The sequence below is a fragment of the Hesperophylax consimilis genome, chromosome 3 (genome assembly GCF_061612785.1).
Source record: "Hesperophylax consimilis isolate HC1 chromosome 3, BYU_Hcon_1.0, whole genome shotgun sequence".
NCBI classification, from domain to species: Eukaryota; Metazoa; Arthropoda; class Insecta; order Trichoptera; family Limnephilidae; genus Hesperophylax; species Hesperophylax consimilis.
This window is the reverse complement of record NC_142838.1, coordinates 7,109,947-7,353,739: the sequence shown is the minus strand read 5'-3', so window position 1 is coordinate 7,353,739 and position 243,793 is coordinate 7,109,947. Positions and strand designations below refer to the sequence as shown.

Here is a 243,793-nt window from a genome sequence, read left to right as displayed (position 1 = left end):
AACCGATGACGTCATTATAGTCTTTGAGTTTCATAGACAAGGTACCCGAAACAATAAAAAAGGCGCGGACATAGACAATATAATCTTCCCTAGGTAGGCACCTAGGGGGAAGATCATATTGTGCCATTCATCAGCTATTTGAGTTAGGTAATCAATTTCTGAGATTCCTCTACCTGAGGGAGTATGGCTACTACCCGTGGCTCTATCCTACTGACTTTCTCTTGGGCATGCTCGGTATGAACCATCTACGGGTCAGAAGAGATGTGCATATTGTATCACACTTCTTCAAACTGATTCGTGGATGGTTAGTAAATCCGACTATCATGGAGAGTATTAGTCTCTATGTTCCTGATGGTTATCTCCGTCACCGACAGCATAGACTGTTTTATCTCCCGGCCTGCAGGACTAACTTGCCAATGGTCATGCCGGTGGGGAGAGCAGTCTTGCTGTTGAACAGAATTAATTCGGATATCGACATATTTAGCATCGGTGAAGCTGCCTTTAAAAGGCAAGCTCTATTGATGCTGGTATAGTTTATACACCACTTATTATGTAATACCATTTTACAAATGTACTTAAAAACGAAATAAAATGTAATTTTGTAATGTTTTTAAAGGAATAAACTAATTGAATTGAATTGAATTGAATAATTGGAAATATTATTTAAAAAATAAATGCCAGAAATGTTAACAGATTCTCTCAAGACGACCGCTAAGCAACTCGATCTTGGCACACACTTCTTTCCTCATTCAAATTCATACATCGTCTTATATATATTCATACTCTTCTATTATTCTGACTCTTGACATGGCCCGACTCGAATATTTGATTAACTTGATCGTGCCATGTCTTCCTCGGGTGTCCCCGACTTCTGCTACCATTCACATTTGTGTCATATATTATGCTTACACTCCTTTTTTCGTTCATTTACTGTACATGCCCAAACCATCTTCGTCCATCATCAGCGTCCCTTTCTTAATCTTACTCATTACGCTTACATCAACCTTGCGCTCTTTGCGGATCTCCACACAATCATGCATGGTTTTACCATTTTTTAAATTAAAAAAAAATGGTATGATCAAATTTAATAATATAATTAAACTGTTCGTAAGCAACAAAAACGATATATTAAGTTTTTACTAAATGAGCCATTAAGGCGAAGATTAATGCTAAATCACCATTTTGATTAATCTTTATAACGAATTGGTGTATATTATGAATACAAAAAATATGCTTTATATAAATTGAAGGTTTTTCTATCGTTTCGCTTGAGTAGAATACAAATAAAACAATAAATTACTCAATATAAAATATAAATTTAAACTACTAAAAAAAACATTTTTGAATAGAAATGTATGAACGCGTAAAGGAAAAAACTTTTAATAAATGCTGTTTTATAGCCAAGATTATCTGTGACAGTTTCACTTGATTAACGTTTTTGCTTTCTTACAAAATTATTTATAAAATAAATAAAAACTAGTTTTGTACTTGAAATCGAACGTTTCTAGACTCCGTTTGTCAAGCGATTTTAATGCCTATTACCTACGATATAAGGTATACCAAGAATATACACATCTTTGGCTTGTAGCTTCCTCTTAATAGGTAACCATGTAAAATTTTAAGTGACATTTTTTAATAGTTTTTCAGACTCCACCTTCCCCAAGCCAATCAACCATCTAGTTATTATTGAACCGATGAAGGATGTTTTGCATGTTTTAATAATATTTAATTCTTGGGGGATTTTATTATATAATTTCGATCCCAGATATTTGCCGTATTGCTCCCTGGGACCGCGAGATCCTTTCGGGTGAGACTTCTTGTGATATATTTATGATCAATTTTATAAAGATATTCTAGATTTTTGTGTACTTGAATAATAATCCCTTTAATGTAATTTTGACGAAAATCAAGTACATTAAATTTTATGTAGAGCTGATCGCTAGAGTACCTATAGGGTTTTCGCAAAATGACTCTAATAACGGATTTCTGGGCCTTCACAAGCGGATCTAAAGTTGTTCTACCTGACTCCCCAAACAATGCAACCATACATTAAGTTGTGGTTGCACAATCCCAAATATATTTTTCTTAGGTCTTGTTTAATTATATTTCGTAATGAAAAGAATATGTGTATCAATTTTCTTACCCTTATTGAAAGGTTTTCTATTTGATATTTCCACTTATGATTACTGTCTATAATAATACCTAGATAATTGATGTTTTTCACACATTCCTAATTTTCACAGTTGCAGTTAGAATCAATATTATTGGAATTAAAATAAAGCTTGTGTATTTTTATTGTCTATGGTGTGTAAGGTTGTCCTTTTATAGTTGAGCTGAATCTTATGTTTTGAATTTAAACTTATGAGTTGAATCATAGTTTTTGTTATATTCAGTGTTAGTAGAATTTTGTCAAGCCACTGTCATTCAATCTACAGTCATTCAATCTACTTTCATCCTTTCTCTGCCAGTTCCATGCCTCACTTCCATACATTAGGGTAGGTACTAGCACTCTATTGTGGACTGCTAACTTCGCTTCTTTAGACAATTTTTTGTTAGCGCCAACTGCGTTTAGTCCTCCATTAATGGAGTTATCTGCATTTACCATTCTTTCAATATCTCTGTCAACCAATTACACTAAATACACAAACTCATCCACCTGCTCAAAGTATTCCTAATTCACAACTATATTGAACACTGTTTTCGAACTCTCTCTTTCAAACACCATTACTTTAGACTTGCTTACATTAATCATGAACTCATTCTTCATCTTCATACATACTTCGTTCATCCTAGACGCGAGAGACTGTAGATCTTCCATAGTGTTAGCTATCAGCACCGCATCATTAGCATGCAACAGGCAACATACTTTCAGATTACTCAAACTAGCATCCAATCCCACCTCTTTCAATTCTTTGATACAATTATCCATGTACAGACTGAATAACCACGGTGACATTACGCAGCCATGTTTAATATACAGCCGACCTGTACTTACTCCTGTTCGTTGTCACCCTTGGCAATGTACCCCGAATGGTTGTAAATTCTACAATGTTAATAGTTCACACTTATCTGTATACATATAATTATTAATGTTGTACGGTGGGCAAGTACATACTCCCAGCCGATATATTTGCGGTCAGGAGTAAGGCAAGGAGGGTGTATGTCCCCCATTCTATTTAATGTATACATGGACTTGTTGTCAAGTCGCCTGGACCTCAGAGCGGCTGTCGTGTTTATAGTATGTGCATGAATCATATAAGCTACGCGGACGACATGATCCTACTAGCTCCGTCGATCAAGGGATTAAGATGACTGCTAAACACTTGTGAAGAATTTGGAAAACAGCATAATATGATGTACAAAGAAGAAGAAGACGGAATTGATTGCGTTCCACCACGGAAAAAGTCAAGATACAAGTAAGATGCTCCCCGTATACCTTAACGAGGCAAAAATAAATACATGTTCGAACGTGAAATACTTGGGGCACATTATTAATCAAGACCTATCGGACGATGGCGATATCGATCGACAAAGGAGAAGCCTAAGCATAGTGTCTAATATGATTGCCCGCAGATTTTGCAAATGCAGCAATACCGTTAAAAAATACTGTTCAACGTATTCTGTACTGGCCTGTATACGTGTGAGACATGGTGTCACTACCGAACTTGCTCGATGGAACGACTCTGAATTTTATTTTATTTTTTAATTTTTTTATTAATAATTTTCTTTTGTTACATGCATAAAAATATAATTACAAAAATCAAGTATTACAAAAACAAGTATAACATTATTAAAATTATTATAGTATTACAAAAAGCATTTCATTCACAGGTAAAGAAGGTACTATAAAAAATAAAAAATAATGACGCCTGTAAAATCATATTTGGATACCGAAGATACAGCAGCGCATCAACAATGTTCACGGAACTAGTACTGAATGGATTTACCGACCTGATGAGACACCGGGTCACTGGAGCCAGGATGCGGCTAATGGCCTCCACCAACACGATGGTGACCGCAGCCTACCAGCACCAAGCGCCACTCCCACTCCCGAGTGAGCGCTGGGCCCAAGCGCACTCAAGACCATACCCTGCATAGTTGTCCTTATTTGTTAATTTATTATATCTATTATACAAAAAAAAAGTATATCTATATGTGACGTGTGGGATTGCACTAACCTCCCCATATTCTGGAATAAAATTATTATTATCTATAGATTTTCCAATAACACCAACGAAACTTTTCGGGCCAGTCGTGGTTCCATCGAAGTACCCAAAAAGATGTCGCAAAATGAACTCGTTTACGTATAGCTGACATAAAATTCAGTGTAGAGGCCGTTTGAGATGTGTTTAAATTTCAAATAACACCACTGTTGTACCTCGTGTTGAATGCAGTTGCGTCGCATCCAATTGCAACTAGCTCTTCAAAATCAATATATTTTGAAGACCGTAAGAAAATAATTCCATTGCTTATTGCGTCAGATTTTCCGGCAATTAATAAAATATATCCCACGTAAGTAGTTCTGTAAAACTATTTTTCAATTATTATTTTTCTCAGGATATCTTCCAAGCTTAATTGCTATCCTAAGGTACATTAAAATTTATAACAAATTGTTTGGAATCGATTATTGACCGCTTGCGCAAGGGCAGTCCTTTTCTTTATTAGAGCTCAGCGGATGTTACTCCTGTCCATAACGCGAGATGCATCACTCTGTGAAATTGGGTCAACATTTTGTAGTAGATATAGCAGAAACGACGGCAGTTCCTGATTTGTTCTGGCCACATCAGGGATTTTCTTTCATATTAACTCCACAAAGAAGGCCCTGAAGAAAATAATTTCCCTCGGGTCCTACGACATTTTTGGGAATGCTGTGTGGAAGGTCTTTTTGATGAGGAAGTCAACATCTCTTCAATACCCATGTTGTCGAAGGAAGGAAACATAGAAATCGGTAAATCGTTCCACAGCCGAGCTGTTGAACTCAAGAACGAGTAGGAGAAACGTTATCATATTTAAAAAAAATTGTACTACTCTTGGTATTGTTTCAACCAAGTGCGTATAAAGTTCATTTTTCTAACGTTTTTGAGTCTGAAGTTTAAACCATACCAAGGAACAGCTTCAGTTTATTTGTTTTCGGACTCAATCTCATTATTTGTTTTTTCTATATTTTTATCAAAAAGTGGTTGCGGAAATACTAAAATATATTTTTATTTGAAATAAATACATAACAGAGCATCAATCCCGCATATGAAAAATTTGAAATGAGAAAAAAAATAGCCGTAATGTTAAAATATCGATTTTTTTTCTTGAATGGGAAATATGTCAATGGTCTGTGTAGACGCCAGCCTAGGAGGCGATAAGTTTTATTACCTATGTAAATTGACGAGATCAGTTTTTAACTTCTGTTCAGTCTTGACATATTATGAATTTCAGTGAATTTTTGTGATAAATCTATCGGAGGAGAATAATAATAATAATAATTGGATGACTTGTATAGCGCCGTTTTTGTGCAAAATCACCTCAAGGGCGCTGTACAAACTTATAATACATCTCTTCAGTGATCTATGTTATTAATGAACTATTTATGGAGATAATATACAGTACAATACTTACCTGGTATTAACACTTAATTAACATTATATAATTGTTTATTAGCGAAATTTAGATATAGGATTTAGGACATAATTAGAAAATTGAATATAACTGGACTTACCTCTTAGGAATGGTATATTTAATTTAATGGTACGACAGCTTAAAAAGGTAAGTTTTTAGTTTAGACCAGAATTCTGTTGGACTTGATATGGATCTTAGTTCCGTAGGAAGTTTATTCCAAGCCTTCGGCTCAGATACTCCGAAAGCGCGATCACCAAACTTAGTATTTGGCTTGCGCTTAGGTTCTATCAGTTTGCCTACAGCTGATGATGTAGCTGATCTAAGAGTTGACTGCCTCAGACAAGAGTCAGTATAAAAAAATATATAATAAACATAATTTGAGGATTGAGCAAAATTTTCAGAACGAATTTGGCTCCATTCCTAGAATTTTACACTTTATGCGTAATATTATACCCTGCACTTCCAACCCATAACTTTTCACCTCACTTTCACGTACGTTTATACTTCCTTTCCTTTATTTTTTTTGCTTATATTATATGTACTAAGGCTCCGACGTTGCACGGACGTACATTTTAGCAAATGATACGTAGGCAGTAAATTTCCTTTATTTTGAACGTCAAGTGTGCAAAATTTCATCAAGTATAAGCTGCTTTTAAATCTCATGCAGACGGTGACCTTCTTTCTGTTTTGAAGGTCAAGTGTGTAAATTTTTATTCTCAATCAAAACCGTTGATTTGTTTAAATAACTAACCCACCAAACCCCACTGGGACGCGTATTTCCTTGTCCGTGTTCAATAGGAGGAAATACGGCAGTACTGCCTTGAAACACGCACGGGTTTGTTACGTTAATTATCTTTATAAGCTCTAGTACTGCCTCCAATTAAACACGGAAAAGGAAATACGCCACTGGGATTCAGAGAGGCAGGATTCTCTCTATATTGTAAATTGCCGATATACTTCAAGTATATACGACCCTTGTAATTTATAAAACCCCTTCGGCATATACACAATGATGAATACACAAATAAGTTTTTTCATAGTTGACTAGGGAACTAATAGCTTTCACAAGTCACAAGGCATCTTCCGATATCCATTTCTTGCTCTATTTCGATGGCCTAGGTTCAAGGCATACCCGTTATTTCCATGCATTGTCTCTTTAAAAAATAAAAAAACCAAATCAGCGAATCAACCATGAAAAACACCAAGGAAACTTTTCCTTTAAAGATATTTGAATCAGCAATAAAAGAAAACCAAAAAATAATGCATGTGAGTTGGTTTTAACAGCGTAATATTATTTCATCCAGATACGATTTTTTATGTGTTATCGGTAAATACCGCTATTCAACCAACGAGAGTGAATGAAAAACCCGCAACTTTTATTTCCTTTATGCTAAACGTAATACTGTGTGATCATACTTTTTATGCAGTCGTAAAGGGGTGACTTTATGGCGGGAAAAATAAATAAAAAACAAATCGTTTTTCGATTCTATTCGATTTTTGAATCTCCGATTGTTACCGTCGGTTTCGAAGTGAGGATTTTGGTGGTTTTCCCTCCGCGCATGCGCCCCGAGTGCCCCACGGCCCCGCCCCCTCCGTTCTGGCTGTAGGCCAACCAGTTTCCACACAGCGACCGAGCCCGGAGGTCGTACAAAATAAACATTCGTCAAATTCAAAAACAAATAACCTCCTGAGATCTACACGCATTGATTGACAGATCAAAACTGATTCATGGATATGTACCTCTCGGCCTTTGGGCGATCTGGAGCAATCCACCGCAACATGTAGTTTGCAGTTTTTTACTGGACCAAAACATGTGACGAGTTTTAAGACACTGTAGTGATGTTTAAAATTTAAGTGGAAGAGTGATAAAAGTATATTAAGTTAAACTCTAAGATGAACATTCAAGGAGTGATTGGTAGTTTTTTAAATATCTTTAGAAAATAAAAAATTATCGCAATAATTTTAATATTCAAAAAGCGTACGAAACCATTTTCTCTTGACAGTAGCTTTTATTAAATAATACAATAAAATGTTCGAACTTCCTAGTTTCTACGTATTAAGGAAGATAAATTTAATGCCCAAAGATAATTTTTAATCTTAAGTTTAAAATATCGTGAAAATATGAGGGAGAAAAGACGATTAGCGAAAAAGATGTGCGGAGGAACATTTTTTCAAGCCGTGGTCCTATTCCAGATGATATCAATTCTAGGTGAGTAATTACCATTGATTCTTAAACATAAATATAATATCATAATTAGATATCTATTATGATATATCGCAGATATGTACAAAAGTTCTACGAGTTTATTATGAATATTTAATTGTTCCAATATAATTATTTTTCAAAACTTTTACGAAAGTATGTAATATCTGAAAAATTTTCCGAATGCATTTTATTTGGTCTCCACCATAACAACCACATATGTATTGTTCTTTTATTGTTAATAAAACATTATTCCTTAAATGATTTTAGCAAACTTTATAACTGATATTGACTATTAAAATTTGATTGAGACTAATTTTACAGCATTTTGCATCAGGTAAGATTATTGAATTCAGAACCCATTTTGCAAGAGAAATGAAAAATGAAAAAAAAGCTTTCACCAAACAGTATATCAGGTTTATGGCGGCATTCGTTGTCGGAGGTCGCAGGTTCATATCCTGGCGTGAGCAAGTAAATTTTATAGATTAAATTGTGTTATTTCACAATTTACTCATTAAAAATAATATAAAGTATATTTGCGGCACGTTCCAGTATGGAAAATACTCTCAGTATCGCCTTGTTGTGACCATCTTTCAGAATTGAAACGTTGCTTGACCAGATCTGAATAACCAGGTACTTCCCGACTTTCCTTTTCACCATCCCCTTCCCCGCCATTTTCAGCTTGACAAAATACATACGGGGATGCCATAGTCTCACTGGCTCCAGACGGTTGGAGCTGGAACTCGTGTGATGTTACAAATTTAAAAAGAAAAGAATAAAAGGAAGCTGTATTGTTGACTTATGAAAATGAAAGAGTGAATCTGGGTCTTGAGGAGACCGAGAGAGCCGGCAAGTGATTTTAAAACCGAGCTTTTGTATAGTTCAAACTAATGTTGTGAAAACGACTCGTTGTCAAACGGAAAATCTTGTGTACGAATGTTATCATCCAATTAACTTTCGTGTACGAATGTTATTATCCAATTAACTTTCGTGTACAAATGTTATCATCCAATTAACTTTCGTGTACGAATGTTATTATCCAATTAACTTTCGTGTACGAATGTTATCATCCAATTAACTTTCGTGTACAAATGTTATCATCCAATTAACTTTCGTGTACGAATGTTATCATCCAATTAACTTTCGTGTACAAATGTTATCATCCAATTAACTTTCGTGTACGAATTTTATCATTCGATTAACTTTCGTGTACGAATTTTATCAATTAACTGGTACCGAAGGGATCAATGATGTTACTTCTACAGATCACATTCCATTGAAATGCTAGCAGAGCAACATGTAATTGGGCATTCCCACCGAAAACCATAATGACAGGATAACCTATCTATCAGACGGTTCCATGATAACTCAACACAGTGACTATTCAACACACTTTTAAAAAGTGATATAAAGTCATTAAAAACGATGAAGTTTTTTAAAATTTAAACCTAACTAAACTAACCTACTTTACCCAGTTAAAAAAGTTTTTGTTTCATCAATTTCCATGACTTTATATAAATTTTTAAATATGTGATGAATTATCATTTTGGTGATTTATCCGGTCACCCTATCAGACGTATTGCATTTTTTTTGTACATGTACAAACTGCCTGTAATTCCGTTTTTAACCGGATAACCAATAATAATATTTTCAAAAATAGCATTACTCATATAATAATAATAACCTATCTGGACGCTACTTATAAATATCATTGGTAGTATGTGGATCCAGAATGCCTCACGTATAAATATATTCATATTTTAAAATAGTATGGATTTTTCGTACTAATTTCAGTTGTCTGTGATGTGCTTTATGAAAACTTTAAAACAACTTTACGCGTGAAATTATTCACATTCAATGAACTCAAATTTTCTTTGAATTTCAGTGTCATCATTTCCAAAATTACTATTTTTTTTACCAGATTTCGTGATTATTTGAATTATAAATATGTAAATATTTTATAAATTCTTTCATATTCACGAATCTTACATTAATACAATTATAAAATCCCAAGTTTTTATAATTATAACTTCACAACTGCATGGAAGTATAGTAGGTAATAAGCAAAAAGAAAAACTAATCTACTAAAACTGTGTGAATGATTTAGTCAACTCCTCACATTACTTTTGAAAATATTTTTTCATCAAAATAGCTCACGTGAAAGCACGGAGCGCGAAATTATTAATATTTCTGTCATAGCTGCTAAACACGCCGGGTGATGAAATATGAAAATATACCGGGGTTTCTCATCACTCTTTTGTCTGTCAGGGCTGTGTACAGGTAACATTGCATTCTCATATTTATTTCTGCCCCATTCTAACAAAAAACAAGAGCTAAGTCATCGCTCGACACGCAAGAGTGATAAAAAATCCAAACGTTAGCTTCCTACTTACAAGGCCAACAATGGTGCCAAAGCGACATGATGTGATATACAACAATAACATTGCTTGTAACTACTGTCAAATTTTGCTCTTCCTTTGTTTTTCAATAATATAATAATAAAAAAAAACAATTTTCATATAAAATAACAATGACTACACGTTCAAACTCCAAGTCCACCAGTAACTTTAGTCCGGAACTACTACAAATTCTGGATAAAAAGTTCGACGACTTTAAAGTTGAATTCCTAGAAAAATCGTTTGCAGACTTTAAAAAAACTATAGTTGAAGTGATAAAAAAGGAGTACAAGGAGGAAATTGAAGAACTTAAGAAGAAAGTAACACAGTTGGAAAGACAAATTGAAAACAGTGATCAATATAATCGCTCAAACAATGTTATAATAAGTGGTATTCCGGAAAACAAAAATGAAAATGTTTATGACATTCTATCTAAAATCGGTGCTACAGCTGGATGCAAAATCACCCGAAATGAAGTAGACTTCGCCAGCAGAATTTCCCCCAGAATAAGTCGTACCGTAACAAATGGAAAACCGAGGAACATTGTTGTAAAATTCACGCGCAGATATCTTAAAGATGAACTATTAGCTGCAATAAGGAAGAGAAAAGGGATGTTTGTTTCAGAATTGCAGCTTCCTGGAGTCAGTAGAATTTACATTAATGACCACTTAACCTCTAAAAACCAACATCTTCTAAAACAATGTCGAGATATAAAAATGGAAAAAAAAATTCGCTACTGCTGGGTAAAAAACTCCAAAATATTCGTTCGTGTAAGTGATTCAACCCCTATAATGTTAATTTTTGATCAAGATGATGTCAACAGACTCTCCAAATTGAAGACACTTCAACCTGCCTTACAAACGCAGGCCCCTTTAGAAAATTAACCTTACATGTCAAATATAATCTCTGGCAAGGATGGAAATATCTGAATATTGTACACAATTTGTCATTCGTTGCAAAACACGAATTATCACCATGTGTTAAGTACAAAATACTACCAAATACTTGTGAAATAATGTTAAGTCATAGTAATATTGTTATTTTTAGGGCTTGTTTACAATTCATTAATCATGTGAATATGTCCATAGATATACCTATCAATCTGTCAAAACTAAAGTCTCTTGGAATCATAGACAATATAATTTACCAGAAACAAACACATAATTCGGATGTTCAAAATTACCCCCAGTCACAAAATATTTATTTTATATTTATAAAATATTTTCCAGCCAATTTCACAAACATAATATATAAAATGCTTAACTTATATTTTAAAAATGTGCGAGGTCTTCCCACAAAAACTCATAACTTCTTAAATCAGGTCCTTTTGAACAATTTTGATATTTATCTTATATGCGAAACTTGGCTAAAGGAATTTATCCATGAAAATAATTTTTTTGAAAATATGTACGAGTATTTAGAAAAGATTGTGATTACTCTTATTTTTCTCACTCTTAGCATACTGACAGATCTTTTATTTTATAGCAAGTACTTAACCGGTTTTTTATCTTTGTATCAGTCTATTGCAATCGCTACAAATGTGTATTATTATTGTAACCATGAAAATGTAATGTTTTGGATTTCTAAACTTAAGATCCCTTTAGAATTTTTAATTTTTTTAATACTATTATACATTTTTCAATACCAACATTTCAATTATATCTCTACATATTCAATTAATCTCTTCTATGTTTTCGAAATTCAACATATTCCATTATTATTGTTTACACATATGTTTGACCTATATACTCCATTCAAATGCATGTTCTCGGTGAATTGAATATATATTATCAAAATGTTAGAGGTCTGCGAACTAAGACTCATGTATTTCTTTCCAGCGTTCTTAATGCCAATTATGACGTAATATGCTTGACTGAGACTTGGCTTCTGCCAAGTATATTTGACTCGGAATTATTTGATAACCGTTATGTAGTGTATCGTTGTGATCGCGACTATGTACGGTTGGGACAGGCGCTCGGCGGTGGATCACTGATTGCAGTGCGCCGCGAACTGCCGACGTGCCCCTCAACCTCTCTCCCTCCTGTCCAACGCGCAGAAATAGCGACAGCAACTCTTGCACTAGGCCCTAGTGGGCATGTTTCTAAACTACGTATATACTGTTCATACTTCGTGCAGGGCGCGGAGCAGATTAAATCTTTAAGTGACTTTTTTGAATTTATATCTGCGTTGTATACAAATTTCCCCAATGATGAATTCCTTCTATTAGGAGACTTCAACATATCACATGCCCCATGGCTTCTGCCTTTGACCGCAGACGGTGCTCTATTACTTAACGGATCCTCAATCGATGCACTTACTTCAACTCTCTCTGATTTCTTAGACTTTACTGGCTTCCGTCAATTCAACAACCAACTTAATATAAACGAACGTATTCTCGACCTGGTAATCTCGAGTAACGTGTGCACGGTAAGTGGTTGCAACACTCCACTAGTGACAGAAGATGCACATCACCGCTCCTTAGAGTTGGCGCTGCGCATATCCCGCGAGCCTTCCCTCCAAACCCCGCGATCGCGCACGGTCCGCTCCTATCACCGCGCTGACTATGTACTGATTAATAGCGCCTTGGCAGCCGTTGACTGGACAACGACCTTAAACAGCAGTAATGTAGACTCACTCACAGCGCGTTTCTATTCTGAATTAAATAAGGTAATTGACGCACACGTACCATCCAGAACAGTTAACATAGACTCTAGATATCCTCCGTGGTACAGCTCTGCCTTAAAAAAGTAATTAAAGAAAAACTTAAATTTCATAAAAAATACAAAATTTATAACCGTTACTCAGACTATCATACTTTCTCTCTTCTTCGAGAACGACAAAAGTGCATGCAGAAAGTATGCTATGACAATTTCATTAATATGGCCGAATCTAATATTAATACCGATCCCAAACATTTCTGGACATTTGTTAAATCTAAGCAAAAAAGCTCTGAACTACCTAACAATATGTATCTTAACTCTCAGCATGTATCGGGTGGGGAAGCTATAAGTAACTTATTCAATATACATTTCCAATCCTCCTTCGAATCCCACACCCCGTGCACCTCGTCTACCACTCGAGTATATAATCCAAACACCTCAGTACTCAATCTAAGTAATGTTAATATGAACGCTGAATTAGTTTGTAAATATCTTAAATCATTAGACCCTACCAAAGGCAGTGGGCCTGATGGTATACACCCAGTGTTTTTAAAGAATTGCGCTGGTGTTTTATGTTATCCGCTAAGTCAAATATTTAAAACCTCACTGTCTTCTGGCATTTTTCCGCAGCAATGGAAAAGCTCATATGTTGTACCTATATTAAAAAAAGGAGACAAGCACAATATTGAAAATTACAGACCGATCTCTAAACTAAATGTAATGGGTAAGCTTTTTGAAAAAATTGTTTATGATAATATTTTTCCTTGTATACGGCCACACATTATTCCGAATCAACACGGCTTCATGACCAAAAAATCAACAGAAACTAACCTTTGTGAGTTTGTTGACACAGTCCTTGTTGCTATGGATAACGGATATCAAATAGATGTAGTCTACACAGACTATTCCAAAGCCTTTGATAAAATCCCACACAGCATTTTAATTGAGAAAGTCGAAGCAATGGGTATACACGGTGACCTCCTTCGTTGGTTAGCCTCTTACCTCTACAATCGTACACAAGCTGTAACTGTTCAAGGGTTTTGCTCTAGTTTCGTGCCCGTAACCTCAGGAGTACCCCAGGGATCTCACCTTGGCCCCCTTTTATTTAATATCTTTATGAATGACGTTAGCATAATTATCCGTAATTCTCAGCTATACTTATATGCTGATGACAAAAAGATAGTCAAAATCATAAAGTCTGAGATGGATTGCATAGAACTCCAGCATGACCTTGACTCTCTGGTGAATGAATATTGTTTAAAAAATCACCTTCTTTTGAATGCAGACAAATGCAGCGTCATATCTTACTCTCGAAAGAAACACACAATATTATATCCCTACAATATTAAAAACAAACCCTTAAACAGGGTAAATGTGATTAGAGATCTTGGAGTCCTAATGGACAGTAAGCTTCTTTTTCAATCTCATATCGAGCATATTACGTCGAAGGCTTTGAAAATGCTGGGATTTATACTTAGAGTATGTTCAGTTTTCAAAAATCCACAAACATTTAAGATTCTCTACATATCTTACGTCCGAAGCCACCTAGAGTATGCATCAACAGTGTGGAACCCTCATAATTCTACATATAAATCAAACATAGAAAGAGTTCAGAAAAAGTTTTTGAAATATGTCTCTTATCGCATGCGAAATGATGAAAACAATGTGTCCATGAACTTTAAAACTCTTGATCAACGCCGAGATATCAGAGACCTAGTAATGCTATATAAGATAATCCACTATTTTATTGATAGCCCATACCTTTTACAAAATATTCATTTCAGATGTCCATTAAGAGTAACTCGATCTCCGGACACATTTTATATTCCTAAGAGCAATACTAATTATGTTGAAAATGTATTTATAAGAAGAAGCTGTAGCACCTTTAATAGATTATGCACAAATATCGATGTGTTTAACACGAGCCTCGCAGGATTCATAGCATTCCTAAGAGAGTAGCGTTCGATCGTTGCGGGAAACTTAGTAGTGTTAGTGTGTGTATTGTTTTTGTATGGGTTGAATCTGTAGTCTTTTTATTTTTTTGGAGATTTTCCTTTTCTACTAGTTAGTATTTATATTGTATTGTATTATTTATATTCATATGTTTTTCTACCAATGAATCTTCTGTGGAAACTTTACTGGTTTATGCAACTTGGTAAAAATGATTTGTATTAAAATATATTTGTATAACTGTTTGTTTCCCAAATAAAATAAAATAAAATAAAATAAAATGTGATATTATGGGTTTGTGACATTGACGCACTAAATATAAGATTGACCTTTTCAGTAAATAATATATTTTTTCATCGTAAAAATACATTTTACGGCCAGACTTTGAATCATCGCGATGTACGGGTGTAAAGTGCGCTAACTTCGGGAGGTGATTCTACATGATGGAAGAAGTAAAAAAGATAAATAAAGGAATAACAGAAAAATAAATAAAATCAATATTCCCTTTCTACGAGTAACTTAAGTACCAGTTTTTTTAAATGTAAATACATGCAGTTTTCATAGTTAAAATAATATTCTTATTAATAGTTAGATTTTTTAAAGCCTGCCAAAACTCTCGAATTCTTGCAGGGTAAGCGTGACGTCATACGTACGTCGGTTTTTTTCAATAGAAGACAATTCCCACACTGGACGGTATGAAATAAACAAATCACAAAATATATTTTTTTAACAGGAATAAATAAATAAAAACCTTTGAATTGAGTTGGATTGGAGTTGTATATTAGTTGAGTTGGTACCCAGTATACGAGTCCCGCATTAAAAATGCACGCGGCTGACCGAGGAATGAGGGAGTTCTCTTAAGTTCTGACATAACAGGGCGTTTAAGTCTCCGATGGTTTTAATCGTTTTAATATATAATAAGACTTGTATATTCAGAATCAAAATTTGCCGAATATTAAGAATATTTTTTAAGAAATTATATTTTTAACTCAAGTTGGTTTTTCACCGAATCGTGGTCACCATAGCCACTCGCTCCCGGCTTCGAACTATTGATTGATCTTTACATAAAACCTGAATCAACTAGTGCAATCTATATCACAGGTATGGCTGTATGTTGTATCTCTACCAGGGTGGCCACAACGGGTGGAATGGGGATGATTCTGAAGTTCGGTGGGGGGAGAATTTTCATTAATGTACACTTAATTGAATAAGTGTGTAAATTCTCACACAAACGATTTTTATGTCACCACGAAAATCTGCCAGGCCTTTTAATGAAAAAAGTTTATTTAACATAGGGTTAAAGTACCCGTCATCGAAAAACCCGAAGGTATATATTATTTTCCCAAATTTCAAGTAAGGGTAGGTTTCCCTTAGGTGGTGCTGGCTTTAGCTAAGCCTATATAAAATACCCTTAGAATTTTAGGGGTTAATTGGAATCCGACGTGTTGCTTCTCTAGTTGACACGCTTTTCATCAAATACTGCGAAGGCAGTCATCAATCTTAAGGACTATCCTATAAAATGTTAACAGGTTAAACAATCAAAAAAATAGCAATATAAAAAGTCCGCATATAGGTGTTTTTAAATCCACTTTGTCATTTTTTTTATGAAAAAGCAAACCATTATAGTAAAATCTAACTATTAAGTATAACACACACCCTTAATGTGATATGTAATAAACCCCCACTAATTTAATTGACCAATTAGCTCGGAGGGTAATAACATGTTTTAAAAAACCACATTCGTGTTTTAGCAAACTCATAACATATTAATTACTAGCATAAAGCAGAAAATTTGTTTATAAGGTCAACTAAAAATTCAAGAATGGTAATTTCTGGTCTCATCAAATTCGCACTGCTTTTTCGTCTTGATTTTATAAGTGTAAATTTCGCACGCAAAGCCGAGTAGTAAACTTAAAAAACATCTAAATAATATTTGTAGATATTATGTAGGTACTAACACAGACCCGCGAAAAATCAAGGGATAGTTGGAATTCTAAAAACTTTGTTCTTATTTTGAAAATGTCAAGTATAATAACTTAAAAATATTATTTTATGAGTAACAGGGTACTATATCGCTTGCCCGAATTCTTCAAACAATCAGTTCCAGTTTTGAAAATGACACTTCAATTCAAAGTAAATTTAAGTTTGTTGAACCAGATTTCACACAGGTATAACTAATGCACGTCACAGACAACCGATATTAGTTGCGTTTGATTTTAAAATGGGAAAGAAAAGAAGAAATCCTTTTTAATTGTAATTGTCTATATTCCGTTTTCAATGTAACTCCGGATTTATCTCAAAAACTGTTTAATTAAAAACTTCGTGGTCGACAAAACACTTTGCACTTAATTTGTAATTTTTTAAGATTTTGTTATTTTTTCTTACACACCCGCTAAACTACCAAAGCATATTGCTGGCATGTCAATTTCACAATAATAATTAAATAAATAAAGCTTACTTAAATATAGAAACCACGATATAACATAAGTAGCGTAGTATTTAGAAGCCACAATATAACATAAGTAGTGTAGTATTTAGAAGTCACAATATAACATAAGTAGCGTAGTATTTAGAAGCCACAATATAACATAAGTAGCGTAGTATTTAGAAGCCATAATATAACATAAGTAGCGTAGTATTTAGAAGCCACAATATAACATAAGTAGTGTAGTATTTAGAAGTCACAATATAACATAAGTAGCGTAGTATTTAGAAGTCACAATATAACATAAGTAGCGTAGTATTTAGAAGCCATAATACAACATAAGTTGCGTAGTATTTAAAAGCCACAATATAACATAAGTAGCGTAGTATTTAGAAGCCACAATATAACATAAGTAGCGTAGTATTTAGAAGCCACAATATAACATAATTAGCGTAGTATTTAGCTCAAATATATTATTTTTATATGTTTGTCAATATAAATGATTATTATTTAATGGAAACGGCTGCGCGGTTTTTTACATACAAAACTAAATTTTTGATTTGAGGCAAAATTTTTTACATGATTTTATTAGTATCACTTTTCAAAAATGTTCTGATTTGTCCCTGTTCATGGAACCTCGTGTATCATATCGCGACCAGTTCCAGCTCTCTACCTCGTGGTGTCAGAGTTAGTGAAACGAGGTTCTCCATTTTTAATCCGAGATATTATTTAAAATATAGAAATAGTAATTAAAAAAAAAAAAAACAGCAACCGTAATATCGTCCATAAAACTGCCTTGAATTTTGTAGAGACAAAAATTATTTGTATACCGAATGGAAGAGTCTTTACCCAAATAATACCCGAAATGCTTCCATGCTTAACTTAATATTTTCTCGTTTCCACTTTATACCCATTTTCTATCGATTTATAACAAGTTTCTTGCTAACTCTTAAGGATTTTAAGTTTCAAAAAAAATTTTTTTTTTCAAGACAATATCTAAAAATTTGTTATTTATTTGTAAGAAACAAACAGCTTTTACATAATATACAATGATAGATATAAATATAAAAGTTAACTGAAGTCAAGCCACAGACTTATGCCGAAACTTTATTTATATGAAATTCCCCCAATAGAAAAAATCGCAAAGTTCGGAAAATTATTAAAAACACGCTTTTTTCTGTTATTTAATATGTTATAGGCATGAAAAAATACAGCGTATCTTTAAATGCAACTAAAGCATTTAATGAGAGATTTTTGCTCTATTTCAAACGAGTCGTGTTTTATTAAATATTTTCACCATTTCTGCTTAATTATTATCGTATTTTAATATTAGCGCACTCCCTCTAACATTCGTATTTACATATCTCCCTTTCAAACTATCTTTGAACACTTACTACGGGGCCTTTGGCCCATTTTTCATGCTCCTCAAAACTGGAGATTTTACAAATATACATTTAGTATATAATTGTTATCAATAATATTCAGTTTTTTGCACCTCCCTAATGACCATGTTGAAATACGCAGTTTTATAGTTAAGTCAACGAAATTAATGATTTACAAAACTATCCATCAGAATATGAAATGTGTCTTTCACAGTGTAACACTCCTTATAATGATATTTATTTTATGGCAATGATTTGACGTATCGTTGGAATGGAAGAAATTGACGATATTCGAAGATTTACATAAAACTCAATTTCAACAGAGAGAAAGTAATTACATTTTTTGATATTTTTGATCTACAAATTACATATTTGAACAGTATTTCGATTTAAATATTTTTTCTACTACTTTTTTCACGCTTAAAAATAATTGGCATTACAGCGTTATGTTTTTACCTAAGCACATGAAAAATAAATACCTAACTTATGAAGAAAATATGTTTCCCACTTGATCCCCGACAGTTGATCCCCCGGACAGACGATCCCTGGACAGTTGAACCCCAGACAGTTGATTCTTAGGACAGTTGACCCTTCTGCCAGTTCTAACAGCTGAACTCCAGCCAGTTGATCTCTCGGACAATTGATCGCCTAAGTTTCTTCATGTATTTATATTTGTACATACCAGCAGTCGTGAATGTTAATTTTTTTAGGATCAACGGTCGAGGGATTTACTGTCGGGGGATCAACTCTCGGGGGGCTAAGAGTCGGATAACCGAAAATACTTACGTATTACTATCTTAGATATTCACGTGTAAAAAAAAATATGATTTTTGGTTCCGATTATTTTTCGGTAGCTTGTTGAAGCCAGTTTAAAATAAATAATTGGAACAGTTATGAAATTCTTAATCATGATTTCGCGCCAGGTATTTGAAACACCATCAACAGTTTCAAAAATAAAACCAATAATTTCACCTTATTTGAGTAGGTACTTAAGTGAAGGGTTGTTTTACGAACATTATACCTTTACCTTTGTGTGAACTGAAAAAATACGCGGAACCAACTGTTGGTGTAAGAATTTTTTTCTCATCAGTTTCAATAAATCTGAAAATAATATAAACAACTTACCATACCACAAATATCAACTTTTTCTAGAATTCTCTTTTGATTTGTATTCATAAAAAAGATATCTTTCAAACAGGTGGTCAGAATAGAAATGATGTTAACTAACTAATTAATTAACTAACCATCACGCCGTTTCCCCGCAGGGGTAGGCAGAGAGGATGGACCGCCAAACAATTCGATCATGGCACACACTTCTTGCCTCATTCATATTAATCCATCATCTCATAGATACTCTTCTATGATTCTGACTCTTGACTAGGCTAGACTCAAGTGCATGATTGCCTTCCTCGGGCGTCCCTACTTCTTCTACCATTCTATATTCTCTTTACACTTCGTACCCGACAAACTTTAACCAGCTTTTCCTTAGCACATTGGGAGTAAAAAATGTTACGGGCACTTTGCTGTCCGGTAACATTTTTTTTCAATAAAAAACAAAAAATTATAAATAATCCACACTCCGTCACTGTCATTGGCATTGTTTATCGTGTTCAACAGCTGTTATTAGCAAGTTTGTCAAAAAGCGTCTTCGCTCTTTCATACACACTAAATAATAATAGTTAAAAATGAGACGAATGGTGCCGTGCCATTTCGTTGTGATTGTAAAAGCGCGCCAATGTAGGTACGTACGTATTTATTCAACGAAACTCGAATAAAATATTGCCAGATGGGTTTTCAAACTGTGACAAAGGATAAAACAGTGTTGACATGTGGTGAAAATATGAATGGTAAATTTTTAATTAAAAAAAATGTTACCGGACAGCAAAGTGCCCATAACATTTTTTACTCCAAATGTGGTAAAGAATAGCTTGTTAAAGTTTGTCGGGTACGTGCCGATACACCCTGTATAATAATAACTTTCTTACATTCAAAGAAATGCCCAAATCACTGTCAGTTTTATGTCTTTAAGTTAACAAAGACACAAAGCTAGCTACTTACTAAGATAATATTTAATTTTAATGGAGACACCGTAAATGCAGATCAATTTGATTCTCGTTTCAACAAATTCTCCACTACAATACTTCGGTTTCCCTTTTTTTAAATTCCCTGAATGTCGCTAGATACAAAGCTGTGTGTTTTTTGTTGTAAAAGTAAAATGACAAAAAATCCATTTATATCCGATTTCAAAAATGAAACTTGTTAAAACTTTACTTCAAATTTAAACGAATGCGGTTTTTGTCGCTCAGCATTTATTCATAAATTTAGACACTTTAGTACATTGCATTAAAAATGAAGATTCAGATTTATTAAATTAACATAGTTAAAGAACTCTTTAAGTTTATCCATACAATATATTAAATAAGTGTTAACAAGGATAAGTTGGTGTCTATTTACTTTGAGAAGAAGCTTAGTTACGACTCGAAATGTTGTTTATGTAGAATTAAGACACCGCAGTGCCATAACGGTCGATTTTTTTATTGGTGAAAAATTTATTTATCAATATTTGTGTAAAAATGTATTTATCAATATTTGTATAAAAGTATTTATCAATATTTGTGTAAAAATGTATTTATCAATATTTGTATAAAAAGTATTTATCAATATTTGTGTAAAAATGTATTTATCAATATTTGTATAAAGAGTATTTATCAATATTTGTATAAAAAGTATTTATCAATATTTGTGAAAAAATGTATTTCTCAATATTTGTATAAACATGTACTTATCAATATTTGTATAAAAAGTATTTATCAATATTTGTGTAAAAATGTATTTATCAATATTTGTGTAAAAATGTATTTATCAATATTTGTGTAAAAATGTATTTCTCAATATTTGTATAAAAAGTATTTATCAATATTTGTATAAAAATGTATTTATCAATATTTGTATAAAAATGTAGATGCAAGCATCTAATCTCTTTTGTCTTCAAAACACTGTGATCGGTAAGCGGTGTGTAATTTACTTTGTTTGTTCAGAATTATTGAAATGCTACGTACTAATGTCTATATTAAAAGCGGTCTACATAGAAGAATCTGTGGCAGGAAAACGTCTGCCCGGACCCACGAGTATATATATATATAAAAACATATTGCTGTGGATTAACGTTATATTATGCACCAACTTGATTTCTATTGTGAGGGTGGTTTATCCAAAGAGGAAGAATAGAGAATGCACACCTTCCCCCAATCATCACTCACCACCGTTAAATGTATCGTTTCCTGTGCTTTATCCATAATGTACCTACCCACACAATCCAAATATACCACGTTGAAAGCTGTGAAAACTTTTCCGATAAATATTATAAACTGGAGCGGCTTTTATTCCGAATATGAAATAACATTTTTAAGGGAATACAAAATGCGAAAATTTCACATTAAATATTGCTGAGATATCGATTTCAAATTTGTCATCAATATGAGTTTTTTTTCGCTGAGTAACGTGAAACTTTGCGATAATGTAGACAGTTTTTTGGTGAGTCTGCGAGCGAAGAAGAACTGCCAAAAGGCAGTTTTAAATTTACACAATACGTTCTCACTTACCAGCCTAATGTATCAGCACTCGGTCGTGGTGGCAGCTTATGGGTGACTTCGTATCAACTCTAACCGTAATGGGGTTTAAAAACTGTTTGTTTAGGCAGTACGCCTTAATATGCAAAGCAATATTTTAGTTTCGCGTTAAATTACGAGTCGTGTGTGAAAAGATTTTTGAAACTTTGTTGTAAAACAGAGTGTAATTTCGACGTTTGAATAATTTATATTATGTGTTCTGACAGCAATGGAGGGCTTTGATTAATACCCGCTACCGAATTTATTACTTCGGGGTCAGTCGGGCTCCAAACGGTGGACATTTCAACCGTTTCAGGTTCAGGTATCAGTAACCCATTTTCTCCTTTTAAGTGGGTGAAAAACTCGGCGAAGAGATGAATGTTATTTCTGGGTCTGACATCTTCGGAAAATATTTCATGACCTACGTTTTGTGACTTACTTCAAAGCCGTATGGAAGTTATGTAAATATTTGTTTATTCTGATGGTTATTGAAAAAATATACTTGTAAGAAATTGAAGAAAATAAACAGAATGTAAACCGAGTGTTCTTTCACAAATTGGAGTTCTGTTTTGATAAATAAAACCTTGATATTTAGACGTTCTGGCAAACGTTTTGAAGATTTCATTGCTTTCAGGCACATTATGTAATCCAGTTAAATTTCCGGTTCGTTTGTAGTCTCCGTATTTTATTTAAAACATTACAAAAAGGGCCCGAAGTTTTTGTGTTTTAAGCCACCAGAGGGACGTTCCCCGCCTTGTTAAGACCCTCAGACAGGCTTTTTCAGATCGAAGAGTTGAAGGTTAGCAGACAAGTGGAAATATGTTAATTCTAACACAGCTCTGTTAGGAAATGTGTTGCGAATTTCCTACTGTGTTAGCGTCATGCAAAAACAAATGGCTACAACATCCAACAATCTTTAACATGGGAACAGTTTGATCATACAAATGTAGCTTTTCTGCCGTCGAGCTTTGTTCTCGGAAGGAAAACAGTAAATATGTGCTTAATTTTGAATGTGGAAGGTACTTGTGATTTATGAAAGATGGTGAAATTTTAAACATGCTCTGTAATCAAAAGGTAAAGTATTTTCATCCTGGCACTGTTTTGAACTATCTCAGATAGTGACATTGATTTATTGAAGTTCGCAGAATTTGATATAACGATCATACTTACCCAAAAATGTTCAGCAAATATAAAATTAAATTTGTAAGTTTTTGAAATAATAAGATAAAGCTTACATCTGCGTCTTTTCATGATTTGATGGAAGAATATTATCTAAGAACATCTCAAAAAAGTGATATTTGATCCTGACTCCAGTCGGCTTTCAGCAATTTCAATTTGAATATTTACACAAAATGCGGTTAAACGCGTTTCCGCACATTAAGTTCCATAACTTGTTTTCTTAACGTTTAATCAACTTCGTTACTCAAGCGTTATTTTGATTGTATCATTTCAACCCGCAAATGACATAAACCCGTGTGTGGGCAGCTTCCCGAAGTGTGCAATAATATTTAATGTGTTGGAAGCCACTGAACGAATCTGGCGTATCAAGAATTTAAACGGGCCAAGTCCTATGGGAATTTTTTGTATTCCATTCTTGATGAGAACAAAGCATTGATTTTTAGAAATAAAAATACAAAGTTCTCTTGGAAAAACAAAAGAGTATGTAACCAGAGATGTGAAAGGACAAACGTGTTCATTTTCTTGACACAACATAAAGTTTTATTTACTGACCATAAAACTAGAAGTCAAAAGGTCAAGACTCGTAGCACGTCGAAAGTAATAGAGAACTGTGTAGGTACCCTAGTCTAGTTGTATATCAAGTCTTTGATGGGGATTATGTACTGTTCGAGTAAATCATCTAAAATAACGTTCAAGATGAAAAAAAAAATTATCATTAATTGCACATTTTCATAATTAAAAAGGTTTATTTGCAATGGAATAAATGGAAAAATCCAATAGACAGAAAAAATAATTCGGTAAACAATCGCGTTTGGGAGGAAACCAATTATTTCACAATTCCCCGAAGCCAATAAATGGGCTGTAAACCAGTTAAAAAACGCTTGAAAGGGCTATACTCTAATGCAATTAGCAGGAGCCGTTATATGGCCCAAACCATTTCATTTTTCGATCGCGATTAAAAATACATAAATGCATTAGAAGAAAAACTTATTCTTAGATTTGATAATCTCAACTGCTGTAACAACTAAGATCCCTCGAACGGTAGATAAGCCTTAGCTACGTATATGAAAAGTTGACAGTCTGTATTATGTAGGATTTACAGGTCAACGCAATTGTTTTAAACGTATAACCACATTTCCATCATGAGGTATGGAGCTTTAAAATGTAATATTTGTCAGTAATAATCAAACTAGACGTCATGTTTCTAGTTCTATATGTTTCGACTGTTAAATTTGAAAAAAAAGGCAGACAAAAACCTAGGAGTTTTAACATTTTAAAATTTCTTCAATGGTTGAATGTCATAATGAAATTAATAAAATTCAATGAATTGAATATTCATTCTAGACTTTTAGAAAAGCTAAAAAAAGTCCCATAAAGGAGAAAATTTACTATTGCCTGGAGAAGCAGTCGATTTAAAATTTAAAATTTAATTTAAATTAGTGTGAATTATTTTTTAAAATATAAACATATAGGTATATATATATATTAATTAACTTTTAATATGTATAATTGACAAAAGAGACATCTCTGGTCAGTTTGGATAGATTTTGCTCTGCAGGTAAGTGATAACGAATTACAGTCACCTTTTGCATTGATCAGTTGGATTCATCCGGATTGTGTCATTTTGTCAAAAGAGGTCTATTTAAAACAAAAATGATTGAAATACTTTTTTTGTCACAATAATGTGACATACGTGTGGAATTGCACATGTGCTAATTCATCATCATTAATAATTCTACTCTCTTGAGGGCTGGTTGACATCTTATAATCTCCTAGTGCGAATGCAAATATATTATAGTGCTGATCTGCCGTTTTGTCGCCGAATTTGAAGATCAAGGAGAAGAACTCAATTGCAAGTGGGATTCTCTGGTGAGTCTTTCTGTTTATATGTATTTGGTGGCTGTTTATAAGTTGTCTTCTCCTGCAGAGTGAATTCATTGATCAGTCCATTTTTTTTCTCATAGGGAATTAAAATATTCCCTGATGGTCTGTGCTATTTACAAGCCAGATTATCACCATTGCCAATTTATTAAAAATCTCTTAAAATTATCGGATTGTAGGCCGTTTCCTGATAAAATTTTAGTAAATTCCTAATATATTGGAACACGTGTTCATGCACCTACCTGTCTTGATAATATGTAATGACAAAATGCGAAAATATTAGGATTTTTAATAACACGTTTTCCGAAATCGTGATAATACATTCGTATTTTAATCAAAGTTTATCAGAAAACCTACCAATTCGTCCGTTAAGGACCTGCAATCCCGATTTTAACTGGATTACAAATAATTTGAAGAGAATCTTAATAAAGTATCAATACTAATTTTTCGCTGTGTATAAATAAAATGGATAGATTTATAAAATATACCATCTTACTTGTAAAAACACTCGGGTAGAACTTGGCGATCACACCAAAAGATGGCAGCCTAAAAATATTAAGGTTAGTGTTAGAAATTAAAAAAAAATCGAACAAGATTGATAAAAATGACGTACGTAATAAGGTTTGCAATAGCTCAATTGGTAGAGACGCCATCCGCGTCAAGACTAGATCTGTTAGGGATGTGGACAGTTATTTACCTTTATAATATTTTTGTGTCTTTATTGCATTCACATTTTCATGAGAGTTGTTGATATTATCTTAATGATAAACTAATGTTTAAAAGATAAGGTTTTTTATGCATAGCACAAAGGATAACAACTCATTGTAAGCAATAATTAATCGCCTAAAATATTCATACAAATTGAAAATATCTCCCGAGTAAAAATAAATGCCGCCGTCGGGAATTGAATCCGCACATTTTGATGTCCGGTCAGGTGCTCTGGACCGCTGAGTTACGTCGGCTTATTTACAACACGCCAAATAATTCAATATGTACGAGTACTTCTACAGATATTTTGTTTTATTTTGAAGTCCCCTGGGTTCCTTTCCTCCTTGTCGCTTGAAGTCGTTAGTGGTTCCCCAGATCATGGAGCCAAAGAGATTCGCGACTCTGCGAAAGCTCATTTCCTTATCATATTCGGGTAAATTATATTGCGAGGGAATTACATTCCCATAAGTGCTATCAAGAATGTTGTTTCGGGGAATTCTGGCAGATATGCTCGCATAGCGCCACTGTACATATTTGCATAATCTTGTATCGGGATGGCTGATGCGTGAACAATTCATATTTTGGATATCTTATTATGGGCAGCCAGAAAGCGGCGCACAGTGCTTCGTTTCATACAAGCTCGACGGTAAAATCTCTAACACACCAATTAAGTTCCTTTGACCCATCGGAAGGATGTATTTAACCCTAATATGAATGTATATAATTATACACATTGTTTTTAAAAAAAGGGGTAAGAGATAAGCCTCCATAGCTCAGTGGTCAGAGCTTTCGACCGGAAATCGAATGGACACGGGTTCGAGTCCCGTTGGCGTCATGTATTTTTTATCAGGAGATTTTTTCAATGTGGATGAGTGTTTCAGGCGAACAATTATTGCTTATAAAAATAATTAAAACATTTAAAATATCTGTAAGAAGAAGAAGAACTGTATCACATCAAGATGTCGGTGCTATAAAAATAAATTATTGTGTACTTCCTAGTGCCATTCCAGCTAACCCTGCAAAAATAAATAGCCATATGCACTGTCTTATTTACATAAAACTTAGTATAAGAATATAAAGGCTTTTACTTTAATATTGTGACATTTATAATTACTTAAATAACAGACTAATTACTTACCAAATGAAAGTTTAACTTTATAAGAATATAACAAATAAAACAACGTGTTTTATTACAGAATGCATTCTTTTTATACATTTCCTAATACGATATTGGAATTATGTACAACTCATAGGAAATGTATACATTTCCCAGGATATGTATTTATTAAATAATTTTTAAAACAATATTTTATACATTTGTTGAACAGCTTTGGGATTGAATACATTTCCTAGGAGTTGTATACAATTCCTAGATATTATACATTTCCGGCAACATATATACTTTCTAGCTTGTAAGGGGCGAATCACAGTGCGGCGCTCTTATTCTTGCTCGCATTCGTAGGTAATTCGCTATTGCATCACTTAGGTACTATATTATGAAGCTAGAATCGACATTTTTACTGTATTACTTAGGACATTTATGATACTTTTCGTTATCCATTTTCCGCAATGAATTTAATCTATTACTCTAATATTCTATTACAAGACAATCCCTTTTTCATTTACTGCCTAAAGCCGTCGTGGTAGTAAAATGATACCATTATTATTCATATAAATAAATGTCAAGTTTCTGTATTACAATGCTTGGAAGATAAATTTAAAAAAATGACGCATTGTGTTGAATCCAAATGAGAAGCTTCTTATAAATAAGAGTAATAATGATATTAAAAAGGGTATTTTCAATGTTTCTTTTTATTCTAGAAAAAAATAAAGAAAAAATTACGACAATGAAGATATTTTATTTTTATGTTGACGAATAAATTTTCTATAACAATTTAAAATGTGCCTTTTTCGATTTGCCGCCAAAATTACATATTCGTTTTTATTCGGTGACAGCCGTCTTACCAGACAGTGGCGGTTTATATGTCATAATGATGTTGTAGCTAGTTGAACCGCTTCGGAATGTGCAGTTTCTCAAATGAATAATAATGAAGAAATTACATATTTTTAGTACAATGAACAGAAACAGAAAAATAAGCCTAAATCCTTCCACATATGAAAATATTGTATTATTGAAAATAAGTATTTTCACAAACTATGAAAGTTTATGAAAATACCCCCATTTACTGTATACATTTTTGGAAATCGCTTAAATTATCTTTACGTGGCAAATTATTAAAAGGAAACTGATACTATTGAGTAGGTACTTTGAAACTCGAATTATAATAATATTTTGTCACCTTTTGGTTCTGACAATGTCTGGTTAACCTAGTCAATTCCAATTATTTAATTAAATACTGTTATGCCAGAGTTACGTAACACATTCATTGAATATTCGATTACCTTAAGAATATTACATTTGATCCTAAAACATTAAACGAGGGTTGGAAACGGGTTTCGTGGCGACCAATTAATATGATTACAAGTTCCACAATAGTTCAATTAATTGGTGATAATATTCGAGAAATATTTCTCAAATATCTCAGTAAGTTCTCGGTAAGGATTGGTTGTACTACGCAGGGTTTAAGGGAATGACTTTCAAAGACTTTGAAGGGAGCGACAAGGAACAGGGAACACGGAACATCGAACGAGGCAACATAGGTACAGAGGGTACTTTGCCTTTATAGCCCGTTTAGTTGTGAGAGACGGTACCATTTATATTTCAGGAGCTATTATGGAGGAATAATGGAACAGTTAAGTTTATTTTTTAATAGATAAACGAAAGTTACCTGTTATGAATTTTAATGGATGTTTTAACGTTTTGAAGGCCGTTTTAAGGATATTTTGCGACGTTATGAGAATAAAAATATTGAAGGGATGATAATGAAAACCAGGCAACTTCTAAAAGCGTGGTTTAGGAATAAGTTATATTTAGAGTTCACTCAGTTGAAAAAGTTAACTGCGTAAGAAATGAACATTAAGCAGAAGAAATATCAGTTAAAAAAAGTATTCGATCACTTTACAAGTAGAAAAAACATAATATATGTAGAAAAAGTTTGGTTTGATTATCAATGGGATCGTAGCGAAGTAATTCAAATCAGGGCATAAAATGTTAGAAAAACCTTTTTATGACCTTACAAGTGGCTACGTGCCATTTATTTTTCAATACTCACGATTGGAGTAGAAGCGTGAATTCTGGAAAAATCTACAGATTTTTTTGACTTTGATCTCTGAAAATATCGACCCAGAATGAATGAATACTAATATAAAAGTTAATGACGACAATGTCAAAGGGAAATTGATTTTTTTAAGAATAAGCTTTAGTACTTAGAACACTTAAAATGAGAAATAAGATATAGAAAACACTTCAACCCTTGATGATAGTAAAAAATCCCAGCAAAAGAAATGATGGTAGAAGCTAATAATTTCGGAAGTTAGCCAGTAATACAATATCTATATTACAACCTGCCTTATCAAAGTTCCATCACCGATCGGAGGGGAACATAAAGCATTAATTTAGGTTTTCACGGGTATTGGGTAGGTATGCTAACCATAGCTCCGGGCTCAGTCCAGATTGTTAAAACTTTTTCCATAGCTCTAGGCGTAAATACGAAGCTGGAGAAAGAACAGGTAGCGTATAAATTTGCTGCTTGTATTTAATTTAAGTACATGCATCTGAAAAGTTATGACAACCCTATCGCACCGTTAACGGATGATGAAGATATTGACAGGCAGAGGCGTGTACTGAGTATAAAATGTAACATGCTCAGTAGAAGATTTCGGCTCTGTAGTCCACGAGTGAAAAGGACGCTCTTCTTAGCCTTTTGCACCACCCTGTACACATGCGAGCTCTGGGCTAATTTCAAGAAAAGAACAATGGAAAGGCTTCGGGTTCAATATAATAACGCCTACCGATTGATGTTCGGACTCCCAAGGCACTGCAGTGCCTCCTCGATGTTAACAGAAGGGCGAGTTCCAGGATTTACAGCTCTGTTAAGAACCAGGATTGCAGGACTGAGGGAAAGGATAAACCATTCCAGAAACACTATTATCATAGAATCCCGTCTGACTTCAGGATCGAGCATTGAAGATCATTGGATAAAGATACTTGCTCCCACAATCTTAGATCCGATGGATTTCCGTGCTTCTCTGCTTTAACTTACTTTCATTTTCTATTTAATTTTTTTTTTTTTTTTTTAATCTCTTTTTATTTATTTTACTTTATGTAAATATTATTTGTACTTATATCCTCTATGGGATGTGTGGGATTGCACTAACCTCCCCACATCCTGGAATAAAGAATTTATTATTATTATTATTATTATGTTATAGGCGTGTACCGAATTGCCCGTTTACAAACTTAAGAATCGGATTAAATTTGAGAATATGCAAGTATAGGTAAGAAGGTGCCTGGTACTGGTACTGGTTTCTCCTTATCTATTATAATAATAATTAGTGTTTTATTATCTTTTTTTTAACAAATAGATATAATGATGTCCTTACTGGGATCTCTCGGGCCAAGGATTTCATTTAGATATGATTAAAAATTTAGTAGTATGAATAATATAAAGTAATTATAAATATATTACAAGGTGTTTTTTTGTTCAGTTGAGTGGTTTCGGTTTTAGTCTGTATTTGGTGTCAGTATATTATCTATTTCTGATCTCCCTGTGTTTTGTATCCAGCTTTATATTTGAGATTAAAATGTTAAAATATTGTTGTGAGTTTTGAATGAGAGTGGGGTGATCTATTTTAATAAATTTACAAAAAAATCTATTTTTAATTTTAGAATATTTTTTTGATGTTGTATTGCCAAAAAAATCTTATAATATTGATAAAACTCCAGTGAAATAGTACTTCAAATCAACAACTCTGGTCGCTAGAGGCACCAGTGTAGCATAATAAAGTCTACACTCCTTTCAATGGTGGAATTTTTTTTTAGTACATGGTGACTGTGTTTTGCGCTTTCTAAATTTATTTTGATTAATATTGATAAAATATATGTATAAATATTCTAAACTTCTGTGGTGCGGTTTACGGGTGTGATAATTACGAACAACAAAAACACTCTTAAGTCGTTTTCCAGGGTGCCAGGAAACGTTGATAGGTTAGTTGGTGAAATACATATATTATGAGTTCGTTAAATCCTAGCAAATAAAATGTTATTGCTAACGTAAAAAGTGGATTATACCATGAAAAACGTAATTATAAAAAATAAGGAAAATTCAGTAAAGCTGTGTAGAATTCCGGAAGCATGTTGAAGTCATAAGTTATGTTAATGTTGTGGATTTATTATTGAATACATTAAATATATTGATAAATGAAATTACTCACAATTATATTAGTATTTTCTTTCCTTTCTGAACAATAAAATACAAAGTTAAAAGACGCATTAATATTTTTTACGTATTAGCAAAAGCGCAGTAAGGTCGTATGTGAGTTATATTTATATATTATTATTTATAGTTATATTTAGTTATATTTATATATTTTTTTTCGATTTCTATTTTACAACCTAAAATAAATAATATATTTCTCATAAAATCTATTATAATGTATGAGAGAAAATATGCACAACTCTTGCCGCCAGGAGTCGCCAGTGTAGCAAGTTACCATAATAATGTACGGGAAATGTCTGAAGTTGGAGGTATTATTAATATTAAAGGGTATTCGGTATTATGTATCTACCTAAAATGATAATATTTTATACTTAATTTGCGCTTCGTATATAATAAAATAATACATTCTAAGACGTTTTCCTTGTTCAACTATCAGTTAGTTCGCTATCAGAAGCAGAGGCGGATTTGCCCTTAGGCCTATGTAGGCCCGGGCCTAGGGCGGCCAGATATTAGGGGCGGCCAATCGTGACAAAAAAGACACAGATGATAACAAGAAATTTCTTCCTAAGTACCTAAATATTCTACGTACGAAATAGCGATATGCAAGAGCGTTTTCACACACAGCACACAGCGCGCCCCCACGCCCCGCAGCCGCCCTCGCCACACCTATGATGGGTACTGAGAAAGGGGCGGCTACATGGTCTGGGGCCTAGGGCGGCCAAGACTGCAAATCCGCCTCTGATCAGAAGACTCTATCCATCATCATCATTTTACTAATAGAACCGATAAGTGTAAGTAGCTTAGTAAGCTCGCATTTCACCAATGTGTATTATTATCCCTTTATCCAAAATATGGCCTTGAAAGCAGTGCTTGCATTCAGCAATATTATCACCCGGAATGCTCATTTTGGTCGCAAAAAATAAACAGATTAAATAACCCAATCATTTTGTTTTATTTACTGACAATTAATATTTATGTACGCCCCGGTGGGCATTTATATGAAATTAATATAATACATTTGTGTTACGTTACCTTTTTATAGTAAAAAATGAAATAACAAGTGGTTTTGATTTATAAAATAAGTTACAAAGTACGCAGTAAGTTAAACGCACATGAAAATAGACAGAAATAAATCTACTTTAAAAAAGTATGATTAGCAAATTAAGTATGCAACCTATGTGAATTATTTAAAAAAAAATAAAAAGAAATATAGAAAAAATATATATTCACTATCGAATGGTTAAGTCGTAAATTTTGGCAAAGTATTTATGAAGAGTTCTTTCACCAATAATACGGAATATCTAAATAAGTCAAAATTAATAAATCTGTTATGTAGAATTTTGTATTGTATTTTTAATCGCTACATTTTTTATCGAGAATTTCAGGGCTTTCAATACCAACATTAATAATTTTATTTAATAGAACGAGGTCAGTTACAACCTGCTTATCAGATAGCGTAATAAAATTTAGTTGATTCAACAGAATTATGTAATAATTATTACTGATTGATATTACGAATTTAAATATTTAGCTCAAAATTAATAAACATATATATACTTTGTATAATACCTGACTTTTTACTAAGAAGTGTGCAACGTACGTGTGTAAAATTATCAATAGCTTTTATAATATCGTCAAAATATCATTCATGCGTTAGTTCGTTAATTTATTCGGATTAAATTATGGAATATTTGGGAACCTTCTGTTAGTATAAGCTGCACGGGTTTACGTCCAAAGGTTGCAACTAATCCACAAAGTGATCATGGGGCATCCTAGGGGTATTATTTCCCAAATATTGCCACATTCTGAGTGTGAAATGGAGATTGGAATGGGTCAAATTAAACTAACAATATGGGTAGGTACCCTCAACCTTTCATCTTTTGTTTTAAGAATTCTATATTTTTTTCGCATTTCCAAACATTTGATTTTTCCTTAAAGGACATTGTGTAAACTAAAGAGCTTTTTGTAAAAATGACTCAAAAATATTATTTTTTCAACATTTTCGTAATGCATATATTTTACAGTATATTTACCTCTAAAAGAAGTGCCAAAGAATCAAAAATAATAAATGAATCTCAGCCCAAATCACAATGGTATCGCTGTATATTCCGCCAACATGAAAAAAAATGGCATATGACAAAATAATAAGTAAAAATATTGTTATTTGTAGGACTAGTTCTTAAAAAGCATTAACAAACGAATGAAACGAACCGGAACCACGTCCCGGTTTGCTCTGGTTCAAATCAAACACTGCTCCTATGAACTTACTTGAAGCTTGATAAGATTCAACAACACTGCTTATAATGTTCCCACCAAAACAGTTCCGAGTACCTTTAGTAATAATCGTTAATGTTCAATAGTTCTTAGTACTTCTGAACCACCAACAAACTTATCAAGCTCCTATTATAACGGGGAATATAATAATTAATTCGTTGAATAACCTCGTTTGAAGGTGAGAACGGTATCTTTCTGTTTACTTTTTATGGACTATACATTCCAACTCGAGCAGCGGCTTTATTCTGTATTATGTCCCTATCTCAAATAATCTCGCTAACAAAGGATTGGTCGCAAGGGATAAGTCTACTCGAGTGCCGAGTCTTGCGATTTTGCCTACACTAAGATAGAAAAAGCACAAATTGAGTTATTAAACCAAAAGCGCCGTTATTTCGTCTAAGAGACAAACGCCATTCTGCCCCTTTCTTACCAATCCCATTATATTTTTTCTTACTCGTGCTAACTTATATTATACACGTTGTTTTAGTCTCAATGTTAAGTTGCTGCCTATGTTTCCCCTGTGAATGTTAAGGGCGCGCAGTAGAAAGGCATTATTATGTTAGTACTGGATGGTAAGCAAGTTATTAGAAGAGAAAAAGTAATTTACATATATGTTTTTCGATTTTGACAATTTGCTTATTACAGAATTATGTCGACACATTTTACTACACGATTGCGCCTTTTATAAGTTCCTTCTGGAATGGCAGGCATTTTCTGGAAAGCATGCAGGATTAAACAGTCAGCTAAATATAGAACCGCAGACCAAGGCTGTTTACTGTCAACATCTCAAAAGTGAACTGGGTGCGCTGGGAATTGTCGAGCTTTGGAGGGTATTATTTAGGCGTTCAGCAGAGATGTCCTTTGGCATCACTTTGTTTGGGATTAAATCGGCTGTAAACATAAGTATGTTTCCATTTCAAGTTCTAATTTTGAAAAATCATCTTTTATACCCATTGTTGGGTAAATGCCTCCTTCCTGTCTTTCTATTTTTTGTTTTTGTGCCAAGGTCTGCTCTTTTAAATCTTTGTTGCGGTCTTCCTGGTGGATTTTTCTCTCTTAGTCTTCAGTAAAACATACTTTGCATAAACTATTTTCACTCCTCGTGGAGTAGCCTGTACAGTCCTTTTTTTGTGTAAATAATGTTCGTGATATGTATATTGCCATTGTTATTAGTCATACACACTAATTTAGTGCTGATGATGATGATGGAAACGAATTGTTATTTTCAAAAAAAATGTTGTGGTATGTGCATTTGACTTCTAATCTATTTTTAATGTTGATTGCCAGATGCGCCATAAAATGGCCCTGAAACAGTGTCAAGGAGCATTGATAAATAAATCACCTTGTTTACCTAAAACCACATTTCATCACCTCGTAAATAATACAGTTACGCTAAATCAAGAAAGTTCCATCTAATAATGGAATTAAACATTTAATGGGCGCCATTTCCGAAGCGTCAAGATATTTCAGGAGAATTCATGAAAACACTAACAACTTTATCTACGGAAGAGTTTCAGTTTAACAATACTGAAATTTCAGAGCCATCAATTCAAATGTCTCCCGACTGCTGCGCTGTATAAATTTAAAACTTATTACGCGATGATTACGCTGATACGCGATATTGGTCTTTCTGGAGTGGGAAAATACGTCGTTGTATGTACAGCTGTCTCATAAGGGTTGATTTACGTCAGGAGACGGCTGGAGTTTGGAATAAAAACGCCTTCAGAACTCGGCGAAGTTAAATAACGGAACCAGCTCTGATGTAAGTAGAAGCCTTTAGAAAATGAATGCAAAAGAGGCCAGAATGAGATCAAATATAATTTACGTTCCAAGTCTTGGAAAATCAGAATTCCGAATAAAATTAGTCACGAAAATGTTTGTGTTTCCACGGCACTGACATTGAGCTGCGCATTATTATGCCTACGATTATATGTTTTCTCCAAGAGATAAAGAGTCGACATAGTTTAATAATCCCGCTGTGCCCAACATTTGAAATGAAAATATACACGTTTTTCATTAAATACAAACTTTTTTTGTCGATATAAATTAATACTTTCAATAATATCCGGACCAATTTCACCTTATGACAAGCATTTCCAGACTGTTCTGAAGATACCAGACAATCATATTTAAAATTACGCAAAATGGATATTTAAAAGTTCCACGCGTTGCGTTGCGGATTGAAATAGTTGCATTGAATTTAGAATTTTCAATAGGAAAAAGATGTTTAAATTTATGACGCCAGCGAATACGGTTCGTGAACTTTTGCTATTTCAGACATCAAACAATTTCAGCTACGTGCTCACTAATGGATTTAAAACAACCCTAGCTTCTGGTATCTCGCGACGCCGCGTCGCTTTAAAAAGCGTATCAAAATTAAATTTATATATAAGTCTGGAGTATTATCTTTTGTTGTGACACTCTGTCCTTCTAGTTTCTAGAAAGTTAGTTTTTTTCGCTTAGATCTAGCTCTCCTCCATCTCTAAGCCTCGCGCGTGTCCCATTTCTCCAGCCCCACAGCGCCGTGCAAACTAATATAATCTCAAGTGACACTCCCGTCTAGTTTTGGATGCATATTTATTTAATATTATACTTGTCTAGCTGGGATGGGTAAAACAGTACAAGGCTTCGTGTAAAGTTATTTAAAGGTCCATCCCAACGTCTGCAGGTTTCACAGTCACGATTTATGACTCTTGGTTTTATTCTGGTAAAAGAATTGAGGTGAATACCCGCGCTTGAAGGAAGTTATTGTGTTTTCGGGACATTCTTTCATCTATGTTAGAAGGAGAGAATAGGAGAAGAAAGATTTTAAACGTTTTTCTTGTTAGTCTCTCTGTATTCGATTTGACCGCTAAGAAAATTCTAAGTGATTACGTATAGATTCTAAGGCCATTGGTTTGATTCCTGTGAAATCAGTACTTAGTACATACCTCATGTTATAATGAGTGTTTAGCGTCATACATGGACATTTATCATATTATTTAATAAATACCATTCGTAATAATATTAATATGAAAATATATGTAACTGCTTATGTTCCTTAAAGCCAATGAATCCACCTATATTTATAAATATGCCACATAACGACAAGCGATTTCTTAAAACATTTTTGCAATATGGCAAAATATGCCAAAAAATCACTCCAGTATCTAGGAATACTCTATTATATTTTATACAAAGAACTTTATGCTCAACTCAAGCACGAGTTGAAAACGAGCATTTTGGAAAATTTGAGAAAAAAAGTATTTTTTAATTATATTTATTTTTTATGTAAATACCTACCGAACAAAAGTACAAATTGTTCCCATCCGCCAGTTGGGGTCCCCAATCGGGGTATGTTGTGAGACTGAAGGTACTGGGAGAGGAAGGAGATGGGTAAAGGAAGGTGAATAAAAAAAAAATATATATATATATGATTTGAACCCGCGACCTCCGGATTCGGAGTCAAGGATTTTAACAATCGTGAAGGTCATCTATTTTAACTAAAAAACTGTATTTTTAAATAAAACTAAACACACATTACTCCAAGTTGAAATCAATACATTTGGGCAATCATCTCTTACTCTAATTTGGAAGCATTAAAAATTCATCGACACGTCTTAACTTATTATTAACAACACTTGGTTTCAACTTAATTACTATAAGAAATAACTATGTGGTGGGAGATGGTAAAAGATGCATTGCAGTTCAATTTTTCTCGATCAAAGCTAGGTTTGAAGGTTAGAAAATACGCAAAAAAGTCACCGACTGACTGAAAACAAGTATCAAAATTTTCTATCCAAAAAACAAGACTATTCCATTTTTATTTTCCTTTTATTTTCCAAAAATCATCTGACCTACGTGAAAAAAGTAAAACAGCTGCCTGAAGCGACATTGATAAACAGAAAAAGAATGTGATTTATTCCCCAATGAAGTTTATTATTATTATTTATTTATTTTGGCTTTCACCCATTAGGGGTGATCTTGGCCATACACAATTTATATAGATAAACATAACACAAACATACCATGAACATAACATAAACATATCATAACCTAACATACACATAACGTATCATAAACATAAACCTACCATAAACATAACATAACATAAACATAACATAGGTATAACATTAACATAACTTAACAAAAACAATACAGAGCTGGTAATAATAGGTAATTACAAAATTATAAAAATAGGAACCTGTGCACAATAGTAGTGGGCGTTTTTTGCTATTTAAAAACAGATTTTTCCAAAATTAAAAGCATTATTTTTTTAAAAACAGTACTATGAAATAAATATAAACAAATACAATAAAAGAATCAAGAAAAATATACAAATGCACAAAGAATAGTGTTTTAACTCCGTCAAAATATGCAGAGTTGGGATTAGTGAAAATAGATGAAAATAAAGATGAAAATAGGAACCTGAACAAATGTATACAAATGAAAGTGAAAGAAATTTGGTTTGTATTTATTATTATGGTCAGATATGAAGGCCATTTTTATAAATAAAATTTGCCAACAAATGGTACATTTCAGGAGTGTTTAGACTAAGAAGGCAGGGTATACTGGTAGGCAATTTAATATCAAGTTTTACCAATTCATGAATGAGGTTCGGAAATTGGTCAATGATAGGACACTCAAAAAAATATGGTCCAGAGTATCCTGTGACCCACAATCACAGTACGGCGAACTGACTATGTGGAACCTGGCAAGATGGCTAAGACAACAAGTGTGACCCAGCCGCATTCGGGTTATGGAAGAAATAAATCTTTTAGGCATTGCAGTGTATTTGTGAAAACAGGGCTTAACAGGATAAAAGGTTGAATTAATGACTACTGGTGACCTTTATCAGAGAGGATTTTTTCCATTCAGAAGACCATTGGAGTTGGTACTTAGTTTTTAGAATAGGGAAATGGTCTCTAACCGGAATAGGGATATCACTTAACGGACCATGGGCAGTGGCTTCCTTAGCAATATAATCAGCCATATTATTTCCAGTAATACCGACGTGTCCCGGTATCCAGGCTAGGACCACTGATGCATGAACCAGTGACATGGAATGCAGTAGGTCCCCGATCTAGCAGATTAGAGAGTCGCTACTGGAATTCAGTGGGGATGCGTTTATTTTTTGTAGTGAGCTAAGCGAGTCTGAAAGGATGAGTGCGTTTTTAATATTTAATGATTGAAGAGCTTCTATGATGGCTATGCATTCAGCAGAGAAAATGGAGCATTCTTTGGGAAGTTTATGTGGGAAACACAATTTTCTGTGAGGAACATAGACACTGGCCCCGCAATAGGAGTCCTGAGTTTGTAAACATCTGTGAAATTTCATTCAATAGCACCATTCCTCTTGTCATGCTATGTTGTGCTAGAATATCTGTTCTGCCGTATGGTATTTTGAATAAGTCGTGTCGACGACTACGGCTGAAGTTTTCGGGCACGTATAAACCATAGCATTCCAAGAGGAACGGGCTATCAATATAGTTATGGATTATGTTAAAACTAAGTATTGCAAGATTTGCATGACGTCTAGTTTCCAAGCTAAATCTATTTGTTGCCTCAAGTAAGTCCACATGGTGCATGAACCTTGGATAAGTTCCACGCATCCGCATATAGACATACCTGAGGAATGTTTTCTGGATTTGTTCCAGCATATTAATATACTTAGTTTGGTGCGGAGTCCACACACCACTAGCATACTCCAGCTTACTTCGTATGACGCCATCAAACATGGCTATCATTGCATCTGGGTCGTGAAATTGTTTACATGTTCTGGTGATAAATTCCAGGAGTTTGTAGCATGCTGTAGTAAGTCGTGATATGTGGTCCGAGAATGTTAGTTTGGGATCAAAGACGATACCGAGATCTTTATAGCTATTGACTCGGCATAATTTTTTCTCTTTAATGGTGTAATCAAAAACTACGGGCTTCTGAGAGCGGGTATATGTCATTGTTACGCATTTTTTTTATATTAAATTCTAGTTTGTTTTTATCTGACCATTCTGCTATAGCATCAAGGGCAGATTGCATTTTTAAGCAGTCTTCGTAAAATATTATTTCCATCAAAAGTTTGAGATCATCCGCAAATAAAAGACATCTGCTATATTTTACACAGACCTGGATGTCGTCTATAAGTTTAGGAACAACAGAGGACCAAGGTTTGACCCTTGGGGAATACCTGACAAGGCGGGGAATTGTTTAGATTCCTGTCCATTTATTGATACATATTGTCTTCTGGATTTTAGATATGACGCGAAGAAGATAAGTGTCAGTTGATCGAAGCCAAGTTTAAGCATTTTAAGTAATAAAATATCATGATCAACTCGATCAAAAGCCTTGGCAAAATCCGTATACACTACATCGGTTTGGTGTCTCGAGTCCAGACCGACGGCCACCAATCGCGAAAATGTTAACAAATTTGATACCGTGGATTTTCTTGGCATGAAACCGTGTTGGTTTTCTCCTAGAAACGGCATAATTTGGTGATGTAATTTCTTATAAATAATCATTTCAAATATTTTGGGTATAGTTGACAGAATGGCAACAGGTCTGTAATTCTTAATATCAGCCTTGTCTCCAGCTTTGAAAATTGGGCTCACACGCGTGAGTTTCCAGGAATGGGGGAAACAACCAGTAGAAATGCTTAGATTATATATATAACTCAGTGGATGACTTATGATTTTTGAGATATAAGCAATTGTATTAGGGGGTATTCCGTCTGGGCCTGCCGCCTTATCGAGCTTTAAAGTCCGAGTACAGGCATCTACTTCCTCTGCACAGGTTAGCCCAAGACTGATTTTTCCGATATTCCAGGGCTCCTCTGTTCGAGTAAAGTCTAGATTTAGTAGAGGGGCTGTCTGACTGTACACTGATTTGAAATAGTCAGCAAATTTTTGGCTAACTATTTCGGGATCGGAAATAGTCGCCGTTCCGTCGCTTAAGTTTATTTGGGTATGAGGATTTGCTTTTTGAGATTTAATAAAATCCCAAAAATATTTAACATCATCTTTGATCCCAAACTGAACTTTTTCTAAATATTGGCGTTTTGCAATTGCAATATCTTTTTTAAGCTCGGATCGCATCGCAGAAAATAACAAGTAATCTGAGTGATCCCCGCGCAGTTTGTACCTTCTTCGATGCGATTCTTTGCTTAATATATATGCGATTCTTTGCTATAATACCATCCAGGAAGATATCATGAGAGAGAGAAAGTAGGAAAGGGAATCGTTATTAGTGTGGCAGATGAATATTTTCAAGATTTCGTCATTGCCCGGAGCTGAGTCTTTTAGGTCTTCCGTAGCTCTTTTTAACTCGTCTATGGAAAATGGAGCATCTAACCAAGAAGAAGAATTTGGGGAGTAAGATAAAACCCTGCACTTCGTTAAGATTAGGTACATAAGGGGGAGCAATTTTGTTAATTTTGTCAGTAATCCAAATTCCAGAATTGTGAGATGACTTCGGCAGGGAAAAAGAAGACCTAAACCTGCGAATCATGGACCAAACCTCCCCCGCCGGAGTAGCAGGGGATATATTAGTGCAGAAATTACTCCAGCTGTTTTTTGTTTAAACGGAATAAACGTTTAGCAACAGCTTGGGCATTCTTGGCTTTCAAGAAATCTTTCACTGTCATCTGTTGGCAGTATGTCTTATTGGCCGCTTTCTTCTCCTTCAGCCTTCGTGCCTACAGGGGATGATTTGGGAATAGACTTGTCTGCAGATTTAAGAATGGAATCAGACTAAGATTTGTAGGAGGAGGTGCAGTTATCTATTAGAAGGGGGAATGTAGAGGGATACAAATGTGATATTAGAGACAGTAGCTGCCTCTAATTGAAAGGATAAATCTGGGGGTTTAATGGAAATAGTGGTGAAGGACAGGGAGTTTTTGATTAGAAGGGGTGCACCACCCTTCCTATCAACAGAAATTCAAAAAGCAATAGAAATTGTGTGTAATTGTAGAAGGCGGATGAGGTCAGCCTTATTGGAGAAGGCGCTTCTACTATTCCACTGAAGAATCCCTGCTGTCAGGGCAGCTACTGGAAATAAGAGAATTTAAGGAGGAGAGTAAAGAGGCAGCGTTGGACGGTAGGGAATTATTGTTAGTAATTATAGAGGTAAGTAACATGGTGAGAGTTTGAATAATATTTGAGAAATGATGTTGCTTAAAGCATTGCCATTTGAATCAGGGATAAAGAAATTGCAGTTCAAAGTATTGCTGTTAGGAAAGACGGTATTTTGTGGAAATGGGGAGCTGATGTTACCATTTGGGAACAAGAGCTGGGAGTTGAATGGCCAAGATGATCATATCCGGGGGTTTTAAAACTACGAGAAGCAGATTTTGTCATTGAAGTCTTCCTGTATGACTAGTTTGGAGGAATAATGTTTTGAGTTAACTGAGGTTGAGAGGCAACTTCAGCAAAAGATTTTTTAGAAGGAGCTATTATTTTAGAAGCGTGGAAGTATGATACGCTATTGGGAGCCATATAACATTTAATGTTTTTTTGGCGTGAAAGTTCGGGCAGTATGGATTTATGGCTGCGTGAGAGCCCGAGCAGTTGATGCAAGTAGGGAGATTGGAAGGTGAGGGGCACTGGTCTGCTAAATTTCTGCATATTTAAAGCAGCGAGGAGAAGAACGACATGATTGCTTGGAATGGCCGAACCGACAACAGTTAAAGCACTGAATTGTCGGATATGAATAAATTTCCTCTGGGAGAGAGTTGTGAAAAAGGTACACATGAGAGGGAAGAAATTGGCCTTCAAATGTACGAACTACAGTTTAGGAGGGTTTCCAAACTATAGAATTGGAAGTCCTATCTTTATAATTCAGCCGCATAGTCTTTAAAACTTTCCCCGAAGATGCTGAGATAATAATTTATGTTATGAGTTCTTCCCCGGATAGGTCTGTGGAGATAACTCTCACTAGACCCATGCGCAGGAAATTAAATGGAAGTATGTAAGCCTTGTATTTTTTGGCAGAGGGGTATTCAATGGAATTTATAAATTTATTGGCATTGACTGCAGTTTTTAACTCTACACAAATGCGGAATCTTCCCTCCGATATGATACCACCTGGGGAAATGCCAAGTGGTTTTTTTTTGGTAGTGGCGTTTTACACTAGTAACAATGAAGAAACATATTCTTAATAATAAAGATACCAAAAATCAAACAAAAAAATCAGGAGTTTAAAAACTCAATTGGGATGATTGTAATTTCTTTTACAAAGATAGAACCAATAGAAACTTTGAAGTCAGAACTAAACAACATCTCAGCGCTCTAAATGGAAATAGTGAATCTGAGTTTGCAAATCATCTTTTGAATAAATATCACACTTTCGATAAAAATTCAGGTCTTTAAATACTTCACTCAGGATATAAAGCATCGCAAATAAATAATTATGAAATTTTAGAAATTAGTAAACTTGTCAATATAAAATCAGATATAATTGATAAGCGAAAAAATATAAAAATAATAATGAAAAATGCCATTACAAAGTGATAAGCTTCCAGAAGAAATCTTATTATTAAACGCTTGTTAATGGTCAAGTAGTCAAGTATTATGAGCCGCATATTTAAATATTCGCGCCAGGCATTTGGTTCGTTTTTATACCGCCAGAGGTGCGCTCTGTCGGCCATCTATAGTCGTGCGTATCGGCCATATTGAAAGAACGCGTGATTTTTTTATAAACGTCAAACATAATCACGTAACTGTGGATAATTTTCACTGTAATGTAATTAATCCAATGGATTGTGAACTTTCTAAAACATATTTTCTTCGATATTATCCAAAAATTATATGAGCAGAAACGATGCTTTCAAAGAAATCTCGTATTATTATGAGGCGATCCTATTTTAGTATGAAATCGTGTCTTAATTTTCAAGTTATCTGAATTTACCCGAAACAGACAATTTTAATTTGACCAATCAGAGGGCCTACATCGTCCAGACGCTAGGACAATAATACTATCAGATAACACTTACTGGACTTGGTCAGCAATAAAGGCACACAAAGAGGATAAAAAATATAGTTTTAACCTACAAAAGGCAATAAAATTAGATTTTTTCGTATTCAAACGGAAAAAAAACAAGAGAGTTCTACAACTGTCAAATTTCGAATGCCGATGAAGTTTAAAAAAAGTTTTTATCAGTAACATAAATAAAATGAAAACCATTTTCCGAACGGTATTTTCACAAAAATGATAAAAAATCAATACAGTAAACTGAGTTGTCCACAAATAACTACTAGTAGTTCTGTGAAGAGTAGTAAACCTCACGTCCAAAAAGTATGTTTCTTATTTTCTCTCATTTTATAAAAAAAACGAAAATATCCCCGAAAATCTTAAGATTTGTGAGTATGTAGAATATGTCATTGTAAGAAATGTCCCCACCTAAATTATAAATCTTTTTTCAAGCTTTCTTCAGACCGGTAAATATAATAATATTGATTATTCAGATTTGACAGCTCGTACAATGAATCACGATCACGCGAAATCTGGTGGGATAAAGTTTGTAGTATCCAAAACGGCTACCATCTTGAACCGAAACCGGAACATGACAAAATACTGACAGACGGATGAAGACAACAAAACAAAGTAAAAAGTAGCAAGCATAACATTTTAATTTGATTAAACGCCCCCCACACCAGGAACAATAAAGTTTGAAGACTTCCCGTTTTCGGTTATTAAACAGATTCCGGGCTGGCTAGGTGGCTAGGGAGAGCTCAGGTGTTCATGTCGCAATAAACAAGTTGCACAATCTCATCTCCCCTGCGGCCATCTGCCCAGCATCACTCCGACCAGTCAAACAGCCAACCAACTTCTGGAGATGCTGCACCTGCATAATGTTTGTTGTTAAGATTATCTATCACTGTTTGAGTTGATGACTCTACACTGACCATTTCGTGGTTCATTTCCTCTGCTAGATAAGTCCTCCATTATTTCAAAGCAACATCTTTCGTTTGTAATGATGTTAGTAGGAGCTTTTCGAATACTGTCAACTTGTCAAGTTAGTCGAAACTCGAGAACAAAGTAAAACAATTTGTCTGCGCTGCCATTATCGATATTGTCTATAATGTGATACTTACCGCTGTCAACATTTGTCACTTGTAAAAGAACAGCCAGATCAACCGGTGTAATAAGCATAATATAATTTTTAAATTTATCTGTCAGTATTTCATTAGCTTGTTAACATCATAATGATACTTACAAACAGGGCAAAATTTAGACGGGCCGACCCGCGAATTATGGAAATGGAACTGCCGGCGGTTGCTTTGTTCACATTCCGTAATTCGTGGCTCAGCCCGCGGAAAATTCGTTGTTTATACGCACCCTAATATTTTACTTGACAATATTAAACAAAAAGGTCACTTCTCAGCTATACTCGTCTAAAATGCATTTGACTTTTACCCTTTAAAAGAGCTCTTAACCATTGTTCTAGGTGAAAGAATTGAAGAAAAGGTAAATTAAAGAGTAATGGACAGTTGTTGGGTTAATGATATAATTTGCAAATTCATCTGCATCGATTCTGTAAAAATTCTATTGGAGTTATGTTATTATTTCAGTTCTGCGAAAAAACTGGAAAACATGGTTAAAATAACAGATCTTGAGTGGAACTTTCACAGAATTTGAAAATTAATTTTGAAACGAGGAATTGTTGAAATTTTTACGATGAATAATTGTTCAAATTCTGTGAAACAACCCGTTCTAGGTGAGTATTCATTTGAATAACTCAAATTTTAAACAACTCAAAATCTCAAAATCCCGGAAAAAAATCAATTTCTCAAAATACTGTACTGTTTCTTACGAATATTTTATCACATTACTGTTTCTTACAAATATTTTATCACATTATTGTGTATTTCATTGCTATCGCCGATAACTTCCGCCCAATCCGCACCGAACATTTACCAGATTCCTACAAAAGAAGAGGTGGTAGGGGAGGAAGTGGGGTTGGCCAGTGGGTGGAGGGAGGGGAGGGGGCGAGGTCTTACTTTGATTGGATTGTTTTATTGGCACTCCGGCGCACTGCATTACGTGACGAACACATCAATAGACGCCATTGAAAGTACTCTGTTTAAAATGGGAACAGCATATGTTAGACACTGCTACCAAACCGCTTCAGTGAATTAATGTCAGATAAACTAGTCTCCACTGTTGGCAACAGCTGTCCTAAGGGTTCCAAATGTAAAATCGACCAGGTTTTTAATGCAAAGAAAAGAACGAAATAAATTTTTGTGGAAAGATTTATCATTGAAATAGTTTATTACATATGAATCTAACGGTTGTTGTTCCCAACATTTCGAACGATCAATCTCAGGGTCCGATCAGCCAAGTGATTTATTCAGTAACGTTCGATTCACCTGTTTCCAAACATCTTTACTGTTGATTATCTTAAGTGGCCATGCCCACTTTCATAGACAATAAAATGACATCAAAGTTAAAACTTTCAATGCTAAATTAACATTGGAGAATTAATTATTGTATTTATTATTAATGCATATATTTTTAAAGTACTGTAATACGTAAACTGATATTTAATATTTAAGCGTATGAAATATGTTTAAAATAAAGTATAAGCTTGACTTTAATGCCACCGTGCCTTGGGCTCGCAAATATGTTTCACTCTGTTGACACTTTTTATAAGTAGTCATTTACTGAGGCAAGCTTAATCCAGTAGTTTGGCTTCCTTAAATTGGTTGATCACTCAGTTGTCGCTTTTCCGTTGGAAAGAACATAGTTGTGCTTTGAGCAGTGTTTAGCCAAAATTTCGGCTCAGCAGTTGATCAGTAGGATTGGGAAGAACGGCCGTTAGTAACAGTTAAGCATTTGCTATACATAAAATGATCTGTGGATTTGCACAACTCCATCCTGGCATATTGAAATGTAAAACCAAATCTTGACTCCTCTCAAGAATTTGATCAATTCGTTTAAACCACGTCTTCCTGGGGTGTCCACGAACCCTTCCATCCACTTGCACGCGATCCTCGCAGTTTTTCTCTATCCATTCGCTATACACAAGTTCAAATCATTCAATCGTGTTTTACTTGGTTCCATGATAACTCAACACAGTGACAATTCAACACACTTTTAAAAAGTGATATAAAGTAATTAGAAACGATGAAAAAAAAATAACCTAACCTAACCTAACCTAACCTACTTAGCCAGTTAATAAAATTTTTGTTTCATCACTTTATATAACTTTTTAAAGTTGTGATGAATTATCATTGTGATGATTTATCCGATCACTTCCTGAAGGTTTATATATAAACCTTCAGGAAGAAATTCTCTAAATGATAATGAAAACCCTATCAAAATCCGATGAGTAGTTTAGAAGAACTAAGCGCACAAACAGACCGACGCAGATGGCGACTTTCCTTTATAATGTTTAGAGAAGATAAATAATATGCTCACATTGGCCTTGCATTTTTTCAGTTGCCCTCCTCTGTAATTCAGTCATACTTACCACTCGAACGGATATATCTTAAAAATGATACCGTCCTTTCTTAAAAAAAAGTACGCAATGCAAAGGTTTACCTTATCTTTGATATTGGCAACAGTTTAAGACTACCGTTTAGTTCGTTCATGCTATGACATTTATTGTACGAGTATTTTTTTATTTTATTTTTTATTTAAAAAAAAAAACGATATATATTATTATGTAATATTAAAACGATAAAATCCTCAAATCGGTGAAGTCGACTCAATATTAGTCCATAAGCTACACAAATAAAACGAGTGATGAACGTATTGTATACAGTTATGACGTTAGAAGATTAGCTTTTTCTTGCGAATCTTTTTCTATCTAATCGATTATCGACGTTATTTGGCGTATGTTAGATATTTTGTAATTTATTTTCGGCGACATTTTTTGACACTCAACTGCGTTTTTATCTTTTGATCTACATGTTTTATTTAAATAATATTCTGTATTTTATATTTATTTAAAAAAGAACAATATGTTTAATTTTTATATTTAAGTTGGGAAACTCATTCATACTTTAGGTTTATGCACCGAAAATATAGCGCAAAAACGTCTACTTACACTGAAGAAATAATACACAAACTTAGTGGTTTGCATGTGGATTTGAATGGAGGACAATGTCTCAAAACACACAACTGTCAAAACCAATCAACCAACATTAGACAACGAAGCGCTGTTTCTTTTTCACTACCTGATATTGTATATCGCCATATATGTATATTTGTTCTAAATGACAGGTTTGCCAGACTGGCGGGTCAAATCGGGAGAGACTGGTTGAGGCAGACCTTTTGACCCCTCCAGCCGGATTTTCTCAACCCATCGCCACTCTCATACGTTCGTCACTCCTGGACACTTTGACCCCCAGATTCCTACCAACCCCTTAAAACCTTTTCCTTCCCAGAACTTCCTCTTCCTCTCATTCTTTTCCATAAAAAAACCCTCCACACAGCATCTCCAAAGATGACATAGGCCCTGAAGGATTTTTTTCCCTCACGCCTCCTGTGTGGAGCTAATGTAAAAAAGTCGCAAGTAGTGATTACCAGAATAACCGATATTTTCGGTTTGGTTGAGTAGGTACCTACCTACTCCAGTAACAGTGAGAAAAATTAAATATTGCGCATGAAGTTTTAGATTTTCTGTGATTAAGCATTTATAAAAAAAGCGATACTAAACCTTTGTTGAACAAATTTATTCAAAAATATAATAAAACACTATGATTTACACTATTTTCTCGCTTAAAAGTATAATAACGCTTTTTCGGTGACACGGACTATGTAACTCTCGATGGGTAAGTAACAAATTACTATAATGATTAGAATCTTACTTAATTGCAATTTTTTTCATTCAAAATACAAAACATTAACGGGAACAATCGAACGGACTGCATTATAGCAATGGGTCATGACTCATTTTATTAAGCGCGGGAGTCACGGTACCAGCTCAATATTTTCGTACGGCTCAACGAGTCGACTCAATTGAACGGGAGCCGTGAGCTCTAAGCTTTTGACCAATGATAACACTGTGCTCGCACAGTACGATACGGCTCCTCCAGTACGGCTCCTCTGATACGGCTCCCAGCGCATGAATGATCGTACGACTCTTCTTATCTGTACGCCGCGCCGCCTCGTAACACGAGATAAATAAGATGCTAGGTACATAGTTAGTAGGTAATATCCAAGTCCAGATGTCAGACTGTCAGACGCCGTTATGTCTCTGAGTATGTAATAACAATTAACACTTTGATAATGTTAATGGATCTATTTAAAAATATATTTCTTGAAAAAAAGAGTAACCGTTCATTTGAGCCGTGGTACTGTTTACTGGGAGTCGTTAGAATGCGGCTCGCCATAAAGAGCTAGCTCAATTGTGCAGCTCGCGCATGAACGACTCATCGCTACTGCACTAGACTATAGACATCCATTTTACTGATTAGATTCTTACACGCTGGTTCAATGTTAGTGTGGTAAAGCCGGCCTTGAGCCTGGTTAACACCTGTTTAACAAAGCGAAGTTTTTCACTGTTCTGATCTCACGCGCCGCGTAATATTAACACAGCGTTTGAAAAGTAAGAGGATGTTTATTTTATAGTGCAGAGGCTTCATCAAGACTTCATAATTAATAATTCAATATTAATTCTACGCGTTGATTGGAGCCCGAAGATAAAAGCTTAATTAACAAGACAGCTGCTTTTGTATTTAGTATAATGCGAGGTGAAACACTGCGAAGGATATTATTGTTTAATCATTGACTTATCTAAACTAAACGCAAATAAAAAAAAGACACAAAAAAGGTACAACATTGAAGTCTTCTCGAGACAACACTAAAACTATTGACAAATACAGGTCTAGGCCTACATCAGATATAAGGCAGAGATCCCGGATTCGATCCCCATATGTGACCGTTACCTATCAATTTTCTGATTATTTTCTGTTTCATGTTTAGATATTAATTTTCAATATCAATTTTCATGTTTCATCTTCTTCATTGATTAAATATTACATTGATATACCCATATAAGCTCCAAAAGTTATTCTAATAAATTGAATATTATTATTTATTTTTCTTAGATGGTATAATAGCTTTCCAAGAGTTAAAAATCATTAAATCCAAAAACAGTTAACTGTTGAGTACTTGCAATAGAAAAAAAAACAGATAATCATTTACCTTACGTGAAAAACACGTTAAACATGAGAATGTGGTAGGAACATTTGTGTTAATGAACATATAAATAAAAATGTGTAATTAATTTGGATGATTTGGTAGTTCGTTTTAGATTGCCACGATAAGATTTATTTAACCTCCCTTAAAATATTAACTATAGTTTTTAAAAACTTTCCAATATTTTTGGCTAAAATTAAAAAAACACGCCAAGTTGACGCTTCAATTAAGCTGTTTGGGACAGTAAAAGCCTAATCCCACAAACATCGAACCGAGCTATGAAGGATTGAAAACAAGAGTTTAATTTTTTTATTGAAGCAATGGTTATATTGTTAAGTGAAAATATTATAATTGAGTGAATAACTATATATTTTTGAAAAATATCCAATAAAAAAGTGGTTTAGGCTTTTGTTGTTAAATTATTATTTTTTATTAAATTCCTTTTTCTAACTTCCTTCAGGCAGGTAGGTACCGTACATAATATTGAAGAAAAAAGCGAATAAGAATGTTCAAATAAACAGTTATTATTATTTCAGTTCTGTGAAGTAACTGGCCCATGTTGATATAATAATAGAACTTCAATAGGATTTTCACAGTACTTGAAAATTAACTTTGAAATTTGATGAATTGATCAAATTCTTTGAAACAAACAGTCCTAACATTTCATATTTAAAAAAAAATTACTTTTACTGAGCCATTAAAACTTCCACAATCTTGAAACGGAAACGGACCGTAAAAACAAATTTACTGACCCAAATATTCCTACCCAACCCTCACATATTTTTTCCTTCCCAGAACTTCGTCTCTCCTTCATTTCCTTAAAAAAGACCCATCACCACCACAGCATCACCAAAGTTGACACAGCCTTGAGGGATATTATTTTCCTCAGGCCTCCTGTATAAAGCTAGATAATATAAATGAAACATTTACACTAGATCAAATTAAGGCGATGCCATACGTAGTAATGCAAAATCATGTGTTTTTGGTTTGAAAATTTGGTCGCCTAAAAATATTTCAGATGCTTTAATTAAATACTGCGAGTAGAATACATCTTGGCCTTTGAAATAATTGAGTATTTTTTAGATAAATCTTTTTATGAGCTCAGAAAAACATAATGTAGAAGGCCTATGAAAACTGCTTTAAAGTTCAAAATCTCCTACTTACGAACCCATTTTAAATTTCGATTTTATTGTATAATGTGGAAAATTAAGTTATTTATAAAATGATCGGAAAAAAAAAATATTTATGCCTGAACATCCACAAAATAAAATAAAAGGCACTTTTTGGCCATGTTTTTTTTTGCATAAATCAAAACAGGCGGATGGTGTTAAGCGGGAATTTAAACCTAATCGCCATCTACGTAAGGGTTGTTATTGAAAGCGGCTCAATTTAAAATATTACACGACGTAGTGCACCGCCTTAAATAAATACTCACAGTTTTGAACCACAATTAATCTACATGTATATATGTGTTAAATCAAAACCACCTATTATGTATTTTTTAATGCGATAGTAGTAGCATTAGCACGGTTTAATTTACAGTCCTAACCATTAGTTACTAAAACCTCAAACAATCTATCAAATAATCTTACACTCAATATAATATTTTGTTTTTCGCAGCGTTATACCCTGTTTGAACGCGGTAATATAAAATAAAAATCACCGATGGAAAAGACGATTTTTGAGTCTTAGGAAAAAAGATAATGTGGTTATCAACCTTTATCCCAAGTATTAATTTGAATACTTAACGAATATCAGAGGGGATGGGAGCCTGCGAGGGTAGATATCATATAATACTGTATTTTATAGGAGCCCAACGGGACCGCATCGTAATACCTTTAAGTCTCCAAAATATGTTAATTCTCATTATTGAAACATGTTAATTTAGCCGATATCAAGTACGTAGAACGTGCAAGGAATGTGTGAGAAGGTTCGGCTGTGGGATATCGCACAACCATTGAAATTGAATACAAAGAGGAGAGTATCAGAGGTAGGCCATGGGCATAATCGGGACGTCCTTTAGTGATAGTCGTTTCAAATTTGTTTGATAATATAAGAAATATTTTTAGAAATAATAAATTATTTATCATACTTATAAATTATAGTAAAACTTTTGTTTTAAATTTATTCCACTTCAATTCATGAAGAAAATTCACCTCATTATTTTTAATTGTAAACTAATGTTTATAAGACAAGGTTTTTCATGAATAGCACAAAGGATAACAAATGATTCCCATCGGCGGCATTTATTTTTACTCGGGAGATATTTTCAATTTGTATGGATATTTCAAGCGACTAATTATTGCCTATAATAAAATTCACATTGGTTTGTTTAAAAATAAAGTTTTAAAAATTTTTATATGATTTGAGATTTTCACGGCCAAAAGTATTATAGTGATTTATTTTTGGGTTATTATGCCGTGTTGCGCTTTCTCCTTTTTTAGCCTCTACGTTTCGGACAGAAAAATTAGGGCAGATGTGTTAAAACTGTAATGTGTTGTTTTTAGATCCATCTGATGATGGACACTGTACTGTTGCCCGAAAGGTTGACTAAAGAAGGTGGTAGCGCAACATGGCATAGTACCCCCAAAATAAACCACTATTTAAAAACTGGTTTTATTGTAGATTATTAATTACAAAGTAAGTGGATAATATTATATCTATATGTCGTGATGGAGGACTCGAACTGACGATGCCTCGATGGCACCCAAACGCGATGCCAACTCAGCCACTGACCGGTCTAATAGTACCTATAAATGATTTGTTTATTTCGGAGTTCTTACAACCTTAAACATTCCACATATTATAGGTAAATGCGTGGAATAAAAAAAGATTTTTTTAAATAACAATAATAAAAAACGATCACTCGAATAGAATCCAGGTTATTGAAGAAATAAATGTGTTTATAAAATTTAAATAAACTTAAGCTTCAAAAAACCTACAAATCTAAAATGCTTATGACTATGATTTTTAAACTAACAAACTCCAACAACCAATATCATTTATTGACCAAAGAAAAATATTATTGAACGCAATATATTATGGTTTGGTGTGATATTGTATTTTTTAGAGTCAAAACACTCATTTTTACACATTACACATATTTATTTGTTTTACTTTAACGCCTCACAGGAGAACCCGAGGAAAATAATTTCTCTCAAGGCGGATGTCATCTTTGAGGATGCTTTGTGGTGGGTCTTATTAAGGAAAGGAAGGATAGTAAGTTCTGGGGAGGAAAAAGGTATCAGGGGTGAGTAGGAATCTAGGGGCCAGTTTATCCAGGAGTGACGGACGTATGAATCCATCACTCCAGCTGACGATAGGTCGAGAGAAACCAGCCGGAGAGGTCAACGGGTCTCCCTAAAAGCGGCCTCTCCCGATCTGGCCTGCCATGCAGCAGGTAGACAGGCGCATCCGCCGGTAAGGTTTGAACGCATCTCACCCGTCAAACCGAGCATCCCTGCTAAGTCACTAAGCGTAGCGAATCACCTGAGGTGACCTATGGCAGGGGTATTGGTTATCCAATTCAGAATGACGTAGCAGTTCATAAAAAAAATAAACTGAAAGGAAGTACAAGTATTTCAACCATTTGATTTATGAACAGAACAGCTCATATTTTTATGACTTATGGCTAACATTGGCAAAGGCAAATTATGCATTTTGGTGTTTGCATAATATGCCTTTATTCAGTTGTCTCTTAATTATGAGGTTCATTCATATGCGATTGAAAGAATCCAAAAAAAAATTTTAAAATATGTAAATTTTAAAATGGGCATTCCTAGAGAAAACCTAAATTATGATTACGTACTTTGTTCATTAAATTTAATAAAATTATCTGATCGCAGAATTATTTCCGATTTAACCTGTTTGTATAAAATTATTAATTCAATGTTTGATACCCCTGATTTATTATATGTAATCTCTTTTCATACTCCAAGCAGGTCGGTTACAAGACAGTACCTACCATATTATTGTAGCAATTCTATATCAACGTCCCAATATCACACTCCTATACGACGGCTTCAACAGCTAGGAAACAAATACTACGATGTTGTTGATATATTTAGTACATCAATTTCAATATATAAGCATACCCTATTGAAGTTTTTTTCATCAAGTAGTGGAATATTTTAATAAAGGTATTTAATTTGATTTGACTAACACATAATAATTTTGTCAACTGAAACAGAAAAAAATATGCCTGCATGTTGTTTAGATCAAGTTCAGTGATATTTTGACTTTATAGTTATTTTTCTGCAATTGTTTTAAATAATCGTTTCCTGCACTATTTTCATGTATAATTTCGTAAATATTTTATATATATATGTATGTAAAATCCTTAATAGGAGTGAAATAAATAAATAAAAAAATGTATTTTTTATCTAAATTGAACAAATATTTTTGATCAATACCTCCATAATATAACATAATGTAAAAGTCTAGGGCTTTAGGAATTTTTAAAAGTTGTAAAGTTATAGCTCTGACACGACTGTACCGATATATTTTAGTAGCAGTCGAGCAATTCAGTCAAGAGACATGTTGAGGGCAATGCTTAAAAAAGGGACATTCGTATTCGATGGCTGTGTTTCGTTTGACGTCGATACCGTTGAGGTCGTTTTTTATAAATCCAAATGGACGTCGCTCGTATACGAGCGATTAATTCAAAACATCATTCGACTGTTAAAATGTTTCCAAAACGAGTATTTATAACATAATAATAAAAATAAAATAAGCCTTAGCAATCCATTGATGAGGGATGGATCGGGTATCTAGTTCTTTCGAATGCAGGTTTTGTTGGCATCTTTATCTAAAAATGACAAAATAAAGATATGGCTGACCCCTTGACTTGCAAACAATCGAATTCTACATAATTATTTTATTATTTATTATGATGCGTTCATATCTGATTTCTCATTTAATTTAATAATAAGCGTAGGTATTGAACGTGTTAAATAATTCATGTTTAATACGTACACATGTGTAATTAATATACAAACAAAATGGATAGTAAATTATAACTATCAATAAATAATCGCCTGCAATATCCATACAAATTGAAAATATCTCCCGAGTAAAAATATATGCCGCCGAGGGGAATTTAACCCGCGCCTTCTGATTTCCGGTCAGACGCTCTGGACATCAGAAGGTACGGGTCCAATTCCCGTCGGCGGCATTTTTTTTTACTCGAGATATTTTCAATTTGTATTGATATTGCAGGCGACTAATTATTGCTTTTAATAATTTAGTATTCTTTGTGCTAAAAATCTTGTCTTATAAACATTATTTTATCATAAAAAAAAAACAAAATATTCATTCCTTTAGAATTTTGAACATTTACTAAATTCATTGAAATTTGTTAAAAGTTAAGTGACAGTTTCTTTATCTTCTATTTATATTTAAAATTATTGTTGGATAGTCATGTCATGATATATTGATGTTGATTAACTTTAATTTCCTACCATTTTATGCTGGGCGTCTTACGGCTAGCAGATTCGTCAATAGTAACCAGCTGCTAACCCTATACACATCTCAAGTAAGCTCAAATTAAATAATAAAAACAATTGAATTTGGGAGCCACCTTTGGGCTGGAGCCTCAAAATAATTGATAAACCTATTTGATTATGCGCAAAGAAGGGCAGTCCGTCTGATTGACAATCCATTGTTAACAAACCGATTGCCACCTCTAATGGACACACATAATCTGGGCATGCGGAGTCTGTTCTAGGGGTATTTTAATGGACACTGTTCTGCAGAGTTACATTGATTTCCGGTGAACCGGTGCACGTATGTGAAACTCGACGTACACGAGCGGAGCACCCGTTCACAGTGTTGATGTTGGCTTCAAGAGAACGGGCTGATTCTTCGACTCGTTTTTTGTAAGACGACTCAAATGTGGAACAAGTTACCGGCATCTGTTTTTCCTCCTTTATATAATCCGGGCCTTTTCAAGACTCACATTAATAAATCCCTCCCTACAGCCCCTATCACGCGCCTCACAACGTTGCCCAACCGGGTGTCGATATATCTTCCCTGCCTTTACATTATCAAAATTAGATGAAGGTTCTCTAGTTGGTATTATTGTGACAATTATACTACGGTTTCAGGCTACAATTCTGTTATAAAGTATAAAGCTGTAGGTACTTATTAAACTCTTTAGTAGTGGATATTTTAACAAGGCCACTGCATAACAATTTAGTTTTTCTTCTTCGTTGATTAAATATACCTTTAAATAATGTATAATATTTTTAGTTTATTTTTTTAACTTATGTAATCAATTATTCTTATCTTTCCATTTTGAAAAATATTTTTTTCATAATGCAAAATGTTTATTCCAAAAAATAAATAAAATACACTTGTACCTCCATGCCAACATATTTTGTTTATTTTAAATTTTTAATTAAAAAACATTTATATTTTTAGAATTTTAATAATAACTAAAAAGTATTCACGCTGTGCTGCTACAAGACAGCTTGTCTCCAGGTTCTACCATTTTTTTAAACTTAATAAACTAGGATTAGAAAGAGGCAATTACTCGTATTATGGAATTGAACAAATTCTAAACCTTTCTCTCTGAGAAGACCGTCGAAAAAAATCTGATCTTAATTGTTTCTCTAAAATTATCAGCAATTTGATTGACATTACTAGAACTCATCACATTCAATATACCTACTCGTAGACTCTGAAATAAAGAACTGCTCTTCCTCAATCAACACTCGACTACTTATGCTTATAATTCACCATTGTCCAGAATATGTAGAATGGTCAACTCACGTAAAGACCTTGATTTTTTTTTGTATAAGTCGGAATGTTTTTTGTAGCACACTATGCAATTGAGGATATTTTGTATTACTTTAGTTTTAGCAAGGTCTTAACTTGACTTGACACTTCTATTTCATTTCCATTTTCTTATGTTTTCCCCGTTTGTCTCTGCTTTTATATACCATCCTTTACTATTGCAATGTACATTGTCCTAAATCTCATGTCGCTTTCTTATATATATTGGTCCGTTAATTAATTAATAGATAAATAACACGAGATCATTTTATTGGTAAACTTAGATCAAATTTAATTTCACGACAATGTCTATCTGTAATATGTGGTCTGTTATTCTGATTGCAGCTGTTTCCTTTATCTTGGTTTCACTATTCCTCACCTGAATTATCATTTATACAATATAAAGATACTTAATAAATATGCTTTAAAAATGAATCCAATCTACTCGTACTGTACATACTTTAAAAACACATGTAATATTATTGGCAGGTACATACATAATACCTACACATGTATTTAATTGAAGTCTTCGAGACGATCGATCACGTACACATTTGATGGTGATACCTTTAACTACGTTTCATTATAATATATCTACAAATACCCGACGATCTCTCGAAACCGTGATTTTGAAATTGTTCAATAAGTATTTTTGTTCAATTTAAATTTTTTCGTTGCAATTCAAATCAAATCCGAAACTCTTGATTGTAAATTGATTCAAGTGGGAGCCTGGAATTCTTTGGAATCTCTGATCTAGTGTATTTTACATCCAGCAAAGATCAAAGAAAGGCTAGACTTAAACAAGAGAAAATCGTTCGCCCATCCAATACCAATAAATGTGATGCTGTCAAGTAGGTCAGAAGGTCACTTGGTATTGTATCGACTCTTGGCACCAACGCATCGGAGTTTTTTTGAAGAATTAGAGATAGGCAATAAATTATTGTTCTCTGCCATGTAGTAATAAAAATAAAGAGTTTAAAATGTCAAGCAAGTTATAGATTAAATAAATTAAGTAGTAAACCGTCTTTGGGGGTGATTTTCCCATGAAAACGGCACTATATAAACAATCCAATAATTATTATTACAGCATTTTTTACGTTAGTTCCACACAGAAACCCCTGAAAAAAATAATTTTCCTCAGGGCCCATGCCATCTTTGGGGATGCTGTGTGGAAGTTTTTTTTTAAGGAAACGAAGGAGAGGAATGAGAGGAAGATCTGGGTAGGAAAGATATGAGGGGTGGGTAGAAATCGGGGGGTAAGTGTGTTTTCAGGAATGACTAACATTTGAATTCATCCCTCCCACTGTGGTGCAAGGCGATGGGTCGAGAGAGTCCTGTCGGAGATTTAAAAATATCTCCATCAACTGGTCTCTTCAAATCCAGCTCGCCAAGCAATATGTGAGCATACGCATCCGACGCCAAGATCTAGACAATCCTCCACCCCATAACCCGGGCACCCCTGCTAAGTCACCAAACGTAACGAACCAACCAATCCAATAAATTATTCCCAGGGTGGCGGTACCCAAACCCACCTCCTAAATTGAATTAAATCTTACTCTCAAATCATGAAATAATTATTGTAAAAGTGCTCTGGCTGGTAGGTATTTCAATAAAATGATATTGTAAACGTATTGAATTTTAGTAAAAACATGAATGAATTTTAAAATATATCTATTTGAATTTCACTTTTATTTTCGGAAATGAATGAGTGCAAATCTCGGAAGTGGAATTTAACTCACTTCCCAATATTTAATCGAGTTGAATCTCCTTAGATAGACTCGATGTCGATGACAATCCATTGTATGTTCAGACCAGTTTAAGAGCCAGACCCTTGGAAGGAAGGTTCAATACTAGCTACTAGCTGGCCCCAGAGATGGCGCGACTAGGTCGAAAATTGAAAACAGATGTATTATAGTATGTCGGATAAAAATGATCAAGATAACGGTGCATGGAAATATAAGATTAATTTATAAAAAACTTCCGGGAATTCAAAATAAAACAGAGAAGTTCACTGAAAACTTAGACACAACATATTTTTAAAAACAACAATTTATTTGTAACTAAATAAATAACACACACAATCATAGCTTTTACACAACGCATATAACAAAATATATTATTTTACAATAAGATCACATATATTGCTTACTCTGCATCTATTATATATTTTAGAATAATAAAATAAAAATGTTTCCACAAATCATCGTCTGGTATCGCACACCACATCTTTTAAAAGCGGCTCTGTTCCACACCTTATTTTCAACTTATTTTCTCAAGGTTAGAGAACAATACTCAATTCCAATAATTTTACTGTAAAAAACAACATCTAATATTACACAATGTAAGGAAAACTGCGTTTCGCGAAAGTGTTTTTGCGCAGAGCACAAGATATAAAGCCGACTGTAAACAGTTATCCATTTAAACGCTGTGAAAGATGAACACTGAACATGTGGGAAGTGGGAAGATTGATGAGAAATTGATGAATAGATTTATGAATTGAATGAGGCAAGGCCGAATCCAAGCACGTCCGACGAAAGTCAGACGAAAATTGAATCTGAAAATGTTTTTTTTGTCGATAAATACTTTATTCAATAATTCGCTAGCGAGTGACATCTTCTCTGTCCTCTGTCAAACTGAAATCGGGAAAAGGTCAAACAGTACAATACAAAAAAAACTAAAAAATGGGTTCGAAATTATATCGTAATGATCCACTTGCGTGATGTTTTTTTGGCTCAGGAATGACTTCCAAAGCACAGCTTTTGTGATAATATTTGTTTTTTATTTCAATTTTTAGAAATATAAGCATTTATTTTAATCCCGTTAGGTGTTCCACATTGACACTTGAACCATCACATTCATTTAAACCAGAAAAGTGTTCCACTTTGTCACATGAACAGCCACATGCATTTAAACTAGAAAAGTGTTCCACATTGACACTTGAACAGCCACAACCATTTAAACCAGATTGACACTTGAAAAACTACATAAATTGAAAAATGATTGAGGTCCTTGGTTATCTCACACATATCAGCTCGGTACCGGATCGGCACCGCCTCGCCTCTTTTCACTTGCTTGTCCCGAGGTGAAGTGATACCGACGGCGCTGATTAGCGTGCGTTCCAGTATAAAGTTTCATATGAATATTTCTGAACGGCTCGAACTAATAGGATGCTAATCTGGTGCCGGGGTGACACATGTGTGGCAAACTTTATTCAACCGTCAAATTACGTTAGTGAAAGAAATATATTTTTTAAACATCGATTAAACAAATATTGTATGGTCAGGCGAACACACTTCGCAGAAATACGAAAAAAGGAATGATATTAACGACTCTCAGTGAAAATAAGATCATAGAAGAGGCTTAAAATAAAAAAGATAATGTTCTCAACAGGCACTTGAACCCAGAATCTCTAGTCTTACATGGACCAACTCTTCTCTATTATATACGATCTACTGAAATCTAATTAAATGCGGTAATTTTTATTGATCTCATATTAATTCAAAAAGGTATATTCATTACTTTTTTTTTGTTCTCGAGTAAATTACGATAATGAAAGTATTTTTATGACAACGAATACATTTCATAACGATTTCAAATCTGCCATTTCAATCGATTTTCCGCCAAAACGACGCGCCCGTTTATATTAGTGAATTCGCCATTTGAATCGTTTTGAAATGCGCGGTTTTAGATCGAGTTTAAAATCAACAAATAAGATTTATTTAAGTTTTCTTAAAATAAAAGTGCTGGAAAGCAACTAGCCTATAATAATATAATAACGGAACCCAAAAATGAACGTTGGATTTTGATGAATTGTTCAAATTCTGCGAAACAACCCATAGGTACTTAGTCTTTCACACAATTTTAACGGTGTTTACAGTTTATGGGAATGTCTCATTTACGAATAACTTAAATTATCCGCAATTATTTCGGCAGGTAATAAAAAACTTTCAACATAAAAAAATACATTTTCGTACGAAAATTTCAGCGGAAATATCTAAAAAAGTCAACTGAAATTGCATGCAAAAGGAATTTCGGAATGTTCATTGGACGAAGGTCGATTTACGGACTTGATTCAGTGTCAGCATATTTTAAAACCTACAAAAAACTCCAGGGACGTTTTTAGGTTCAGAGAAGTGATCTATGATACGGCCGACGCATATTTCAGTTTGGATTTTTCGACCAATTAATCCGCGCGCCCTGGTTTCACTTTATACCAAGCGATGGACGGAGTGGGGTTTCTCCCATACAAAATAATATAAACCCAAGAGGACAAACCTTTGACGATAAACATCGTTTGTATGGGAGAAAGAAGCCCAGCAAAGTAGAACTTTTATTCTGTAGAATTCTGAAAATATATTGTCTCGAAGAAAGTAACAGCAGTATTCTCAGGAGGGGGGAAGGCTTTGATGTAAAATGTCAGAAAATAAGGGTATAAATAAGGAAGTAAAAGAATAATAAATATTGTTTTGAGAGTAACGATGTTCATGTGAAATACCGCAAAAGAGTCCCAACTGCTCCCAAACGTCTGGATCCAGTGAGACTATGAAATTCGCGATTGTGGTATGTTGCGAAGCTGAAAAAAGTGGGGAGAGGAAGGAGATGAGTGAGAGAAAGTTGAAAAAGTAGCAGGTTATTTAGATCTTGTTACCAACCATGGCTAAAGCCATTCAAGCAACATTTCAGTTCTTAATGGTGATGGTGATATTGATGTTTACTTCCACTGAGACGCGCCGAAAATATCCTACTATATATGTTTTATTTATGTTATAGAGTCAGTAAAAGTGATAAAACAAAAATTAGGTTTAATAGTTACTTATGAAACCTAGTTTTTGTTTCATCACTTTTCATGACTTCATATCACTTTTTGAAGGTGTTTGAATTGTCATTTTGATGACATACCCGGTCACCATGTTTAATTTTTTTTTAAATAAATTATTATGATCATTATTATTATTGTTTAATATTTTTAATTAATTTATTGTGAAACAACGCAAAATCACGCCGGGGTTTGAACCCGCGACCTCTAAACTCGGAATTGATGGGCGCCATACAGCTCTTAGGAAAGAACTGTTAAATTTTTGTTATAGACATGGTGACCAGCAATTACTTCAAACTAGCTAATTCCGCCATCAGCATCTCCCGTAAATTTTGTCGTCTGGAGCAGTTGCTCGAATCCTTCCTGCTGTCCCGACTTCGCTCCAAGGCTGCCCGGTTGGTACTAGTGCTTTGGAGAGCATCAGCCGCGTTCCTTCTCAATCAACCATATACCAAGAGTGCCATAGAGGAAAGCGGTTTTCGGATAGAGTTGCGTAGAGCATTCCATGACAGTAGCGGGGCAAAGGTGAACTGCTACAACCTATAGTTGCGTTGTGCTAGAAATTTCAAAACAAAAAAAATGCATGTTTCAGAACTTAAGATAAGGTTAATAATAAAAATTTACTTTCTAAAATAATGATGAAAAATAAATATTTCAAAATCTTCAATATTCCAGCTTTTTGGAAGTAAGAACGAGTAAAATACCTGCCCAAATCCTTATCCAGATACGTTAAAAATATTTATGACTCGCATTTGGTATTTTCATTTTAAAATATATTTTTTTCTTCTTTTCCTTATTCCTTCGTTACGCGGTCTTATAAATAATAAAGAGCACGTGTTGGCGTTGTAACGAAATCACCACTATGAAATAACAACCAGGAAGCTTTAAATTTTGCGCCCTTAAGTAGACGTGAGACAAAGACTGTCGAAAATTGCGCAAAAAATTGTGTATTATTATAGAAATTGGCTTTTCTTTTGGGATTCGGCTAATGCAGTAAATTAACAGTCACTCTAAATTTATGAGCGCCCAATCAGTAGGACAGAAAAAAACATTGGTTTTTTCGTTCAAATACTCCGGAAAAGGTAAACACAATTAATTAAAGTGGGCTGTGTTAAGTATTAACAGTACGAGCTGGTCATTATACGCAGTAATCAAGCAGGGATACAGAGCGATATTTTGGTATATTTATTTAGAGAAATTGGATTAGTATGATTAAAAGTACACTCAAGCGGCGAGCTGTGACTTTTATTTTGTAAAAAACAGGTACTTTCAACAGTAAAAATAAACTAGCTCTGCTTGTCAAAAGGAACTTATATTTTAAGCATATTTAGTTTTTATTATTTTTTGTGAATACTGCACAAGTGTCGCAACTGTTCCCAACGGCTCTGAGGCAGTGGGGCTATGACATTCTCGATTGGGGTATGAAGGGAGTGGGGAAGGGAGGTATCTGGCTGTTCAGATCTGATCACCTAACACTGTTAAAGACATTCAAGCAATGTTTCAACGGGAGTATCTATAATTCTGGATATGTTATTTCGTTAATGCCGCATTTTAGTATTTAAAGGAAAAAAAATTCATAGAACTATTTTCAACTCGCTAACCTCATGAGCGTTTGAAAAAGCAATTTTTACTATTAGAAATAAAGAAAATATGCCAAAATTTATTTAAAAAATTCAAATGTTCGATTACAAAAAGATTTCGTAAAAATATTGTGAATTTCAGTCAAAGCCGGGCATAAAGCTAGTGACAGATAAATCCTTCAAAAATAAATTTCCTTTCAGAAAGAGTCGTGTACGGCCGCCATTTCGATCAGAAAATCTGGTTAAGATTTCAATAATAAATAATTCTCGTGGCAGCTTAAATTTCGCAGCGAAGAAATATGTATTTTCATATATTGATAATATTGCTTTACTATTTATGAAATTCGCTCTCAGTTATCTAAAAATAACCAAAGCCTGGGGTGATTCAAGGAGAAGTTAAAAATATAATGAAAAAATGATTATCTGAAATGATAATATGCTTGTACGCAATAAACTGTCTTCAAAACCGCGCAATTTCACGAATTTCCATGCTCAAAGGGTAGAAAATTTAGCAATAAAGGTAGATGATTTATTTTATTTATTTATCGATGTACTCGTATATACACTATTTCATGCAAAGCATTTGAAGAAATGATATCCGCTGGTACCGATTATATTTTTACAAGCTTGTATTTATGTCACAAGTATTGGAAAAAAAGGAATTAAAAAAAAGAATTAGGTCGTTTGTAATTTTAACGTAAGCCCATAAAAGTTATTTGATAAAAATCTTGTTTTAAAATATATTAATTCAGTTTGGTTGGGCATTTTGGCCTCAAATCTAAAATTAAGTTATTTGTGAAAAAGACCTCGCAGCAGTTCTTGAAAATACTTGAAATAGACGATACTCATCAGTATGGTGTCGGGCTCACATTCGTTTCATACAAGCTAGACGGTAGAAACTCTAGCACACCAATCAAGTACTTGTAACTCGCCTGTGGGGTTTAACATTACCCATTAACCCTACTATAAAAAAATTGTGACAATAATTTAAACTTTTATGAACGTTAAACTTGAAAAATTACGTCATCTGTCCAATGATATCTTACAAATACAAGACTTGTGTACATACTAATCGAACAAAAAATGTAGCACCACTTATGAAACGGATAGCCAAATAATAAATATTCAAATAATAGATATTCAAATAATATGCATATAAACGGGCAACATCCACAAAACCTAGTTCAGTAAAACGTGCGTTGTCTCAGTAACAAATCTTCACTTCATTATTAGTTCATAATAATAATAATAACATGGCATTTATATAGTACAGTTTAGTGTCATTTCACTTCAAGTGCGCTTAACTACTCGTATAACAAACTTAAAAAAACGGTAATTCAGTATTAGTGGTTCTTAAAATTATTCCTACAGTGTGCCTTACCCAATACAGATCTAATATTATAACACTAAATACACTGTTTATACAAAGTGATGACAAAACTTGAATAACAATAACAGCAGAACAGAACAAAAATAAATTAAAACATAATATAAAACAGGAGGCAGTTTGTGCTCAGAAATGAGAATTTTCTGAGCAGACACTTTAAAAGGTACAATTAGGAGACAACCGAAACCAAACAATTACCGGAAGTTTTAGAATATGGCTTATTATAAAATACTAAAAAGAAGTTAAAATTTATAAATGGTAAGATTTTTTAAATAATTTTGTTTTTAAAGCCCGTTTAAATTCAGCCAAATTCTGGAGATTAGCAAGAGCTGAGGGAAGTCTATTCCAGATGAGAGGGCCTGTTACACTAAAAGAAAGATCATAGTAAACGGCTCGATTTGACTTAGAAAGTTCGATTAGACGATTACTAACATCTAGATCTGCTGACCTTAGAGTAAGCTGTCTATTGCTTAAGTTTTGTTGGATACATAGTTCCGATATATAGGCTGGCGCATAGACATATGAATATTAGTAGACCTGCCCTAAGTGATTAAAAGCGTATTATCCCCACTCCCCATACCGGTTCCATTGGAGCCGGCTGGGCTCGCGTATGGCCTCAAGTGAAATTTGAAAACGTGACGTCATCATTCTTGTGCGAACTATGGTCGAGGCATCATCGGTTCATTTTACGAAATAACACGGCAAAATGTTGACTTGTGATATGAAAACTTGTAAAAATAGATGTGAAAAAGAGAATAAACCCAATTGTCGTATTACATTCCATAAGTAAGCATTATTTTACTTTATTTTAAGCTTATTCACACCGTATTATATGGATCAGTTTTAGAAACATATACTATCACATCACAATGTAGCGATTCTCAAGTGTGCTCATCGTTGTTTACTGGGGTAAGTAAATTATGAAACATTTGTAAAAGTGTCTTAACTAAATACTCTGAAACTAACTACGACTCTGCAAACAGAAGAAATTTACGTTGCCGAATTTGGACTTCGCAAATTAGTTCATAACGTGGCGAGTAATTTGCGCTCCCATGTAAAAATGTCTATTCATTCAAAAGCAGATTTTACTTTTAAGAAGTAAATGGTGATATTATAATGCGAGATGCCTATTTACTGTCAGATTGATTTATTGACGAATCACAGTCAGCTTAACCCCCTTCGTTCTTCAACAGTTGATTTTACCCCTCGCCATTATCTTCTCGTCTATTAATTCCTATGTCTGTGGGCTCGCGCCATTCCTTGCAATGCTTTATAAACATCTGTCAGACATTTAAACAAAACAAATAAAGATTTAGAATAAATAATTACTTACTATAAATAAATTAAAAAATTTGGTACCTACTTTATCGCGTGTGTTATATTTTTTTTAATATTTTTTTTTTATAGTGAATACCTCACAAGAGTCCCAACTGCTCCCGTCTGGAGCCAGTAAGACTATGGAATCCCAAATTGGGGGATGTTGTGAGGCTGAAGGTAAGTGGGGAAGGGAAAGAGGAAGGTGTGGAAGTACCTGGCTATTCAGATCTAGTCACTAAACACGGCTAAAGCCATTTGGAGCAACGTTTCAATTCTGAATGGTGGTCTTACACCAGGGCGATACTGGTAGTATCTTCCACTCTGGAACGTGCCGCAAATATACTATATATTATTTTAATTAATTAATTAATTAATTAATCACAAATTAATCAAATAAAATTTACCTATTTGCGTACGCCGGGTTCGAACCCGTGACCTTCGGAATGGCAGTCCAATGCGTTACCACTGGACTATGCCGGCCGTCAAATGAAAAGTAGTTGTAATTTTGAAAATTAAAAGAGTGGATAGTATAAAATTGCAAACGGATAACAATTTTTGATTCATTCAAGCGAAGGACCGGCATAAAAACAACACATCGCGACATTTTCCGGATTTTCATTGAGCATTGAAAGTTTTATTGACGCAATCACAAATTGGCGGATGTAGAGTTTTTTGAAGTTGACAGTGAATCTGTTAAGATACGGGCAGACAAGCTCATTGAGCAATTATTACATAGTGGCATTTGTGTGTAAAGCTACGGACAGACAAGCTCATTAGTAGTACGAAAGAATGCTATTATTGAGCAATTGCGGCTTATGGCTTGAGTGTTTAAAACATTGCTAGTATTAAGCATGCTCGTTAGAGTTGTAAACTCATTAGAGAAATCGATCGGCTTTTGATATTTGCGCATGCTACCTGAGGCGCAGGTGGAAGGTGTGTGCTCTTAGCATGTCGGAACAGGTTTTGCTCGTATAAATTATTGTAGTGTGTATGCTAAAAACCAGTATGCCTAACACTAGAAAATGCATACAGCTGAAGAGCATGCTAGTTTTAAGCATGCTCGCAAGCATGCTTATTTATAAGCACGTGTGTCCGTACCTTAAAACAATGCTAGAATTAAGCTTGCTACCTGAGGCGAGGGTGGCTCTTAGCATATCTGAACAGGTTTGCTTATGAGCATTTTTTTTACACTAACCCCACAAAGTAGACTCGGGGAAAATAATTTCCCTCAGAGCTTATGTCATCTTTGGGGATGCAATGTGGAGGGTCTTATTTAAAATAGGAAGTTCTGGGAAAGAAAAATTTGGAGTGGGTTGGAATTTAGGGATCAATATGTTCCTCCCGCTGCAGCGCAAAGCGATGCGTTAAGAGAAACCAACTGGAGAGGTCAAAGGGGTCTCTCCAAATCAGCCACTTTTTTCATATTTAAAAAAACATTTGGTCTTTGTAGAACCGACTTACTACAAACATTGAAACAAATTGATGCTTAAAGCTTTTAATCAGATTTCTTATAAAAAAAGTATGCGACCAAATGACATGGTACCCAAGTTTGTTAATCGACCATGCTTGTTTAAGATGTGCATTTTTGCTTGGTTTTCTTTCAAAACTGTACTATTAAAGAGTACCTACCCACTTAATTAAAAACTCTCGATTTTCAACTTAATTTTGGCAATTTTTAACTGTGTCTTTACTTTCAGATTCACTGCAGCTCGGCCAGGACGAGGGTTCGGGCCAGGGCGCCAACCTGCTGCAGCCGCCCACCGTCAGCAGCTTCCCGCTATTCGGGCCGGACCGCGTGGACCCCTTCTTCGTGTCGCTGGCCCCGCCCAACGTCACCGCCCTGGTGGGCCGCTCCGCCTACCTCAGCTGCAGGGTGCGCAACCTGGGGAACAAAACAGTAATTACCACACATTCTATATTATCTAAAGGAGTACCGCTGATATTTTTCTTACATTAACTTCACACAGGTCAGTCTGAAAAAATCTGAAACTAAACCTTAACAATATTTATTTTTTATTTAATAAGAATGGAATGCGTTGCTTAGAATGTTGTCTAGATATTATTTCTTATTGAAAGGAATAGTTTTATATTGAATCTACTGACAGGAAAGTAGCAATTTTTTTACCGGTTTGGTCGGGGGGCAGATATATAAAGTTGAGAATGTCTACGAATTTTTCCACTTCCCATTTCACGCTTTGCCGAAAATGTGCTCAGTCATCGTATCGTTCCAACCCCAGGGAAGGTTTTTGGAAAACCTCAAATGAGTCGCCATAGTTCCGCGGCTAAGTCAACGCTAAGTTAAAATTCTTTTGAAATTCGCAAAGAAAAAAAAAGTGAACGTAGTTTCATGCCACGGATTGCTCTTAACTACATAGGATGTCCGGGTAAGTAACTAATAAATCATCTTTTTTATCTTTCTTAGAAATCTGTTTTAGAAATTCCAAATTTTTTTCCCACTCTAAAAATATTTTTTATAGAAGAATATTTATTTTCCCAAACAAAAAATCAATTATTTTACCTTAAATACTTTAAAACGTTGGAATTTCTAAAATAGTTTTCTTCTTTTTTACTTGTTCTATCGTGTAGAATCATCTTCCGAAGTTAGCGAACTTTACACCCGGACACCCTGTACGTACGGTAAAATAAATAATTAATTTCAATACTTTACACATTATTTGAAATTATAAATTATAAACTTCTGCTTGGGGTAGATGCAAAAAAAAATCATGAAGAAAGGTAATACTAAAAAATCTCAACTGCTCTAAACGTCTGGAGCCGATGAGACTATGACGTCCCCAATTAAGATCATCCACAAATACAATAAAATGAAAAATACAGGAGTATATAATATAAGAAAATAAAGTGACAAGTCGAATCAAGTCAAGAATACGCCATGGGTCAGGACCACAGGACACTTATAATATTCCGTCACTTGTTTAGCGACTGGCAAAAATCAATCAGACTTATCCCAAAAAAGTTAAGGTTTTGACTTGAGTTGACCAGTCTACACATTCTGGACAATGGTGAATAATATCCATAATTTGTCGAATGATGGTTGAGGAAGAGCAGTTCATTATTTCTGAGTCTGTACGAGGGGATATTGAAGGGAATGAGTTGCAGTAGAGTAGGTAAATCAATAATACCATTTGTAATTTTGAAGAAGCAAATGAGGTCATTTCTTTCCCGACGGACTTCCAAAGGAGAAAGGTTTAGAGTTAGTTCAGTTTCATCATATGAGTATTTGCCTTTTTCTAATCCTAGCCTCCTAGCAATCCCTCTTAAGAACCGATGTTGAACAGATTCAATGCGTCGAATGTGGACAGCATAAAAAGGAGACCAGGGCCTTAAGCAGACAGGAGCACACATTACCGGAGCATACCATGACCGTGCTATGAATGTATCAGGCGATCATATACGTTGTAGTGGACAGAGTCCTTAACTCTAAAAAAGTGTGTTTAAATTTTTTTACGAACTATCATTCTCCATGTTTCAATGTTTGTGAGCTAAAAACGCTGCTCTATAAAAATACATACTGATATACTTTAATAATATAAAATATTACCCTTTGAACGTTGAAATACGCCACATAAAGCGATATGTGAAGAATGCCCTTTAAAAATACTTCACTCTGGTATACGAGCCTTACTGAACATTCTGAACAATTTTGTTTTATCACTCGCTTTCTTATGAACAACGAAAATCGATTTTTAAACATCGTTTCTTTGATAATAAAGAAAAAATATAAACAAAAGGCTCGATATTGGGTCGAAGTGAGATAGGTTGGTTAAGTAGGTTAAGTTAAGAATGTGCCCATAGAAGCTCCGCATTCCTGATTGAATTTGATAGAATTTCCCATCCACGAAGCTCCATGAAAAAACCATCTCTTTTATTATTTTCCGACAAAAATTCTTGTCCTAAATTTGTGTCTTTTGGAACACGACGACGTTCAATTTGATCCTTTTCTAGTAAAAAACATCCCAGTATTTCGTATTATTTGAGATAAATACATGTTTATCCAACACATCGGAGATTTTCCCAGATAGCATCGTCGATGGCCAGGGGCGAACGGGGTCTCAGTATAGGCCCTGGAAATTGCTGGAATTGTACTCTGTATTTTCTTAAATTGAATAAAACGCATTATATATATCTTGCCAAAGGCACTCCAGTAATTCAGAAGCAAACCAAATATTATATTGTTAGAAAAGAAAGATTTATCGAAAAAATAACCACAGTACTAACAACCTTTTATACAGCTATTTAAATAAGCACAACATGAGAAAATTTAGACTGTATAGTATTGTATTATAAATCAATTAAAATCGTAATTAAAAGTCTGCTGATAATCACAAATTTATTGATATGTTTGCACATAAACGCACGGAATGTGAATATTATAAATAATAGTTTTGTCCATAAAAAACTCAATTTTTTCAAGAAAGGCATATAAATATTGGATTGAACCACCCATACAATATTATATTTGAATGCCTTTCTTGAAAGAATTGAGTTTTTATGGGTACAAAATTATTTATTAATATTCCGTGTGTACTGGCGCAAAAAAAAAATTCATTATAATATTTTAAATCATAAATTGCAAATTTATTTTTCTAAAATAAATAAATTAGAACCATTATATAAACGAGCAGTTTAGGAATTCTTTATAATTTACCCTTACTTATAAAGTACATAATTTGTTTGTCGGAAGCAGCTAAAATTCGATTTGCTATATTCAACCATAATATCTCTTACCTACCTGCCAAGCATCCTAATCCTGCATGCTCGAAACGTTATCGTAACCACGATGACCTCTGAAATATGTCTACAAACTCTGTAAAAAATGAGGAAAGACGCCATATTGTTCGACAAAAATTATTTAAATTTTTCAATAAAAAGAAGAATTTATGAAAACGTGTTGAATCTCTTGCGAGTAAAACAAACAATTAAAAGAATGTCATTTTGGAAACAAAAGTGTGGAATTTCGTAACTTTTTCAAACTTTGCCCACCCTTTTAGTTCCCCTCTGTCACTGGTTTTTGTCTCCCTCAGAATTTATTAGGGCATATCATATTGGTTCTGGTGGCGAGGAAAAGTTGGAAACATAATCTAAAATAGTATTTTCACTGTACATTCTAGCAAGAATCTCAAATTATGAAATGTTTTTTCGGCATGTGTTCCCAAATTTATTGAATGAATTTATTTCATTTTATGTTTCAGAGAAACCTTTATTAGTTCCACCTAATGAATGAAATAACACATAGTATAAATGCAATACAATTTATATTTTAACCCGCTACCTCGGGATCGTCGTCGACTATATTTTACCAATTTCTAAATGCAATTGAAAAACTTGGATACAGTTGAATAAACTTGCTTTTAATAAAGCAATGTGGTCTCAACCGCTTTCAAAAGTTCTGGTTTTCCTTTAGTATAATTATTATTATTTTTAAATGAAATACCGCAGAGTTCCAACTGCCCAGGGCCATTGGGCCTATGGTGTCCCCAACTCGAGGAATGTTATGAGAAGAAGGGAGTGTGGATGGAGGGAGTGAGAGAATAGGAAGGTTCGTTGCCGTTTAGAATTGATTATAATAAATATAAAAAGCCATTCAATTTTGGTATGGCGGCCGAAACATTATTATTATTACTATTTTAGTTCTAACTAGCGTAGACCCACAGACATATGAATATTAATAGACGAGAAGATAATGGCGAGGGGTAAAATCAACTGTTGAAGAACGAAGGGGGTAAAGCTGACTGTGATTCGTCAATAAATCAATCTGACAGTAAATAGGCATCTCGCATTATGATATCACCATTTAGTTCTTAAAAGTAAAATCTGCTTTTGAATGAATAGACATTTTTACATGGGAGCGCAAATTACTCGCCACGTTATGAACAAATTTGCGAAGTCCAAATTCGGCAAAAAAAATTTCTTCTATTTTCAGAGTCGAATATTTTGTTTACGTATTTAGTTAAGACACTTTTATAAGTGTTCATAATTTACTTCCCAGTAACAACGATGCGCACACTTGAGAATCTCTACATTCGACCAGATGTATCTCGATGTGATAGTATATGTTTCTACAACTGATTCATATTATACGATGTGAATAGGCTTAAAATGATGCTTAAATATGGAATGTAATACGGCAATTGGGTTTATTTTCTTTTTCACATCTATTTTTACAAGTTTTCATATCACAAGTATCACAACAAATTTGCTAAGTAAAAATTCGGCAAAAAAAATTCTTCTATTTTCAGAGTCGTATATTTTGTTTCCTTATTGAGTCAAGACACTTTTACGAATGTTCATAATTTACTTACCCCAGTAAACAGCACATTCCTGATTCTTGTGCACGCGGCTTTGTGTGTCGCGTCCATCGCGTGATAGTATATGTTTCTAAAACTGATCCATATTATACGATGTGAATCAGCTTACAACAAATTAAAATAATGCTTACCTATGGAATGTAATACGACAATTGGGTTTATTCTCTTTTTAACTTCTATTTTTACCAGTTTTCATAGCGCTAGCCATCATTTTGCCGTGTTATTTCGTAAAATGAACCGATGATGCCTCGACCATAGTTCGCACAAGAATGATGACGTCACGTTTTCTAAATTCATGGGAGGCCATACGCGAGCCCAGCCGGCTCCAATGGAACCGGTATGGGGAGTGGGGAATAATACGCTTTTAATCACTTAGGGCAGGTCTACTAATATTCATATGTCTATGCGTAGACCCCTGAAAAGTGTAGTATTTGTGAAGCTGAAAGTTTTAATAAAATATTTGTCTCTGGATTAATGCCTATCAAAAACAAAAAATTGTCAATTTTCTTTATAATAAAATAAATCTTTAGTTTTTTACAAATTTTTGAATTCATATTCTGTCTCAGTTGAGGTAAAGAGAAGAAATCCATACTTGGTTTTATTTTGAAGTTTTGTTTGTTTGGTTTTATTTATTATTCAGAGAAGAAATCCATACTTGGTTTTATTTTGGCTATATAATACTTATGTACAAACTGAAGTAAATATGATTTAAGATTTTCACGGCCAAAAGTATTTTTGTTATTTGTTTTTGGGGTATTATGCCGTGTTGCGCTAACTCCTTCTTTAGCCAACGTTTCGGACAGCATTGCAGTGTCCATCATCAGGGCGGATGTGTTGTTTTGACAACACATCCGCCCTGATGATGGACACTGCAATGCTGTCCGAAACGTTGGCTAAAGAAGGAGTTGGCGCAACACGGCATAATACCCCAAAAACAAATAACAAAAAAAAAAAAAAAAAAAAAAACTGAAGTAAATTTAAAGTGTCGATTTCCCGAAAATTAATAAATAAATATTATTTTGACAGATTAGAGCGGCGATCAGAAATAAAAAAAAATTACCTCAAATAAATCTAGTAAGTTAGTAAATAACGCTTCTTAAAAAATAGAAAAGCGTAGTCCCCTGAAAAATCAAGAAATATGAATTAACTTGTTAAGATTAACAAAAAAATGTACATTTCAAATAAATAATATAAAATGATATAAGTTCATTGAACCAAAGACAAACAGACAGACACATGACAGAAATTAGTATGTTTGATACTCTTTGACATTAGAATGGTCCCCAAACATCGATTCTTCTCCCGTTTCACCTTTTCACCATTGAAGTAATAATGATGTTTTGTTTTATAGTTCTTTCACACAAACGAAGTATTGAATTTCTTAAGGGGGTATTTCACTATCTCTGATTATGTTCATTTTTTCGTTTTCACTATATCTGAATAACGCTAACGCTCGGGTTAAAGTTCGATTTGACTAATCAGTGCTCGAACCTCACGTTAGGCGCTATTCCTCGAATCAAAGATGGCGTCAAAACATTCCGAGTTTGACAGCGGAGAAGTGAGTCGAATTTTGTTGAATGAATTTGAATGCTTGTATGATCCATCCTGAATTATTTGATTGTGTTCAAAATAAGAAACAATGTATTAATTCGACACGAATCTATCTAAAATTACCTGATAATCAACATAACATAACCAAAAAAATGCACACTTTGCGGTGTGCGGACTGTGACGCATGACAGCCGTGGCAGTAGATGGGGTAACTGCAAACATTTTGCGATGTTGCCAGACTATTTCGAGTGTTATCTATCCGGAAGCTCGGCAACAATGGTGAAACGGTCGCCGTTGAATAACGAAGTTATTCTGATCTTTAAAGCCAGCCAACGGATAGCTAGTCAGATATTTAGCCCGACATAGTGAAATACCCCCTTAGACTGTTCAAATGTCAACAATTGAACCATGGAACCTGAACTCACTGAAAATGCTGTATCCAAAATCTAATTTCCCTTAGAACGGTATCTTCTAGTGAAAAAGACTAGAGAAACATTCTACATCTCTTTCGTTAAATGTTAAAACATGTTCAAATTATTAGGAGGGATTACTGTGGAGTTAGTTATTCTCAGGCCTCTGCCATATTCTGCCGGTATTTCCGCTGTGCAATAAAATCCAAATAAATAGAATAATTCTGAATGTATTCAAAAACAATAAAAGAAGTTGAAGGTGACATACTCTTCGAAATTTTATTATTATAAATAGAAATATAATATTTTTAACATAATTTTTTTGATTACATACATAAAGGAGTTTTAAAAATAACCTAATTTACGTCTTTTCTAACTAAAATTACTGATAACGATACGAAAATAATGACATACACATAATATATAATTACACAAATGTATTATAAACGAAATTGTTACCTCAATTTTTGTAGATTCATGTAAAAATAATTAATAAAAAAATCACAATGTTTCATCACTTTGTTTTCAAAATCGGTCGGAAACTTTGGTTTCATTGAAGTGTAAATATTTTTTTCTTTGGTTAAATTTTAGATTTGAATATAAAACGAGGTGTTTTCTCTATCTAACACCGTTAAGATGACATTTCGCACCACAACATTGAGAAAGACATAACGATTTCTGTCAGACCATACGAGTTGTTCCTAAAAGCGAACAAATTAGCCTGAAAGAGAATACAATGAAAAATATAGTGCATAATATTTTTATATCTAAAAAGATAATAAATTGCGCTGATCGTTGCGTCATTACTTGTATGTAAGTAGGTACTACGCTACAATAATTTGTCCAAAAAGTTAGAGTGCCTCTCACAGAAAGGTTAAAAAAGTTACCAGGGGTGGTAAGTGACGTCATGTTGTTAAATTGTTGAAGCCTCTATAAGAGGGTGGGTTTTAGATTTATTCCGGCCTGTATAACTTGATACAACCTTAGTAATTTTAGCTAAGCGATAATAATAGTTGTGAATAGAATAGCGGACTTAACAAAATTAATATCTGTTTAGAAATTTGTTTAAATTCTTCTTCAAAGATTTTCGCTTTCACTTACCCCCGACTAAAATAGTTGTTCACAGTAAATTAGAAAAACAGAATAATCTTATGCTTGTTTGTGCTTTTTATAGTATTATGACTAGAGACTAAACACTAATCTTTCGACTTAAGCCCCCGCGTTTCCAATTTTTACCGATTTATAACAAGTTTATTTAACGCTTTAGGTTTTTAAGTTCAAAAAAAAAGAATCGTTGAAGATAATATCGATACATTTATTATACCGAAACGTTAATTATCTGAAATTCCCTCGATAAATTCCCTAGAAAAAAATCGCAAAGTAAGCTCCAAAAATAAGTAAGCACGTTTTGTTCTGTTATTTAATATGTTATAGGCATGAGAAAAAATTCACAGTGTATCCTTAAATACAACTAAAGCATTAGTCGAGAGATTTTTGCTCTATTTCAGACGAGTCATGCTTTATTAAATATTTACCGTATTTTCGCTTAATTATTCTCGTTTGCTAAGATTCGTGTTTACAGATCTACCCTTTCAAACCATCTTTGAACGCTTACAATGGGCCAAATCTATTGCTTTATTTGCAACATTTTTATGACATTCGTATAAGATTTAAGGCCCATACATTTGTACCCATGTAGGTATGTAACTATTATTTTAATATAAATTTTATTTACTAGGTAAAATTCTACCCCTTTACTTTTGGACAAAGACATTTTTATGAAGAAATTACAACGTTCATTCAAAACTACATCTATTCCTAGTGTTTTCATTTTTACCTACAACAAATTTTCAAAAAACTCTATTATTAGCCATTATTCAACATTTTAAAGTCAAATATAGTTGATTAATGTATGAATATTGTACACAATATGGCATATAATGTAAGTTACTATAGATATAGACAATACACATAATCGCGTAAAACAGTAGTGTTTTTGAACAATTTTCACGTTCAAAAAGGGTGTGGCGAAACCCGGCACATTTCTTTTATACAGACGTGTGACAATTATCAAACTCAAAACAAATATTTTTTTGTTTCATACTTTAATGACATATAATTACATAAATGGCTTATAATGTCTAGAATTTGGTGAATATTTTTAAGCAATTTAATCCTTATCAGCATGCTGTTCACCAAATTTTAGCAGCTGTTTTATGTATTTATTTCTTGGTTGTGATGCCATACTCGATGAAAGGTTATCTTTTTTCTTCAATTCTTTCTTCAAAATCGACTATAGATATTCATAAAATTCAAATCGGGACTACTTTCATGCCATGGAGGCGTTGGAATTTGCATATTTGTGGACAACTTTGTCATTGTGGCAAAGAGCGTCTGAATTTCCATTACGATTTAAAAAAAATAGCTGTAATTAAATACAAATAATAAGACGAGTAAAGTATGAAAGAGCTGTAAATATAACCGTCTGAGATGAAAAATATGCGAATTTGTGTTTGAGTCTAATAATATGCACACCTCTATACATTTTTTAAATGGAACAGCTGTCGAAAGTTCTGTAAAAAATGACAAACACTTTAACCACAGTACGACTGATAAGGCAGTATATTCAATAGTATCTGAATTTTAGATCTCGTTGTTTCGGGAAACAGTATAATAAGCGCACGTACGGAAAATATAGAATACGCAGGCTGCTTCGTTAGTTAAATAAATGTTGTATAATAAATGAATAATTTAATTAAGTAATTCTAATTGCCTCTGCCGAAGCATCCCATTGATTTAATTTCAGAATGTAATCTAAACTTGAGCTAAGTTTGTAACAAACTCATATCACATCACTTAATTAAACTTATATAATTTTCTTTAGTTGAATAAGCTTGTGCGGTTGGTATGCCAGAGACACCGCAATAAATTTATAAACATTGTGACATTTAAAATTGAACATGAATACTTTGTCTCAACTTCTGAACAAGATATTATTTTAATGAATACTTGAAAAGGTGGCAGTCAGCCGCCGAATTAGATCAAATAATGATTATATTTAATAAGAAGATGGCAGTCCTCATTTTAGTTTTCATCAAAAAGCGTTTTACCTCTCTCTCAAAAATGCCGACTTGTAGAAGTTAAAATTTACTGGAGAATTTTATTCTTAGAAATTTCTAAACAATATTCAAATTGAACATCGTTCTGCAGAATTAAGTTTATTTAATCATAAATTTAGGTTCAGCTTTTAAACATCAAACAATATTATTATAAAATTGATAAAGCTCAATGAATAGGTAAAAACTTTAAGTACATAAAATAAAAGCTGTATTATTCGAAAGATAATAAAAAAGTGAGCATTGGGTGTAATACAATTAATAAAATACGTACAAAGTAGAAGTAAACAAAAACATAATGGAGAAGAAAATATTTTTTATACGATAGATATTTATCATATCGTATTATTTTTAAGCAATAATTATTAGCCTAAAACAACTTTATAAATTGAAAAAATCTTTCGAGAAAAAATAAGCCGACGTAGCTCAATTGGTAGAGCACCTGAGTGGCAATCTGAAGATTCGGTAGTTTTTTTAAATTTATTTAGGTATTTCAGGCTAATAATTATTGCTTAAAAATAATTTTTGCTATCCTTTGTGCTATGCATCAAAGCCTTGTCTCTTAAACATTAGTTTATCATTAAAAAAATCATTTTTATTAATTGTTTCTTCCATATTAAAGTAAATCTATTATTTTTTACGACGAGCATTTCTCTATCAATTACAAAGAAGAAAACATTTTAAATAGTTTAAGATAATATCAAAAACTCAAAATTATAATGTAAAACCATTCACCTTTCCAGTGCGCGACATTATTGCAAATTACTATATTTGTAAAAAATGTAAACAATTAAGCTTTTTAAATTTCCAGTCCTAAAAATACCGAAATTCTCAAGTCTTTTAAAATAAATATCAAGTCTACTTTTGCCACTAATCATCTAACAAATGTAATATCAATAGTAATGGTCGGTAAAATAGCAAATTTAAAATCATGTCAAGTCCAGTGTTTTTAATATAGTCTCTGTGGGCAAAGTCATATTATCTTGAAGCTTAAACTTTATAATAAAACTGTGTTTATCTGAGGTGACCTGTCAGGTAAGTATGTCTTCTGTACGTATCTGCTGTAAATCTCAAAATTAGATAGAGTCTGGTATAGTGGTTCTTAACCTGGGTTCGATGAGTCAGTATCGTGGGTTCGGCGGAGGTCAAGATACACACCCGACTCAGATGATATCTTCGCAGCTCTCAATCATCTCAACAAACGGAGCGGTGGAGTCAACATCATCGAAGCGGAAGAAAACCTGAAGACTTTTCCAAAAAGCTACAGTTATAGAAACGACGAACAGAGAAGATAACTTAGCAAACTTTCCCCTGCTAGACGACTGTGTAAGATTGAAGATGTGTCTGGAATCGAAGACATTTCTGTACCCGCTAAACTGAATCAAGCGATCACGCACTATACTACGGCATTTCCCTACAAGACAGTCATATCCAGCATGGTTTAGACAACAGATGTCAATGGTGAATACCTCGATGAAAAAATTGAAATTCAGCAGAGCCAGGTTCAACAGCAACTCTTCAGAACAACACCGTTTTCAACGTTTTGGTGTCAATCAATGGTAGCGTACTTTACAACCCAACTTTGTAATAACTTAACAAATGGTAACATTTTTGTGTGAAAATCATGTTTTAATGGTTTAGTTCTTTAGTAGTTTTGTTCATTTTGTGCACCTATGTATATACATATATATATGTTTTGAATTCGAAAAAATTATAATTTATTTTTCCAATTGAGAAGGGTTTGGTGAATGCGCATATGAAACTGGTTGGGGACAGTACCTCTAACAAAGTTAAAAACCACTACTAGAGTCACTAGAGTCTAGTAACTCATAATTGTTTATTATTAAACTATCCAATTTTATTTATTCAGATGAACAAATATATATTTAATGAAAGCGTTTCCTATTAAAATATCTAGGTTATTTTGGAATTATTAAATTCAGAAGAACGACGCCCTAGTGAAATTAATATTAGCACGATTTAAATTTAAATTAAAAAAATTCTAAAATACCGAACACGATTAATACACCACGCAATCATTGCATTAAAAAAGCCGAGAAAAGAAGATACTCAATCGACCAACTATTGATACTATAAATAATTGGCAGAAAAAATATAATACAGCCGAAAAGATTTACACCATCGAACAAGATTGAAAAGAGTATAAAAGCACCGTTTGAAACGTGTTTAAATGTATTTCAGACTTCTTATGGACTAAATAAAAATAAAATGTCACAAAAGACAAAAATACGACAAAAAAAACAGTTCTCTTAATGTGTAAAAATAAGAAATTTTTAAAAAATTATTGTCAAAACACGTAAGTATTTATGAAATCACAAAAGAAAATAATAAACTTCAAACACAAATATTTCATTTTCGCAGAAGAAAACAACCGGACGAGCTGTTGTAGAAAAATCAATTCTCAGAATTGCTTTTGAAAGCAAATACACATAAATAGGCATACATTTATTCAACTTGCGGAGAATTGCCTATGTAATTAATTTAAATGGAAATTTCGCACACAATGGTGTTTCCGCCCAGAAAAAAACTTTGCATACTTTAAAAGTTAAATTATGTACGTTTCTAGTAGTATTGAGCGAATTCAATTGTTCAAGCGTGGTCAAAAATCAAACGTTTTACCAACGAACGGAGGTAATAATCATAACTCGCGGCTTAACTATTTACGTTTTATATTCAATAAGAATAATAGGGTTGTTTTCACCGTAAAGTTTTACGGGTCAGGAGAGTGCCTACAATACAGCGTTTCGAATGTATGTATACAAGATAATATGTGCAGGTACATTTACAAATATTTTAAACTAAAAATAGATTTGTTGACATTGAAGTAATACACTTCTTTTATGTATTTTCTTGTTACATTAGCTTCACTTAGGAGGTTCCTGAGTAACATAATTTCTCTCGGGGCAAATATCATCTTTAGGGATGGAAATGAAGGATGAAGTTCGGAGAAGGAAAAAAGGTACGAGGTGAGCTGTTGGGATTCTTGTGCAGAATGCACATTAAAACGTTGGCATATTTTACGAGGAATACGGTTTTGAGATAATCTACGAGTGAAAAAATAAAAAAATTTCGTAAACGTATTTTGAAATGATAAAAAATAAAATAAACATGTATCACAACGCTCTTATAATCTCCCCCTGGATACTCCTTTCCAGCAGATTTACGAGGTCTTAGTGAAAGGTGATGATATCCAGATCACCACCCCCCCCATTAAACAACCTCTAACGTAGGAAATGTGGATCTATGAACGCCTTTCCTCAAAATACCATATATATATATCAAGATAATTCGCTAACGTAGAGGTTTTTTTTAAGGAATTGTTGAAAAATGCGAAATTGTAATTCTCAACGAGATATGAAAAATAAAAAAGAGTTACGATTAGAACTGAGAATCGAACCTATACGCTCTGTCCCGACTGCTAATATATGCTGTATGGAATAATAATAATTATAGAATAATTTCTAGTACCGCTGTTTTCGTGAATAACTAACTAAAACTAAGACTTATAATAACTAGTGATGGCACTAAGACTTATAACAAATAGTGATACAACTAAGACATTAAACTAGTGACTAATAACTAAGACTTATGATAACTAGTAATACATTTAAGATTTATAACTAAGACTTATGACAACTAGTGATACAACTAAGATTTATAACAACTAGTGATACAACTAAGACTTATACCTAGTGACTTCTAAATATGACTTATAGCTAGCGATTAAAAACTAACTAAATAACATAAAATTCAGGATGAAGATTGCCCTTGTGATAATCAGCCTTCGAAGAGAGAGCCAGAATAAGAAATGTAGAATAAGGCTTGCATTTCTAGTTATAATACTCGATTCACCGTAAGGTATCGTTTTTCAATACTGATATTTAATCTCTCTTTAAGCGGATTATTTTTCTTACGTATTTTCTCTCTTCAACGAATCTTTAATATTTATTTCGATTCTTAGAATTCTTTAGACCTAAGTTTTATGATTATTCCGTGATATAGTTGTGCAAGGCGGCAGCGGCGGCGGGTCGGGGACCTCTTAACTCCGGAGAATACTTTATGACGTCTCTGACCTCGGCTTATTTCACTGGGGGGAGATTTTTCAAATAAAATTGGGTTTTTATTCCCCAGAAACCGGGAAAATTGAACCATTATTTATGAGCTCTGGGCACACAGATTTTTACTACTCACATTTAAAATACATTAATCCTGCTAAATGATTTCGACGAGACAATGCTTTTTGCACAAACGTTTTCACAATTTCGCATCGGTCTGGAAAACGGTTGTATCTTCTGAATACAGTCTTAGAATGATAATTTTTCCAGCGAAATTTGTTTTTTGGTTATCTCAATGAAAATATTAGTTTTCATTAAAATTAATTGCTTAAGAATTGAACCACAATGTAAAGGTCTTTTTGATTGCAAATGACCTGCCCTGAAGCCTCAATTCTTTTGATCCAAAGCTTATGGGTCACCCTGTATATATATTTTTTCATTGTAAGTTAGCATTTTTTTTAATGTTATAATATTTTAAATTTTAAACAGATTTTTCAGTTCACAGTTTTTTGCAATAATTTCCTTATGTTATTTCCCCAACTTCGCAAGTTAAATGAGATTTAATGTATCTGCATTAAATTTGCATTTCTATTCAAGGAACTTATAACTTTTCTTTTTCAGTAATAAACCAATATTTTTTATAAGACATGTTCGTTTCGATTGTTAATTTCAAATTTCAAAACTGCATGGTTCATAGAGGATGCCTCGCTGCGAATAGGAAATTTAGACAAACAAACATGGCAAATTTCAAGAGTAATAGCGTTTCGTTCGAAAGATTTCGCTATTTCTGACATAAAACTGCTTTATTAAAATTATTAGAATCGATTAAACCCAGCCGAGAAATTTTGAAATAAGAAATTGATAAATTTTATTTTAACTGTTATTAATTATCTTTTCAAGCAAACTCAGATACGTGTGGATTTTATTTTCAGGTAAATTTTGGAAATCAGTTTTTTTATTACATTGGAGGAGTGTCAGTTTTCATGGTTTGACGATCCGTATTCAGTTTCAGTTCCGACCATCGACGAAAGTTTATTAATTTTGTAGGCGTTTAATCACTAGATTTAGTTTTTTTTAAATCAATGGTTGCAAATTACATACAAATACATTTAGTATAATATGAATATTTTTATACCATACATTAGAATGTGAAATTTATGCTGAGTAGTGAAAATAATTATTTTAATTATGAGAATTTCTTCCGGAAGGTTTATATATATATAGGGTTTTCCAATAAGAGGTGTTATTTTGAATTTTAATTAAGGAATTAATGATTTTTTATGGCCGGAATTGGATGGTGTTGATCTGGACAGCGTTTACTTTCAACAAGACGGCGCTACGTGCCACACAAGCAACGAAACTATTGATCTTTTACCGGAAAAAATTCCGGACCGTGTTATCTCTCGAAGAGGTGATCACAATTGGCCACTGAGATCTTGTGATTTAACACCTTGTGACTTCTTCCTTTGGGGCCACGCAAAAGAGAAAGTCTATGCCAACAGCCCAGCGTCGATTCAAGACCTCAAAGATGGAATTCATGAGGCTATCGAGGACATTTGCGATTTGGTTATGGAAAATTTCATAAAAAGGATATGGTCCTGTAGGCGTGGTCGTGGTGGTCATTTGACTGATTTTATTTTTTTACTATCAACGGCATACCTTCTTCTTTGTAATAAAATAAACATTCGATCATTTCTATTAAAAAATTGCTTTTTTTTTTTAATATCAACATAACACCTCTTATTGGAAAACCCTGTATTACCGCCGGGTACACGTCAGATAGGATGTAATAATTCATCCTGCGTATATTTGCACTCGCAAAACTCGAAAATTAGTCAACCGATATAGCTGTAAATTTTAAAATTTGTAGTTATTAGTTCCAGGAGTGTTTAGAGATGTTTAAATAGTAGAAGAAATCGGGGACGCCCGAGGAATACTTAACGCTATATCTCTGCACCGTAACGAGATACAGAGTGAAATTAAATTGTAAATTTTAAATATTTTTTAAAAGTAACATTGTGGTATACAGCAGTGAATGATAGAAAAAGTCGGGGGCGCCCTAGAAAGACATTAGAAATGGCGAAACATTGCAGGGGATCCAATATATTCTCGGTGTAGGTTTGTTTTTTTAAACGAATCTACAGTTTTATTCCGCGATCCATGAAATTTTGCACACTTGACCTTCAAAACAATAAATGTCTTAAAACATAAAATATGGGATAAACGGTGAAATATAGGTGGATTCATTTGCTTTAAATCACAGTAAGCAGTTTGCTTTAAATCACAGCTTTCATATGGTTTCCATATTAATATTTTGAGAAACGATATTAATTAAATATTATGGTAAATGTATATATGTATGACACCAATTGTTCAAGTGAATATTTTCGTTGACCTTGAAAATCCGGAGAGAAATAGCAGTTCAATTTCTAGAGACTAGTAAACGGATTCCGCATTAAACACGTAGTTGAGATCGTTACCATGCTAATCAATGTTTACGAGAACATTGGCAGACATAATAATTTCATGTAATCAATAATACCCAGAACCTAGAACTCTTAGGCTAGGTAATATAAAATTATTTATTTACGCCCTACTGGGCTTTTACATGAAATAGATGTAAAATACGGTTGTGTTAACTGTTTGTTGTAAATAAATAGCATGTACATATATGATATTGGTTTTACTAATTATTGAAGTTACAAAATATAACGCAAGAGTTAAGCATATGTTAAATAATATAGAAAACACACTTCTTTAAAATAAGAAATAGGATTACGAATCGATATGCCAGAAGCACTCCTGTACCGGTAAAAAAAAGGTTGGAGTTTAATCGACCGTTATATATGGCAACGTAATAAGCCAATATTGAAATTTATGATCAGCAGGAGTTCAGAGATTGATTGCGTTATTGTTTCTTCATTATGTCTTAATTCTTCTTGTATCTTCTTACATTTCGTTGATTCTTTTTGACTCTTCCTGGTTCATCTTATCTCTTCTTGTCTCTTCTTGCCTCTTCTTGGATCTTCTTGCATATTTTTGCACATTCTCGCCCCTAGAGATTGAATTTTCAATATTGAAATTAAGGATCGCCAGGATTACAGAGATTGATTGCGTTATTGTTTCTTCTTTATATCTCCCTTCTTCTTGCTTCTTTTAACATTTCATTGATTCTTTTTGATTCTTCCTGGCTCGTCTTATCTCTTCCTGACTCTTTTTGTATCTTGTTACTTTTTTTAATGTAAAATTCACTCAAAAATCTCTTTATTTCTTACCGACTCTTCTAGTCTATTCCTCTCTCTTCTAGCCGACTTCTTCTTCTTGCTTCTCTTGCTGCTTCTTGACTCTTCTAGCAAGTATCGGTAAGATAAAAAATAAAATTATATAAATACCTAAGAATATAAAAATATCTATACTTAATTAATATAGTTGTGATTTTTTTATTTATTAAAAAACACGTTTACCGTCACAAAACATTTTTAGTCGTTTTCGTTATATAATATTCATCGTCCATATAGTTGTTGTCTTTACGGCACACATGATTTTTAATCCATAAATTTGTTATGAATATACTGATTATTTTTGTGTTCTTATTTGCACTGTTTATTTTTTTTAAATATCTGTAGGTATTTCAAAACCATTTTCAAAATCCGAATTCACGCGTCTCAGTGTACAAGATAAAAAGCACTTGACTATGAATCCGGAGGTCGCGGGTTCGATTCCCGGCGTGCGCAAGTAATTTTCATTTTATTAATTCGTATTGTTTCACAGTTGTTCCACATCTTCTTCTTCCCGATCTCCTTCCGCTCCCCACTACCTACAGCGGCACAACATACCACGATTGGGGATGCCATAGCCTCATTGGCTCCAGACGGTTGGGACTTTTATGCGGTATTCATGTAAACAAATAATTTAAAATATATGTAGGTAGCATATTTTCGACACAGTGGAAGACACCTGGTCTCAGTATCATTAGCAATCGTTGCTTGAAATGGGTCTAGCCGCGTTTTTGACCAGATCTAAGACGGGTACATCACCGCCGCCCTCCTCTCCCCACAACCTTCAGCTTCACAATATGTCCCAATTATTGGGGATGCCAAAGTTTCATTGTTGGATTAGGAGCAGTTCGAACTCTTATTCGGTATTCACATGAAAAATAAGTCTTTAACCGCCAAAGTTTCATTGTTGGATTAGGAGCAGTTCGAACTCTTGTTCGGTATTCACATGAAAAATAAGGCTTTAACCGTGAATTGTAAACAGCATAAATATCGTAAAATAAATATCGAACCTCCAAGTGGATAAATGAATACATTACTGGTTTACATATCCGTTCGCAACAAGACTATTAATTTAAATAATTATTTGGCCATTTTGTAACAGCGCAGAAAAATCTTTAGAATGTCACGAATAACACCCTAAAAGCATATCCTTGGTAATTGACGAAATTCTACAGTAACGTATTTTCATGATGTTTCCGAAATATTTTGTTTTCTTTTCGCTCAGTTCTTTGTTGTAGATATTTCATACAGTGGGGAGGAGTACATTTCTGAATAAGAAATAAAGATTGTCTGTCTGCGTATATCGCCCTTCTCTAATAAAAAAACTGATCTTTCCAAAATCCAAATTCAATATTATCATAACCTGAGATTATATATTGTATTATTCCGTACTTTATTACCCTATTTATTTATTTTCTTTTACCATTTTTCTCGAGGTAGTACCATTTGTTATTTTTACTCAAATTCAGAAGAACTTATTAGTTATCTTCCTAAATTATTCAGAAAACTTACGGTAAATTATATTTTGTAAAATTTATTAGAATGTTTTAATAAAGCTTTTGAAATGGAGATAAAGTTATTTTTCGAGAGAGAGGAGGTCTTCGGGGTTCATAATAATTTCAGCAGTTATAAAAGCATAATGCTCCGTACAAAATTGTGACGATTCAAGTATACCTGTAAACTTTTGTAACTTAGTTAGCATAGGTACCTAACTATACAGGATATCCGGGGTTAAAGTGCGCTAAATTCGGGAGATGATTCTATTTGATGGTAAAAATAAAAATGATTTAAAACTTTTACCAAAATTATACTTAACTTATTTTTCCTATATAAAAATATTTTTCCCATACATAATTTAATCTTTTAATTTAAAATATTTGAATTTCGAAAAAAAATATTTTTCTTTTTTACCCTAGGTACTATCATGTAGAATCACGCCCCGAAGTTAGCGAACTTTACCCCCGGAAACCCTGCGTAATTGACTGAGCGTGGCGAAGTCCTATTTTAACTCGACCATTTGTCATTTCATCTGTCTGTAAATTTGTTTGTCACTTTCCGGTTCCAGTTCAAAATGGCTGCCGTGTTGCATTTCTAATACGATAAAAAATTGCCATTGCGATGTTGACATTTATTTTGATAAATTGTATAATTCTTTATTTGAAATAAAATAAAAATATATTGTAAAATATTTACGGTGTATAATTAAGTAGGTAGCTACTTAAAATTCGCGTTACATCAGAGGAAATTTTGGTTTTAATGTTTTAAATAAGTGATAATTAGAATCATACCTTTTTAAACGACAGTTCACGGAACTGATAAGTAGTTATGTTACTAAATTACAACCCTATTACAAATTTCGATGGTAAATATATGTTATACACTGTTAACATTCGTGAGATCTATGCTAAGTCGACGAAGGTTCTGTGAAAAGATACGTTCTACTAAATAATTCAGAAGTTTGATGTGGGCGCGCACTAAATAAAGAATCTAGCATAACAATATTAATTTCTAGGAACCCAATCACTGGATCCGGGGGTGGAAAAAAGCAAAGCCATGTAATTTTTTTTCTGTATCCATCATCAAGGTCCCTTGATCCCAAAATGTTATCATAACAGTGTAAAGAGTTTTTTCAAAATATTTCTGAAATTTGACGTGGGAATACATACCGATTTATTTAAAATTCAGAAGATCAACTGTAAGAAGTTGTTAAAGAGCTTTTCACTAATAAGCAAAAAAGTATCCTTTTACTTCTACATAATTTTGTATTAAACAGGATATTAAGAGACGTACCTGACTTACTTTAACATAGCCATTTTAACTCGCAGTTTATTGGCATGAATTCCTATGTCCTTTAATTTTAGGTTGCATGAAGTTAGTAATAGATACGCAGATGTGGCAGATTTATTTAACTGCACGCAAGGTAGGTACAAGAGGGCTATGCTATCAAATCTTTTCAATCAATATTAATTTAATCTAATTCTACCTTATTTGCACTATAGAAACTTATGTACTTGTATCTCTTGTTTACTTACTTACTTACTCTCTAATGTCATTTCACAATTAAATGCCACATATATTTGTAATTCTTTTTTTTAAATATTTCTACGATTTTAACTGTGACATGTTATCATTGTTTATGGTATATTTATACCGTTGATATTAAATAAATAATTTTTATTTTTTTAAATTAATTTTTTTTATTTATTAAACAGGCAGTTTACAGAGTATAATCATTTATGTAAACTTAAATAATTTGAAAAATTTGTTTTCAACGCTTTTGATTTTTTGTTTAATGTTTCTCTTCTATAGAAGCAGGCGCATGTGTTTAAAAGAGTGGTAAACATCAAGATGAATAATAATAATTAGTGTTTGTAATTAATTATGATTAAAGGAAATATGATTATAAAAAAAATATTTATGTAAATAAGAAAAATTTAAATTATTATATATATTGTATAATTATTATATTGTATATATAATATTAAAATATATATATATATATATATATATATATATGTGTTTTTTAAAATTATTTTTATAAAACTCATTGTAAGACGAGATACAATACATAGCAGGGAGTTAAAAGGTACAATTTTACATAGGTATTTCGATATCAAAATTATATACAAAACAGTACAAAAATAGAAAAAATATTGTAATTATAAGTTTCACATACAAAACAATACACAAATAGAAAAAGTGAGGTTAAGTAGAACAAACAAGAAGAAAAAAAAGGAAACAGACAGGGATATACGCATAAACATAGAGCCTATATAGAAATTTAGAAGAAGGTACTTACCGACTAATACATGGGTAAAAATAGATAATGCTCGATTACAAATACAGGGGATAGAAAAGGAGAGAGAAAGAAGCAAAACAACAAGAATACGTATTTTAGTTTTTATATGTTTTAAAAAAATATTATTTTAAAGCCTTTATTTGAATTTTCGGATTATGCTGGCTGTTTTTATACATATCTGGAAGAGAGTTAGAGAGTGTGTAGGCAATACAGTTAAAAGAATTCATTCCATATTTCGTTGTGTGTTCAGAGGAATGCGGATTTTATTGTTATTCCGAGTATTGTAGTTGTGGATGTTTTGATTGTAAAGTGGCCTGATGTTAGTGTTTGTTGATTTTAATGTGTGTTGACTGTGATTGAAAGGATACCTGAAATTTAATAGTTGTCCTTGTCCCTATTAGTCTTTCTATGTCTCGCATCAACTATTTTGGGCACTGAAGTTATTATTTCTTTCTTGAAAATTACCTTTAACAGTGATTTATTTATAACCAATCTGTCTCCTGTAGTTGACAGTGCATCTTTGATTATGCCTATTGAAATTTCATCCAGCGATGATTTGGTTTTCGTTGTTTTAAGAATTTTCATTAAACATTCTCCTTTTAATTTTACTAAACCTAAAAGTATTATTATTTTATCTTCTTTCTGTTGGTCGAGAAAAGGTATCGGTGACTAATAGAATACTCTTACAAAAATTTAGTTTTGAAAATCAAAATCACTTTGAGAGGTAATAAATTTTTGTGAAGTTTTATTTTTGTAGGTACTATTTATTTATTAATTTATTGAACATAAACAAAGAAAATGATTTTTTATAAAACAATGACATAGTATGAAGTATTTTTTTTATTGATTCATCTTTAATAATTTAATCATATGGGTGATGTGTTGTGCCTGTCTCGTTAAGGCGAAGCGTAATGCTAAATCAATATTTTGATTAATCTTTTTAACAAATGTACATTAAGAATACCAAAAAATATGCTTTAGATAAATTGAAGGTTTTTCTATCGTTTCGCTTGAGTAGATAGAGTACAAATAAATTACTCAATAAAAAAACTTTTAATGTAAACTACTAAAAAATATTTTTTCAATAGAAATGTATGAATGCGTAAAGGAAACAACTCTAAAAAATAAAGTATTATAGCTAAGAATATCTGTGACAGTTTCAATTGATTAGCCTTTTTGTTTTCTTATAAAATTATTTACAAAATAAATAAAAACCGGTTTTTTGCTTGAAATCGAACGTTTCTAGACTCTGTTTGTCAGGCGATTTTAATGCCTATTACCTAGAATGTAAGGTATACCAAGAATATACACATTTTTGGCTTGTAGCTTCCCCTGAAGAACTTCTGTGTTGAGAGCAGGCTCAGTTTATAACATAAGTTATAATAGTATTACGTTAAAGTAAAAAAAAAACAATGAGATTCGTACCATTGGAAATGCACACTTACAAATTGGTTAAAATCTTTGATATTAGCTCTGTCTTGGTTGTATTGCATTTCCGTCTTTGAGCGGAAGGAGGCACTTTGGTAGAGGAACACAAACTTTCTTTCAAATATTATGGGTTGATAAAGTTATTTAAAAAAACTTATTTTAATACCATAACAACAGTTAATAAATAAAGAGAAAGCTTACGGGAAGAGTTTAAACTGAAAAGCATTGTACTGTAGACCGTTACAAGTTCCTACTTTTATAATGTCCCACATATTTTTCTAAACTTTATTACTCCTCGAAACCGCTTAGAATAAACTCGAGTCAAAGAAAAATATTTGCCTGAATAAAATAAAGTAGGAACTCGGTGAAAACGGAAAGATAACAAAGACGAACCCGCTCCCCGCTCCCGTCCCCAAACCCTACCCCTTCACCACTTCTTTCCCCCTTAACGTCAAGTGGTTATGGAAAGTTTCTATTTGTATCGCTTTAAGAAATGGGTGAATACATGGAGGAGAATTTGCGACCCGCATACAAATATTGAATGAAGAGTCTTTGATTGGAAATAAATCTTTCTGATATACATCTCAGCTCCTTATAAAGGTAACCAGACTTCTGCTCGGCCTGACAAAGAATAAACCACTGTGAATAAAAGTTTTTTGCGATTTAGCAACTTCGTTGTTACCATTGTTATTTGTGCTGAATAGTTTTGGCGACTCACAACTAGTAGTAAATAGTATCATGACATTCAAACATACTATATCCATGAGAAAAGCTTTAATGTTAAATTATGCACTAATTTATCGTAATTTCGCTTTATTTTTTACTTTATTATTTATTAACCTAATGGGTTTTATGTGAATTTTAACATTTAGTGACAATAAATAAATACATAATAAGTATAGAAATAAGAATCAACACAAATATTTTTTGGTAAGAACGAAATATTTTTCAATTATTTTATAATTATTTCCAAGATATTTTGTGAGTATTTTCTCCAAAATTTTCAATCAAAATTCCATCAAATTTGCCGACAAAAAGCACGATAGTAGCTAAATCATTTGTAAATAATATAATTTAAATTTATTTGACTAGTAGAATACTTTTACAAATAGTTGCGTTGACGTAATAATTATAAATTACTTTTATAGTTCTTTAAATAATACACATCAAGTAAAATCACCTAAAATGAATACTATTATTATTTTTACTAATGATAAACTAATGTTTATAAGACAAGGTTTTATGCATAGCATAAAGGATAACAAATAATTATAAGTAATAATTATTCGCCTGAAATATCAATACAAATTGAAAATATCTCCCGAGTGAAAATAAAACCCGCCAACGGGAATTGAACCCGTACCTTCTGATGTCCGGTCAGGTGCTCTGAACCACTGAGGTTTGTCGGAAATAAGCCGACAACGGGTTCGATTCCGGTTGGCGGCATTTATTTTCACTCGGGAGATATTTTCAATTTGTATTGATATTTCAGCTTGACCAATTACAGCAGTGTACTGGACGTAAATCCGCACAAGACTGTAGATATAGGGCGTCGGGTCCAAACCGTGTCTTCAGCCGATAGTGATGCTCCTTTACGGTCGATAGTGATGATAGTTGTAAAGTTGTAGATTATTGTAGAGTCTGCTTTCCGCACCCGGTGCTCGGTGAATGTTTGGCACTGGGTGTGCTGTTGTCTCTGCTCGCTTCTGGCGTTTGACGGCATTTATTTTTACTCAGGAGATAATTTCAATTTGTATTGATATTTCAGGCGACTAATTATTTCTTGTAATTATTTATTAACCTCCTCGGACCCAGGGATAAAAGGGTTTCGAATTAAACTTTTTTTTTTGAGAATTTGTATTTCAAAAAAATTACATATTGTTATTTTTTAGTTCTTGCTTTATTTCATTCAAATATTTTGCCTGCATAGTTTATCAAAAATCGTATGTCTCTTTGTATGAAACGCTGGGTCTCTAACATATAAAAAACCTTTTTTTCTTTCATACAGGTTGTAAATGTAATAAAACAATATTATTTTAGCTTTTTGCAAAGCTTTTTATTAAAGTAGAGAAACATATGATAAGTCAATTCCTGGAGACATACGACTTTGGTCATTTTTCACAGATATGAATGACAAAATATCAAAATCTATTAATTTGGTGTTATAAAATGATCATATTAGAAAACTAAAAAGTACACATAATAAAAATTGAGCTAAAAATATATTAAATACAACAAACTCAATTTCTGAAACAGCAAAAAGTATTTCTGCCATTTTGAAACTACCATAAAACCGTTTTATCAGCATTTGTTTGAAAAACAAATCATTTTAAACATATAATTGACATCTATGATCTACAGTTCGAACTCGAAACTAGTTTGCATCTAATAATAATCTTGGAATCACACCAATTTTCCAGACACTGTTTATGTCGCCCACTGTCTCCAGTGGGTCTGAAGAGGTTAAAATGAGTACATTTACCTTTGGACAAAAACTCATATCAAAACAAATACCTATGACGCTGATAAGCTTGATAATTGACTGCATAATTTATAACATTCAGACTTGTGCAAAACATGTAAAGAACTGATTTACAATTAACATTTGTTTTGTACTTTATAAGTTAAATTTTAATGTGTTGAAATTGTTTAAATTGATTTAATATTTCAAATTTAAAAATGTCACCCACAACACAGGTGAACTCCTAGCGTGGACGCCAATTTTAAAATAAAATATTATTGAAGCTTTTGATAAATTTTTTGAAACATTGGAACAGTTATCCAATAAATGTACAGTGTAGTACATATGTAGCAGAAAACTCTACAAAGGATATTTATTTTTTAAGAAACAAACAGCTTTTATATAATATACAATGATAGATATAAATAAACAAGTTAACTGAAGTCAAGCCACAGAAGTTTCTTATGTTAAAGTTCATTGGAAATGAAGTTTTAATATCTTAAAATCAATTTGATGTTAAAGGAAGGGGAGAGGAAGAGAAAAATAGGAAGAGGATAGGATACATCCCGATACATACTATATGCCTATGAGTAAGTATTATAACGATTAAATGGTTTAAGAATGAAACACAAAAAAAGGTATACATTTTATTTGATAAGATAGATAAAATGGAGTAAATGAGTAAAATATAAAAAATAAATAATAAAAAAGACGATAAATGATATAAAAACAAAAAAAAATAACATTAAATATGACGTATTCAGCGGAAATTTTAAAACACATATTATAAATATAAATGGTAGCTACTAATGTTTTAAGAAGATTTTTTTGTTGTAAATATGACCAGTGGCTGAGATGACATCGCGTTTAGGTCCCACTCAGGCGTAGTGTGTTCGATTCCTGGACTGGATAAGTCGTTCATCACAACACAAGAAACATTTTCCGCTTACTGTGGTGGTAGTATGAGATTTTTAAATATCGTAAGGTTATTTGTAACCCGGTAATATTTGTTTTTCTTTTAAAATATAAAATATTGTGATATAAAAAACAAGGACAATCAAATATTGCATTACACAATCGATGTTAGTAAGATGACTGTAGACTGTTTGACGGCCGGCATAGTCCAGTGGTAACGCATTGGACTGCCATTCCGAAGGTCGCGGGTTCGAACCCGGCGTGCGCAAATAAATTTTATTTGATTAATTTGTGTTATTTCACAATTAATTAATTAAAATAATATATAGTATATTTGCGGCACGTTACAGAGTGGAAGATACTACCAGTATCGCCCTGGTGTAAGACCACCATTCAGAATTGAAACGTTGCTCCAAATGGCTTTAGCCGTGTTTAGTGACTAGATCTGAATAGCCAAGTACTTCCCCACCTTCCTCTTTCCCTTCCCCACTTACCTTCAGCCTCACAACATCCCCCAATTGGGGATGCCATAGTCTCACTGGCTCCAGACGGGAGCAGTTGGGACTCTTGTGAGGTATTCACTATAAAAATAAAAAAAAGACTTATTGTATACATATATGTATATCCGTTTCGGTATATTTAAGCCAACGTTTGTTGTATATTTTTTTAAAAATACATTTGGTTGTAATGAAATAAATACATGTCGAGTAAATATAAAAATAAAATAAAATCGCAGGAAATCGACACACCCCTCAATTGGTAATAATTATTTTCTATTTTAAATTTGTCCAGTATTAGAAAAAAAGAAGTTTTTCACAAAAATAAATTCTTGCTTATTATGTAAGTTGTAAGTAGGTAGAAACAAATGGGTTTAAATGCCCGCATAACGTTTTCGAAGCTGGAAATTTCCCAAAGAAAAATGTGGTCTCGCGAAACGGACGAGAAAACTTGTGGAATGCCAAATAATTGCGAAACATTTTTCAACGGTTTAATAAAAACGAAAGTTCGACGTTTGTTATTAATAGACGTGGAGCACTTGTTGGGCATTGAATATCGATTTCCTCGTTAAGATTAATGAACCGAGCTGCCGGATCATCAATATGGCTGCTTGCTTCGTTTAGATAACAACACTTTCACCCCCGTTTGTGTTTATGTACACTTCTTTTTATGGGTCGTTCCGATTAGACAAACTGCTTTGCCTCGTTAAAACGACGTCGAAAATATCTTATGAATTGGCTTGCAATTGTATACTTGCTTGATCTTAAATTTAAATTTATATAACTTGTCGACAAATCTCAGAAATGCACGGAGAAAGCTTACTGATATAAAATATCGCTAATGTATTACGAATCTCTTCAAATTATTCGTAATCCTGTCAAAAACAAGTTTGCAGGCCTTTAACGAATAAATTGATAGGTTTCCTAACAACTTTCAGTAAAATACGAATGTGTTATTGCAATGTCGGAACACTTGTTCATAAAATATGATTTAAATTTTCACGGCCAAAAGTATTTTTATTATTTGTTTTTGGGGTGTTATGCCGTGTTGCGCTAACTCCTTCTTTAGCCAACGTTTCGAACAGCGTTGCAGTGTCCATCATCAGTGCAGATGTGTTATTGTAGATGTAAAATTGTTCATTAAATTTTTATTTTATTTTTAACACAATTTTGTATTTGAAATTTTAGCCTCGATTAAACAAATATTTGCATCACGAAAACGCTTACAAGGCACTTTCTTGTGTTATTCTTTATTCCATGGATAATATTGAAAATTCCTTCTATGAGATTTGAATGGAAATATCGATGTCGCCACCGACTTATATAATATCGCTCTATAATATCGTATATCGACATCCCTTCCGATTGAAAATAAAATTTCATAAAGATGGTGAAACACAATTCTCATCTTGAAATGTAATGAAGAATCTTCCTGACTTTGGATCACGCTCACATTTCATTTCTTGTGTTCTTCTTTATTCGATTATTTTGGCTTAAACGTCAATTCAGTTGTGCTTTGTTATTTTAGGAAGACATATAAATTAAATACTACCCAATACCATATTAAATTGCAACCTCCTAAAATTAAAATAATCTTATTAGAATAGTTGTAGAAGCCATTTGAGGTTTAGTTTGTACATGTTACTTACTTATGACCTATGTTGTACCTCTAACAAGAAGTTGGCCAAAGTCCACCCTGAGACAAAGTTAGAAACAAAATGTAACTATTCAACATAATTCGTACTTTCAAGGAAATTGAAACTTCACTGCGAAGTAATGAATCAGTTTCCCGGAAGCCTTAATATGCCCTGAAGAAGGAACGGGCTTCTCAGCAACATGATGAATTTATCCTCAAATAAAGCGGTGTGTACAATGTTATTTTGAGTTGATTAATTTATATTGTTTTATCAAAGCAAAGCAAATACATGTAGATTTACTTAGTAAACCATTTTAATTTCCAAGTCTCCCTTTATTCTAGTGGAGTAATGACAATAGTAGTGTAATGAATTATCTAATCAATTAGTTGTCTAAGCTGCGTGAAATCCGTTTCAATTAACTCGAATTAACTTTTAATTTAAAGGTGTCATTTTCAGCATTAGAACTGATTGTTTGAAGAATTCAGAGAAACGATAAAGTACATACCTATAATATTTTAACAGAAAATTATACTCTTACACCACGCTTACCTCTCACTTTGACCTACAGCCCTGAGAAAGATTCAGGCTAAAAAATTAGGTAACAATTTATAAAACCATTGTTAGATTGGCTGTACAAGTAAATCGATAAAATAATTTACCTGACAAAATCTTCGAAATTCATTATTTATAAGTAACAGACTTTTTTAAACGGAAAATGCTCTTCAAAATGGCACTACTCAAAACAACCCGCACAGTAATCTCAATAACTTCACTTTTAATGGTGCGCTTTGTTCTACGCACTGCAAGGAGTTTTCGAGATACACGGGTTCTCATAGTTTCATTTAATTCCTTAGTAAGGAGTAGACTTGAAAGTGGGTCGGTAATTTAGAGTCCACACCAGGTAAAGTATTTTCTCATGTTGGAGAGAGTTCAGAAGAAATTGTTGAGATTTCTCTAAATGGGGGAGTATGGCTACTATCCGAGGCTCTATCTAACCGACTTTCTTTTGGGTATTGTTAATCTTCTGGCCGAGATTCACAGATATTTATATTAAAGGTACACTTTGGTGCTGATAATGTTATATCGTAACAACGAGAATTTTACAGAGTTTAGTATCTAACTAGAGCTATGGACAGAGAGAGCTAAACTATCTACTTCATCTTCTGTCTCTCTCACATATACTACTGAAGTTAAAACAGACTCTAAAACTTTTCTCACAGGTATGGTCGGAATGAACTATCTACGGGTCAGGAGGGATGTGCGCATAGCTACACATTTTTAAGACTGATTCGTGGATGGTTTGAAAACACAATCATCATGGAGATCATTTCTATGTTCCCGATGGTTATCTCCGTTACCGACAACATAGACTGTTCTATCTCCCAGCCTGCAGGACTAACTTGCCAATGGTAATGCCGGTGGGGAGAGCAACTTGCAGTTGAACAGAATAAATTCGGATATTAACATTTTTAGCAACAACAAAGCTGCTTTTAAAATGCAAGCTCTGTTTTTACTAGTGTGGTTGATGTACCCACAGTTTATATTTATGTAAGAATTTTCCATAACAAACGTATTTAAAAACGAATTCAAATGAACAGTTTTGCAATGTTTTAAAAATTAATAAATAATGAATTGAATAAGTGGATGGTGGAATTTCTCTCCCCTCTGAGTTAGTTGGGTAGAGCCTAGAGTTGTAGAGTTGTAGCCCTTGGGTACAGAAATCTCAACAAACTTTTTTTGAACTCTGTACAACATAAGGTATTCTGCCCCAAGAGGATACCAAATAGTTAGAAGCTTTTTACGTACCTTATAGAAGATTTCTTGTATTTCTATCCGGACTTCCATCTTCTAGGTCTTTCATTTATCTTGTTGCAGTGTTAGGGTTTATCATCAGAACATCTAAACAGTTTAATGATTCACATGCAATGATATCCATGTTCGACTGTCTATTAGAAGAAACCTAGACTGAGCCAGTGGTGTGTGAACTCCGCACCAAACTAAATACATAAAAATGCTGGAAAAAATCCATAAAAAAAAATCTCAGGTATATTTTATATGCGGACGCATGAAACTCATCCGAGTTTGCAAATCTTTGCAATACTTTGGGAGGCGGGAATGGTTACCGCCTCCCCGTGAACCATTCATTAGCTAACCAATATCTCTGCCATAGGTCACCAAAGTGCTTCATTACGTTTGGTGACTTAGCAGAGGTGCCCGGGTTCATGAGGTGAAGATTATCTAGGTCTTGGCGGTGGTTGCGTCTTTTCACCCATTGTGTGTCGGACCGGATTTGGAGAGACTAGTTGAGGGAGATCTTTAACTCTCTAGCAGGACTCTCTCGACCCATTGCATTGCGACGCAGTGAGAGGGATGAATTCAAACATCCATCACTCCTAGGCACACTGAACCCCAGATCCCATCACTCACTCCTTTTTCCTTCCCAGATAGCCCAGTCCTTTTGGAATGCTATGGCTTACACAACATTGCCTCAGCTCCAGTCGTTCAGAATTATTTTTATTCAACTACATACTTCAACGCGCACTAATCAGCATCGTAAAGGCATCGCATCGTCTCGGAAAAGTTACTGAATAAGGTGAGGCCGTGGTGACCTGATGCCGAGCTCTTATGTGTGTGATAATCTTAACAAATGTTCTAACATAGCATAGATATGTGGAACGCTGTTATTGAAATAAATTTCTAAAACAATTTTTAATCACTTATTCTCCCAAATGTTCATGTTAAAATAATAAATCTTTTACTGTAAAATAAACAAATATATTTGTTTTATGCAGGTATCCTGGATAAGACACCGGGATCTGCACATCCTGACGGTGGGCAGTTATACGTACACGTCGGACCAGCGGTTCCAAACCACGCACCGGCCCGAGACGGACGACTGGGTGTTGCACATCAAGTGGGCACAGCTGCGCGACGCCGGCATGTACGAGTGCCAGGTCTCCACGCAGCCCGTCCGCAGCTACTTCGTCAATCTCAACATCGTCGGTGAGTCACCTCTTATCTCTTATTTAAACATACATCTTTCTGTGTTTAATTAATGTATGATTGGTGGTTACATGGACTGTAAATGAAAATAGAAGTTCATTCGATCGGATTAAAATCACTGGGAAAAAAAGGAGAAATGGATAAAGCCTCACCATTGATGTTAGTTTCTTGAAAAATTCATCACATAGATTACATAAAATAACCTCATGTAACCACAATTGATTTTGTAATGTATGGAACTAAACCACAAAACAACACTTATTATGACTGATGCACGATTCAAAAGATTGATTTGAGTTAAAAGGCGAATATGCGAGCGATGCATAGTTTTGCCATCACAAAATTTCGTTTAAATCATGACATGCGTGTTGCAATAACATGTATGTACAATAACTTTCCATATCACTGGCATAAGTACCTAGGTTGTTTCAGTCTTCTTTCTTCCCAGGTAGGACTTTAAGGAAAGAGAGAATCAAAGGGAGAAGACGATATTTTGAACACGACTTTGGGTTATGGAATAGACCCAAAGCTGTTTCAATATTCACTCAGGCTTATAGTAGTTCTTTATGGATGATGATGGTTAATTGATACAACGTGGTAATTATTAGTTACAAACCACCCAAGTTATTATTATGTTTGCGATTTGTTCGCATTCCCTAAAGGCTTCCGACGAACGGAAAATTATTTATAACAACAAAACAGAAACGGGAAATTAACGATCAAGAACAAAAAACTCTCGCAAATACCCATTTCAAAATAATTGTATTTTGCTTTGTAAGCACGGGGTTTCGGCGAAAATTTTTGAGCACAAACTTTACAAGCCGTCATTCTAATTGAAATGTCAAAATCATGTTTATTGTGCCCAAGTAAAAGTAGAAACGAATAAATATTGTAATGAAACTCAGCCGAGCAAATACTTTCAAAACTTCAAAGAAATGGAAAACAGGGAATATTTCCGCGGGCGTTAATTGCTTGCAAGAGCCTAGCATGGGACGTAAGTTGGTACAAACATCTCATCCGAAATCTTTCTCTAGGAAAGCGTCAAACACCTCTTAAGCGCTTTATTCTCCTGATCGTTAACTTTGTATTCTATCGGCCCCGGCAGTGTCAGGACAAGTTGTGTCGTAAACAAACTTCCAAGTCGAAGGTCCGAGGCAATAAATATTTAGCGAAGCACTTCCATAATCTGCCGTCACGACTAGTTAGTTAGTTCCGCTTCCTTATTTAAAGTTCCCGCGCATTGAAAAACTTAGGGAATATTCCGCCATGTGACGGCAAAACGGGAGTGCCTGGAGGTGGGATGATTCGCCATCAAATACTTTTCGAATCAAAGTTGTCGCGTCTCGAAATAACAGCAGCCGGCGGAGAACTTTGGACACTTAAGGGATTCGGAAAAATTGCTGTAATCTCAGTAAAATATTGCAAGTGGTGCCTTTTTAATAACATCCCTTTGTTCACAGTGGACGCTAAAACGACAAAATAAAAGTAACAAATACACCATGCAAAATGTACAGGCATATTAAATGTGATTTTGAAGTTTTAGATATTACAAACGTATTTGAACCGGTGAAGGAGAAGGTTAATAATACATTTATGTTGGTAAGTTCTTTAGAATCGCAAATATTGTTTTGGTTGAAAACAAAAATTCCACTAAGCTTATTTTTTTCTCACATTTAATTATGTTTAAGTTTGTGAATCCGCCGAATTTAAATTAAATATAATTTTGTGATATTTCGCTCTAATCAAGGGTTAATTACTGCTTTTTCGAGTAGTTTAAACATCTATATAAACGGGGACATGATAAACCTATGCGTTTGGAGTTACATATATGTACCGGACTTATATAAACAAATTCTGAAATAATTCGACGGAGGACTTTTATAGACCAAAACGTCGACGTGGCAAGGAGTGGACGTTTTCTAATGCCCGAACTCCAAATTATATTGGAAGAAATGACAAGCAATTTTACCTATATACCTTCATATATATGTCTGTTTTAAAAAAAATGGATTACTGATTAGTGAAAATGTATAATTTTTTTATTAGTACCTACTCATAGATAAATACATATTATAATATTAATAATCTGTACACATTGAAAAAAATGTTTTCATATTATGGCTATACTCACTAGTTTAGGAAAATCAAGTTTTGTCACAACTTTACAAATTTTGTCATAAAAAAGTACCTATGCTATTAAAGCGAAATACTGGTACGTTTCCCTTTGAAAACAAAAGGGAAACGTATCAAGAGAACGATAAATCTTCATCACATCAAACGCCTTACTTATATCGCATACCTCCAGATACAACCGATCTTGTAGGTAACTGATTGATTGTCTGAAATTGCGCATCGAAATCTAAACAGACGGAAAAAAGGTGTCCACTGTTAAAAATAATATAACAAATACAATTGACGTCACTGGCTGCACAGTAGACTCTATAATATAAGAGTACCTTTTCTTATAATATCTCAATGGACAACGGAAGATGCTACCTAAAAATCGAGTAGGCACATTAGGCAAATAAAATGAAACGTTGCTTTCTTAAAAATTACTTTCCACTATATTGTGTAGTATAAAAATGCTGTGTTACATCTGAAAGGATGGTCTTGGACCTTAAAGGACCAAGGGGCTATTAGAGGAAGATGTTATGGTTCAAGGTATCCTTTCAAACTGTGAAAGGGATATATGCGCATGGCCCATTCAATAATATACTCCACGTACAATGTTAAAAGGTTTTTTTGACAAAGCACTACAGGTTGCCGAGCAAAATGGAAGTAGGTACATCAAAAACGAAGTACATGATAATATATTAGGATGTTAACATACATTTGAAAGAATATTCTTTAGAATGCTGGCTTTTTCGGCAGTGAAAATGATCTGCCATCGACCAATTTGGGTGTAAATATTCTAGTTCTCATTGCTAAGGAACCTGGCATTAGGTCCATCTGATATCTATCTGCACAGATCACGAACCTGTTCTACATGGAAATATTATCAGTGTGACGTATGGATTTTTCTTTTGTATTCCGCCAAGTTCAATACATCTAAAATACGCAAGAATTAGTTTTAACAAGTTGTAGTCTATTTTGGATGCCTTGCTCCTCTGGGTCTGGCTGTGGACTGATCTAAAAATTGCAATGTGACTTCCTACCATCTTTTGTGTCTTTTATTATATTTACCACCATGTAAATATAATTAAAGACACAAAAGGTGGTAGACACAAATTCTGCCTTAACCTAAGAGAATTAGTCCATTTTTTGGTAATACAAAGAATATGGGTTACATATAGATTATACAGATCTTACAAAATATTATGTAATGTCAATATTGGTCAAACATACCTTATCAGAAAAGAGGAACTATTGTCCAATTATTGAGCCACGGTTTTATACTTATTTATTATTATTTTATTTACTTGTTCAGATTAGTTGATAAAACAGCGCAATTCAGAAGGGAGATTAATGTATTTTTTGTGGCCTTGTAAATATGATGGTTTTGTATTTGGTATTGTTTTAAAATTAGTCGTAATAAATTCATTTCCATTTCACATTAGTTTGTGGAATTCTTGATATTCGTTGATTTTTTTTTATACATTTTGATAATGGAAGCTTGCTTAAATATGTCAGCGAAATTTGGTACAATTGTATTAAAAAGTATTTATTTTATGATGATTCCATGCGAAACTTTTACTGAGTTTAGATTATTTTTGTAAGATCCTCCCCAACGTGTAATTCCGTAGATAAGCAAAGAGTTAATAATGGCATAGAACACATTTTTGATTATGTTCACATTTATTAACCTGATAATTTACATAATACATTTCCTTTTTCTGTTTACAAGTTCTGAAACATAGCTATTCCACTTTAGGTTTTGATCAATGATCTCAGCGTGCCAAATATTAAATTCCAGAAAAAGTGTTGATTACAATACAAATATGCTGTTTAGAGTTTATATTGTCACATTTTTCATTGTGGATATTAACGTTCTATAATTAAGTGTAAGTAGGTTATTATCGAACCGTGATTTTTAAGTTTTAATATCTTGATTTGCAATTTAACCCTTTTTTAATAATACAGTATTTATTTTTTATTATTTTAATTTCTTGCAAGAGCAATCCCGATGAGTTACAAAACTCATTGTAGGACGAGAGAAACTGACAATACATAGGTGGGAGTTAATAGGCACAATTGTTCATCGGTATTTCGATAGCAAAATTATAAGTTCTACTAACAAAACAGTCAAAAAATAGAAAAAAAGGTAGGTTAAGTAGAACAAACAAGAAGAAAAAAAAGGAAAACAGACACAAGCACAAAGCCAAGGTAAGAATTCACAAGAAGGTACTTACCCACTAATACATTGTTAAAAATAGATTAAGCTCGATTACAAATACAGTGTATAGAAAGGAGAGAGAGAAAAAAACAAAAGAAAGTACAACACGACAAGAATTACCCAATTTCGTTTTTATATGTTTTTAAAAAAACCTTACTTTGAATTCTTGGATTATGCTGTATGCTTTCATACATATCTGGAAGAGAGTTATAGACTGTGTAGGCAATATAGTTATGAGATTTTATTCCATATTTCGTAGTACGTGTTGCGTAGGAATGCAGAGTTTATTGTTATTCCGAGTATTGTGGTAATGGATTGATGTGAAGGTTGATTGTTAGGTATTTTGTAGGATGGTGATCGTGATTTCATGTTTGGGAAGGACTGTTATTGGAAGGATACCGGAAATTGAATAGATGTACTCGACAATTGTATCCCATGGAAGACCAAGAAAATTTCTGAGAGCTCGGTTTTGGACCACCTGCAGATCAGCTATAAGTTTCTTTGAAAGCCATGACATAATACACAAAAGTAAGTAAATGAGCAGTGGCGGCCGGTGGTCAAAATATGTGGAGGTTCACCGGATTACAACATTAAGTCAGAAAATAAATTAAATAAAGGTACATACGTATTTATAAAGAAGTTCTATTCTCCGCTCATTTTTTTTAGCGAAGACCTCTATGATTCTCGTGTTAAAATCAGGCATAGACTGAATAAACCTTTTTTCAATGCTTAACACTGATATTGCGTTTAGTCTGTCCGGGCTCAACGTGTATAAAAAGGATGTTATTCTTTTTAACGTTGAGAAACATCTTTAGCTTTCAACTGAGGTCATCCCAAAGGTCATGAATGGTGAACACACGTTTTAGTAATTTCACAGTCTCGAAAAAGTCTTCTAATAAACAAGTAGGTACTATAAAAAAGTTGTAAAATTGATAAAGCGCGTTAGCTTTTGAAAAATCGTCGCGGGCGTAAATTGCACAGAGTTTACCTTTTAACTGAACTTTATTTAGGAAGTCATATGTTTTAAGCTTCACATTTAAATCATGTTCTGGGAAATTTGACCTGTATCGATTTTTATTAACTAGCTCATTATGGTGTTTAACTTAGGCACGGTAGACTGAATCCAATTGCATTCTTATGTCAACTTTTCCTAGAACTTTTAAGCCCAAAATTTTTTGTAAATGTAAGCGACAAGAATTATGTTTTTTGATTTTTTCAGAAAGGTGAGTTACATCAGTAACACCGCTGATTGTCCAAACTGAATCAACATCGTACATTAAATACGGAAAACAAAATAAACTATTCAATTGATCACATCCACAATGCCACGAAGCTTTGTTATACATTGTTTTGTTAAATGATCGAGTAAACTTCTTCGATCCAGATTTGCACTCTTGTTTTATTATCAGTTCAGGTTTAGGTGAACCGGCATTTTTTATTATCACTTTGTTTTCAAATCTCGACCTATTGTTCTTAATGTATTCCACATTCAAACTCATTCCTAATGTATACGTTGAACAAACACAGAGTAATCATAAATTATTATAACCTGCAATTGATATGCCTTATTAATAATTGATATACAAGATCGACATAACCTGCAATTAAACTTCAAAACTTTCGCAGAGTAAGAAAAGTTTTAAATTCAACAGACAATACAATGCCCGGCAACGGCGAGTACTGACTGAACTGATAATAAGTAATCTGACCATCACTCATCTCTTAATGACAAGTTTTATCTTGTATGCTTGTATCGAAGAAGCGGAACATTCGCTGAAAAATAGCAGATGGTAAATTGAAACCACGATTTCGAAAATAATATCAAACATACGCGTTTTAGTTTAACTTTCTTCTGAATAAACCGTTCCTTCTGATGTGGTGGTAAAACCCCGAACGCCGTCCTTGATATGGTATTATTTGCAAAGAATAGTATGCACTGGTATGTACCCACGCTTTCGACTGTTCCACAGAATATGCGACAAAGCAGTTAAATTTTGGATCGCAATCGAAAACGAACTGCTACGAACATAGGCACAAGTCAAAGTCGGTCTGCAAGTTAAGCGCGCTTAATAAGTAGGTACCTTTTGAATGAGATATTATAACCGAACCGAGTTTCGTATTGTGATTAGCCATGTCGGAAATCTTGTTGGTTGTTCGGCGCTCGGGAGCACATATTGGCTGGCCGCCACTGTAAATGAGTGGGTAGTAATTCTTGAAGCCTATACATATGTATCATCTGCATAATACATAATTATGGGTTATTTTTTGATTATTTATAAGAATTGAATTTGTAAGTTAGATTGGTAGGTATGTGTTCGCGCTTAGAAGCTGCAGACACGCATCTATTTAAGCTCCCAGATTTAAATTCTCCTGAAAGGGTAGTTCTTATACTAGTGTTCTTAAAGTGTGTCCTTATAAGTGAAATATGCCAAATTATGTGTTTTTTATGTTAAAATAATTGTATAGTGTAAATTCTGATAGATATGACATTTTCAAATATTGAATGTAAAAGTTTTATTCAAAAACTTTTTAGCAGACATAGTTTGTTGAATGGTGCAGTGCGAGTTCACAGATGCATGCCACATGTTTTCTGCTGGGACGGTGCGATGACCGATATAAGGGTACGTTGTATTTTTTGTGTGAACTTTCGAAATGGGTCGTAAGGGCCATAAATCATGATAAGATATACTTTGGACGAATTGTGTGCTTTACGACCCTTGCCAGTTAAAAACAATATTAATAGTGATAATGGCAGTGATAATGACAAAAACCATAGTAATAATGATAATAACAATAGTGTACTATTTTCCCGACGTAAGGGAAGAAAACGAGGGTGTAGAGCCGGGAGGAAAGTTAAGCTAGTTAAAATCTTGCGTTTAGCACAAACCAGGAATGCTCGTCCGCCTAAGTTTTTAACCGTTGCCGCCTGGAATGCGCGATCCATTGGAAACAAACACGATGATATTGTGGATCTGATACGTGACAAAGGTATTCACATTTTGGCGCTATCGGAGACTTGGCACGAAAATGCAGACTCACTTTCAATCAAAAACCTTCGATCAAACGGGTTCTCGGTTTATGAAGCTGCAAGGCCCATTAAAGATGATACAACGAACATTAATTTTACAAATCATGGGGGAGTTGCAATTGTAGCGCAAAGTGGTATTCGTTTAGACAGTATAGGGATACGTCAGATTTATACTACTTTCGAGTTCGTCAGTTGCAAGGCTTCTGCCAATGGTGCATCCCTCGTCATAATCTCCATCTACCGTCCCGGGTCGTGCGCACCGACTGCAATTTTTTTTAATGAATTCAGGTCTCTCCTAGAATGCACCTCCAACTACAACTGTGATGTTATCATTTTAGGAGATGTAAATATTCACCTAGAAAAGAAAACTGATCTCATGTCCAAAAAATTCACCAAAATCCTGTGTGACTTCGGCTGCGAGCAGTGGGTAAACTCAGCTACTCATGATGCAGGAGGTACACTTGATGTAATCATTTCCCGAGTTGGGTCTCCCCCGAATAGAACTCACGTGACTGACATTGGACTATCGGATCATCGTCTCGTCACATCCGTGTTTGCCTTCGATCCTCCAAAATTGGAGTTTAAATCCGTTATCTCTAGAAATTGGAGAGAATTCGACTTCGAGGCATTTTGCAATGAACTGAAAATCTCACCGCTCTGTGATAAGGAAAAGTTTTGTAAATACCAGGTAGAAGAGTTAGTAATTCTTTATAATTCTACTCTACTAGCATTACTTGACAAAAATGCGCCTTTCACAGAGAAGGTCTGCCGCATTCGAAATGGCTGCAAATGGTTCGATGCTGAATGTCTCAAGAAGAAAAGGGAAATGCGAAAATTCGAGAGGTTGTACAGACGAAACCCGACTTTCAGCAATCGGCAACTTTGGATTGCGAAACAAAATGCTTACAAGGAAGAAGTAACGCAGAAAAAATCCAACTTTTGGTGTGAACAAATTGAGGCAGAAAAGGACCCTCGAAAACTGTGGCAAAATATAAAAACTTTATGTGGAGAGAGCAACATCCATTGATTCCTCTCTTGAAGCGGATAGTCTTGCGACATATTTTAGGAGTAAAGTCGAAAAAATTCGGGCTCTCGGTGGGGTAGGATTGCCTTCTGTCGCAGCAACAACTCCGCTCACTGGTAACTTCACTACTTTTGCAGCAGTAACTGAAGAAGATGTCGTACGTGCTGTAAAGTCTTGCCCAAACAAGCAATGCGCTCAAGACCCCATACCGACCTGGTTCTTAAAGAAATGTCTCCCGGATATAGCACCTGTAATTACCGAAATTATCCGGAAGTCTCTTGTAAATTCACTTGTACCGGGATCACTTAAAAAATCAATTATAACTCCAATACTAAAAAAACAAAATCTTAATACTGATAATACAGATAATTACAGGCCAATATCCAACCTACCATTCCTATCAAAACTGCTTGAGAAAATCGTTGCCAAACAATTAGTGGGGTACTTGAACTCCGCTGGTCTGTTTGCCAAAAATCAATCCGCTTATCGACGGTTTCATTCAACGGAAACTGTTCTTTTGCGGGTTGTTTCAGACTTGATCATCGGGATGGAAGCAGGTAAGTTGGGTTTGATATCTGTTCTTGACATGAGTGCGGCATTTGACACAGTAGATCATAGTATTTTACTAAATGTGCTTGAAACCGAATTTGGCGTTCGAGGTGATGCACTCCAATGGATGACATCGTACCTGTCTGGACGAGTAGCCTCAGTCACTTTCAATAAATGTACATCACCTGAAACTCCCATAGAATTTGGAGTTCCCCAGGGTTCTGTCCTAGGCCCCATTCTCTTCATTCTCTATACGAATCGTCTTGAACGACTAATTCACTCAGCTGGCTTTGAATCACAAGGCTACGCAGATGATCGTTTGATTTTCAAGTTTTGTTCTCCGGACGAAAAAGACGTCCTTAAAAACCAGGTGGTTAGCCTCATTAACACAATCTCAAGTTGGATGTCTGTCAATAAACTTAAACTAAATCCCACAAAGACAGAATTTATGTGGATAGCTTCCCCTGGAAGGCAAGCTCTCCTTGACTTCAGTCCAATCCGTATTCAGGATACGGATATAATCCCTTCTGCAGAAATAAAATTTCTAGGTTTCACTATGGACAATATTCTTTCTCTTGAATCGCAAATTTCAAAAGCTGTGAGTTCTGGTTTTTTCCATTTAAGGCAGATAAAATCAATCAGGAGATGCCTTCCCTCTGATGGAGCAAAGTCACTCATAAATTCGTTCGTCGTCTCACGTATGGACTATTGCAATAGTGCATATGCCGGCCTACCTCAGAAATAAATCAGTAGAATCCAGTCAGTTTTTAATGCTGCGGCAAGAATGATTTTTGGTGAATCTAAGTATTGCCGTATAACCCCACTTCTAAGGGATCGCCTTCACTGGCTTCGATGCCCTGAAAGAATAGAGTTTAAGATCTGCTTAATGACCTTCAAAGCATTGCAAGGAATGGCGCCAGCATATATATCGGAACTATGTATCCGACAAAACTTAAGCAATAGACAGCTTACTCTAAGGTCAGCAGATCTAGATATTAGTAATCGTCTAATCGAACTTTCTAGGTCAAATCGAGCTGTTTACTATGATCGTTCTTTTAGTGTAACAGGCCCTCTCATCTGGAATAGACTTCCCTCAGCTCTTACCAATCTCCAGAATTTGGCTGAATTTAAACGAGCTTTAAAAACAAAATTATTTGAAAAATCTTACCATTTATAAATTTTAACTTCTTTTCAATATTTATAATAAGCCATATTCTAAAACTTCCGGTAATTGTTTGGTTTCGGTTGTCTCCTTATTGTACCTTTTTAGTGTCTGCTCAGAAAATTCTCATTTCTGAGCAAAAACTGCCTCCTGTTTTATGTTATGTTTTAGTTTTAATATTCGTGTTTTGTCCTGTCCTACTGTTATTGTTATTCTAAGTTTTGTCATCACTTTGTATAAACAGTGTATTTAGTGTTATAATATTAGATCTGTATTGGGTAAGGCACACTGTAGGAATAATTTTAAGAACTATTAACACTGAATTACCATTTTTTTAAAGTTTGTTATACAAGTAGTTAAGCGCACTTGAAGTGAAATGACACTAAACTGCGCTATATAAATTCCATGTTATTATTATTATTATTAGGTAACTGAGAACTCATTTTGAATAGTCTGCGTCAGAGAATATCTCACCCAGGATAAAATCAATTTGGCATACAGTAATGATCCGATTGATTTAATGGCCGTACCTTTAAGTTAGTTTCGTACAGCAGGTGATCAATAATTCATGATCATGGAGAATCGGTGATACGAGAAGTTCTTAGTTTGTCAAAGAGTAGAGCATCGGTATCATATGGTCCTGTTAATTTCAAAATAGTAGTAAATAGCGAATGGTTAAAAGTAAAAAAAAACAATTCAGCTGTAATATTTGCTTTCATTTCTTGTAAAATCAATCAAATTTTAGGTTCCTCCGAACCAGCTCTTTAACCGTTAACCATTGTTTAGTCGGGAGACATGGCGATTTTTTTTTAGCACACGAACATAATTGACATTTTGTATGACAACTGGTCGTTTTTGGAGTCATTCTTACATTACAAAAACCATCTTTCCTTATTTTCCTTAATTAAATATGAAATGGATTCACAGTGAGATAAATACACAAACAACTATTTGGACAGTGCAAAATGTGTTTGTACTATTTCTAAACAACAGTTCAAAGAATCTATCTTTATTTTTTGAGTTCAGGATCAATAATAGTATATGTTTGATCAAATTCTTATATATATATACATACAATTCATACAATAAATACAAAAAATGCAATAAATACAATAAATCGAAAAAACGGTTTAGTGTCAACCAATTTTACTACCACGAAAAAAAAGAGTAGAACGTGAGAACGTTCACAATTATTACACTATTTAGAAATTTTTCTATTATATCCAAATTATTTAGATTAATAGAACCGCATGCGGATAAGTCAGTATTGATGGTAATCCGGTTTAAATCGGGGTTTCAGGCTGTTTCCTGACAAACTTTTAGTAAATTCATAACCATGTTCATGTACCTGTGTTTGTCTTGATAATATTATACAATGACAATGTAAGGTTTTTATGAACTCGTTTTCCGACATCGTGATAACACCCTGGTATTTTACTAAAAGTTTATCAGGGAACCTATCAATTCATTCATTAAAGGCCGGATCACGAATAATTTGAAGAGGCTCTCGTTCGGTAAAGCTCATTTTTACAATGTTATCCTTGAAGAAAACCCATTTTCATCGAGTGTCATCCCTTTCTACTGTAACCAAGTGTTTTCCCTTTTCCAACAGTTCCCACGGCGACCATCCTGGGGGGGCCAGATCTGCACGTAGGGCGGGGCAGCACAATCAACCTCACGTGTCTGCTGCGTTACAGCCCAGAGCCGCCCGCCTACATCTTCTGGTATCACAAAGATGAGGTAAGACTATGCATAATTTCTGGTTCTTCATTTTATTACGTTATGCTGGGATGGTTCTAAATAATGAACTATGCAAAAGAGAATGGAAAAAGAAGCTAAATATTGCATTTGTGTTTGTGTTACATGATAATAACTTAGGGTGGGATGTTTGACTCGTTTCTGCTTGTCTCATGATTGCTAATCTTGATGATTGGTGGCAAAATTTGATCAAATGCTGAAACGGGGTACCGTTTAATTTAAAAAAAAATCACAATGGCACCATCTGGAGAGTAAAAAAACATTGGCGCATTGGTCAATGTACTACTGTATGTTAACAAGTGGTGAACATTGGTTAAATTTGCATAGGCAATATACAGCTACATTTAAACATGTAGACAATAGTAGAAAACTTTTACGACATCGGCTATGTACCTACAAAGAGAATATGGCGCGATCAAGTGAATCCAATTTTTCAGTCGGGTTATCTCAAGAGTCGGTAAAATATAAGAGTTCGTATGAATAAAAAACGAGGAGTGTTTGACAAAGCAGAGTTGGTGGCGTTCACTCTCATCTACCATCTCCTATGGATGGTTAGTCAGTTAGTTCACAAAAACACAACTGTTTGTCAAGTCAGAAGCTCCCATAATTCCTCCATTAATCTTGTGTTGAAAATTTAGGCCAGTGAATTAAAATAATTCATTCGCTATCTATAAAGCTTTAAGATATCCACATTTACGAATACAAAAGCCCTACGCATTCGCAATTTTGGAGTTAGCGAATTAAATAAAAATCTTCTTCAAGCTAAACGATTCCAATAAAGAAAAAAAAAACAAAAAAATTATGTTTTGATGAAAATTAAGGCATTAAAAACATCAAAACAATCAACTTTATCAAAGATTACAATAACAAGGCCTTAGATCAGAAACAATAATCAGTTAACTTTATCAAAGATTACAATAACAAGTCCTTAGATCAGAAACAATAATCAGTTAACTTTATTAAAGATTACAATAACAAGGCCTTAGATCAGAAACAATAATCAGTTAACTTTATTAAAGATTACAATAACAAGGCCTTAGATCAGAGACAATAATCAGTTGACTTTATCAAAGATTAAAATAACAAGGCCTTAGATCAGAAACAATAATCAGTTAACTTTATTAAATATTACAATAACAAGGCCTTAGATCAGAGACAATAATCAGTTAACTTTATCAAAGGTTACAATAACAAGGCCTTAGATCAAAAACAATAATCAGTTAACTTTATCAAATTATTTTTTAATGATAAACTAATGTTTATAAGACAAGGTTTTTATTCATAGCACAAAGGATAACAAATTATTATAAGCATTAATTACTCGCCTAAAATTTCCATACAAATTGAAAATTGTGGTCCAGAGCTCCTGACCGGACATCAGAAGGTGCGGGTTCAATTCCCGTCGGCGGCATATATTTTTACTCGGGAGATATTTTCAATTTGTATGGATATTTCAGGCGAGTAATTAATGCTTCTAATAAATTTATCAAAGATTACAATAACAAGGTCGAAGATCAGAAACAATATTTCGCTGAATTCTTGATCGGTTAACTTTTCATACTTACGAGAATCTCTTTTATTTCAACGTGAAAAATTCCATCATAATAACTTTTACTGAAACTAAACACAAAATCTTCTAGGATCGGACATTTCATATTATCAGTTCATGGAACTTACTATGTTGAACGACATTAGACATCATAATTTATGAATTAGTCAAAGCACTGTAATTATTCTGGCAATTTTTTTTTCGAATCGATGTCAATTTCTTCATTTTTTTTCCATTGTATTCCATAACAATGACATCGGACGATGAGAAATTTTAATCTTAATATCTTAGCTGAATTCATTGGACACCATAAAGATGATATTGGATGAAACGTAATGTCATTCGTATGGGAAAGACTAAAATAAACTTGAATACCTGTTTCACGCATTTTATAATATAAATTAAGTCCCGTCATATTGGGAAGCACCTGACTGTTCACATGTGGTCACAAAACACGACTAAAGATTTAAGATGGTCTTTTACTGGGGCGATATTGAATGAAAAATAAACGAGAAAAGATGAATACCATTTGAGATTTTCACAGTTAAAAGAATTTAAGTGATTTATTTTTTGGGTTATTATGCCGTGTTGCGCTACCTCCTTCTTTAGTCAAAATTTAGGACAGCATTACAGAGTCCACAATCAGACACATCTGCCCTGATACCCAAAAAATAAATCACTATGAGACAGAAGATGAACAAAAATCCTTCATTAATTTTATTTCACGAATTGGAATAGATTGAGTAAGTGTACTTGTTCACTATTTCTATTGAAAGTCATGTGAATGGACTTTTAGAAATAATTAACGATTTGTACAAACAATCGTAGAATATTTACAAATAACGTATCTCTTTACACTGTACGTTATTATACAACAAATAAACGACACGGACAATAAAAAACTAAAATCCTTTGTCTATTTTCGTTTATGAATAGAAGTACGTTTGCGTATACCTTGAATGTTTCCTTTTAAATGGAAATGTGTATATTATGCCATGTCTTAAACCCCAAAACTTGAAAAACGGTATTCTATTAACCAGTTCCCAACCACAGGCACACCCGCCTGCGTGTTTTGTACCAAAGACTCTAAAAAGAAACTGGAAACCATATAAACAAAACTACTAAAGAGACGTTCGTTTAGTGAAGGTTTTGTTAATATGCGTCCCAAACGAAGTGGCCCACTAAACACTGAAGATACGCATCTTGTCCCGTATCATACCTTATTTAATTTTGTTACCTAGTTTAGGTTTGTTTTATGTTGTCATATCCCTAACGCATAAAGGTGTTTTGGGAGGATAAGACTATGTACGATTTTACCTGTCCAATAAATTACATATTATAATGTACTGTTCATTTCTCAATAATTAGCAATACTCTATATATACTAATGATGATAAGATTTCTATAATACTTCCGTTCATCTGAGATTACGGGTTTGTTTATTTTATTTTTTATTTTTTTTTTTAAAAAGAAAGACAAACATTCCCGTATTACGAATAACCTGACTATATTCGAAAATCTCCTGCTACCACCACAGTAAGTTGAAAATGTTGCTTGTGTTGTGATGGAGGACTTAGCCAGCCGAGGAATTGAACACACTACGCCTGGGTTATAATTATTTACAATGAATAGCTGGACTCCGTCCGTTCTATAGGGTGCTCTAAGTTAATTTGAAGTGGGGGGGGGGACGCTGATTAAAGATGCTCGTCTGTAGATCGGCTTACATCGACTATCTTCGTAACCATTCGGGTATTAGATCCCAACTTCCGACAGTTCGTCTCTAACATATGGTAATACTACCAACCCTAATGGAGACACCTTAAAACTACATAAATTATCTATCCCAACTTGAAATTAAACACTTTAACGGCATTGAAACTACATATAAATGTATTATAGTACATACTTTTTTACATTATCAAAAGTCAAAGTTAGCTAATAAAAAAAATGTACAAATGAATCGGGCAAAAATGATGATATTTACGGCAGTTAAGGCACAGACCCTATTAATTTTATTTTGGATTGTGATCAATAGCAAGGCTATTTAGGGTTGTGTAATAAAAATTAGACGCTTTTGAATATGGGATTTTGTAGAAAAACCGATCGAAGGTGTCAATTTTCCAGAAATTCATAAAAGTGATAATATTTCGTTAAATAACAATTTTATATTAAAGTCAAGTTGTGATATTCCGGCCGTCATGAGTTGGCCTATCAGCCTTTCAAAAGTCAACGTTAAATTTTCGGACATCCTATATACAGGGTGTATCGGCACGTACCCGACAAAATTTAACCAGCTATTCCTTAGCATATTTGGAGTAAAAAATCTTATTTGCACTTTGCTGTCCGGTAACGTTTTTTTTTAATAAAAAAATATTATTCATATTTTCGCCACATGTCACCACTGTTTTATCCTTTGTCAAAGTTTGAAAACCTATCTGGCAAATATTTTATTCGAATTCCGTTGAATAATGCACGTGTGTACCTATATTGGCGCACTTTTACAATCACAACGAAATGGCACGGCACCATTCGTCTCATTTTTAACTATCATTATTTAGTGTGTGCGAAAGAGCGAAGACGCTTTTTGACATACTTGCTTATAACAGCTGTTGAACACGAAACGCAATGCCAATGACAGTGATGAAGTGTGGAATTTTTAAATATTTTTGTTTTTAATTGAAAAAAAAATGCTACCGGACAGCGAAGTGCCCATAACATTTTTTACTCCAAATGTGCTAAGGAATAGCTGGTTAAAGTTTGTCGGGTTAGTGCCGATACACCCTGTATAAATAATTGCTTTGAAGGGCAATGATCCAGCGGAAAATATTTTATAATTGCTTCACAAACCATACAATTATAATATCCCGGAATTTTTCACGGGTCTGCGCTAGTTGAGGTATGAATTTGAATGTGAGTCGGTAGATTTGAATGTCAGTGCTATGGAGCGAGGCGAACTTTTCCCCTTCTCTCCCTACTAACTGTACATTGTATTTACGGACATTTTATATAGTACAATATGGAAATGAACGAAAAAGCGAGTAACCTTTGATCCCTACAAAATGATGTTCTTGTTCGCAGTTCGGTACGCCCTGTTAGTAACAATGGAATTGCTAATGATACTCTCAATTTGGGAGACGGGTTTGGGTACCTCCGTCTTGGGAGCCCCAAGTGGTTCGCTAGTTTTGATGATTTAGCAGGGGTGCCCGGTTTATCGGGTGAGGTGTGTTAAAGATGCGCCTGCCCACCAGCGGCCGGGAGAGGGTGGTTTGGGGAGACCCTTTGACCACTCCAACTGGTCACTCCACCCATGTCCTTGCGCCGCAGTGGGAGGGATATATTCACATCCCTCATATATTTTTCCTTCCCATAACTTCTAATCATTCCAGCATCCTAAAATATGACGTAGGCCTTTAGGGATATTATTTTCCCCGGAGCCTCCTGTGTAGGGTTAATGTAAAAGGAAGCAAAGAATCCTTTCCGTATGATTCGTCAGGTCAGGGGTGAAGCGGAGAGACGGGGTCGGTATTTTCCTCTAGTCTCCTTCAAGGTGACACCCATCTGTGGAAAACTTTTCCCTCTTTCTTGAAACTGTAAAAAGAGATTAATTTGTTACATTAGTTTGTTATGTGTAATCTGCTCGGCGGATTATGTGGAGTAATGGAGCATGAGGAAGGACCAAATGGAACTGAAAACTCCCGATAAAAGGAACTGTAAGAAAAAGAAAGACGTAAGACAAAGCTGAGACAGTGACTAATGAATGGTAGCTTGATGAGTGTCTAACAAATACCCCAGTTACAAGAATTACAGGAATTGGGAAAAATCCACGTGGCGAAGGCAGCGAGTGGAAACAAAGAAAACTTATCGCACTTAACTTTTGTTTGCCTAAAAATTAAGGGCAGTTAGAAAATTGCGTGCTTTGTGGAAGGAATACGAATTTATCCGGATTACCGAAGAAAGGATCGAGATTTTCAAATGTTTTCTCTAGCAACCTTTCTTTTATACCGGCGAATCCGAAGGATATTTATTTAGCTACTACTTTGAAGCGAATACAAACTTTTTGAATCGAGGTTCACAAAATCTGGAACCGAAAGCTGTCTTTGACCAGAAATTTTTCAAGTAAAACATTTACTTATTTATTTATGCCCATCGGGCTTTTATATAAAACAAATGTAAATTTACGATTATTACGCTGCAGTCAAATTAACATAATAATTAAATAAAGAATTATATTTTTATTACCAGCTGCATGAATTGGATTTTCAATTCAATTTATCCATATTGGCAGTATGTATAGAAACAACCGAATATAAAAAAAAGAAAGGAACAAAATGAAGAAACTTGATACATATAATTACAATAAATAAAAAAAGAGAAAATGAAAGGAAATCAATACTAAAAGAAAAAGTAACTTATTATGTAAGTATTTACATAAAATAGTAAGTTACCGATTATAAAATATAGAAACTCTAGCGGAACAAAATGTTGAAATTTATGATTTTAATTACTAGGATGGAATAAATAAAAATACCGACGGAACTGTATTTATTTCCAAACCATTTTTCTTTAGACAAGGGAATTAATAAGGGATGAAAATTGTGACAATGTCAACTGTAAACTACTTAATCCTATTTGTACTGTAATCAACTCTTCTTCTGAAATTAAATATCTTGGTGTGATCATCGATGAAAATTTGAAATGGAAAAGCCATATTACGGAGTTAGTAAAGAGAATAAGGAAATGTATATATATATTTGTTAGGTTAAGAAATATTTTAAATGTGAAAATACTAAAAAATGTATATTATGCTCTTGTCCACTCCCTGCTTATTTACGGAATCATAGGTTGGGGAGGATCTTATAAAAACAACCTAAATTCAGTAAAAGTCTCGCAAAAAATTATTATAAAGGTAATACTTAAAAAAAACTCTACTTTCCCAACAAAATTGCTTTTTAAAATGTTTCCAGTACCAAATATTGATGATATATTTAAGCAAACTTCAATTATAAAAATGTGTAAAGAAAAAAATAACACAGAATATCAAGAATTTTACAAACTGATGAGAAATGGAAATCAATTTATTACGCCAATCTTTAAAACAACTCAAATGCAAAACCATTATATTTACCAAGCCATAAAAAACTACAATAATCTCCCTTCCGTATTGCGCTGTATTACGAACCAACAAGAACAAATCAATAAAATCAAACTTTTTTTCAAAAAAAACTTATATTAAAAAAATATATGGATATATTATATTTATATTTTACACATAACATTGAATCACTGAAGTAAGAATCGTGGCTCCCTTATCAGGCACAAGAGCTCCTCTTTTCTGATAAGTTATACATGACCAATTATGTACCTAAATATTATATTTTGCAAAAAAATGTATGTATTAATGTAACTATGATTTATATTAAAATAATAAAAATAAAAAAAAATAAAAAAAAAGTTGGTTTTGGATGAATGAACAAAGAACAACTCAGGAAGTCTCGTGTTACGATTTGGTACTCGGAACGTTATCAGCTAGTTAAGTAGGATTATAGTAATACTATCAAAATGATTGAACTTATTTGTAATTTTTTATATCTAACGATTTAATATTATTTTTCATAATAAATTACGCCCACGTTCTATATGCTACGTTAACAAATAGAACAGTTAACGTTAACAGAATTATTTCTATTAAAAAGCAAATTTCCGGCAGCTTTTCAGCTGAGTATTTAACGGTATTTATTAAATATCGTTGTCAATAATTAATGTTTGTCATATCGATCATCATAAATAATAATTGTGTAAACAGGCGCTGCGCAACATAATTTATTAAACTCGTTTATGTTAAATCCTAATGTACTCGGAAACTCGGAACGGTATGATTTTAATCATGACAAATTGAAATAAATATGATTTTAATGTTTTAATTCGTAATATTTATGAACATAATATATCTATGTATGTTTGCATGTCGCCGATTCTTTTCATATAATGCGGCCTCAGTGGCGTGACTCTGTAGTAATATTTTGACCAATGTCAAATTTAATTTTTTTTTCCAAGGTTTTTAATAGGTTCATCGTGAACAGGTGCTGCAATATAAAATTATCTCTTTAAAAACTTACTAATAAAATAAAGCTCTTGCTACTAATTATGTGTAATTGTTAAACCCAAATATATAGTGATCAAGTGACAGCAAAATACCGAAAACAGATTGAGACTAAAGTAGTTATAGTTTATAAATAGTTTACAGTTTATAGTTTATAAATTAAATAAAAGGTTATAAATAAAATGTGAAATGTTAAGCCATGATGAAGATTGAGTCAAAGCGTAACCCGGTCGATATAAACAACTATTATTTGTGCTCAACCGCTCGGGCTTAGATAAAATAGCAGAAGACTCTTTAAGATTTTGATTTTACAAACAGACATTATGTAATTAAATGAATTCGAATTTTGAACGCAGACATAGATCAAGTCGATGGTTTTTTTTTGTAAACTGGATTAAACACTTTATGAGAAACTAAAAAAACACATTTAATTAGACACACCTAACAACAAACGTCACATAAAGAGTACAATAGATTCTTTTTGTTGTAAACTTGATTTGCCACTTTGTGATAAACTAAAAAACACATTTAATTAGACACACCTAACAACAAACGTCACAGAAAGAGTACAATAGATTCTTTTTGTTGTAAACTTGATTTTCCACTTTGTGCGAAACTAAAAAACACATTTAATTAGACACACCTAACAATAAATGTAACATAAAGAGCACAGTAGATTATTTTTGTTGTAAACTTAATTTACCACTTTATACGAAACTAAAAAAACCCATTTAATTAGACACACGTAACAAAAAACGTACCGTACTGTAGATTCTTTTTTTGTTCACTGGATTTACTACTAAACTAAGAAACTATAAAACAAATTTAATTAGACACACGTAAAAACAAACGTAACACAAAGGTTAAAGTAGATTTGTTGTTTATTTTATTTCATAAAAAAATACTACCTTAAAAAAAATTGCAAACCTTGTTTGGGTGAACTGTTTGGTGGTTAACCGTTTTATAGATTTTTTTCAAATTATACGGGAGCGTTTATGGTAAATGCAAAGTAAAAAAAAAAACTTCTAAAGTTCTCATTATAAATCTGTTTCTATTATTTATTTATTTTATTTATTTATATTTTACATGTATATTTACAGAATAAAAATATCCATTAACAAAGATACATTATACAATCATAATTGCCTAATTAGCAATTTAAATTTAGTGATGCGCAGGTGGAAAATGTCGATGTCAGAGGCTAGTGAGTTAAGAAGGCCTATCATTCTTCCGAGAGGCATTGCTGATGGTAAGTTAGTCCTACATCTCGGAAGAATGAATGGTTTGTGTCTACGCGCTCTTGCGAAGTTATCAGGGACGTAAAATAAAATTTTATTCAAAATTTCTGGATTGTTGATGTGACCGTTCAACAAGTTATAGGCCATCATCAGCAACGCAGCTTTCCGCCTGTTGACAAGACTATCGATACCTAGCATTCCGGAAAGGAAGGCTGATGGGTATAAATAGGGATAGTACCCGAAGTCTCTAAGATAAAGATAACGTAGAAACTTCTTTTGTACTTTCTCTACCATAGAAGTGTACGTTGCATCCCCTGGTCCCCATATTATTGAGCCACTTTCCAAAATACTACGTACTAGGCTAAAATATAGCAAGCGAACCACGGTAGAGCTGCAGAAATGCCTGGAGTTACATAGCACAAATCCAAGCATTCTCAAAGCCCTGCTGCATATCGTTTCAATATGAACGTGAAATGTTAAGTGTGGGTCAAAGGTTATTCCCAAATCTTTCGGTTCAGAAATATGTTTAAGAGAACATTGGGACATCCTATAGTTGTAATAAATCACAGTGTTTGCTCTAGTATAGCACATTATGGCGCATTTCTTAAAATTAAAACCTAATTTGTTAATTTCACTCCATACCACGATAGCATTTATGTCTCTCTGGAGCTGTGCGCATTATACATATGACCATGATAGTAAAGTAGATTTTGGGACTGATTTAATACGACGTGGCCCGAGTGGCAATAATACAATTATTTTTTTTAAAATTTCATAGTCGCCAAACAGCTGTTTATTGTCGTTAAATTTGAAATAATGATAGTGTTCATTTGCAATGAAACAACGATAAACTTCAAAGTACACAGACTCCCGCAACAATCACATCTAAATGAAATATAACTTAACTCTGTATTAAAAATAACTCTTTTAATTATCAGTTAAAACCGGACGGCAAAGTCCCCTAGGATCACATGATATCCGAAATAACGTTGTCACATGATGATAAAAGTTTTATGGCACCAATATGTAAGCTTTTGTTACGTGGGTTTAAAGGGAAAGAGATTGAAACGATGATCATGTAACTTCATCAAATTAACTTAATAGTGAAATCCTCTCATTTACGTAACGCGATTTTTGAGTGTGATGTCCGAACTCTCGAAGTGAAACAACTTTTAACCAATCGTAGATAAGAATAAAGCCTTTTCTAAATTTGTTTTCAGGCTATTAATATCATGCCTTTACATTATTTTATGTCATTATTGAGTTCTAACTGCCTGGAGCTAGTGGAATTATGGCATCCCCAATTTTTTAAATGTTATTTGTATGAAGGTTGTTAGGAAGGGTGGACGAAACGTACCTATGGCTAATTCTCACGTTCAAACACTGCGGCAACGGCTTTTGCCAGTTTCAGACATTTTAATTTCTGATTTGTCGAGAATTCATACGATCCCGTGATTTTTCACGGGTCTGCGCTAGACGATACTAAAACAAGATTTTTTTCAAAATCAAGTAGCTTACCGAAATGATGCCGCGTGAATTTGAAACATTGAACCATTTTTAACCCTGAAAACCCCGCACTTTTGTTTCCACATATATCCATATTTTATGCTTGATAACACCTTATGTATTAAAATCCTAAATAACGGTCTGGACTCACCAGAACTTACCAATTTAATAAATCTTCATATTCCGTCTAGATCAACCCGACAATCTGATTTATTTTATCTACCCTCTTGTAGAACAAACATTCGAAAAAATTCCCCAATTCCTCGTATATGTGCACAATATAATACAAAATTTTACAGCATTGACATTTTTGGTAATAACCTAAAGAAATATCGATATGAAGTAATGCGTACGATCGATTATTAATATGAGAGTATGTTATGTATCGGGAGCATCTCCTATCCTCTTCCTATTTTCCCCTTCCCCTCCCCTTCCTTTAACACCAAATTAATTTTAAGATACTAAAACGTCATTTCTAATGCACTTAACTTAACTTAACCTAAGAAACTTCTGTGGCTTGACTTCAGTTAACTTATATATATTTATATCTATCATTGTATAAAAGTGGTTGTTTCTTACAAAATAAATAATTATATTTAATAAAAAATAAATAATTATATTTAATTGTTTTTTGTGTATCTTTTATAATTAGATTGTTATTACTTTAAGTCCTCAAATGTTATTTTATTAGCAAGGAGAAAAAGAACTATCACACAAACGATTGTTTAGTTGAAAAATATTAAATCATTGAAGAAGAAGATAATACTAACAAATCTAAACGAAACATGAAACAGAACAAGACACAGAAAATAAAAATAGCGGTCACAACTAGGAATCTAACCCGGGATCTCTTGCCTTACCGGGACAAGCGTCTAAACCACTCGACCGTTGTGACCTATTTATTAAACGTCATATTTGTCGATATCATATTTCAAAATCAGAATTAACAATATCATCTTGAACTAATTTTTTCCCATATTTTTGGCAGGTACCTTTATAAATAATTTGGTCTCAATGGCCGAGTTGTTTTTACTTGTAATATTTTTATTTTACGTGTCTTGTTCCGTTTCATGTTTCGTTTAGATGTATAAGTATCATCTTTTACTCCAATGATACACTACATTGATGGGTTTTAAACAATAAAAATAAAGTTAACGAACGAAATTGTTCTTGAATATTATTTTAAAGAAAGGCATTAATTATATCATATGATTAAAAATCGGAAAAGTTTATCCGATGTACTATCTAGGTTACAAACCAAACCAAGAAGTTGAAATTCTGAATTTTAAAAATATGAGATCGACTAATATGAAGTTTAATAAACAGGTCCCAATGGAAGCTTGTCCCGGTAAAATAAGATATTTACCGTATTTGTCGCTGGAATAGAGATTGTAACCTAACAAGAAATATACGCCATGAGAAATATCAAGAGTCATTATTTTTTTCTTCAAGTTCCCGTGGAAGAACTTTGGCATCGAAAGGGTTAGCAAAATGATAGAGCTTTGTGTTTTTTTACATTAATTTCTCTGTGACATAGGCTCCAAAAGTTTATACAAGAAACTGTATTAAATTTTAAACTATTGATCATGACGAGTGTAATTTATTTATTTATTTATTCATATTATTATACATATAATTCGTTTCACGTTACACGGTAAACGGCTACTGTGATCAGTATTCCGGGTTTCTGTGGTTCTATATGTACAGTGGACACACGTAGTAAGCTCCATAAATTGAGAAATAATGTAATCTTAGGTTATTGTACTCGGCTTTGACTCTTAGAAAGTGGTTTCGCAACTGAACCTATCCCCGGCGGCATAACAGCGTGTCAAAATTTTCCCGGGAAGAGTTGTCGATAACGAACTACGTGATTTTATAATTTACATGGAAGGTTTCTGAGGTGGGTAGCTTCGAGGAAGGTGTAAGAGGACAAAGCCAGGTCTGAACAGAGCTTAAAAAATATGTATAGATCATTAGTTTTTTTAGTACAAAAAAACTGTTGACCTATCTCTTTAGTATTCTAGTAAATCAATATCTTCATATTGATTTGATTCTTTGTGTTGAAAAACTTGTGATTTGATTGTATAAAGATGAGCTAAAGTACCCAGCGTTGCCCAGACTTTATTTTGCTTACCCATACCCTTAAGCACAAGTATGAATTTGTTAGGAATACGTGCTCTGAGGATGAAGTTTGGGTATAACCAGCCGATGTGTATACGAATAGCGAGTAGCAATGTAGAAAACGAGGGAAATAATAATCGACATACATTTCTATAAAGCTTTTAACTCCAAACTATAATTATATTAATTACAGAAAAAAATTGTAATATCTGTCACATATAAGTAATTATTAAGTAAACATACGGTTTGAATGTGTTTGTTGCAGCGAGTATTGCCATGAACCTTATGATTGTTGTCACCATTCCTGGGACATTCCACTCTAAATGAGGCTTAAAAGCTCACCGCAGAGTAAGAGGAGAAGAGAGAAGGGATGAGAAGAGGAGGACAATAAAGGAATGCCGAGATTTAAGTAAATGTTGAAATGTGTCGGCTGAAGACAATGGTGGAAACTTGAATAATGGTGACTTTGAAGGAAAAGGTTAATCCGATGCCCGACTTTCGACTTTCGCGTTTCTCCAACTCCTTCACATTTGCTAACTTTATTACGCTAACTTTGCTTATGAAGTTTATAAAACGTTGTTCCGTGCCTTTGGGAAATCCGAACAAGATTTTAGAGCACAACAGTTCTAGGAACTCCACAATTACCAACTGTATCGCGAGAATAATTATTTTTAAAATAATACTAGTCTCGGGGATTTGCTGTGTACGATGGTTTACTTTCTTTACACTTCTTCGTAACTTTGAAGTTCTCTAATTTATATCTTAAACGTATACTTATTTACTGGTAAATATTACCTGTAGCTAGTTACAGATATTAAGATCATTTAATTTTTTTAAATTTTTATAGATAGTAAACAATTTAACAGACAAGAAACAATAATATTTTCAAGATTTCTGAAGATTTAATGAGATGTGCTTACAAACAAATACAAAAAATACAGACAGTGGTGAATATCGCTTCAACGAAGAGAGATTCTTTCAACAAACCTATAAGAAGGATTTCACATTTGAATATCTCCTCATTGACTTAAAATCTAATATTAAATCGACACAAAACATTTATATTTCATAATATTTGCAAACTTATCTCTACTTGCGATCAAAAGACGACTTTTAGAATAATAATAATAATAATAATTTTTATTCCAGGATGTGGGGAGGTTAGTGCAATCCCACATGTCGCATATACTAGTATAGGTATATATGTATACATATTTTTTGTACAGTAGGTATGTGAAAAATGAAAAAAATATATGAAGAAGAATTATGCAGTATAGAAAAACTATGCAGGGCGAGGTCTTGAGTGAGCTTGGGCTCAGCGCTCACTCAGGAGTGGCGGTGCTGGTAGGCTGCGGTCACCAACGTGTTGGCGGAGGCTATTAGCCGCATCCTGGCTCCAGTGACCCGGTGTCTCATCAGTTAGTCCTAATTCCGTGAACATTGTCGATGCGCTGCTGTATCTTCGGTATTCAAATATGATTCTAAAGGCGTCATTATATTGAATTCGAAGTCGTTCCATCGAGCAAGTTCGGTAGTGACACACTTAAGACTGGGAATTATTCTTCACACCTTTTTGGTAAACATGTTTTTGTGGAAATAGAGGAAATAGGCACCGACCGAATGTGAGAAACGAACTCTGTTCATCTGACTGCTAACCCAGCGTCCTAACCACCGAGATTAATGTGTCAACCACCTCTAACACTATTTTAGGTCCCACATGTGCATGTGCGCACGGCGACTGAGATTGCATTGGATGCGGTTTTATTTGGTCCATCTTTCTGAGGGACTTATTTATCTCTAGCTGTAAAGATTAGACAAGGATGGATGAAAAAGTTTAATTAGTTAAAAACTCTTTTATTATTACTCTACCACATTTTTATATATTAAAAGGAACCATAATAGCGGAAAAGGATTTCATAATGGCGTCGTTAGATTGTTACATTTCCACGTTTTTATTTCTGTATTAATTTAAAATAAAAAATGAAGCGGATAAAGTGTACCACAAAAGACGGAGTAGTTTAGATTGATGGTAGTCCAACTTTAATATGAAGACGGCACTTGATTAAGGTCTTTGAAATTTTGCCCCCCGATTTTTTACTTGTTACTTTTCTAAATTTCTTTTGCCTTGAAGTGAGTGTCCCTTTGGTTTTAGCCTCAATTGAAGATGATCAATAATCACTTGTTGTTTCAGCTAATAATGGCGTGATAAAAATTTAATTCAACAATTTTCAACGATTGAATTCTATTTAGAAGTGGGAGAGATATCCAACTGGTATAACCATCACCATTGGTTGATTGGTTCTGCACATCTGAAGCCTAGATAATCTATACTATCAGAGACATTCAGAAATCCCTTATTTTTAATTTTATTTATTTTATTGCTGTACATTCCTTCCTCGTTTCCGTAAAACAATATAATGAAAATCAGATAGATTCATCTATCGTGGCCATAAACAGGCAGTTCTTATCAGCGCGCTCCGAATAAAAAAGCAATTTACTGCTAAAACCTTAAGAAAAGATTGTCCTTTCAGATTTCAAAAGAAATATTCGGTCTGCAAAATACTGCTTCTTAGACTGTAATTAAATTTATTTTGCAGTAGAAAGCTCGTTAAAAATATAAAAAAATCTATGATGTGAGCTTAGCAAGGGTGAGGGCGGAATTTAAAAAAAGATTCTCTTCGGGAAATTTAACGAGAATTTTTTTATTTTTATTTAATCATTAAGGAACCTGTTTGTTCATTTTGAACGTTTCATTTATAGGTGTTTAGAGAATTATAAATTCTATTTTATTTTCATATAGTGAACGCAGGATTTTTTCTCGGGAATTTTTAATAACGTCGGATAACGCTCAAATCCCCAGCGTTTCCTCGGATGCCCAATTAAAGTTGTGTACAAAATGTAATTTCTGGAATATATATCGCCTGGTACTACGGATGCCCTATAAATGTGTTGTAATTTCGTCCCACGGGCGGCTACTAATTGTATTAATAACAGTCATTCGTAGTCAAGTCTTTATTGCTTTGTTACTGTGGGAAACTAATTACAAACATTTTTATTAAAAGTGAAATTCGAAAATCAGCACACCTTTAAACATTATGAGATTTTTGTAGTAAAAAAACAACATAAAATCGCTAATGTGAAGGAATTAATTTTTAAATTTTAACCGTAAATTGATCGCACACCTTGAGTTGATTTTCAGACAAATAAACACTCAAACGTATACATCTCGACTTAATAGATGATGGTTAGTTGGTCAAATCATTTATGTAGTTCCCACTTCCAACCAGGCTTCGATCCATTATCATTTTTACATTTATGAGATTTGTTATCCTATCGACTGTGCTGCTGAGAAAATGTTAACTTGGGCCGCCAAATTACGAATGCAGTTGAACTTTACAAATGAATTTAATAAAAGTAAATAAACGAGGTTATTTAGCACAAATGAGATTCTCCTGAGGAATAGAAAACCCAAAATTTACAAAATCTGAGATTTAGAAACCCATAAAGCTATTTCTAGTGTCGATTAGTAAATAAACCTTTCTTACAATATTTCACGATTTTTTGTTGTTGTTATTTAAGAAAATATGTCTATTAATTTTTTATTTCAACAAAGAAAACAACGTGAAAAATTAACCCGAGTCGTGAAATTAATCGTATCATAATTTTTATATAAAAAGTTTTCTGCCATAAAAATAACATCCACGGCCTATTTATTATGAAAAAATGCTAAAATCTTTAGTAAAAGCAATGATCACTGTTGAATAGCCACGGTTTGCTTCACTGAACTGAAATTACCCAGAAGTGTGATCTCTTCCAGTGCTCCGCAACCGGTGTGCAGCGCGATGGCACACTGGTGAAAAACAATAAAGCTAAACCAAGCTCTGTGCGCAAAACAATACACACTTTTCACCGTTTAGACTGAAACCGGGTTAAGCCGGGAGTGACGGTTAAACTTGTGATAAATTATTTTTGTTTTACACTGATGCATACGATGATCCCGAAGATTTTGGTTAGATTGGATAATCATAATACATAGCAACTAACACGTTTAGTTGCATTCGGAAAGCTAGAATGTTTTTTTCCGGTGTGAGTCAGCAGGTGTTTTTCTAAATATGACTTTTTACGCTAATTGATGTAATAAAAACACAGGTAGAGATTTTTCCACCGTGGATTTGAAAGTTACATATCAGATTAAAATATTTTTAATATGTATTACAGCAGTCAGTAATATACATAAACCAAATCACCCTATCTGAAAAAATTTTACAGAACACAAACAAAATGGACAAAAACATGGAATTATTTTTATCTAAACTTGATGAGAAATTAGAAAAACAAGCGGAAATAATAACTCATTCCGTTACTAGAAATGTGATGGAAGCGCTAGATGAGAAGATGAAAACAATTATTGAAGAAAACAATATCCTTAAAAATAAAGTTTTAGAACTAGAACAAAAACTTAAAGCAGTAGATAGAGAAAAACGTAAAAATAACCTGGTGTTCTTCGGAATGGAAGAGAAAGGAAAATCTGAAGGAGACCTAGTAGACTACATTAAAGACCTCATAGTAAATACGGGAGTACATTTGGACAGCCAAGAAATTAGTAACGTGTACAGAATAGGGAAACAAAGCGAAAACACGAATCGTCCGGTCATAGCCTCTATCACGACCCAATGGAAAAAACACCTTATACTCAAGAACAAGACAAACCTTCCGCCAGGTGTTAATGTGAAAGAAGACTACTCGAAGGAAATCCCGGAAAAACGAAAACAGCTACTACCTCAACTAGAAGAAGAGAAAAAGAAAGGAAAAATTGCTTACATAAAATATGACAAACTGATAGTGTTAAAACCGAAGGGCAACATTAGCGAAAAGCGAAAAAGAGGAACTTCGGATTCTCCTAAGTCATCAGAACAGAAGAAAGTAAATACAAACAAAATATCAAGCAATCCTTCACAACCTCTACCCAAAACTAGCATGAAAGAGACCAACAGACCTAACATACTGAACTATATCAACCGGGCAAGTTCTGACCCACAACTAAGTGCTCCAAAAAACTAATTACTGTCTCGGAAGATCGGAAACAAGGAATATTAACAACAACCAAAATTAACAACCAAAACCAACCAACAAAAAGTCTCCCAATTCGGCTGGTCCCCGCGGGAGTTATAGACCACAACCCTCTAACAACAAGAAGAAACAAAATACTCAATATCGAAACTTTAAATACGAGAACCCTTAGAACGGAAGAAAGCCTACACGAGCTAGAAATAGCTCTCGAAGAAATAAAATGGGATATCCTGGGCATTAGTGAGATGCGAAGACTAGGAGAAAAGATTGAGGAACGCATTGACTATATACTATTCCACAAAGGCGAAACAGCCGGCCAAAAAGGTGTAGGATTCATAATCAAACGGTCAATGAAACAATACATACAAGACCTAATTGGAATCTCTGATCGAATAGCCATTCTTAACATTGACATACCGGGATACCAAAAAGTATGGTCAATTATACAAATTTATGCTCCAACAGAACAAGCAACGAAAACAGAATTCAAACTTTTCTATAAAGAACTAACACAGACAATAACAAGTTATCAAAACAACCATATTATTCTGATGGGCACTTTAATGCTCAAGTCGGGGAGAAGCAATGCAAGGAAGAATATGTCTTGGGAAAGTTCGGTCAAGGTAGAAGAAGTCCACAAGGTGAGTTTCTGGTTGAATTCTTATTACAACACAACCTAACGCTCTTGAACAGTTTATATATGAAAAACCAAAATAATAAGTGGACATGGATCTCCCCCGACGGCAACACCAAAAACGAAATTGACTACATAACATCAAACTATCCAAAAGCCTTCACGGATACGTCGGTTCTAACTAAATTCAACTTCAATACAGATCATCGAATGGTCAGAAGCAACATAAGAATAGAATTACCAAAGAAATCTAGAAAACATTTCGCTTCACTCACTACAAAACACCACAGCGATGAAAACTTAAAGGTAATAACACAATCTCTAATTAGATCAGCCGCAGAATTAACTACGAGTAACATTGATACTCATACGAAATATGGAAAGCTAGAAAATCTACTAACTAAAGTAAAAGCTGAGACTAGCAATAGAAACAAGTACAAGCTAACTGATACAACGCTGCAACTTATAAAAGAAAGAAAAAATCTACTTACAAAACATCCTAAAAAAGAGAACATAAAAACTATAACGAAACTAAGTAAGGAAATCAGAGAGAACATCAGGAAAGATAGGAAGACCAAGAGGCTGCAAACATTAGAAAAGCATATAGTGAAAACAGGAGGAGTGAAAAAAGCGCTTAAAGAATTGAAGGAATCAAATAAGGAATGGATACCAAAACTAAACAAAAAGGGGACTACTTCTTCAAATAGAAATAACATCAACGAAATAGCCACAAAATTTTACCAGGACCTCTATTCAAGCCCAGACGACAAACAAAAATACGATCAGGAGACAAACGTCATTAAAGAGCAGAAAAACGTTATAACCGAACCAAAAATACTTTCCAGAGAAGTACAAAAAGCCATATTCAGTCAGAAGATGGAAAAAGCTCCAGGCCCAGACAAAGTGACAAACGAACTTCTTAAAGGCACCCTAAAAGAACTACTACCAATACTCACTTCAATATTCAACGAAATACTAACAACTGGTCTAATCCCTCCACAGTGGAAAACATCAAACATTATTCTTATATTTAAAAAAGGACAAAAGGAAGATATAGGGAACTACAGACCTATAAGTTTGATGTCAAATATCTACAAAGTATTTTCCAAGGTTATCCTGGAAAGAATAAGTAAAAAGTTAGACGAAAACCAACCACGGGAGCAAGCCGGCTTCAGACAAAAATACTCTACCCTGGACCACATACACACAGTGAAACAAATAGTAGAAAAATATAACGAGTATAACAAGAAAATATACATGGCATTCATCGATTACTCCAAAGCTTTCGACAGCATAAAACACGCAGCTTTATGGGATAGTCTTAAACAGCAGGGGATACCTTTAATATACATCAATATTATAAAAAAACATATACCTGAATTGCGAAGCGAGGATCCAACTAGAAACCTTGGGGAAAAAGTTCAAGATCAAGAGAGGAGTAAGACAGGGAGACCCTCTATCACCAAAATTGTTCTCGGCTGCTCTAGAAAGTATCTTCCGCAAACTAGATTGGGAAAAATATGGTATCAACGTGCAAGGTGCAAAACTGAACCACCTAAGATTTGCAGACGATATAGTCCTATTCGAGGAAAACCCAACGCACCTAAATAAAATGATAGAATCACTAAACGAGGAAAGTGTGAAAGTCGGCTTATGCATGAACAAAGACAAAACAAAATTGCTTACAAACTCTGATCCAGTAACTATAAAAATTGACAACCAACCACTCGAATATGTGTCAGAGTACATCTATCTTGGACAAATAATATCACACAAAGATCAAACCACTAAAGAAATCGAGCGAAGAGTAGCAAATGGATGGAAGAAATACTGGTCTTTGAAAGAAGTCTTGAAATCCGAGGAACTAAGAATGCAAATAAAAAGGAAAGTCTTCAACACGTGTATAATTCCAGTCATCACCTATGGATGCGAAACTTGGGCACTCACCAAACGCCACAGAGAAAAGTTGGAACGCTGCCAGAGAGCCATGGAGAGAAGTTTGACAGGAATAAGAAAACAGGACAGAGTGAGATGTAGCAAAATAAGGGAGATAACTAATGTTGCCGATATAGTTACCCAAATAAACCACCAAAAATGGAGATGGACAGGTCATATGATCCGAGACCCACAAGAGATATGGTGTAAAAATGTCACTGACTGGTATCCCAGAGATGGCAAGAGAAGTAGAGGACGTCAACACATGAGATGGGAAGACGACCTAAAACTCACGGCTGGACATCAATGGAGAAGAGTAGCGCGTGACAGGTCCCAATGGAAATTGTTAGAGGAGGCCTATGCCAAGAGGCAAACTGAGCTTCGGGATATATTATAACAAACAAAATATTTCTAATATTAATGTACTTAACAGAAGTTCAGAATAAAAGGCTTATTATTATTATTATTATTATACAGCAGTCAGAACGCGAGAACTTTATTTTTTTCATTTAAGCATCGGGAAGAGTTTGTCTGAATATAACTTTTGTGTACACGAAAAGTGCAATAAGAACACTTGGTTGTTTCTCAGTTTTTGAACAATTCATCATATTTCAAAAATAAAATTTAAATTTAAATTCTATCCAAGTTCTTTTATTGTCCGCGTACGGTGAAGTAACCGGCCCACGGTAAACTACTAACAGAACTTGATAGAACTTCAATGGGATTTAAATATTATCTTTGAAAATTGATGAATTGTTCAAATTCTGAGAAACGACCCGTCCTAAGTTTATTTTGATTTTTTTTTGTTATATTAACCTGGATAGCATATAATATTAAAATGGTTTTTGCAACGCCTGCGCTTGTCTCACTGGGAAGTTTCTGTATCGAGACTTATGCATAGGTTTAGAGAAGTTGTCCCAGTTTAAGAAAAAATGCGGTAAGCCTGGGTAAGTTCATCTGATGGACATGAATCAACTAAAAAAAATTAATTTTGAATACTTATCCAAATTATTATACGTTTTTAGTTTTGGTGTGCCTAGGAATTCTGGGAAGAGCTTTGGTTGATAAAAGGTTGCAGAGCACTGATATTCACCGATTTGAGAGAGCAGGCACTGATGTCGACAAATAAGATAAGGTGTTTTGACTCCTAGACCCTACACCGGCCAATGATTTTATTACTGTGTAAGAAAGTATTTCGGTATACCTATACATATATATTTTTTGTGTGAATACCTCGCAAGAGTCCCAACTGACCGGAGCCAGTGAGACCATTCAGTCACTATAGTGGTGTAAATCTTATATTTTGTGAGGATGAAGGCATTGGGGAAGGGAAGAAGAAGGAGAATTCAGTCAGGTTCTTCCCCCAAGCTGTGAATCAGCTGGTCACTAAACACAGTTAAAGCCTTGTCAAGAATCAAACCGTTTTTATCAATTTAACCAAAAAGTTAGGAAACATCTGCTTTTTTTGGGCACACGGCACACAGCATTCTTTTATAATGTTGTATGTACACAGTTGTATTTGTCACGTGAGCCCTACAGAACTGCCTCTTAAGTTCTTTGTCAGTGCTTATTACGGTCAGTTCTTCATGTCACATGATATCCAATTCTTCAACGTTGCATTTCCATAGTCAAAATGTCCTCAAACTTAGTTTTGAAGTCTGTGTGAAGTGTATTTAAATGTTGAAAGTCATTATTATCATGGACGTTTTTCACAAACAAGTTGGGGAACTAGGAAAATTCGCGGCTTCCAATGTGCAATGTTTTGCTTAAATATATTAATTCTGACGAGAAAAGGAACGAAGACTCTATTTATATACCTCAATTAATATTTATATAATCAATTAACTTTACGAAATATCAAATAAGTAATATCTCAGTCTATTATATTTGTGTTAGGTCTATTGTGTCATTTACGGAACTCCTAAATGTTGACTTGAGGTAAATGAGGGTCCGCTCGTATGTACCCCCATTTAAATCTCGTGGACCCCCAAATTTTTTTCTCGCTTACATAGACCCCCAGCATGCCGATATCGACCCCTGGGGGTCCATATAGACCACTTTGGGAACCTCTGGTCTAGACCAATACATTTATATATTTATTTATATGCAAATAAAATCATAACCGCTTTACAATGAAAGTAAATAAAAAAGAATATTGTTAACTTAATATACCATTGAAAATATAAACCTACAACATTATTACAAAATAAAAACGAGAGTTATTGAAACTAAAATTACAGCTGAGCAGTTTGTTTAAAGTTAAAATAAAATTCTATTAACAAAATAAGTATTACAAAGTACCAGTGTGGCTTATCAGCCACAAATTGACCTTTTATGAAGCCTAGATTTTGTGATATGCAAAGGGGATCTAATGTTTTATCCATATATTCAGGAAACACGTTATCAGATTCGTCAGTTAGAGATTCCACGAATCATGACATTTACTTTGATTTGATCATGAACGTGTTTGAATGAATGATGTTTTGATAACCTTTGCATTAGATCTACCTCTTCCTATTTATAGTCAGCATCTGATATAGGATTCCCAGAAGTGAATAATCTTAGTAATGGTGATAAGTGATGCTATTTGTTAAGTTTGAAACGTTACAAAAATAGGTTCGTCCTGTGAGAGACTTTGAAGAATTTATGCCAATAAATTTTGGGTATTGGTTAGGCATGTTATATTAAAATACCCAAATACCAATAAAATTTAATTTGTCAGCCAAATAACGGGAAAATACAGCGTGGCCGGTACTTGATGTGAAATATTTATAAATACATATTCAAGTACAAAAATATTTAGTTACTTTAGTCTTTTTGTTATAGGCACTTCATATCTAATCATGCATCATGTGAAATATTTATAAATAAGGCAAAGTCTAAGTGAAAGTAATAAACTAAATGCATGCATTAAGTTGTTAAGCGCCCTTGTGGTGATCTTCTCACGAAAACGGCGCCATACAAATAATCCAATTATCATTATTTTTTGTTATAACTTAATGAGTAAAACTTCAAATCGTAATATTTAATTATTGAAGACAATATTATCAATTACTAAATATATATTTAAAACAGAAAAATCAGAAAAAGATACGGTCAAATCTAGGACTCCAGAAATATGCGGTGAGGAAAATGATGGCAATGTTGATGTTTTGACGATGAATGTCGAAACCAGAAGAGACATGCGAAAATTAGAGAGGATCTATTTTTTTTTTTTTTTTTTTTTAAAGAAAGACAAACATTTCCGGGTTACGAATAGCCCAACAATGTTTGAAAATCTCCTACTACCACCACAGAAAGCCGAAAATGTTGCTTGTGTTGTGATGGAGGACTTAGCCAGAAATATATAGAAAAAACTCTTCTGTAACTACAAGAGACGAGTGGATCCTTGCTCAAAAACAGTATGCGAGTAAAATAAATTCCAAAAGATCAGAGTATTGGAAAGAAAAGATTAACTCTGAGCGAACCAACCCGCGACGTCACTGTTCCAATGAAAATAGATATTACCCCGGAAGCCTTCTCAATTTTTTTTCGGGAAAAAATTGAATCCATTCGTGCTTCCACATCTCATGCCCCTCCGCCAATATTCACTGTAAATTCTACAGGAATTTTGTCTTTTTAAACCCACAACGCTGGAAGAAGTAATAAAAATTAGTTCAAGCTCGCCTAGTAAGCAGTGCAGTCTTGATCCTATACCGACATGTTTATTAAAACAATGTTCTATTGTTTTAGCTCCATTCCTAGTTCACGTTTTTAATAAATCCCTGAGTACGAGTGACTTTCCTGAACCACTCAAGTCAGCTGTAGTTACACCAATACTGAAAAATTCATAACTACACGCCGATAACTTAGGTAATTATCGACCTATTTCAAACTTACCATTCGTTTCAAAAATCCTGGAGAAAATTGCTGCCGCACAAATAACCAGTCACTTGAATTCGAATAAATTATTTGGAAAACGTTAATCTGCGTACAGAAAGTTCCACTCATCTGAAACTGGACTACTTTGTATGCTATCAGACATAACTCTTGCCGTAGAGTCAGGTAAGTTATCACTTATCTCACTCCTAAACATGAGTGCAGCGTTTGACACGATTGATCATGAATTCCTCATTAGGAGATTGGAGGAAACATTTGGTTTAAATTCCGACATGAAAATTGGCTGGTATCCTATTTATCCAATCGTTTACAAGCCGTGAGGGTTGGAAATAAATTGTCCAAATTCGCAACACTTTCTTCAGGGGTACCCCAGGAATCCGTTTTGGATCCACTTCTCAAAATAATCGAGTCATTTGATCTCTTGTCTCACTGCTACGCTGAAGATCAGCAAGTTTATTTCAAACGAAATCAATAGTCTCAAGATCCGTATAACTGAATGTCTAGAAGCAATAACTCGTTGAATGTCTTCAAACAAGCTGAAGCTCAATCCATCTAAGACTGAGTATCTCTGGGCGGCCACAAAAAACGTCAACATTTCATAGACGATTCACCCATTACTATTTCCGGCAGCGACATCGTCTCAAAAACAATGGTCAAACTTCTTGGTGTCAATTTAGATCCAGACTTTTCATTTTAAAGTCAAATAAACAGGACTGTAAGCACCGGTTTTTTTCACAGGCCGCTTCGTGTTAAGTGACATTGTTGTGAGGAGAAAAGACAGGAAGAAGCGTGTGCCCTTTCCTAATGGTGAGTCCTTCCTTTATCCGTACAATAAATATTGTCTTATGTGCAGTGATCATTGCTCAAACATCCAAGGTCCTTAGACAAGCATTTCTTACACTATCATAAAAACAACAACATAACAGCTTATAGACCAATGATTTTCCGCCAAAATGACATGTTCGTTTTAGTTCGTGAATACGGCGTTGTTGAATTTACGCCCACCGACGCCGGTGAAAGCCGTCTTACCAGCCAGTAGAGTTTTCAACGTCATAATGACGTTGTAGCCAGTTGGAACCGTTTCGGAATTTGCGGTTTTAGTTCATTTTTAAAATCAATTTTTGTGAATGGAATGATTGAAATCAGGATTTTTTTAAATTCTTCCGTATATTTTTAATTGTAGGTATTTTTTGTGTAAATACGTCATTAGAATTGAGTAAAATAACATACACTTGCTGTAATATCCTCGCCAAAAGTTGTTGAGAAACAAACATTTGTCTTGCTGACGCCTGCTTTTGTTATTCGAGATAAAGAGACAATAATACTGTATACGATTATCGAATTTGAATATTCAATCAAATTTTACAGTTACCCGAAAAAAAGAGTAGTGCAATCTTTTTTTTATTATTAAAATAAGCTTTTACCATTTAACTGGAATTTTATTTTCTGATGTCGAATAACTAATTTGAATATTGTATGCAAGCGATGCATCTGTGGGAGTACTGTGTGCGACTCAACTCTGGTAGCGATACCTGTAACGTAGTCCGGAAACGAGTTGTACAAGCGGGAAACTGATGAATCTAAATCGTACTTGGAGTCGATTTTGTGGTATAAGTCAATTTGAGTTTGAAAATGTCATAAGTCGCTCGGGTTACAATCGACTGCTTAATATCTTTTAAAATGCGTTGAAGAGTAGACCCGGCTCCAAAAGTTTTTTTTAATCCTCTTAGTTTGCCTAAAAAATAAAACATCGAAATGCTCAGATGGCAAAAAGTAATTTTGAATTTCCTATAACATTATTTAGATTGACCAGTTTCTCGCTTGAGATACTAGTTTTGGGACACCGTGTATATAACATCAATTATGTACGATTCACCATGTATATAATGTTATAATGTGTATGTCTTGTAAAGCTCATTAAAAGCTGGGGGGTTATCCGTTGGACTTATGTGGAATTAGGTTCCCTGTTCAACTATTCAAAGGAATTTTCACTTGAATGAATTGGTTCTAATTCAGAATTTAATGCCCTTAATGAAATTTTAATTACGGATGTACAGTGTCTACCCGATAGAGTCTCGCTCGCGTAAATTTTAACGGTCTTTCAAACACTGAATACTTTTATAATTGAACTTGGCATTCAAGGAATTCGAAAGTTTTGAAATATTAAAACTGTTCGTTTTGAATGTAAGTTCGGTGTAAACCTCTCTGATTTACTTGAATAAGGAAAATTTTATCTCTGAGAAAACACGAACGTCTACGACATTGTCTTTATATTAAATTTGAACTATACGCGTGACTGAGAAACCACCGTAACATTAGTAGTTATAAACAGGTGAGTTGCTGTTCAACCAAGCTGTATTTAAAGTAGTTTCATCCAATTGCAAGAAAAAAAACCTTAGGATAACACAATATACACAAAAAAAAATTTATGCGAAGGACCCAAGAAAACTTTGAAATTTGGAAATCAACAAAACTGAACAGTTTTTATTTAAGTCTTTGTATAAATACATCGTATACATTGTTTTGTTTTGTCTTATTCACGAACCGACGAATCGAAAAAAAAATCAGTCAATAAATTCGCAATCGAATAACTTAACCAGAACTTTTATTCTTACGAAAAATGACAGGAAATTACCAAAAGATTCATCCTGTCCAACAGATGCTACTACAGTGACAAATTATATTAACCAATTGAAAAGGATCCAATCTCCATAAAATAAACGACCGGCTTCTGAACCCTCATAGAATAGCGATAGGATGTGAGATATTTTTGCGAGTAAGATAAGACAATCCCAAATAATTTGGGAGGTGGGATTGGGTACCGCCGCCCCGGAAATCATTTATTGTATAACCGACACCTCTGCCATTAGTTGCACCGAGTTGTTCGCTACGATTGGTGATTTAACAGGGGTGCCCGGGTTCATCGGGTAAGGTGTGATCAGAATGCGCCTGCCCACCAGTTGCGTGGCGTGCCAGATCGGGCGGAGCTGGTTTGGGGAGAGTCTGACCAGTGGGAGGTATATGTACATAATGTCCGTCACTCCTGGACACACCGATTCCCAAATTCCTACCCAACCCTCATACTTTTTACCTTACCAGAACTTCCTCCTTCATTTCTTTCAAAAAGACTTTCCACATATCATCCCAAAAGATGACACAAGCCTTGAGGTAATTTATTTTTCTCAGGGGGTCCTGTATGGGGTTAACGTACAAAAAATTATAATTGACGATTCTCCCTCTTATAATCTCGGATTAAGCTCTTAATGAGATAGGCAACGTACCGCCATTGAATGAACCAAGACTCAACAACAACGTCCCATCCAGGTGTAGTGCGTTTAATTCCTTGGCAGGCTAAGTCTTCCTTCACAAGACAAGAAAAAATTTACGCTTAATGTGGTGGTAGTAGGAGATTTTTTAAATATTGTCACGTTATTTGTAATCTGAAAATATGTCTTTTTAAAAAATATATGTATATAACACCAATAACACCCATCAATAACATGAGTTATATGCCTGGGCCGGCTCTGTAAGACAGACTTTATGAATGTTTATATGTAGCAAGAAACACAGAAAAGGCTATTTTATAATAATCTCACAGGATGAAAGAATGCTATGAGAAAGAGTTTAGGATGCAAGCGAGTTCTCTTTTTATTTTATTGCAAGTATTTCTTATCGTAATTAAAATATTGGGGATCTCAACACACATGGCTGGATGGTGTGGAGATCAACCGCGCATCTTTGGGCGTTGTATATATTCTGGAGAGAGATAGAAAATCCGTAGAAGTACATGAATTACCAAAAAGCGGCCAGGACTCGTATAGACATGATCTGTAGTCTAATCCAGAGGTTACTCATTGTTGGCTCTGGTTACAATAAAGCTGTCGATAGTGCGGGAATTGAGACTTTACAGAACCTGCTCAGAACCATGCATACCGCCTGCTAATAAAGCCATTTGATCTCATTGTTATCTATTAGAACGTAAAAGTACAAAATGTTTTGTTGATCCTGAGATTTTATTTAAAAACTCGTAGTCAAAACAAACTTGCGCAGCCGTTAGACATCAACAGTAAAAAAAAGTTTTTGTGGAAGTATTATTTTCAAGATTTGTCACTAATTATTGCTTTTTGTGTTCACGAATGGTCTCTTAAACCAACGAATGAGCAAGTATTGTATTGGGTTGCCAACTGTATTATATTGCACATCGTTTTTAACATACCCACACATGGTTCTAATAACTATCTGTTTGCAGGTGATCAGCTACGACTCCTCCCGGGGGGGTGTGTCGGTGATCACGGACAAGGGCGAGGCCACCACCTCCTACCTGCTGATCCAGGACGCCGTCGCCGCCGACTCGGGCAAGTACTCCTGCAGTCCCTCCAATGCGGACGTGGCTAGCGTCAGGGTGCACGTGCTTAATGGTAAACACCTCAACAGTCAACACCTCAAACACTTCTTAGGTTGTAGTAAAAGTTAAAAAAATGACCTATAACAACTAGGCACAAGCAAAATAAGTTTCGCAAACGCAATGTGTAGAAAAGGTGTAATTTATTAGTAGTTCGCTAGCGTTAATTGGTGGCTTGCTGCGACGCACTCGCCTCCTGTATCAATTGCTGCTCATTTCCAGACGACGCGCGTAATGCTAGTCTCACACGAGAGTTTTATTTTTATAATACATGACAGTGGGCTTGGCCCATTTCACGATACCATTGGGAATATACGGCGAGCTACGTATATTATGTAGAGTGTCCCAACAAATTTATTGAAGAGGTTGTTATTTTTGCATGGAGTTCAATTTAATTAAGATAATTGTAGTAAAATTTACCACTCTAGCAATAATATTGGATAACTTAATTTCACAATACCTGCGCTTTTTGGATTATTTACTTTTGAAATTTGAGATAACAGCATTGACGATTAACACGCAATTTTCATAATTGCTTCAATTTAAATATATTTTTAAACTGTTATGGGCCGAGGGTTGTCCAATGTAAGTATGGTTGCTCGTAGATGAGATATGATAGGATGATAACCGTTGGGTTCAGATTGGTGAGAACTCTCACGATTTGGAAAATTCATTTAATTGTTCATGTTTAGAGCCAGAAATATAATGAACAATATTTTATTTTTTTGAAGTGAAACTTCTTTACGCGCGTTATGCAATTTCGAGGACCGGAGTAAAACCAACTCATGACCGTCATCAAAAACCGTGATCATTTCGCTATAGGAGCCTAGCCAATATTACTACTTTCGGTCGCTCTCCTAACTCAGCTTCGCGGTCTAGAGGCAAAACTCCCGATTGTCGTCGTGAAGAACCGAGGTTCGATCCCCGCTTTAACTAATATTTTCTTTTTGTGATTTTTTTAATAATAATTTTTTTTAAAGTGATAAAATGCTCTCGTGCTGCGACTTTTAGATATTTTGAATATATGATATTTTGGTCGAATACGTAATAACCGCGGTCTAGAGGCAGAGCGTTCGACACTCGTTATGCAGGACCCGGGTTCAAATCCCATATTTTTATAACTTTTGTAACGGAGAAAACTACAAACCCCGGACTGAGATCGATTCTTCAAGATATCGATCGATGAGACATCTTTATTGCTACCCGTGAGCTGCGCAGTAGATTGCGCAGAGAAGAGGAGAATCATTAATTTCTCCAGCCAGTCAGATTTTGGGAGCGGAGCACACTACTTGTGACTTGCGGAATCATCGGCGACCAGTACCACAACATGGCGGGTTGGAAGAAACTTTCACGTAAATCATCATTTAACTTTAGATAGTTTTACGGGTTATCTTTATCCTTTTAAATCTTTTTATTTCTAGAAGAAATAAATGGCGCCCTTTATATAATTAACCTCTTAACTTTTATGGTGACTTTCATTTATAAAATTCAAAATTTAAAAATCATAAATCTTTGTAACTATATTTTTATAATTTAAGAACACAATAATATGTGTAAATGGTTTACTAAGAGTTGAACACTTTTATGTAACAATCATCCACATGACTTAAAACGTAATATTAACTTTATAAGGTGAAAAAAAAAAAGGTTATTATTGAAAGGAAATTACGGAGGATCAATAAGGTTGCTATAATATTTCGAAATAATACAATTACAGAAATTAAGGAACCTATAATATAGTTTCATTCACTGAAATTCAAAGAAAAATTAACAATCGCATGATGTTAAAGTTATAGTAGAGGTTAAATAAATAACTTACTCCGTATTTTTTTTTTTTAAATGAGATGCGAAGAACTACTGTCCGCATCATGATCATTTCTAGCGCCATTCGTGAACGATGAAATATGTACCTAAATACTCTGTTAGGACAAAATAAAACAAATTAGCACACAATAACCATTATCTCGTTAGGATTTTAAAAAACTACGTATAAAACGTGGTAAATAATGAGTAAATACTCAAGATATAGCTAGAGGCACAAGATGAGTTCAGATTTGAAAGCGGGAACCAAAATAAAATAAATTTTAAACTAAGAAGAAGAAAAAAGTGTGAACTTACGAAATCATCGGTGAACCAAACCACAACGTTGAAAAAAAAACTTTAAACACGACCAAAATGATATTGACCACACGTGTCTAAAAAAAAATTCTACCTACTAGGGTGAAAAAGATGACATTCAAAATGAAAAATTTACAAAAAAAATTCAACCGATATACACACGTTGCAGGCGCCATTGTAACGATTTTAAAGAGAGAAAGAATTCCTGTAGAACTTATAGATTTGATATTTTAAATTAATTAAGGTCATAAAAATTGTATTATACGCCTTGACACAATGACTATTAACCTGTAAAAACTATTTTCCTGGACAAGCATACAAAAACTAAAAAAAGTATGGTCGTACGTGAAAATTATGTTTTGTTTAATAATTAATTAAAAAAACAGAACCTTGTATGAATTGAAAGAATGGAAATTCAGAATTACTTGAAAACAATTGCCGACAAATAAAAATTAACCTATAAAAAATTTAGTTCCAACTGAGCTCGTTGAAAAAAAGATTTAAAACATTCCCTGTTCGTTGAAAACCCTTTTCCCATAATAAACAAAATATGAGCATTGAATATTAATGGTCCTATCTTGTATATTAAAAGTTAAAAAACTAAATAAATTATAAAAGAAAACCTTCAAAAAGCAATTTGCCGACAGCAAAGGAAAACGCAGATCAGGCAGGTGTGACGTCTCGCTCCTAGTCCTGAAGCATTTATCCAATGTTGAAACAGCATTTACTCTGAAAAGCATGTTTTGTGTATTTCATTATTGAGTAAAAACAAATGCAACATTTTAATTTTAAAATACAGGAATTAGAAAAAATATATTATGTTAAAGTATATTGAAAGTGACAATAAAATTCAAAATGGAAGCTAGTACAATGTTAGGTTTGGGACTGCTGCTGCTGCTTACAGAAGAATTTCAAGCTAATATTCCCTGTTTTCATCGTAGATGGTCTACTAGTTTAACTGCTTCAATTTGGAGGATGGAAATCTCAACATTTGTAATTATACACATCTATTGAAGCAAAACTATGACGCCTGAGGGTTCCTCTACACCACCAACACCAGGAAGAAATCTAATGCAGTCATGTGCTTCGGAGCCAGGTGGTCCGTTCTTTTCTTTGGTGGAGGGGTAATGTAACGGAGAAAACTACAAACCCCGGACTGAGATCGATTCTTCAAGATATCGATCGATGAGACATCTTTATTGCTACCCGTGAGCTGCGCAGTAGATTGCGCAGAGAAGAGGAGAATCATTAATTTCTCCAGCCAGTCAGATTTTGGGAGCGGAGCACACTACTTGTGACTTGCGGAATCATCGGCGACCAGTACCACAACATGGCGGGTTGGAAGAAACTTTCACGTAAATCATCATTTAACTTTAGATAGTTTTACGGGTTATCTTTATCCTTTTAAATCTTTTTATTTCTAGAAGAAATAAATGGCGCCCTTTATATAATTAACCTCTTAACTTTTATGGTGACTTTCATTTATAAAATTCAACATGCAGATGCTCTTCGAGTCCTGCACACGGCCCTGAGAATCCTTTAGTTTAAAATATAGAGTCTCCTTGCTACTTCATTTATTTAATTAACCTTATATTGTGCTAGCCTCCATTCTGAATAAACGATTATTTGTTAAACTCATCCTTCTTTAATTTACAGTTGATTGAATATGTTTTTATTTCAGAATACACGCAATCCATATTTGATTCACTTTTTATTAGTTTTGCTCTTGGGCATAACTAAATAACTAATCATAATCATACAATCTCTCTTTAAAATCGTTACACTTTTAATTTTTTTTATCAACGATTTGTAATAATGTAGTAAAAAAATAGATAAATATGTTAATTTAAATTTAATTTACTTTGCGGTAACTATATGTTATTTTGGTCGAAATATAGCTTACAAATCGTGCCGGTAGAGTCGCTCAGTATTTTGATTAATTATTTTTATTTTGAATCATTAAATTACTAATCAAGGCCGATAACGCTGCGTCGCGCGAAATATCTCTCCTCACGGTCTAGAGGCAGAGCGTTCGACACTCGTTATGCAGGACCCGGGTTCGAATCCCATATTTTTATAACCTTTTTAATTTTTTTTATCAACGATTTGTTTTTTTACTTATAAATATGTCAATAGACAGAAAAAAAGAGAGAATGAAATGAAAAGTGAGAGAGAAGAATACTAAAAGTTTCACTTCCGTCGTGCGTAGGCTTGCCAAACACTGTATTTTTTTTAATATGGTTTTACGCACAGCCGTCATTATTTTAAGAACAAAATATACCTAGTGAGCTATCGAAAATTATGCTATTTTTTTAAAGCATTATTTTACACTAAACTGATAAATTGAAAATGAAACAATATTCGTAAAACATGTAACAGTAACATAAAATAATATAAAAACTAGAACAATACTACTTAGAAGACAAATAATAAAAATATGAAGATAAATCAATATAGGTACCTACTACCTACATACGCATTAACAAATACATCACAATATTATGCTGCATATACACGTGAGTAAAAAACGCGAGACGATGCTTTATTCCTTTCCCATAATTCATGGTTGCGCTCGCGTTTTTTTCTCACGTGTATACGCAGTATAATATTGTAAAGCTATTAATATTTTACGTTTATTAATATTTTATATTTTTGTATAGCAAAAAAATAATCCAAAATTTTCAAAATTTCAGTGAATTTACTTAAAGCACTGAGGGGTGGCCAAAATTTAATGGCATATGTATTTTGTATTGAGCACCGCACAAAAGTCCCAACTGCTCCAAACCGTCTGGAGCAAGTGACACTAAGGCACAACCACTTTTGTATGTTTTGGGGTTATAGGTGGTAAGGATCTGGCTATTCGGATTTGGTCACCAAACACGGATAAAGCCATTTCAAACAACGTTTCGATTCTGAATGATGGTCTCTCTCCAGAGCAACACATAAAGTTTTACCACGTTGAAAGTGCCACAAAATAATATGCTTTATATATTTGGAATAAATTGTTAAGTAACACACATTAATCAAATATAATTTGCTTGCTCGGAGAATACTTTTTTTTTTTTTTATGTGACACCTCACAAGAGTGTCCCTGCCTGTGAAGTGTACAGACAGGGGAACTATGTCACCACCCGGTTGGGCGGCGTTGTGAGGCGGAATAAGGTAGGGGCTGTAGGAAGGGATTTGTTAATGCGGGCCTTGAAAAGTCTTGGATTGTAGGAGGGAGGAAAAACAGATGCCGCTACCTCGTTCCACATACGAGCCGACTTACACAAAAACGAGTCGTAAAAACGGCCCGTTCTCATGAAGCCAACGTCAACCGTGAACCGTGTCCGTCGAGTTTCGCGCACGTGCACCGGTGCATCAGGAATCAATGCCGCTAGTTCTTTGGAGCAGGCTCCATTGAAATACCTGTAGAACAGACACAGCATGCCTACATTGCGTCTATGCATTAGAGAAGGCAATCGGTCTGTTAACAACGGATTGTCAATCAGACGGATCACTCTCCTTTGCACAGATTCAAGCAGGTTTATTCAGTATTTTGGGGCACCAGCCCGAAGGTGGCTCCCAAATTCAATAGTTAGGCGGACTTGAGACTTGTACAAGGTCAGCAGCTGGTCACTGTTGAAGAATCTCCTAGCCCTGTACAAGACGCCCAACTTTTTGGAGACCTGATTTACTCGGGCTTCTATGGATCCCCGATACTTGAGCTGGTCTGAAATAGTAACTCCAAGCATTTCAATGGAGTCTTTATTGGGGAGAGTGCTCCCATCAAATTGCACCAGACACTCATTGATCTCCCTCTTTGCCGAAATCAGACACGCTTGGGTTTTTGAGACGTTGAAACTGACCAAGTTGGCCTTACCCCAGGCACGAACCATCTCGAGGTAATGGTCAATTTTTTGCTTCAAAACTTCCCGAGCTGTTCAGACATCACAGGTGGAAGGGGGCCTGTCAAAAAGATAACCCTCGTGAACGGTGCTGTCATCAGCGTAGCAGTGAATTGGTGCACATTCAACGAAATCGTTGATGTGCAATAAAAACAGCGTCGGAGACAGCACAGATCCTTGTGGCACCCCCGCATTGATTTGGTGCGGTGAGGAAGAAGAGCCGTCAACCACGGTTTGAATTGTTCTCCCCCTCAGAAAGTCCGCAATCCAACTATGCAGGGTTGGGTGGATCCTATACGATGGTAACTTCCCGATAAGCGCCCGGTGCCAGACTCTGTCAAAGGCTTTGGAGATATCCAACCCAACGGTTTGAGTTTAACCAAAACGTTCCATGTACCGCCCCCAAATATGCGTCACATATCCGAGCAGATCGCCACACGATCGGTTTCGACGAAATCCATATGGCCGATCGCTTAGGATATTGTTATTCTCGAGATATGTGAGCAATTTGTTGTTAACCACCCTTTCTAATACCTTCGAGAGTATGGAAGCTATGGTTATGGGGCGGTAGTTAGAAGGGTCGGAGCGGTCCCCCTTTTTTGGGATTGGGTGGACGATTGCCTTTTTCCAAAGATCTGGCACCTTACTAATATAATATTGATTATAATATAATATAATTCATAAACGTATCCAGTTAAAAACGGGACTGCAGGCCTTTAACGAATCAACCTTTAATTTTATAGTTTTCCTGATAAACTATCAGTAAAACACAAATGTATTATGGTGATGTCGGAACACGTGCTCATAAAAATTTTAATATTTTTGCATTTTGTCAATGTGTATTATCAGGACACATGCAGGAACATTAGCACGTTTTCCGGTTTATTATCAATCGACCAAAAGTTTATTAGGAAACGGCATGCTATCCCGTTTTTAACAGGTTCATTTTTCTCAGCGTGTGCACTTCAGTATTCGAAACTACGACCTTGCAAGAGTTGTAACCATTCAACCACGGAGGCTGCCAGTATCATTTGAGTTAAAAGCCGTTTCATTTGAATCTCACTTCATGTCATACCAACATTATAAAAAGTCCGTTAATAAATTAAGGTTTAGAAATATCCACGAAAACTTGAAATATTACACATTCTCGTAACATGAGTAATTTGAAATGTTTTAAATTTGGGACTTCCACGTGTAGCCTTCAAATCACCTCTTCCCACCCCTTTCGTTAACTCAACTTATGAGACCAGGGGTAGAGCAGAGTAGAATAGTGTAGAATATAGTACAGTAGTGTAACCCGTCATGGGGTTATTAGATGATGAGCCGGGGGCAGATGAATGTTACTTCATTAAATTGGTTACCCCATTTCTGGGGATTTTGGGTATTCGTGTATATGAGGTCTTACCCCGTTATAGTCCGATGGAACTTTTATTTCGGGTGATTTAGGTATCCCTTCTTGCCTCGGGTCTTGTGATTCTCTTGATAAACTCATCAGAGATACGTAGGTACTCATTAGGGAGGCTTGGATTGGGACGAATGCCATTTCAAATGTCAATCTCATGCTTTTCGGTAGAATAAATAATTTTTTGTACGTTTTTTGAAAAAAATAATTTAACGACTTATTGGAAGAAAATAAAAATTATAGTATGTGACGTAAATCACTGATGTTTTTCTTCCCAAGTATAGCAATTTTTCTAAGAAATCTTCAAAAAATAAATTTATTCAATACGACTTTCTTAAAATAAATTTGTGATTTTAAAATGTCCACTTCAATACTTCCAAGGTTATAAATTGTTGTAAAATAAGGTTTTCAATTGTTATCAGTGTACATAAGATATTTTTAAATGGTCGTATTATATGCGTAAAAATAAGTATTTATCTTGTTTAATTTTGGGTTATTATGCCATGTTGTGCTTCCTCATTTATTAACCAACGTTTCAGACAGCGTTGGGTGCCCAGCATCTGATGATGAGCAGATGATGGACATTGTAAGGCTGTTCGTTGGCTAAAGAAGGAGAAAGCGCAATACTGCCAACTCAAAAATTAATCACGAAATTCATTTTGGCTGTCTTAATATCAAATCATATAAAGGGATTAGGTTTCTTATTTATTTTCTCTCATTTTTCCTAAAACTACCAAATAAAAAATAAAATTTATTATGAAAAGAAGCAGATTGAAATTATAAAAAGATATATTTGATTATAATAAGAAGCCATATATAAATTTAAAAATAAACATTTAATTATAATAAAAAGCCAGATTTAAATACAACGAAAAAGCTTGTAAGTCTAGAAGAAAGTGGGCACTGAAATTTAAGTTTAAAAGTTAATAAGTTCCTACTTTGGAACGGTGTTGGAATAATTGGTTATTCAACAAAAAAAGCAAGCTAAAGAATCAAATAACAAGAAACATATAAAAAGCCATTATCAAAGAATAAGATAATATTATATTTCTTGGAGGCAGTAAGACCATTATTGAAAAAATACAACTACGAAGAAAACCAAACCTTAATAAGACAATAGAAACTTTGCTTGTTATTTACCTTAGTAAAGTTTGTAATATACACAAGAAGATTTAAAATAAAGTTTGAGACCTAAAAAAATATAATCAATTCAAGTTCGTAGTTTGTGTAAATTCTGTTCAGGTACGATGAGGTAAACACAAAATGAACAAATTGATTTAGCTAAAATCAAACGGATTAACTATTTTAAAGACTTCCGGAGTGAATTGTGAACCATCGAGAAATCTAACAAGGTAGCCAAACGATTCAAAATGGATTCCAAAGTCTGGAGGATTTTACCAAGTCATTAGACATAAGCCATTGAAAAACTCGACGAATCGATTCTTAACAGTCCACAGAACGTTTAATCAAGGCTTTATTTAGATCGTCCCTCAAGTTTGAACTTGTATTAAAGCTTCTAGTTGGCAATTTATTTAGGGGAAATAAGCAGATTTGCCATCCCTAAAGTGGAAATATATTAGGTAACGTTTTTTCGGAGAACAGATACAATAATAATAAAGAGACCTAAAGGGATATAGGTTTTTAATTAACATGGCGAATGTTGCGTTCTCACAACTGGAAGCGGATTTTTTCATGAAAATATCGGCGGTTTGATAAAATCAATATTGCTAGCAAAATGTTAACTGGGATTATACGAACCCATTCAAATTTAATATATTACGAACTTAAAAGCTCTTGTTTTTATGCAGCACGCACACCGAATTATTAAACATTTCATTTTATTGTTTTATAAATTCATTATGTAGTTTAATTGAATTATGGATACACCGCTAAGCCCAATTTAATCCGCAAGCCTACAAATGAGGCAAGATATTGTCAAAAACAGTAGGATTTTGAGTATTATTTCAAGCACGTGCGTAGCGTCGCGTGAGGCGTAGATACCTGAGATATCATACCTTTACACAAAACCTCAGAATTTCTCCGACTATGTCGAGTGTTTTAGGAAGGCACCAAGAACATGCAAATTACTGCGATTCCAAAAGAAGGGACAAAAAAACGATCAAAAACTCTTTAGAACTAACGAGAAGGAGACAATTCCAGATAACTGGCGCAGATTTTATCGTGAAATTCATGCGTAAGCAAAGAAAGAATTCTTTTACCTTGCATAGAAAAATGGCAGGATTTTGATGACTGGGCTTATTGTCCCGAGTAAAACCTCGGGAACACTTCTCAGGAAGACACGCAAAGTACTTGGTACGATGTTGGTTGGTTTCCGCCGTCTTGAGCTTTGTTTCGGTACTTTACGGCAAAGAATTCACTTCAGGATCAAAGGTAATAAAGAAAGACAAAATTCCGATTTTGAGAAAACGAACTTGGTAAATTCCCAAGTTCAAAGAGACTCCTAGACAAATGTGTACTAAATTCAAAGTCAGTTTACTGGCGATACTGAGCTTTCCTGGTAATTTAAACCTTTGATTTGTTTATTTATCTGAAATGACTCGGCTACAGAACGTTAGGAAACTGGAATATAAATATTTCTAGATACTAAGAAATTATTAAACCAAAAATGGAGGAATATAAAATAGTCTGAGCGGTAACCTCCGTGATCTGAACTCAGAGGTCAGGTAAAAATCCCTGCAAGTACAAAAAACATAAAATTAAATTTTCATAAGTTCATTCCAATTAAAAGCATCTTGATCGAAGGTGGAACCTACTCAAAGTATCGTCCTTTAAGAGGCCATTATTCAGAGTCTAAAAATTGCTTGAAAGGGGTAAAGTTATTTTAGTGACCAAACCATAAGATCCCAGTACTTATTAATTTTTCTTTACTTCATTATGTAGTATTGTTTGTTACATAATATTTTACACAAAAAACAGTTTTTGCAATATACAATTGTGTACAATATTATATTATTCTTTCGTAATGTAAGGTTGTACTTGTGCTTGGGAAATGAGTGCTTAATAATTTAAAAAAATATAGCGTGAAAACAAATGCTCGGGCCAGTTATTGTTGCATAGTATTTGGTTCGAGTTGTTTCCCACCCGCGTTCCGCGCCTTGCACCTACATGCGTCAGTTGTTAAAGTATCGCGCCGCCCGCAAGTACAACCGCTTTCCGCATAACCTATCTTGAGTTATTAAAACCACCGCGCCGCGCTAAAAACGGCAAATGTTATACCGCAAATATCGCCGTGAAATAGTGCATAAAAATAGCAATCTATAACGCATTGAACCATTTCGCAAAATCCAATATCACTATTCCCTTTCCTTGACCTCCTCCAATACTAACAATTACCCCCACCGGTGATTAAAGTAGAGCAAAGTGGAAGGTGCCGACAGTTTGGAGATATTGGTAAGTCGATCAAACAATATCACAAAATACCGCAATTACAGTCCATTCACGCCGCAACATTTGGTCACTTCGAGCCGCATTATTTAAATAGACAATTACATTTGGTCATTTGAGCCGCATTATTTAAATGTAGTTTTGTTCCTATTCAATCGCATTCATTTGTGCAAGGATTCAGTTAGCAACACTCGTCCGCTATTTGAAATTACATGCCTAGGTATAGGTACTCTTTGATATTTTGGGTAATTAAATTATTTATCGATGTTGTTGTAGCAAATTTATTCAGTGCAAATCGCAAAGATATTACAGCGTAATATATATTCGTCTATGTGTATTAATGCCAACCTAAGTACGTACGTAAACATCGCTTTGAGGTATCGGCCAATATATTTAATTATTTGGAAAATAACTTCTCCACTATAATTCGTCAGTACAAATTGTCGCCCAGTACACTTGTGTTTCTTGCGCATTATTTTATAAATAATTAAACTTTTAGTTTGCAAATAATTCTAAAAATGGAAGACAAACTAAAAAGACAATTAGTTTTACTAAAAGGTAAAAGAGATATTATTCTAAAAAGGGTTCAAAATTTAGTTTTGCTTGCAAATAATTTGCCAATTAATTTCGAAGCCTCACGTTCAGGTGAGGCGTTTATGTCAGAATCTGAAAGTATTTTAGAAATTAAAAATAAATTTGAATTAATTATTGATCAAATTAACGAGAATACTCTTACGTCAGACCCGAATTCTGAACCAGATTATTCAAGCTGGGAACAGTTTGAAGAATTATACACACGTATTATTCGCGCACGAAATAATTTAAAACCAAATTTAGCTACAAAACCGCAAACATCTACATCTGCGTGTGCTGCTACGACTAATAATAATAATTTTATTAAGTTACCCGCTATAGAATTACCTACGTTTGATGGACGGATGGAAAATTGGCACATATTTTATGAAACATTCAAAACAAATGTTCATTTAAATTCACAACTATCTGATTCGCAACGCGTACAATATTTAATTGGAAAATTAACTGGAACCGCGAAAAATGTTACGTCAGGTTTAGTGCCAACTGGAGACACATATAAAATAATCTGGGATACGCTAGTCAATAAATATCAAGATAAGCGATCTCTTGCCACTTATTATCTGAATAACATATTTCATTCAAAAACCGTAGCTCACAACGCAAACAATCTGACAGTTTTTATAGAAAAATATTCAGCATCTATCGCCGCACTAAAACAATTGGGAATAGAAGACCTTTCGGATTTTATATTACTACAATGCGCTTTGCAGAAGTTAGAGTCGCAAACTGCACAAGCATTTGAGCTCTCAGTTCGAGAAATTGAGATTCCCACCTGCAAGCAATTGGTGTCGTTTGTGCAAGATCAGGTCAAAATTCTGCAACGAACTTCAACAACTCGTGGACCTAACACCGCCAACACACATTCAACCAGTTCCGGTGGAACTGGTCGCACAGCTCAACTCCGCACACATCATACTTACACGAGTACGCAATCAAAATGCCTTTATTGTCAAAATGAGAACCACACGCAACTGTACACTTGTACACAATTTTTAAAATTATCACCAAAGGAAAGGTTTTCCTTCGCAAAGGAAAAATCTTTGTGTTTTAATTGCTTGAGCCCGCAACATACATCTACAAAATGTAAATCAAAAGGCACTTGTCATAAGTGTCATGGCAAGCACCATACTTTTCTTCATTTTGATAAACCCAGTCAAGCAAACGCCTCCACATCCAATGGAGAAACTCAACCTAACGATGCAGAACCGCCGATATGTACTATGTCAGCAACCACGCGACAAGGGGCAACCACTGAAGTTCTTGCTACCGCCAAAGTTAACACTGTTGATCGAAACGGTGAAGAGAATACCGTCCGCTGTCTTCTAGACCCAGGCTCACAAAAGCATTATATAACTTCACAATGTTGTGAAAAATTAGGCCTGACAGTCAGTTCAGGAACGCGCTTCGCAGTCCAGGGTTTAGGTGGCAAAACGCAATCAATAAGAGGAAGTGTCACATTGACAATTCAATCTAGGATTGATCCCTACTTCAAATACTCCATAACCGCTCTAGTTTTAGAAAAAATTACCGCTCATTTACCTACTTGCAAGGTGGACTTGACGTCATATAAATTTATAAATGTTCCGCTGGCAGACGACACCTGGGCAATGCCAGGCCCAATCGATTTGCTAATTGGCGTCAGTCTGTTCTCTCAACTGTTGCTACCAAATAAGATAATCACCCCCGGCTTTCCAGTCGCGATTCAAACCACATTAGGTTATGTTTTTATGGGTGACGCCCCAGTAAATTCTCAACCAAACACCGCATTAACTTTCTGCGCTACGCACGAAATTGAGAACTTAATGCAAAAATTCTGGGAAATCGAAGATATTGGTTCGGAACCAGTTCACAGCCTCGAAGAAAAAGAAGCTGAAGACATTTTTAAAGGCACCACAACTCGCCTCGAGGACGGTTCTTATGAAGTGGCTTTGCCATTCAAAAGCAACCCTTGTGACTTAGGTGATTCATTGCAAGCTGCGCAAATTCGGTTTTATGCACTAGAAAGAAAATTTAATCATCTGCCAGAACTAAAACCGCTTTATGATGAAGTGATAAGAGAACATATTCATAAAGGTTATCTGTCCCAGGTGGAAGCCTTACCGTCAGAAAACGCATACTACATCCCGCATCACGCAGTAAGGCGTGAAGATAAAATGACAACAAAGGTGAGAGTGGTTCTGGACGCAAGCGCAAAGACAAAAACTGGTTTATCTTTGAACGATATTTTACACACGGGACCAAGCTTACAGAATGATTTATTTTGCATTCTTCTGAATTTACGCCTTTTTCCTATCGCAATATCCGCAGACGTTCGTCAAATGTATTTATGTATAAATGTTCGCAAAGAAGATCGTCGTTATCAACGAATTTTATATAGATTCGATCCGCAAAAGCCGCTTCAGGCTTACCAATACAATCGCGTAACATTCGGTCTTAAATGTAGTCCGTTCTTAGCCCTTCGAGCAATCAAACAATTAATGTTAGATGAAGGCGCTCGCTTCCCTCTTGCAAAGGATATTATTAATAGAGATGTTTATGTAGACGACATCGCTAGCTCTGCTTTAAATGAGCAAGAAGCTATCCGCGCGGCTGAAGAGTTGATTGAGCTCTTCCAGTCAGGAGGTTTTCAACTCGCTAAGTGGGCATCCAATTCCAGCACAGTTTTAGAAAACGTTCCATTGGAACTTCGCCTGTCGCAAAGTGTAACTTTCGATAATGATGCATCGCTAAAAATCCTTGGGCTACGATGGCATCCTTCGGATGACATTTTCGCATTTGAAGTTACTCCAGACAATCGAACTTGTACGAAACGCAATATTTTATCATCTGTCGCTAGACTCTTTGACGTGATGGGTCTGGTAGCACCTATAATTATACAAGCCAAGCTTCTAATAAAGGAGCTGTGGAATTTGAAAATCGATTGGGACGAAATCCCACCTGCAAGGATATCACATCAGTGGCAGCAGTTCAACGCGGAATTGCCGTCAATATCTTCGATTCGTATTCCACGTCATATAGGAGTCACGGAAGGATGCACGTTAATACTTGTTGGATTTGCGGATGCAAGCGAAAAGGCATATGGAGGAGTGGTATACGCTCATGTGACCACTCCTGATAACCGAATTAAGGTTCAATTAGTTTGCGCAAAATCAAAGGTAGCACCGCTAAAAATCGTCTCCTTAGCACGCCTAGAATTATGCGCTGCATTATTGTTATCGCACCTGTTAAAAAAGGTAATTGATAATTACTCCGCTAGGTTTACTATTCATTCAACATTTGCCTTTTCTGATTCGACTGTAACTTTAAGTTGGATTCATTCATCACCTCACCGCTGGCAAACCTTTGTTGCCAATCGTGTAGCAAAAATACACGAAAATTTAAACAGTAGTCATTTTTATCATGTCGCAGGTGCTGATAACCCTAGCGACTGCCTGTCAAGAGGTATGCTACCATCGCAATTGATAGCAAATGACATTTGGTGGAATGGTCCAAAATGGCTTTGCCAGCCGCATTTTGAGTGGCCTATTTCACCATTTAAGCACGCAAATTCAGAACAGTTACCGGAATTGAAACCCAATCAGTATGAACAGCCAACTACTTTTGGCTTGTGCTCTCGTGTAGCTGATCCACCCGAAATGAAACCTAAAACCGATAATCGCCTCAAGACAATCGTGTCACCTTTATTATGCACATTGGCTTCTCGCATTCATTCGTGGTCGAAATTGATTCGAATTATCATTTACGTGTTTCGCTTCATTAGGAAATTGCCGCGTAAATTTGAGTTAAGCCATATTGACATTGCAGAAATCGCTATTATAAAGGCAGTTCAGCAAGTACATTTTTCCGATGATATGAAGTCAGTGAACGACGGCAAGAAAGTACGGCAAGTTCTTGCTAAATTAAATCCATTTATTCAGGACGGTCTCCTAAGAGTAGGAGGCAGATTGAGAAACGCCGAACTCGAATTTGATAGTCGTCATCCTATTTTATTACCCGCTCATGATCATATAGTTGATTTAATAGTAGATTATTACCACACTAAGAACTTGCATACGGGACCCACCTTACTTATGTCTCTGTTGAGGCAAAGGTTTTGGATACTTTCTTCGCGCAATTTGATTCGGAAACGCGTGCATCAGTGCAATACATGCTTTAAAGTCAATCCCAAACCGCAATTCCCAATAATGGGAGATTTACCCGCTTGCCGCGTCCGCGAAGCTAAGGCCTTTCTTCACACGGGGGTCGACTACGCTGGGCCGCTTCAAATAATCCCGCATAGACGTCGGGGTGTTAGAAGCCAAAAGGCATACATTTGCTTATTTATCTGTCTGGTGACCCGCGCGGTTCACATTGAACTCGCTTCAGACCTCTCAACCGAAGTCTTTCTCAACGCGTTCAAACGTTTTCTATCCCGTCGGGGGCCTGTAAAGGTAATGTATTCTGATAATGGGACAAATTTCGTAGGAGCTAAATCGCATTTGAAGGCTTTATTCGAACTTTTAGAGTCACCGGACTACAAGAAAGAATTCTCAGAAAATTTGTTGGAAAACCGTATCGAGTGGAAGATGAATCCTCCACAAGCACCCCACTTCGGTGGGATCTGGGAGAGTAACATTAAGTGCATTAAATGTTACTTAAATAAAGTTGTGGGTACATCTCTTCTCACGTACGAAGAGATGCAAACGGTTCTTCATCAGATTGAAGCTATTCTAAATTCACGCCCATTATCAGTGCTCAGCGTTACCGATGTTTCGGCTCCATTGCCTTTAACACCCGCGCATTTTTTAACGCTCACTCCATTACAATCTTTACCCGCTGCTGATTTGTCAGATGCGCCAGTAAATTTGCTGCAACGAAAACATCTTGTCGATCGTCTCGTCCAGACTTTCTGGAATCGATGGCGAATGGAGTATCTGAACACGCTGCAATCGCGTCAGAAATGGAATACAAATTCGAATCCAATAACGAAAGGCACCGTGGTAATAATTAAGAGTGACAATATCGCACCACTACAATGGCCTATTGGCGTAGTGGTAAACGTCCACCCCGGCGTTGATGGGGTGATCCGCGTTGCGGACGTTAAGACTAACTCCGGAACATATCGCAGGGCAGTCGTTAAACTCTGTCCCCTGCCTACACAATAACTTTAACGTTATCTTAGATTTAGTTAATTTAGAATTTAGTTCTACCGCGGGTTCAGTATTGTTTATTGAATCCTTTCATAACGTGTTTTTGTTTTTCATTTTTTTGAAGTGAAACTTCTTTAGCCGCGTAATGAATTTTCGGGAACGTAGTAAAACCGAGTCAAGATCGAAACGAAAAAGCGGGTACCCCCACCACCGCTCACCGTTCAGAAAAATGGTGTACAAAATTCGTTGTAATTATTAAACAAGTTAAATAACGTATTTTCGCACAATTTCGCAAGTCCAGTATGGTCTAGTGGCTAGGATACCTGGCTCTCACCCAGGAGGCTCGGGTTCGATTCCCGGTACCGGAAATTATTTTTGGTCAATTTTCTGAGATACTGTTTTATTTAATTTGTGTTTTGATTATTTCAGGTGATATTTTTAAGAATTCATTTTATTAAATACAAGCAGTGACTTGAAAAAAATCATAAAATTGTTAATTTTTCAATATGGACTTTTGGCAGCCGGGATGTATTTATAATTTCACAATTATTTTAGGAATGCGGAAGCACATCATGCAAGATTCCCATTCTTGCGACCCGGGTTCGATTCCCGGGCAGTGCACTCCTTTTTTATGGAGAATCATTATTGAAGTGAAACTTCTTTACGCGCGTCATGCAATTTCGAGGAGTAAAACCAACTCATGACCGAAACGAAAATGCGGGACCGATTAAAGTTCATTTGATGTAGTAAAAGTTTTGAAGTAAAATATAAATGCTTCTTAGCTCATCTCGACAACTGGCGTTGGTGGTGTAATGGTCAGCATAGTTGCTTTCGAAGCAGTTGATCCGAGTTCGATTCTCGGCCATGGAATATTATTTTTTTGTTTTTAAGGAATTTTTTTTTTTTAATGGTTGACCATAATATCAATCCACTAAGTAATATTTTAGGCCTGTAGCATAATTGAAAAGTTAAAGAATGATATAAAATTTTTTATGATGTTAACGATAAAAAAATGAAAAAAAACATAAAATTAAAATAAAAAATGGGCCAACGGCACGCGGTGTTCCCAAGCGGTCACCCATCCAAGTACTGACCGCGCCCAATGTTGCTTAACTTCGGTGATCGGACGAGAACCGGTGTGTTCAAAATGGTATGGTCGTTGGCAAAAGTTAAACAATATTAATTTCTATTCTACCTGCCAATAAATATATGAAAATTAGTATAAAAAAGCCCTAATAATATTGAAAAAATTAGCAAGGTGTGTGCGAGGTTGATAAAAATAATCATTACATACGCGCTTGAAAAAGATCGTAATTACATTAATAAGTTTGTAGGAATTTTTTTTTTCAATGGTTGACCATAATATCAATCCACTAAGTAATATTTTAGGCCTGTAGCATACTTGAAAAGTTAAAGAATTTTATGATATTATTAATTATAGTAATGATAAAAAAATAAAAAAAACATGAAATTAAAATAAAAAATAGGCCAACGGCACGCGGTGTTCCCAAGCGGTCACCCATCCAAGTACTGACCGCGCCCAATGTTGCTTAACTTCGGTGATCGGACGAGAACCGGTGTGTTCAACATGGTATGGTCGTTGGCAAACGCTAAACAATATTAATTTCTACTCTACCTGCCAATAAATATATGAAAATTAGTATAAAAAAGCCCTAATAATACTGAAAACATTAGCAAGGTGTAAATATTATATACCTAGTTTAACTCACTCTCCTAACTCATCTTCGCTGTCTACAGGCAGAGCGCACGACTGTGGTCGTGAAGAACCGAGGTTCGATCCCCGCTTTAACTAATTTTTTTTTTCTTTTTTTATAACTTTTAATTTTTTTTATCACATGCTACTTATAAATATGTCAATAGACAGAAAAAAAGAGAGAATGAAATGAAAAGAGAGAGAGAGAAGAATACTAGAAGTTTCACTTCTGTCTTGCGTAGGCTTGACACACCCATTTTTTTTTTTTTTTCTTTGTTGTATTAGTTACTTTGACCATTGGTCAAGGCGGGGGGCATGCTCGGGCCAGTTATTGTTGCATAGTATTTGGTTCGAGTTGTTTCCCACCCGCGTTCCGCGCCTTGCACCTACATGCGTCAGTTGTTAAAGTATCGCGCCGCCCGCAAGTACAACCGCTTTCCGCATAACCTATCTTGAGTTATTAAAACCACCGCGCCGCGCTAAAAACGGCAAATGTTTTACCGCAAATATCGCCGTGAAATAGTGCATAAAAATAGCAATCTATAACGCATTGAACCATTTCGCAAAATCCAATATCACTATTCCCTTTCCTTGACCTCCTCCAATACTAACAATTACCCCCACCGGTGATTAAAGCAGAGCAAAGTGGAAGGTGCCGACAGTTTGGAGATATTGGTAAGTCGATCAAACAATATCACAAAATACCGCAATTACAGTCCATTCACGCCGCAACAACAAACATAAAAAAGAAATTATAAAAAATGTATCAATTGAGTAAGGATAACTATACATAAAGTCAATGTATCTACACAGTGAGATATAAAAAGGAAATGTAAAAAAGTTACAACTTATGTAGGTTAAGTGCACAGAAACACGACTTAGTTATGTATACAGAAACACGACTAACGATTACAGTTAGTTAAGTATACAGAAACACAACTAACGATTACAATGAGTTAAGTATACTGAAACACAATAGATTACAGTTAGTTAAGTAATAAGTATACAGAAACACGACTAACGATTTAAATTTTTTTTTAAGTTTTGTAAATATTATTTTTATGCAAGATCATAAAAAATATACGTGCTAAAAATATATTGTCATTGGTGAATAAGTTATAATTAATAATATTTTATATGGCACGAATGCGGACGGTAGAAGAAGTAGGGGACGCCTGAAGAAGATATACCACGATTAAGTGGACAAAATACTTGTGTCGAGCCTTGTCAAAAGTCAGAATAACATTAGAGTACACATGAGACAATGTATGAATGTTAGTGTGCCAAGATCGAGTTAGTTGGTGGTCGATCCTCTCTGCCTACCCCTGCAGAAAAAGCGGGACGGTTAATCAGTTATTTAATATGAGTTATAAAAACTATGAAAACGAAACATGAATTTTAATTTTGTTTCGTATTCACTTCCGGAAATACGCATTACGCCATTCTGTAAACCTTTTGAAGACACGAAATTCACCGACGAAAAAATAATGTTTAATAAAACCAAATTTATCATAGTGTGGTTACATGAAAATAACACTGTTGAGGGATGCTTTGTAATGTAAGAATGAACTTTTAGTCTCTTTTCGGTACGTAAATATATTTCTTTAAAATAACATCCCCTACGTGTGGGGGACATAAATAACTCGGTTCTGTTCGCAGAATCCGGCTGTTACTCAAACCTAGATTACCTCCTAAGCTAAAAAAAACCCACGGTTTATTAAAATTTACGCTGCTATTTTTTCGGTTTACGCATCATACAAACGACCAATATATATTATATTTTACGGCGCAACGATAAAAAGTACCACAAATAAAATTATGACAGAACACTATTGTCCAATGAATAATAATATATATGTGGCAATTTTGAGAGCGTTTATTGATGTTTTAAAAACTATAAACACAAAATTCTACTTACAATACGAAAAATCGTAAAGGCGGCTTATTTCACATGATGATGTTTTGTAGAGGGTTGTGAAAAATTGAAAAAAATAACCTGGGCTTTGGAGTGCCAACAAATAGCTAAACATTTATTTCAACAATACTCCTAAACACATCATGTAAACCTACAAATAGCTGTAATTTTCTGTTTTTTTTCTTGTGTTTGTATGACTTGTTGCATAGCTTTTATCAAATGTAATTTTATTCTTATTTTTTATGTTTTAAAGTATTTGTCAAATTAAAATTATACTACCAACCATGTAAAAGCCCTCTGGGCGTTAAATAAATAAAAATAAAATAAATATCTATAACGGTGAGTAAAACGGCGAGACTTCTCTACTGTACTGTTCTCTAATGTACAAGGGGATCTAGCACAGTGAAATCGATAACTTTACAATACCATAAATACCGATGACTTTATACCAATTTTTCGAGCACTGTCTCGCAATTGATAATCCAGACCGATATTGTAAACGAATTAAATTATAAACCGACATACTCCGGCAACACTGGAGGTATTTATCTATGAATTGACATTCCGAAACGTCAAACGTCAATGAAGTAAAAATATTTATAATTTGGCAAGGTTGAATTGAAATAATAACTACCTAAATATTGCATATAGCATTGGCGGTTTGCATTCACGATTTGACAAAAGAAGGAGTTCATTAGTTAATCAGTTCTTTATTCACAATTTCTTTACGTAAACAAATGTCATTTCTGTAAGTCCGAACCAATGGAGCGTCGTCTGCCCGTATGGATTCAACTCACAGCGTATACGAATTCTTTCAGCTCTGAGAGCTTCTTTAGTTCAACTTCGTTCGTTAATAAGCCAGTAATTTTGCGTAACAAACGACATTATTAAAAAAGATATATAATTTTTTTTTTTTTATTTATTAGTAAAAAAAGATACACGAATTACATTACACAATATTGAATATAGTACAGTTATTAATTACATAATATAAGTATTTGATGTTCCCCCATAAATAAGCAGGGCTTGTGTGTATGGGGGTGTTGTTATATTGGTTTATATTTGGTACGATTCAGTTCAACTGTTCGGAATACTTTTTAAGGTGGCTTTTGAATTCGTTTATATTTGCATTCATGTTTCTAATTTTTTCTGGTAATGAGTTAAAAAATTTAACTCCGAGATATTCATGGTTGAACTGTCCTATTGTTTTTTTACATTTAGGAGTAGGAAGTATTGACGTTTGTCTAAGATTTCTGTTATTTTTAAAGGGTACAATTTTATTTTGAATATTGTTTTTATAAATTTGTAATGTTGCATGGTAGAAGTATAATGCATTTAATTTTCTGTCCTTAAATTGTTTGAATAAAAGTTCGGACGAATATGAATAGGGTTTTTTTAATATGGTTTTTATTATTAGTTTTTGTGATATGTAAATTGTTTGTGTTTGATTTTTATATGTACCGCCCCAGCCTATAATGCCGTATTATATAATTGATTGACAGAAAGCGAAGTATGTGGTTCTAAGTAATTTTTCGTTTAAAATATCTCTTAAACATCTAAATATATATGATAGTTTTCTTATTCTGTTGTTCAGAATATTTATATGTGGGGACCATTTTAAACGCTGGTCTATTGTTATGCCTAGGTACTTAATATCGGTCTTGCTTTCTATGTTTGTACATAATATATTGCATTTGTGGTTTTCTGTATTTTTCACAGAGTGGATAATTATGTTTATTTCTTTAGGTGTTTCTTGTTTTTTAATGAAAAATGGTAAATAATAGGTTTTTTTAGAATTTACTGAATTTAATTTACCGAAGCTTATCAGATACTATTGAGGCCGCGCTAAAATTTGTTTACCGCGGACTAATCCTCGTAAATATTGCTAACTAACCATAGATGACGGATTTAAAGGGATTTGTCGAGATCGTGAAAACTTCTGTAGAACAAACATTATTATTTACAGTTTACTCATCAGTTTATTCATCGTGCAGCACAACAAAGCTTACTCTGATTGGTGTACAGTTCCGAGAATTCCACTTTAAGAAGGGGTATGCAGAGGAGAGGAATTTTCTAATCTACCAACTTAACTAATGCTTTTAGTGCCCAGCGGAGCTTTATACACATTTTGTACACTGTGCAGCTGTCTGATAACAATTCCTTCGTACTCACTCAGATTTAAAGTGGAAAAATAATTATCTAACATTTCCTTTCGTGTAGGTTGTGTGAATGCTTAGTAAATACAAATATTTAAAAATACGCAAAACACATTTAAATCAAAAATTTAATTTTATTTCCACCGTGAGCCATGGAGCTTTGAAATTTTCACTGGATAGTAAAAAAATAGATAAGACGACGTTTACACTATTTTTGGTTTTGTGTGGAACCATAGACATATGAATATTAGTAGACCTGCCCTAAGTGATTAAAAGCGTATTATCCCCACTCCCCATACCGGTTCCATTGGAGCCGGCTGTGCTCGCGTATGGCCTCAAGTGAAATTTGAAAACGTGACGTCATCATTCTTGTGCGAACTATGGTCGAGGCATCATCGGTTCATTTTACGAAATAACACGGCAAAATGTTGACTTGTACTATGAAAACTTGTAAAAATAGACGTGAAAAAGAGAATAAACCCAATTGTCGTATTACATTCCATATATAAGCATTATTTTACTTTATTTTAAGCATATTCACATCGTATAATATGAATCAGTTATTACTATCACATCGAGAAACGTCTGGACGCGAAACACAAAGCTGGTTGGTTGCTGGGAAGTAAATTATGAACATTTATAAAAGTGTCTTAACTAAATACTTAAACGAAATATTTGACTCTGAAAATGGAACCGAATTTTTTTGCCGAATTTGGACTTCGCAAATTTGTTCATAACGTGGCGAGTAATTTGCGCTCCATGTAAAAATGTCTATTCATTCAAAGCAGATTTTACTTTTAAGAAGTAAATGGTGATATTATAATGCGAGATGCCTATTTACTGTCAGATTGATTTATTGACGAATCACAGTCAGCTTCACTCCCTTCGTTCTTCAACAGTTGATTTTACCCCTCGCCATTATCTTCTCGTCTATTAATTCCTAAGTCTGTGTGTGGAACACAGTTTTTAAATTTTATTAATTATTTACATATTCGATAATTTTCAATTTTTAAAATCATATTTAAAAATGCTGTTATCAAGTGATTGCCTGTTTTTAAGAATTTGCGAGTAGGTACATTGTTTCACGGCCAAAACTAATATGGTGATTTATTTTTGGGGTATTATGCCTCCTTCTTTAGCTAACGTTTCGGCCAGCATTAGAGTGCCTATCATGAGGGCAGGTGTGTAATCGAAGATTGTGGTGAAGTGTGTGCTTATATATGTAGAAGCGAAACCGTGTTGGCAGCTCCACTCTTCAGTATAATTAAATTGGTTTTCTGCGCTTAGTTTTGGTGTAGCCGTCTATTACCGGATACCAAGAAATATTGAGCCTAACCCCGTCTAATTTATTAATATTATTTGGATTCTTCTCAAGACTTCGGGAACAAACCAAATAATAGCCGGTTTCAATTAAATGATCGGAAATTGCCGATTTGTCAGGGTGGCCGAGTTTACATGCTCGAAAGTGTTCTGGTATCCTTTTGGAGATCGTCGATTCTGGCCTACATAAACCTTGTCACATCCAGAACAGCTGAATTTATAAACTCCATCTGTTTCAAGAGGAAACTTGGTTTTTGCAGGCCTCTGTAAGTCTCGTGTTTTTGGTAGTGGTTCCGAAGACAGTCTTGATGATAGACACTGTAAAGCTGTTCAAAACGTTGGAAAAGAAGGATGTAGAGTAACACGGCACGAAACCCCCGATAATATATCACTATAGGCAGATTGTTTTTTCAATATTTTACAATAACTTGTAACGTAAGATTTCTAGTGTGAATGAATGTAAGAATATTGATGATGATAATCTTAAATAAAAGATTCATATTTACGGAATATAATTTATTGTAAAACAAAACATAGCAAGAGACTCAATGAATAATTTAAATATAAATAATCTCAGGGTGGGACTAACCTCGAAGATGCGTTCGAAGGTCGGTATTATTACTTAAAAATAATTAACATGGTGATTGAAAGTTATGCTAAATTGTAGGTAGTAAAATGAATTATAATTTTAAATATCATTACTATAAATATTAAGGGCGCCAGTTCCATATAACGATAGAACAAAATTTATAAAATTATAGTAAACCAATATTGCAAACAGTAAGAGAACTAAAGATTGAATATTTGAATTGAATATTGAAATGCATAATGATAAACTAAAAACTTCCCGATTTCGTGTTGACCGCCATCCGCGAAGAGTCCTTTCTTCCCCGTACGTGTGATCGCTGGATCCGCCACCCGAATACTCTAGACGAAGCTCCTTTTGTTCTGTCAGCCAAACACCGAACCTTGTCTCGTGGTGTCGCCAGTTGTCGGACATCCACACCAAATAATATAAATCAACGGGTACTTAATTTATCCCGTTACAAACTTGTTGGAAAAAAGTTCCACGAAGGATGTGAGTAATAATTACACGAAAAATAAATAGTTCAAAAAATCTTAATAGTTCGACTGCATTAAAATAAAATGTCAAATAGTTCGTGTACAATTAATTGTTAATTACGTTCATTGTTCAGGAAACTGACGGTTCCAAAAAACTAATGTACATATTTATTGTCCTAGGAGAGCGACCGGAAGCAATGCAGACCGGATGTGCTCGCCGAGCCGCCAGCATCCTGACTCTCCTCATCGTGGTTTTAATAACCCTACTTCATAAAACCCTCGCCACCACCGCCTACTCCCTGAGATGATGAGGCGGAGTCCGCGGTCATCAGACGAGAGGTCACCACAGATGTGATTAGAATTTTACCTTGTTGTTGTTACAATGATACATCTAACACGCCAAAAGATCTTGGAACTTAAAAAAAACTGATGAGGCATGCCATATCTGCCTAATCCTCGAGATGATGGGCTACTAGATATGCGAATAGTTTTCTACAATTTGATGGTCGTTGTGACATACTTAACTCTACTTAAGTCCTTGCTACTTCAAAACATTCAATAAGGTTATGCGGCAAATGCATATTATATTATTCGTTGAGATGAGAGGTCACAAGGCACATGTTTAGATTTTTACCTTGTACATGTACATAGATAGGTTTCTATTTAAGATCTTAACTAGCAGGAAAGAGCCCATAAGTTGATGAAGTAGGCGGTCATCATTGATTTGTTTTTTGCATAAGATGTAAAGCAGGGTTCATGACCGTAAGACGCGGGGTCATTGCTCACTAAATTTAACCTTATTCATAAGATGACAAAACAAGTCATAAGTGACAAGATCATTGTCTACTACGAGTAGGTATTCTATATGTTACCCGCGGTAAGCCCTCATAAGATGATAAGACAGCTTATTAGTGACAAGGTCATTATCAACTAAGAGTATAAACCTTTTTCATAAGATGACAAGGCAAATTATTAGTGACAAAGTCATTTTCTATTAGGGGTTCTCCATAATATCCTTACAGTAAACCTACTTCATAAGATGACGAGGTTATAATACGTGTTAAGGTCATCTACTCCGATTAGTTTCATGGCAACACCGACAGCTGAGGAATTTTCCATTTGTTCAGTGTTGCTATAGTTTGTTACATTCATTCTATTGACATTTTTAATGTTGTGTCGGTAAAAAATATATGTATAATGTATATTTACGTTAGTTTTAATGCGATTTTTAAACGTCTGTCGTAGAAAAGTATAAACGGCATTCATATTTTTGGCAATAAATGAATAATAAAGAACATGTGTTTTAATTTTATTGATCATGAAAAAACCCAAAAATTCATCTTGACAAGAAGTAAGACTAAGAAAGGTACATTAAAATGCTGGATGAAGGAAGAAGCGTCGGAAAAAAGGTTTGAAATATGATTGAAGAGAAGTTGGGGCATCCCATGAAGAGACGTTCTGGTAATAGCAAGATGAAGAATATTAGGATATACACGCAATGTTCTACCAACTGGCAGTGGAAAGATGTATTAGAACGAGAGAAGTAGGTATGAGATCCTTGAGGCATATGTGTGTTTAACAAAGCATAGGCAAATATTGTATTGTACAGACCACTTTAAAAAATACAGAAATAAACTAACGGCACTAATTAAAATGACCAAAGAAGAATTCTACAAACAAAAGATGTTAAATTCAGGTAACAGTGGTAAAAAAATTTGGAAAACAATAAATGAAATAATTGATAAAAAAAGAAAGACAAGTGACATTTTAAATCTGCACATTAACAATAATATGATGCAAGTTTCTGATAACCCAAAACTATGTGCGAATGCTTTCAATAATTTTTTTTCAAATGTCGGAAAAAATCTCGCAAACGAAATTACTAACAACATAGATAATACCACCACATCAGGAATTCCAGTAGCTTCATTAAATAAAACGGTAAAAACATTCGAAACGATAACCGAACAAGAAACTGTTGTTATAATACAAAACCTAAAAACTGAGTCCGCACCAGGTTTTGATGGGATAACCGTTGAAATTCTGAAAAATAATCTTAACTTTTTGAAAAAACCTATTACACATATCATAAATAATAGTCTTAAAAAAGGAATCTTTCCATCTATTTACAAAAAAACTATTATTTCACCGATTTTTAAATCAGGTGATACTAAAGAAATTAATAACTACCGACCTATATCAGTATTATCAAATATCTCAAAATTTTTTGAAAAGGTAGCAAAAAAGCAACTGCTAAAATTTATTGAAACTAATAATATATTGAGTGACCAACAATTTGGATTTCGCGAAAAAATAAGCACACAGGACGCAATCATAGATTTAACAACAAAAATACATCAAGCACTAGACAAAGGCAAAAAATCTCTTGCAATATTCATAGACCTAAAGAAAGCCTTCGACAGCATAAGTCACAAAAAATTACTCTACAAGCTTAACAAAATAGGAATTATAGATAATGCCAAAATGTGGATAGAAAGTTTCCTGAACTCTAGAAGTCAATATGTAAAAATAAATAACACTCTCAGTGAACCGAACACAAGTGACTTTGGAATACCACAAGGCACCATATTGGGCCCTCTTCTATTCATATTATATGTTAATAATATCTTTAAATTACCATTAACAGGAAAACTCATTTCATATGCAGATGATACTGCAATTATATTTCAAGCGAATTCATTGAATGAACTTGAAATAATTGCTAACAATGATATCAATACGTTAAAAGAATGGTTTGATAAAAACTTATTAACATTAAATATTGAAAAAACATATTATATAATTTTTAGTATAAACAAAATAAACCCTTTTATTACATTAAATATTAAAATACATTCAAAAAAATGCATATCAAAAAAATCTACTTGCCAAAATAATGACTGTTTATCCATAGGAAATAAAAATGAAATTAAATATTTAGGTGTAATAATAGATAGTCAACTTAAGTGGAAAACTCACATAAACAATATCATAAATAGATTAAGAAAACTCATTTACATATTTATTAGTCTAAGAAATATACTTAACTTAAAAATTCTTAAAAATATTTACTACGCTCTAGCCCATTCAATAATACAGTATGGTATCGTTGCGTGGGGGGGAGCTTACAAATCATCACTTTTACCGCTGGAAATCACTCAAAGGCTGTTAATAAAAATTTTAATAAAAAAACCATCAGACTACCCAACCTTACAACTTTTCCAAGATTTTCAAGTCCCATCACTAAAAAATACATATACGAAAAATACGCTACTTCAAATCCACAAAGATCTGTATAAGAAGTCACACCATGCCATGGTTCGTGTCGAGAGCAATAGGCAAAATACAATGGGTCGCTTATGGACTCCATTAATGCATACCAGTTTTGCACAACACTATTACACGTACACTGGAGTGGTATGGTTTAATAAATTAACGACTGAGATGAGATTAGAACCGGATTTTAATAAATTTAAAAATAAAATTAACTTCACTACAATAAATAATTTAACGAATTAGAATGACGATGATATCTCACTAAATTATTTTATAAATTATTATATAAAAAAAACTAAAATCTCTTCACTTTATATGTTTTTATGATTCTTTTTTTCTTCTATTTACATATGTATGTTAAGTTTTTATTATTTTCCCTTTACACACGAGTTTTAGACTCTTGTAAAGGTAAACATGTTAATTTTTATTGAAATATGTTCTTACTATGTAAATTTAAACATTATACTGTATTTTATAAAATAAATAAAAATATTAAAAAAAAAAAAAAAAACTATGGAGATCCGAAAATAAGGTTAGTAAGATGAAAGCGATGAACAATATAAATAAATGGATGCTTGGAGTATTCACCGTATGGTCGGAGAAAGGAGAATATATACATGGCGAGAAAGAGAATGGCAAGGGGGACCGAAAAAGACATAGCACGTACTCTCGAAAGAATTACACATACAGGGTGTAACAGAAGCTTTACCCGAAAGATTTTAACCTGCGATTCCTAAGCATATTGAAGTAAAACATGTAGCTGTAATTTTGGTCTCCCATCGGACAGCAAAATGTCATCATATTTTTTTCAATTGTCAATGTCATTCTCGTATTGAATATGAATTTATATATTGTGTATCTAAGTATATACATAACCTGAACACAATTCAAGAAGGAATCATAAAGACCATACTGAAAGTACCCATAAGAACGCCTTCGATTTAAATTTTCAATAGTTTTGATTTACCAAATTGTAGAAGAAATATATACAAAAAAATAATTATTTATTTATTTATATGTATATATGCGCCTAAAAAGGCTTTTACATAAAAGTGATACATGATGCAGTGTACATACATAGGAAAATATCTGTATTACACAGGAGATACTGACAGTAAATAGATGTAATCAATTGTAAAGTAGGTACAAAATACGCAATTGTAAAATAGTGATTACAAGTATAATGAGAAAATATTAAGAAATAATTTAAAAAAAGAAAACTAAATAAAAAAAACTAAATAAAATGCAATATTAGTAAAACGTAAGAGTAACATAAAGTAAAAAGAAATTACAACAACACTACATATAAGACAAATAATTAAAACTAATTACCAACGCTACTTTAATTTGTAGGATTAGACAAAGTGTTGGTATAGATTATGCTTGATTCTATAAATGGAGTCAATAAATAAATCAATAGCACTCCCATACTTGTTGCCTAGATCATGCATCCTATTGGCCAGTGAGTGTGTCTGATAGTTGGTCGTGTATGTATTGCAGAAGAATTTTATATTTTGTCTTGTATTCCTAGTCGGCAAATGGAATTAAATAGTGGCAACGATGGCAGGACTATCAATTAAGGTCGTAATGAATATCTGTAACACAACCAGGTCTGAAATAATTAACTTGTCAGACAGTGTTATTTGATGCAATTGATTTATCAAACTGACATAATTAATGTAATCAATAGGAACTAGCAGTTAAAAACCCGCTCCGGGTTTTTGGCTGCTAGTCCCTGCGAGCGGCACTTGGTTGGGCTTCGCCCAGTTTAAGTGATAATAACAGCAGTTACATTTAATAGGTAGATATTAGGTCATTCACAGAGAGAGGTTGAGTATACATTGTTAAAAAACGGAACAGGAAGGAGTTCATGAATAATAACATGCTAAATTTAGACATGATAAGAGTGACAGTTGTTTGAATAAATAAAATTTTACGTATCTGTGATGGATTATTTCAAATGAAACACTATTATTGACTACATGTCTACAATTGATATTAACTGTTATCGTACCTAATATAATTTGCTCATAGGAGACTTGCAGTGCTTAAATATATGTTACAACCGTCAATGTCTATAAGTTGAATCAATATGGTATAGTTCGTAACAACAATTAAAGATAGTTATAACAAAGTTGACTGAAATAAAAGATTATTACATATTAATTAATTGTACCCGTGTTTATGAATAAAAGGAGGGTAATTGTGCGATGAGATTAGCAGTAGGTTTAATTAAAATGTGTTAATTTTACTCCGGTGGTAATTCTTTACCTACAACTGTTACTGTATCTAATAAAGTTTAAAGTTAGATTATATAAACACCTTCATCAAGAGAGTAAAAATCTATTTATAAAGGTAGATTATTACAATATAGCGCCCCTGAGGTGATATCTCACAAAAGCGGCGCTATGCAAATTGTCCAATAGGTAAATAAATATAATGTTTACATTTTATTATGTACATATGCATTGATATACAACGAAAATAGATAAAATAATGTAATCTTATTAAACTTTATTTTATTAAAAAACAAATAACTTTGTTTACATCACTTTATTATATACAACCAATACATGTTTCATGAACGAAGTTCACTTCATCAGGAGTATACACTGAAGTAAAAAATTAAATATAGATTACTATTGGAAAGAAGAAGTGGAAGGAGGGGGGAGGGGTTCACACCATTGATGAAGTTGTTCTAAGTTAGTCTGTAAAATTTGACAATCGTATATATTTTGTATTCTTTTATATATTTTTAAGTCATCAGCAAATAGCAGAACTTCTACATCATTAAATTGGTCAACAGTGTCATTGATGAATAGTAAGAAAAAATTGAAAACTAATAAAAATACTGAATCCTCTATAATACCGCGTATTCATCACACTAGGCCAAATCACGATGGCAAAAAAATACAGGTCATAAAAACATTCGGACAAAGAAATTACATTTATTTTGCGACAGAACTCCACAAAATCCTTCCCCCAGGTATAAAGCTTTTTTTTAAATGATTACAAATCAAAAATTAAAATCTGGCTGAAAGAGATTAACGAAATAACTTTAGTCCGCCTCAGCACAGGTCACCCTAGTGAGAAGGTCTAAGAAATATAATTTACTATACATATATTCACTATCATATGTTATATGTACAATGTTTAAATAGTCACCATAAAAAAATAATAAAAAAATATATTTTTCCATCACCCTTTCCAACAAGAAAAAAAACAGGTTAAGATGTTCCTTTCTACTTATCCCTGTTAAATAGTCAGACAAAAATAAATATAATTTAATTTTGAGTCGTGTATGATTGCGTAATGTTTATATTTCATTTCCGCAATCTACCCATATTTGAGTTTGCCACCAAGGATCCAATATAATATTACGTATCTCCTCAAAGTTGTGTTTATCTTTACAACATTAATTTCCTTGTTTAAAACCATAAACACACGCACGAACCATCGCCAAAAACAAATATTAAAGGGTTCTTCAAAAGACCTCGGAAACATATTTTTCCCTTCTCTCGGAATTAAATAAAAAAAATCAAGTTATATCATATATAATATATGAAAACTTTGCGGGGGAAATGATTCTCTGAGGTAAAAGGCTAAAGTCCCGAAAAAAATGGCCGTTTGAGTTTGAGGAAATATTTTTTTGACCTTTTTTCAAGTCATTAAAGCGGAAAGTTAAGTAATACCCAAGCATTCTAATGCTTTGTGCTTCACGAATGGAGTCAGACGTTTTATTTCAACCTTCTTTTGTTACCTAACGTATTTAAAGAAACTTATATTATTTAGTACTTCTTTGAATATTAAATGTGCGTAATAAGCATCCTTAGAAAACAATAATGGATTATTGTGAGCCACTCATCTTGAATTGTCAGCACGAGCTTTCCGTGAAAGATATTCCTTGATATAAATATGAATTGTTTTGAAAAACTGTACTCTCTTGGGGTAGTATTCTACAGAGAATTTTATTGTAACAACACCAGTTGAATAGTAATGAGTAATGATGGTTCTGGTACATATCTGTGTAAGTTGGAATTTGGATGTGTAAAAATTTTGTTACAACGCTATGTGCAATTTTACATAAATATAATTATTTTTAAAGATAAACTTAAGTTTACAAGTCAAGGTTTTTATGCAAAGTACAAATGATAACAAATTATTTTAAACAATAATTATTAGCCTGAAACAATAGTAGACGTAGCATAGTGATTTAGTGCACCCGAACGGCAATCGCAAGGCTGCGGGTTCGATTCCTGTTAGCGGCATTAATTTTTTCGGAAGATTTTTACAATCTATACCTTAGGGTGTTTCAGACTAATAATTTTTTAAACATAATTATGCCAACCTCCGTTGTGCCAGCAACATCTGTTAGGTGACATCGCACCCAAAATGTTATACTGTTCAGTAATATATTGTTTGCGTGTTATGATGGTTTTAAGTAAACTTATATACCTATATATATATAGACATTCGTACATTTTTTATGACCTCCTCAAATGACACAGATATTTTCGACGCAACGACGGTATGCTGATGCAATAGTTAACCATTTCACAAACGAGCTATCCAGAGTGGATAATTGAATGTGGCAATAAAGCAAACGCCAATGAGTAGGACATATCACTGGAAGGATTGACAACCGAGAACAAATCTCTGCATTTAGTGGCGCCCAAAAGGAACCAACGGAGATCAAAGCTGTCCCACAAACTCACTGGATCAACGAGATAATTACGTTAGGTAGAAATACGTGGCAGAGGAAAGCACGTAGCTGATTAATGTGGAAACAGTGTGGGAATTCATTCATTCATGAAGGATACGCAAATACATGGTGGAATTTATGATAAAATTTTCAAGATTTTGGACGATAAACATTAGACAAATTCACGCTAAATCTGCAATCCTTCATCTCTTCAAACCAATTTTCCGTGTTCCTTTACAGTCCCAATCAATCAGATCTTCAAAAAACTACACCCGTAATAACCACACAGAATTGCACAGAAATTAAAATGTCTTTTTTTTTTCACTTTCAATCATAAGAAATCCAACATTGAAAAAATACACATCAAATCAAACATGACAATTCGGTTTACACAAAAACCAAAAGGTAAAGTTGTTTTTTTTATAACTTAGAACACCTAATCTAATAGCATTTACATAAATTATAAAAATTATGTGATTTTTTTTAAATAAATAGAAATATTTGTAAATTAAAACATAAATGATTAAAGTGATACGTTTTGCAATGTTCTGTCCAACCCATACGAATAATAAATAGCACGATGGTTAGTTAATAATGCTTAAGATGTTTCCCCGCGACGCACTATGGTCCCCTTTGAGGAAACTAGCTAGACAAAAAGATTTCAACGATGTTTTTATTTATGTACAAAAATATTCTCACAACATTGAAAAATGTCCATAGTATTATGTTCACATCGATAAAAAATTTAAAACAATACGCGCGATACGTGGCGACGTTGTAAACACGACACTTTGGATGTGCCAATCGTTCGCCCAGCGGTCGGACGCTTTCGGGTGTGCACGCTGTTCGATCGTTAGTGTTGTTATTTGAAATCGGAGAGAAATTACGTAAATACAAAAATTGAAGTCTATGGTATGTTCTTTCAAATTAATTTAATTATTTTATAATTTGCCTATTCAACATTACTTAATTATTAATTAAAAATCGTGAAAAAAGTATCAATATTTAAAATTATTTGCCAAAGTTTAATTAAACTTTCAAAATCGTGTACCGATTTGTACCACCAAACGAAACTAATTTCATATAAAACCATTCTTTATGTATAATATCTTATAAAATTTGTTTGCTCAAACTTGCTCTTTTGTCTTTTACAGAGCCTCTACCTACAGTCTATTGTTTAGATATTTTGGACATTCTAGAAGTAAAGGGCACGTCAAAGTTGAATTGTGCTGCAATACGGCAGTGTGTTTATGAACATTTAAAATATTTATTGAAGAAAAACAGTTTTTAAAGTCTCGAGGATAGTTTACTTAAGAAAAAAATCCCTTCGTTTATATTAATATTTTGAAAATGGTTTGAAGTCGGAAGAAGTACTTTAAAATTGAAGTTTTAACACGCAAAATGGCTTAACATAGTATTTATTCTTCCTGTAGAGACGCGTGATGAGAGACTACATGGTAGACCAGAAAAAAAATTTGGTTTATGCTCGTCAAAAAGCAAAACAAGAAAATCTCGAAGTCCACAAGAACTCTCTCATACTACTCAAATCAACTTGAGGTCACATGGAAAACGGGATGCTGCCAAAATATCAACAACACATTGCAATGTCTTACCTACTGGTTTCTTAAAATTATTATGGATTCCAGAAGTTCTAGCGAAGAAAATACAGAAGTCTGTTAACAAAGCCAATGTTGGAACATTAGCATTTAATAATAGTGACGATGGCAACTCGGCTAGTAATTCATAAACAAAAAATGTCATTCGGTTTTGTTCTTATATTATGTTAAAAAAATATTTTTAACTAATAACTTAAAATAAGTGCTTCGTTATGACTTAACCGAACTATTATACTATGGACATTTTATTAGTAATTAATTTTGTTTTAAAAAATCTGCAACAATGGCTAAAATAAATGTAAATTTTTTAAAGTATTTTTTTTATAACATTGTGACCCTTTTGTATCAAATGCCATGAAAAAATATTTTTGTCTAGCTAGATCGGGATTTGGGACCACTGTGCGACGGACGGTCTTATGAGCGATGTATTGGTTGAGAAAGGTAAGGGTTAGTTAGATTTGATTGAATTTAGTTGAGTTAGGTCTTGTTAGAGTTACCTAACTTTTTAGGTATGGTTTGGTTATGTTATGTTTGGTTAGGTTCGATTTCGTTAGTTTTGGTTAATTTTGACGTTCAGTTTCTCGACATAAAACGTGCAAATGAAAAAGATGCAAACACTCGTACATAATATAATACAGGGTTGTCTAATAAGTGGTGTTATTTTGATATTCAATCGTAAAAGATCAATGGTTTCATTGCTTGTGTGGCACGTAGTCTTATTGAAAGTAAACGTTGTCCTGATCAATACCATCCAATTAAGGCTATAAAAAATCATTAATCATCTCTTGATAGCGCAATCCATTCACCGTAACTGTTGCTCCAGCCTCATTTTCGAAAAAGTAAGGTCCAATGACTCCATTAGACCATGAACCGCACCAAACACACCATCACACGTTGAGGATAGAGAGGCTTTTCAACAATAACTCTTGGGTTTTCCGAGCCGCAGATGCGACAATGTTGCTTGTTGACGAAGCCGGGCCTCATCACTCAAGATGATTTGCATTTGATTCACTCAAGTGAATTTTAATAATTTCAATGCGTTGTTGAAGCGTGTATCATTCCATTTTTATTAATGCCGTAGTTTTTACTTGTCAAATGTAAAAAAATGACAGCTTCAAAAGTAACATCTACTGAAATAGCGGGCTATTCAAAATAACACCTCTTATTGCAAAACCCTGTATATATATATAAATTATTTGATAAACTGTAGATGATAACTGTGCTAAATAAACTGTATTTATTCTCATTTATGAAGAGAGGAGAAAGGATACAGCTCGTTTGATTGTAGAAAATGTTATTTGAAACGTTCAACGTATAATTTTCAACTAAAGAAAATTAACTACTGCCCTAATTGATAGCGAAGCTTTGAAATAATAATGTGCAATCCACTAAACGAAAAAGAAAAATCTCATATCCCCGCAGAATTAGCAATCATAATAGCAGCGGAATATTATTCACGGATGAAAAACAGATATTTCCTTTGCCTTTGAAGAATGAGAGAAAATTGCTGCTTGCTAATTTATAAAAAAAAACGTCCAAATAATGATACAGACATTACTAGATTGGTGTACACAGTTTTTAAATGTGCCGCAGATTTTGTGGTTATTAAGTTAAGCACTTTTAAATGGAAGGTAAATTAAATTTTCAGTTAGATGATTAATTTTTTAATTTCCTTGCAATCTATTGATTTTTGTAGAAGTAACATGTCAACGTTTATTCAGATTTATCAATCCGCAATTCCTAACTTATAACGTAGGGTTATAGTTTCCTAGATTTACACATTACGAAAAGTGAAGCGCTTGTGAGGTGTAACGAAAAGTCCCAGAAAGTTGCGAACATTGGAAGGTCACATTATTTGGTTCTTATGAAGAAAATGAGTAGTAGGATGGTACTACAAAAAAAACATTTATAAAATGTAAAATTTTTAAATTATCTGGGATACCAAAAAAGAATCAATGAATATTCAGGAACAACTTTTTCCTTAACTTATTTTGAAGGTTTTTTTTTTCGGAATAACTTTATTGAGTAAAACCTCAAATTGTAATATTTAATTATTGAAGACAATATTAGCGATTTCTAAACGAAAATCTGAAACAGAAAAATCAGAAAAGGATACGGTCACATCTAGGGCTCGAACCCAGGACCCTTGTCTTTCCGCGACACCGCTCTACCACTGAGCTAATGGGACCCTATCCCCCTTGGCCACTTTTAACTGTATCATACTTCGAATAAGAACTACCAACATTGTCTTCATTTTTTCACCGCACATTTTTATTGGCAACTATCTTTATGTATGATCGCAAGATTCAACCCGAACTAAATGCAATCTAGACAGCGTCTTTTTAGATAAACCTATCTTATTTTTTATTTTTAATGTGCGAGGGGGATGGGAAAAATTAGTTGCAATATGATATGCTTAAATTCTGAATTAGAAATTAAAACGTTTAATAAATAGATCCCAATGGTTCAGTGATTAAGGAGCCTGTCCCGGTAAAACGATATATCTTGGGTTCGATTCCTAGTTGTGACCGTTATCTTTTTATTTTCTGTGTCTTATTCTGTTTTCATGTTTCGTTTAGATTTATTAGTTTTATCTTCTTCTTCGATGATATATTGAAATATTTATTTATTTACTAACGTCCTTTGAGCTGTGCATAATAATAATTTATTATTTATTTATACGCCCATTGGGCCTTTACATACATAGTTCATAAAAAATATTAATTATAAATTTAAAAAAAATAATCTCAGTGTTGAAATATCTTGTGTTAGCGAGTTACAATCATATATTTAACTTAATCTAAATGTACCACTTACGTAAGTTCATGTTTAAAGTGAATTGACAGTTTTTAACACCTATTTGGCTATTGTATCGACTAACTTATTCATGTAATTGATTATCCTGTTTTATCCTATTGTTTGGTGAAATTAAAAACATTTAAAAAATATGTAACCATGAGTTTTTTCTGTTCAAAATAATCAGAAAAATGTCTGAATTCATATGTCGTACTGTCGCACAATCATGTTTTGCACATTTTCTCCAGTGTTAGTTGTTTTTTTCATTTATTCAAATTTCTTGGTCCTTTTATAAAGAATACAATAAAGTTGTTGTTTTATTATCATACTAATTTTAACGAAGCATGTGCATAAATTAAGATTACTCGTTATTTATAGTAACTAAAAAGTGCTGAACTAATTTGGCTTTGAATGTGTCTAAAATTAAATATCTAAAATATCAGCGAAATCTATTTGTTCATTTCCCAGTCTATGTATTCTCTTCATAACAGAATTGAAACTCTCCATAAGAGAATTGAAATATCCGGGGTGAAGTTCATAAGTTTCGACAGATGATTCTTATTTTTATTAAAAGAAGAACATACTTTAATTGGTTTTATTTGTGCGTATTGTGTGACCCGTTGTAAGGTTAAAAGTTTTTATGAAGAAAAACGAAAAAAAGGGCGTGTGACTTTACGAGGATATTTGCGAAAGTGTGGATAACGGTCATTGATGTATTATATTTAGATAAGACATGGCGCGAAAAAATATATTTCGTTTTTGAAAGTTCAATTCGTTCTATTTAGTCTCAGACGATCCCTACGATCAAACGCCGAACGACCGGAAACCCGGTCCACCCGCACTGATTACTGCGTTATACAAGTGGAACAATTTTCTACGAGATGTTAGTACGCAATAGCACCTCTAAGTGCAAAGCTCTATGGTAACTGTGCCTAACTCTTAGATCAGCAACATCATCAGCTATTGGCACACTGATGGAACCTAAGCGCAAGCCAAATACTAAGTTTTGTGATCGCGCTTTCGGAGTAGGTATCTGGGCCGAAGACATGCAATAAACTCCCTCCGGAACAAACGGATCAATAACAAGTCCAGCAGAATTCAAGTCTAAACTAAAAACTAATCTTTTTATCAGTCATACCCTTAAATTAAATAAGCCATTCCTGAGAGAAAGTCAATTAATTCCAATTTTCCAATTATGTCCGAAATCATGTTAATCTAATCTAAATTTCGGTAATAAACAATTAGATATATAAAAAAATGTATATATAAAGATCCAAAAGTCGGTCATTTTAAATACATGTAGGATAACGAAATATTTTTTAAATATTTATGTTGAGGGATCAGTAGGATTTATAGCCCCTGTTAGGAGTTTTACCGAACCGAACCCTCTAATATGAAAATATCTGGAGTCGGTGAATTATTTTCCCATTTGATCTCTGGTGAGTTGACGCGTTGTTTTTGTATTGTTTTGTATTTTTTTGCTTATATAATGCACTTTCATAATGTTGATTGACTAGATGATCATTTGTGGAAAAGTGTGTAGAAGGGTTTAGTTTTTCCTATGGGGAAGATTTAACCCGGACATAAAATCGGAAGTTAAAAAAAAAAAAAAATTAAGTGTTAATCATAAGTGACCTACCAGGTAAGTATGGTACTATATATTATCTCCATATATCTCCATATTGTAGATATGTATTATATATTTGTACAGTGCCCTTAAGGTGATTTTGCCCAAAAACGGCGCTATACAAATTATTATTATTATTATTAACTGTGAAGGGTGGTGGGAGCGATTGTGCGTGTAGCTTATACGAGTGTAAAAAGCTCGCGAAACTTTTAATTTAAATACGAATAGTGTTAAATACTATTTTAATTTTTTTCATAATTAATTACTTCCCATTTGTGCATTTCACGTTGAGAGACTTCGAGTAACATCATGCAGGTAATTATAATTTTTAAAAGTCTAATTACGCAAGCTGGAACATTACAAGGTATAAAAAGCACGGGAACGTAATTTAAAAAGCGAGTTCCTACCACCAGTTCTTACTCTTGAGGAAAATAAACGGTAATTTTGATTTTATTTTGAGCTTTTTACGGCAAAAGTATTATAGTAATTTATTTTTGGGGTATTATGTCGTGTTCCGCTACCTCATTCTTTAGCCAATGTTTTGGACACTTTAATGCTGTCTAACATTGGCTAAAGAAAAAGGTAGTGCAATACGGCATAATACCCCAAAAATAAATCACTATCAAGGATAATTAAATTGATCAACTACTTTTCAATGAACATTGGATATCAGACCAGTCAGAGGCTGATAATTTAGGTAATTCGTTACCCGGGAATGTTTACTTTTCTTTGAATAAAAACAATTTTTTATTCGGTTTAAAAGTAGCTTCTAGTTAAATCTAATTCAAAGTTTAATAGAAACTAAAATACATGACAGTATTTTGAACGATACAAGCTAAAGACCGCAGGAAATATACACGAGTCACATCTTTATTGTTTGAGATTCCTTTTAATATATAAAGCGTTTTCTTTTTTATGTAAATATTCCACGCGGAACAGAGAGCAAAGATTAATAAAGAAAAAGTGCTCATTGTTGATATCCATTGAAATCGGGATACAGGCAGGGCGTCACGGATGCTGAGGCAGGGCTGGCACAAGGCACAAGGCACGCAGGGCTGCACCGCTATAATAATAAAAGGGTTTTAGCAGGGCTGTGCACAATGCGTGTGCAGTGTGCTTGTAGTATGCGAGAACGAGAGGAAAGAGAGGGGACATGTATGGGTTAGATATTATAAATCAAGAGGTAAGTGTGCAATCGTTGCAATTTCCCCATGGTTGCTGGGAGAGGGAATGGAACGCCAGCTTTGTCTGGGTATACTAAATTTGGTTCATAAGCGCCATTTCTTCTTGGAATGATATGGCTTATGTGTGCGTGAAAACTTCAACAGAAGTCGTCATAACGACTTTTTCAAGGTTCAAGGTGCAAAATAGATAATCTAACTCAACAGAAGATGACAAGAGGATTGAATATTTCTGTATATTTGGTCTCAAACAACAAGTGGACAGTATATACACTGATTTTAGTAAAGCATTTGATAAGGTTTGACATCACATACTTATATATTATTAGACTTTTTTGGCTTGACTGTATTTAACATGTATATATTTATATTTATATTTTATGTATAAGCTGTTTGTCTCTTACCTTTACCAATAAATATATAAACTCCGATTGTTGGGCATCAAAGGTAAATTATTAAGTTGGATTGTTAATTATCTTAGCCATAGGGTGCTTAGCATCAATATTAATTTTGCGCTATTTTATATATTTGAGGCCACAAGTCGGGTTCCTCAAGGTTCCTACCTAGGCCCAATATTTTTTTAGATGTCCTGCTTTTGGTGAAGACTTAAAAATATTTAAAAGAATACGGAATGTATACCGTTGCCATATTTTACAAACGAACTTAGATAAACTTCATCAATGGTGAGAACAAAATGCTTTATTTATTAACATTCAGAAATGTCAAGTAATACGATTTTCCAAAATTCATTATAATATCTTCTATGAATATACTAGTACATTATATAATATTAAATTAATACCAGTGTCACAAGTTCGTGACTTGTGTGTAATATTCGATGAAAACTAATATATAGAGTATAACTAATATGGCTTTAAAGGTGCTTGGCTTCCTTTGCAGAACTTTTACTGATTTCAAGTCTTTAGATTCTTTGAGAACCTTCTATATTTCATTAGTCAGAAGTCAAGTGGAAAATAATTCAAATATTTGGTCCCCTTGTATAAAGTATACTCTACAAACAACATAGAAAGAGTTCAGCACAAATTTCTTAGGTACGTAAATTTTATTATTGGCTATGATTATTGTACTTTTCATCGAACAAAACACAGACTTTTTACCTTTAATAATAAAAATAATAATAATAATAATAATTGGATGACTTGTATAGCGCCGTTTTTGTGCAAAATCACCTCAAGAACTATGAATATACAGTATAATTAGTATATTATATAGATATAACAATATTCCCGACACAACTTTAAAACCCGTCCGCTGCGTTTGTCAAAATCAACGAAAGGTTTTTTTCAAATATCATTATTTACGCATAACTAGATATACAAGTTGTCCAGGGGTAGAGTGCGCTAATGACTTTGGATGGTGATTCTATGTGGTATTACAAGTAAAAAATGATTAATGACAACTTTTTTAGAAATTTCGACGTGTTAAGGTGGTTTTTAGATGAAGAAATGTTCACATGTTTGTATGGGAAAATAAATATTATTCTGTGGTAAAATATTTTTTTATGGGAAAAAAAGGTGGGATTTTGAAAAAAGTTATTCATCCTTTTTACTTCTACCATGATGTAGAATCACCTCCTGAAGTGAGCGCACTTTACTGTTTAATGTCTTTACTCTACTACAACCAGATAAGCTCGGTTATATTTAAAAAAAATATTTAAATATAATTTTTACTCTATTATATGTTTATTTATAAAAGGCAGTATAGCCGTTTATGTATTTAAAATAAAAATAAAAATAAAATAAAATAAAAACAAAAATAAAACATAGATTTCTTATATAACATCTGAAAACTACTTTTCATTTTGTGTTTTTGTCAGAATGAGCTGGAGACAGCATGGCAAAGAACCGGCTCGTTTGGCAGAAGAGAAGCACAAATGTTTTGAATATTCGAATTGACAACAACTTTGCCTGCGAAAGACGCCGTAAAATGGAAAACGACTAGGAAATAAGTTATTGACTTTTGTTCGTGTCATGTGAATATTATTCCGCGCAGATGTTTATATTCTAACACAAAAATGATTGTGACAAGTTCCAATTATATTTTAAAAAATTATGTGCACCCTGATATTCCAATAAGCATATAAGTAGAATGAACGGTTCCTTGCTGTAAGAGTTCAACGTTTTTTTATATTTCGTAGTGGGTTTATTGCGTGTTTGTAAGAATGTTTGTCAGTGAAATATGCAGATATATAAATGAATAAATTAAAATATGGGTGAATTAATTTAAAAGTCAAATAATCAACATTCACGATTCATTATACGAGTAAACTAATTGTGGTTTATTTACTTTATAAAGGATATAGTGAAACATATTGAATAACAATCTCGATTTATACAAGCGTGAAGAGCAGTGACGGCTCGTGACTTTTAAGTGTTCTAACTAACTAACTAACTAACTAACTAACTAACTAACTAACTAACCATCACGCCGTTTCCCCACAGGGGTAGGCAGAGAGGACGGACCGCCAAACAACTAAGTGTTCTAGAGTGCTAATATTACAAAAATGGCATTGTTGTTGTAGCTAAAAATAATTTTTTATTTTTTTTCAAAAATTCGATTTTTCATGAAGAATGTCAGAAAATTCGTGCGGCCAAACTGAAATTTCATGAAAAATTTTCAAAAAAATCAGGTTTTCGAAAAAAAAAATCGTTTTCAGCTACAACAAGATCAATAATGCCATTTTTTAATATTAGCACTCTAGTACACCCAAAAATCACGATCCGCCACAGGTGAGGAGTAACTATTGTAAAAATAATAGGGAAAGGTTGTTGCCGCTAGCGGACGAAATTTGAAACAAAATTAGAAATTACACAATCAAACGTCAAAAACCCAATATTCGGCAAAAGTAAGAGAACTGTGCAAATTCTTAAATATTATTAGTATGTACGTTTTACAATTTTAACAAGAAACTTTGGAAACACTAAACAAATTCGATTTAATTTTCCAAATAGAAATTATTAATATATACAAATAAAATGTACCTAACGCCAAAAACATAATATATGGCAAATGGGAGAAAACTGTTTAATAGATTATTAATAGTGCGTTTTGAAATAAAATCTGATTTTGAATAAGCAATAACTCAAAATTTATAATTTAAGAATAATCTCGAAAACTTCTAACCAAATAGCAATTTCGCTTTGTGGCATCGTTTAGATGATACTAAAATAAAATATTTAATTATTGAAGTCAATATTAGCGATTTCTAAACCAAAATCTGAAACAGAAAAATTAGAAAAGGAAACGGTCACATCTAGGACTCGAACCCAGGACCCTTGTCATTTAGATATAAGGCATAAAGATAGTTGCCAATAAAAATGTGCGGTGAAAAAATGAAGACAATGTTAGTAGTTCTTATTCGAAGTATGATACAGTTAAAAGTGACCGAGGGTGGATAGGGTCCCATTAGCTCAGTTGTAGAGCGGTGTCCCGGAAAGACAAGGGTCCTGGGTTCGAGTCCTAGATGTGACCGTATCTTTTTCTGATTTTTCTGTTTCAGATTTTCGTTTAGAAATCGCTAATATTGTCTTCAATAATTAAATATTATAATTTGAGGTTTTACTCAATAAAGTTATTCCGAAAAATAAATAAAATAAAATACTTTGTGTACACCACTATTGAATCAAAATAATTGACACGTTTCGAAACTAATGGTTTCTCGTTTTAAGTTTTTGGTTACTTGATAATATTTTTCATGTAGAAATGACCATGGCAAACGTAGTTGCATTAATATTTGGAAAATGTTGGCTTGATACTTATTTATTTTGGGGTATTAAACAAATACTGCGCCTTCAGATTGGTTTAGATTTTTCTAGGTTTTATTTACACAATTAGTTCATAACAATAGGTTTTCATTCGTAAGGATTTTGACAGTTCACTCATATTAACTTTTTTGTGTCATCAACCTCACCCTTAAGAAGATGGTTAGATCCTGGTACTGCTTCAACACAGGCGACTTTTGATGATAGTTATTTTTCATTTAGATTCATATAATTTTGATGATTTGGTTTTTGTACCATAATATTAGTCCAACGATTAATGTGATTTTGTTCAAAGTTATTGATTGTTTTCTGGTGAAATTTCATTACTGTTCGCTAATGTATGAATATTAATTTATCATCAACATACCTATGTTACTAATTTTATAATTATTGTAGTCTAATAAAAACAAAAATTTGAGTCGTTGAAGTGCACCTTGAAGGAGTAACCATTTGTTACATAAACAGGGGTGGGGGAAGCAGTAGGTCCCGCAGTTAAGATTGAAATTTTCAGGGGTTGTCGCGCCAACTAAGGGATCAGAATAGACATTCAGTTAGCAGAAAATCTCAGCGTTGTGCCAACCCTGCCCATAGAAACTTCAGACAAGAGATCGCACAATGGCCGGGTAGATAGGGCCAAGGGAATACAAGATGCTGCTATTATTATTCCCGCTGATAATCCAGTGAATAATTGCTCCAACAGTTCCCTCCCATTTCAGCGATACCAACTATACCAAGTGCCGGTCAGGGAAACTTCAATGACTCTTTACTGAGTGTTCATTGAGAATTTAGTGAGAAATCAGTAAATGTTCAATGAGCCTTCAGTATCTCCTCAGCGAGTTTCGAGTTGGGGCATTGGTAAAGTTATTCATCCCCAAGTAAACAAAAATATCACTCAAAATCTCGTGGAGATATCGAATAATGGAATTAACGAACGCTTTGAATCTAAAATGGGAAAGAGTAAATCAATGCCAAGAAGTCCAAACCACGCTAAACGCGATTTGATGAATATTAAGTTATTTGCAAAGTGGAATATAAAACGGTATTTATTTTAGATTTCCGGGCGGGTAGTAAACCTCCTTAAAAACCAATTAACATTGTAATTAAGAATAAAGTTACATAAGAACGTAGATTATTTTATTTACCAAATAAATAATCTTACGTGGTGTTAGAAATAGTTATCAATATGACTCTTTCTATTCTTATCCTTCGATAATATACTTATATATTAATCGGTGTGCTTTGACTGCTTGTTAATTTTTGTCAACATTATTTGGTTCTGAAAGAAACATCCATGATACTGATGTCTCTACAAAAAGTTGATATTATGAAAAAAAAATCAGGCTGAAACCTACATCTGAAGAACATACGTATTTTTAAAAAGTAATCATTAGAAATTGAAAATGTATTGTACAAATATAGTTTTGTATCTTGAAATTAAAGGCTGTAATCCATCCCTATCACAGGTTATCATAGATCTCCTATTGACTAAGCAAATTATTAACAAACTAATCAGAGGATAGTTCCACGCTACCTACCAAATGAAGTACCACGGACGGCTTATATAAGCTGACGCACGGCCTTGAACGAGCAGAGTTCCTGAGCAGGTCGTAGGCTCAAGACCTGATCCTGGTAGTGAAATATTATGTGTCGTCTCTTCCAGTGAGGTCTTATAGATATATAGATCAAGTCCTAGGCTCCAAACCTGAAAAATGACATGTCGTCGATTTCAGTTGATTAAAGAGTTCCTAAAAGTACCTAACCTAATTTTTGCCCACTGAATATAATCGGAGAAAACGCGCCATGTCGATTTTCCCGCGAATATGCTTATATTTTCTTATAAAATTGTTTATAGTTATTTTAAACCTTTCTCTGAGTCTTTTTTCCGAACTCACTTTAATTTTTACTGTCAGTTAATATTTTACAAGGCTTTGTACAAAACTTCAGTAAGTTCCGAAAATGTTAAAAGTCGATTGCTACTTTGAAATTTCAACATTTTCTGCCCAATTGTACCGTTCAGTAAGCCAAAAGTCGTTTAAAATGCTAAACCGTTGTATTTATGGTCAGAGTGAGAGCATGTTTGTACCTACTTCTCCGTGTTTCGTGGATGTTTAAATGGTACGCAATTTAAATAGAATTAATTTGCCTAAATTTGAAGATGTAGGTCAGATGGGACATTAGATGGTCAGTAGTTCACAGTTCAGGAGTGCACGAGGCTCAAATAAGTGAGTTGTCACGTCACGTGCCTGCAGAGATAGCATGAACATCCACAAAATCTGGGGTATTGCGTGTTAAAAATATACAATTGAAAACCATTAAGTATTTCGAGTTCTATAATAAAGTATTCTATACAAGATTTTAAGTGTCCTACTCTATTTAACCTCTCTGGCCTAGGTAAGATAATATTAAGTTAACAAATATTCCTGCTTGGAATTGAATTTCAAATGGTTTTGCCCTTTTTGAACGTGCCCCAAAATAAAACATTGTTTTTGAAAGCATATGAAAGACTCTTTCAGATATTAATATTCCAAAACGGAAATTATACAGGGTGTCCGGGAGGAAGTGCACAAATTTCGGTAGGTGATTCTACATGATGATAGAAGAAAAAATGATAAATATTTTTTTTCGTGATTTTCGTCTTTCCTTTGTGAGATATGTGCCTGAAATGCCGCACAGTTCGGGGTTAGAACATAATAACATTTCTTTAAACATTGTTGTCCACCAAAAATCATACAAATGTTGGTAGGCATACAATTTCTCTAAAAATATGCTCAACATATCGCTAAGTCATGTAATGAACTAGCGAAAAATTGGTTATATTCGGGGTGTAGGCAGGATTTGCAGATTAACCCAGCAACAAAGTAAGATTTGCGACAACGATACCCGTTTTCCCCCATGATAAATTTGGGATCCTTCTCTCCTGGAATTTCATTCAGATCTATTCAAAATTTGACCTGAAATTTCACGTAAGTACATGACATAATGTCGTATCCAATACAGTGCATGATACAAAGCGAACAGATAAAACGGGTTACGGGTTTCAAAGAAGAAAAAAACTAGTCATTTATACGGAACTGGCTCTTTAAAAGGAATGTTTTAATCAAACTACTCGGAATTCTGTAACATTTCCCCTTAGTTATGCATTCTACATTCTAGTAGCACCGTTCAACTTTTTTTCATCTCGAATTGAATCTACATAGCAATGATGTGTAAAGAATATAAAAGATATCTCATTTCTTATTTATACGAACTTTGTGGAAACTGTATCGCGCTGATCGCTGTTTGTGACGCGCGGTGCAATTTTAAAAACCCTCGTCACTGGGAATGTTGTCAGCCATGAATAGAAAATGGGACCTCCACGTCGGGTCAAAGTCCCTCCCTTTGTTCCGGGGCCACTGAAACTCTGTATCCGGTATCCTACTTCCTGTATCATATAGACAGAAGAGAATAGAGAGATTACAGAAATAAGAGGACTCGCATGGACCAGGTATTATTAATAACTAGCGCAGACAAACCGGGGGATAGTCTGAATTCTTGGCACATGTCTTCTAATTTTGAAACTGACAATCAACATTTATTTAGTTATAGTTTAATGAATAAAGTATTTTTTGTAGAATTAAATACTGTGCGAGGATAGAAATATATTGACATATAATACAAGGTAGATATAAACATGTGTACAGATTAAGGATTACCCAGATCAGATGTGTGGACACCTTAGTGGTCGATCCTTTTAAATCCTTCATCCTTTTCGAAAATGGAGAATCTGTTGGTTGGTTTCATATATCTTAACAGACCAACTGTCCAACCAATCTGAACGATCTTAAGTTATCCCAAATTATTAATTTGAAAACACTAATGGCTCACTTGGACGACTTTTAGACAAATTCAAACAATCTATATAAATAAAAATGTTAATGTTCGTTTTTTCTTCATCTTAAATCTATAAATTTTGACAAAATGTTGCATTCGAATACGCGTATGTTTTTATATACCTATTTTATATAGATGTCATCTGTGACAGGAAAAAACAGGATTTTTTTGAAAAGCACTATCTGTTGGATAAACACTAAAATTTTAAAACAGTGCCATTTGTTGGACGTAGAAGCCACACGCGCTATTGTTTCTCTATCTGCATAGACAGACTGAGCCACTGCAACGGGGTATAGCTAGTACAGTAATATAAATCAAGCATGGAAACTTTACAGGGTAACTGTTTTTGCAGTTTAATAAGGGCATTGGTAATAAAAATAAACAATTTGTCTAAAAAATTTTATTTGAACAACATACACTGAAATAATTTTTAAATATTCTCGTCTAGTTACTATATAGGGGTTTGATAATGCTTTCGGATGGCGAAACATCTGTTACGCGTAATTATAATTATACATAGGAACAATTTTATAAATAAATAGTTTTTAAAAATTTATTAATAATTTTATTAATGAAAAAAAAAAATTTCAAAACATCGATTTCAAAGTGAGAAGGCTGTATTCTATATAAAATTAGGTTTAAATGGAAGATGCTCCGACGAACTACCATAATTGGTTCAAAAAACGTAATAATATGAGTAAGTTCCACTAATGCACAACCACTTGTAAGGGTTTTACATTTTTGTGACATGAGAACAGGATATTTTTGCTTCGTCCTAAATATGCTAAACAGCCGGCTGTGTAATGATTTGCGAATGTTGTGGTTTTCTTTACCATGAATTCACTATTCCGGTTCCTTATAATACCACGACCACATCTTCCCTAAAGATGACAGAGGTTGACCTCGGTGCTTCCGATGTCTAGTTAATATTAAATCATAACACAATTCTCCAGAATGCTTCGATTCACGAATCTGGCCGGTGACAGAAATCAATGATGAGAGCTTTCTCCAACTTGTAAATTATAGTATCTGCTATCCCTCATTCTAAGAAGTACCCTTTCTCTACTTGCTCCTTTAAATAAGCTCTATGTACTGTATTCAGTAAACAGTAAATCGTACACTACATTGAGCAGTAAGTATATTGTTTTGAGCTAGCAGTCTCTGTATGCCGCTTTTCTTAAAGTTAAGATATATAAACAAACAGAGATCGCTCAATTCTTGGATGAAAAGAATATCGAGATATTCAGGACTTGCAAGGACAGGTTTTCAAGTAAATGTTTGAAGAAAACTTGGAATCTTTTATACGGTGAACGGATTCGCAAAGAATCACAATTCAAACAAAAGTTGACCAAATCGGGTAAAGAAGTAAATTCTTTGGTTTGGCTATGGATTGTATAAAACTCGATTTTCCGGGTTTTTCTTTTGAATTTCCTTTACGTGTTTTATTCCGAAACATTTCAGAAATACTGAGTTAAAGATGAAACATTTAATACGATGAAATTTTTATTTAAAATATAAATTGAATATTGCACAAAAGTCCCGACATCTCCCAACTGCTTGGAGCCAGTGCGACCATGGCACCCCTAATTGGGGTATGTTATTAGACTGAAAGTAGTGGAGAGGGGTATAAAATAGGGAAGAGAAAGATGGGGAAGTACCTGGCTATTCAGATTTGGTCGCCTAACACGGCTAAAGCTTTTTAAAGCAACTCTTCAATACTTAATGGTGGTTTTACACCAGGCAATACTGATAGTATCTTCAACGCTGGAATGTGCAACAAATATACCTTATATTATTTTAAATAATTTAATCGTGAAACAACACATATTTATAAAATATAATTTATTGCGCACGGATTGCCTGTCAAGAGCCTTACCATGATGGAGGCCATCGAGAAGCAAGCAAGTTTAGTAGGATATAAATGTCTTTTTAAAAATCTTTTAATGCTAGATAATTGTAAAGCACCTAAGATCTGGGTGCTGAATTCTTAACCGGTGAAATAAATATGGTTTTGCAAAATTGGCAAAACTGGTTCGGTGTAGAATTTCTAGACCTATTATGGAAACACAGCACCTTAAAATATCCTATAGAGTAAACAGTGAAACAAAATATTTCTCCCATATATAATTCATAAATACAGTTTAATTAATAATAAATAAATATGTCGAGAGAGTTGTGATGAAATCTGGTAAAAAAAAACTCGCAGTAAAGCTGGGGATGAAACAAGAATAATGTATTTATTATATTTCATATTTTTAAGGCGAAAATGAAACCTAAATGAATTCCCAAGAAAACTAGTAATTTTAAATTGTGTCCCTTGCGTCCCACAAAATACATTATTCTATTTTATTTATCACCAGCACTTCTTCTCTTATAATTGGCCATCCGAGGGCATCATCCTAAATTACATCTCAGAGTTAAAAATATATATTCCTAAAAGACTCGCTTTAAAACTGCCGAGTACAACAATAATAATTTCAAGGGTTGGGTAACTCAATTATGTATGGGAACAACAAAACCGTTACAAGGAAAAATTGTATTTATCAGTTCTGAGGAAAAGGCAAAGCACTAAGTGAATTAAGAGAGGGTGATTTTTCACAGATTCGCCCAGCACTTTGTTTCCTAACCGAAACTGTTACGTCCAACCCGCGGTGGAGGCTACAACCCCCGCAGCCACCCATCCCAGGCGCACTACCCCTGCCTAGGCGGGTCGGCTCCGGTAGAGGCTGCGGGCGGACAGTCGGGGAAATCGATAGGCCTTCGTGAAGCGAGTTTTCTTAGCGCGCGTGTGATGCGTATCGCCCCAGGACAGAACTACGTTCCCCAGAGGCGCCGTGCGTGCTTCTCGGAACAGATCTGTACACAATTCCACTGATTTGAGAATTTCCGAGAATCTATATGACTTGTGCTCAGATAATTAAATGGGTTGCTTCAACTAAATACCGAATTGTAAATAGCTTCCAAAAGTACATAAACATTTTAATTAAAAAAATATATATTTGTTGATTTAGATTCTAACTTTATTCAAGTAAAAGATTTGTGCATAATTCCACTGGTAGACAACTTATCAAGAATGTTTTAATAATAAACATACTATTTATGGTTGTCGGTGCATGGGTGTGTGATTTGAAATCGTATTCCTCTGCGCAGTGTGTAAAATTATTCAAGTTAAATAAACTTTAAATTTAAAAAAAAATATACCTGAATAAAAATCATGTCCCACACGCGATAAAGTATGTACCAAAAAAACTGACCGGAATTTGGTCAAATAAGCAGTAACAATAATTTCACGTTCTTCAGGTGTGTATCCATTGTTTGTGGTCAACTAATTCTCTACCTGTCTACAGAATAAATTTCAATGCATGATGACATTTGAAGTCATTTGAAAAAAATGGCACATTCACATTATGACATTTCTTTTGCCCCACTTGTAAAAACACAATTACGTGCCTACTTAATTACTGTGCCAAGATTTTGCCAAAGGATCAATCGTTAATAGCCTTACTGGTTCAATTCGTTCACAATTGTACTGATTTGAAACTCACGGATTCTACAAGGTTTTTGATAAAATTGGGTGCTATATTACAATTATTTTTTAACAGAATTTCAGAAACAAAATAACTTATCTATTACAAATATTTCAAATCTATAAATTATCGGAGGATATCCCAGGACCGAACAATCAGTACTGTTCCCCAGAGGCGCTGTTCATGCTTCATGGAAAAGATTTGTTCACAATATTATTGTAGAATTTCTCTGATTTGAGATATTGGTGCTCAGGCGATTTCCAAATGGTATGCTTCTAAACTATGGTAACATAATAAAAATAATAATTGTGCTAAATAACACATTTGATCAGTGGCAGATACCCCCAGTATCGTCCTGGTAAGAGACCACCAAACAAAATAGGAAATATCCATGGAATGGCTTTTGTTTAATGACCTAGGAGAAACAATATCCAATCCACTCGTAATCGCCGTTGAAATTACATACATTGGTCGACGTTTTTATGAGTCTCGTCGAAGGTACATGTAATGAGATGTGCAGATTATGTTTTTTTGGCTCCATGCTAACTCAACACAGTGACAAGTATTCAACACACTTTTAAAAATTGATATAAAGTCATTAAAAATGATGTAATTTTTTTTAACCTAACCTACCAAACATAACCTAATCTACTTAACCCAATTAATAAAGTATTTGTTTCATCACTTTACATGACTTTATATAACTTTTTAAAGATGTGATGAATTATCAGTTTGATGATTTATCCGGTCACCGTATTTTTATGTTAAAAGCCATTCATCAAAAGTCATTCCACTCGAATAACGAGTGGGTCGAACCACTCGTTGTTCGAGTGGAATGACTTTGTCGAGAATAGAGGCCACAATATGAATAATGTGATACTTCATTGTCCCCTCTCTACCAAATGGAGAAACATTCCACTGACTTTTAATAGTTGCATCTTTTGAGCGACATCACAAAAAGTACAAGACAAAGATATCACAAGAACGTAAATGTGTGAAAAATCCAGAAAGATGGAAACAACCAAAGTAGACGAAATCAGCTGACATGTATTAAATATGCATACATAATGGAGTGAGTTACTGTAGGGCTAGAATGGCGATGTTAAGCGCTCCTTCCTTTTAGCATCCATAAATAATTCTGCGGAATAATGTCATTGTCACACCACCATCTGACGTCGATCAGGAAGTCGAAGGTCTGCTTGCAATGTGCCGAAAACCGGGTCAATAAGTATATCACCAATGACGTACAGTTTTGACCCACTTAACCAGAATTTATTCAAGTTTTTATTTAAATTAAAAATTAAAGCAGAGTGGCAAGTGAAAAAAATTACCATGCTGAAGTTCGAAGTTGTTTATTATTTCCATTAATGAGCTGAACCGTGGCTTTTAATATTCCGGCAAAATAATTTTATTCCGCGCTGTTGATCAAAACGTCCGAATAAAATGCGACCAAATTTTTCAATTAGTTAAAAAAACCAGACTTTCTTCAGAGTTCTTTTAGCATTTCAAATGTATGATTTCGCCCCCTTGAAAAGAGTTTTATAAATACAAATGATTTCAAACCCCACAAACCGATTGCGAAAAATCATTATACAGGATTCGCTTAAGTTTGTATACTTTTGATATCTTTCTTGCGGAGGAACCGGTTGGGGTAGAGTCATGCGGTCAGCGGCTCCCGAAAGCTCGGTTCTTGGAATTTTTTTTAATCATTGATCGCTTTGCGGAGTGACCACCCGCTTTCTGTGTAAAACAGATTAGCCTACATAACGGTGTCTGTTTTCCTCGTATAATTTAGGCATCTTCAATTCCCGCATTGATAAATCCCTTCGCTGTTCAAACGGGTGGCAATATATTTACACGTGTAACATAAACATAATACATAACATAAAAAATAACAATTCCTTTGGAATGTTACGCTTGTTTCGTGCTCATTTAAGATAACACTATTTAAATCATTGTCCTAGTGTACATTTCATAAAATCGTTTATCAAGAAGTTAGAGGAGACCATTTGATAGATTCCTTGCTGTTCTTGTTCTACCGGAATTTCAGGAGATTCCGTTCTACAACATTTTCACTCCTTCCTCTCCTAAAAAGACCCCCCACACAGCATCCTCAAAGATGACAAAGGTGCCAGTTAAACTCTGTTCGAGAAGATCCTGGCTTGTTGACGCGCGAGTATTTTACCAAGATCAAATTTGCTACGAAAATAAAATTGGATTTTCAATTTTAGTGCAGGACTTAGATGCAGTCAAATGGGGCCACCTGTCATACTTCCAATGCAAATCCAATGTATCTAACTACAGGCAAATATTCGTCAAGAGATCATCCGAGATCCCGCGCACTATGTATGTATCAAAGACTTTTTCAAATTCTTGTTGTCGGTTCAGAGAATTTCATCGCTACGATTGTTGATATTTGGACATTATTTTCAAGATATAAATTTGCTCACCGTTTACTTTGATTAAAATAAACATTCATGTTCATATGATTTTTAGTTGTCTTTTAACATAGTTTTCAAAATAAATAAAACTAACGGAGCACTTTTTATTTAATAAAACTTGGAAGAATCTAGTTTAATGAAATAAGAATTTTAAAAAAGTGTGTGTAAAAAGTTATCGGATCATTTATCAGTAATGTCAATGGTTCCATAAGATTTAAGTTTCACATACCTAGTGTACCTTTCAATTAAATATATACATATTGTCTGTGCTAATATAAAATTTAATTGTTTTGTCATTCATTATATCACATACTTTTATTGAATCGGCGACAAAGTAAACAGAAGCAAAGTAGACATTACTTTAACAATAAAAAATATTGGCCATTTTTTTATGAAAGTACCGCCCAACTTTTCAACTGCCCTCACCAGTCAGCAAGACGATGGCATCCCGAATTGGGGTATGTAGTGAGGCTGAAGGTAGTGGAGAGGGGAAGAAGATGGAAAAGCAGAAGTTGGGGAAGTACCTGGCTATTCAGATATTGTCACCAAACACGGCTAAAGCCATATCAAGGAAAGTTTCGGTTCTGAATGTTGGTCTTGGGGCGACTGGGCGACCATGAAAATATTTAACACTGTGGAACGTGCCGCAGATAAAGTACACATTATTTCAAATTAATTAATTGTGAAATAATACAAATTAATCAAACAATATTTAAATTATCAAACAATATTTAAATTATCAAACAAAACACTTTGTGGCTTGCTTTACACAAGTGAAAAATGGTCTTTGTTTAAAACTTCTTTTTTTTGGGTTATACACTTTGACTAGTTTCTGTTGATTTCAACCTTCATCAGGATAGTAACTAAATTACAGTACAAAGGAAGATTGTCAACAAAATCTTTCACGGTAGTCTAATATGGTTCATATGTTTATTATTCTGATGAAAGTAAAGATCAAGCAAAACCGGTAGACGTGCATCACTTAAGTTGTAGTGCCAGTAAAGTTAGTACTTGATTTTATTTATTAATTGTTAGCAACTGGAAACACGCGAGTGTATGCGCGCACATCCATATGGTTACGAGCAATTCCGGACTTGCACTAGCTTGTGGCAGTTCTCAAAACAACTTAGAGACTCACTAAAACAGGACGTCAATCTTATCATAATTAAGTCACGTTTATATTATTAAAGATGCTCACAATTCACTACACAAAGAAATACTAAATATAAGTCGTAATTACAGGACATTACACAAATAAAGTTATTTTAACCCATTACCTCCATGACGATGTCTATAGGCATCAAAAAAATATATGAAAAGTATGATTTTTTTTCACTGTGAATAAAGCTAAATCCCACCAAGTTATTATGCAGCATTTACAGATTGGTATGTTAGCTTTCAATAATTAACATAATTCAATAAATTTTATTATTTATTCTATTTTTAATTATTTATTTACTAAAGGCCTAAAAATAGATCCATTTTGAAAATGAAAAAAAAAAATTTAAACGAAAAAAAATAAAAAAAGTTTGAACACATTTTGTTATCAAAAGATTAAATGTTCGGCAACACTGTTTCAACATAGTATTATACGCATAAGATGACCGCTAGATGTGACTGAAATCAGGTGATGCCTGCGCGCAACGTTTGGAGGTTAGCTGTGAGAGTGTTTACATACGTTTTTGCTTAGCTTGCCTTCAAATAATATGGTTTTGTAGTGTTTTTATGAATGATTTTTAGGATTAGGAAGATCAGTCATGCCATGACGAGCATGGACCAGATGAATTCACTAATGACCTTGACTGGAATCAGCCTTCGACATCGTCTGGTGCGAGTCATAATACCTTGCAAATAACTATTTCAAATTCACCACCAGCCAAAAAATCAAAACTACAATACAAAAAGAATTCTCACTATAAACAAAGTAGTCTAAGGCATTAAAAAGAACCACCAGCTATCTGTTGCGTTCCTAAACCGCTGAATGTTGTGCATTAAGATATGTACGAAAAACTGAAGTCTTATAATGCCTTCTAATTGTTTTCATTATTCTTTGATGACGAAGTGCTTCAGTTCATTCTTACGATCAAATACGCTCGATTTAAAAACAATACCGAATTCCAGTTAGATAGTTGACCGGCTACAAAACATTGCCATCTACCACAGATTATTATTCATCTGACCCGACATTGGGTGTAAGCATCATCAAAAAAGGAATCAAATGTCGAAGTTTCGAGCTTACAACGCGCTATATACATTTTTGCGATAACAACACTGTAGATAAAACCAAAAGAATGGCTAAGGTATAGTAGCCATAACATAAACTTTTTTATATTTATTATTCTCCGACTAACGTTAATCGTTCCATCTTTCTATGTAGGTTCGTCCATTGTTCAACATGCTGAACGTGAAAAATATTCAATTTGGTGTTTTTGCACACAAGCTTTCCATCAACGAGCAAATGGTGCCATATTTCGGTCCTCATTTTTTCAAGATGTATATTAAGAATAAGCCAATCAAATTTGGCTACAAGATTTGGTGTTTTGCTTCCTCCAAAGGCTACCTGTTCCAAGCAATACCCTATTCCGGAGCATCTGATACATATAACTCCTAATTAGGTTAGGGATCATCCGTTGTACTGTCTATAATGGAATATATAGAGTTCCCCGCACGCCATGATTTATTTATGGACACTTTTTTCACATATCACCGTTTGATGTGTATCCTGAAGGATAAGAGAATGTGCGCTACTGGCACATGTAAGCCAGTTTGCTTCCCTAACTTTGAAGCTTTAGTCAAAATTTTCTTTTATATTTCCGTTGCGCATAGCGTTCATTTACCTAGCCAATGTGTAATTCTCACCGCTCTTATAATTACAGGTGAATTTGATGCGGTGGTAGACGTAGAAAACCAAATCCTCGTATGCCGTTGGCAGAACAACCGTGAAGTAACAGTGGCCATGAACTATGATCGAATGGAGCCTGTAAGTCAAGTGAAGGGTTAGCAGAAATCTAAAAAAGACAAAAAAGGCAATGTTTTGAAGCACGCATGCAAAAAAATCGATAACCAGGCGCCAATACAAAATTATAATTTGAGAATGGGTGGAGTAGACCTCCATGATAATGGTATACAAAATTATCGGGTCAACGTTAGGTCAAATAAGTGGTACTGGCCTTTATTTGTATCTTGCCTCAGCAGTGCTCTTATAAATGGATGGAAGTTGCAATGCTTCTGGAGGAATTACGAGCATGATATGGGAAACCAGATGACTAGGCCACAGAGAAAACCTTCCCAGAAGGCATTCCGTGTGGGGGTTACCCGTACTCTTTTATTGTCTTTTCCAAATCAGGTCAATGCCGAATTCGGAGAATCTCGGGTGAAGGAAGAAGATCATGACGTAGAACATGGGAATCGTGTGCCTCGAATGCAAGAATTTAATTTTCCATATCGTGGCGAATCTCGTATTCGTTGTGTTCTCTTCAAAAAAAATCCAACTTTCTATCAGTACCGGGCCTCCAACCGCGCCCTTCATTTTGACTTCTTCAAAGGGTATCGCTTAGAATAATTTGCTTAGATTTGGTTAGTTTTCATCATTCTACAATGTTTTTTTTAATATTGATTTTTTTGTTATTTTGCGTAATTTCCATTAATAATTTTTTTTTCATTGAATTATAAACAAAGGCAATTATTTATGTTATATAATCAATATAAATCACAGAGTTGAATGCATTTTTTCCATAGTTGACATAAATTTTGCTTAGGGGGGGGTTACCTCCAAGTGTTGCGTTTAGGCATCAATTTTCTAGACGCTCTGGTGAGAGGGTGGGCGGGCGGAAAATTCTAAAACTGATTTTGTGCTCTCCTTTAAGTCTATACTATCGGGTTATAATGATGATTCAAGTTTATAAAAATAAAAATAAATTCATGGAGGTAATGGGTTAAACAAAGATTTTTTTTTTGATTTTTGATAAAATAATTTCGCACGGGGATTTAAACCTGCTACCTCCGGACTCATAACTACTCAACAACGGAGGCCGTCAAGTATTAAATATTTCAAACATTAAAAATCATGAATACTTGGTTTGCACCACCTAATCCAATTAAAAACAAAACTACATGTTTCGTGACTAATGTTCTCTTCATCTGGATGAGTTATATACTAAAGTTAAATGTAGATCTATGTTTAACTGTAATGAAGAGAGCGTTATTCAAGTACTATCCCGTTAAACTACAATTAAACAGTTTGTCAACTGGATAAACACGTCCAATTACAATGTATCAATACATAATATTATTACTAATGAAAAATATACATAGTATTGTTACTGCTTATAATATATTCATATTATTATTGTCACACATAATCTGAAATAACACTAAATCTACATGCTAATGAATAACAACTATTGATTGCCAGGGATGCCTAGTATAAAGTATCTTTAATTATCAGCCATGTTTTCAGCATATATCTGAATCTATTTTGAATTTTTTTATATTCTTTGGTAATATTTTCAACATTTTTCAGGGTTCGCTGTCCGTATTTATTGTTGTGTTTTAGAACAGGCATGCCTTCATTCTTTGTGAACCTATTGTAGTATTTATTTTTCATTTTCTTCTTATGCGAGTCAAATGTATGCTGGATTAATATTTTGTCTCATAGTAAGGCCTGCACAGGCAAGAAATTAAAGTTTCGATATAACATTGAAATTTCACCTCTATGTGAAAAAAATATTTTTTGAAACTAGTAATTTTACCATAGAATTTTGTACTGATTGTAGGTGATTTAAATTAATTTTGCAAGAATGTCCCTAAGTAGTTATTCCACATAGTAAAGTTGATTCTGCAAGTGATTAATTAAGTAAATAATTAAAAAATATTCAAAGGATAAATACCGTATAAAAATACGTTTAAAGCGAGGGTCCTAAAATTGATCCCTGAGAAACACATTTTTTCTTATATCATTCTTTATACAGAATTATATTATTCACAGATACAACCACAGTTTAGATTTTATATCTAATAAAATGGCGTATAAAAAGTAATTTACATTTAATTATGTCATCACAAGTAAAAACCTACCTTCAGAAGAACTTTCCTGGAAAAACTAGATTTAAAGGTGTGCAGTGAATAGAACAATTTATTGTAATTTCTTTACTACAAAATAATTTATGCGCATAAAAGATATTTTCAGAATTTCAACATGAGATTTATTAGAAGAAAAGTAAATAGGAGAATGATTCAAAATAAAGATACGTTAAAGTCTGGTTGAAATATTTCACGGGAAACAAATTAAAAAGAACAGTTTAACTTTCATTTTTAAAACGCATAAAAATAATCCATACCCGCCTCAGGTGCAGGATTTATTCTGTAGTTAGGAGGGCTAAGAATACTATTATATTAATCTCATTCAAGGTTTTTAAAGGTTTTTCAATTTTCCTGAAGGAAAATAAAATAGTTATCGTGGAGCAAATAGGTACATAGGGCATGTGTTAGCAGCTGAAAGTCCCCCATATAAAATATCCAACAATTTGATCTTTCAAAGATTATATTTATTTTTTATTTATCCAAATTTATTGAACGACAGATTATTAACAATTTATACTCTTAAAGTTAAACTTAAAATTATTCATATGCTGCTCATTCATAGATGGTGTTAATTTAATTATTTTGTGAAAAAACACTCTTTAAAATAATATTAAAATGATTGGTTTTTTGGAGCCTCTAAGTGCAGAATACGTGTAAATTGTTTTGTTCGCAAAAAAACTCAATTCTTTCACCAAAGGTATACAAATACAACGTTGTATATGAGATTCAATACGAAGGTTTATTTGTATCACTTTATTGATATAATTAAGTTTGAATACTGACAAAACTATTTATTTATATTCATATACGGTATGTACAGGCGCAAAGTAAATAATTCATCTTAATATTTCGAAGTACGCTTCGAAAGACAAGTACAAAGGACAAGGACGAAGTACACTCGAAGAAAGTGTTTTTTATTCTAAAATAATTAAATTAGCGTCTTCTATGAAAGAGCTAATTATAAAATATTTTGAGTTAACCCATAAAACAAGATATATTATATGGTAAAAATTATACAGCACATAATACAAATTAAGTTCAATACAGAATTTTTAGAAATTTCATTCAATAGCTCCATTCCTATTCTCATTCTATGTTGTACTAGAAAATCTATTCTGCTGTTTGGTATTCTGAATAAGTGGTGGTGATGATTATGGCTGAATCACAATATGCAAAAGGAAAAATTTGAATAAAAGGCGTTTCCCAAGATGTACCATCGAAGACAAAAAAATGAAGCCCGAAAATTATACTTAAAGTCCCCATAATAACAAGTATTGTAGACAAATAAACACCTAAAACATTTGGACCAAGAAATTTCAAGTACATTGCTTCTAAATTAAACAATAATCTACTTGACAAAACAAGTCAATTAAAAAGTCTAAACAAATTTAAAATCTTAGCTAAACATTGAATCATCAAAACCGTAGCGCAATAATTAGTTAACTCACGCAAATTGAAAATAAAAGTTCTCTATTATTCTTACAAAATACTAATACCAAACTGAATTACATAAATACATCACATATTTTTGCTGTATAAAATGAATCTGAATTGTTAAAATGAAGTATCTGTAAACTAGCCTGCCTCGACACAGGATATCCCTAGTGAGACAGGCATTGTGAAAAAATTTGTATAAACCATGGAGGAAAGAACAGAGAGAAGGTGGTCCTTTGAACGTTTCCCACAAGACTTTTGTCGCCAGCTTGCGGTGACGAGTTATGAAGTACGGGGGCCTACAGGGCGGTTTTAAAATGGACACGACCATTCATTTAGCGGTACACCGGCGAAATATTAGTATTGAAAGATTGATAGACAGATAGATAGATGGCGGAAATCAAAAATTAACTTTTATAAATAATTGTGAAATTTAACTGGAGAAGCAGTAAACTTAAAATTAGTTAACTTAAAATTTGAAAAATAAAATTAAAAATAGTGGACAGGATAGACATCTCTGGTCAGTTATTGTATAGATTTTACTCTGCAGTTAAGCGACAATGAAATTTAGTCATCTGTGCATTAAGAAGCTGGATTCATCTGAATTATGTTGTTTGACAAAAGAGGCCACCACTATTCCTGTTTGGTCGATTTACAACTAAAAGATTTAAATATTTTTGTCACAAAAAAGTGACAGTTTTTGAACTACAATATGGTAATCAAATTTTATTCAAAATTCTACCCTCTTGAGAGCTTGTTGTGACAGATCATTATCCGTGGTGCGAATGAAAGTTTTATTGTGCTGATTGCCGTCCGCTGCCGAATTTGGAGATTAAGAAATTGCTGCCAATCTCAATGCGAGTGATATACTCGGTGAGTTCTCTGTTTTATGTATTTGGTGGCTAGATGATAATTTGTTACGCTGCCTGCAGAGTGATTTGTGTAATCAACCTTTTTTTTCATAGGGAATTAATTATTCCCTGATGGTCTGTGTGGCTTACAATCCAGACCATTACCAGTAACAAAATAAAAAAAAACATGATTTTATTTAAATTATAACACATTTGAAGCCAGGAGATATATACCAGATAGTAAAAAGGTGTATTAATGTTACTTTTATTTAATTTATGTAATTATGGGTGCCATCTAGCGACAAAAAGAAATATTGAAATCATCAAGGTATGTCGACCCTTTGGAATGGCAATATCCCATCTGCCAAACCAATGCTATGCGATTGAGAGCTCTAAGGTTGTAGTATCATGTACTCCAAAGGAGTCCGCTACCACAAATCGTGAAATAGAAAAATTAACGGTAAAAATACTTTCACGTGAAAAGTAATTCCACCTCTAGTTTTTAAAATTATTATTGTATGGTTTTTACAAAATTTAACACTGCATTTCATAGATTTCACGTAACAAACACACTTTTTAGTTCATGGAGGAACAGTCTGCTCCCACCGAGCGGTGAAATCATACTGATCTAGTAAGTCACGCCCCATTGTGCCCAGTTGAATTTGTTTAACGTGTTGTGCCTGGTTGTTCTAGTATCGTCTTTTCTCCCTTCTTTCTTCCATGGTATAATTCGTAGTAGATGAGCAATTAACAAACAGACATACAATATATGCATTTAAGTAAAAGGAAAGCTCTTAATGATCTTTTCCACCTATTTCACTATACATGTTACAGAAGGATCATTGTGGTTCAACCTTAGGACGGAAGACATTTTAAAACTAAAGCCATTAACGATGATAACGATCGCGTTCTATCACGATTACCACCAGTGGCATTTTTAATTATTGTTTTGATATGAAATAAAGGACTTATTGCGGGTAGACAAAAAAACATTTTTGCAGTAAAAAAAAAAATAAACTAGGTTTGCGTGTGTGATTATAGGGTAAAAAAATGCGCCAACAACGCAAACATGTACCTGAACGTCGGTTCTCATTAGTTCATCATGTTTGCTACCTCGACTGGTTTGTTTAATGCAGGTAGCTGCGTACATGGATAAAGCTAACGAGTAGTCGTAACGAGATTTTTTTCTCACGTTTCAAGACTTGTTATGTCTGAAGAATGTTTGATAATGAGATTTCGTCGAGCATTTCCCGAGAGTTACTTTGTACTTCCGGATAAACAAGACTTAAGAAGAGTTTTATAAAAAAAACGTTTCACGAAAATTGTGTTTTCTTACAATGTGATAAAAAAATATACATTTTTTGTACGCATGCTCGTATTAACAATAAAACTTGAAGAGGAATTTCCTGGACCATTGATAAAGCAACTACACAGGACTTTGCACTATTTAATTGACCTCATAGCGATCAGTGTCACTACGTAAATAATTATATCGAGTGAGTGGACATCTTTAATTTCATCGGACATCACTTAACAATTACAAAAGATTGTTACTGAGGCAGTTTAGTTATGTATAATAAATACATAACTAAAGATTGTTACTGAGGCAGTTTAGTTATGTATAATAAATACATAATTAAAGATTGTTACTGAGGCAGTTTAGTTATGTATAATAAAAACATAATTAAAGAGTGTTACTGAGGCAGTTTAGTTATGTATAATAAATACATAATTAAAGATTGTTACTGAGGCAGATTAGTTATGTATAATAAATACATAATTAAAGAGTGTTACTGAGGCAGTTTAGTTATGTATAATAAATACATAATTAAAGATTGTTACTGAGGCAGATTAGTTATGCATAGTAAATACATAACTAAAGATTGTTACTGAGGCAGTATAGTTATGTATAATAAATACATAATTAAAGATTGTTACTGAGGCAAATTAGTTATGTATAATAAAATTACATAACTAAAGATTGTTATTGAGGCAGTTTAGTTATGTATAATAAATACTGTATTATTTTTAATATTCATATGTGCCCCTAAAAATGGCGTTAAAAATAGCAACAACGACCATTCTCTCACCACTAAAATGAAAAGATGCAGACGAGGCACCATTCGAAGTGAAAGGTAGATGCAGATATGAAGGCAAACAAGTAGAATGAACATAATTAGATCAAACCGAAAAAGCAATTGACAATGGGGCGGACAACCCAATTCCGTTATTTATTGTCGCTATGTTGAGCGGGAACTCATGACTACATAGAAGCGTGGAATTGAGGGTAAGAGACGCAGTTTGTAATCAGTCAGGAGCAAATTTTGATGTTTGTTTGATGATCATGATTCATTCCTCCACTAGATCAATCCAAGTTTTTCCACTTTAATACAAGTTGCGGGCATAATTATGTAGATTGTCGGATATATTGGCTGATTGGTGCGTGCGAAAAACACAACAAATTTATAAATTCGTCGAGAATTTAATTCGTGACGATCATCTATTACCCAAATTATTTGATTAAACCACTTTCATCCTCCTCGACACGGGAATGTGCCTAGTCTGGTGGTCGTAAGTCGTAACATCCAAGAGACTAGTACTACATTGATGAAAATACTGAATTAAAAAAAATCGCGGAAAGTTGCCGCATTTAGCGGAGCGGTCGGTCAAAATAAAAACCCTTTCACTGTGTAACCAATCTTTGTTCATATTTATCGTTAGTTCTTATCTAATCTATTGTAACAAATCTGTTGCCTGCGAAAATTCCACATATCTCTCCCATGGGTGTTTACTTTTTACACTCGGAGGGATTATAGAGTGAAGTCTATATCAATGTATTTCAACGTAGACAATCACCATAGTCGGTGCTGCTGAGTCTAGTGCTTTGAGATAACATTACTTTTATTCTTTATGCCTTCTGGAAAAAAACCTTCCTTTTATTATGTATGTTAAAAGATGAAAAGAAGACGGAACAATGGTATATGTTCTGTGGGAATCATAAAATGAAAGAGCACTGAACAAACTCCAGGATTTGGGCGGTTATTTAGAAAGGAATTGGGTTTGAATTGCTAGTAAATCGAGAGTAAATATTGGTAAGTCATTATTGAGACTATGGTTTAATGACTCGTACATGATGAGGTGCGTAAATAAATCAAATAAAAATCCTTTATGTTGATTTAGGCATCGGCGTGTATTGTTCTGTGACCAAGTAGGCTGTATGTGATTTTAAAAGTTCCTCTATTGTTTTTTTTATTATTTGAAAACCCCACTGAGTTCCGACTGCTCCCAGCCGTCTGAAGAAGTGAGACTATGGCAACCCCAATTGTGGTTATTTTGAGAGGCTGAAGACAGTGCGAGGGGGGAACGAGATTGGGAAGAGGATGGTGGGGGTTGCCTGGCTAGTAAGATCTGGTCACCAAAAACGTTTTAATTCATTGGTGGTACACCAGTGTGATACTGAGAATATTTTCCACTCTGGAACGTGCCGAAAGCATACTAAATATTATTTTTAATGAATACATTGATCAAACAAAATTTACTTGCGCACGCCGGGATTTGACCCCGCGACCTTCAGCTTGCTAGCCGAGAGCCCTACCCCTCGACCGCGGAGGTCGTCAAGGCCCGGAGACCCCCTATATTATAGTTCGTCGTTTTCTTAGGGTAGGTAAAGCTTTTTAGCCTTTATGGTCTGCACCCCAATGGATTTAGGTGTTTTCGGCCGATCTCAATCGTCATCAGACTAATGTTTTGATGAAATTACTTTAGTGTTTGATACCATCAAGTTTGACTGCCAACCGTTTGATCCAAGATAAGAATATCTTATCTTAATATATTAGCGTTTGATATACCTGTCAATGCAAATGGAAATACCGGCATCAAACTTATATATTATTATATCTATAAGAAAATATCACATTTCTGTGGAATAGGAGAAACTAGTACTTTTATTTTTCAATTCTTTATTAAAATATATAATTTATTGGTGGTATAAAATTTGCGTGGCAGTGTTAGCGTCTTGTCTCAAAAGATAAATTCAAAAGCATTAGCCAAAATATTATTCTAATGATCGCTAGTTTCAGACATGTTAATTCTCTCTTCAGAAAACATAAAACTCCGTCCTTGTATTTTTGTTCTGTCAGCGGAAGATATTCGTAAAGGCAGCAAATTATACTTCTTCAACGTTTAAAATATACAAAAAAAAATATGCAAGAGAAATTTCGTTTGAAACAAAATTTAAGATGTTCAATGACGATTTAAAAAGAATCTGTTTTTTTTTTCGATTTTATATAAAATATGAATTTGTTCTTTCTTAGGAATTCAGTCTGGCTTTATTTCCATACCAAGATGTCATTAAAATAAACTTATTTGTCCTTCACACTGATTTTTTGTTTTCATTTAAAAAAAAATGCGTAAAACTAGTTCCTTTATGAAATAACCAACGCCCTTCATCATAAGGACGACTTCCAAAAAGTTCCTAAGACAATTTCTGGGGAAAGATAAAGTTTCTAGAGTTGGTAACGAAGTTTTAGTAGGTAGGTAAATATTTATGAGATAATATGAGAGGAGATGGTATATAAAACTAGACGTTTGATTTAAATTGAAGATAGGTAAGTATAAGTTGGTACCTATGTAATTTTATTATTTAAGGAATTGTTTAGTGGAGTATGGCGTGTGTTTTGTTATGTGCACCCGGCCGACTGCTACTTCAGCAACATTGAAGAAGACAAAATGATAACACGTCTATTTGGCGAAGTTCGACGTCACATAGTCACAACACTATTTTGCAATCACACTATAAAATTTTTAAAATTCACAAATTTTTCTTTTATCCGATTCACCGTTGGTGTATTACGGTCAGAAAAACACAATGTTAAATGCTCTTATAGGTTGCTGGTTAGTATGCTTGCCACTTTTGTCAAAGAATTTCCAAAATTGTTTCCTATGAAAGGTTGAATAAAATTATATAAAGCGACATATTATTATGAATTTAAGACACTCGCCAACACTTTTGTATCGATGTGCCTACAAAAAACATTCCAAGCATTTTTTTACATCTTATTTGCAAAACAAAATATCGAATACATAATTGTAAATTTCTAAGAAAATATTAAAAAAAATTAAATTACGAACATATATCATTAATTAACACTAAACACAGAGTAGATATGTAAGGATTGTTGATATGGATGTGAATTGAAGGACCCTTTGTACTATTCAGATTTTTTATTGTAAAGGACAGGGAGAGGACTTACAAAATGTTATTTCTGAACAACTTCTACTGCGGGCTGAATAACTCGCGGAATTCACAAAAGCGCTCGTTTGTTTGTTGCTGAAATGGCATAGGCGAATTTGCGTATCATAGTGGTATTATAATCTTTGAGGGCGGATAATGCACTGATTGCGGATTACATCTTCAGAACACAATGGTCTCGCCTATGTATTTACTGTGTAAAATGTACGTGTATGTAAAAAAAGGAATTTAATAAAGAGCGCAACCAATTGTATTGAGAACTATGTATAATAATAATAATTTTTATTCCAGAATGTAGGGAAGTTGGTGCAATCCCACACGTCCCATATACGAGTATATACATACATATTTTTTGTACAATAGGTATGTGAAAAAATATATAAAGAAGAATAAATTAACAACAAAGTACAACTATGCAGGACGTGGTCTCGAGTGAGCTTGGTCCCAGGGCTCACTCAGGAGTGGCGTTTGGTGCTGGTAGGCTCACCAACGTGTTGGCGGAGGCCATTAGCCGCGTCCTGGCTCCAGTGACCCGGTGTCTCATCAGGCCGGCAAATCCATTTAGTCCTAATTCCGTGAACATTGTCGATGCGCTGCTGTATCTTCGGTATTCAAATATGATTCTACAGGCGTCATTATATTGAATTCGGAGTCGTTCCATCGAGCAAGTTTGGTAGTGACACCATATTTCACACGTATACAGGTCAGTACATAATGCGTTGAACAGTATTTTTTAACGGTATTGTTGCATTTGAAAAATCTGCGGTCAATCATATTAGACACTATGCTTAGGCTTCTCCTTTGTCGTTCGATATCACCATCGTCCAATAGGTTTTGATTAATAATGTGCCCCAAGTATTTTACGTTAGAACATGTATTTATTCTTGCCTGGTTAAGGTATACGGGGAGCATCTTACTTGTATCTGGATTTTTCCCGTGGTAGAACGCAATCAATTCCGTCTTCTTTGGGTTATACATCATATTATGCTGTTTTTAATATTCTTCACATGTTTAGAAGTAATCTTAATCCCTTGATCGACGGATATAGGAGGATCATGTCGTCTGCGTAGCTTATATGGTTTATGTCCCGCTTTGATGTCCAGGCAACTTGATAACTCGTCCATGTATACATTAAATAGGACGGGGGACATACACCCTCCTTGCCTTTCTCCTGAGCGCAAATATATCGGCTGGGAGGATGTACTTGCCCACCGTACAACATTTTCCTGTTAGGAATGCCATCTGGATAGTGTGTTTATATGGTAGGTATATTCCTAGCTTTCAATTTATCCCATAATGTTGTATGATAGACCCTGTCGAAGGCTTTACTTAGGTCTAAGAAGCACCCGTTACGGTAGTTTTTTTGTTTCTTGTAGAATTCTATTATTTGCTTTGCAGTGTATATTGCCATATTAGTGGATAATCTACATTTAAAGCCCATCTCGTTGTCTTTAGACATTAATTTATCATGTATCTCATTTAATATAACCCTTTTAAATAATCTTGCAGTTAAAGTTGCTAAGGATATTGGCCGGTAATGGCTGGAATTAGTCATGTCAGGCTGTCCCGATTTCAGGATTGGAGTTATAATTGTTTACGTCATTGCGCCCGGTATATGGTTATGTTTAAGGATTGCGTTGAACAGTATGTTGAGTAGTTTGGGTATGTAGCTACCTCCGTATTTTATGTGTTCAATATTTAGATTATCATGTCCCGGAGATTTACCAGCCTTAGTGACTGTTATGGCCTTCATTATATTACTTTTAGAGAGGTTAACGTTTTGTCCATCATATTTCATAATATCAGGGACGGACGGTACTTCATTTCCGGAAATATCTGCAAAGTTTTTTCGAAAAGTATTAGAAATTTCCTCCGTGTTTGTGGACCCATCAATTTGGCTGGCGATTCGAGTATTTCGTTTGATCAGGTTATTGCTTTTCTTCCAGAATTGGGCGAACTGCTTAGTGTCAAGTAATTTTACGATATCATCCATCTTTGTTTGTTCAGAAGAGCTTTGGCAGTGTTTTAGAGCTATTTTTAACTCCTTCCTTTTTCGTTTTCTTTCATCCGCAATGGGAACATGTAATGGTCTCCCATATTTAATCCACTCCATTAATGCCGATCTGGAATTTTTGTAGTGCTCCTTAACTTCTTGATTCCACCCAGCAATGTCATGATGTCTTTTTGATTTGCTCTGATCGTTCTCCTGATAAAATACAATATTGGCAGTCTTACTTAGGACTATAACGATGTCTGTGTATATATTTTCCATGTTTTGTATATGGTCGCATTTGTCACAATAGAATCCGAATTAGAAATGGATGCGGATTGTCTTTGATAGATTACACTACGTAATGCTTAGTAATTCAGCAGCGGTTACGCAAGATGTCGGCCGGTGATCATACAAGTCGGTATCATAGTGTATCTTCAGACTGTCTATTTTGCTTTTAAGATTATTAGATTATATACAGTGATCAAGCCAGGAGGTGGTATTGTGTGCATCGCTATATGTGCATGTATATGTGTCATTCGGTAGTCTTTCAATATCGATACAACTGTAGTTATTTTCGGTGTAGAAATGAGAGAGTTCATTCCCAAATATGGAGGATGAGTGAGCGTTGAAATATGTCCCACAACAATGGTTTAGAGTGTTCGTTATCTTGAATGATCGTATGTATTTTGGAAATGTAGTTGGTGAAGTCGGTAAGGTTGTCCGCATGACATACCGGCATGTAGACAGTCAGTATGCTTATCGTCCCTCCGTTAGTGGTTATCTGAATACCAGCGATGCGGTCATCTCCGCACGGATTTATTGAAGTTTGCAGCTCGTTCCCCCAAAGTTCTGCTACTCCTCCGTTGAGTCGGACTCGTAGCGGTCCGTTTGAAAAATCTACAGCAGAGATACCCCATCCCTGGAAGTTCGGATGAATTTTGGATAGATTCGATGTTTTGTTTTGTAATAACCACGTTTCTTGCAAAAGTATTACATCGTAGATATCTAAGATACATGTCTAAGATATCTACGATGTAATACTTTTATATAATACGATAGATATAAGTTATAGTCAACTTGAAAGATCCAAACTGCGTGGGATTTCGTTGTATTATTTTTTCTATTTGTAAATTACTTCCTTTTATTTTAAAATTGATAAAGTTTCGAATATTGTCCTCAGTTAAACTATTGTCGAACCTCGACATATAGAGCGTTGTTTTTAACTCAGCTATTTTGAGGGAGTTCTCAATCGCTGTTCCAGTTGCCATAATATTTCTCGATCTCCTTAGTTTTCTTGTAACGGATTTATAACCATCCGTATTAAAATTAGTTGTCTCTGGTTTAAATATATTTTTGTGAGATCTGGATTAAAAAAAATTTTTAACATTTAAATCTTGAACCCATCAACACAAAACAAAACAAAACATTTATAGTAATTAGAAATGTTTTGTCGTCAATTAAAAGAATTTACGTGCTTGATAAATAATATGCGATCGTAATGTATGTAAATTCAATGTATGAAAATACAGCATCAACGTTACTCATTAATTTAAAATTTTTGTTGTTTTCACCTATAGGCCTCATTAACGGGGATTTGCTCAAGGCTTATATATTAATTAATTCCGACGAATTCGTAACGATAATTCATATTTTTTAGACCAATCCCTGCGAATGTAAGATATTTATTTTTTTATTTTTTATATATACAATAATATTATTATTGGGTTTATAAAAACAGTTTATTTTTAAACAAGTTCTGCTGTGTAATTATTATTACGCGTGACAGCTGTTTCGCCCTCTGAAGGCATTATCAAACTGTGGGTAGCCCACTTACAGACGATACATTTATATTATTTCTAGGTAGGTATTTTAATTTCATTTACTGATTTCTTAATTGATTTCTAAGTAAAATATTAAAAAATATTAATGGTTATTACCCCAGCAAAGTTTCCCCAATTAGTGTAATGTTTAAATTTGACTGAATGTCTTTATGTTTTTAAACATTAATTTTTTTTGATTAATTGTTTAATTAATTGTTTTTAAACATTAACATTTAAACAAATTTAAACATTACACTAATTGGGGAAACTTTGCTGGGGTAATAACCATTAATATTTTTTAATATTTTACTTAGAAATCAATTAAGAAATCAGTAAATGAAATTAAAATACCTACCTAGAAATAATATAAATGTATCGTCTGTAAGTGGGCTACCCACAGTTTGATGATGCCTTCAGAGGGCGAAACAGCTGTCACGCGTAATAATAATTACACAGCAGAACTTGTTTAAAAATAAACTGTTTTTATAAACCCAATAATAATATTATTGTATATATAAAAAATAAAAAAAATAAAATGGAGTTCTACAAATTAAACTTAATAACAATAAATAAGATATTTATATTTAAAATTAGTAAAACAGTACCTTCAAATTAAAATATTTTATGTAAAACTTTGAGAATTTTACTGAACGTTTTTTAACTATAAAATAAGCTTGAAGCACGAGATTTATTTTTTTAGACGATGAATTAGTAACTTCCCGAGGGATTCCTCTAGAAAATTTTGATATTTTAGTAATACCTTCATCAGAAATAATTAAAATAATACCTACTGAAAGAATAAATTTCTAGGCCTGATAGAGCAAATTCGACCACTAAATTCGACCAATTATGATTCTTATGTCATTAAGATAACCACTTTATTTTAGAGATTTCCTAGGAAATAATGAACCGTAGATCTGTCCAATACACGAGCAATACATACATCGCATACTTTTATGCGTGGCTTTTTCAATTACTTCTTTAAAATTCTGACTTTATTTCAGAATATTGTCTCGTTTTAAAATATGACTAATACGTAGGTGTAGCAACAGAAACTCATCCAGCAAAGTGAGGAAGTCGCTCCCATTTAAAAGAAGATTCGGCGATGAGGAACTTTTGTTTACCGCAAGCCAAAAAGCTGATTAAGGATTCACCATGTCAGCATTAACTTTCCGAACAGAATTTTCACCTGTTTGTCTTTCGCTTTAAGTTGCTATTCACGATGAGCAGCGCCTGAGGGATATCGTTCTTAAATTCCTTGCAGAAGTTCCCGGCTTTTCCGTGGTTTCATTTCCATTCAGTCAAAACATTGTTTTTGTTTCCGAAGACGAACAGCGCTGTTTCGTTGGGTTTAAAATTTTGTACATTTTATATTAAAGTTTAACTGGTTTCAACGTTTAAAATTACTTTTGCGAGTTTGGGATTACATCATTTTGACATAAATTAAACTGAAATTTAATTTAACAACATAAGCCGCTTATGTGATCTGTGGGTTATGCGCAAAAAACGGTTGTGTGGCCATAATCCGATTGTACTGGCGATATTTGTTGTCGGTTGGTGATGAACCAAATTGATATTTATAGAACATTTACAGGGTGGCTGGAGCTTGATATGAATTTCAATAGAAAGTAATCAACTGTAAATGATTGTGGTTAACATATATCAAAATACAGAATATTACCACGAAATCGCTATCTATTTAAATTGGCATTTTGAATATTAGCTGTGCTGTTACTATGGTATATAACCTGTAGGAATATAATAAAAGTGGTCGGTTAAAAATCCAAAAAAACTGGTTACTAAAACAGGTTATCATATTTTGCGGCCAGCAGTAGGTGTAAATAAACTAAGTTATCATATTTTTTTAATTTACAATTGTGTTGAACTAACGAAGTAATAAAATCAGAGAAAGCACACTTGTGGCGTTTCGGGATCCAAAATATAACGTTCTGCGTTCTTGTAAAAAGTATTTAATTTTATTTACTGATTTTTTCCCTTTAATATTATGTTTATGGGTAAAATGTTACTAAATATATGACAGCTCTGTTTTGCCTGATGGAATCAGCGGCTAGTTTTCCATAAAAACGATAAGACTGATAAAAGGAAAAAAAAACTTTTAATACATTACTTTAACATTATTTATAAAGTACTTTTTCAATATTTTTATGGAGATAGTGAAAATATTTTGTGAGAAGAAGAAAATCGTATTACTTTTATAGTTTTCCAAGAATTGGGAAATGCGCTGGGAAACATTTTAGTAATATAAAACTTCTTGGTTACCGGTTTACATTTTGTATTTTTTTATCAATCCTAAAAAAATAGTTAAAGAATACAGACAGCAGAAAAATATAAGATTCAGAGAAAATACGAATATTTCATTCTGTTAGAAGGTATCAGGTATATGCCTCGATGAATAAAATAAATAAAAAAATTGTGTTATTGTAGACAGGAAAAATAGTTTTCCGACTGGAGAATTACACGCTGAATTTATTTTTGCGGGACGACAAGAGCAGAAATGGCAGAAAATGTGCAATAAAAGTTAGAACTTTTGAATGAGAAATCTTCAATATGAAAAAACAAAATAAGCAAAGTAGCAGTACATTTGATCATATCTCCAGAGAATATGTTGTTTCAAATAGATTCTTTTGAAAAATACGTTGAGAGCTAAATGAAATTGCGTTTAATTAAAGACAGAATGAAATGTAATTTTTATAACGGCAACGTCGACCATTCAGGAATGGGTGTTGTTTCAGTCATATAAACAGATTTTGGCTTATAATATAACCAAATTCAGTTTCCGGGGAGCCTCTGAAAGCTCCCAAATGAGACCTTACAAACTAGAGCGTAGGAACTGTAAAAACAACTAACTATAAAAGTCTGAGAATGAATATTCAACTGCCTTCAACGGGCTCTAATAGGATTCAAAATTATATTATGGAAGAAAAAAATTTGAATCTGAATTTGAATGACTCAGTTTTGTTTCTAAAATAACTGTTTTCCGTTTATTTAATAACCGTACAAGTCTAAAGCGATATTCAAATCACATTGGGGAGGTAAAGGATAAAGAGAGAGAGGATGTTTGACTATTCAAGTCTCATCCTTAAACATAACTAAACCCATTTTAACCAACGTGACCTGAAGCAAACAGCAATTTAAATGAAAAGCCAAAGATGGACTTTAAGGAATGCAGTGGGCAATTTTCTATTTAAAATCCTCACGCGCTGGCAATGTGGCTTGCTTTTACATAGTCATTGTTTTTTGTGAATAATTGGGTACGTTTTCAGTCAAATGAAAGTTATTTCTTAAATCGTTAACCAAATAACAAGTATTTTTAATGAAAAGTTATATTTATTATAAGATTAATACAGTATTCCAGAACATAGTGATTTGGAAAGGCTTTGATGTTTTTTGTGCTAAACTTCTCAAATAGTCAGTTTAGTTTCATGAAATTTGAACAGTTCTTTGCCTATAATTTTAACGTTAACGTTTATAGCTATTCATAAAAATTATATGTGTAGTAATAGTTTTGTAAACATAATTATTTACATCGTTAAGTCTTAATCGCTAGAACTTGAGTGTCAGAAATAAATGACTTTATCTAGAGCAAAGCAAAGTAGAAAAGTCTCTCAAGGAAATGAATGAGATGGTTCGGCAGACACAATTAAATGTATTCGGATATGTTCAAACATTTCCCGAATAATTTATATCCTCCCATCCAGGGGAAAGCACCCGGATTACAGAAGATGAGAGAGGTATATTGATTTAAGGAAATCATTACCATTATTCTACCAGCAAAGACTCGAGGAGACGAAGGTTATAAGGTAATTAAGCTCTTGGCAGATGGATTGAACTGTTTTGAGGTAGGATTCAAAGTAATTGTTTTATTTCCATTTAAAACCCAGCGAAGTGAATGTAAATGATTTTTCTAACGTAGTTAGTTCTTGGGATTTTGTTAAGCCATGCGATTTTGAATCTTTGAAAAAAATGGTTATTTATTCAAAATGGTTTTCCTTTGTAGTGGATTACGTTTATTATTGTATTTTAATATATTTGTACTGTAATAATGGCCATTACAGAAAAAAATAAATATTTAAAATGTTCCTTAAATTAATTCCTTTTTGTTAGTTAATAATGTACCTGCTTTATAAAATCAGTAGCCTGCACGATATGCCGTTGGCAGGCACTATAAATTTGAAAGGCGCCTGCATTAAATCTACGAAGCTTTTTTTAACATTTTTGTGGCAAATGAATAATTCGTGTTTGTTATTTTATGCAATGCATGCAAAGCGAATTAAAATAATGGAAAAACTCCCACACAAATACATACATACAATATATTTATATGAAAAGAGTAGATTATGAGTAATTCTTTGGCAATGGTAGGTTATTTGGAATACTCGAATCATCCACTATGTTGGGGGTCATGCCAGCTGTCAATATTGGTTTATTTTTTACTTTATTTTAGGTTTCCAAGGGATGAAAAAAGTGGATTATGGCTATGAAAATATATTTAAGCCGCCAAATATTCTCCTATTTGCAATAAACTAAAGTTCCATTATACTGTGTGATGCCACTGCGATCTGTTTTAATAGCAAGTACAGTCTAATTTGAGCAAAACAACATCAATGTAAATAAACAAGAGTACACAAATGTCTTCACCTGAAAATAGTTATTTGTTATATATATCCGTCAATCTGAACTTAAACAGCAAAACAATCAGAAAAATAATATTGTTATATCTGTCGTGCGCCATCAATCTGAAATTAAATAGAAAAACTTATTCCTCTTCTTGTTCTGTTAAAACCATATATACAAACATAAGTAGGAAAACAATATAAAATAAGTTGAGGTTATAAACAACTCACTTTACGATTATTATTTATAGGGCGGATACGGTTTATATATAGTTCACGAGAGCACTTAGGTTACAGGCCCATTGCGCTCTCCTATTTTACCTCATTCCTTTAACAGTAACCCGGTCCTTTTTATCAAGTTCACCAGGGTTGTCATTTGATATGTGGATATGTCTTCTGGTTCCACAATGTGTCTTCTTAGGTCTCATCTCTCCTCTCCAATTCCTGTCTTCTCCTTTCAGAGGTTCAGAAGAGTTCACGAAGTTGGCTTCATCTCTTCTCTACACTCATCATTGATTCCCTGTAGGTACCGCGATGGAAAAGTCCACTCCCCCTTAGTTTCCTGAAGGCCCCGTGAGGGAAGAGGATCTCATATCTTCTCTCCACTCCCCCTTGGTTCCATGAAGGCCCCATGACGGAAGAGTCTACTCACTCTTGGTTCCCTCAAGGCCCCACGAAGGAAGAGGATCTAAATCTCTCTTCTCCACTCTTCCTTGGTTCCCTGAAGGCCCCATGACGGAAGAGTCCACTTACCCTTAGTTCCCTCAAAACCCCACGAAGGAAGAGGATCTCATCTCTCTTCTCCACTCTTGCTTAGTTCCCTAAAGGCCTCATCACATTGCTTTTCTATTTAACACTCCAACTACATTATTTAACTTTTTTTTGGAATAACTCAGAGAGTAAATCCTCAAATCGTAATATTTAACCTTGCTAAGGCAAGGTTCTGGGTTCAAGTCCTAGATGTGACCGTATATTTTTCTGATTTTTCTGTTTCAGATTTTCGTTTAAGAATCGCTAATATTGTCTTCAATATTGAAACATTATTTAACCATTAAAACTAACAAGTATTCTAAACCCTATTACAAAGCTTTCATGTCATGAAAATGACCCCGACGCACATATGACTATGTAAGTACTTTAATTTCAATTATTAATAAACTTTCTTTGTATTCTTGTTATTAAATGTCCTTTGTTGTACCCGGCATGTTTCGACTAGGGCTCTTTTAGCGGTGATGGTTTGGTTAAAATTTGGAGGTTGTGAGGCCTTTTTAAGATATATAATTCTTAAGTACATTATTTTGATGTTTATCAAAAAGTTTAAACAGCGTTAACAATTGTAAGCGCCCTAAAATATTTTATTACGACTTTATTCTAACTCGACTCAGTTTATTATGTAAAGTACTATGCAATTATTATTATACTCCTGAACAACTTACCTATAGCATGCAAAAGCATAGATACATTTTCAAGGCCTTACAAAAGCCCCCAAGGCGTGAATACGTAAATAAAAATTGAATAAATAAATATGCTTCCAGATTTTTGCAGATTACCTGTCATTGAACAAAGGTTAATGCTCCTGCTAAGAATGAACTCCACAATGCGGTTGACGTTAAAACTAACACACACAAAAAATATTGTCAAAAACGATATAATAAAATAAAATATAAGTCTTGAAGGTTGACAAATGAGGTATTTCAGATTTAATAATTTAGATGAATCAAGGGCAAATAATACAAAAAAGTGGGAAAACCTTACAGGGTAAGTAAAACCCATTTATAATTTCCCACAATTTACTTGGAAGTCATTAAGGTCATTGCTTTTAAAAATAAAAGTAATTTTATTTTCATTGTATGTTGGTTCTTACACAAAGGTAATATACATAGATCGCCTGAGTGGCTTCACCACAGTTTGATACTGACTTCGGAAAGAAAAACAGCTGTACCTGTTCATAAATTTACTGTTTTTTGTAAATGATATAATCATATCATCAATAATAAAAAAATACTTGGAGTTCTGCAAATTCAACTTGATAATAATAAAAAAAATCAAGTCTCTTTTGGACAATATACATTTTATTTAAATATCACAGTTAATTATACATTTCGCAAATTATTAATGGTGAAGTTTTGATTGCCCAGAAAGCCAGTTATGAACAATAAAGTTTGATATAATGCTGGTTGAAATGTTTGTTTGAAGCGAGAAAAGAAAACAGATCTACTAGCTGTACAGGTATTCCAAATAAATTTTTTGAATAAAAGCTATATATGTATATATATATATATATATTTTAATTTGTAAAATGTAGCCAAGTTGTCAAGAAAACAGAATAACAAATGTATAAGAGAGCCATTTAATGGGAATAGGGAGGGTGGCTAAGAAAAAAAAACCGTTTCTCTAGAATATATTTGTATCCGGGAGAAATTATATGGTGATAACCAAGATTTTAACACTGAAATAACCACACACTCAGACAAATAACTTTCATATTATCATTTTATGTGAATGAGTTTTTTATAAAGCCAAAATATGGCTAGCCAGGTTATAAGCCAGGGATGATCTAATGCTCTAGAGGGAAAATACACAGCGTGAGTGTAAAAATTGTGTGACCTAAAGTTTAAGTTTGGACTTGCGGAATTCAATACTTCGCTTGTGTGAAAGCACAATGTAATAATAAATGAAACAATTAGTAAAAAAAATCTAGCCATAAATGAATTTTGCAAAACCGATGCTGTTTGAGTCAAAGTTCGTTCGGCGGTTCCATTTCATGTAGCTGGTTGAGTGGAGGCAAAATTGGATATGATTTATGAAGAGCCGCAAACGCCAACGCAAAGAGCCGCATGCGAGCCGTGGTCTGCCGATCCCTGGGCCTCGATTCTCTAGGAAGTCATTCCACTCTAACAACGAGTGGTCTGACACTAGTGGAGTTTGTTCGAGTGGAATGACTTTTGACGATTGGCGTATGTATGTATGAACCTTCGACGCGAGAATAGGAACGTCGATCAATGTATATATTTTCGACTGCGATTGCGACTGGCTTGAATGGGAGAATCGATACCTAGGTCTATACTAAGGAACTCACCACTCTACAACAAAGGTTACGACCTACCATGAAACAAGGAAACAGTCTATACTGAGCGAACTATTCAGATTTCCTTGCTTGTTCTTATTATTCCGCCGTGTAATATTACCAAATTTCCAGTCCATTCTACACGAGCCTCGTCTGTTCTAGTAATAAGATGCCTCGAAGGAGGAAATTGTATTTATATATTGTTCTCGAACGCCCTTGGATGTATTTTCTCTTTAGTTAGAAGATATTTTAACAATGTTTCTTTACTCCAACGCTAACGGAACGTTAAACGTTTCAATCAGTGCCTCAAGGAAGACTCTGAAAGTTTTCAAACTAGGCCCTAATTATGTCTTCTAAGAGTGTTGTAAGGAAGATTTTAGCTCATGTCAAATCCTTGTATTAACATTTTAAGAAAACTGTTGTATTTTTATTGGAGCCAAAAACATATGTTCTGATGTACATAAAAACATATGTTCTGATGTACATAAAAACATATGTTCTGATGTACATAAAAACAAAGTTATTAGGTGGGATTTGAGATTTTTACAGCTAAAAGTATTAAAGTGATTTACTTTTGTGGTATTATGCCGTGTTGCGCTACCTACTTATTTATGCAAATAAATTTAGGAAAATATTTGATTCTGGCTACGAAATAAGCAAAAAATAATGTTACGCTAATGTACGTTGGATGCAGACTTTTTCAACACTTTAATCCTACTGGGATAAAACTTTTTACGAGACAACTGATTTAATATACAGTATATGTAGAGCAAGCAAAATAAGAGATGGACGATAGAACAAATCGAGTACTAGATGTTTAAAATAATATTTATAAAAGAAAAATACAAAAATAATCCGCTCATCACATTTTTGGGAGAATTAAAGCAATTTCCAATTTTTTTTTATCAATTTTAAACAGTGAATAAATATATTACGAACCGTGAGCTACATTTAGTAAAAATGGATGCGTTTTAAAATCTGTATCAAACCAGATATTCGAAATGTATCCTTTCACACACCGAAGAACTTCATGAATTTAGTACCTGCCTACGCAGTACACAATTAAGCCCTTATAGGTTGATGGTTAGCATAATTGTTACTTGTCTATGAAATTCCATTATCGTGTTCAAAGGGTTTTAGCAAACGTACAATCTAGGTCTAAATAAAGTACAATGCTAAGCAACCTTTTCTGCACGGAGAAAACCTACTGATATAAAATAGTATTAATTTATTAAAAATCTCTTCAAATTATATGTATTCCTGTTAAAAAAAACGGGCCTTTAACGTACGAATTGAGAGATTTCCTATTGAAAAATCATTAAAAAAATGGCTGTGTTTTAGTGACGTGGGAACACGTGTTCATAAAAATTCTTATATTTTCGCATCTCGTCATTATATAATAACAGGATAAAAGCAGCTGTATAAGCACGTGTTCTGATAAATTATGAAAATAATAATGGAAATGGTCTGCTGTCACATTTTTAACAAGATTTTAATATATCAGGGATACTCATTTTTCTCCCAATGATGTGATGCCCAAAATAATTGTAACCTTTTATCATTATAAATGAGCTGTACAATGTGCACTTAAATAAATGTATAAATTACAATAAAGTACACAGCATCAATAGAGGTACACGTTGCCACAAGAAAAGTAATTGTACATACTTTTGTGAAAACGGCCACGGCTGCGAAGATATTGTTAAAAAACGGCTGCGCCAGTTGTGATTATTCTGTTGAAATGAAAGTCCGATTTCGCAAAAATCACGGTAAATATTATACTGAAAAAGAGTATATTGAGTGCATGGGCGAACAGGAGGCAAATTTCTCGTCTCTTTTGATGTTAAAATCTCCCTGACCTTGAGACAGGATCGTGTGCTACACCAACTGAAGACCTAGAGATTTACTTACCTTACCAAAAAGTTAATCTTGTCACCATAGCAGTCCATGCACAACATTATAAAGTTACCGTAACTACCATCCTAATAATATACTAATGTCCTAATAAACTAATATCTCAAATATCCCATATTCCTTCTCTAGGCACATGCAAAATAGTGCTGATACTTATACAATCTAAAACTTATACCATTATAAGTTTGTAATAATAAAAAAAACCGTATTTTGAACGATATTAACACGATCTCTAATATGACTGGGGAGAAAACGGACCGCTTAAGCACTTTAGAGACTATTACACCTTAGTGGGGATAATTATGGAAATGAGAAACGAAATTAACATTCGCTTATCAGTTTGGAAATTTCGTAAGTCCATTTCGTAGGACTCGTAAAGAAGCAAAACAGCAGAATGGAATTGCATAGTCGTGTCGTTCCGGTCTTAAATATTCGGACACAAATACAAAAGACTTCCAAAGATGCAACAAAGACGGAAATAAAATATTGTTATAAATGATGCATTTCAGTGTGTCCTGAACCAATTCTGAATGTGTTTTGAATTTTTAAAGTTGATCAAAGTATTATTTATTTATTTATTATATGTTTATCTATTTACACCACTTCTTATTTTAACATTCTTAACATAGTAATTTCGTTTGTAATAATAATAAACAAGATTAATTGAATATATTTACTGTTTTAGAAATTTCATTCAATAGCACCATTGCTCTTGTCCGGCTATGATGTGCTAGAATATCTGATCTACCGTGTGGTATCTTGACCACAACTAAATGAAGTACGTAATATAAAAAACGTACCTTCCGTTTATTGGGAAAGTTATCATTGTCAATTAGAACTTCGTTCAATATCACGAGTTCAATTTTAAGGAATTTTCACACTTGGATCGGTAAAATATTAAATGTGAACGAACAAAATGTTTTTTGGTCGACAAAAGAAGATGTCGAAAGTTGGGAAATAATGACAATTACCGGGAAATTAATATGAAGAAAATCTTAGTTCAGTTTATTATTTCTTTTATTTATTATTATTTCTTGATTTGAATATTCAAAAAAATACAACAAATCTAATTTAAAAAAAAATTAATAATTAATAATAAGGTAATAGGATCACACAAATACACGATGAATAACACGCATTTTTTTAGAGGCGGGTATGAATACCGTCTCCCCGGGAACCATTTATTGGATAAGCAACACCCCTGCCATAGGTCACCCCAAAGATATTAGAAGAACTAATATCTTTGGGTCACCCAAATTGTTCGCTACGTTTGTTGACTCAGCAGGTTTGATGAGGTCTCGGCGTTTGCCCACCAACTGCGTGGCGGGCCGAATCATTAAAGGCTGGTTGAGGGAGATTTTTTTATCTCTCCAGTCGAACTCTCTTAACCCATCGCTTTGCATTGCAGTGGGATGGATGAATTCATACGTTCTGGACACACTGACCACCAGGTACCTACCCATCCCTCATACATTTATTCTTCTTAAAACTTTTTCTCCTTTCTTTCAATCAAAAGACCCTTCACACAGCATCCACAAAGATGACATAGACACGGAGGGAATTTTTTTCCTCACGGCCTTCTATGTGGAGCTAATGTAAAAAATAATGTTATTAATGCAGGATTTTTTACAAAAATATTTTAACTATTGAAGACAATATTAGCGATTTCTAAATGAAAATCTGAAACAGAAAAAACAGATAAGGATACGGTCACATCTAGGACTCGAATCCAGGACCCTTGTCTTGCCGGGACACAGCTCTACCACTGAGCTAATGGGACCCTATCCCCCTCGGTCACTTTTAACTGTATCATACTTCGAATAAGAACTACCAACATTGTCTTCATTTTTTCACCGCACATTTTTATTGGCAACTATCTTTATGTAGGATCGCAAGATTCAACCCGAACTAAATGCAATCTAGACAGCGTCTTTTTAGATAAATCTATCTTATTTTTTTATTTTTAATGTGCGACATCTATTGACTTTTCTGCAAGTCTAGAATGAATATTTATTTTTCGGAATAACTTTATTGAGTAAAACCTCAAATTGTAATATTTAATTATTGAAGACAATATTAGCGATTTCTAAACGAAAATCTGAAACAGAAAAATCAAAATAAAGATAGTTGCCAGTAAAAATGTGCGGTGGAAAAAAATGAAGACAATGTTGGTAGTTCTTATTCGAAGTATGATACAGTTAAAAGTGACCGAGGGGGATAGGGTCCCATTAGCTCAGTGGTAGAGCTGTGTCCCGGAAAGACAAGGGTCCTGGGTTCGAGTCCTAGATGTGACCGTATCCTTTTCTGATTTTTCTGTTTCAGATTTTCGTTTAGAAATCGCTAATATTGTCTTCAAGAAATAAATATTACAATTTGAGGTTTTACTCAATAAAGTTATTCCGAAAAATGAAAATAAAATATATTTTAAGTTAAAAAATGTTTTTCTGTTTTATCAAAGTATTTTTTGCCATCGGAACTCACGCGTATTTTAATATGAATGAATATTGTGTGTTTATGATTTGAGATTTTCACGGCAAAAAATATTATAGTGATTCATTTTTCGGGTACTATGCCGTGTTGCCCTACCTCCTTATTTTAGACAAAATTTCGGATAGAATTACAGTATCCATCATGAGGGCAGATGTGTAAAAATTAACCCAGCAATGCTATCCCAAATGTTGGCACTAATACCACAAAAATAAATCATTTTAGAATGAATAATGAATTTAACAAAGGAGAGGATATTGAATTATTGTTGGATATTTTATCCCCACATCCTGGAATAAAATATTATTATTATTATTCTTAATAATAATTCTACATTAATTTTCAGTATATGTTACATATTATATTTCAGTATTTGTTACAGAATTGAAGAATAAAAAATAAAGGGTTATACAGATCCGACAATTCAGTTGATTTATTTTTAATACGACACAAAGGACAAAAACAAGAAATCTATCGAGTTATTCGAATACCAAAACAAGTTGTGATTTCAAAGTTCTATTACAATTTTGCTTACACATAAAGAATTACACAAAATGCCAGTTAAAAAAGCCTTAGAATTAAAGCTGTTTGAAAATTTATCGGCCTTAATAAAATGAGAAAAGTTTTAACTAAAAAAATACCTCAGCCAAATCTGATTTCCTGAATTTTCCTAAGTAAGATTAAATCCGCGAATAATAATTATTTCACTCAGGTGCCCAAATCACGTGTCGTAAATGATAGTTGGAAAGTTTGAGACTGAGCGCATTTTGTCACCTACGAACTACTGAGTGATTTACAGTCTTGTTATTGCCTTCGCTTACTGAAGAAAGTGTTCTTACTCCTCTTTTTTAATATTCAAGCTGCTTCACAAACAGAAGCAGACAGAGATTAGGAACATGCAAGATAAGCCCCACATAAAATTGTGTAAAAAATTAACTCAGTAATATGTACTTCTTAAATATAATATTTAAAAAAAATAAAAGTTAATAAAATTTTATAATGTTTTTATCAATTTCTCCAAGTATTTATTAATGTGATAGCTGTTTTGGAGTTCGAGATCATTGCGGGGTTTATATGTGGTATGTCGTTATTGATTGATTAAAGAATTTTTCCCATGTTATTAATAATTATATTCTTTAAAAAGTGACTTACACGTAATCAAATTGATTCTTTGTTCATATTTGGTGTACACATTAATTGTAAAAAACACATAAAATGTTGAGATTTATTCAAAGAATATGTAAACCTTTCAAAGACCAACAATCAATTCTAACCCATTACATTGCCTTTATTAGAAGTAAACTTGAATATTGAAGAATTATTTGGAATCCGCATTTCTGCCAATATGAAAATATTGTAGAATCGGTTAAAAAATAACGAGTCTGCTATCTTTAAAATGTGGTCCACAAGACCAACTTAGACTAGACGTACGTCTTGAATATTTCAACTTTAATTCACTTCAATCTGATACATTTTACCCAAAATAACTCATGATCATCATTGTACTATTGTGCTACATTATGTTTTGCCAATATTGCAATAAATGCTCCCAATGTCCATTGTTAAAGATGCCATTGCATGTTCCACCTGAATATAAAATGATATTGCCTATTTTAGCCCTCTCACCCAAATGTGTTGACTATGTAATAAGATAGAGTGTGCTGAAGTAGACATTTTTGTCGATAATTTATACGGATTCAGAAAAATGTTGTTGTTAAAAAACATGTTACGCTAATCAAATTATGTATTACTTCTAGGGTTATTCCAGGGGTCTATCTACAAAATCATAGCTTTGAGATAAACGCAAATAATATTAGCATGCTCATACGCCTAACTGATATGCCCTACTGTTTTTCTTAAACGGCTGTATGCATGAGATAGATCTTCGTGTCACTAATAAATATGATTATGGCATTACCGAATCTAAGCTCAACTCAAAAAAACAGTTTTTGTAGTTAGACCTCTGTGATCCTAAGCCCCTTACTTGTGTCTTTACTTGTGTCTCTTATATCTCCATTTTTGTCTCTTTGTATTATTTGTCATTTGAGTTAGCTATTATATAATTTTGTATTTATATTTTGTTTTGAATATTTTTTTAGATGTATGCAAATTAATCTATCCTATTTCAGAGTAGATTTTAATTGTTATGTGTATCAACTGATTTTTTATAACTAAATTGTTATCTCATAAGTGAGAACATCTGTAAAAACTCTATATATGCTCGTATAAATTAATAAATATTTTATATAATAACCGATTTTCTTATAAAATCAATTTTTTAAGGCACTTTGTTATTATTCCCCCTTAATGATAACAGGTTTGCCTTAATTGTTTTATAACGTAAAAACTCGCGTCGAAGTGTTTTGGTAAAACCCCTAATTATAGGAATTACATTGTTTTGGGTTCTTGAACATACTAAATACTTTGATTTATAAGTGTTATGTTTATATTGGTGACCGGATAACTCATCAAAATTAAAATTCCACAAACATTTAAAAAGTTATATAAAGTCACGAAAAGTGAAGAAACCAAAAATATAAATTAAATACGTTACGTAGCAAAAGTCACATTTAATGATTTAAATATAATTTTTTAAAGGTGTGTAAAATTATCACGGAACCGGTAAGGTTCCTTGTTGTCAAGCAAGACGTGATTTTTCTCCAGATAAATATTTAAACATTGCATTATTTTATATTATAATATTCTTACATTAGCAAAGAATAGGTAAAAAAATTGTGCACTACAAAATCATGTAAAAAAATACCCCCTAACAAAGAAAAAAATTACACTCTTCAAAATACATCCTTCTCTAGAAATGCAGTGCAGTGGGATGTCATCACCTGGTCGATATTTTCAGGCGCGTTGGGGAAATGAATTAGGCCCGGATTAAATCGAACGCGCGGAGGCGCTTGCAACGGTTCTTCGTGTATTTTGTAATACTATTTTTTACATAAGCTTCCAATATTGAAGACATACGGCTTTTGAGCATTATATGCCCATGATTATTTTGGAATAGGGAAATGTCTATCAACACGTACAATAAAAAAAATATAATAAGTAATAATTGTTGAATAAAATACTAGTATTTATTGAATTATTTGGCGTTTTGAAATAAGCCGATGACGTATAATGACCAAAGATATTAGAAGATATTAGACGAACGAGATATGCTATGTTGGCCGCCGGACCGTAGGCGAAGTACTACCTAATTAGGGTACTTTGAATACTATCGGGACGTGTACGCACAGAAATCTGTTCTATGTATTAGTGCGGATACCTTAGCGTAAGCGAAGGTGTGCAGTAGTATTGGTAAACAAAACCGGCGACACTGGGCAAAACAATTCCACACAGTATGAACTGCTCATAGCACATCACGTTCTTCTAATATCTTTGATAATGACAGTGCACCGGACTGGCAATCGGAAGGCTGTGGGTTCGATTCCCGTCGGCGGCATATATTTTTTCAATTTTCATTGGTTTTCAGGCTAATAATTATTGATTATAATAATTTGTTTTTCTTTGTGCTTTGCATGAAAAACTTGTCTTGAAAACAAAAATTTATACATTTAAAAAAATATATTTAATTGTTTAAATTTATTGTGTATTGAAAATAAAAGCGTAACTCTACATGGGCAGGCTAAGGGGATGATATACAACAACATGTACTATATTTGCAATGTAACGAAATAAATAAAGAAAAGCTGAAATCATAACCAAAATTAAAGCCTTATAGCGTATTACACCTTAAGTATGATGAGGGCCAATCTGTAGTATTTTATACCATAGATAACAGGAGAAAAGCACAAATTTCATTACAAATAAATCTTTATTTATGTACCCTGATCGTGAAGGTGGATCCAGGGATATTTTTTGCACGAAATGCGTACGTTTTTCCGAGAATTGATTTCTTTGTTTCTCGATTTGAGAAATTGAATGGTTTGGTAATAGAACCGATTCGAGCATTTTTTTTAGTTTTCGTTAAAATTTTCTATGTGAAATCTTAGGAAGACGAGTGCGTATATTTATTTATTTTGTATTGACTTCATAAACGCGTGACTTTCAGAACCATAGCAAAAATTGTATTTCATTTTAGAAAAAAATATCGATAATTTTTTGCGTGTTCCCAAAGCGTTTTATTGGTTAAATAACAAGGAAAAGCGACATGCAGAAATTAAAATTATCTTTTATCAATAAAAAGAAAATTGAATCTAAGTAGAGTTCATAAAAAATTACAAAAAATCAAACTGTCTCGGACTGACTGCTTACTTGCATACGTCTAAAATAATCGTTGCATTATCCACAGTCATAACCTAAAAACACAAAAACATGGACAAAACTGCACAAAAGCGTAATTTTGATACACGAGATTGTTATTTTTGTATTCGAAATATTCGATTATTTAAAAATCAAATAAACAACCTTCCAATTTAAGGCAAAATACTTTGACCAAAGCTTGTGAAATTCGGTTATTCTCCGCATGTGCTGCACGTACTAATTTTGTATTAACGTCAGACTACAGAGATAGACGACGAGCAAAAACAAACTTAGATTCCTTAAGTAAATATCATGTATAACGAATTTTCACACAAAAGGTAAAAAAAGTTAAAAAGTAAATTTCCACTCATCGTAGCGTATCATATAGGTACGTTTGTTCAGCTTGCGAGTAATTGATACAAACATCTCTATAGTATTTATATCACGGATCATGGGTCTTTGAAAAGTATGATATAATTTTTAAATGATTTAATAAGGAGGCGTCCTGTAATATTCCCTTATTATTCAATAAAACATTTTCATACTAACGTGGAATTCAAGCTAACATGGTTAGCTGGTACATCATATTGAACTTGATTATTCGCATCCCGTAGCATAAGCCAACTTTAACTAATTATCCAAAATATGATCAGTCAACTTTCCGCCCTTTCAAGTAAGGCCAAATTCGATTAGGATGAAAATTAATACGACAGACGACGTGTTTGTGTTGAAATAAACTTAGCAAAAGCTACGCGCGCCGCTAATGTGATTATTTTAAGTGAGCAGTGAAGAGTCGTATTATCGATATTATAAATACATGTAACTTAACCCTTCAAGTTTTTAAATATTTTTACCAACAAGTCCCAACAACATGGTGAATTTTATTGGAATTTTGAAATGCTCCTGAGGTATCTAAAATGTGCTACATAAAACTTAATTTTAAAATTGTCTTTAAAAAGAATATTATTTTAGAAACAAGATTAAATTATTTTTGAAATTTTTGCATTTGAAAAAAAAAATCTATTTAAAAAATAAATTTTCAATATTAAACATGAAAATGTTAAAGAAAAAACTTGCCAGGACATTTTGACTCGGAATGTCCATAATTTCGAAATAATACGATATTTTTAAAACATATTCCTTTTGTATATGGAATAAGTAGTAAAATGGTCACTTCACTTTTTACAAATACATATTAAAAAAATATAAATAATTTTTTAATTTTCAACTGTTAATGAAAAAATGCCGACATTCGTAATGATGCACTTTGACAATTTAAAAAAAAAATATCCATGTAATAATGTATAAATATTTGAAACAAACTGTAAAGAATAATTGGAGAAGCAGTCGATTTAAAATTTAATTTAAAATTAGTGTGAATTAATTTTTAAAATACATAAATGAATCAATTAATTTTTAATATATATAATTGACAAAATAGACATCTCTGGTCATTTTTGGATGGATTTTGCTCTGCAGGTGAATGGTAACAGATTACCGACACCTTTTGCATTGATCAGATGGATTCATCCAGTTTGTATCATTTGTCAAAAGAGGTCTATTGAAGACCGTTAAAGTTTGAAATATTTTTTGACAATAAATGTCACAAATCACGGCAGTACGTATTATTACAATGTGCTGATTCATCATTAATAATTCTACTCTCTTGAGAGCTGGTGACACATTATAATCTCCTAGTGCGAACTCAAATATATTTTGTGCTGATTGAAGATCAAGGAGCAAAACTCAATTGCGAGTGCTATTTTCTGGTGAGTTTTTCTGTTCATATGTATTTTGGTGGCTGGTTTAAGTTGTCTTTCTCCTGCAGAGTGAATTCATTGATCAATCCATTTTTTTCATAGGGATTTAAAATATTCCCTGATGGTCTGTGCTATTTACACGCCAAATTATCACCAATAATTATTTATCTGTCCTATGACAAACATATCACAAATCAAAAATACTTTTATAATGTATATACCCCACGGTCAGATCTGTTCTTCAAAGACTATATTGGAATGTGATGTTTGTGGATTTTCCGAGGCCTGAAGGTTTAAGTCTACATGAAATCTAGCAATGTATCTATCTGATAAAAGCTAGTTTCATTATCAAACTCGATGGGGTATATATCATAGGTCAGGGGCCAGTGAGATTATGGCATCCCCAATTGGATTATGTCGTGATGCTGAAAGTAGAAGGGATGGGAAGGAGATGGAAGAGAGGAAGTACCTGGCCATTCAGATTTGGTCATCAAACACGGCCAAAGCCATTTCAAGCAATGTTTAATTTCCGAATGGTGTTCTTACACCAGGGCTATACTGAGAGTATGTTCCACTTCGGGTCGTGCTGCAAATATACTATGTATATATTATTTTAATTGAATAATTTGTGAAATAAAACTAATTAATACAATTTTCCTAGAGAGTTTTACCCCTCGACCACGGAAGCCGTCTATATATGACAATAATACAAAAAAAACACCACAGGGTACTTTGTTCACTTGATGTATTTGTGGCCGATTTAACCCTACATTCAATTTGAACTTATCTTTGTGAGTGACTTAATTTGTATCTCCGGATGTGAAAAGCCTTGATTCTTTTTTTTTTTTTTTTTTTCAGTTTCAGTGCCGGCAACCCGGGCGTTTATTTAATTTCATGGTTGTTTACATTGTTTTCTTTTCTTTTCTTTTCTTTTCTTTACTATTCTTTATGGCATTACTTGCATGATGTTATTGAATTTTTTGTTTAGAGCTTTTTAATGTATGTGAAAAGAATTGTATTAACAAAATCTTATAAGAATGAAGTGATTGAACCGTATTTTTAATTAAAAAGGGTTGTAGTTTTATTTTTTTGGTGTAAATTTTTTTCATTAAAAAAATGCAAATATAGTGCAATAACAAACTTTTAAGGCATCGGTATGAATATATTCTTCTTCAAAATTTCATAAGTGCAATAATAAAATTCTAATGAGTAACATCATCGTGCAGTATTCTTCTTCAAAACTTCATTAGTGCAACTATAAACTTCTAATGCATCGCTGTACAGTATTATTCTTCAAAACTTTGTGAGTGCAATAGTAAACTTCTAATAAGTTACATCGCTGTGCAATATTCTTATTCAAAATTTCATTAGTGCAACAATAACCTTCTAATGCATCGCTGTACAGTATTCTTCTTCCAAACTTGGTTAGTACAATAGTAACCTTCTAATGAGTTACATCGCTGTGCAGTATTTTTCGATAAAACTTTATTCTTGTAAAATTCACATTTGTATGGGTTACCCGTGCTAACCTTGTTATGCAAATCTTCATTGAGAACGGGAAAACCACACACGTGGGTTATTAAGGGCGTCGTGATTTGTGATGTGCCAAAGTGAACTGGAACTGCCATTACATCTATAAAACCAGTGACATCACCCTGTGAGTACTTTCAATATAGTCACATGCCATACTCTTATTCCAAATTTCTCTTAGTTATTTCTAACAGACATTTTTAGTATAATTCTTTAAAATCTTTTGAAAATATGGCCACGTTTATATAATGTTAATCTTTCCAACAAAGCTTTATCATGGAACTTGGTATTAGGAAGGTAAAACATCAGTCACGAAAGCACTTTACATAAAACCCAGAGGGTTTTAAAAACTGATAACACTCTTCATATTTTTAAAAACTTCGCGAATCTAAACAATTATTAGTGTACCTACCTGATTTCATCCTTGAATTAAAAGGTTCTTCAGTTTGTGTTCAGTTCAGTCGGGTATTGCTTTTGTTGGTGTTTAGCCTTTAATAAAGTAGATTGTACTTTTAGTACTTAACAGGGGTTGCGTTAATAAATTTCAGGAAATTTGTTAGTTTATGTCCTCCCATTGTTAAAACTCGGTCGGGTCAACTTACTTCCAGGTATTATCTGAATTTTCCCTAAGGACTTGTTTGTGATTTATTCGTTCCTCGATATAGACCCAAATGAAATACGATATGATAATATAATCAATTCAATATTATATTATGCGCGCTAATCCAAGAGGGATATTGTTTCTTAATGTTTTTTATCGCATGGTACTTTGACAAATAACACACAATGCGTCATCTTAAAATAATTAGAATAATTTGATAGGTATACCAATCAATCCCGCTGAGTTACAAAACTCATTTAAAGACGGGAGGAAATTACAATAGGTAGGTGGGAGTTAATATATACAATTTTACATAGGAATTTTGATATCGAAATTTCACATTCAAAACAGTACAAAAACAGAAAAAGGGAGATTAAAGAGTATTGTATCGCCCTTCGTGGTAGCCGGACGTGTCCTCGCGTCCTCCAACTGCTTTGTGTTGAACTGAAATGAGGCAACATGCCTTTAAAATTATTTGTAAAATCAGTCAATCAACATTTTAAATTAACTTAACAATTAGTAATCAAAACTATATAGTAATGTGATTAGAGTGCAGTGTGTTAAAAATGAATAATCCAAAATTCTGCTAAAAAATATTCTAAATTCGCTGAAGTTGAACTTGAGACAAGGATCGGTAACTGTAGGTACGCCAGATGTTTTCAACGGACTTCTTGGTAACTCTGAAGGCCCTAACAAGTGTTTCGCTAAGCCCAGGGTAATTTATTGTCTCGACTAGTAAGATTAAGGAGAAGAATTGTGTATATTACATTCATGGAAAAGTGGGATATATTATTTGTAATGTGTCATAACCATAAGAATTAGGTAGTAAAAGTTACCGAATAATGTTTAAGTCTGTGTAATTGTAGAAAAAAAATACTGATTCACGATTTTTCATTGATTATCCATCTTTTTACGATTTTAGTTTTCTTATTTTCAAGTGAAAAGTTATTTTTTTGTTTATTAAAAACACCGGAAACAAATATTCCAACATTCGGCCACAACACATATAAGATATTAGTTGAATTTTAAGACTTTTGTTTTCCGTAAAACGTGTGTCTCGTAAAATGAGGCCGTCGATTGAGAAAGTTTGGCAGGGGTGATATCGATTTTAAAATATTAAATTTGAAACTGGATATATGCAAATAATCCTTGAATTAGTTCTCAAAAGGAAAGAACTCCCTAAGATTAGGAAATTACTTCGACGAGTTTCTACCCAGATCTCTGGCAGAATGACGACCAGGAACGGATCCAGAATGAACCTTCATAAATAATATCTAATGACAGTGCAATTACACGTTGATTGAAAGTATATGGTTACTAATATACTGGTTCCCATCTACGAACAGCATTAGATAAAAACGAAATAAGGAACTACAGTGAAATATTATGGTTTCAAAAAAATACACATTTATATATTCATATCGAATAACAAACGCTGATTTTGAATAACATATTTTGAATGATAAATCTCATAATATGTACAAACCTTATGTAAATTAAGGGTTCTTGGAAATAATAAACGTAAGTAGTTCATTTAAATAAATAAATATTTGGTATATTTATTTCTTTAAACAAACAAAAAAGACTTGAACGCAATGTGACTGATAGGCGGGTTTCGACAGAACTTAGACCGCTTTCACACGGGTCAGTCATTCAAATTTTGTGCGATGTTGCACTTTGTGGACACTGAGGTACACAATTTTTTTAATCCTTACCGATTATTTATTTTGGGATTTGTTGATCTTATACGAACTCTTGTGGGAATCTGCTTTATGACCTTCAAAGCATTGCAGGGAATGGCGCCAGTCTATATATCGGAATTATGTGTCCGACAAAACCTAAGCGATAGACAGCTTACTCTGAGGTCAGCAGATCTAGATGTTACCAATCGTTTAATCGAACTTTCTCGGTCAAATCGAGCTGTTTACTATGATCGCTCTTTTCGTGTAGCTGGCCCACTCATTTGGAATAAACTTCCCCCAGCCCTTACCAATATACAAAATTTGGCTGAATTTTAACGGGGTTTAAAAACAAAATTATTCAAAAAATCATATCATTTATATTCTCATGAATCTAAGCTTCTTTTCAATATACTATAATAAGCCAGGTTTTGAAGTTTCCGGTAATTGTTTGGTTTCGGTTTCCTCCTTATTGTATTTTTATGTTTAATGTCCACCTATTATATAATATTTTAATGTTTTCCTGTTTTACATAATATTTTAATTTTAAAGTTCTTATTTTTCGTGCACTGTTATTGTATTTTATTGTTGTCCTCTACTAAAATAGCACTGTTATTGTTAAATTTTATTCTCTGCTTTTGTGTAAACCGTTTATTCTTTATTTCATATTATGTTATTAATTTTTTTTTAAAGGAACACAATAGGAAATTTTATTTTTAAGTTTATTATAGCTAAGCGCACTTGAAGTGAAACAACACAAAACTGCGCTATATAAATGCTATATTATTATTATAATGACTTTACTGTCAATCGACAAAACTGTGATAACGTCATGCGTATTTTGAAAAAAAATTTTGATGATTATTTTAACAATGAAAACGATATTTATAAAGAAATAATGCTAGTTAAGAGGGAAGGTGATAATTCATAAAAATGACTGGAGTTTGTAATTGCAGTTCTTGCCAACAAAAACTAATTTTCTTCTTATTTTGTAGGCACATGGACACCGTGCGGAAAACTGCATAATTATATTTATATCCAATAACAGATATAACTACGTTTATTTATATCAAATTTACAAAAACATGTGATATATTTATTTTCTTAATTTTTCATTTTAATATACTTCCTACAGCGCACAATACAAAATACTACAATAATAACTGTAATAAAAAACTACAATAGTAACTGTATACTCCTCTTCCAAGCAAACGCTTCCGTGGAAGAGCAGTATTAAAATCTCTTTATATGTAGAAACCTAATGGAAATTATGGGTTCCCGGTAATAATAAACGTGAGTAGTTCATATTAATAAAAACATATTTGGTGTATTTATTTGATCCTTTTCAAGTATTTAACAGGTGGATTACAACGGTGGCAAATATTTGACAAAGGTAGCAAATAGGATTTAGCAATCATAATAAAATAAAATTAATTTTACAATGCGCCCCTATTCGGGTGGACACCTCCCGATCGATGTTATTTTCGCAGGACTTGTAGAAAATCAGGCCCTTTATTGGAGATAAGCTTATTGCTGGGAGAAGGGTGTTAAAAGGAAAGTGTTTCCTATTATTAAAAAGCCTGCTCCAATAAAAAAAACATTAGATATAAAAAGGGTGTAAGTTTGAGTGAGGATATCTTTACGACTGGTAATCTACTTTAACATTATGATTTGCAATTTCAGAAAATTTGTTATTTATCGAGAATTGGATTGTTAATTTTGCACTGAATAACGAAGAATAATGCCGTCGCATAAACCATTACAAAATAGAATAAAGAAACCTACAATGATGTTCTTTTAAAGCATGAATAACGCACGAGAGTCCCAACAGTTCCCAACTGTCTTAAGCCAGTGAGACGATGGCATCCCAAATTGGGGTATATTGGGAGGCTAAGGAAGTGGAGAGGAGAAAGAGATGAGGAATATGTAGTAGGGGAGTACCTGGCTATTGAGATCTTGTCACCAAACTCGGCTAAAGCTGTTTTAAGCAACGTTTCAATTCTGAATGGTGGTCTCAAACCAGGGCGATACTGAGAGTATCTTCCACTCTGGAACGTGGCGCAAGTATACCATATATTATTTAAAATGAATAAATTGTGAAATAACTAAATTAATACAATATAAATTTATGCGCACGCCGGGATTTGAACCTGAAGTGAATTGGCTTGTTAGTCGAGAGCCTTAGCACTCGACCACGGAGCCCGTCAAAGTGAAGAATGGTGAAGAATATAGTGAATAATATTATTTTAATAATATTTTAAAAAATCACTAAAATAATTGGTTTATTTGGTCGAATAGTTCATATTCTACCAATAAAAGTAAGGATGGGTTTATACTGAGCTTAATCCAGTCGCACCAAATTATCTAATAGAAATATGGCGAAAACACACAAATTACATACTTAAACAATTAAAAAATAATACAGAAAATGTTATGAATAACCTATTCCATAATAACCCAGATACCCCTAAAAAAACTATGCCAAGAAATGAACAGATTGAAAATTAAATGAATATAATGTATACCTTTTAATCTACAAAACACAAAAAGGATTTATGCATACAAACACAGTATTTATGAAAAACGTCACACTAAATAAATAAATTAAAGAAAATATTCAATCATAAGATAAATGAACAAAATGATAATGCACTTTAAACTCTACGATATGGAATAACCACTTGGGAACATTCTTGTAAAACTACCTTAAATTACCTACAATCAGTTCAAAATTCTATGGTTAAATTACTAAATATTTTTTCACAGAGATGTAGCATTTCTTTGTCGCATATAAACTTAAATATCTTGCCTGTGCAGTCCTTACTATGAGACAAAATATTGATTCAGCATATATCTAATATTAAATATAAAAAAAATTGGAACATGAACACAACTCTAGGTTCACAAAGAATGAAGGCGTGCTTGTTCCAAATTATAGCAATTAATACGGAGAGAGAACCCTAGAATATAATGTATTATAAGTCAAAATGTTCAAAATGTTGCCAAGTAACATATAAATTTGTAAATTCCCGAGTAGATCCAGATATATGCTGAAAACATGGCTCATAAGTAGTAATACGTTGTACTAATCATTTCTATCAATCAATAGATGTTATTTATTAGCATGTTGATTTAGTGTTATTGTAGACTGTGTACCAATAATAATATTCTGAATATTCAATAAATAACAACAACATTATCTAATAATGTGTACACATTTACAATCTAATTGAACAAACTGCTTAATTGACATACTGTTTAGTTGTGGTTTAACGGAAAGATACTTTAAGAAAAAAATCGGTACCAAAACAGAAGCTGGGCGTACTGTACAGGGCCCGCAAATACTTTAACAGTACACAACTGCTGACCCTGTACAAATCGCAAGTGCGCCCTACTGTCGAATTTGGCAGCCATCTCTGGTCCGGAGCCCCTAAATACCTGAAAAAAACCCTTGACTCTGTGCAAAAAAGGGCGGTCCGTTTGATAGATTCCCCAATCTTAACAAACCTTTTAGGGATAATGTTTGCGGAAAACTCGACCCTCGACGACGGGGGTGCTGTTCCGCCGTCGGTTCCTCACTGCGGCTTCTATATGAAAAAGCTGAGGATCCGGCATCGGGATGTACTCCACGTCATACGGGGGCTCGATGTTAACAAAGCTAGTGGACCTGATGGAATACCTGCCCTGGTATTGCAGAGGTGTGCTGCGGAAATAGTTCCAGTTTTGACAAAGCTCTTCAAAATGTCCCTGAAGTGTGGTACTGTGCCCTCTGGTTGGAAAAAAGCGGTAATTCACCCTATTCCCAAGAAAGGTGACCGCTCCAACCCGGCCAACTACCGCCCCATAGCGATCACATCAGTTCTGTCCAAAGTGATGGAACGTGTGATCAACGACAAACTGCTCACATACCTCGAGAAGAACAAAATTATCAACGACCGTCAATACGGATTCCGGCGGAACCGCTCGTGCGGTGATCTTCTCGCGTATGTGACGCATGTTTGGGGGCGGTGCCTGGAACGTCACGGTGAGACCCAAACGGTCGCACTAGACATATCCAAGGCCTTTGACCGGGTCTGGCACCGAGGACTTGTCAACAAATTGCATTCTTACGGACTTCCCGCATCCCTGTGTACGTGGATTGCTGACTTTTTAAGGGATAGGTCGATTCAGGCGGTTGCTGACGGTTTCACCTCTTCCTCGCACTCCATAAATGCTGGCGTCCCACAGGGATCGGTTCTGTCTCCGACTTTGTTTTTGTTGCACATCAATGACCTTTTGACATGTGCACCGATTCATTGTTACGCGGATGACAGTACAGTTCATGATAGCTTTTTGTTTGACAAGCCCCCAAAGGGCACACAAACTCCAATGGCTCGGAGGGCTTTGAAGCAGAGAATGGACGGTTATCTCGAGAGTATTTCCTCCTGGGGTAAAAATAATCTCGTCGAATTTAATGTTTCAAAGACCCAATCCTGTCTGATTACGTCTAAAAGGGATCCAAATGATAATCTAGTCTCCTTCAACGGAAGCAATCTTCCGAACAGGCCTTCCATTGATATGCTTGGTGTAACTATAAGTGACCAGCTCAGGTACGGGGGCTCCATCGAAGCCAGAGTAAAGTTGGCCTCTCAGAAGCTGGGCGTACTGTACAGGGCCCGCAGATACTTTAATAGTACACAACTGCTCACCCTGTACAAATCGCAAGTGCGCCCTACTGTCGAATTTGGCAGCCATCTCTGGTCTGGAGCCCCAAAATACCTGAAAAAAACCCTTGACTCTGTGCAGAAACGGGCGGTCCGTTTGATAGATTCCCCAATCTTAACAAACGGACTGCAATCTTTAGAGCACAGGCGTCAGGTAGGTATGCTGTCCTTGTTCTATCGGTATTACAATGGAAGATGCTCTGAGGAACTAGCGTCATTGATCCCTTCGGCACCGGTGCGTAGTCGGGATACACGCCAAACGCGCGCCCAACATTTGTACACAGTTGACACTTGTCACATGAGAACGGGTCGCTTCTACGATTCGTTCTTAAGTTCAACAGCTCGGCTGTGGAACGAACTGCCGGCCTCTGTGTTTCCTCCCTCCTACAACATGAGACTCTTCAAGACCCATGTTCACTCCTTCCTCTCCACAAAAAGACCCTCCACACAGCATCCCCAAAGATGACATAGGCCCTGAGGGAAATTATTTTCTTCAGGGCCTCCTGTGTGGAGTAAATATAAAAAAAAAAAAAACGGACTGCAATCTTTAGAGCACAGGCGTCAGGTAGGTATGCTGTCCTTGTTCTATCGGTATTACAATGGAAGATGCTCTGAGGAACTAGCGTCATTGATCCCTTCGGCACCGGTGCGTAGTCGGGATACTCGCCAAACGCGCGCCCAACATTTGTATACGGTTGACATTTGTCACATGAGAACGGGTCGCTTCTACGATTCGTTCTTAAGTTCAACAGATCGGCTGTGGAACGAACTGCCGGCCTCTGTGTTTCCTCCCTCCTACAACATGGGACTCTTCAAGACCCATGTTCACTCCTTCCTCTCCACAAAAAAACCCTCTATACAGCATCCCCAAAGATGACATAGGCCCTGAGGGAAATTATTTTCTTCAGGGCCTACTGTGTGGAGTTAATATAAAAAAAACCCGCTATCCAAATTGAAAAGTAAAACCCACCGTCCAAAGTAAAAATCCTTATATAAAACTGGTATCTAATTAAAAAAATTAAATCATATATAATATGTTCTGCAGCTGATTAAATGCATTAATAGATCAAAATCACTGAAGCAAAAAATGCGCAGTAATTGAAATCAGATAGCGCTAAAAGCTTGATGCGGTAAGGTTTCTAAGTAGATTATGGAGCTACCATTCTCATACTGCTTTCTCTGCGAAATCTACGAGAATAATAACATTGTGAATAAGTAAGTTGGGAAACATAAAATAAATGAGGTTGTCAGCATCGATTATGATCGCACGAAAAATACGTCAAAGCTGTTTGAAATAAGGACCCTCCCCCTTCTCTCCCACAATCCCTCCACCCTCCAGACGCAGTAATGGCAGTAATTAAGGGCCTCAAATCTGATGATAATAATTGGGGATCGGCCTATATGAAATTCAAACTGGTGGTAACTTGATTGGCTGACGGGATTTTGTGAAATCATATTATCTTTAGCTGCTGCCATACGATATATGACATACGTTTACGAAATATAGTACAGTGTAGAAGGTCGTTATTTAAGCTACCGTTATTTCACCCATTATGTTCCAAAATCATTCCATTTCTTGATTTATCGTTACGACTTGTAAAATAAATTCAATTTTTATTGGAATAATTTTTCTTTTAAATAGCATTTGAAGGTAATACCCGTCAATGTCTAAATATATAGTTGACGAAGAAGAAAGAGAAATTTAGAAAAGGTAACGGTTTCATCTGGGAATCGAACTCAATAAGAAAAATACAGTGTGTGGCAAGCCTACGCACGACGGAAGTGAAACTTTTAGTATTCTTCTCTCTCTCTTTTCATTTCATTACTTTTGTGCCACGAATGTTTTTCTCACTTCTATCTCGTCACTATTCATTTTTGACACTAAAACTCTGTTCCAAATCGAATAAACCACAATCAATTACGTATTTCACTCGTATTACACTCACCACGCAGTACACGAAGCAAGCAACTGATGCCTGGCGTGGAGTTGTTGGCTAGAGAGAGAGGAAAAGAGAGAAGAGAGAGAGAGAGAGAGAGAACGTTCGTCAGTGGCTCCCTCACCTCAGTAAGCGACTACGGTGAGAGAGCGACAGTGAACGGTGAGCGGTGGTGGGGGTCCCGTACCCCCACCATCAAATTATCACTGTTTTTCGTGACGGTCATGAGTCGGTTTTACTCCGATCCTCGAAAATGCATGACGCGCGTAAAGAAGTTTCACTTCAAAAATATATTAATTAGGTCCCAATAACCGAGTGGTTAAGGGCATTGCCTCGGCAAGACAGAGATCATAGGTTCGATTCCCAGTTGAGATTTTGCTGTGTCTGGTTCTGTTTCAAATTTCGTTTATATATCAAATAAATCTTTATTAGTATTATCTTCTTCTGCAATGATATAAAATACATATTTGAAAAATGTTTTTTTTGCTGATGTTCAGTGTGGACGGATTGGAAAAGAATGAAAACATTTTTGTTATTCTATGTATTGATGAAATCTATTTAAACAAAGGTGTTGAAGTATATTTGTGTTATGAAGTGCACAACTATCACCAATCAAATATATATTTGTAAAAAGCATTAACTTTGTGGCTCGTCATAATCTGCAATAAAAACTCGATTTATTAAAGGAAACACATATTTCATTTACAATAAAAACACATACATTTGTTATATGTTACTGAAACTGAACCAGTTTTTTTTAATATTCTCCTGATTAAGAAAGGGTTCTTCCTAAACCGGTAGAGTGTAAATAAAATTAAAGTGGTCAATAGCAAATTTGTGTTTTTTTTTTGTAAATTATGACGAGCCACAAAGTTAAAATGCTTTTTACTTATGCGTTTTATTAATTAATTTATTTTTTATTTATTTATTCACGTCATGAAGGCTTTTACATCTTATCTTTCTATCATTTTTCTGTTTCTCGCGCTTTTCCGATAAGAATAATTACGTTTACTTTCCCTTTGTAACACGCTTCAAAACCAGAACGAATGTTGTTCACTTTTCGGAAATCAAAAATTGTTATTGAAGCTTTTGAACTAAAATTACACGCGCGGACGAAACTTCGATAGGTCAACAAGTGACAAGAGGTTGATCCATATAAATACAAAAATCAACCAGTAAAAACATCGGTTTTCACTACGATACATTTCTTTAAAAATGTCCCTTAAAATACATTAATTAAAAAAAATCAAACATTTTTTTTTGGTTTGACTTAGGATTGAACCTTCCTACACAGGAACTGGAGTCGACAACGTAACGATAACAACCTCGCCAAGTGCCTATTGCCAGATGCTGCCAAATATCAGGTAGGTCCTACATTTATTTCGCATATTGACTGCTCTAATGTTATCCGATTTCTGAGAAATGCGTATATTTCCGCGTGTGTGGTTATGATTGTTACCAAAAGTTGAGCAACAACGAATTTATTTGCCGAGTTTAAGTTCGATGCAATTTCGGGATATCGGTTAATTTCTGTTTCCAGGATTTGAATTCATTCTTTACCGAAAAACAAGAGATATCGTTTATAATAATAACATTTATGTACATACGTGTGAACAAGTTAATGATGAATGCAAGTAAGTCTAAAGTCATGGTGTTTGAAAGGGAGAGTACGAAAACAGTGTGCAATATAGTTGTGAATGATTTTTGGAGCACGTGAAGAGTTTGTGTATTTGGAAGTATGTTTACAAGAGATGGGAAAGCTGATAGAGATATTGAAAGAAGGGCTTCAATTTTAAAAACCACCGAATCATAACTTGCATGGTTTTATCTTTCCAACAATTATTATCGTAAATAAAATAAGTTTATGGGTAAACACAAAAAAGGATTTTCAACAATTCAAAATAGTTTTATAATATTATGATAGTGGCTTATTAACGTAATATTCAAAGCACAAAAATCATCAAAGTTTCACCATGCAAACAAAACTAAAAACAACCATTTTCATTTGACACAATACTTTGTCGTGCCGCTCCGATCAAGTTGAGAAAAACACTAGAACAGAAATAAAATCTCCAACTACTTACACAAAAACGTAATCATTTCGGGCCACTTTTATGTAAGAGCACTTTGTTAGAAGTTGAGTCGAGCAGTGAGAGAGGGAGAGAAGACAGGAGAGAGAAGAACAACGAGGTACACAGGTCTTCTAGATTCTTCGAAATCAGTTGTTAAAATGTGAAAAAATCTAACTAAGGCAATATCCGTCAGATGTCGTTAGTAGTTTGGCAGTTCGGGAGGAGATTTGCGGCACACTTTCGGTACATTACAGTGTATAGCTACCTAGCGAAAAGTTTGAATCACACAATCAATCTAAATACGCAATAAGATAATCATCCGTTTTCTGTTGTGATTTTTTTAGGCGTGTACATAAAGTTTTGGGAGGCAAACCGTTGTGTGACTCTAACATTTTAGCCTGGGCTCAAACCACAGCGGAAAACTTTTTACGGTTGAATTTTAAAAGCCGAGTGACGAAATTCAGAAGTTTGTTGAATAAAGTTTGAGACAAGAAAACGAATCAGCTGTCGCAAAGAAACTGAGATAACTGATCTGTTTAAAGATAAAACAAATATTTTTGATGGAGATTATTTCCTTACATATAATACTTAACGCGTATAAATATTTGAAAATTAAAGGCACATGGTAGTTTTTATTATAAATTTAAAACAAAATTACATTTTTCAGAATAATCAGAGCTCTTCTGTTGAGTTTTTTTTAAACGTAAAATACGTAAAATAATATTTAATTTTCCCATTTTCTAAAAACTGAATGTCACTCTAGCTGTCTTTATTATCTAATTTGTTTCTTCTTGAGAATAATGATTAATGATTAGTTATGGTTAAAATATTGTTACAATATATTGTCAAATTACCCATCTGGTAGCTCATCTTGTCGTGTCTAAGTCATGTCGCGGTCTTTCAGTGAACACGGACAGTGTACACAAATCAATAAAAGTGAAAGAAAACAACAAGAAACGCTCAAATTACCTCACGATGGTGCAGTGCGAAAATTGCAAGAAATGTATCGCTAAGGACAGTGAATTTACAAGTGCAGCGAATGTGGTGGTAGTTCCCACAAATATGTACAAACCATAAACAAACCACCGCTATTCCTGTAGGTAAGAAATTGGTTTGTGCTAACTGCGATGCGGACAGCGGACCGAGCGCTAGCGATAGTAAGCTATAAACCTCGGAGCACATGGCGGGACACATGACTCGATGCAAGAAAAAATTCCAGAAATTAGGCAAATTTTAAATGATATAAACCAAAAAATTAATATTATATTTGCAATGAAAAAAGACAGGGAGACACTCACGCAGTCAACAGAATTTTTATCTAACAAATACGATGAATTGACTAAACTAATAAACAAAAATATCTACCTTGAAAAATGTAATCGTGTTTTATAATACCGGATCCAAAAGATCGAAAAAGCGAAGAAAAATTGTAACCTCTAAATATTTGGTCTTCAGATGAAAAAATACGAAAATATTGGACAAAACGTCATGATAATCTCAGAGAAATTGAACGTAAATAATGAAAACATCAAAAAGGTGTGGAGACGTTCCGAAAAAACAGACTCTAAACTAGCAAACGTAATTATTAAATTCACGAGTCAAATATTTCAAGACGATTGGATAAAATAAAGGAAAACTCCACTGAAGAACAATGACATATACAAAAATGAAATTGACGGCAGAATACATATTAAAGAAAATCTTACTAAAGAAAAAAAGGGCTCCTACACAATATAAAACAAAAACTGAAACCAAAAGATAAATACATATGGGTACAAAATGGCAAAATATTAATTAGAAGTGAAGATGAAGGCAAAATCATACAAATAGAAAGTGACAGTGATATTAACAAATACACTTAATATTAAAATAAATAAAACACTTTTCAACTCTGAACGCTTCTTTTATCAGTTATTAAATCCACGTCCTGGAATATTCAACACTATTTGAAACACATACAATTATCAAGTGTCGAAATTTGGATACACGGATACATCAAGCAAATGACTTCGACTGAATCAAATTTCTTGTACTGTGTGAAATCAACAGAAACATATTGGATAGTAAAAATAGTGTAATTAGAGAATATCAAAATCTGCTCTTGTGAAAATGGTTTAGAAAGTGTGATATTCGATGTGACTCGGGATGAAATATTGAATGGAAAAAATGTTAAATAATGTATTGTTCATATTGCAATAAGTAACCGCTATAACCCTGTATTATAACTAATAAAATATCCGAGCATTATGTAAAAGGAGTAGCAGTAGGGAAAGAGGTAGTTGAAAAAGATTTAAATTAAATTAGTTAGAAAAAAAATTATGATTTTACTTTTTTTTATTTATTTATTTAAATTTAATTAAAATCAAATTTAATAATCTAATTATTAAGTTCTGCAAGTATTTTTTTGTTTTCGTAATTGTTACAGCTGTTTCAAATGTGACCACGCCGACTGCAACGCTACTTATATCGGACAGACGGGAAGGGCTTTCTTTACTAAATTCAAAGAACATATAAGATTTTATAATAGAAAAATCCTTTTTAAAAATTTGCAGAACATTTTTTAGTGAATAATCACGTACCGCTTGACAACAATGAACTTAAACCCTTACATATAGAAAGAAAGGGCCTTAGATTAAATTTACTTGAACAATTAGAAATCAATAAAAAACCAATGAACCTACATAATATTACATTAATTAATAAAGTAAGGAAAATTATTTATTCCGTGCTTCTAATTATGTTCACAAAACCTAAAATATATAACACGTTTAAATAAATTAATAGCAGCCACATCATTATTAAACAATTAAGATGACATTAATATTGGGAAAACCGACTTCAAAATACCCACACAGCATGTGAAATCTATTGTCACAATTATTTTATTATTAAATCGGCTTAACCGGTTATAAATCATTATAAATTGGGAGGGGGATAAAATAAAATCATGTAAAAAAGTCGTCTAAACGTGGTTAAAATCACAGTTTAAAAATGGCCTTATAGCCGAAACAACTGTAATAATAACAAAAACCAAAAGAATATTTGCAGAACTTAATAATTTTAATATATATATATATTTGATTTTAATTAAATTTCATAAAACGAAGTTATACAAATTAAATACAAAAACAATAAATAATGAGAATACCTTTGTTTATTGAAAAATTGTAAAAATGAGAGATTTCTTACAATCAAACTGAATACTACTCAGTTTTGTAACACACTGTAAACTACAAATGTAAAAATAAAACCTGAATAAAGAAATCATTAAAAAAATATCAAATACATATTTTTCTTTCTTTTTGATTTTTTTTTAAAGTTTCTTTATTCATTGAATTGTTTGTTACATGCATTGAGGATTTTTCGACCACAATGCTAGGCACATGCCCGTGTTATGGTGGTCGATATTTATAATATATTATAATTTTTTTTTTTTTTTTTTTTTATTTATTATAAATTTTTAAAGATACAGGTATATGCAGTCCCACAAAGCTGTCACACATGACGGCTTGTCTGTAGGTTCTACAAATAATATATATAAAACATTTTTAATTTTTAATACATGTATGACACAAAATTATACAATAAACAATATCACAAAATAATATATATCAAAGTACCTACCTATATACAAATTATTTAGGCAGGTACGTTGAGATGTTCAGGAATACATCAATAATAATGTTCAGAGATACATTGATTCGTCGCTTATTAGCCAACGCTTAGTGTTTTTGGGGCAGGGTCTCTCATTATTCTGAGGTTTAAAATAATTATTAAATTTATTGAAAATCTCTGGTATTAAATATTTAAGCGTTCGGCTTCCATACTTATTTGTTACTCTTGGAATAATGAGGCCCTTATTTTCAGTGAATCTTGTTGTGTGATTATGCACCGGTTGCTTTTTATATTTGCTATCTCCCTCATTATCCATTATAATAATGTACCAAAGAAGACCCTTTATTGGAAGTAGGCCCTCAGAACCATACAGTAGTTTTAGATTACTTCTTTGTCTGTAGATATTCGGATATATATATATTATTTTATTATATTAAATATTTAGTGATTGTATGTATTTTTGTGATTACTCTATGTTTGCTTCACTCAAATGTAAATTATTAACCTCGATATAGGCTTAGTCTTAGTGAGGTTAATTTTTATAAGAAAATCATTATTTATGTAAAGTGAGATGCAATAAATAAATATATATGTATGTCATTTTTAATTAAGTTGAACTTAATATACATATTTTAATTTCTTAACTAAAGTACACACTAAAAATGTCTTATTATTATTATTTGATAGTCATGGATATTGTTGGGTAAGTTTATCATGTATAAAGCGCCATTTTTTTTGTGAAATATCAACCCAAGGTCGCTGGTAAGACCTAGGTAACAGTTAGATATTATTTTTTATTTTGCTCAGATTTAACTGTATTTTTTAATATGTTTATTATGTTTTTGTCATGCCAAAGAGATTCTATATGTGTGCACTCTTATGGTCTGTGTTTCTTTTACCACTTTCAGTCTTTACTGAATTTGTAAATAATTTATTATATTATCTTGTGTAGCTATTTTTTTAATGATAAACTAATGTTTATAAAACAAGGTTTTTATGCATAGCACAAAGAACAAAAAAATATTATAAGCAGTAATTAGTCGCCTGAAATATCCATACAAATTGAAAATATTTTCTATTTGTATTTCAACATCCACAATTAATGTATATACACTAACACATTTATAAAAACAAGTACATGAACACTACACATGATAATAAATTTTTATAAGCAATAATTGGTCGCCTGA

The 243,793-nt window shown here is 33.8% G+C and overlaps 1 protein-coding gene and 2 non-coding genes across 3 annotated transcripts; 1 reads left to right on the top strand and 2 right to left on the bottom strand.

Annotated features, from left to right (window-relative positions):
• The first annotated feature begins 7,240 nt into the window (after positions 1–7,240).
• On the top strand, positions 7,241–164,357 carry LOC149424869 (zwei Ig domain protein zig-8-like). The gene is made up of 6 exons (XM_089650837.1): positions 7,241–7,819; positions 67,303–67,502; positions 97,895–98,105; positions 109,814–109,941; positions 138,241–138,409; positions 163,282–164,357. Exons 1-6 carry the CDS (start codon positions 7,732–7,734, stop codon positions 163,407–163,409), a joined length of 924 nt encoding a protein of 307 aa, XP_089506963.1. The 5' UTR covers positions 7,241–7,731; the 3' UTR covers positions 163,410–164,357.
• LOC149424871 (5S ribosomal RNA) lies at positions 155,980–156,098 on the bottom strand. The gene has a single exon (XR_016305704.1). It is a non-coding gene; the product is annotated as a 5S ribosomal RNA (ribosomal RNA).
• On the bottom strand, positions 156,421–156,539 carry LOC149424870 (5S ribosomal RNA). The gene has a single exon (XR_016305731.1). It is a non-coding gene; the product is annotated as a 5S ribosomal RNA (ribosomal RNA).
• Positions 164,358–243,793: the final 79,436 nt, after the last annotated feature.

Excerpts from the sequence above, each read along its gene's own strand:
- LOC149424869 (XM_089650837.1), top strand. The coding sequence starts at position 7,732 with ATGAGGGAGAAAAGACGATTAGCGAAAAAGATGTGCGGAGGAACATTT. Across the intron at positions 98,106-109,813 it reads CGTCAATCTCAACATCGTCG|TTCCCACGGCGACCATCCTG; the intron begins GTGAGTCACCTC and ends CTTTTCCAACAG. Across the intron at positions 109,942-138,240 it reads TCTGGTATCACAAAGATGAG|GTGATCAGCTACGACTCCTC; the intron begins GTAAGACTATGC and ends ATCTGTTTGCAG.